This window comes from Solea solea, chromosome 17, assembly GCF_958295425.1.
Source record: "Solea solea chromosome 17, fSolSol10.1, whole genome shotgun sequence".
Taxonomy (NCBI): Eukaryota; Metazoa; Chordata; class Actinopteri; order Pleuronectiformes; family Soleidae; genus Solea; species Solea solea.
The window spans coordinates 10581615-10869972 of record NC_081150.1 but is presented as its reverse complement, the minus strand read 5'-3'; the positions used below and the strand labels follow the sequence as shown (position 1 = coordinate 10869972).

Here is a 288358-nt window from a genome sequence, read left to right as displayed (position 1 = left end):
GTTTCCGGTGTCAGCGAGTTGGTCGAGTGAGGTTGTAGCAAAATAATGTAAAATATGGTGTTCAAATATTTAGGTTTTGTCATCATTTTCAGGTCACACATTAAAATTATTTAAACCCCACCCATTTAAGACTACCCTGATAATGTAAATCTTGTACTGTATTTATCTGTAATACTTATCAGGATGAGCAATAAATCATGTATTGTCACATCTCTATTTATACAGGTAAGTTTAACTTATAAAATTAATTTACTGGGTAATTGAAACTCCAACACTGCTTACGGTAATAAAATAATAGTGAATTCAGTGTAGATATTTACCTATGGTCTCCAAACTTCAGACACTAGCTCTTGTTGCTTTAGGGATATTTTCTACATCCATCCATCCATCATCTACCACTTTATCCTCCACCGGAGAGTCACGGAGGGTGCTGTGCCAATCTCAGCTGACATAGGGTGATAGGCGGGGTATACCCTGGACAGTTTGATTGCTGAAACTAAAAGCTTCCCCTAAAATGTATTTGTACTAGGTAAAATTCTTCAGGACAAATTGATCATAAAATTACAGGGGTACCATAATCTTGTGGAAAGTACATTTATAGATTTAACAGTATTGATTACATACACAATAAAAAAAACGCATTTTTCTCTTCTCCACACAAAATGCATTTCTTTTGAATGTAAATGTATCACTTTTTGTCTGACTGTGCACATGTGCAATTATTTTTAAAAAGTCCACAATTGCCCTTAGACCAGAATACCATCCACATGCAAGAAATGTGTTGACTACACATAACTAATGTAAATTCATCCAATATTTTATTGAATAAAAGCCCAACATAAATTTACAAAATGTATCAGTTAACATAAAAATCACTGATTGCGCACATAGCGCATGTTCCTCGTTAAAAATGTACCCACAACAGATGCCTTAATTAACCCCCAGTCCAAAACAATCGGAATATTAGCAACTCCCCTCACACTCTTGTAACCCAAGCCTCATAAGTATTTTCCCACAAACACAAGCACACTTAATGGATCTAGAATTACTGTAATTTTGAAGTTATATTTTGAAAGATAAATTTCACCAGTGTGTAAAGAAAAGTAGTGCATAACTGAATAGATTTTTGGAAAGCCTACTTTACACTTCCAGTCGAAAGCACCACTGCAGTCTGCAAGGAAAGAGAAAAACTTGCTCACAGAAATCAAGTAATGACAAACGATGCTGCAAAGTCCTGCCATGGAGACAAATTAAAGACAAAACTAGAGTGAATAGAAGTGACCTAATTTGTAAGAGAATATCACGCTGACTTACAACCCCCCCAAAATATAGCTGAAGAAGCAACTAAATAGCATTTACAATATGAAAACAAAATAAAAGACACTGTTAAATTTAGCAACCAAAATAGGGACGCAAATTAAGCGACATAAATACAGATGTGCAGTGGTTGACAATTTTCCCAAAGTAACAAACCACTTTTTCAAAACAGCCTTCACTTCACTTGCTTGGCATGGCAAAGAATGTGTACATCAACAGTAGGGGGAGAATACATTCACTCATGGCACTACCATTCAAACTAAGCACACAAATCGTCACTGTTCAACTGATTGAAGGGACACATTCTTATTCAGTGAGCTGCAACATTATAAACAGTGCAGAGAGAAATGTTAAGTACTGTGGGAGAAATACATATCTCACCAATTCAGTGATGTATGTCTCACAGTTTATTTCCCTCTACAGTGCTTTTCATGTTTCAAACTCCAAAATAAGCAGGTGAATCTTTTTTTTTTTCTTCTTCTTCTTCTTCTTCTTCAGAGGTCAACCTTGGTACTCTCTTACAGCGGCAAAAACTAGAATTTGAACCCCTCAGCCCCACTTGCTGTTGTTTGCTGAAGCTCGTCCAAGGAGGGTGGATGTTGGGATGTGTTAGCTGACCAGCAAGTAGTTTCTTCAAAAGGTAAAGAGCTATGAGCCACTTTACTCGATCAGCTTCTTTGCCTTGAAGAAACGCCTCAGGTAGAAGACCTGCCATGTAGCCAGTCCAATGAGACAACACATGGAGAATATACTGAAGTACAGCACACGTGTGTTGGTGGACTCTGGAAAGTGGTGAAACAACGAATGTTAGAAGGGAAACCAATCTGAAACATTACACAATTAAAACCTGTTGCCTCCAAAGAGAGCTAGAGTTTGGCTTGGGTCATATTTCCCATTGTCTATATGTCCACAGTGGTCTACTATGGTCCATGTGGCGTTACCGTCGTCATCATCCACCCATTCACACATTTGAAACATGTTCCCTGTAGCACAACACTTACTAAAGACGCTTGCTTGGGGTTATATGAGGACATCTACTATTATCGGCACATGTACAACAATCACTCAAAGAAATAGAGACTTATGGGGGAAAATCCCTGGAGAGAAATCTACGCTACTGGAATAGAATGCAACAGGCATGCTTGGCTCGTAAGACTTTGACACTGACTGTAATTTTAGTATGCATGAAACTGCATTTGTGTGTGTGCATGCAGAAACAAATAGTAGCTCTTTGTGGACATGGAACAAGGAAACAATGACCGAGGCCTGAGTAATTAGCTTTATCAATTTACTTCTTGTGGTTACTTAACATTATGCGTTGTATTCTTACCATTGGTGTCCCGCATCTCCTCCTCTCTCTTCTTCATGTAAGCAAAGTCATTGACAATGGACTCTGACAAGTCCTCCAGTCGCCTCAGCTCAACCTCAAGAGGCTTCAGCTTCTCCACCTTAGCGATCTGTGGGGACAAAACAGAGGCCACTAAATCCTCTTGAATGTGATGCCAGAAAAAAACCTAATGGGCATGAGGTAAAATTACAATTGAAGCAGTGTTGTTGCAAAGTTTGCTCAGCAGATGTCACTCTTGACCATGTGAACACCTTGGGTTTACACCACCTGTGTTTGGCCATGCACTTATCTTGTGTAGACAGGTGAGAATGAGTCCCTTTGAACTCTGAAGTAGCTGAATCACATAATGTAAGATCATCAATAAAATTCTAGTGTAAGTAAGGACAGTGACCCTTGCATTGCATCAGCATCATAGATATTGCTTAATAAAATCTACCAGACATGTAAATGAACCCTGGTGAGCAATCAGTGAAGAAAAACTGGATTCCAGCTTCAGCCAAGTACACATTCTCAAAACCAACAGGGCGCAGGGTTCCAGTGAATTAAAAAAAACAAAAACAACTGGCACACCTGCTCATATTAACACACTCCTCTACAAAGGTTAATATACACACCTTTCTGCTGACTGACATAACCACCTCACATCTCATTCAATATACACCCACGTACACACTCAGCATAAAAAGGAACATCATGTTCAATGCACCATGTGTGGAAGGAGGGGCAATTCTCAGCGAACAGACTTTATCAATTCTAATGAAGTGTTGCCCGAGACAGCCAAGTTGTAGAACTACTAAGTAATGATGCACAGCAGTGTGTCCTAAAGCAATGAGATACTAAATGATGTGTGGGCAATGAATCACAGCCATTAAGTCTACTCTTTATAAAAGTAGCACACCTTGATATTAGGAATTTTTCACAATTTACCCCTGGTAATGCCACTGGTAAAGCAAAACATATCTGCATTGTTGCTTTTAAGAACAAGAGTTTAGTGTGACGTGAACAAATCATACTGGATCGGGAAAAGTCCTTCACAGCTCAAACTGATTTGTTCATTAGATTAAGTTAAAAATTACAGGTGAAGGTTTTGCATATTACATGTCATTTTATTATATTAATTTGAGTTGTCTGAAAAATGTACCCGTCTTTTTTTAAGACTCTTAACTGAACATATGATGCAAAACTCCTGCTCCAGGACCACTGTCATACATCCGCAGTTAAGAAGCTAGAAGAAGACTCCCTCTACATAATATTTAAATCTCCAAAGGCACGCATGCAGCTTCAACTTACCTCTTCATAGTTTTTGGCTTCCACACCATGTTTCATGTCCAGATTGACCAGCTGGTCAGGCACTCGTCCAGTCCCTGATTTAAAAAAGCAGAGCTTTCTAACATCAAATAAAACTACCTGAAATAGAAATTTTGATTTTTGGCCACTCCATCTGTAAACACAGTCTATTTCAAGAGCTACTGAAGGAATTGACTGATATTCATATACATGCCAAAAAGACTGTACATTATTAATCAATATATATTTTTTATATAATAATTAAACTTATTCTTCATGTGTGGTGACAACTGCTTCATGATTTATGTACATATTGTTTCAGTGATTTGCCTCTCAAAATTAAAGGTTCTTTGAATAAGTAAACTTAATGTCTGCATGAGTAACACACTTACCCAAAGGTGATTTGCTTTCAAAGCACACCTCAAACATGTCATAGTCCTCTGTGGTGAATGCAAACTTTCCTTTTGTTGCATCTTCCTTGGAGTAAAGCGTGTGACTAGAGGAATCTGTGATCTACAAAGTTGAAAAATATAATTAATGAGTCATTATTGACTAAAAAAGTTGCTAAATATATATCATAGGCATGGCAAACTATTGACCCAAAAAAAATGTGTGATTCCTATGACAAGTGTAAAATTTAAAAAAATAAAATCAGCTTTCCAAGAATGACTGGAAAGATGCTGGCACACCTTATGGCACTTAAAAACAAGTCACGAGAACTGTATCATGGCAAGGCAGAGAGCATTTTTAGATTAAAATAATTATTTTACTCCTTGCACAATTACCGCATTGATGAAAATACGATACAATCAACTTATGAGTGGAGGGTTTTTGCAATGTGTGATAACATCGTATATCTTCCCATGTCTTATTTGTGAATGAGTCTTTAAATATTTAGTGGGAGGGGGAAAGAGCCGTAAGATATTTGTTTCGCAGACAGGTTCGAGCATCTTAAATTTGATCATTTGACTAAGATTTGCTGCTTTACACCAATTAAAATTATGGTTCAGTGAAGTTTACAAGCTACTTTATGAGTTTTAAAGGGAGTTACAAGGGAAACATCAACTGCATATGAAAACTACACATCAATAGTCAGTAGTAACAGCTGGTGCAAAAAACAATATATATTGTGACTTTATTTTCCTTCAATAACAAAAAAGAGAGATGTTGCCTCCAGTGTCATACGTTTCTCTTTCTATCATTTGCCATTTACTAAAAGTTAAAAGCCACTATTAACTTCCACAACCTTTACAGTAATATCATCCAGCCCTACTTAAATTAAAATAATAATATTAATCAGCACCAAGGAACTGCAGTCAATAAGACTAAAATATTTAATTAAAAACAATAAAATAAATGTACAAGTCTGGCAAACCATTGATGTTGTTCTTTGATAGCTGTTACAACATTGCTAAACTCTTAAGCAAATAACGTACTGGCCAGTTGGGAATGTGAGGGCAAACTCCCCCGAATGGTGCACGAAGTTATACTATACATGTGTTATTATTTCTTAATAAAACACGGAGCAGAAACTGCACAAAACTGAAGAAAGCTAATGTGCTAATGCGGCTAGCGAGTGAATGCCAGCTGAATGGAGGGTTAAGACTGACGTGTAATAGCAGCAACGCCGAACAGATGGTCTCGTTTCACATGAACATAACACACAGCTGTGGAAAAGGACACGCACACTCAGTGACACAACAAACCTTAACGTGTGACAGAGAAGTCTAACTTTGTGTCAAAATGCCAACTATGCCTTTAAATACACTAAATATTGATGTTAACGCATCCGTTAGCTAGCCGATTAGCTACCTCAACCAGGAAGGCGAGCTTTTCCGGGGCCTACGTTAGCTATCATATGCTAACGAATTTGTCCCAGATTACAGCCGAATGGCAAACATTTGTGATATTAAGTGCGAATTTCACTTGTCACTGCTGCCTTGGCTAAACAGATGCCCATATAGTGAAGTCAATTCGACTTCGACACAATCCAGACCAGGCTTTTAGCCGCAGCTTTAGCCGCAGATTGAGTGCTCACCTTCAGATTAGTTTTTGTGTTCGACTGTTCGGTGATTTCATACTCTCCCGTGACCAGGACGTCTTTGTGGATCTCCTCCCGTAAACACTTTCTTGAGTTGACCGGTAAAAAGAAAGAGATGGAAAATACAGATTCAATAAGAACCGGTAACAGCAGTAGCGCAGCGAGTCGAGCCATGGCTGCTGTCCCTCAACCAACCAAACCGTGCCAGCCTACAGGCTTATGCCGAGATCCAGCTCACACAACCGGTCTGACTGGGCACTCTAGCACCGCCACTGGCCTGGAGGTAAAACTGCGTGTCAGACAGGGTTCTCACTCTCCTAATGAGGTAACGATGAGGTCGAATTATTTGCATGGTAGGAGAAAAAACCTGTTCGTGTCGTAGGTTCTCTGCCTGTCAAGTCAGTGTTGGACTATGATAAAAGCTTTGTACTTGCTTTGTACTTTATGCTTGATCTGTAAGTTTTCACAAATATTCATAACTACAATGTCCTCTCTTGTGCTTTTTTCTTTGTATAGCTGTGAAGAAGAACCTGCCGACTGACGGACCAACCAGCGAGAGTCCCACCTACCTACCTATTGATTAGGTAATCAATCAACCTACGATCAACCTACGTTTTTGCTGATTACCTCCCTTCCTTCTTACTGACCATTGGACCAACAGATAAAACTACCTTCTTAATGATTACCTACCTGTTCAACCTATCTTCCTACTGATTACCTACTAACCTACCTGACTACTTACCGACTGTCAGACCTACCTACCTACCGATTATAGACATGCCTTAAAGAGTACAAACACAGCTCCCCCTGTAGCCACAGGTTCTTATGTCAATGCATTTTACAGATTTCTTAACATACAGACACCCCAGATTATTGCACTGTCTAACATTACCAACAAAATTCACTATGGTAATCAAAGTTCTGGGACCCACTTGGAACCTAAGGCCAAATCAGCCATTAGACCATTCAAAAAGCACAGTGTGGAAAGATTTGTGGGAAGGTTGGAGTTTAGTGTCATTAAAAGCAACATCAGGTTGACCAAGGGGTTCAGAATTTAAATTGCACACTGAGTTAGGGTGGGGGGATACTTTTTAAACGCGGATTGACAAACAACTGACCCTTTTTCTGGTTCTTAACTCATGTGATGCAGCCAGGTTCTTTATGACCGAACGTTATATGGGCTGTCATGTGGCTTTTTATGGCCTGTTGTTTATATTTTGTGTCGTAGTTGTCAGCTTCTTTCAAGATTGAATAAATAATACAAGTAAATAATGCTTTTATACGATTAGAAATCATATATTTTTTCATATTGTTCCTATAACTGTTCACACTTAGCTCACAATTAGATTTGTATCTAATATTTCTGCAATAGTATGTGAACGGTAAATCCAGATTATCAAACAGACATATCATACTTCATTCTGGCTGGGGTGCTCTGAAAAACCCCAAAAGCTATTATTTTTCTGTCAGCAGCTCAAGGATTACCCAATTACTTATGACAGAGCTGTCCAGTTTCCAGGGAAACATCCTTGTTGCTGATCCTATGAGACGCGAACATGCGGCTGAGTGGGGAGTCTGGCACTAAGTGAACAGTAATTATTAGATAGAGAAATCCCTCAAGTATTGTAGCTAAGTGCGTCAAATAACGTCTAAGAATAGTATGTTACACACTCCTCCTCCTCCTCCTCCTCCTCCATGTTACAGCGCTTTAAGACAAAAAACTTTATATTCATAAATGGCTAATTAACATTTTCACATCCATTTATTTATGAATGTCATACCTTCTCATTCAATATTACTCGGTTTATTCAAACATTGCTTTCATTCCTTTTCAAGGGCAGTATAATTGCAGAATAAATAATTCAAGGGTTGACACACAGACAGACAGTGAGCTACTTGGAAATCTGATTCAATAAAGCGGCCATTGATTAACTAACTTTTCGTCACCTCTGGCCACTGGTTTGGAATTGTGTGTCATTTATGACCGTCCTACATTACGGATGTCCTTAAATGAGCGTGCATGCTGATGCCAGTGTCTACACGCCCTTCAGCTGACATCTGTCTGTCTGTATGTGGGCTGCTACTTCTGATGAAATTGCAAATACAAAGCTGATTATGAATACATAGCGTCAAACCCAGGTTTGATTTGTCATACACTGTTGCACACCCATGAGCCATTGTAAAAGAAATTTCATAGTACAAGCCCCACTTTGTCTCTTGGGGCATTGTCTGTTCAATATGTGCCTGTTTGTGGGGTATTTGTTCGTTTCAATGGTCACTGTTGTCATTACACACATTTTTACATCACACACAAGTACAGATATTGAAATAATGAAATAATAATGACATCTTAAGATAACGACAGATTGTAATAATTCAGTCGGCATTGTGTGAGATGAGCCGGAAGTGGCTCTTTAAGCTATATATCTGTCACATTTTCATTGTCGTTATACAACCCGAAATTGCGAGGTCAGATGAAGGGTCGTTCACCCACCACAAGACAGCTTTATCCAGCCCACCACGTCATCACGGGTTACCTCAAGTTGACGCTTGCTCAGCTTGCTAGGCAGATCTAAGCTGTGATATTAGCAGGTGTGACGAAGGAATTAAAAACAGAAAAATGGTCGAAATCTGTTCAAAGTCTGATACGGTGAGGCATGACGAGACAGAGTTACTGCAAACACAGACCAAACATTTGAGTTTCACACATTTAACTAGTGAAACACGGTCAGACTTTTATTTAAGGCACAGGACAGAGAATCTATCAGTGAGATTACATTATCACAATAAAGAAATTGTATTTTCACAGCATTTTGACATTTAAAATGTAAATTCCATGCAGGTTGCATATTATTCTTTCTTTAAAACCGTTTACTTGTAACCCTTCACTTGCTTCACTTCTGTGTTGTGTGGCCCTCTGGAAAAACACTGTTGCCCACACCTACTTTACCAAATAACGTGCCAAGTCTGAAGCCGTTACAGGCAGACAGACATCCCTTGCATTTATAGATCTATTCTGTGTCTCTGCTGGAGCTGACATGTGCGATAGAACACACAGGCACATGGAGAACGGCGTGTGCTTTGTCGTGTGCTTAATTAAATATAATTTGGCATAATTGTAGATGCACCACTGAATATCTGTATCACTCTGTCGCTCAGACAAACGCTCTGTCACAGGGGGGGGAAAGACATTTCAAGCAATCTTTCTTTCTTTAGACTCCCGTATCCTTGACAAAAGAAAGGTATCAGGGGACGAGTTTCTCTGAATTCGGAGCCAATGCCACACTGATTTCTTGTTGTCGTGGCACTGAGGCGAACTCAGCTGTTTCATCATCACTGTGCTCACAATTAAACCCAGGGAGGGATCTCTGTCTGCCTCTCCCTCCCTGCTATCCTCATACACTCATCATTTTCTCTTGTCCTCCCACTCCTCCTCTCGCTCTCGTTTCCTCCTCTCTTTTTCTATCAGGCGAACGCTGCCTGGTTCCTCCCCTGGGTTGCAGCATCGACGCAGGTTGGCGTCATAGTGGTCTAATTTTACCGCTGTTGATGCTGATGTTAAAAGAAGCAATAGGCACCTGCTATTTCTGCTGCTACCCCATCTCCCTGAGGCCGGCAGAAAGGTATTAATAGACAGCATTATTAGGGCCTGCATGGTCGCACTTAGGGGCTTAATTGGGGGAAATGGAGCCGTACTTATGTGCACAGGAAAACACATAGATACTCAGAATTCAGCGGTTATGCAACCACGTAGCAGTGACAAAACAAGACGCTTCTGTGGAAACATAATCCAAGCGTTGTAGTGAAACGGGGAGGTAGCTGGAATAGTGCAACTTAACTTCTATAAAGGATAATAAATGTTTTAATCTTTTGATTTGTGATAAGTTCACTGTGGAAGAGGAGGCCGACAGGAAGTGACACAACCGCTGCCGATATCTCGGCCGTGTTGCACACAAGGGTGTGTTCAGACTGGAGTGGTTTAAACGTCAGCATATTTCACTTAGTGTGAGAGAGTAGTCTTCCATTCAGAGTGTCCCACATGTGCACGCACGTACACACACACAAGCATGCTACGCACTTCCTGTGTAAAACCATTAGGCAATGTGCTTTCCAGTGACACTTTAAGTGGGGCAATATTGATAAAAGGTGGAATGAGCAAGTGAGGTGAAAGAATGACAAATACAAGGGAGCGGGAGGATTTTTCTTTTTTCGGAAAAAAAAAAAAAAAAAAATCACAAACTGCGTAACAAATGCACTGTTGCATAATTGGCATGTTTTTTGTCCGTGCTGCCAAATAACGCAGTCATGGAACATCCACTTGAATAAAGCCCAAAATTTGAAATCTCTGTCTCAGTGATGTCTTCATGTTTAAAGATAAGTCATCTAACTAACCATTTCCGGTTAGAACAGGAGTGCATTCGTGTGTACAGAGCTTAACATGCACAAGAACCCCCCCTTACATGCACCTGAGGTTGCACTTGTTTGTTTAATTGCAACTAAAACAATGATAATGAAGAAGACATGTCTAAACATTCAGACGGAAATGGGCACTTTATTAGGTACACCTGTTCAACACAAATATATGATCTCTCAGCATCAGAATGGGGGAGAAAGGTGATGTAAGTGACTGGGATTCTCAGAGACAACCCTCTTTAAGATTTACAGAGAATAGACACGATAAAATAAGACAATATCCAACCCAGTTGTTCTCTGGGTGAAAATGTCCTGTACGTGTTACCACTCCTGCCACTGTGACATGTGTACCTAATGCAAATCATAGTGCATCTACAATTAGTACTCATTCTTTATTAGCAACAACTGAAAAACTATATATTATTATGTGTGAATTATGTTCTTATGATATTCCAAATTAGATACTTTCACATCATGTTCAGATCTTACTCTAACCAGACATTTTGATGTGATGTAGACACCTGTCTGTCTGTCTGTGCTTCCCATCAGCTGTGGATTTACTGTAGAGTGTGCGTGGCGGGGAAATAAGAGATGTAAGAGAAAACCACTCTGCAGAGAATCACCTCCAGCTGTCTGCGAGCTCAAGTCCACTTCCAAGAAGCGCTAATGAAGGTCAGGTCCAGACTGCAGTCTGTGTGCTTGAACCACTCATTTCTGAGGACTCGGTTTCTCTGTCTTTCCTTCTCTGTGTTGTAAATCACGTGCGACATTGGAGAGAGTGAAGTGAAACCTATCGAGACCACAGTAAGAATGAAACCGACGTCTATGAGGTTCAATGTAACCGAGAGTCAGAGCGCGAGTCGTCATGCAGCGACGAAACATTACAAAACCAATCACCTCTATTTCCTCTGTGCAGCAGAAAATGTCACAAACAAGACCCAGAAGAAAGAGGGTGTCTCTTACTGCGATGCACGTCCGCGCTCCACAGCCAGACAACAGCCCGCCTACTACTCCATATTTGGGCATGGAAGTTTCAACGTCACCGCGCTGGGATTGCAGAATTTAAAAAAATAAAAATGGAAAGAACGCACTGACGTCAGAGCCCTGACGTTTAGTTATCCTTGGCAACAGACAGAAAATAAATAGAGCCAGTGGAGGTGCAAGAAAAAAAACGTCTATTCCTTATAGAGACTAATTTTAGACGCAGTTTTAATTATGTGTTATGACAGAGCTGCTGCTCTGTTTGACTATAATTTACACATATAGACAAATGCACATGTTTGTGTGTGTGTGCATATATATATTTATATATATAATGGTAATAAGGAGATCCACAGATAACGGGCCAGACAAAGTGAGGTGAATTTAAATATCACTATAGTTTTTTTTATTTACATCTCTTACAAACAACATTAATTGTTACTCTGTGTAAAAAAATAAATTGAAAATTTCATAAATTAAAAGCACTAATGTTTTCACAGAAAACTTCATATACTAAGATAAGACCACTCAGACCATGGTTAAGACAACGCACAGCAGTTATTGTTTTGTTTTTTTCTTGTTTTTGTTATTTTCACAAAAGGTTCACAATTACTCTCAAATTTCCATCAACCAGAAAACAAACTGGATCAATAATATAGCTATTGCTCTGAACACACATCAACACTACAACAATGTTTCTCATCTAGCACCATTTAAATCATATATTAACTTAATTAAATCACTAGGTGGTATTAGTTAAAACATGCTTTTTAACTTGCTACATTGGTGTAATAGGCAAGTATAGATAAAGGCAAATAATGTAGTAAATAATTTTGTCCATTCCATAGCCCTATGATCTGCACATTTGTCTCATACATTGAGAAAAACGTGCTTGGTCGGAAGTATTATTGTTTCTGGAAGTCTTTAGAGGGCCAGCAGGGTGGGTGAGCTGAGGGAGTCGGAGGACTGGTCATTGCTGCTGCTTCCTCTCCTGTGGGCGACGCCACAAGTGGGGAAGGTCTCCGCCTCAGGGAAGCTGAACACAAATGAAGAGGTGTAGGTGGTGCAGGAAGGGGTGCAGGTCACCACGGGCGTGCACAGGGGCTCAAAGTCGCCAGTATTGGCCGAGTTGTGAAGCGGCTCCCAGTCCTGCACCGTGTACAGAGAGTTGGACAAGTCGACCTCGGGCACCGACCGCGCCGTCGCCATCTCGGTCTTTGCCATCAGGTCCAGAGATTCCTCCAGGACTGAGGCGTCCAGATCCGCCAACTTGACCGTGCTGTTGGAGACGGTGGCAGTGGGCAGGATGGAGCTGCTGCTGATGCTGCTGCTGGAGAAGATGGAGTTGGAGGTTGAGGTGAATGTTGGCTGCCCTGAAGTGATTGAGGTGATGGAGGTCTGTGTTGAGGAAGACACCCCAGTGGTGAGGCAGGACTGGGGAGGAGAGATGGAGACCATAGGGAAGTCTGTGTCCAGCTCTGAGGGGATTTTGCAGATGGGCTGATGGGCAGCCAGAATGAACTCCAGCCTCTCCTTCTCCTTCATAAGATTGGCAATATCATTCTGAAGGTTGGACTTCTCATCCTCCAGCTGATCAGTTTCCTGAAATTGTCAGAGAAAGAGAAAGGGGAGGCGTTAACTTGGCTGTTGGATTGCATTGCTTTCCATCTTGATGATAAATACGTGTTGATGAATAATGATAAATCAATAGGGTACTTACAGCTTGTAGAGTGTCTGTAAGCTCTCGCCTCCTGTTGCGGCATTTTGCTGCAGCCTGCTTATTCCTCTCCCTGCGAACCCTTCTCTTCTCGTCCTCCTCGTGTGAAATCTGCACAAAAACAGGCAACAGTTAAGACTCGAGCTCTGTGACATGACGCCGCAACAAGGAACTTGTTTGGTAAGACTTTTGAGTCACACGATTGAGTAGTAATTACCTGTTCTGCTCTGCCTCTCTTGGTTGAGCCGTGACCCTTGGATGCTGCGGACCTCATGGCTGGTCTGGTGTAGGCAGGACTCTGGCTGGAGCTGTAGGGATGAGCTCTGTTAGAGGGGGCCACCGAGGAGATGAGAGGCTGGACCATCCACTGCAGGTCTGGGCTTGTGGAGATGGCCGTGACAGTGGGGATGAATGAGGCACTTGATGCTGTCAGGTCTGTGAAATCCTGGAGGGAATGAAGCAAAGAGAGGCTGTCAGTGCATTTGGTAAACTTTAAAAAAAAATAAGGAGGAGGGAGAGTGTGCAGCACTGCAGGATGTGTGTGAATGAATGAATGAAGCAGAGAGAGGGACTATAAAAAGCTGGCCGATTTAAAAATATCCCTGTGATGTCAGCTATGACGTTACATTCTCCATTGAGTTTCCAGGTGGATGAATGAAAACTGCCTCTCACTGCAGGTCACCGTGCACACACTGACTTAATTATTTCACTTGCTTGTTTTGATTGTTTGTGTGCAGTTATAGCACCTTTATTATCTAGAAGTTATTTAGCTGAAGACTACAACTGTCCATCACTGCATCTGCAAACTGTCATATCATTCACAAACTTCTCCTTGTGTCTTGCATGCCAAACAACTACGTCTTAAATTATGATGTCACATATATCCATATAATGAAATAATGAAGAATTTTCAGTCGACGTACCTGAGACTGAGGAGAGCCCATGCTGGAGTAAGAGCCTGCTGGTGACGGGTAATATCCCACAGTGTCCGCGGACGGGGACGCGGTGCTGCAGCGGGAGGAGGAATCACACTCCGCGTTGAAGCCGGTGAACATCATCGTTCCCAAGAAGACGAAAGCAAAAGAAGGAGAAAACTGGAGGTCCAAGCAAACTCTACTGTCAGGTTGTGTGTGAACTTGAGACGAGTAAAATCCCCTTCGGTAGGTTTGTGAGTTGTTAAGTGCTGCTCCCGCTCTGTTCTCTCTTGTTGTTGCTCTGTGAGTTCACTCAAAGTTTGTCTGCCAGTTCAGGAAACACGGAGCGTTTATATAGCCGGTGAGACCTGCTCTGTGACGTCACAACGGGGAGTGCTCTTCGTGCGGACACCGAGGGAGGGAAAACACTGAAAACAGCGACTTTAAAACGAGTAACACCGCTGCTACAATGTCAAAATACACTAGACATCTAATTCACACTATGTTTGTGTGTCGTTGCACCGCGAAAAGTCACATTTTAATCGTGTTTTCTACGCTCACCCCTGAAGGAATGGAATATTCCAGAAACGGGATCCCCAGTACGTCATATACCAAATATGGTGCATCCTGTAAAAGGGGCGGACTCTGCTCGGAAGCGCACATTCCGAGTTTGGCGGACAACGACATGACGTTATGTAAGACAACAAACACACACACGTACACACACACAGGGCTGCTGTGAAAAGTGAATAAAGTGTGATAACGGTCAACAAAAGCTCATCCCACACCCAAAGTTGAATATTTTGAACGAAGTATAACAAACAAACAAACAAACAAACATAATGAACTGCTACACAGTTATCTTTGCCATGTTATTCTTAAACATATCATTATTATTATCCACCTATATGAAGAATATGTTTCACATCTTCACTGAGATATAATTATATGGGGTTTCAATACAATTTGTGAATTATTTTGTATGATTTACTGCAGTTTAGTGGCTTTTGCTGAGTCATTCAGTTCAGGCAAACTTTATGACAATTCTTATTACACAACATAAATGTGACACCAAAACATACACACACGTACACACACTATAGTATAACAAACACATTCAATTTTCGCATATAATGAAAAGAGTTTCGAGTTTGACTAAATATTGAGTCAAATCCTAAATACCAAGCACCATTGAAGATTTAAAGATGCTGATTTGAAAAATGCACATTTCAATTTAAAAAAACAAAAAAACAAAAACCTGTAGCCTAAAGCATAGGTTATGTTCATGTGTAGGCACATCTTTAAACCGTAATTAATAACCGTCTTTTTCAAGTGAAACTCTCTCTTATCTACTATCAAATGTTCTTTATTTTATTGGAAGGACACAGAGGAATGTGTGTTAATTACCACGCCATGCAGAACTGTGTGCAAACACACACCATAGATGCATGTCAGTGCAGACACACTTACGTGTGTACTCTTCCTCCAGGCACTCATTGTACCTTTGTGTGCGCAATTGGGTGAAGGTGTGTTGGGTTGCAGAACGAGCTGATAACTGGTTTGTGAAGTGTACTTTTCCACAACAGTGTGAGCAGTGTTCAGACTTGCCCACAACAGAGGTGTTTCCCTCTGCGAGGAGGAGTGTGGGAGAGGGAATCCTCAAACCTCACCCAAGAGAAAACACATGAATTGACTTGTAGCTGCTCTTATTATTGTTTACCTGGATTACTCAGTGGCTTTACAATATAAACAACTTTAATTACACACACATAGAAAACTGTCTTTAGATAAGTTGCCAACTGTAGTTAGAATTAACTTCATTCATTGTAAGTGTTATTTATTGAAGTGATTGCACATTCACATTTTTGCTGATGCACCATTGTGTTTGTAGTTGTATTTGTTGCAGATTTATTTGAATGCATAGCACATAGAATGTCCCACAAAGACAGACATCATTTCAATATTCCACAATCTCACCTTGTGTTATATTTCTATTTTAAAAACATGACACCTCCAAACTATTTTTAAATTAAATGACCACTTCACTGTGTCAATGTGTCGTTAATAAAGGTAATAAAGTGCCAGTCATTGTGTCATTGTGTGAAAGTTCTTCAAAGTAGGTTAAAGGGGCAGTGTCTTAATTCCCGCGCTCGTGTTTTGTTTAACATTCCTGGTTGCCGAGGCAACACTCCACCCCTTCGCGTCAGTGACGTGCTTAATTTGCATGGCAACGAAGATCGTCTGTGTTGTGACGACGGGCCACTCAACCACGTAAAACGACACTCCCACGATATAAAAAAACACGTTATTGCGTCAACCGAAACATCTGGGTGTGGGGAAACAGTGTCAGAGTGAGAGCTCCTGTCAGACAGATACTCTCTCCGTGGAGTCAGTAACCGTGTGTGTGTGTGCAGTGAAAGAGGACACCAAACAACCACAGCAGTGTCTTCTGGGTTGTTTGATTATTTTGTTTGAGTGGTTGGCAGGAGCAGCCAACCAGCGACTCTGACCTGAACTGTGTGTCCTGAACAAAGTGTGTTTTTAAGTTGTTAGGATGCAGGAATCAACAGAATACACTGAATTAAACGTGCATTTGTACAGAGATGTGTTTGAAAACGTTCCTGTTTTTTTATCCAAGTTTTAATTCTGCACTTCTTACATGGTTTTATGTTCTGACAAATGATCTAAATCTGAATTAAAATGGATGGTTTTATTTATTCTGCTGATGTCTGTGACCTGTATGTTGCCTGTTTTATCTGGTGACACTGTGAAGCACTTTGTCATTTGTATTTCGCAAAGTACTTAGCAGCAGGACAGTGTAGTTTTATACAGTGCATTTCTGTACAGGAAAAACTACCAAAACAAAACAGCAGGAAACATAAATGACACAACAGGTTTCAACTGTTGTTTGAAAACAAATTCAGTTGGAATTAAAACAGAGACAACAAACCATAAAATAACATTACAACTAATAAAACAGTTATATAACAGTTAACACAGCTTTTACTACACTTTTCAATGGGCATTAAAATAAAAAAAGATAAAAACTATAAAAACAACATTACAGCAAACAGTTTGTGACAATTTCATTGGTAATTCACACAATTTTAAAACAGCTTAAATGGGAATGAATGGAAACAATTTAAAACTGTTTCAAAACAAAGATAAAATCATAAATTAGGATAGAAATGATAAACATCTTGATTATAACAAGTAAATATATATATAGATAAATAAATAAAATACATTACAGTGGAGATCATTCAAAAGTCCTGTAAATAAAACTGAATAATAATTAATAACCATTTCCTTATCTGACTGTTTATTCTATTGATTAACTTTATATGTATTTAATAATCTTTAGGCCATTAAATGTATATTATAATTATCTTGTTATAACACAAGCCATTCTCGAGCAGCTGTGAAGTTAAATCCATTTACCTGTTTTACATGAACTTTGAACGTTGACGTCACAGAGTCTAAAAATAAACCTGCAGTCTGTGTGCGATCACGCTCAAGTTGCTCTGATGAGAACAACAAGGCTTTGAGCTGTGGCGCAGGGCGTCTGCAGTTGTATGCGACCTTTGACCCCCACCACCACCCACCGCCTTGAAGCGCTCAGCGGCAGCAGTAGCAGAGTTGACCACCATAATGATGTGCCGGTAAACGAGCTCAGAGGGGGGGAGAGACTGCCGGGAAGCAGAGGGGAACGCAGCCCCTCTGAACACAGCGACGCCCCCCTCTATTCACCATCCACTCCTTTCACTTCAGTGGATCTGTGACGTCACCTGAGACCTAAATATAACATTTTCACCCACTTTTCATATAGAGGAGCTGATGAATGCCGTGCAACAAAATAATGCTTGCATAATAAAGTGCACCAGCCGTGGGAACAGAATCAACCAGTTAAAGGTGCATTTATAGAAAAGCAGCAACTATATGTGATGATATACATGATATTATATTATATAAGTAGCAGATGTGGGTTAAGTGCAGTGTTGGTCCTCCTTTATGTTTCAACAATAGTCTCATGTGTCTGCTATCACACACACACACTGGTTTCCATTACTTCAGAGGACATTGCATTGACTTGCATTCATTTCCTGGAGACTTACTCACTACATGGCCTAATCCTAACCCTGAACTTAACCTTAACTTAACCCTGACCTTAGCAACTTTGTAACATGTCCTCACCCAAAACATGTAGTTATTTATGTTATGGGGACTTGGTCTTTCTGTCCCTATAAGAGAGACAAGTCATCATAATTTGACCATGTAAACAGATTTAAATACACACACACAGGAGCTTCATTTTAGCCTGTTTCACTTTGTTTCGTGACTGATGTGTGAATGAGTGAGGGAGGGGGTGAGTGGCACACACACACACTGGCTTCCATGACTTCAGAGGACATTGCATTGATTTACATTCGGGGAGTAACTCTAATATTAATCCTAATCCTAACCTTAACCTTAACCTCACTCTAAAACATGTCCTCACCTTAAAATGTAGTAATTCACCATAAGGAAGACAGTCCCCATCATGTGAGCAGATTTAGGTCCCCACAACATAAGGAATACCAGACAAACACGCACACACACACACAAGCTTCTTTTGTGCGTGTTTCACTTTCTTTTGTGACTGATGTGTGAATGAGTGAAGGAGGGGGTGAGTGGGACACTCACAGTCTATGTCCTTCTGCGCTCCGAAGCGCCCCCCGCCCTCCCCCCTTCGCCACATTCTTTCCCCGGAAACACCATATATGGTTCGACTGGTCCATTCTGGTGATTGGCTGCTTTTCTCCAACGACAGTTCTGTTGCTGAAGTCCTCATCATATGCAGAGACAGGTGAAAAGTAGTGGGATGTATTTATCACTATTGACTGTACAATCACCCTGTGATGTGATGAGAGATTTATGCATGAATCAAATCATCATCATCATCATCACAAATGATGAGTGGGTGAACTTGTTTAAAACATTGTATTGTAGCCGTGATATAATCCATCAGCATTGTTTCATAATAGGGGAACAGTTAAGTATTGAACCTTGTTTCAAATGATTTATTATTACCATATATAAAAATATTTATGGAAAGTAATAATAACCTTGTCTCACGCGCAAGGACATTTCTGCCAACACACTTGAAATGCGTCTCGCGCACACAACGTGCACATGAAGGGGAACATGATGTATGATGCAGATGCTGCATACATGAAGTGACGTAGTTCATTCACGGCGGTGGGCACCTCTCGCAGACGGGGGTGTCGCTTCACGCGCGCGCGTGCTGTTTTCACGTTTGCGTGGATTAAACGCGTTTTCAAAAACAAAAAAAGGGACCTCTCATTATGGACATTCGCACTCCTCTAAGGTTTTTAAATGTCAAACTGGAAAACACCTCCTTGCTCCCCCCCACCTTTCCCCCTCCCTCCCTCCCTCCCTCTGTGAAATGGTTCAGTCTCACCACACAGATTTCATTCATAAAATTCCAGCTCACTATAAAAGGCGGGCCTCACTATATGTGAACAGTTATCATCTATGAACCCGGCAAATGGAATACAAGTCTGCGGTTTTTTTTATAAATAAAATCTATCTAATTTAAAAGGAGAAAAGATAAACACAGTTATTACTTGTATTCAGTGATATTTAAAAAAAAAAAAAATAATTTAGATGACAACATGCATCCAGACTCCAGCTCTGAGTTCGACTCATCGTCCAGCTGCAGCACAGCATCGCCTGGCGGGGACACCCCCGGCTGCAGCCTGCATCCTCCCCACTGGCTTTCATCATCAGTGGACAGCAGCGTCAAGGTATACAGGAGCAACCCGGCATCTATCAAATAATCCCACACGGAATCACATCCTGCAGGATAATCCATGCATTGTTAATTAATCCATTTTACAGACATCATTTACATCTTAGGTTCATTGAGAAATGATTCCACACAAACACATAATGCATCAAATAATTCAGCATCCAAACTGAAAATATTACACTTCATGTCTGTGACCTTTCGTTTTAGAGTGACGATGATGATGATGATGATGATGATGATAGGTGAAAGGGATTTGAAAAAATGCACAGCCTGTATTGATTTTGGACATTTTTTTTCCCCATGATTTGCAGCTAAAGGTCGCGTGAATTCTTAATATCACATGTGTTTTGTCTCATGTCTCCAGGACAGTGACACCAGTGCAGCAGACACCTTTGTTCCGACCGTGACTACAGTCTCAACCTCGCCTGATCTGAGGTGGATGGTGCAGCCGGCAGTCATCACATCCGCCTCTCCGTCACGTCCTCGTGCCAGGACCAAGACGCGGTGCACACCGCCATCACCACCTCCACAGCCTTCAGGTGCAAACAAGGCGAAGTCCTCCAGCAGGAAAGCACAGAAGGAGCAGGTATGAAACAAACAAACAAGGGTGGGGGAGAGGAAATATACATAAGACGTGCTCTACACATTCGCACTGGGGGAAAAACAAACTGACAATACAAATAGAAGAATGTCATAATAAATACATACCAATAGAAATATGAACACGATGTGCAAATGTAATAGGAACATGGTAAACGTGCAGTGTCAGGCACTTGTACTCAGAATATAGATTATAGGCAAACACAATAATAACAAAATATCAACATTGAAATATGTAAACAGCTATCAAATATAATAATAAAATACAAAAAAACTCATCTATAAAGGAATAATATATCAGTATAACCTAGTAAACCAATCAATCCGAATTGCTTAGTTCGTAGTATCGCGATATTTGAACATGTGTTTTTTACAGTTATGTAAAATTAAAGTAGTGAGCAGCAGCAGCAGCAGTGTAAGTGACTGCAGGGAGAGTAAACTGTCTAATTGGTGCCTTGAGTCATAATTAGTGTTGGAGTAACGAGCCCCGTGTGTGTGTGTGTGTGTGTGTGTGTGTGACGGACGAAGAGTTGCATAAAACGCGCGTTCACGTTGCTGCAGGCTCGACACTGTGGTGGCGCAGCATTGTAACGCCTGAGCTGAAGCCCAGAGTATGTCTGCAGCAGCAGAGTCAAGTCAGCAGCATTTTCTTTGGCAGGCGACATTGTTGCTGGAAAAAGCCAAGTGCTGATGCGGCTCGACTCAGCAGAATGCGCCTTTAATAGACTATTTGTGATTGATTTCAGTCTTCCAGAGAGGAGGAGGAGCGGCGGAGGATCAGGAGGGAGAGGAACAAGATCGCTGCAGCCAAGTGTCGTAACAGACGGAGGGACCTGATAGACACGCTACAAGCTGTAAGTGTCGAGTTTGATCAAATCAGAGCGAAAAACAGTCACACAGCAGCACGCGCGCGGTCACACCACAGTCTTAGTGTGTGTGTGTGTGACTTCACACCTGCACTGATTCATGTGTTTAAGGGATGTAAATATACTCATTTGCATGTGTAGTCTCTACAGGCAGGTGGATGGAACAAGATAAAACAAAGGCTTTATACAGACATGATATTAAAGGGCCACTTCACCCCAAAAAAACAACCTTTTTTTTTACTAATTTCCAGAGATAAATGTGTTAGTCGTCATCAGACAGTGGACCTGAGACACGTGTCTCATTCCCACAACAACAGAGGAAGTTGGGAGCGAAGAATCTGTCAAATCTCATAAATAAATGAAAACCGGCCAAATTTAATCCGACTGTAATAGAATGTGAAAATGGTAAGGTGGTGACTTATAAATAGCCATAAATTGCATTTGAGTTGCAGTAAAAACAGAATCTTCGGACAGGAAAATTGTAGAATCGTTGGTGCCCTATTTTACTTGAGCCCCCTGAATGAAATGTGTGTGCACACCCCTGTACAGCAGAGACGGGTGCAGCAGCAGCAGCATTGTTTTCAAGCTTCTCTTTTCTTTCCTTCCTCCGCACCTCAGGAAACCGACCAGCTCGAGGAGGAGAAGTCCGACCTCCACACGGAGATTTCAGAGCTGCTGAAGGAGAAGGAGAGACTGGAGCAGGTCTTAGCCTCCCACAAACCCTCCTGTAAGCTCCCTGCAAATAGTGCTGATGATGATGATGTTGATGTTGAGGAGGAGGAGAATGAAGATGGCGTCAACACAATGCTGCAGGATCCCCCGACCTCCCCACAGCTGCTGTCCATTATAGAGGATGGAAAAACACCAGGGAGCACAACAACAGTTGGAGACACCGCGATTGGCCAAGACATGGACGATGTCCCTTGCTTTCCTGCCGCAGCCATTTTGGGGAACTCCAACATCCTCCTGTGTTCGAGCGCGGAGGACGACGACCTGGAGGACTTGAGAGGAGATGACCTGGACGACCTGGTGCCCAGCCTGGAGATGGCGGTGACCTCTGAGGCGCCCGCGTCCGTCCCCGACGTGGACCTGAGCGGCCCCCTCTGCCTCTCAGACTGGGAAACCCTGTACAAGTCCGTGGCGAACGACCTTGAATCTCTGAGCACACCGGTCATGTCTTCCAGCCCCACTTGTAGCAATTACCGCACAGTGTTCTCCTTTAATTACTCTGAGATTGATGGCTTGGCTGAGGGCTGCGAGAGCTTCAAAGGCAGCCTGGGAGCGTCCGAGTTAATGAAAGATAGTCTTAACTCTCCCACTCTTCTGGCCTTGTGAATGGGGAAACGAGCGTTATGCAACGGTACTGTAAATGTATCACAATCAGCCAGCAAAATCTGACTCAAGTAACCTTTTGTAGTGTGTGTTTTGGTGTTGTGCAAAACCCGAACAACAAAGGTTGTGTGTGCGACACAAATGTTCTGTGATTTCTTCCACGCTGCTGCTGCTGCTGCTGCTGCTGGTGCAGTGAGACGAGACTTTGTGCTGGTGTCAAAAATGCATGCAAATTACATGTCGCGTGTTCTCCAGAGTTTTTAAAAAACCAAATGTGATGTGAAGTTCAGTCATGCTCAATAACCTATACTGTGTGTGTGTTGAAAAAGTTGTGTTGTGACAATTGAACAAATAAAAAGAAGAAGAAGAAGAAGGGTTATACATGTGTAGCACAATGTCGCTGTAACTTCATATTTTCTTTTTAAAAAAAAAGTCATATTGTGTATTTTATCAAGATGTATTTTATGACATAGTTTATTTTTTTACTTATAAAAAAATATGATCAGATGCAAAAATTGTATAATGCTGGAAATAAAGTGAGACAAATGCATACAATGTGTTGTTGTTCGTTGACTTAATCAAATTTAGGGCCAAATACAACCTATGGAACCATAGGTTATGTTAGCATCAAAGATAAAGGTAGCAGGTTGTTGCAGAACACACACTGAGAGACTGTCATCACACATTTCTGACACTGACATTATACTCACATTATATTTGATCACCAAACCTTTGAACCTCTCATGGTCCGACTTCACGTTGGCCATATTTAAAACTGTAGTGCAAAACTCACTCACTCGTCTTCTGCCACTTCATCCTCCACATGAGGGTCACAGGGAGCGCTGGTGTTTAGCAGGGTTAAGATCTCATGTTGACAGCCGACATTCCCACGCTGCACACGGGAAGTGATTGAGGCGGCAGCAACATATTTCCTAGTAAAACAAGATGGCTGCAAACAGGTTGGAGTACAACTAAGAGAAGACGGAATCAACAAGAATGCAACATCCGTCCATTTCCCGGTTACCTGCAGGGTTCTGCTCACAACCCCGAACTCTGTTCAATCGTAAATATCACACGTTTAATACTTAGGATTTGAATTCGGCAAATGGTGAAGCATCCGATGATGTTAAAATAGCAGGACGCAGCGTACAAATAATGTCACACGAAGGCCAAACAGAGGCAGAATAATAATATCATCAACCACAAAATTCACCAAGATGTACGCACTGCACCTTTAATCTCAGACAGCACTAACTCATATAATATACTAAACTGTACACCAGACTTTAAAAAGACTGCATTATAAATTCAGTAACAGCAGTGAACCTCGTGTTTTACGATTCTTGATCGTTTGAGTCTGTGCATGTGGATGAAGACTATGTGACGTGCGTGACAGATTATTTCAGCTCTGTGTGTCTCTGCAGGTGTCACTGTGTCTATTTTTAGGACGCAGCGTTACGCAGAAAAAAAACGTACATTTTCACCCACGGCGGACGGAGTGTTTAAAATGAGTGGGAGCAACAGCTCAAACAAACAGCAGCTCAATTATTTATTCATTGCTCGATTTCGGCTCCAAGGGAATCCGATCACACAACAGCAGCGGCGGCGGCGGCGGCACAGTGCGTTCTGTGCGTGACGTCAACACGCGAGTGCCGTTTCGTCGCACTTCCCTTGACCATGTTTGGGTAACTGCAGTTGTTTTGTTGCCATGGCGAGGGTTGTCATAATGTTTCGGGGCGGGGCGGGGCCGGAGCGTGTTACCGGAAAATGTCGAAGCAGCGCCGAGCGGGAGAGAAGCTGATCCAGGACGCGTGCCTGATGAGAACGGGGTCTAAATGTGCAATTTATCCGGGCCAACGACAGCTTTAACGGAACACACAGCGACAGGACACCGATGCCCCACAGCCGGTGTGATTGTAGCAGCGAAAACAACACAACAGGGGGCGCACTCCTTGTAACCACATCTAGCACAGTTGAGTTAGTGACTGAGCAGCTTCGAGAGAAGTGCAGTCTCTGTGGTCGTCTGTAGGGGGAGCTACAGAGCGAGGAAATGACAGCACCAAAACATGAGAGCCTCTATCTCGACTCATGAGTGACACACAAACATCTGTACAGATGCATTTTATATGGATTTTAATAAAATATAATAATTCTTATTAGGATCATGGTTAATTTAGAGTTTAGTACAAGCTCAAATGTTGACATTTGCTTTCATTATGCTGGAAAATAAAGCTTTTACTGCTGATTAAAGATCTGGAGGCAGATTCCCTAAGATGTCAGGTGTCAGGTCTCCCTTAAAAAGTAGGTACTTACTCTCAATAGTTTTTTCCTGATTAAATAAAAGTAACATAACTAAATACATAAATAAAGTAATAATAATAATAAACTGCACTACCTGTGTTAAAGCACAACACACATTCTGTACATCCTGATGACAAAACATCATTTTACATTTAGTGTAATACTAATAATCTTAACCTCAATAAGACTTTCCTACAATCACTACTTTGTTCAGAATAAATGTGTAACCCCACTGCACGTGGTAATAATATCTAGTTAAACTCAGGGAACAGCACAGTGCAAATCATGTGTACAACTGGAAACACAAGATTGGAGAGTTGACTCATATTAGCGCAGACAGACTGTTTGTCAGTATAAACAGTTAAACCAATTACACGTCAAATTGTACGTTACAAGCGTCATAAAACTATAATTATTACTATTATTTACAATTAAACTCAGAGTCTCTGACAGCCTCAGTTGACACTGTTGTAGATGAAAGAGTGGAATTATCTCCTGTGAACTTACACGACTAATGACGTTACATGTTTAAATGACGGTTACAGTGTTCTTGTGTTTGTTACTTTTACAAATACTTTATCACTGTACTTAAGTACAAAATTCACATAGCTGTACTTTACTTTGTTAGTTATATTTCTAGCAACTTTTACTTTTACTCCACCACATTTCCTCTAACTATCTTTGTTACCATCAAACACAATCAGAAGAAGAAGAAGAAGAGTTGGTAATGGTCTGTATTTATATAGAGCTTTTCTAGTCTTGATGAGCTGCTTTACACTATAGTTCTGTCATTCAGACAATCGCACGCTTCAACATGGGGTTAAGTGTCTTGCTCAAGGACACATATAAGACAAGCAGAGCCAAGAATTGAATCCGCAACCTTCTAGTTGAATGACAACCCGCCCTACCACTGAGCCACCATGTCTCAATCTTAACTTTTAATGTCATATACATTAAGACTTTAACTTAAGTAATATTATAAAAAAGTGACTTCGACTTCTACCAAAACTGGTTAAATTTAAAGCTAACGGGTTAGTTATTAACTGGTTATGGTTCAGGTTAAGTCTTACAGTGTACAGTGTCCTAAGAAGAATAGCTGTGTGTGTGATGATGTCTTGGTACCTATTTTAGAGCGATGAAGGATGGGCCTGTCAACAGCTCTGATGTCTTCTGGCTTCAGTGTCTGTTCAGCACCGTGAGGCGTCTCATCTCCACGGCCTGTTTCAGAGTTGTAAAATGTCACATACGGAGTTGTTCACAACCAAACATCAAGCCACAGTGAGCTGAGGGTCAAGAGTTTCTTTTTTTTTTAATTTCGAGCCGAGGTACGAGATCGACCGCCTGCCTATGGTGCTCGAGGAATTATCTGTGCTCTGTTTCTCTGACTGAGAACATCATTTATGTGTGTATTTTATAGTTTCTTCCTGTTCTTTTGTTGAAGTTGTTTTTTTTGTCGTGGAAATATCCAACAAATCTCACATTTATTTAAGGAAAAATCAGGTTGTTTCAAATGAATAAGAAATAATAAGAATTAAAATAAGATCACTGCTTAACCAACACTAAGACATTTGTTTTTTATAAAGAGATCAATCAAATAATACATTAAAATCAAATTAAAATAATTGTAATGCTGAATAAATCAATTATGTGGAGTAAAATGTGTTGTTTGTTCATATTGTATCACATATTTCAGAGTTGTCCTGCAGGGGAAGTACAAGAGGCAGCTGTCAGTGTTGTGTTATTACTCATTTTAATTATGTAATTAGGACACTGGCAAATACATCCATTAGATTTATAATTGATTAAATTGAGTCGAAGTTACAAACAGCTGAAGTTGAGCTGTTTTTGGATTTTATGGCCTGTAAATTTACATTTTGTAAATTATGTTGTAAATAGATATTTCAGTCCCCAGAAGGTGGGACAACAAACACCGTTATCTGTATCATCATCGTTATTATTTCATTAACTGTCGGGATTTTACATCAAAGTTTGACTTGTCGCAGCAGAAAAAGCACAGACATAATCGAGCTTATGTCGCATGTAATTTGTAGTTATGTGAAACTGTCCTTAGTGGAGAAAATAAAGTCTGTGGTTAAACTTGGTCAGATATAAATAAGAAGGTTCTTACCACATAAGTGACTTAGGTGTAAAATAAGTGGATTAAACCTAGATTAGGTTTGTATGTTATGAGCTAAACATAAACAAAACACATAAAAGGGGGTTTTAATGTGTGAAGGGTGAACTCCTTCCCTGCGGCGATGTTTCACAGCTGAGGTAACTCTACCTTACTCTCACCCTTCGAAACACCAGCAGCCTGTAATATGTCTCACATTGCATGGTTACAGGCGCTCCATTCTTCTGTTATTTGTTGTTTGCTTAGTGTTTCCACCTCTGTTATCTCATCCTCATACACAACTCCCAGCCACGCCGTTTCCTGCTCGCTGTGATATTTCCAGGGAAGTGTTATATTTACGTGGATAAATCAACGTCATGCGGGGTGTGGGAGCTCTGGGTCACCGAACTCCCAATAATGCTATGAGAGAACAATCTTGTGCCGGTGCCAGAGATAGTGATGATATCAGCTGGGACGTGGCACCACCCGTGATACAGCAGGGGGAAAAAAACAAAACAAAACATGATCTTGTGAGGTGGTGGTACTCTATATTTATTCTATCATACCATTAACAAATATAAAACTGCAATTCTTCGTGCAGGGAAAATGTACTTTTTATAGCCTTTGATGAATCCATTTGTCACGGTGCTAATACAGTAACCCTGGGAGCTTTTACTCAAATGGAAACTGGATCAGGAGGAGGAGGAGGGGCTGACATAGTAACTGACAGACTACTGTTGTTGTGAGAGGATGATGAGGAGGAAGAAAGAGGGAGGTTTAAAGTCGGCCGCGCCACACGATTGGTCGCACAAAGTGACTGATTTCTGTGAACGGATTCAGCCTCAGTCCATTAAAGACTTTGTAAAGTGATAAAAATATCTCTTCAAACTAAGATGTGTTATTAACCACCGTGCGGAAGATGCTAAATGTTTAAAAATGAGGTTTTAAATCATCTGCTCTGTAATGCTGGGGGGGTGTCCACTGGAGGAAACATACACACACTCATTCATTCATTCATTCATTCATCCAATGTCTATTGCTTGATCCTTTATTGTCTTTTATGTGTAACTTATGCATTGTTAATCTTTTTATTGTTGCTTTTGTATCTTGTGTACTGCACTTCATCCCTGTGCTTTAAAAATGTGCTTTATAAATAAAAATTGTGCACACCTGATGAGAACATGCAAACTCCACACAGAAAGGAACGCCGGTCAGACCGGGTCACCAACCCCAGGTTCTTTTTGCTGTAAGGCAACAGTGCAAGCCACTACTCCACCATGTGCCCTAGTGGGGACTGTTCATCAGTGTTTCTGCTGAATATCAACGTAAACACATGAATACTAAGGTTCCTGTTTGACAAACATGTAGAGAAGCAACATTTTCACCAGTTTGACATCAGACTATACACAAACCCAGAGCTGGTTTATCTACAGTCCTGCTCTCTCTTGCTATACAATCTTTGAAAAGTTACGATTTTGGTTCCAACTTTAAATTGTGGACATTGTGAGTTCAAAATGTGTATTTTTTTGTGTTTCCGCAAAGTTTTGGGTCACTTGGTTAACTCCGTTTCACGCGCTTTCTCTGGTGTATAATCTTAAAGCTAGGGTTACAGTGTGGGTACGTGCAGCCTCACAGCTCTTTCTCCTCTGCTTCATTTCCTCATCTTTAGGGAATTTTAAATAAAGGGAAGCTTTTCTGTGTGATTTTGCATCGAGGTAAAGACACATGTTTGGGACAAAGACATCTCACTGTGCTATTAGTCTAACTATGATTTCAATGCGTCATCACCGCTGTAATTTAGACTGAAGGTTTTCCCTCTGTACTGTGTAATTCTTTACTTCACAATTGTATTTTTATCCCATATTTTTAGGCCACTATTTTCTAACACATGATGTGCGAGGAGGAGAATCTCTACATTTGCTTTACTCAGTCTCTTTACAGGAGAAGATGCATTGATGAGACATCTGTCATGTTCGTAGAAATGTTTGAGAACAAACTATGAGCAAAAATACGAATTTCCATTGACCCTTGATTTGTACTAGTCATAAAATGGGAAGTATCGCTCTGTAGTAATACACAATTTCCAAATGTTATTGCCAAAACGGAAACATGCCAGGCCTGTATCATACCGCTTTTAAATAACATCCATCCTCACGGTTTATCAGACGCACGTTGACGTGATCTACAACTGTCTGAGATGAACTGGAGAGAAGGAGAGAAAAAAGGGAAGGAAGGAAACATTAAATGGAACAGTGGAAAAAAAAAATAGAATGAAGAATTTGTTCATAAAGACTGGGTATATGTGGTGGGTGATGAGTCACCATTTGTGTCTGGATGGTTTGCTGGGTATTTCCACAAAATCTATGATGTTGGACATGATTGTGTGAAGATGATAAGATTAAGTCAAACTAACATTTTGTAACATTTTTAAGTGAAGCTTCCCTTTACTGTGTTATAGATTTAAAAGACGATACTTTGCATACTTGTATGCATGATATGCACCGTTTGTAAAATGTATGTATTTTAAAAATTGGCATAGAACACAGAGCAATCAACATTAGATCTACTACATTCAGCCTTTTTGAATGTATGCATTGTTGCAAAGTGTGATTTCTATTTGAAAACGGTTAATTCTCCTACTAGTAATGTGTAGCTGAATGTTATCATGCTTATATGACCACCTCTAAAGAAAAGACACAAGAAATCTCTGGTTTGCTGGTGTAAAATACACAAAATTGCAATATAAGTGTTACATTATTTCTCTTTTTTCCTGGTGCCCACACACCAAGAACTGAGCACGGCTTTGGAAAAGCTGTAAAACCTCAAATTGCTCTTCCTCCCCATTCATCATTTGGGGCAAGCTGCTGGAAACACCAGTTTAGAGGTTTTCAAGCCGAGACGTTCTGCAGAATTGGTAGCAGACAAAATTAAAGTGGATATACGAGCTTGAAATGTGACTGTGAGCATTTACAAACAGGGTGAAAACTAAATAAATAAAAACAAATTAACATGCTCTGAAGGCTTGGTCGGCAAATTCAGACTTATTTAACTTTTTAACAGTGTTATTATTATTGTTATGATGGTTTATTTTTGCAGGCAGGGACATGGACCTGCACCGTGTGTGTCCACGCACTGAGTGATGTCTCAGAGGAAACTCAGCTGAAACTCTACACCTGCAGAGGGGGAAAACGTCCGTCTCGTCTTAATCACAGACGTTTTGTGAAATCTGTCTGCCCTGTTGGTTCAGTTCTGCTTTATTAACCCCAAACGTCTCCGCTCACATTTGTCATCTTTGTTGAGAGTGACTGTGACGCACCAGTCCCCCCATCCTGCCGACCCCCCCCATATGCGAGACATAAATCACAGCAGAACCAGATTAGAATCTAAAAAAAGCGTTGGGGTATTTTGGTGAGCCTTTAATAACTTGGCCACTTCTTCTTGGTGGAACAGTTGAGGGAGCATTGTGCAAAACCAAACCAGGACTAATGGTAACGATAAAGTACACAAAACAAAAGGGAGAAAGCACAGGAGAATTATTAATTAATTACTCCAAAATTACAACAATACTTATTGCATTGCAAATTCTGTTCTTAGCTACTTGGATCTTTCGATGTCATATATTATAACCAGAAATTTAGTATCATATTCTGTCTGTCACCTCGGCCAGCTGTGCCTCAGCCACACACACTGTTTACAAGGAAGACGAGGTTGAAGGCCATGTTTTCATTATAACATCATATTACGAGGTGGGCCACAAGTTTGACCTCTGATGTAGAGGGTCAATTTTGCTCCTATTTGGATTTATTTTGCACAAATGATTTGGTTTCTGACACCTGCAGTGATATTTGGTGCATATTTTCTTATCCCCCTTTTCAAATATAATATTTAATATGTGAATCTTTGTAGAGATCAATGAGAGATAACATAACAACTTTATATAAGCAGTACAACAGGATGCAGTTGGGTCTGTCCACACTAGAGGGAGGCAGCAGGAAGAGAGCATTCACATCAGGTTTTGGCGGAAGTCTCTGGAACAACCAGACAAATGACGTTTTCGTGCAAATGTGAGTTGTATTTTCTTTTACATTTGAAGAATTGTGTGACAGTGTAATGAACAAGAAGTATGTAAGAAAATACTCTGCAGCTTAGAATACGCCTCTTTAAGAACATACTCTGTAGCAGCTGGAAAAATAGGATTCAGTCCGTCCGGGATAAACAACACTGGCTGTCTCTTTGTGCAATAAACATTTGGGATGAATCTGTAAAAAAAACAAAAAAAAAACTAAGTGACATAAGTGCATTTAATACGGTGCTTAACTGCAACAATAACCGTTGGAATACTAATAAGAGTTTTTTCTTATTCTGCTCTTTTCATCAAGAAAACAGGAAGTGATGACTTATCTCTACATTGCAAAAAGGGAACTGAGGTTATTCCTTTTTTTGTTAAATTACATATATATGTTTTCATTTGTAAGAGAGCAGTGGAAGAGTAGTGGCTGGTTAGAAATTTAATTGAATTTTTCCATATCCCTCCCAAGAAAGTGGCTCGATTCGAGATGAATGATCAAAGACCACATTTAACAGGACCTCAGTTAAACTGATATTTTGCTGATTCACTTGGATTTTAAAAGTATATTTAACCAGATAAACACCTCCTGAAAGTGACCAGACCTCAAACCACATCCTCCCTTTCACTGAAATAATTATACATAACCTAATCTGACACTGGAAACTCTTATAAAATCGAATAAATAATAATAAATAATAGCATGTGCTGCAGTGCGAGAATGCTCAATGTCACCGGTTTCGTATCTGGGGGTCAGGATAACAACATCAATCAATCGGACAAATTAATCAAACCGATCAAAGATACTTTATCGTTTCCACCAGGTACAAGTCTTTAAAACACCTGTGCAAGAAATCAACCTGTTTCCATGCTTAGTAGTGGAATAGATGCTGGGATGAGGATCTGAAGGTAAAATTAAAGGTAAAACTGATATTTCTGTTACGGGTGATTGTCCTTGTAAAACTAATAAAAGATGATGTGAAATAGGTCACTTTCCACCGTTCATACAAACTAAAACTTGCAAGGAGAGACATCACAGAGAGTTTGAGCAGCAACTGACGAGACTAAAGCTGCACTTTGGTGCTATATTTTGTTGTTATTATTCTGCCTCTGCGTGGTCCTGAACAGAAACAATGTGATATTATTTGTTTGCTGCGTCATTCATCTAAAAGGCTCTGTCAAGAAATACTACCAGACCTGACTGAGGGAGCAACTGTTTGAGTACACCAGCAGCGCCGGGGCGGGCGGGGACAAGAAGTGTTTATGCTGTCAAACAGCGTTTTTTAAGCAGTCGTATTTACGTCTGAAAAGTTTTGTTGGCCCTTCTTTGTGTCTTTAGTCATCTCACTTCCTGTGTGCAGTGTGTGAATGTTGCCGATATCTAAACATGGCGGCTATACTGAAAAACACAAAGTGAGTTGTATGGAGCTGATTTGACAACAGTTTGAATGGAGCAGACATTAGTTTGTATTTAAAAGTGTTTCACAACAGTGTTTTTGTCAAGCTTGATCTTTCCACTACAATTCTGTGTCATATTAGAAATAAATTACAAGTCTCATGTTTGTCAGATGGTGTAAGGACCAGTGGTGGGTCAAAATATTGATTTGGTGATATATCATCCCCCTGTTTTGCACAATACGATAATCCATATGCCAGTGCAAATATCGATATATTAATTAACAAATTAAGGTGCTCTAAAGTGAATAGTCTCTGCCAGTTTAACTCACTGGGCGTTGCTACTTGGGCAGAAGTTACCTGGCCGAAGAAGAGGGAGTTTACAGCGGGATAATGTTGGAAAACGCTGATGCTCCATCCATGTTCAATACATAGACTTTGTTCTCCAAACTAAAAAGTCGCCCTTGAATGAGTGAAGACGACTGCACCGGATATTATGTGGGCTGTCTATAAGAGACCCCCCACAAAGATCAGATTATAATTCGAACCCTGCCTAGTCACTTACTCTATCTTTAACCTTAACAACTACGTGCCTAACCCTAACTTTTACCATAACCTTGAAAAAGCACTTTTAAGTTTAACAAAACAAAATGTCCCCACAAAGATAGGTTTGTACATTGTTTGGACATCACAAAGATATAAATACAAGTACACACACACCCTCTGTTTAATTATACACCTGCAGGTGAGAGGAAGAGCAAACTAGTTTGTTTATATCAATCACTTTATTTATTGACTCTTTTACGTATGTTTGTTTGTCTGCGCCTCTCTCATTAAACCTTCCTGTCCCACCGTCTGTTGTGTGTGTTTTTGGTTGCTAGGGGGCGGAGCAAACAAGCCTGTGTTGTCTCGCGCCCTTGCTTACGTCTGGGACAGCACTTCCGCATTCCTCAGCTCTCGGGTACTTAAACGGGCTGATGCAACGACTTCGGTTAGTCCCCAAACCTACACCAGACTCCTGACTCCCGCACTGCCCCGCATCACCACTGCGGACCTTGGACGCCTAACAGGTAAAAATGGTGTGCGTGTGAACAACTTGACCGCTTTGCTGCCACTGCTGTATATTTTCTGTGTTTTTGGTGCTAGTTGTTAGGCTAACATTGCTACAGGCTCTTCTACATATTTATAAATTTGCATAATTTCGGTTTGTCACCACGTTGTACAGACTCCACACATTTGTGTCATTTAACGCAGACGTAGACGGTGTATTTTCTACTACTTTTTACAGTTTTCCCCGTGCTCTTACCGCGGTTTGAATGGCGTTAGTTCGACAAGTACAGTGTTGTTACAACTGTTGTAGCAACTGTCGCCTCAGTGCTCGTTATTTACAGAGCCGTTAGCTGAGTTTTAACTCTCCAGCTTGTGTTGGACTAGAGGTATTTTCATCCCGACATTCTCTCATGTCGGTTGTTGCTAAACAGGAGAAGTGTCGGTTTGCCCCGTGGAGACAGTTGTGTAACACTACACGCGTCACTTTCTGTGTTTTTGAAGCAATTAACTGCTTGCTAAGCCAATGCTGGTGATGGTGCTGGATCGCCAAAGTACCCTGAACCTGCAGTGATTTATAGTTTCAATGTAAAAGAAACAAGTGAACTCAACTTGGTGACAGCTGTGGAGTGATGCCACATAAACTCACCCTGTTATCGTTATATTCGGCTTGTTCATGCAGCTCAGGCACCTCAATCCAAAGCTTCAACTGGAGCTCAAAACTTTGCACTTTGCATTCCTCTGCAAAATAGATAACAAACAAGAAGTACCAGATTTGCAATGACTTGGCAAATATATTGGATTTCATAAGGGTATGGCTTGAAAGATTATTTGAGCAGTTTGTGATTATTATTGGTCTGTTATTATCATTATTTTGTGTATTACCTGTATTTACTTTGTATTAGCTGCTAACTCTGTGAAGTTTTCTTGGATGTCTTGAATGTGCTCAGGTGTTTTGTTTAAATTTTTAGAGGAAAACAATAATTATTTAAAACATAACTGAAAAAAATACAAAACACAAATTGGAACCACTGCTTCAATTTTTTTGATAACCCATCAATGATTCTTGTGGATAATCTTCTGTGACCAATCCACTTTGTACTGATAAGATCTCTCACCTGAATGATCTTTCTACCTCTACCTCTATACAGCGTCCAAACACAGTTGCATCATTGACAGAAGACGACTGAACAGTTTTCTCTGAGTAAGTACTGTGCATTTTAAAACAGTTTTGATTAGGTAGGCTCTCTGGAGTGTTACCCTCCTTTCTTTGAATAGCCTTGAATTCATTCACATCTCAGTAATATAAGTGATGTAAATGAAGTGTGACGTACTTGGAAGCCTGCGAGTTTAGCCAGGAATGTGCGCCCAGCCGCACTTATATTTGTAATCTTTGCTTTGGCCCGTCGCATGGCTCATGCTCAGTATTTTTAACTGCATTTTTGTCAATACTGGAAAAGGGAACCTCTTTCTCTCTGTCCCTCTCTGTGTGTGTGTGTGTGCAGGACTTGCATATGGATTTAATCAAATAGACAGAGACCAGTATTACACTCCATCACAGCAAAACTAAGTTTTTGCTGTGCTGTTGTGTTGTGACTGAAAATATCACCCCCTTTTCCACATCAGACTCCATTTCCATTGAAAGGTTATACTACAACATTAACTATACATTGGCAGTAGTTCCATCCAGTTATCTGCCCTTGTTGGCATGGAGGTTAAAGGCAGGCCACTGAATGGGAAATATGACAAGCGGGGTGGCTCGTGTGCAGGTGTGTGGGTTTGTGATTTGCAAGTTCATAGGTTCAGAGTTTTCCTATAAAGTGAGAGCATGCTCTTCAGCTGGTGCATGGCTTGCTCACACAGCAACATACCACACTTGCTATATATATATATATATATATATATATATATATATATATATACATACACATATACATATATATATATATATATATATATATATATATATATATATATATATATATATATATATATATATATACATACATACATACACATATATATATATTTATATTTGTGTGTTTCCTTTGTGCCTTGATCTGTGCTTGCGTGTGTGTAAGTGAACAAGCGTGTGTTACAGAAGGTTTAAATGCCCCAGCGCCTGCCCAGGCACATCCGTAGGATAGTTTCTGCATAAACGGAACGCTGCAGTGGATTAATGGGGAAGGGCTGGCGAGCCGACAAGCAGCACGGGGCTGACAGGGCTGAGAGGCTGGACGTGGGCGCACAGGGTTTATTTTAAGTAGAAATGCCTTCCAGTGTGTCTCTGGAGAGCCGGAGTTGCCAAGCTGCACCCCACCATGCTGAATAGACAGCAGACGCATTGCAGGCGAGCAAGCCAACTATGCAACAGCGAGGCTCAGTGATACTAACGCCGTGAAGCAGCTATTCACTGCCGTGGGTATCACATTATCAGTCTCACATTGTAGTCCCCATAAGCCTTTCCACATGGTTTGTAAAAACAGTGTGTCAAGATAGCCTAGATGTAGAAGCAAACACCCAAATGTCCAAAGGTGTAACCGAGAGAAGTAAAAGTTTCTTTTTCAAACGCCTACACATAGTTATGTTTTCCAGATTTCATGAATTTCTACTTCAAGCCAGTTTTCTGTTTGCACAAAAAACATCTTAGGCACTCCATGACAGCACAAAGTTTCATCAACCTTTAGCTTGCAAACTTAAGAGAGCAACAAAAGAGTTGAATACGGAGTACGGGAGCTCGTTTAAAACAGAGCAAGTGTGCGCTTGACGTGGCCCGATGAGGAACTATCAGTGCACAAAGTATGAATCAGCATTAAAGTGACAACCACATGTTACATAATAAAGGTGACTGCATCAACAGGGGGCATTTAATCTGATTTACTTGTTTGACTAATTTATTGTCTCATTGTCAGGAATTTCACATACAGTTTTGGATTTTGTCATAGACATAAGTTACATGCATTTTAAATGGCTTTGTCTGCAATTACAATTTTTAATTCATCAAATCCACATCTGAGACAAGCCAAATCTCCCTCTCATCCAGTCATCTCCATGCCTCCAAGACAATCTCTAATCCTGATTTGTAACATGGAGACATATAGTAAAATTATAGTAATTCACCCTGGACCACCCAGATGGAGAACATAGATGTTAGACTGTTGGAATGGCATAAAGCAAGCCCAACAGGAAGACAGCCAAGGATCACAGTAATATTTGAATGAAGGCAGCCACAGTCCTCATGCTTTGTGCATATCTGCAGGTGCTTTGTGTTTGCATCCCCCCGCCCACTAAAAGTTCTCATTTTCTAGGCCTAAGTTGACATTAAATGCAACAGTTAAACTTCCTGCTTTAACTACACAGGAACAAAAGATAATCTGAGTGCACTACACTCTAGCTCTGCTCACAGCTGAGACATCCAGACTGTAATTGAGGACAAATTAAGCTTGATCATCATCATTGACAACAATGCAAGGTTAAATATCCGTAATTGTGTTGAATTGCTTTGGGAAGCTTTCACTGATCTCCACAAGTATCATTTCAAAGGCTTCCTTCCATCTGCAGCAGCTGTTGAGCCCATAAGACAGGCCAAAAAGAGAAATGAAAGTTAAAATTAAAAGAGTTTTTTTTTCTGTTGTGATAATCACTTCCACTCCCACACACAGTCACCCTCAAGTTTAATGACCAGAGATAACCACAGTGTGATCAGAACAACAGTCTGCATAATGGTGTCTCCTCTGTTTACATGCCCGTGTTCTGTCTTGTCACTCCAATGAAAATATAAATAGAGGTTGGAGGAATGTTGATATTTGGACTGACCTGTCCTCAAGGAAAGTCGGTGCCAACTCCCTTGGTTTCCTCAGAGGATTACGAAAGACTGGAAATCAACACACAGCCTGACTGAATGCAGACGGTAATGATGATCGCTGAGACCTTGGCCAAAGTTTGAGAGAGTGTGCCTTGGCCCGAGTCTCCCTGCTCATTGTTCATTTTGCAGAACTTGTGTAGATTTAAAGCTGTAAAGAGTTTTGCAAGATACTCCTCAGTGTGTGGGCTGTGCAATGCCTGATTAGTCCAAAATCACACTTAAAGTACCTTGACAAAAGTTGCCAAATAGCATCTTGGAAAGTGTGCATGTCTTTCCTGTAATGTCACGATCCAGTGAGTTAAAGTTGAGCAGAAAGGCTGCACAAAAGAAGTTCTCAGGGAAAGAAAAAGTAGCCAGAAAATGCTTCAGACTTCTGCTTTCAGTCATCAAAATTACAGCACTTGTAGACTTTAGCCATTTGTGGGCTCCTTTTTAAAAAAGCAACAGTATATAAAGATAATTAGTAGCCTTTGAAAACCCCATCTACCCCCCAAACCTCTCATTCACTGTCTCCATAGGGGATGAGGATAATAGAGCCTCCAGTCATGCTGCTGGCATTCACTAAAGGGGCCAAATTCCTCAGCACAGTTAATTGCTTTCAGGAATCACTCAGGAAATGGACACATTTTGTCTGGCTGAGGACGGATACAGTATGCAAGCAATGAAAACAGAAGATTATTTATACACACACACACACACACACACACACACCTACTGATTGCCTTCACGTTCACCTAAAGGAAACCCCCATATGTCCACTCTCTTCACACACACCTCTAGTTATCCAGGGCTCACATGCAGTTAGATTAGTCTTGGGCAGAAGCCAGAACCTGCATTGAGTACAGTCCTATATTTCACTACTAATATATGACATTTCTGCTCCCCGCCCTTGGCTTGAGCTTGTCTCGTCTCCGTCAGCCCTGAGAAGCTGGGGTGCCCACACTACTGCCGGTCTGTGAAGGTGTCTTTGTTTGAGGCTAGTGTGGGCCTAAAAAGCGGTGGCACTGGCTTTTCTGCTCGACTGCAGAAGCACAGTAACAGTGTTGCATCATCAAACGCTGGCCACTAATCCTCGGCTGCAGGCTGCGGCTGACAGATAAAAAGGGAGAAATTCCCCACTTTTGAAAAATGTTACAAATCACTTTCGACTCACACGTTTGGATGTAATTACACCCTGTGAGGCATCTATCAGCAAACTCTCCCCTGTGTTACACAGATACGACTTCTGCAGGGTTTCATGTCTCGAGGCTTCGCGGGGTGTTGGATTTGCAAGGGGGATTTTCAGATGCTTGTGTGGCAGGTTAAAAGGGAGGGAGGAGATGGAACATAAAGCAAACTTATTAAACTTAAAATACACGCTCACCTCCACAGCGAGGCAGTCTGTTATGTTAGTTTACAACATGACTATAAATTGAATGAAGTGGCATCACATTTTTTTGTCTCGTAAATGATGGTTGCCTCACACGTCATATCACCTTTGTTTTGGAGGCTGCTAGCAAAACTACTGTGGGTTTTTTTGATTGATGTGATCTGATGTCATACAGACAAATATGAGGTTAATGAACTCAAGTGTACGTCTCCAAGTGTGTGTGTGGCGAGGCCTGGACTCAGCTGCATGTTTCAACAAGCGGTAGTGAGGAATGGGGTCTTCCCTAGCAATATGTCTGACTGAGCAGGGTTCAGTTACAATGTACTGAGAGCAACTTGATCCAATAGACATAAATTAAGATAACTCCCGAGTTGACTTATTTTTGCAGTGTCACTTTCCATCAAAAGCGTGTTTGTCAAGGACGGAGCTTAATCCCAGTCTGTAAACCAGTCCTCAGTGTCTGGCCAGCTTGGATATTGGACTCCATTTTGGCTCTGAAAGCAATTGGCTCAGTCATTCTTAATGGGCTGCTTCAGTTCCTGTGCCCGTGTTCTGGCCAAAGGGTTAGTTTGGATTATATCTGTCAAATTCCACCACCGTTATTGGTGAGCCATGAGCAACGTAAAATATATAGAGGTTGTTGCACGTGTTGGCATGATGATGCGTAGATGCAGTGAAGCAGCCAAATAATGTCACGTCTTGCTTCTTCTTGTACGTTTACGGAAGCCACCGCTTCATCAAAGACTTGACAGAAAACAAAATGGCTCAATCAGTTCAGTCCTACAATGTGTACTCTTGTCAGGCTATTGGAATAGTCATTACTCCAGTTACCATATGGTTTGCTTTGTTTTTCAATAGCCTGTCCACAGAACGAGAAGGTCTTGGCACCTTTCATTCCTACACTTCTCCTGGGAATTTTAGAGAGTGAATTTTGTCTGAGAGGGACTTTTAACCAGGGCTGTCTTGTTCTTTTCCTCTCCAGCAAAAACAACAGACTGCTGCCAAGTGCAGAGTAAATGGGAGTGTATATATACAGTTGGAGAGAGGGAGGGAGAGAAAGAGGAAGAGAGGGAGGGGGCTGTGGGGATTTAAATAATAAAATGCCTCATTGGACACTGGCTCCACAAACCAACTTGTCCTTGGAGTGAATAAATCATGCAGACTGAAGGTAGTAGTAACAGGTTAAGAGTAGTATGGAGATTTAACTCAAAGACAATTGACTACAGTACTGCATCTTTCCTTTTAGATGTAATGTAAGTTTTATATAATTAATACAGGAATGTCAGAGCCACAAAAATAACTGTTGTGCATCTGCTTTGGACTTGCCACCAGTTTCATAATGAGTTGTAATGTAGGTCATACGATACAAGTAATTTAAAGCAGCACCTCAGCAACACTAGTGACAGTCAGAAGTGATTTCTTCTTGCCAAAAAGTGCACAACAGTAAAAGCCCAGTTCAACTATAAAGACATTTTGAGAACAGCCCATGAACAGGGTGGAGTATATTAGAATAGAGTTACATAACCATGCTTTTTTTCATTACCTCTTCTATGGCTTTTGTAAAATAGCAAGTTTTTTTTTTTACGTCTGAAAAAAAAAAACAGTAGCAAAGAACAAAAAACTGTGTATAACTTACAATACAGTCAGCTCGTCACCCACCAGCAAAGTCAGCTGTATTCACCTCACAATACACGTCTTTGTTGGTTTCATATAAGAGAGGCTTTGTTCAGATTGTGCCCATCCTGTAGAAGTTCATGTTCAGCCAAATGCTCCGCAAGCAAATGTGAATTAAGTTGTTAGAATAGAAGTTACACTGATATTGGGTTTTTTTTTCCCTTGTAGCTTTGCGTTTGGCGAGTAATCCTAGCTGACCATCTGTCGCTGTGCCAAAGTTGCATCAGTCATGCAAACAGATCTGACCCAAGAGATTTTGTCAGTACAGACGACCCTTGTTTTATCCACACCTAACTTATTTACATAATAAACACACCAAAATAAATCTTATTGTTGTTCATTTTTCTTTGCAGCTATCAGACAGTATTGTTTCTTTGGTTCAGACTTTATAAAATTCTCACTCTGCCTCTCTGCACAGATTGCAGGGATGGGCAGGGTAGAGTTGGCTCATGTAACACTGTTCCTGTCTTTAACATTTGTTTTTTATTTGGCCATCAGAAGTTTTCCAGCTATTGGTCTTCCAGTAATTAGAGAGACATCTTAATTCTCCAGCCACTTCCTTTAGCCCTGTACAAGTTCTCCCTTTTCTCCGCTCTGCCCTTCATTCCTCCCTGATTGCATTAAAAAGAGCTGTGGTCAAACCCTCTAAACTACCCCAAATTGTTGAAAGAGGTGGCGGAGGAGGAATGTATGAGTGTAACCCGCTCTGTTTTGACACAAATGTGTTTGATATCCTTTGATTCCCTTTTCACAAGAACAGAGCGACCACTCAGAATGAAAACCCACTGAGTTAGTCATCAGAAGCGTGCGTGTGGGAGATATCCCTCTGTTTATATGCTCAGATCAGACTTATCACAGCTTCTCGTTGCATGTGGAGCTACAAAGATGAGTGTGTAGCTGCTGACAGATTTAAGCAGGCTTGTTTCCTCGCTGGCTGCTGACTAAGAAGATAACACAGCTGTCAAAGCTGTCAACGTTTGAACGCATTCTTGGAAACTGCAACTTGTAATTAGAAAGAAATTTCTTGACAAGGACGGAAAAAGAAATCAATACATTTTTTTGGAGGCACTTCAATACTAAAAGATCAAAAACCGATAAAAGATGGATGCAACATGATAATAGAGGAGTGGTATATTTGTATGACTCATCTTAGCATCAAAGACTTTTGTTGGAAGTTATGGTACCAGGTGTTCACGATTACTATTACATTTAATCCACAGTTTTATTCTTTAAAGGGAGTTTATTGGCCAAAACGATATATACTACTCATAAGTATGTTTAAATAAGATGAAATTCATTTGTTATTTTTCCTAGCCTTAGAGTAAGACTACTTTAGGCTCGGGATAGAAATAGGTATCAGGCAGATCAAAATAAAAAATCCTTTAAATGTATACATATGTATATATATCGCATGCTTCACTATGCACAGACTGTGTATGGCCTGTTTGGGCTGTTTAGTTCTCCTTTTTGGGAGAACAATATTTGTTGCACAGTTGGAGAATTATATCTTGGTACAAATGTGTTGTTAACAGCTTCATAAATGGTCCAAAATGACTGTCAGACTAATATCGGTATTGGTAGATACTCGAGTTTGTAATATCAGACATCAGTTTCGTCCCATCCCTACTTTAGGCAGAGTCTTAGGAGGCCACCTTTAGGCCACTGTAGTGAGCAGAGGAGTGTTCCATCTGTAACAACCTGCAGTCTCACCATTAGATGTCACTAATTCTTAAACACTGTACCTATAGAATGTTAAATATTTTCAACAATTTCAAAAGGTGTGTACGCTTTGCTTTCCAGATTATGTACCATTAATGTTTCTAATCGTTCCCATTCTTCTTCCCCTCCCTCTCTCTCTGCAGCGGCGGTGGTGGCCGTGTCGGACATGATGCCGGGACAGATACCTGACCCTTCGCTGGCGGCGGGCTCCCTGCCCAGCCTGGGCCCACTGGCAGGCATCTCGGCCACCACGCTCACCGATCAGCTTAAGCTGGCTGACTTCCGCCAACTGGGCACCATGTTGTCCCCACTGCATTTCTTAGGGAGGCTGGGGAAGAGGCCACTCGCCATCAAGACAGAGGTGAGAAAAAAAGGGGCGATGGTGCCGATGTAGGGTGTGTGAAAGATGTATATCGGCTCAGTGGGCAGAAACAAAAGATGGAGGAAGCGGGGCGGGGGATAATATGTTCACGACTTCTTCTTTTTAAACCTCGCATTAAGATGGATTTTATGTAATTTTCCTGTCAGAAAGGAGACTTTAAAAAAAAATATCACTTTAAATCCCGTTGGGGTGAGGAAATGGGAATGTATTTAATGTCAGAAGTGGTTTTGTTTATCATCCTCTGTTCACATTTACTCAGTAACTGTTTTTCTAATGAATAAAATTAATGTTTGACAGTTGATTAACCTGTTTATAGTTGAAATGTGTCTGCTAGTCATCAGATTATGCAACTTCAACTATTTCCATGTTACTGACTATAATATGATGATGAGAATGCAAACAAAGGTTGCACAACATTGTCACATGATAACAATTATTGATTAATAGGTTTGCAACTTAAGGTCTTTCAATTTTCTTTTCATATACATAACAGTTATATAATGTCTTTGTCGTGTTTTTTTTTAAGATGGATGAAGATGAAGAAAGGAGGAAACGAAGACGAGAGAAAAACAAAGTAGCAGCAGCGAGATGCCGAAACAAAAAGAAGGAACGGACCGACTTCCTTCAAAGAGTAAGTTCATGACTAAAAGTAAACCAGAGCTGCTGACTCATGTTAAAGACAGTCAAACATATTCCAAGCTACCAGAGTGTGGCTGATTCAAGCCTGGTTAAACGTCCACGCACACCAGAAAGCCAATATGCTCCAAAAATGTCTGCGGTGAACTTACTCCAGTAGCAACTTATAATTCAACATGTCTGTCCAGGAATCCGAGCGTCTGGAGATGGTGAACTCGGACCTGAAGGCCCAGATCGAGGAGCTCCGAATGGAGAGGCAGCAGCTAATGGTGATGCTCAATCTACACCGGCCCACCTGTATCGTGAGGACCGACAGCGTCAAAACACCCGAGAGTGAGGCCAACCCTCTGCTGGAGCAGCTGTCCGCCGACACCAAGTGAAACAGGGAAAACAGGAACATCGAGTCCCTGAAAGCCAAACCAGTACCACCACAGCAGCCATTTAAATGAAAATCGAACTGGCAATACATTTCTAGTAAAGCACTTGAGCTCCGAGCCGGAGACTTTTGGAGACTCTGCCCAAGGACCTGAGGTTGTAGGGCATCCTCAGCACTGCTACAAGAGCTGGCTCTGTGCATTGAACCACTGGAATTATCCAGTTTCATCTCCACATTAAGGGTTTTTGGTTACACTTAATGCACTGTGCCTAGCTGTTACATCAACCATCTCTACATAAAAAGGGACCAATGTATACCACGGAGTACAACTGGAAACAACACTGAGGAAACACACGAATACCAACATGGTGCTCTGTTACAAAAGCCCTGAGTTAAATGTGTGGCGGTGTTTCAGTGCAGAGGCTCTGCGTTTTTTCCTTTGTATGCTAGTTGAAATATACAGGTCTAGAGCTTTTAGGATACAATACGCAATAGAAGGAGTGGAGTTTTTTTTTGTTTTCTTTTTTTAGTTTTGGTAATGTTGATTTCTATACCCTGCCTTGACGATGGCAGATACCGGTTGATCCGATTTGTGGTGACGCTGGCGTCATGAAAAGCACATATACACAAAAATGTTTACACCCTTGTTTTTTGGACTTGTTGTCTGTCCATTGTTGTACTTGTTTTATACTGCTTTGTATACATAAACATATATGAGGAAAAAAAAAATGCTCGTCAATCACTTGATGTGATTCGTCTTGTCAGTCCTCTTCCAGTCATGTTGCGCTGTCAAACAGCTGAGAAAACAAGCAGGAATCTCTACAGCTGAGCAGTATTTCACTGTCTCTTCTTGACCTTTATCTGCTATGTATGACTCTGTTATCATGAATGGTATAAAGTTTATTTTCTAACTACAAGAAACTGCACGCCTTGTGTCATCTTTTACCCTCTCATGTCCGCCAGTTCCTCCTTTGAAATCAACTTGAAGTCATTTTACTTGTTCCTCTTAAGTTGTGACACTAAACGAGTATTAAACGACAGAAGTTGTGCAATTATGTTACAGCGGAGCCAAACAGCCGCTCGTTTCAAAAAGTCACTCAGAAAAGGTCATTCATCTTTCATTTCTCTCGGGCTCGATTATTGCAGCCGCCTTTGTTCAGAGCTCGGCATCAGAAACACATTATCTTCCATCTGCAGACAGAGCAAACAGCCACTGCCTTTTATTGAAGTCACACATTTCCAAAATGTTTAAGATTGAAATTAAAGTTGATACATCTCCTTCACTTCCCATTCCGATGTTGTATAATTGCTTGTTATGTAAGATTTAGTACTGTAATGTAATACAACACCAGTGACATTGTTGTCAAAGGAGGAACAGCAGCACCTCGTTTTTACCACACTGACATTTAAGTTTTGGACAGTGGTAAAAGTGTCACCGCACTTAGGCTGGGGGGGGGGGGGGGGGGGGGGGGGGGTGGCCTTTATAAACAACTTAATTTTGCACTTTGTACTTGGATAAAACCCCCACACCTTTTAACATTTAGATTTCAGACAAACAAGGTATTTGTTTGGATTTCTATTAGCTAATGGAGTCCATACAACTATGAATAGGTGAATTAATTAACCAAAGCTTAAACAGAGAAGTCATAAAAAGTCAAGCGAGGTTAAGATGAGCAAAAAAACAAAAATAGTCTAAAGATGTAAAAGTCTTCACCTTTGGAGGTTTGCTGTGAGGACATTGTATTCTGTTATTATTATTACTATTACAGTCAAGTTTTTTTATACTTTTTATTATACAATGAGACAATAAATTGGGCATTTGAATATAGTGTATGTACCAACATTATAAAATAGTTTACAGCCAACATCTCCATCTACTGGAGGTTTTGTGAACTGCAAGATATGAGGTTGACTCTAGTTTTTTACAGTTAATTTCTCACACACAGTTGCCTCCTTCATGAGTTCTAATTGAATGAGTTTCAATGGCTCAGTAAAGTTAACACTGTAAAACCTTGAAAACAAAAGCTGTTTCGTGCTGTATTTCTGCACCAGTGTCACAGCCATACTCGCAGTCAAACTCACCTCTGTGTGCAGCAGCAGCTTTATTGTGATGGATCTGAACGATGAGGACATTAAGGAGGAGGAGCTAATATCTGATGAGACGGCGGTCCACCCAGGGTCAAGAGCAGGACAGTGATGTAGAGCGAGATGATGATCTGCAGTCAGATGGTAAAAATTAGAACACTGTTCAATAACAACAGATGTCTTCCCTCACCCCAGAAGCACCGATGAAAAATGTCACGTACATGAAGGATATTCTCACTTTTAATGGGTTAATTCAGGCCCAAGCCATTTTTAATGGTTTATTAATTACATGAATAAGAATTGTTATGTAGAAAGGGGTAAATAACTCTACTCATTTGTACAGTCACGAGGCACAGACTGATTACAGGTATTACATTCCATTTTAAGTAGTTTTCCACTGTAACCCTGAACAAACCAGGTCTCATTTGCATTTTTCTCCCCCGTTTGTTTTCAGTTTTGTCTCACTTTTGTTTCAGATGCTACAACAAAGAGGCCTGTGTCGTCCCATGCTGAGCTGTACCTGCAGGCCTGTCTGTTCTTCCACTGCTGTGATCCAACACAACTCTATTCAAGGCGACAGTATTGTTACTTTTGACTGTTGTATTTCATTGTCGCTATTGTTGGGCTTTTTGTGTAAATTACTGCAGCTACTGTATGTTGCCCTTGTTCTTACAGCGCGCAGCAGTAGGTTTGAGACAGTGTGCTTTTATTACAATTCCACTGCATCTCGATATTCAAGTGCTGATCTGATTTGAATAGCAGGTCCGATTTATTGCGTATTTTGAGTCAATAGTAAAGATAATTTTATTATTTTTCCTCCTTAAAGCCCCAGTATGTAACTACTGTCACCAAAACACTGCCAGGAGACTTACCCCATACGTCAGATGAGCCTGCAGAGCTTTCTGAAAGGACAAATCGAGCTCTTTTTTCCAAATGTTCTCTTTCAACATCTAGTTTGTTGCCGGGACAGAAATAAAAACAAAACAATGCAAAACTAAGAAACACAGAAGGCGTGTTCCCAGAGTGAATAGTACTAAAATAACTGCCCCCAACTGTTCCAGTTATCAGTACCGTTCCCTTGGGGTAGCAGAGTAACGGTACAGTACGGTATGGGTGGAGCTAGACTCGGTCAGCTATAGATATCTTGCTGGATAGAATCAACATAACTGAAATAAGTAAAACATTTCTTGAGACAATACTTCAAAAATCAACGCACATCACTTGTCAGTCGGTCAGACAATGTGTCTAAATTGAACTGGACAGTAGTGCATAACATGTACAAGAGAATGTTTGTTGTTTTTAAGTTAGCAGGTGCAGCAAATAATAAAATAAATACAATCAAATAAGTGTTGGTGAAAAGGTGTTCCGCTTCACTGTGTACACAGCTGTATTGACAATAAACGTACTATTACTACTACATCTGTCCAGTGTGAACACTTGAACCTCTGACACCAACCAGCTGCACCCACCTCAGCGCTGCCATCTGTGTCCGTCGCTGACCCTCGGGGTCCTGAACCTCATTTGCTCCGTCCAAAAATAATCTTCTGGTATGACAACAGAACAAGAGGAGGAAGAAAAAGAGAGCTGCTTCCATATCAAAGGAGCGGGACGAGAGGAAGAATAGGGCCAGATGCAAGCTGGTTGTTTTCAGCCACATCGGTTAGCTTTGAATGAAATGGCCTGTAAAGGAAACGGCACATTAATGAATATGCACACGCAGCATTACTTAGGCACAGTGCGATTATTATTACTAATGAACTGTCTAATTGTCACTTGTGTGCCTGGGAAGAGCTTTGTATCACCAGTTTAAGTACATGTTTATGTTAAGAGACATATAAGAGACATCAGGTATAGGCGTTGATCAACAAAAGCTGTCAGACTGTGAAGTCCTTGTTCAATGATTAACAAAGACATTCTTTAAAGTACCTACACTCACAGGTGATGATGACGATGATGACGATGATGATGTGTTACAGTGGTTACTCAGTGTGAGGAAACTACTGTCTGAATTGTTGGGGCTTCATTACCTTCACTTTTGCCAGCTCTTCCTGCTTCCAGGTCATGTTCACTACCAGTATTTTCATTTTATCTCCCTGTTCATCATCATCATCACCTCTGTCGCTCTCAGACAGGGAGTACTAATCCAAATGGTCTGTACATGATGTCTACAACATGTAGACTGGTGGTCAGTCATTTGGTTTTTCTCCTTGATGTTACCGGCACGTTGAAGGTCCCAGGATCTCTCTGTGTCGAGTTTGCATGTCCTGGTTTCTCCTGTGTTCTGGTAACGCTGCCGACATTTCACCTGGAGTTGGTCGCCAGGCGCTGTCGAGTGGCTGCTCACTGCTCCTAAGGTCTAGGAAGGTTTCTAGTAGGGGATGGACGAAAGGCAGAGGACGAATTTACCCACAGGGATTCATAAAGTCACATTAACCTTGAGGCCTCTGGAAGTCAGTTGACTGGAAGACATTAAGACATTTTGAGGGCCGTCTCTCAAAACAGGCCTACAGATTACAGTACATTCAGACATTTGATTTGATTTGAAAAGCTACATTGAAAATATAGCTTTTAAACTGTAACTTGTAAAACAAAAGGATCATTTTGCACATCTATTTTCAGAGAGGTGCGTAGGACCGTGGCAACAAGTTTGTTTGTGGTCCTGAAAGTGTAAAAGATGGAAATATCTAGTAAAGCATTTTACAAACCTTCTATATAGGGTCCCACTTTTTAAGATTACAACCGTCATCTACATTTCACACTGTAAATTGTGACAAGAGCAAACACGTCATGATGTGCATACTACAACGTCTCCGACTCTTTCCTGACCATTTCTGTAACAACTGATATCTCGAGTTGGTAAACCAGACAACTGGACAGTTGTAAATGAATCCCAACTTCATTGTATGCATGTCATTTCAAACATATACACATAAATCTTAAGTAAAAGGCAAAAAAAGGGCAAAAAATAAACTACTCAGAAAATGTGATTGAAGCAGCAGGCTTTTAGAATAGGTTTGTATGTGCATGACAGTTCTGCATTTGGCAAACATATGAAGACGTTCCACTCAAAGAAAAGTACTCAAAAGCCTTTTCATACGAAAAAACAATAGGCTGCATTCAACTTTTTTTTTTTTTTACACAAGTCTTATAAAAGGAGAATTCCAGCTGTTAGTCATGCTTTCATCCACTCAAAACACTTTTCTAACGACTGCACAAAAAAACAACAAAAAAACAATGCTTTATACAATGACATTGATATAATTGGCTGATTTAAAAGACAGAAAAAATAACAGAATAATTTAGGTAAATTATCCCTCTGATGTGGCTTAATGAAAACAAACAGCTAGCTGCCAATTTCTAATAGGCCATCTTTCATGTGAATGGACACAAAGACTTAAAACCCACATCTTATTGAGCAGTCCAATTGGAAATTCACAGATTTCGCCAAAATTTGAAGACGAAACAAAAAACCTGCCAACAGGCCCTTCAGATATCTATGCACCTACTGGCACACGCTGCCAATTAACATGATCTCGAAAGCGCTAATGGAATCTTGAGCGGTAATAAAAGTAAATAATTAAATTACAGGAACCCTTGTATCATTGTTTGCTGTATTCAGGCCCATTAGGACCTCCAGTATTCTCATGGTAATCTAATGTTTGGGGTTTTTTGTGTTTTCATAATGAATTCTGTGTTTTTGCTCCAAACAGTGTTGTTCAGACATTTGTGTAGGTGCTGGCAGAGAAACAAAGACGTACATTAGGACCCATTGTGCGCCGTGATTATTAAAGTAAACAGAAACACTGAAGGGGCATCATACACAGCTGCACACACTCGAGCCCGTGTCTGTGAAGTGGTATAAAGGGCAAAGCAACCCTCAAGACTTTGTCAGAGATGATCACATTATTTGGAGCTTCTCAAGAGGCGAACAGGAGGCCGACTAATGAGGCTTTGAAGATTGGCCTTTGGCACACAATTCATCTGCTGTAGAGAGTTTGGGAGCAAAAACAGATTTGGCATGAGATAAAATGCTTTGGCCAAGATCAGCCATGAAGACGTTCCCTGCCACAAACGTGTGATTTTTTGAGTATCGCTTCAGAGGTAGAGAAACGTTGATGGCAGCAACACAGCATGTATAGTCAAAGTCATGATGGAAATATGCGAGACAGGTTTTATTACATAAAAATGCTTGAGATGTTTCTTTAAATAGATACAAGTATTTTATATATATAGGGTAGCACAATGACAATAAAAATGTGCAAGCAAATTGTGCGTGTCTTTGAATCTCCACCCAAAACACTGCCCATAAGATTATCGCAAAAAAAAACAGTGAACAGTGAATTAATGTCAATTTTACAAAGAGCTTATCAGAATTGATCAAAATGATTGGATTCCAATGGCTGGACAAGGGCAAGGAAAGTTTAAAAACAAGAATGTAGAGTATAAAAGACAAATATAACTGAACCTTCAAGCAGACGCTCACCAGACAAACATCATGGATTTCAAGGCACAGCACCGACAAACATCTGTTCCGTTCAAAATCCCAGTTTCCTGATCCCTTTTTCCAGACTGTAGCTGGTAACAATGACCAACAGCAAACCAAGGACATTTTTTCACTCCTGTGTTAACATTAAAACATCTTGAATTCATCTGAGTGAGCCGTGCTCGGCCCGGCTGTGGAAAAAGTGGCTCAGTAGGAGGAAGAACAAACTAACGAGCTGGGTAGACTGTTCACTCGCAGCCAAATGTTGCCAGGAAAAGCCACTTACATTTCAAGTGTCAAGGACGCAGCAAGAGTTTATCTACTGCTTCATACCTGAAGAGCACGTGGATGTTATAAAACACCTGTGTGACTTGCCTGTAGCAAAACAATTACAAAAGACAAGAAGAAATCTTGTCCTTTTTTGTTTTGTTGGTTGAACATACTAGACGGGCACTTTAAATTGAATGTTGTGTTAAAAACGCAATCTCAGTATCCCCTGTAACACAGAGACAAAAAAAAAAAACAATAGTTGTGTGGGGGCAGGTTTGGTGTGACTTGTGCGTGTTTTGTGGTGTGGAGTTCATTTTATACATCTGAGTAATGTGGTGGAAGAAACATCACATGTCCAGAAGCAGCACTCGGGGATCTTCCACCACAGCTTTGATCTTGCGCAAGAAAGTAACAGCTTCCCTGCCGTCGACGAGCCGGTGGTCGTACGTCAGGGCCACATACATCATAGGCCGGATCTCGACCTGCCAAAACACAAAATAGTTTTATTATTTACTCATGTTTGAGGTCATTAGATTGAAAAAAAACTAGATGATTAAGCATTGAAGGTGAAATTATTGCTTGTCCATACAAAGATAAATTACTTCCCGGTAATTGTATTTCTTGTAACCTTTTTTGTAGGCTCATGGTTTGATTTAGAAAGCTATTTTCTATTTTACTAAGCAACATGTACACATCCCTTCAGTGGAAAGGTCGCTATAGCAGCACCTTTTCAGAGATCAAAGAATGGTCTGTCAAATATTTAACCTGTGTATCTTGTCAAAAGGGGCTTAGGACAGAGAACCTCGATCACAAACAGTAAATATGCAACAACCTGGTGTTTAGAGTTGCACAATACAGTCAAACATAAAAAAAATACTGCGATCATTTTATACAGATATTGCAATTGTGATGCGATTCACACTTGATATAATATTTTCACAAAAAAAAACATACAAAATTCATAAGAAATAACTTTTTTTTAAGTTAGTAAACAAAACATATTTTCTCATCTGAAGACCCAAGATGTTATTAAATTCCTGTAGCACTGACAGAATGTTATTATAATGCTGTTTTGACAAACATTTCATCTTTATCAAATGCAATTAACTCATTAGCCAACTATTTATCTAGTGATCCTGCCTATTGGGAGTTTTAATAAATTTAATACAACATGAAAAGTTACATTTCATACCTCATCTGAGTCTTTCCCCCCTCTCTAAACTTTCGCTTACCCAGTAAATAAAACACTGTTTTCTTACCTTTCCGTTTATGACAACAGGTCGGTCAAAGATGCCATGCATGCCCAGGATGGCAGACTGGGGAGGGTTGATGATGGGTGTACCAAACATAGAGCCAAACACGCCACCATTGCTGATGGTGAAAGTGCCTCCGTCCATGTCTTCAATAGCAAGCTCATTATTACGAGCCTGAAGTGCAAAATACAATTATTTTTCTTGTTTTCCTCAGAATGTAAGATGCTGGTTATCGTCTATAGTACACAAGCTTGTTTACCTTTTCCCCCAGTGCGGTAATAGCCGTCTCAATGTCAGCAAAGTTCATTGTCTCAACGTTACGGATCACTGGTACAACAAGACCCTAAAGACGGACATTGACAAACTCAGCATTTTATAGCAACATGTGTTACACACAAATGTCAGGTTTAGACTCAAATGTTGTACCTTTGGAGTTGCCACAGCAACACTAATGTCCACATAATCCCTGTATATTATCTCTTTAGTTGCATCATCAATGACTGTCAGGAAACACATATTAAGCACATATTAAAAATACAAATGGAAAGCTTTGACCCTTTGCAGTACCAGTAATAATTGTAGGTAACTTCAAGCTTAAGAAAAAGTTTTGGTAAGTGTGCATCGTCTCACCAGCATTGACAGCAGGTTGGTCCATCAGAGCGTGTGCTGCCGCCTTTACAAACGGCGACATAAAACCCAGTTTGGTGTTGTGCTTCTTCAAGAAAGCGTCCTTATAGTTCTTCCTCATGTCCTGAATGTTGCTGATGGAAATGTTTAGTGAGGAAATGTCTTTATAAAAAAAGTCAAATGTATCATATCACCATATTTGACACTCGTGTAAACACTTCTGCCATGAAATATCAATCAGCCTCTTATGTTGAGCTTGCAATCCTGACTGAATCTGAATACAGTCTTTGTTTTAAAAGCTGCTGTGTCTCACCTCATGTCAACCTCGTTGAAGGTGGTCAGCATAGCACAGGTGTCCTGAGCCTCCTTCAGTCTCTGGGCGATCCTCAACCTCATACGGTTCATCTTCACCTGCACAGCAGGAGGGGGGAAAAAAAGTAAAGATCTGTCAACCAGCAGTTTGACGCTGATGTTCTATAGTGATAGAAAATGAATTATTCCTGGTGTGTGTTACCCTGTTTTCTCCTCTGCCTCCTGCTGCAGGAGAAGCTGGTGCTGGAGGTGCAGTCATAGGCTTGACAGCAGAAGCTACACAGAAAGAAAAAGAGGGAGAAACAAATTATAGTGGGACTCACTAAGGTTTGAAAATTCAACTGTATTTCAAACGTAGGATTAAAAGTTCACGTTCTAACAGATGCAGCAGCGAGGAAATGCAAGCCTATTGTACATGAGGTAGACTCAGCTCTCTCCTCTCTCTGGAGATATATAAAATAGTGCCCAGTGCTTCGATGGAGAGACAAGTAACCTCATTTCACAGTGAGCCGTCTCGAGCCCAGTCAAGTTGACAGATTTGTGTTTCTATCAAATAATATCAGAAATTAAGCTGTTTGCATTGACAAACAGAGAGTGGATGTAACATGATTACATATTAGATAAAGAATGAAAAGTCAGAGGGCTTGAAGACGGAGTGATTGTCGCATCCCACTCTACTGACTGACTGCTGTATTACATTAATAACTACTAGCAGCACTATTCTAATCTAACAATTATTAGAATTGTTCATAAAGTAAAGAAAACTGTGACCTTTGTGGAGTATTTGAGGAGCAGTGGCGGCGGTGGCGTGAGCACACAGAGGTGGGTGGGGGTTTTGAATTAATTAGAACAAATTACAGGTCATTATAAATTCGTTCAGATTTGTTAGAATTTTTGGAAAAGTGAAAGCCTTATTAAATATACACAGCAGTCTTTAATTAATTTAGCACTGCAGCCCTTAGGACCTATACCTACTAACGTGCTGCTATTAATTTACATACATACATTATGATAATGAATATGTGCTGCATGTAATCTTTTTGTTAGCCTGTAAGTCAAAATAAACTTGCAGGGAGTAGTACTACTTCATATGGAGGGAAACACACCAGGCTTTGTTGGGACAGCCTGTGGTGGCGCTGCAGGCATGGGTGTGGTGGTTGAAGCTGGAGATGGTGGTGGTGGAGGGGGAGCAGCAGCAGCTTGTGCCTCTGGAGCTGTGGAGGGAGCAGCTTTGGCAGCAGCAGCAGCTGAGAAGAGAAGACGTTAGACGGACAAATGTGGTATGAATTTAATGGTATGAATGATTCACCAAACATGCAAATTGCTTCAGTGTGTTCACTCGGCTTTCACAAAATAATACATTTTCAATTGTGCATCTCGAGCCTTCCAAGTCACAAATACTACACTACGTGTCCTTGTTTCTGTCTCTTTATGTGCAAATACAGAAAAATGGAAAAACGAGTAAAATTCCTTGTCTGTGCACTCTGGGCCAGTGAAGCTGATTTTAATTCTGCTGTTGTATCCTTATGTTTTGTGTTGTTAATGGTATGGGCCGACACCCGCAAAGTGAAAACTTAAACTGTTCTTCTAGTTCATATAGCAATGCTAAACACAATAAGTGATGTTCAGATGAGCACACCTCCTTTCCGGAGCTTGAAGAGGGGGGTTCCTCCTTCTACCTTCCCACCGTCTGGCACCAGCAGTTCCTCAATTACACCAGCTACTGGAGAAGGGACTTGTACCGAGGTCTTGGAGTACAAAGTACACAAGTTCTATACAATGTTTCTTTACCCTCCACAATGTAAAATTTGTACAAATAAGGTTGATTTAGTTTTTATTCATACCTTGTCAGTCTCAATTTCACACACCAACTCATCTTCCGCCACTGAGTCCCCCACAGCTAAAACACAAACAATTAAACCAAGAGTGTTTTTGATTATTTTCATTGTTTGTCTTATTCATTAACATAAATATAATCAGATATTGAATACAGAAGGCTAATGCCTATGAAATACAGCGAGCATTTTATTTAACATGTAAATACACACCTTTTTCCCACCTCACATCTCCCTCTGTAACAGACTCTGCAAATGCAGGAGTTTTGACTGTGACCACTTCATCCCCTGTACAGAGACAATAACAACTGTTGTTACTATGAGTCATCAGAATCAGAATCAGAATACTTTTATTATCCCAAAGGAAATTGTTTTGTTACAGTTGCTCCATATCAGACTTAGTAAGTACCAGAAGAAAAAAAAGCACACAAGTTAAAAATTAAAAAAGAAATTAAGATTAAATTTAAATAAAAATAGCACAAAGCCCTTGTTTAAAACAAGAATGACAAAATGTACAATGTGTACAGAATCAATATGAGCTGTTGCAGTACATACTATGAACAGCAGATGTCTTGAAGTATCTGATATGCAAGACATTTGCTGATGATGAAAATTCACATCTAAAAAAGGACAAGAAAATCATCAATTCATTATATTTTAGACTTAACAAAATGCAATTCTACATATTACTTTAGTGATGAAGCAAAATATGGTTTCATTAACGCGCAATTTATTTTCTTCTTATGTCTACTTTTTATCTAATAAAGCAAAGATAATTATATTACAATTATATAAAGTAGAGGAAAATGGTGACAAAATGACTGATTGTTTCAGCACTATGTTATTTAAAAAAACATTCATATGCAGTATAAGCCAATATGACAGTGGAGCACAATTATGATAAAAAGACAATCAGACAATGCTCTTCTAAAGATCAAGTGTTTACTGGAATACTTACAGCTGTGAATATCTTGAAAGTGGTCGACTGCAGACGGAGCTGCCTGAGGTGAAAAAAAAAAAAGTAAAAGAAAGAAAATCTACACAATATGTACTTGCAGCTTCTGCTTAGACTCTGACATGAGACATGATGTAGCTGCCATTGTCCATTTTTGGCTTGTTCTCAGGCATCGCAGACATTCACAAACATTACTGTTTTGTGCTGTAGACGAACCACTCATGAAGCGTTTTTAAAGGCGACATAGACCGGAAGCTCCAATTAACGCTGCGTTTGTGTGTGTGTATCTGCGTCATTACCTCGTTTATGAAACCCTAAAGTTTCAGAACAACAGTTCAGCCACTGCTGAGAAAATAGTGTTGTATTGTTTTCCTGGGCTCTGCGAAGCGGATCGGCACTTCCTTAATTTGATGTCATCATCAGAAATCCTCACCACTCCTCTCACCACCGTAGTGCCTCCTGGTGCGGGCACTAGTCCGGGCACATCCGGTTGCGTACATTCAACAGCAGAAGAAGAAGAACTACTCTCGTTGTAGCTGCTGAGATGCAGAGCATACACCGTGCCAGAGGGGGAGCTGTGTATCTGAGAGCTGGCCTATCTATTACGTCACTTCCAGGTACCTGGCCAATCACAGGACAGTAGGAAAGCTCTCGTTGGCTGGCCAATCACAACACAGTCCACGTTCTGGGGGTGTGGTTTTGGTCTGAAACAGCGCGGCTGACGAGAGCGTCAGTGAGGAGATATTTTGATCGGCTCGTTTGCAGCGATTAGGAGGTTTTTAACCATGAAAACAAGTTAATATATGTAAGTAGACCTCCATAACTAACATATATGTGTGATACAAGCATTCTATGTCGCCTTTAATGATTAGCAACAGAATAAAGAGAGGTTCTTAAAGCTGCAGAGCATAACTTTTGCTGTAATTTTTTGGGTAAAAAATTAAGATAATTTATATGCTGCACTCCTCATTTGGAAATGGGCTCCATCAACAAATACTATCACACCTGACTAAGTGAGTGTCGAGCAGGGGGAAGCATCCATCTCATCAAACTCCTGAACAACCAGTTTTTTAGCATTAGAATTCACCTCTGAACCTTTAGTGGATGCTTCTTTGTGTTTTCAGTCAGTCAAGCCAGTCTCCAACTGGTTTGCAGCTGTCTTACTTTACCAGCACAATGTTGTTGTTGTTGACTCTGTCTGTCTTAACATAAAATGTATCACTTCCTGACACTAAAACAAAACTACACTGACAAACACAGAGAAAGTCATGTAGAGATCTGTGTGGACTCATTTGACAATGTTTGAATGCAACAGAGATTTTTAAACAAATGATGTACTACAGATTTTACCTGGCCTGTGTGGTTAGTGTGGTAGCACACTTACCTGATACACTTTGCCGAAGTAGAACATTATTTGCCTGAAAGAGTAAATAAGAGAGAAAATCAATTATCGATTTGAATTATGTTTGAATATTGTCTGGTTTCATAATGGTTTACATTAATAGAATTTGGATTTAGTAAAATTGGATTATACATTTTAAACACAGATTAATGGTAAACTGAGAAGCATGATCTTTTTATTGTGTTTTATTGTGTACAGCTTCACCACCAGATATTAGCTCTGTTTACAGGCACAGACTCAAAAGAAAAAGAAACACAATTCTCCTTAAATACTTCCATATAAAAGGCAAGAAAAATGTTCTACTAATAGAGATCGACCTCATTACTGGAGAGTGAATGTACAATGTCACACAGCAAGCAGACACTATATCATTAGCATAGTTAATATAGTAGTTTGACATTTCAAAATCTGGGTTGCCTTATACCTTAGGTAAACTATTTTCTGGGATAAAATCTGACTTATTGTTATTAGTCATGGGGTAAGGACTCTTACATAGACCCACTTTTCTTTTATGCACAAGTCTTTGTATATAGATGTACATATTTAACTTTTCTAACATGATTTTTTTTTACTCTAAACGATGTAATTAACAATAATGTATTTTCAAATTAAGGAGAGGGAGACTGGTAAAGGTTTACTGTGCTAAACATCTGTGTGTTGTGAGACTGTATGAGTCATGTATGTGGGTATTGAGGGCAGGGCCTGTCTTGTTCTGGCTGCTCTTTCACTACTTTTTTATGTATAGTTGCTTGTGACAAAGCGATGCCAAATGAGGGTGGAGTTGTCAGGAAAGCACTTAATCATCCACAGTGAATCAAAGAATGGGGAAACGTTCATACCATGAAGGGTCGAGTATATGGTAAGATTTAGCTCAATTTTGAGTCTTCTTGCAACTAGAGTTGTTATCCTTTGATTTTTAGTTATCTTGTGTATGTCTATGTTCTTCAGGGACTTGGCTGAAAGAAGATGTATTTCAAAACATTCAACCAATATCCAGTTCTCTAAACTCACAATAATTGTCATTAGTTACAGCTCAAGTTACAGTCAGAAGCTGGTGTATAAGGAGGTTATGTTTTTTTTGCCATATTTGGACATTCTTAGTGAGAGCAGCACACAATTAAAAAAAAAGGACAGATCCTTATCTGTTCTTGACTTTTTGCAATTTTCTGGGGATGATGGTTATGGCCTAAGCGGGAAATAATTAGATTTGGAAAGAGGCATGAATGGAGCATTACAGATGCCAACTGCCATAAAACACCAACGAAGAAGATAAATTGATTTAGGAGGTGATCCAGATAAAATTACAGGATAAAAAGAATTTAAAAACAAATGATAACCTTGCAAGATAGGGTACTGTACTGACACTGTGGGAAACTGAGAATTTTTGGTCAAGGTTTGCACACTCTCTACTCCTGTTTATTTCACACAAACCGATGCAGTCTAATCCAAAAGACCTGCAGTAAACTCATTGCACCATGTACTATATTATTTGTATATTTGTATACACTATACTTTATTTGTTAGTGTTTATAAAGTTGACAACATTGACACTATGGGCTCCATGAAGCTCACAATAATAGACAGTTTAACATCTGAGAGGAAAGCCACCACTGCACATACACGTGCAGCATTAACCTGTCAATGTCAGGTCAGTGACTGAAGCAGTAACATAACTAAAACAAAGATTATAGCTACAGATAACATAACAGAAGGTCGACTCGCTTAGCAAGTTTATTCTGACTTGCAGGCTAACTATAAGATTGCGTACAGTGTTTTATTTTTGTAGATATCTTAAATTTAAACTTAATTTCCAACAGTCAGATAGTTAACAGGACACAGATTCTAGCTCTCGGCAGACCCGGGTCTCGTGTGAAGCTGTCAGAGTGTTTCGTCCTTGTTAGCCGAGGCCCTGCTACTTAACAAGCTAATGTCAGCACTACAGAACAGGACATACAAATGAGCATGAACAGTGTGAGTTACCAAATTGTGTCAGCTCAGTGGTGTTGTTGTTGCCCCCCTCCTTGGACCTACCTGGCTCACCGCTGACACGGAACGGCCGAGCGTCCGGTACACACCTCTGGTTCGTGCTAACATGACAATGGCTGGTGGCTGAAACCTGTATCGGGGAAGCTGTATGTACAGTCTACAGAAGCTCGCGCCGCTCCCAAGCGCGTGGGCGGTCCAAGTGGAAGGAACCACTGCGGCAGGCTGGCAGGGGGTAAGTTAGAAGTACTGAGTTGCGGTAGCAAAAAAAACTGCTCACCATGAACTAGAAACCGACAAATATCGCGAATGTAATGAATTAAAACGGAAGTTTCAACATGATAAAACAATACAAATTTTTTTTAATTATAATTATTTTTACACGTGAACGAAATAGATTAGGGAAAAAAGAAAACAGTGAGCTGCTCCATTTAAATATTAAAATTAATGTTATTTTGTGGCAGGTGGGAATGGGATTGGTTGGTGTATTATATTTGACCACACCCCCTCTGGACCCTTCAGTGAGACCAGTACAAATAATCCTGTCATTTCCCTCCTGCATGTTCAAGACCTACAGTCATTTCTGGTTCCTTTCCAACAGGTAAGCAGCAAAAGTCTTTAATATCTGAACTACAACTTACATTTGTTGTTTTTAATTCCGAATTTAAAAAAAAGTGAGTCAGTCCAACACTGCACATTCTGCACATATGGAATACAATAATGAAAGTGAGGAATTGCAAAGGAGTTAACAGTGCTGATAAAAAAGGGTGAGTGTAAAACAGATTCAGTTACTTTGAAATATTGACTTTGCATTTATTTTGATGATTTTTAGACTTATTTGAAATAAAATGTAGATCCTTGCAGACTGTCACTCATTATCATGACATTTCCAAAGATTCCTGAAAGCATTGTCATTTTAAAAACAAAACAAAAAAAACCACATCATAAAATGAATGAATTTGTTGTCTTTTGTTTTGTTTGTGAAGGCATGTATTCGACCAGCAACATTTACCTTGATGACTGCACTGCAGAGCATCTCCATTCTTTTCAACCCGATCCTGTGCATTCAAATTCAGATGCATCAAGCATTTCTGTGACTCCTCACCAAGACAGCGAGGATGCAAAAATGCTCAAAGGGAGTGATTATTACAGTGGAGGTGAAGCTGATTCAAGTTTCTTCAGTTCCAGCCCAGTAGAAGTCAACACATCCAGAGACAGCTCCACAAGAAGGCCCCCATCTCCTGCATCCGGTTTCTGCGCTCATCACGACTGGAATCTAAGCAGTGGCCATCAAGCAAAGCGAGCCAGAGTCGAAAATATCATCAAAGGCATGACAAGCTCTCCTGGTATGCACAGCACAGATGTGTTGACACCACAGTATGAGCACACAGAACACACGAAGGAGGACGAAAGGAATCGAGAACTGCCTCTACATCAGGAGAACGTGGCAAGAAGCAGCATAAGTCACAGCCAGAGAAGACCGCAGCACCTGCGGCAGCTCAGGACAAGGTTTTACCATGTTGATGAAGTAACTACAGACAATAATAAGGCAGAGAAATACCCCACCTGGAATATTTCTCCTGACACATTTCCAAAAGATGCTTTTACAGACTTTGACCTTGAGTGGCAGAAATATCCAAGCTGGAGGAAGGGGAAGCTCATGAATTTTTTCCAACCCAAACCGGAGAGAGTAAAGCTCATGGCAGATGTTTTAAAGCATGAACTGTCCAGAGCTGTGAGCAGGAGTGTTGACTCTGTTTTTAAAAGTGTGCCTCTTCTACAGACAGCATCAAACAATGAGGACTTAGGGATAGAAAAGCCTCCTCAGTCATCAGTGTGTGAAGACAAAAAAATAAGACTTTCATGTGATGGGTATGCAAAGGTGCAGATACCAGATGTTCAATCAGAAGCTCTGTCACTGGTTGTACAAAAGCCAAGACTGGAAAGATGTGATCAGCGTATCGTCCAACCCAGATCAAGAGCTCCTCATAATCTAAAACCTCATCAGTCGTTCAGTCATGACTCTGCTTTGCACGACAACTGGCTGCTGCAGAAGAATCACAACACTCCCCGTCAACAAGTCCTCGGAAGCTCTGAGGTTGTCCAAGCAAATTCTGAGATGTTTGACACACAGGGGACTTCAGTCAAAGTGAAACCAAAGGTCAACTCCAGACGTGCGAGGAGCCCGCACACTGCCACTGTTGATCCAGTGCTCCATGGACGCCTGTGCTTCCCTCGTGTCAAGGTTGAGTCTGACAGCGTGGTGAAGAATCACCCATACATGCTGAACGTATCCTCTACCAGTTTCTCACATTAGTGTATTTTAATATTTAATCTTTTTATTTCATCAGGTATGTGCTATCAATAAAGCCTGTTGATCTACATGTTACCTCATTTAATCTCGGTAACAAAAAAAACATCCTCAAAACATTTCATTATGTGTTTCCTCCTTAACACTGGTGCACTTTTAGGAGGGTCTGACTACAAACCATTTGAAGAAAGCAAAGCTCATGTTCTTTTACACTCGCTACCCAAGCTCACTGGTCCTGAAGACGTGTTTCCATGACGTGCAGGTGATTCATTACTTACGATCTTGAGCAATAAAGTGTGAAAACTAATTTCTGACTAAATTTGTGCTTTCAGAATGGATCTTTGTCACTAAACAAACAAGAGACATGTTTATCATTTTTATATTTTATTTGCCAACAGCGTTACACATTCTGTAAAATGTAAAAATGTCTAAAACATAAAGACGGAGAAATAATACTATATATGTATATATACATATATATGTACACATATATATATATACACACATATATACGTATATATGTATATATATATATATATATATATATATATATATACACATATATATAATCTTCACATTTAATTGACCCAGTTACCTGTTTTGTTACCTCCTCAGTTCACACGCTGCATCACCTCTCAGCTCATCAAGTGGTTCAGCAACTTCAGGGAGTTTTACTACATCCAGATCGAGAAGTTTGCTCGTCATGCACTCGTGGAGGGAGTGGCCGATGTGAGAGATCTGACAGTGGGAAGAGAATCAGAACTTTTCAGAGCTCTTAACATGCACTACAACAAAGCCAGTGACTTCCAGGTGAGGTGTATCTGAAACTTAACAGTGATTAGTGTTGTTCTGAATGTACAGGATATTCATTTTGCTGCATGTCATGTTTGTGCCATGTACAAATGTAACAGTGTGATGAACAGCAGGGATCCTGGACTCTGATCAGTCTATCTTTTATCTTCCTGAGGTTAATGTACAATCTATTATATTGTAGGTCACACAGTGTATAACACAGCCCCAACCTAGTACATTGTGAACTACTTCAGTATATTGTCTCAAGTGAAGAGCTAAAAAAAGAACTTAAATCCATGCTTCTCCATAGCCAGAGTTCCTGCGCGTGTCAACCATGTCAGCTACGTTATTTTAGACGTGTTAACGCGTACAGAAAATTCCAAGATGATATATCATCCAAAGGAGTTAAAGAGCCATCACAATAGATACATTTACTCATAGCCACACAACTAATGTATTATTATTATTATGGGCTAAAAATACCAAACACTCACAGAAAAAGTAACAAAACGGACTTGTATAAATTTTTGCTTTGTGTATTCTGCTTCTTTAAACGCTGACATATCAGCAAGTTGAAAATGAATTAACACAGAGAGGAAAATGAATGATTAACAAAAATATAATTAGATATATAATTAGGTGTAATTAAGTTTTTGATAGTGGCATTTCATTACCTCTCATTGAGGACTTTCAGTCATGTAAAGCTCAGGTATTTTTTTTTATGAACAGACACAAATGAGTGTCCATAATCAACCTTTTCTCAACTTAACTACAGTTAAATACTGTTACATACATGGTAAATAAACAGAATTGTATTTCCTTCATTGTTAAACATATAATGTTCACCCTGTTTCCATTTTATGAGGCACACTTGTAGTCAAATTCAATACAACATGCCTGTTCTGCCATGACAACTATTTTAAACATTTAATCAGCAGTTTCCACGATAAATTACATCTCTAATTAAATGTGAATTCCCGGTTAAAAATAAAGACGATATAAGGCACACATGTCTGAAATGTAGGGATTCATTTTTAAATGAGCTTTTTAAAAGTGTTTACCGTGTAAACAATTTCCGTAACGCTCAGTATCTGCCAGGGTTCAAGACAGCTGCAAATATTACAGAAGTAGTATAGTTTAACTACAGCTTTTTTCCGATACTACTACAATACCTCTGAAGTATGTGTAGTCGTGCATTGTGACACATTTAATTAGGTGTTTGTTGAACTTGCCCCAAAAATGTATACAATGGAGAATAATTTATTAATGTAAGGGCATGTAAATATTTTCGACAATAAACATTTGACAAAAGCAACAGAGGAGCAGCGATAAAGGGGCAGAGATGAGTGAAATAAATGTTTTTAGTGAGTCACTGCTGCACAGCTTACTGTTCTCAAATCAAAGAGATGTATTATTAAATCCATGTGGCTGCCATGTTAGAGAATGTGCCCTTCTTTTTTTTATAGCATATGAGATGCCATCTTAAGTTAAAATATTACTCAACTGGAGCCAAAAGCAACAACCTGTATATTTATTACCGCCTATAAGTGGTTTTCCATGCTGTTTGAGGAAGCATTAACATTTCATTCATGCAACTGCATTAGAAAGGGGTTATTTAACTGAATAAGTGTAAAAAAATAAGTGGTTGTTGTGATGTTATATTGATTAAATTCACCTAAATGAATAGCACCGCAGCTGAAAAGACCAACAACCTATCAGCAGTTTGCCCTTTAGACGTGAAGTGTACTCAGCACAAACGTGACCTCTGAAAACAAGGACTGTCCAAAAGAGAAATAGTTAATCTTCTGGGGAGCATTAACACAACAATACAAAAAGCTTCCTGATCAGGTCAGAGCTGAAGATTAGTTTTTGTTGATGCTCGTGAATATCAATTCTGCTTATTTGGTCAAATCCTCCTTCCGATTGCATCAACTATTGCAAAAAAAGAGAAATGAACTATATGCTTATTTATTATTAGGTATTCAAGACAACGTGCACCTTTTTTCCCAACTCAAAAAAAAAAATGGCCAGAAAATTGAATCCAGCTGAGCAAAACCATTCTAATAATGGAATTGCAAGGATTAAAGTGACAGGCAGTTCCGGAATATTTTTAATGGATTTAATATTGTCCTAAAATTAATCATTATCACCTTAATTAAACTTACCTTAATTAACCAGGTCTGATTCTATATTAAAATATAATGCATATCTACAATATTAGATACAATACAAAAAACAGACAAGAGGTTTAATTTTTTTTCCCCCCCTCCATTGAATTTGTAGGTCCCTGACAGATTTGTCGAGGTTGCTGGGATTACACTGAGAGAGTTTTACGTTGCAATTTCAATGGGCAAAGATCATGATCCATCCTGGAAGAAAGCGATCTACAAGGTGATCTGTAAACTGGACGGTGATGTACCAACTGAATTCAAGAGCCATCAGTCCAGATAAAAGGCCAACAAGAACATGGACTTCTTCCAAGCTTTGGTGAACAAACTATTTTGTTTTGTTAGGTCAAACAAAGACCGGTGAAGAGTGAAGTGAGTGTCTGCACATCTGGAGTCACCATACATGTGGCAGACCAATGGCTACTTTTATCAAATCAATAGACAGACTGGTATATGTATTTTTGCTATATCAGCCATCTATAATATAGCAATAATACATAATGTGTTTAACTGTACAATGTGAAAAAGGTGAAAAAGTAAGGTTAACACACATTAGGAAAAAAAATCTTTAATATTCAACAGAGAACATTGTTGTCATTGTATTTACAGGGTATATAAAAAGTAAAATAGACAAATTCATTAAGAGCATTATCATTAACTGTAATGTATTCACAGATGTAACAGTTATAATGTAATTTCTTGATCTCTTCTTTACTTACCATATGGATCCATTCATTCAGCTTCTCGGTCATGATGTCGTGAGTTGGTTGCCCCTAGGGTCATCAGGGTCTTCATCAGTAGCATTTTCACTCATAACTGATCCTTGCTTCGTCTTCAGGGTAGAAACGCCAGGTCAAAATGACTGAAGTCTGACAATTTTGGATATTCCGGTTCCCAAGGATGCAAAGGATGTAGATGTAAAATTTATTTTACAAATGAAAGCACAGTATATTTCCATACAATGTAACCATGATACTACCAATCTATATTCCCACTTATCTGCAATATACACAAATGTGTTTGCATTTAAGGCCCCATTCAGACCTGGTAATAACATCCATCCTGGTATTATGTAAACATTGTGGCGTTCACCTGCCTTAGAGTCAAATATTCAATATCATAATAATGTAATTGTGACGTTATAATTAACATGTTTTTAAATGAGTCTGACATCGTTCGTGTGTGTGTGTGCGAGTGACAGAAACAAGACGAGAGGAGCTTGAGTGAATCAACACTCTACACACACTGCTGTAACATGAAATTTCTGAACGGAAAAAGAAAATCATGTGACCGTCAGTGTGGATGTTGTGGCAACAGCTTCAAATTACTGTATTAGCCGATCTGAGTAGTGTAAAATAATGAAATAAAATTAAATCTGAAACTGAGGTCATCAGCTGAGGAGGCGCTCTCTAATCGGTCCTGAGGATTGATAGCATTCAAGCATGCTTAGAAATCTGGTCACATTCTTCCTCAAACAACCTCTAAATGTGTTGTTTTTTGATCAGACTGAAGACATCATTCAGGGTGGATTGGGAGTTTTCAGACCCGTTCTTGGAGTGACCTGCATGTGATCGGATCACTCACAAATGGGTCTGAATGGGGTTTCAAACACTTCTTCAGAAAACTCTTCCAGTAGAAAATGGTTATTCTTGTGCGAAATGGATTATTTCAAAGACATTAAATATGCCACTGTGTATTTAACATTTATCAGACTAGGCAGTCATTGCAGATTCTGTATAGATCATCTGTTCAACTTGAGCGTGTTCATCGAGCAAGTTCAGTTATGGGCACTTAATCATCTGAATATAGCATGCTTGACATTTTTTACTTTGAAGTCAACATTTACAAAAACTGATTCAAAAGGAGACATTTAGTCATCAAAATGAAGACACTATTCTTGTAATGAAAAGCAGCTACAATGCGCCATCAAGGAAACAAGCCTGTAAAGGTCCAGTGCGTTAACATCGAGTCCAGTTAATTGGCAGTAAATTAAATTTCTGTCATCCATTTGTATGAGTGTATGATCTCGTTTGGTTTTCATAGCTTTAGAGTAAGTCTTAACATGTATTTAAGGGAAGGGCCTTTGCACCTGTCATGCCGCTTGAGCAGACAGAACAGAAAGATTAGCAGAAGCTTGCGTTTGCCGTTTTTAAACCAAGAAGAATGACACGCCTTGTGGTTGAGATGCCCACCATAGTTCAATGACATGCTTAGGAAAGAAAGGAGTGAGCAGTAGAGTCATCCGTTACAACTACACTCTCACAAATCCTTACACACTGAATCTCCTAGTTGTTCTGTGTTCATGAATTTGTCTTTTAAAGGTTTATTTTAATGCCCTGGAACCTTGGAAAGGTTCATCCCTCGAACTGCGATTGTGTTTTTTGTTAATCAAAAAAACTATTTGATGTGATTATATTTGGACACAGGAGTGAGGTAGTTTTGTAATCGTCAGACAAATGCAAATCCACACAAGCAGCATGCAGAGCCAATGAAAATACCACAACAAGCCAAACTGAATTCAAATCATGAGCAGCTTAAAATTGTTGTCAAATGTTTCAACGTCTCAGTGTTTTACTAGAAAATTAAACTATGCAAAATAGAAAGGATGAGAACATTTTAAAAAAACACCATCACATATCAGCTGCACTATGATGAAGAAAAAGTCAAGAGTGATAAGTATTTTTACTAATCTCTGCTCTTACTGATCTGTGAAATATAATTTTTGGAGCTTCTGATGATGTGCAGATGACAGCCCCCAGGAAGATTTCCCCCGACTTGATGATTTTTGTATAAAAGTTTTATTGTCTTTTTTCCAAGTAAGCATTGACCAAGAAACAGTGCTACAGGTAAACAGCAAATAAAACATGAACAATATAAAAAAAAAAAAAAACATGACTGAAAACATAACATATCATCAGAAGTAGTCGGGAGTGTCTTTTAAAATGAGGTGGAAAACATTAAACCGTATCCTTCCCCATGATGAACTCAGAAATTGATATCTATTGGTGGTTATCACCCTGATGAGTCTCGAGCTTCGGGGACACATTTCACATTCTGGACACCTGCAGAAAGAAAAATAAACCACTGATAATTTGGCCAAAGACAGATTTGTGTGAGGAATTAATGAAATGTACTTTTTTTATAAAGAAAAAGTATTTTTTGTCAATTGATTTAAGTCTTTTAAATTCAGGCAAATTCTTCTAAAGAACTTTAACAAGTCAATGCGCGTGTTTTAAAATTAGTAATTAAAAAACTATGCATCAATTCAAACATTTAAACATATTTGAAGAAAACGGCTCACCGAACAATTCCGAGAAGGGATTAACTTAATTACTTTGCCTAATCTTTTATCTTATAAATCTGAACTTAACAGTTAGTGGTATATTTTGACAGAGGGCATGTCATAAGGAAAATCCTCAAACATGTCCTCTTCAGCTCATTACAAGTGGGTAACTGGGATATTGATTCCATTTGTTATACACAAATATGATGACTCGTTAACATCAGTAACATTACGGCAATCCTATCTGTTTAAAAAAGGAGTGATAAACCTACCTTTCAAAGAAGCAAAAAAGGGGGGAGAAGATTTTCTTCTTCTTAGAAATACTTGGTGCGGTTGAGAGCTCTTTGTGCCAGCTGACCACTCTCATCCGTGATTCTCTCCCAGTCCGTTTGACCCACCACAAAGCCAATAGCGCGCTTTCGATCCGCCTCCTTCTGCTCTTCAAGATCAGCCCATCGAACCTAAAGAGAAGGGGGAGCAACCAGGGTGTGAGGTTACGTGCAGAAAAATAATGAATTACCATAATTTTAGGTAAATATGTCACATTCGTCTGCATTTAATATTACACACAACAACACTGCACCAGATATTTTGATGTTTTAATCTTTGTGGCCAAATTACCCGCTTCTTTCCTGGTTGGGACCTGCGCGTGGCATAGTCGTCTGGCAGCTGAAGGTAGTCCTCCAGGTCTGCCGTGTTATCACTTTCACGTTTCCTCTTCCCACTGCTACCAAGACCGTCCAACTTGTCTGTGTAAATCGAAGATTACAGCTCAGGTCTCTTCTGCCCTCCAATAAAAAAAAGCTTTTTTCATCTTGACATTTAATAAAAAGCCAAATTAAATCAATTGGCATTATCAATTTTAGCTGGTTCTCATTCATAAAATCATAAATCCAAATGTGCCAATATCTGGCAAGTACAACCTCATCAGTGCTACAGAAAGAGGGACGCATCACTACTCCCTCATTTGCCCAGCATGGAATTTGAAGACATAAAAATGTTTGTTTGTGCACACATACTGGGCCTAAAAGTAATTTCAGGGCAAACGAGGTGCACATTCCACCTGTTTGCCTTAAAAATGTTTACATTACATATAATGTCATTTTTTTTTTAACAAATTTAACAAATATATGAATCTGAAACCTCTTAATCTAGAATCACAACATGAACAATGTAGGTTGTCAGTGTAGTGAAGGTGAAATCTGGCAAACAGTTATCAATATGCGATTCACTGATGGACCGTCTCTCGTAATTGTCCATTAGTGAATCATGCACACAACAGAACATAGCTTCTACGACAAATATCATGCTCCATTACACCTCTATACAATAACAAATGAGTAATTAAAGGAAGTAAAAAAAACTAAAAAAGAAATACCCACCTAGTTTAGCCTCGGATGTATCCATCTCCCATTTACTTTTTGGAATGTAACCCTATATTATATAAAGAAACACTGCAATGGTTAAACATCGGGGTGATACAGGGAGGGGGAGGAAAGATGGTAAGAGAAAGTGGTTGGCTGAAACGAGAGGAGACTGGTTTTATCAGAGGTAAAAAGACAGATACAACTGAGAAACGAGTCCAGAAACAGAGAGAGAGAGAGAGAGAGAGATTATTCAGTTAGTGTAACATACAAAAATAAACCTTTTTTCAAGTTCAGATAAATGTGTTCAGAGTGAGCATTTGTTCTTGGTCACACAAAAACAGTTAAGTAAGAAGGAACAACAGCTGTGCTCTGTGTTTGGCAACACAACCTGTGTTCCGTCCCAATTCTGCTCTCAGGTCAAAGAATTTAAAAAGCAAAAGTGGTCGTCGCTCAAGCTCTGAACATGACGTTTGCATGTGACCTTATAATCATATTGAGGCACTTTCATATGGATTCCGACTTCTCTTTTCTTTTTTTCAAATAACATTATTAAAAGCAAAACTGCTTTTAAATGTTTGCTGAAATCCTAAAGACAAAAGCGCGACAAAGTGAACCAATCCTACGCCGTTGAGCTTCATTATCTTATCTTAGATTAGTAAAAACACAAAATTTCTGAGTAAATTTTTTTTGGATTAAAATATGCTTTATATTGATTAACTATAATACAATATATTCATATAATCAACTAAATGGAGGAAAGAGTGTCAACAAAGAGGTCATCTTATATACACATATGCTTAATTTATGAGAGCAAAGTAACATAAGAGTCACAGTGATAATGAGAGTCGGCCCATTTTAATTCCAGCTGAACTACTGTTTGTATAAAAGGATTCCAAGATATTATTTGAAGGCAGTCTGGGCTGCAAAAACCTGATAAAACCTTAATCATGTGCCAGAGCACAGGACCAACAAGCAAAAATATAAAGTAAGGGTTGCATTTATAGTTTCTTTTTCATGAGATTAGGGTTTAGCTTTTTTTTTCATGGGTGTAGGTTAATTTATCTGTTGGATTATTTGTGACAGTTTTTGTCTCTATTCATGACAGTTTCTCACATTACCAAAGAAAAACTGCAATATAAAAGTGTATTTTTTTTTAAAACTAGTTTTGAGATCAGCTCTGGACGGTGTTTTAATCTACTTTTGAAAATCAAAATATCAAGGTACTGGCCAACAATTAAAATCAGATAAAAATCCAACAAAGTTTTAAGGCACCATAGTGTATTAAGAAAGTATATAATTAAATGAAATATGACAGTACATTTTAAATTCTCATTACACTGCGTGCATACTGAAGAATATATATACATTTTAGAATAATTTGCAATTTTGACTTTAGTGCAAAACGTTCATGCACTGCACACCTATACACATAGGTGTTGTCAATTATTGCTTACAATAAACAGAGGAATCTCCATACAACTGTTCATCCAGTCAATTTGTATTATAGTATTGTATTATCATGTAGATGAGGTGGTTCTTGAGATTGATTTTTTAAACCATCACATTCAGACACTACTTTAGCATAGAACATATGTGGCATGGCCTTTGTGCTGCTCAGGAAGTGCAGTTGTTGAGTGGTAACACTTTTTCTATAAGATAAGTGTAAGTGAAGCAGTAAGCCAAGTCACAAGCTGTATAAAACTATACTGGATACAACAGTATTATTAGATTATGCAATACATACATGCAATTATGCACATGTGGGTCAAAAATACAAACAGGTGTAAGCATAATAAAGGTAAACAGCAGAAATCCAACTCTTTGCAGCATCTGTACAAGGTTAATCTAAGTTCAACAAAGTTTGACTGTAAAGACTGCCAGGTCTGCTCAAATGATCAAAGTCACTTTCCAAAGACAGACACTGTAGTATATAAAAACATTGCATACAGGCTGGACACCTGTGCAGTACAATACTTCTCAGATCTCAATACACTGCAGTAAAATATTACATAAATCTGGTGTGTGGTCAAGTGTGCACCACATTACCTCATCTCAATGAAATTAAGAAAAATAGGTAAAACAAAATGGGCATTACATTGACGCTTTGATGAGGAATGGTGATGCTTCAGCAAATTAGCATGATATAATACCACCATATTTTCTGTCAAGTAATGTTACCATTAGATGTTGTTTATTCTGTTATTCAAGTCAATACTTTAGCTATAGCCTGTGTGTTCTAGTTGTGACTGAAAGGATCTCTTCTTTGTTTGATTGTACATTATTGCAAATAATCTGGTGTGCAACTGATTGCTAAAAGGTTAGGTTTTGCCAATTAGAGAGATTTGATGACTACTTATGATGTGTACTGATATCTTACTGTATTATTTATTTGTTTAATGACACTGAAAACATGTTTGCATTCATTCCCACAGCCACTATAGTGATGTCTAAAAGGTGAGACTGAGTGGCTAAGATATCACATTTTGTTTTGCGAGTATACATCATAAATCATGACCATTCACACTCCTCTTGCTTTAAATCACACACCTTTTCAAGGCATTAGGAAGGATTAAAACAAAAGGGGGAGCAAATGGATTCAGGACAACAACATTTGACCACAAGATAAGCCTCATTTTTACTCAAGTTCACCGGTATTTGCTGTTTGGGATTCAAACACAAGTTCTAGAACTGCCATGTTTTTGGAGGCATTATTTGAAAATGCAATGACGGCAGTAAAAAAGCCTGGTCAACTTACAAGTCTAGCCTAGTACCATTTATCTGCAATGCAGCAGTTGTAGGCCTGCAGTTCAGACAGTTTAGTTTAAAGTTTGGGTAGACTTAAAAAACAAAATAAACCTGGGGTTTGGGAGATAAGAAGTATGCACTGTGTGAAACTGCAGGTCTGAACTGGATGACTGTAGACGCAGGTCTTACATTCGACGTTCGTAGTGGTATGATAGGCTCCGCGTAATACAGATTTTGTCATCTGCACATTTCTGCGTTGGGCTTCTGGGATCCTACACGGACAAATGTGAGCACACCTCGGGTTCGAAGTTCGCATAGACTGTACACACCAACTGTGCAAGCTTCCTGTAGCACAACACTTTCCAGTTGCTCTCGTAATACTCAAAAGAAACAACAGAGATGGTCAACATGGAAACCTGCTTGAGATTTTGTGTAGAGGTCTGGGAGGTACCCACACAAATACAAATCAGTGCTCAAAATACAAGGACATAGAAAAGTGAGACTGAGTGCGCATGCGCGGAACACTAGACTGATAACGGACCCTCATTTTTAGTATAAATGGAATCTGGCCATGTACACAGATACGGAAATGAAAGTATGACCCAGCCTAAACAACAAAGCAGGTAACTTTCATTACATTACATGTCATTTAGCAGACGCTTTTATCCAAAGCGACTTACAAGGGATTGAGTACAACCTGCCAGGGGTATTGAACTAGCGACCATGATGTCTTTTGCACACAGGGTACATAAATAGACAATAGAAAACATTATATTTTTCTGGTTATCTTGAGTAAATAAATCTAAAGGCATATATTTCAGATCTATTGATATTTCCATCAGATAATATGATAACTTTAAATATGATAAATGATTTTTTTTAATCACACATAACCACATGTGCATTTAGTTCTACCACTTAGGGAAACCAAAATTACAGTCACTGGACATTATTGTCTAGTGAATTTGTAGTGAACACAAAAGATATAAAGACCATCATTATGAAGCAATAAGATTGTAGAAACTTCATCTTTCTACTGCAGAACCATATTAAATTGTATTGGGACTTGAGGCTCCCATGCAATCTTGACCTTTTGAATTTCTCAAATGTATGAGGAGCAAATGTCTGTGCAAAGTTTTTTGGTATGAAGAAGAAAGGCTGAATTTTTTTCACTGAAAGCTAATAGTTTTATTACGTATTTTTTGGATTGTGTATGAATATCACACTCAATGCTTAAAAAAAAAGGAAAAACATGATATTAATAACAAGAAACGTTGTGTTTTTACATTCACTGCCAACTGTTATTATGGCTTAGATAGGCACCACTGTCAAGTAGGGAATTCATTCCCATTCAACACATTCGAATCAATGTCATAAATGTTTTTGGCATAAAAAGAAGTCAGTGAGAAGATTTAATATTTAAGGTCCTGGTTTATCTTACACACATTTGTTAGGACAAGTGTTTATTCGGTGAAAGAACAGAAAACCTGTTGTTTCTGCTGTTTTCCCTCATTTTTTTCTTACAGAAATGAAAAGTCATGGTCACAAACTGAAGATATTGCTTGTGTATTACATACAGGGAGAAGCCCCTTAAAAGGTTAGGTTAAACCATATAATACATATAAGTTTTGATTCTTTTATGAACTGTTACAGAGTGAACTGTTACATATAACTTACCACTGGAGGAAAATGAAACATAATGTATAATAGGAGGAATTTGTCATTCATTTATTGCTATAGTGTTTTGTTATGATTTCATGATCATGGGACCTTGACTATGGATTAGAATGTTTTGGCCAATGAATGTTGGTTATCTGACTGCAGCGGCTGTGATCTCATTTTGTACAATTTTTTGTAAATGTCCTGTTAATTATTTTACTTGTTATGTTTTGTAGTCATTGTAAACATACAGAAGAAACCATACATATTTAACCTATTATTTTTCATGAATTCACCTATCTTGTCTATTTTATAAGTGTAAAAAAAACACCTGGTCAATAAAACAAACAATATAATTAACAGACTTAAGTCTGATATAAAATTACTGTACAAGTGAAGATGATTCTGTCAACTACATCGTAATTAAATTAAAATGTTCATGTCCTACCAGATCACCCTCTTCTTCCTCCTCTCTCTTGGGTTCCTTGGGCTCATCATCAGGATTAAAGTCTTCCATTTCAACCTAATAACATAAACACGTTAGTTTTATCTCAGTTAATAATCGCGGACAATAATGTTTTAAAAACTGTTCCATATCGGAGACATCACCTCCTCAATAGCAGCATCCTGAAGCAAGGACCGGACATCTAAGCGCACCATATGACGCGGTGAATGCTCCCAGTTGTTGGACATCTGTGTACAAAACTCTATATTAGTACGTGTTCGCTTCCTACATATGGGTTTTAAACCAATCATGCACACCTTCGTTATATCCTTAAGTGTGCGTCCATGGACATTCCTCTTTGCACAGGTCTGAGTGTCTGCAGTGATTTCCGCCAGATATACCTTTAAATTGAAAAAAAAAAACTTTAGCACAGGGCCAACTAGGAATAACATTTTTCTGAACCATCAATGAACACAACTTACTTCAAAACCTTTGGTTTTGGCTGCACTCCAAAACTGATCAAAATGTTTGACCCGGTCATTTACAGAGTCTAAAATGATGAAGGGGAAAAAGCCATCATCCAGGGTTTTCTTGAAGGTCTTGAGCATGCTGCTCCGGTAGGTCTCTTCCATCTCTGGCTCGTACTCATACTCAAGAACCTGCAAATCAAATATTTGTGTTAGATTATTCCTTACAAAAAGCAGCAATTAATTTACTTTTTATTCAAAATTTACATCCAAAAGTTCTCGTCAGTTATTTTGTTATTGTTGCATTTTTGACTCACCTTGGCTTTGACTCTCCTGCCCGTGTCTGGGTCTTTCTCAACTTTCTCGACTTCCGTCATAAAATAGTCATCCAAAACAAGAACTCTCGGTGGGGCACCACCACAATCCACTTCCTTGTCCTGAATATTAACAATATTGATATAATATCAAGATAAAATATATTTTTTCCATATAATTATTTGATTTGTTGCATTTAATGATCTCTTAAAGGGCGATATGAATATTGTTAGTAGTTGTTGGTATAATTGCACTCACCCGTATAAGCTTTGCAACATGGCTTTTCCCACTTCCTGGAAGTCCTCTCATTATAATGACAATCTGTTTGAATAAATGCCTTACATGAGCACTCAATATAATAAAAAACAATAAGACGCAGTTACATCAACATATGCTGTAGCATTAATTATTGGGCTACCCGTTCAGGTCGAGATGATCTGCCAGGTAGTTTGAGGATATCGTCAATATTCTTCATTTCTGGCTTCTTCTCAACTCTTGGGGGAGGCGGAGGTGGTAGAGGTGGTGCAATAGGAGGCCGTTCCTCTGGATAACTTCTTCTGTCCACTGTACGTATAGAAATGTATCTATTTATTGTTTTAGAAATTGCATTTTAATTGTATCTTCTAAATTAAACAAAGCTCTTTGTAGCTGAGGAGAAACAAACTTGTGATGAACTATGATGAAATTCTTCCTAACCGTGGTTCTTCTAACTAGCTGTGGTTTGAGAATACTTGTTTAAGAGATGTAGGGTGGAACATACCAAAGGGCGAGGAGCTATGGCTGTAACGCTCAGGCCCACTGCGTTCAAGTCCAGCACGCTCATATGAAGGTCTATCATAGCTAGACCTTCCATAATGATCGTCTCGATCGCGGCTGCCACTTCGGTCACGGTCCCGAGGATCCCACTCTCGCTCCCTGTACCCCGAGCGCAGAGAAGATGCCAGTGGAGATCTGTGCAATGGCGAAACGTCAATGTCAATCACCTCAACCAAATTTCTTGTTTCATGCTGGCAAACACTGATGACTAATCACAATGCTTGACACAATGCGATATAGTACCTTTCTTCAACCACGGACTGTGTGCTTGAATCAAGAACAGACAAACAGAAAATGATATTACAAGTGTATGGAAGCAGTGCACTTCCCGGGTGTTTGGGGGAAAAGGAGAACTTTTACCTGTTATCTCTTTCTCTTGGGGGATAGCGGTCCCTCTCGTGTCTCTCTCTTTCATATTCAGAGGGGTGTTTTTCTCTGTACAACTCCCTCTCTCTACTGTACTCTCGGCGGTCCATGTAAGGGTCTGATCGCCTTTCATAATATAGGTCTCTGCTGTATGGATCTCTAAGACCAAGAGGTTCTGGGAGGAGAATTTTTAAAAAACATCAGTGAAATATGATCAGTGAAATATGATAAGTAAAGGGGAAAGATCCAATTGAGGTGAAAAAGTTTTACGATATTGAAACTCACCTTTTTCATAACCCCTGTCCGATGGCAATGGGTCAGGCCTCAGCACGATTCTTTCACCATAAGACATCCGCTCAACAGTGGCACCAGGTTCTGAAATGAGTGTTAATATCAGCAACTTCTGTAAATTTAAAACGTTATGTTTGTTTGTTTGAAGACAAGTGTTCATCTTAGCTGCTCATACCATGTCCGTGCCCATAATCCACAGTCTTTGGGATTACTGAAGCTGTAGGTGCAGCAGAGAGGACTGGCTTGTAATCTGTGGCACCAGGCTTTGAATCCCAAGGTACAGATTCAGGTGTAGCCGTCTGTGCTGCTGCACTCATGCCCTGAGGACAAAATATATTATAATATGGATATAACATTTAATTATAAAATTGCGCTACTACAAATGAGGAAAGACAATTAAATGTTAGTAATAATCACTTACCTTCAAAACATTCCTGATATCTGCTGGGATCTCCAAACCAAGAAGACCAGCAGGAAGCTCGGGCAAGACGTCAGTAGGTGCAGACTGTGGTTCAGGATCAGGGGTCTTCACCTCCTGCATTTCCCTGTGATGCCAAAAGAAAGAAAGATGGTAGAAGATGGCAGAAGACTAGAAGTTCCCTTAGATGCAATATAAAAGCAAAACGTGAATCGAGCACAACTAGTAATATTCCATCCCCTAAACTTTTAGGTAGAAAACTTAAGTGACTTGATGCCACACAAGCAAAATGCAGTATCTGTGAGCCATAAAACACATTCATTTGAGTTGAAAGTCTTAAAATTACCTTATAAGCTTAAGCTCTTGAGCGGCTTTCAAGATGATCTCATGCTGACGTTGAGAAAGAGCAAGTACATTTCCTGCACTTGTGTCTTGTGATGGTTCAACTGAACTCTCTGCTATGCTTTTTACAGGTGCAGCTGGGAGTGATGGTGGAAGTTTTTCCAAAGGAGGGGCTTCCCTGTGCTCATCGTAGCGAGGTCTGCGATCTTCATAGTCAGGAGGATACTCTCTCTCTGGAGGTGGTCTTGAAGACCCGTCCCATTCTGAGGGAGGGTATTCCCGAATTCTCAGCTCTCCTCTTGCCCTGTCATGCTCATTATATGGATGTGGGTAACCTTTATCTCTTTCCCGTTCATCTCGCCAATGGCCATCTCTGTAAGGATCTGGTGGAGGCAAGCGTGGGGCATAGTCCCTCTCAGGAAGAGCACCGTCTCTGTCCCTTTCAGACTCATAGTACTTGGCATCATGCCGATTGTCATCAGGAGGATAGTCCCGTGGTGGCCGCCAGTGGCGACCATCTTCTCCATGACCATAATCCTCGACAAAACCCTCTTTATAGCCCTCTTCAAATTCTTGTTGACCTGGACCTGACCGCCACATCCCTCTTGCCATTCCTCGACCCACAGGTCTTCTTCTAATTCCTCCCCGATCCATTATCTCATGTGGAGGCAGAGGGGGACCACTATCATGTGTTGGTTCCCATCCTTCCTCTCTTTCCATTTCGTTGTCATAAAAAGGCTCCTCCATAGACTCCATTTTATAGTGTGGTGGTGGCACACGATGCCTACCTCTTTCTACATCAGGATGCAATGGATGGCTGTGAGGATCTAGTCCATGGTAATTGGGATGTCCTGCTGGATCAGTTTCTGCATCATCGGTGTCCATTACATGATCCATTGGCCCAGGTGCTGGATGAGGAGGGCGTCCTCGACTTTGGAGCATGAAACCAGGATGACCACGTGGGGGGCGCCCCCGGCCAGGTGGAAACGGAGGTCTCATTCCTCTCATTAAAGGTCTCCTCTCTTCCCAGTAAGGGTCACCTTCCTCAAAATATTCAGCAGATTGAGGTTCTTCCCAGTCCACTGGTTCACCTCTTCCCATAGGTGGCCCTCCTCTACCCATTGGGGGACCCCCTCTAGACATAGGTGGTCCTCCTCTACCCATGGGTGGACCTCCTCTTCCCATTGGTGGCCCTCCTCTACCCATTGGGTGACCCCCTCTAGGCATAGGTGGTCCTCCTCTACCCATTGGTGGACCTCCTCTCATCATTGGTGGACCTCCTCTCATCATTGGGGGCCCTCCTCTCATCATTGGAGGCCCTCCTCTCATCATTTGGGGCCCTCCTCTCATCATTGGGGGCCCACCTCTCATCATTGGGGGTCTCCCTCTCATCATTGGGGGTCTCCCTCTCATCATTGGGGGTCCTCCTCTCATCATTGGGGGGTATCCTCTCCCTATAGCTGGTCCCCCAATTGGTTCCTCATAATATTCTTCCTCTGTTGGAAAGTAATTTTCTTCTGGCATCCACATTTCTTCAGGGGGCACCTCAGATTCCTCCAAACCATACTCCTCACATGAAGGATCTTGCCAGTGACATTCTTGCTGGTCTTCCGACATTCCTAAGTCCTCTTCAGGTGGTATACAATTATAGGACATTTCACTCTTCTCCTCCACATGGGGGACAATGTTTGGTCCGCTGAAATTTCCACGCCCCCTCAGCCCACGACCTCTTCCATGCACTTCAGCAGGCAGATTGGACTGTCCTCGTCCCATTCCAGGAATAGGCTTTGGAGGCTCTTGTCTTGACAGCATTTGGCCAGATGTTTGGGGCTCCTGTTGTAAAGGGGGCTTTGGAAGCATTGTGGCTTTGTTGTTTGTCAATGGTTTGTCTGGTTTATCTGCAGTAGATTTCAGTGCCACAGTAGTGGCTGGAGGCTTCTTGTTAAGAGGATTAGTATTTTCACTTTTATCAGGAGCTTTAGAATCTGAATTCTCAGCTTCCTGTGTTGTCTTTAAGGTCTGGGGAATGGGGTCATTTTGAACAAAAAATCCTTCATCTCCAAGCAAGTTGTCATCTGTCAGGTCTTCAGACCTCACCTTATCATCTGGCCTGGAATCATTTTTTTCCTTTTCAAGCTTTGGTTGCACGTCCGAATTTCCGCCAGTCTTTGGGACTGTGGTAGATTTAACCGCCATTTCTGCTTTTAGTTGAGGACCCTGCTGTTTTTGCTGGGGCATAGGTGGACGTTCAAAATGAGGAGGAGGGCCAGGGTGCCTTAGAGGTTGTTCATACCTAGGCTGCTGCCCAAGTCGAGGTTGTTCAAATCTAGGGGGGCCATCAAAACGCTGCCGTGGTTGATCAAATCTAGGGGGACCATCAAAACACTGTCGAGGTTGGTCAAATCTAGGAGGACCATCAAAACGCTGTCGAGGTTGGTCAAATCTAGGAGGACCATCAAAACGTTGCTGTGGTTGGTCAAATCTTGGGGGACCCTCAAAACGCTGCTGTGGCTGGTTGAACCTTGAGGGACCATCAAAGGGCTGCTGTGGTTTATTGAACCTTGCAAGACCATCAAAGCGTTGCTGTGGTTGGTCAAACCTTGGGGGACCATCAAAGCGCTGCTGTGGTTGGTCAAACCTTGGGGGACCATCAAAGCGCTGCTGTGGTTGGTCAAACCTAGGGGGACCATCAAAGCGCTGCTGAGGTTGGTCAAATCTGGGGTTGTTTCCTCTGAGATGAACAGAAACAATAAGAAAACATCAGTTATGGTGTTAATTGTCTTTAATTAGACTCAGTAACAGCCTTGCAACATAAAATGCAAGTAGAAGTGAAATATTTACTATGCACTCTAGTCACAAGCTCATTAAAAGGCTATCCCATTCCACAATGAAATTTAAATACCAAAACGTTAGCCAGGTTTATATACATATTAATAACCCTAACCCTTAAGTTGAGAAAATATATATCATAGCATGTGGGGGACAATGTGATATATTGATTGCATCAGACTTAGTTCAAATTAATCAGCCATTCATTAATCTCCTAGCACTTTATCCTCCGCATGAGGGTCACAGGGGCGCTGACATGGTGCGACAGGCGGAGTACACCCTTGACAGGTTGCCAGTCCATCACAGGACCACATATGGCACATTTCCACCAGCTCTACTTGCCTCGGCACGATTAGGTTGCATCTCCACTACAAAAAAGTACCTACTTAACGTGGGCGGAGTCATCACTGCACGGCTGAGTGAGACTGCGGTCTCACACACACACACCTTTACACCAAACTTCTGTAGTTGTTGGAGATTAACTAACACACACACACACACACGACTTTACACCAAACTTCTGTAATTGTTGGAGATTAACCCACATTTTTAGGATCGTTAAGTAGTTTTAACTGATCTACAATTCGGCACTGTTCGGCTTGATTTCTGTCCAATTCAATTCAATTAAATTTTATTTGTATAGTGCCAAATCATAACATACATTATCTCAAGGCACTGTACATAGACAACAACAAGGAGAGCAGAGAACCCCAACAGTTCACACAATGAGCAAGCACTAGGCATCAGTGTCACATGTCTCCAGAGTACCGGAGTACAGCCTCCTACTCCACAGACTACAGCGGCAGGGGTCTGTGATGCCGCTCGCGGTCGCTGGTGATACCCCTAAATACACCACTCCACTTCAAAAGACTCCTGTTAAATATAGAAGTTTCCCTGGTAGTTGTTGGAGATTAACCCACGTTTTTAGGATTGTTAAGTAATTTTAAGTGATCTACAGTTCGGCGCCGTTCGGCTTGATTTGTGTGTGGGACGTCTCGTCCAGTGACGGGACTCTGGCCAGTCAGCGGCCAGCAGTCTGACCAAGCATCGCATAGTACCTACTTAAGCACGCTTGGAACCTCGCCGGATATATAAAAATAGTACCTGGTACCAGCTACTATGCTAGTGGAAACGCTACTTAAACCGTGGCGTGGCGAGGCAAGGCGAGCCGGTGGAAATGCGCAAATAGAGACAAACAACCATCCACTCTCACACCTAAGGTCAATTTAGTGTCCAATTTGACTAATCCCCAAAATCTGCATGTGTTTGACTGGGGGAGGAAACCAGAGAAACTAGAGAAAACCCATGCACACGGGGAAAACATGCAAAATCCATGCAAACTCCATGAAGAAAGTTTCTTGTTCCAACTGGGTCGTGAACCCAGGTCTACCTAATACCAGAACCGTGTGGCCCCAGCCAAAAAATTAGATTTTCTCCTACTGACAACACTATCTTAATTTTAACATTTTAAAAACACAAGTTGCAGAAAATCCTTACTAACCTTGGACCTTGAACACTGTTGAAACTTGATGGTTGAACAGGGGGAGGACCTGGGGGTCTTTCTATGATGCCAGCAGGGCAACCTCCTTTCACAGGTGGTCCAGCAGGTGATTCTGAATTTGGCCCAAACCCAGCTGGCTGTGGACCTTGAGATCTGGGACCAACAGCACCTATAGGATGCTGTACACCCGAGTTTAGTGACTGCTGGCGCAGCTGCATATCTTGTCCAGGGAACTGGCCATATTGTCCCATCATCCCACTATTATACTGGCCTGAGGCAAATGGCACCATGGCAGTCAGAGCGGCCTTCCTTTCATGAAGGTGGGCATTGGTGGCATTCATTTGCTCCTGCCACTGCTTCCATTGGAGTTCATAGTCCTGCAATTGGTCTTTGTGGGGATAGGTCTGGAACTGCTCAAACCACAGGGCAAATGAGTGCTCCCAGTCTTGAAATAAAGGTGTGAACTTCTGCTGTTGCATTTCATAGTGTCTCAGCTGCATTTCAGTAGACATCGACTGCAACATTAAAGAAAGGATACCATTAATTCTAGAAAGAAAATACCAGGGCATGAATTGAAAAAATAAAAACTTATGGGACTCCTAGATTTTGCATGTTTTGAAGAGCCCAGCTGTAGCAACTCTCTTTTGGTTCTAAGTACTAAGTACTCAAACAATTCTTTACTTTCGCCTTTCAGTTCATGTATAGGTCAGGTTCATCTCAGAGGAGAAACCAGACTGACAGCAGCTGTCAAACAATTACCTACCTGAAGATCTGCTGGTTGTTGAATCAGCTGTTGGTACTGTTCCAGGATGTGCTGTAGCTTCTCGTGGTGTTGCATGAGAGTTTGGTATTGCAAGCCCACTCTCTGCTGTTGCACCTGCTGCCACTGTGCTGCTGCAGCTTGTAACTGCTGGAGGCGTGCAGACTCTGCTGGGTCTTCCAGGCCTTCAGGCTTAACAGACACAAGGCAAGATTGAAGTAAAGCATGGCATAAAGAAGGTTTTTGACATATTATAGAGCAGTTTGTGATGGAAGAGACAACACATGTTTGAGATGAATGAACCTATTGATAACATCTTACACAGTACTTCAATTAATATTTGTTTGAACAGGCCAGGACAATGACATTTTACTGCTCTAAAGATGAATTACTTATTACTTTAATTTCTGTAACTCTCACCAGGAACATGCAGCAAAACATTAAAGAGTCGTGATAATATATTAATGGATTATAATCACCAATCACAATTAGAAGTGTAAGTACATGCCAGAATTCAATGGGATTGTCATTCATGACATGGAAGCTATTCCAAGAATTGGGGGGAAATTATCTATGGACAAGATGATGGGAGAGTAAGTAGCTGACTTACTGTATCTGTTAATATAGGTGGTTTTCCCACATTTTCATTCTGAAAATTCATACAAACAATGTAAACAGTGTTTACATTAAATGACAGAAGAATATGTATGGCATATTCAAAACTGATTTTTAAGGGAACTTTTTGGATCAAATGTCAACAAATACTTTTGAGTGTAAAACAAAAAACAAAACAAAACATTGAAACCCCTTAAAAGAACAATTTGTTTTAGAGTAATTAGTTTTACTGTACAAAAAACATTGAGGCTAAACTCTGTGATGTTACACTTGAAAATAGACAACTGCACTACCATAATGGTTTGTAAGTATTGTGAACTCAAAATAAAATAACTTAAAATCCAACGTGCTCACACGATACTGTTAAACAGTAGTGTTATTTTTTGAAAAGGTAAACCAGACATCTTTGACCCAACATTCAGAGGTGTAAATTCATGTACAAAACATTTCAAATGTCATATTATCAGCACAAGTTTCATTATATGGTACAAATTTAGTGAAGTAATACGTACATTGATCACAATGCAGCTTGACTATCTGTATCTGTAGTGGGCTACTGGGAAGCTTAATTCTGTCTTACTACAAATCATTTTTTTGTAGCCTTCACAACCCACTGTTTAAACAGACTTGCAAGCTAAAGATCAGAAGAAAACAAATCTGATATAGTTCCCCTATGACCAAAAGAGTTTTGACATCCTTATATAAACGTCTCTGTAATTTGTTCGGAATGCTTACCCTCAATTCATCAGGTAGTGGCGGAGGTGCTGGGGGCTCCTCTCTTGGTGGGGGTGGAGGTGGTGCGTTTTTCTGAGGTTCTGATGGTGGAGGAGGAACTGCCTGGCCAGGGGATGGTGCCACTGGGCCATCACTCTCTTTTTGACTCTGCTTGGCTCTCTCTTGCTTCAGCTTCTGCAGATTCAGAAGGTGCTGTTTGTACCAAAGTTGCTGTTGTTCCTGGATGAAACAATCACAAAATGTGAGGGTCAGAAAAAGCTTCCTTCAGTCATGCACTTAGTTCTGTAACTTCAGAAGTTGTAAACATTAAAACTTACAACCTGTTGCATTAACAGATATAAATTAAATGCCTATTCACATCTTAATATTGAAGAATACAATTTGGGTTAATCACTATTGATTTCTGTCACTAGTTCACATCGTTTTTCTAATACTCCAATTGAGAGGGACACACATCAGTATTAATCAATAATTAGACTTTATATAGCACCTTTAATACAGCACAACTCATGTGCTTCACATCATAAAAACAAAACAGGGTACAAACCACACCCCACCCATCACTACCGACATATAAAATTATTGCAAATGTAGCAGGATAAAAAAAAAACAAATCTAAGGGGGAGGAAACATCGAGAGGTCATCTACAGCTCTGGCCGTAGATATTTTCATACAGTATATTATGCTGTATGAGAAATGTTTAACTTTCTTTTATATATGCCTAAAATATTATGCCCGCTTTTCCAATTTGTATGGAATTCCTAGAATGCATCTTGCCCAGTGGTTATTAAATGAAGTTGCTTTGCCCATTTTGTTCAATACATTTGTTTCTACTCTATTTAATATGCCTTCTGCAAACAATACTAGATTACATACATGGTAGTTGAATAAGCAACAGAAATGTTTCATGAGGGTGGTGATGGACTCAGGTTCAGTCTCAGGTAGAGTCTCACTGATAAAAAAAGTATCACAGTGATGTGACTTCTCATCTGAACTACCAGAATAAACTGGTGCAGGACATTACCTGCAGGGATACGGATTTGTCTTCTTCTTTGGAGGACGGATCCTTCTTGTTTGTGTCTGGAGGTTTGGGAGCACTGTTGCTCTCTGGTGGCTTTGATGGGGCAGGCTCTGGAGGGGGAGGGCATGGTTGTGGTTCGGGGATAAGCGGTTGCGGTGGAGGTGGAGGAGCATGAGCAGGAGGATGAGCAGGAGGATGAGCAGGAGGATGTGCAGGAGGATGTGCAGGAGGATGTGCAGGAGGATGAGCAGGAGGAAGTGAAGGAGGATGAGCAGGGGGCGCTCTGTTCGGCTGAACCGGAGCCTCGTCTGGGTTGAAGAAGGTCTGAGCTCCAGCTGTAGTGTCTAAATGTCCCGGGCCCTCAGGCTGCCACGGGGGCCCCGCGTAGCCATACGCCCCGGCGTTGTTTCCGTGATGTAAAACAGACTGGAGCTGTTTCTGGTGCAGCATCTGGAGCTGCTGCATCTGCTGGAGGTGCTGCTCCTGCAGGCTGGAGAACATCGAGCCGCTGGACGGAGCCTCGAAGCCGCCGAAACCCTGTGCTGGGCCGGCACCCGGCTGCTTACGGGGCCCGGGTCCTCCGAAGTTTTGCGAATGGGGCCCACCATAGTTTCCCCAGGAGGGGTACATTGTTGGACAGTGAGGAACTGTGCTCGGCCTTTGTGCTCACATACAGGCAACCGGGCCCGAGTAGCTAACACGGGAGCTAACACACACAACGACGACCTACCTACAAACTGACAGCTACGTGTTCATGTCCGGACAGAACCTGGTCACGTTAGCCAAAGATGATACAAATCACCCCCGGAGACGAATATCTTCAAAGACAAATTAAATTAAGTTAAGTCTTATAAATGTGTTACACAAACATTCTAACATCACGACGTCGGTGAGGGACCGAAGCAACGGCGGAAATACGTCACACGTACGTATTGCGACTGCTTCCGCTGGCTGTACTTTCTTTTTAAATTAAATAAACTAATAAACAACAAAAATGCATCAAAGTCGGATACATCGTTATTAGTTTCTTAATACCCATAATTAATCATAAATATCTGCATTTTATTTTATTTTTTTGTTTGTACCCCTTGTTATACCTATTATTAGTAAGGTATAATTAATAAGTACATTATACAATGTATTTACGTTGTAGTCAATGATGTAGGCAGTGTTATTAAATATGTTATGATGAATAATGGTAATTCTTTTCCAGTTGAATGCCATTGAGGGCCTTTCTCTTTTTTCTTCTCTAGGCTTTACTTGAATAAAATAAAAATTAATTCTTTTTATATAACCTTGTATGAGAGCTGATGTTGCTGTTTCTTCTTTTTGATAATGATAATGATGAATAACGAATATTAAAAACTAATCAATAAATAACTTACCCTACTACTAATAATAATACTCATATAAAAACAACAACAGCAGCAATAGCTATTTGGCCTCCACACCTAAATAATTTATCAATAGTTTCTGCAAGTCATACATTAAAACCCCTCTAAAAAACAATGTGATAATATTATTGAGGGGAAAAAAACAAGTATCAAATCACAACATGCTCACATGTTCAAATGTGGACACAGTACATTACCCCCACTGGGTCCATGATATTACCACAAGAGGGAGACATTCACAAAGACATGTGTGCACCACTGACAGAGGCTTGACTGCAACAACAACAACCATAACAACATTCTTTATGAATTGAACTTTAAATATACAGTATTACTTGGACACGCAATTTGTCAGTTATGTCATATGACAACAATACATACAAAAGCACATTTACACCATTTTTGATGTAACATACATACACCTATCAAGTATTTGACGCACACTGTAATCTTAGTAGTTTTTTGTGAGATCATCTGTGTGAGTTCAGTGTGTTTGAAAAGATTTTGTGTTTTTGTGCGTAGAAACAGAGAGGGCAGGGTGGGAGGGACAGCAGTGGGAGGTAAAAGACCAGTGACTTTTGGTTGCCCTTGAGGCCTGATACACATAAGAGTATTTTTGTCTTAAGATCACCAGTAAATCTGTATTAATTTTGACCAGAACCACTTAAAAAGAATCGTTAAAGCGGATTAATCAAGCCCGTCCTGTTTAATGTCTCCCGTTAATTAGTTTGTCAGCAGTGTTTTAATATCGCCTAATGACTTCATATTTCACTGATGACATTAAAGGGGTGTTAAAAGAGGGGAAATGGCCCATTCAGGATTCAGTTCTTTCGCTTAAGACGCCCTCGATGAATAAGACAAGGTCATGGAGGCCTAGCCTTTAGGGAGAGATACATTATCAGGGGATGGGGGTGAGGAAATCCCATAGAGGAAGCTCTCTCCCCTCTAAAACAGCATGACGGGCACAATGTGATACAGTTCTGCCTTAGAACAATACACTGCAGAGGGAATTCATGGTACAGCCCAGCCACGCTGTAGAAGATGGCAGGATAACACCACAGCGTGCAGTAGGGACTAATGCCTGGTGTTGACTGGAAGGGAGGGGTGAGACTCATTATTATTATTCAATTGTGTGGTGTGTTAGTAATCTACGTATACTCTTTTAAGTGATTCTTCAGAACATACAGAGCACAGGAAACAAACTACAGCCTCATATTTTCAAATGCATTAGAAGTTTGCCCTTCTCACTCCTCATCAGCACTTTCCAAAGCTTCCTAGGCAGGAACAAAGAAATCTAAAATCGTAAAGTTGGAGCTCACGTTATTGAGGACACTGCATTTTCTCTGTGATGAAAATCCTATGTTAAACAAAATGCTCAATGGAGGCTAATGGATCCCGAACAAGTCCATGCACTGCTTCCAAAATGCTTTGTTTGACAAATCAATTTTCCCATAACCCGGTAAGGAGAAAAGTGATGCGGATTGATCGCCCCCCCTGACTTTGTTTCCAGAATATTGTTTGATGGCTGGATAGATTAATTGGTATGACATTTGAAAGCCTTCTCTTGACTGTCAGCACCCAAGCCTCTATACTTTAATCGAATCCCCGTCTAATTGTCTCCTCTGTAATACCTCACTTCACAAATTAGTGACGGTGCTTCTATAAACTATTCCCAATGTAAGACCCAAACAACATCGCCCGGCTCAATCAGACTCTGGTTTGAATAGGAGGTGATGCTGGGATGATAAGATAGAGCATCTTAAAGGGCATCACCTAAAGCGCTGTGCCAGCACATCTGACTCTGGAGCACAATGGCTCTGAAACATACAAATCAAACCACAGCAGCAGCAAAGTAAACAGGCTCCAGAATCATCAATCCAGAGCGGCCGTTTTGATTATTTATTAGTTAGGAGACGGAATTTTGAATAAGGTCAAATGTAGTGAGGAGCCAAAATATGGTGACGCACAGTGTTGAGTGTGAAAATATAATTTTATGCAGCTCAACATTTTCAATACAACATAAAATATGTGCCTTATACGTATGTGTCTTTTTCTTTGGTTGCATTTGTACATTCTGGGAGATTTTAGGGGCAGAAATATTTGATTAAAGTATAAAATACCACTTTCAGCAATGTGATAAAGTAAATTCACATTAAATTCCTCTGATTCTGACTGTCATGTATTCACTTATTAAGAATTTACCCACCATTGAGATATTAAATTCATATAAATTACTTCTATGTAAGTAAAAAAAAAAATGTTTTCATGGATATAATGTGGAAAAACATGGCACTATACTTCCCATTAAACAACAGACTGCACGTAATTAATTTATAGCAGCAATCTCCACTTATGGAAGAGAGGAACTAAAAGAAGAGATGTGTTCCAGCAGACTTTTTGAAATGCATGATAATAATACTGTTTATTCTGCAGTGTGAATTTCATGCAAAACTCAACGTGTTTCACTAACGAAGGGGAAAAAACGTGACCAAGAATAACACAAACACATTATCTCTGTGTGTGTGTATCATCACAAGAATCAGTAGCAGTTTATTAAAAGTATTAATACAGCCAATAATTGTGGTTTATTATTATTTCTCTGCACACAAAAAAAGGAACAAAATATCCTGTGATTCCGAGTGTGGTTAGTGGAGTATGTGCTCCTCACATTCTATCAGCACATATTTATATAATTCACAATGACTAATTGCCCTGACTTGACTTCAACATTGTGGGCTGGGATCCTCGCAGAACAAGCTGCTTGGCTGCCCACCTCCTTCGAGTCGCCGCACCTCCCTATCACCCCAACACACCCACTTGCCTTTGAAAAACTGTAATTGAATGAGTTTATGTCGTCAAATTGATTAATCATATTAATTTGTACTTATTAGTGGGATGGTTCAAAGCGATGACAATTAGATTAATGAAATTAATTAATTCTTCCTCCTCACATCGTCCTCCCAACTATAACGAACAAAAAAAAAAAGGAAAAAAAACATAGAAAAGGGACGACTTATGACAAAATTGGCAATCAAGATTTGGTTGTTAATTGAATGTCTGCTTTTATTAATGATGAGGTTTATAAAAGACCTTGAGAGAAGAATATTAATTGATTAATCAAAGTGATCCAAATTAAAGAGGGAGTACACAGACCTCCCTCACAGTTGCTTGTGAAGAAAGTGCCAGTGTCTTTTTCAGGATGTAAAAATATAGATACTGTAAACAGTATCTGACCATAAAGTTAAAGTAGAAGTAAAAATTTCAACCAGCAAAATCAAATATTGTCACCTGTTTTTTTTTTCTGGTTTAGTGCTATATTTAGCAAAGACATTTACTGAAATCATGTCATCATACATTAGTCTGAAGAAAACAGTCTTAAAACAAAGCATGTTGCGGTGATGAAGAGGCTCCACTTGCACAGACCGAGCCCCTCCAGACTTTACAGTAAAGTATGGATGTTGCCTGACCACAGATCAGTTCTGCAGGGAGTCACACGTCCCAGTGGGAACGCAGCCATACATTCATCATGCCCCGTTTGCCTGTTGTGGAGCAACAAAATCCACATAAATATATGTAAATATGAGTAAACAGAGTGCGAGATCCCCCGAGCTGATAGACCGCTTTGAATTTCAACAAGCTGTCTGACGGTTATAAATGATGCTTATGAAAAAGAAGTGATTGTTTGATATGATAACCATGAATCTGATGGTAACGTCCACACTATTAGAACGGCCCGATAAGAGCATTTATGACTATTTGCTCAGTGTGATAAAGGGAAGTGAGCTGTTTGATTAATATGAGCAGCTGGCTGCAGCTCCGGGTTTAACAGACTGTTTTGTTGCATATAACTTACAGTAATGGCCCGGTATATACACCAAAATGTGAACTGTCACACCCGTGAGATAAGCAGAATTATGACTAACGCGCTCTACATTTATACGGCATCATGTTTGATATGCATGCTGTGTAAATGTGCGTGACTTATGTTTTCCCTGAAAATATATTCACTTCAATTGCAAGATGCTATCTGTTTGGTGTAAAAGTGGGAAAAGAGGCTATGGTTTCCACATTCAAAAAACATATAAATCTTGCTCATACTTGCGCCGCTAGAATGGATTACACACTAACTCCTCACTTCGCCCATACAGTCAGTGCATGGGGTCAGCATTTTTCACACTATTAAAGCCCAGACCTTTAAAATAAAATGCAGGGGATTCCTGACAGTGAAACAATCCCATAGATAAAAAAAAATATTAAGTAGTAAGTGTTTAGCAAGTTTTCCTGCTCAAAAAAGAAATACTACTACTACTCCTAATAAATAATAATAGTGAGCACTATGACAATATCTCATTTTTGCCACACATGACCTCAATGCCAAGTTTCCAGAGTTTTTAATGTACATTAACGCCCTCAAAAATGACCAGGAAGCCACTCAAGCCAATCAAGGAAAAAAACCAAAAAAAAATGATAAAAAGAAATCTAAAAAATAGGCCTGATGAATAATAGACATGAAATCAAATCAAGTGTAAGCTATTTGTTGTCAGCCCTAGTTGTGATTTACCTCATCTTTAATTAACATTAAGAAAGACGTTCATATGAAAAATGATGACACCAGCCTCTGTGAAGTAAAAAAATCATGAGCCTGTACACCGGACATCAGCAGGATACTATTACCTGCTGCAACTCTGGATCCCTAAAGGCTTCTGAAGTTTTATCCAAGACCTGACAGCTCATCTTTGGACCAAAACCCCTATGCATTTCAAGAGCTTGATGTCACACTGACAGGATCCACACGTCTCCATGCAGAATGTATTGACAGCCATCAATGTTTGACTTGATCAAATACTACCGCACCAGTCAGAGGCCATCAGTGGTCAAGGCGTCGTCATTGGCAAGATCTATCGTCTCAATTTACACAGTCCATCCTCTTTAAACTGTGCTATTGATCTTGGCCTAGGTCACAGAGGATTGGCATCAAGGTAGGAGAGCGATGGAGGTGTGGGGGTGGAGGGAGAGTAAGGACAGCGAGGGAAAGGAATAAGGACACATAGGAGGAGGCTTCCCCTGGGCGCCTCCAGTGCCAGCTTCCTCTTTATTAGCATTTGACCCTGGTCTTGGCTTTACTGCTCAATGCGGTGGCCTTATTTTCAGCATATAGTCGATGGCTGTCAATAATTTGAATGAAGATTTGTCACTGCTCTTCACCTAAAGCTTGAAAAAAAACTTTAAACAAACAGGCTTTGTCTGTTTGAGGTCAAAGTTTCCAGTTTTGTTCAGTTGAAGATTCCTTTTCCTTGATTATTTTGTTTCTCAGGCAAACATTTGAGCAAACGTCAATATCAATCAATAACAACTCCGTTTCTCCCCCCAAATCAGTTGTCCCACTTTTCTACAATGTAACAGGTGCTCTGTATCCCCACACTCACTGTTCAATGGTGGGTAGTCGCCTGTTGCTGTTGTTGTTTTACAGCTCTGTGCTTCAGTCCATTAGCAACCCTGCTGCCAGAGCAGAGCAGATAAACCATCTGTCCGGGCTCCTGAAACGGATAGCAGCCTCTTAATGGAGTGAAAAAGTAAAAGCAATTAATGTCACATTAGCACATCGCTAATAAGGCCTGCCCTGCAGAATGCTGCAGTGAGGGGGAAAAAAACACGGCCATCCCAACAACCTCTCACTGTTGGAGCTGAGTCCTGAACGAGGCCACGTTCGGAGGATTCATTTCCATAAACAAATCAAAGTCTTTGAGGTCAAAATGATCGTGTGTTTGAATGCAAAATCATTGCCAAATACTTTGTACATTTAAACCTGTAATAATAGATTTTCTTTGCCCACTGGAGGGCAGTGCAACAAGCTGTTCTAACACTAATTTATATCACTTCATGCTACATCCACGCCACCAAACATCCACACTACAGTTTCAAACCTCTAAGACTTCCAAGTTTTGGAAATGATGCTGGTCTCATTTTATTTGTTGTGCCAATTAGGAATTGTAAATTCTTTACAAAAACAATATCTGGGGAACTAATCTGGAAAAATGCTCCACTATGTTCACCCGCCGGTTGCTATACGTCTGTGCAGGGGCGTTGCAGCAGGGCAGACAAAGCAGTTAAAGGCTGGGGTGCTGAACTGACAGAGCTCCCCCATCCACGACAACAAGGTAACTACAACTACATCCTAACTAGGTCCACTGTCACTAGTTTGGTTCAGTTTGGGTCAATTAAGGGGCCCCACAGTGTCTTTTGCCTGGGCCCTCACATGTGCCTAAGACACCCCTGACTCTGTGGGTGCTATTGGTGCCGGACAGGTATAATGCTATGTGCCGTCACTGTGCCAACACTCAGTAAATGTTACACAGGTAAAGGCTTTATATTTAAGGTAAAGGCCTAATATTTGAGGTAATTTTCACATGTTGGCATGTTATGTAGCGCTGAGGCTAACAGGAATGTCATTAGCTTTCCATGTAAAATGTAAAGATGACAAACACACTTAAATTTAATCTTCGCTGACCGACACCGTCATCCTCGGGGCCCATGCTGTGAGTATATCTGAAATATTGCTCAAGGGTTTATTTGATGAAAAATATTTTGTTGTTAGAAGACATCAAATCATCTTGTTGTGACGGCAGCAATACACTGACATACGGAGCATTAATCTGTGCAAAATAATAACCTCCAAGTAAAATCATGATCCGAGCCATTCCATTTTCTGCCGAGCACCAAAGACAGAATGAATGTTGTGAAATCTGAAAATCAATCAGTGCTCTATAACCAACGTGGTGCAGCAGCTGAGCGTGAGGCATCTCTCAATCAACCCCAGTGTTGTTGTGACCTCAGCGCTCGTCTTTAAACTGTAAGTCAAACTTCACACGGCGGCGGCGCTAACCCTTTCCTCCAGAGATTTCCTAAAAACAATTCACGTCCTCTGGCTTGAATGAGCCGGGGGAGCGTGGGGGTTGGGTTAAGCTGTGGTTTAATTGTTGTCTTTTTCAATGCTTAATTATAAAAGCACTAAAGCACTGTCACTGCTGCTGTCTAATGCCACAATGTTCTACTAATTATGTTTGTTAATAAAGTTTTTTTTCCCCGTCACACGTATTAACTCAGCGGTGACACTGCCCTTAATTGGATAAGAGGTCATTAAGTTACTTTTGTTTGATTCAAATAAATATAAAATTCCTTGTAATCGTCAGCGCTGGTTCAAAACATGTAGAATTACATAAGACATAGCATTTACGGTGCCAAACTGGATATACATTATATATATATATAGTACATAGTAAAGACAATGTAAAGAGTTGATTCAAATTTCTTAATGCTATCTTCTTCACACACTCGCACAAAGCAAACTCTGCAAATAATAACCAACTCCCTCCACGTCGAGGGAGATGTGTCACTTGTACTGCATAAAGGAACAACACAGCTCTAAGGTGCAGGTTTAATAAGGATCAGTATGGAAAGAGAAGCAGAACAAACCTCTAAAATGTCAGACACTGCAGTATCATCACTCACAGCAAATGGCCTTCTTCTTTTTTCAGCCTCTCCCTTTGTCTTTTTTGTTGTGGTACTCCTGGGCCTGCTGCACAGCGGTGATGCTGCAAACTGAATATTTAAAGCAGCTTGCCAGCTTTCAGGTCAACTAACAGAGCAGCGAACTGATGTGTCTTTTCACAGTCAGTGAATGAATAGCTATTCACTGTATGCACGTTTCACATCATCTGATCTTAAGGAGAAATGTATAATATTATGACATAAAATGACCATGATGTGTCTTCAGAGATTAAGGAAACAGGTTAAATAAAAAAAAACAAAAAAAAAACAAACAAACTGGCTTCCCTGAAAACAATTGTGCAGCTATTGTATTTACAAATTACATTTTTACTTGCAAGTCGCATACTTGGTTCATGGTTCGGTTTGGTGTTCCGATCTGTTGCACCACCCAATAACACAGCTCGTGCCACTTTAACACATGGAATTCCACCAGAATGAGCTCACTGCTAAGAAAAAGAAATAATGCTACTAATGCGATGACTGTAGAAGATAAACTGACTGAACCCAAAATAAGCGGAAATCCAGATTGTTCGAAAAAAGAAAAAAGGAGGAACTAATTTATTTATAAAATCAAGCCAAAGGAAAAACACAACTAAGGGGGCAGAGGCTGGAGTCCAGGGGACTGAAAAAGAGGGAAAAAACAGGCAATTAGGGAAAGTATCAAAGGAATAAAAAAAACTAGAGGTAAAAGTCTTGGAGAAATAAATAGGGTCATTACCACACGGAGTAGACATGACGCACTGGCGACTGTAGATCCAGAAACCAGAGTCTAAATAGCAGAAGTAAACGAGGAGATGAATTGCAGGTGAGTGGCTCACAAGCTCCGCCCCGCCGACCAGCCAGCCTCCTGAAACATAAAGCAGAACACACAACACTTTAACAAATCATGACAACTATGACTAAACATAAAAAGCCTCAGTACACTTCTCAAAAATGTCTCAACCAGAGAAGAAGAAAGGCTCCCTCCAAAGGCAAAGCAACAACATCAGCGTCAACCCTGACAGAATAAATCACCCAAATAAATCGCATTCTAGCGCAAGTTTAGTATTGAAATGTAAATACGACACAGTACATATTTGACGACATTTTAGAAGAAGCTGAGCTTCCCTTGCTGTCTTCGAAACAATCACCACTGGTGCAGCAGCATCAAATTTCAGTATTTCAGAAAATCTCGCAACCATTCTTCTCCAAAGTTTTGAATTGCTGCAGTGATCAACTTTAACATTTAAGGATACTGTAAAAAGGTTTCAAAAGGTAACAACAACCCCACAACAGACCGTCTGGGCAGACTTCAACTGAACATAAGGCCCAGTATACACTGAAAACACAGCGACACCACCACTGCTTTTTAAATCCCCAGCATCCCTGTTCCCATACCTACACATGCCCCCAATTACCCTATGAGTACCACATGTGCAACACCATTAATAAGAGCCACTAATAATGGGAGCGAACTCCATTGGCCGTGAGTGAGATTTGACTAATTACTGTAATTGTATTGGAGTCATGCTCATTAAATATGAAAATTGTGTCCTGCGAAATGAACGGGGCTTCATGATCACTCTTGTATGGACAGGCAAGAAATAAATTAGGGAACAGTTTCTCGTTGCACAATTAACTTCTGCACACACAGCTACCTGCCGCACCTCCCACACTCGAAGTATAATCTGTGTGTGTGTGTGGGTGTATTTTTATGGATGTTTGCCAATGTGCTGTTACTTGTTGCTTACACACACAGGATTCATGACCTCCTTGGCCATGAAATGTCGTAATGTTAATATTGTGCACGGCATGTAATTGCGGTTGTAATGTTTTTTCTTGGTTTTTATTTTTCAGCTACATTTAATCCTTTTTCTTTTTTTTTTTGATATTAGTAAAAGCTCGTATCAAGTGCTTGCTCTTGTTTGTTATTGGTGTGCTGTAGAAATGTTTAGTAAAACACTCACATAGACCAGAGTCCTGCTGTGTTGATTCCTACAAAATGATGATATTATCTTTGAATGTAGAAATGCTGTATTGTTGTCTTTCAGAGTGTCTGATCACATTTTTTTTTTTTATCATACATTCATAAGTTGTTGCGCACAGAGGATTAATGGCGCCAATCTAAACACAAGTTCCACACACGAGGACGTGCCACTGACTCTTCACTGTAACTTTTCTTCCTATTCTTTATACCATCTCTTGGGATTTAAGCAGCTGTCAGGACTCCAGAGCCGAGACAACAACGTCTGGGAGTGGCTAAGTCCCCGGGGAGCAGAGCATCTCTTCCCCCCTCTCTAGTGTTTCCACATGCATGCTCAAGTTGCTTGAGAAATCTTGCAATGCAAATGTGGTACTTACCTTTACCGCCCAGTAACAAAACTGTGTCACAGCAAGAGCTTTCTGTGAAAGCCCTAATTTTTTTTTTCTCTCTTCCCGTGCAGATATAGAGGTGAGGAGAGGCAGGTAAACAAAGCATAATGTGGAGGTCAAATGCTAATGAGAGTGCCATTTGTTACGACTGGCTCCCTCCAAAGGCAAAGCAACAACATCCGAGGCAACCCAGACAGAATAAATCATCCAAATAAATAATAAAGATTCCGAGATTTTATGGCGTTCATTGTGCCACCTTGAATGAATTAACCGCACGGACCTAATTTCTCTCATGTGGCCTTATTTGAATTGTCGGCTGCTCGCTTTGAGACGGCGGGACAGTTGTATGTGCATTTTTTTTTTAAGGGCCCAACACTCCACCACCAGATAACTCCCATCTGTTCACGTGTTAATAGGGTGAGTCAAGAGCGAATCCCGCTACGAACTGTAATGTAACTTGCTTTGGTCGAGATGCATGCCGTAATGCTTGGAGACTCGAACAGATGCAAAGCCATGCGGGGTTTGCAGCTGCTGCGAGGCCTTAGAAAAACCCCACAGCTGTCCCCGCTCTGTCTGAGTCCCAGAGTAAACGGAGACCGAGACATGGATGTGACTGATGAGGTGATGAAAAACCCAAACAGGCAGGTGGATGCTGGGCATCACAGGTAGCGGAGGAAACCACCATAATGCGTGTACTACTGTATGTGTCTGACCACTTGTCCTGCCTTCCCTCCCTGCCTGCAATATCTATGCGTGATCACTACCTATAGATGGCGCTCACTTCATTTTGAAAACAGGGAGCCTTTCTCCAGGCTGTCCATCACATCATAGTGCCACAGTCTGCATGGTGGTGGGGATGAGCTGCGGAGAAAAGGCACCCTTACCTGTCCTTGAGCCAGACAAGAGAGAGAGAGGGAGAGGGGGAGTGAAAAGAGTAGATTCAGCATGTATGTACGCTGTAGCCAGGAGCCATAAATCATGACCTTCTTCAATTTACACAGGGAGCATATTGATGGTTTCCTATCTCCTTCACTCACTTTCACCTAGTTACATTGTCTAAGACAACAACCACTCTGGGTAACCATGACTGACACTTTACAGCCTATTCTCAGTGGACTCTCACCTCAGCCGCTGAATAATCCTCACATGAGGCAAAAGGGACTCTGTGTGTGTGTCTGTGTGTGTGTGTGTGTGTTGGTGCTGACAAGTACAAGGTTGCGCGAACAGTGGTGATCATAGATTTTCTCAAAAAAGGGAAGGCAACAAGGTCGGCTGATGAACAGACAGCCGCGTGACAGTGACAATGGGCCGTCTTGAACGCAGACACGTCTGACAATTTGAGGGGAATAAAAGGTGTTTCACAAGATGCAAAGTCACTCTGAGGACAGTGGGCCATGTCCTGATTCCCTTCTACATGACTGAAAACAAAGGAGAGGGAAGACGAGGGGAAGCGCGGCTTCTCCGAGGAAGTTCATTCATGTTTTTAAGTGATTATACCTCTTTATTTGTTTCAATTTAATTAATAAAAACCTGCTCAAAGATCATATGTGGACCTTTATGAATGAGCCTAACATAACAACATACTGACCAACATTGTCTCTGATCCTAATCATGTTTTAAATTCTGAATGGTAACTAGTGATTGAGACAATTTACAGCTCAGGGAATTGTTATAAAGGAGTGTTATAAATCACGTGAGAGTAGAGTTGACCCCTGGTGGTCGACTGCTACTTCTGTCCTACTTCCTGCACTTCGCTTTTCAAACCACAAGACTTCATCCATTTTGTGTCCAGTCTACGCCGGAAACTTGATGGAAAAAAAAAATGAATTCAAAGTCAAATACGGTGACTGTTTTGTGGGGTTAATGCTGAAATTGTCTAACAATAAAAAAGTATTTCAATTTCTATCTCCTCACTTCTTCACTGTTAATGCAAACACACCTACACACTAATGACTCAAATATTGGCGATACTGATATGCTTGGCAGGACAGACCATAAGTTAATGCACAGCTGTTATTTGCAGCAATAATGTGGAGAGGAATCGGCACAGTCGTGCCAAGTGAATACATAAAAAAATGAAAAAGTGACAAGCCCATTTATTTGTTTAATTCAATCTTCTGTTGAGAGATCTTTTTTTTTTTTTTTTGCTGGACATCCTAGTTGATTTTGTTTAGGGCAAGCGTTTGTGGCAGGCTGATTAAACACAGAATTTGTTTAAAGTCCCCCCCCCCGCCACAACCCCAACCCCCAGACTGGCTGAAGTTGAAAGCCCAGTAAATGAAATGACTTCCACAGGATTGCACCACAAAGGAAGGGAGTGTGTCAGATGTGCATTCAGCCAGTGTTGTAGCCAACACAAGGTCAAACGGGACATTGTGTAGACAGCTAACCAACTGACAGTCGGGACAGGAGGATGCCATTACAACCCAAAGGCACTGCCTTTGCTAAATGTACAAGTGCACACGCACACACACACAAAGAGAGGCGTGCACACACACGACTGATCACACCGGGCGCCGTTTACGCATCCATTCAGAGTGCGTGGAAGAAGATGAGGAGAGCAAACGGTAGACATAGATGTCTCTAATTAGATAAATAATAAAGCCTTGCATACAGGAATCAAAGAGAGTGACGTAAAAATTTAGTGAGGGCAACAATTTGCGACTGTTGCACCTGGTTTTCATCATTTTTATTCAACACATGTCCGTTATGAATTTTTCCATATTGTTTGTTGTTGATGTTTCTCTTCTTGTTGTTTATGTGCCCTCCTCGCTGTGCTGCCTCTTGCCCGGGCCGTCTTTGTAAATGAGAATCGGTTCTCCACTGACTTAACTGATTAAATAAAGGTAAAATAAAATAATAAATAAACATGTTTCCTTAGGCTCGATGATGAAACTAACATTTATATGTCAGACTTTTCTACAGTAGTGTTAACACATTCAAAAATGCAGATTTTTCTGTTCCCAATTCTATTATTGTACAATAAAACACTGTGTGTTGGACACAGATTCTCTTCCTCAGTTCTACACGAGAAGACCAAAAGCAGTGTGTGGATATTTTTTCCTCTCTTTTCTGATTTCTATAGCTAATTAGACAATATATAGACAATTATCATTATCTGACTTGAAGATATTTAACAAACCATGAGCTCTGATTACATAAACCATGTGATTTTTTTATTGTCACTGTACATTCAGTGCACTGTAAGATCCGACTCACTCCAAAAAAAAGCATATATTTACACATGGGTACAGTAGGCATGAGCACAACAAACAAAACACAAGGAAATGGCACACAACACAGTCCAGTGAAACAAGCTGCTTTCATGGTTCATATTTTCCCCCCTTTGCAAACTTCCCGACACTGAACGTGTGCACACACGTAGTTACCCTGTTATTTTCTGAGTATAGGGCAAAGTTTTATAATTCAAATGAACCAAAGCTTCCTTTTAACTTGATTCATATATCACAATTGCTAACATAATACTTCTGAGGGGAGTAACCTCTTGGGTAATTACATGTCTATGGTACATACACCTAGCAGGGGTCCGTTATACGCCGCGCCACCGCGATGGCCGGGGTGGTTCCTCCATGTTTTATGTAAATCTCGTCATCTCAGAGTGCATGGAGATAAGATAAGTCCACAAATGGAACAGCGAATAAGCAGCTTTCTCCTCCGAGGAATGTGTTCCCCAATTGCAGTGGGTTCATCTACATTTTTTTTTTCTTCCTTTTTTTTTAAACCCAGTCAGTGATGTCACTTTATTTCTGTGCCACTGATTCCCAGGAGGCTCCCATGGCCCGCTTCCAAACCCAGTGTAATTTTCAAAATATGAATTGAGGTATAGGGTGTAGATGACTTCACTCGCTGTAAGTCCTGCTGTGTCGACGACCGCAAAGTGTGAGTGTGGGGGGACAGACGGACACAGAAAACAAAATTTAAAACGAGAAAATATCCCACCATGGACAAATATAAGGGACTCCGTCTCACTTGATTAATCACCCTTTGACATGACACAGTAGTTTGCATTATATAGCAATTCAGGTGGGCTCTAAATTGGTGCTGAAGTTGCTACTACATCACGGGAGATGAATTGAAGCGGGCAAATGATGAAACGAATGATCACCGCTACATCAATGCACAGCAGCTACAGTATAGCATAGGGGGAATATGCACAATACATTTGCCATGGACAGCACGACACAGGATGTTTCATGTTGTAAACAAAGCACAGCTAAATGTCAAGTCTGATGCTCCACAACACAGGGGACATAGGTGGCCATATTCGCCTTGCATAGCCCAGTGATCGCTCCGTTATGAGACTGTAACAGACATCCATGAAATCGCTTTTGTCGAGGTTTAGACGGACCCCCTCCCCGTCAACCATCCACCGAAATAAAACGTCTCCGCTCCCCGAGGTGGAGCCAAAGCAGAGATTTAATTGCTCCATTTCTATTGAGAATTTCGGCTTAAGAGACAATTAGAATTAATTGGATGTAGTCAAAACGGTTTAAGAGCTCTGAAAATAAATTAGGCATTTTTCTTTTATTTTTCCTTATAATAAATTGGGGGATGGGAAAGTTGGGAAACAATTATCGGCTCTCCGTCTTTAAAGTGCACAGAGGAGGGTTTTTGCGTCAACGAACTCTGATCAGTGGCGGGAAAAGTCAAATGTGTTTTCACTCGACTGGCACAACGCGACGAGACAGAGGCTCTTCCTTTAGTGTCTCCGCAGTCTCTCGCAGTCGTCTTAAAAAGGATGGACACACAGCGGGACACCCGGCAGGATGAAGGTGTTACTGTCAGGGAAATATCGTGAGTGACATCTATGTTGACGTGGAAACAGCAGGTGTTTTATCAACATGAGTCAATTTCAAAGTATAAAGTATCTGAAGTCACGAATGCTTTGGTTTTGCTACTGTACAAAGGTGACACACCCCTACTAATTTGAGCTAAGGATGGATTAGCTAGTTATGCATTGGGGGGGGGGGGGGGGTGCATCAGTGGAATTGTATTCTCTAATGTGTTGGGTTTTAATTATCTATGCATTACATTACAGTCAATCAATAGCGTGTGTGTCCCTGCGGGGATTGTCCGTAGTTACTGGTCGCTCGGCTTTCTCTCATCTCGCCTCGTTTGGGCAGAAGCTAATGGCACTTGACACTTTAAAGACACGGCTGCTTTCAAGTGTTCGTAAAGGACAATATCTGCCTCAGAATATTGTGTAATTATTGTAAGATTTTATAAGAAATACCTTCATATCTGTGTCACCTTACTCTGCCGATTTCTTTCATCATTTGGCAACTGGTTTATGATCGATAGATTAATACAACGCTCTCAAAGTGTATGTCTTTGAATGTGTTCACATCAGTGTTTGCACAAACCTACAGTTAACAGCCTCGACGATTAACCCCTTCATTAACGATGAGCTAATGTGACGTCTCGTGTGTTCACGTTGTGCTCAGAGAACACGTGTTACTCAGCGGTTATGACTGACGACCTGTCGGGGGCGTACCCCGCTTTACCCCCACAGCAGCCCCCGGGACCCTCATGTAGATGAATGGATATCTATTCTTTCTGTTTTTAAAGTCACTGTGGATCTAATGTGATCAATACTATAGCGACACTTGATTGAGAGTAACAACCCAAAAAAAAGGGGGGGGGGGGGGGCGGACACAAGAAAAAGCAAAACCTACACAATATATTGCAATCTAATACAGCACCATCACAACGTAAAGACTCAGAATGACCACAGGCGGTCACACAGAGGTTGCCATGTATTTATTGCACGACTATCGGGTTGCGTTAGATCGCATTGAATTGCATAGCTGTTGCCGCAATCGTGTCCCTTATCTGTATTTGTATAAAATAAAGGTTTTATGACAGTCCACATAGATTCGGAGCACAGAGTATACACACGTGTAGGTTTCACAGTATGTTTAGTTGCCACCGCAGAGAGGTGACGAGCGACAAACCCCCAAAGACCGACACTGGGACGCCACCGCACGGAGCTCGCTCATACAGTTATCCATTATTGCCACGTTATTTATTGATGCTTAGTGCAAACTCTTTGAGAACCATGATCGCCAGCCAACCAACTGTCCTTCTGTGAGCACCAAGTTGACTATAACCATCAAAGCTGACGAAGCTACTATGAGGTAAATATATCACGAGGAAATCGAGAACCCTTGCGTTCCCGCGGCGGCGGGCGGCGCTTTCTTTGAAGATGAATATAAGAACATGTCTTACAATTCTCCCCCAGCCAGTGCAATTTCACACAAATATACAGTACACATATTATATGTAGACCAGTTAGAGACTATTGCTGAGAACAACTGAGATTAGGAAATATCAAAGAAACAAAAACAACAAAACAAAGAAAACATACTGTGGCTGTGCAGCCACCCAGTTCTTTAGGACATTTATATTAACACACTTCCATTTTGAGATGAAAATAAGATAAGAAACAAATTCACAGAAGCTTCAGGTGATATACAGCAGTGGGTCTCTGGTTATAACAAGACCTTCGTTGCCTGATTTCTGTACACAAACATCTCTATTTACATCATCACCGTGATCCCACATCAATCAGGTTGATATCCGCACCTCTCAAGTTCCTTTTTTCTTTTATGTTTATTACGATTTTAAAAGTGTTAAAATGACTTGGCCGTCCAAAGCTTCATCCTCTCCCTGTCAAATTGGCACGCTGCCCTTATTTTTACGGGCTGTCTCTCGCCGCTCACTGGCCGATGCAGCTGTCTGTCGAACGTCCGGGCCGGGTGTCAAGCCTTGGCCTCCAACATCTCGAGGAATAGTTTGTGCATGGGGACCTTGCCCTGCATTTTGATGCTGTAGAAGTGCTGTACTGCCTTGGTGGCAGTCTGGCGGAGCAGAGGCAGGGTCATTAGAAGCTTGCCTGCTCGCCGAGGGTCCTCTGGGTGCTGGGAGCCCTCAAAGTCCTGCAGGGCCTCGTGGAGAGAATCCTGGAGCCTCTGGACGGCCTCGATGTTCTCTATGTGCATGGAGTCTGGAGCGGGGGAGAGAGAAAGAGAAGATTTTGATCGTGCACATTATAAATGCACAGTATGTAATTCCCGCTGTCTTAGTTAGAACAAAAAACCTAGTTTGATGACATCACACTGTCTGGTTCCGCTGTGCGTTTGCACGTACTGAGGAGAGCGTCGGTGTCTGAGTGTGCAGCAAAGTGGTGATCCATTAGTGACACAAAAGGTCTGAAAATGGTCTAGATTTCACACACGTTCACTCACAAGTTCAACAGCACATCCACACTCAACACTCGCTCATCATACCCATTCAAAATCAGCCGTCATCTGTCAGGAGCGACTTGGGGTCGGGTGTCTTGTCCAGGAACACATCGGCATGTAGACCAGCAGAGGCTGACTCCAAACACCAAAACTTTGCAGTTGTAATGCTGCTTTCACACCGGACGCAAATTTGTCGCGTTTACATAAAAAGTCAATGCACAGACGTGATTTTCGGCCGCGAGTGAATTTGCCCTGAATTATCTCTACTTTGGTTGGAGCACGTGGTCTAAAAATCTCATCGGGTGTGAACACGGACAAACAAAAGACACAATGCTGCTTAACTAGTGAATGATTTGTATTTATACAGTGCTTTTCTAGTCTTGGTCACCACTCAAAGCTGCTTTTACGCTACAGTTTTGCCATTCACCCATTCCCCCGTTCACTCACACTTTCATACATCTATGTGCAGCACATTTTCTATCCCTCATCTTTCGCACGCCTTCACACGCTGCCGGCACAGCCGTCGGGAGGAAATCGAACACAAAACCTTCAAGTTGAAAGACGACTGGCTCTACCACTGAGCTGCCGTCGCCCATAAGTAGTAACAATTATTTCCTTCCTCAATCTGACCTTTATAGAAGAGACAGTGAAGCAAATGATGTCCTTAAAAGGTGACCAAAAAGACACAGTCACGTCTATGGTTTGAAAAAGTATCGGAAACATCTTTGGCTAATGCTAATGTGCACTGCGATATTTTTACGATATCTTTAAAGATAATACTATATCTTTAAAGCTACTTCATTAAATAAAAGCGTTCAAGGAAAAGCAAACGTTTCGCTACCGATGTGCATTGCACAGCACATTTACGACAACAACAACGTGGCGTTCTGCACTAGCATCAGCTGGCTTTAAATTCCACATCTCCTCTTTGCAAACATGCAATTTTGGAGAGAGGTTTTTCTCTTGTTAGTGGTTAATGACACTCCTTAAATAAATGCCTAAGCGTGACCAGGACTCTGGGGAGAGGGAGGAGAGGGAGATGTACTGTAGGTCTGTATAAATATACAGTGGGACAGGGAAAAAAAAAAAAAAAAAAGAAAGATTCATTTCTTTTGGTATCATGGACCACATACATCCCCCCTGCTAATGAATTCAGATGGCTGCATTACTAGGATATCGTTCAGCTGAATGATGGCAGCAGATGGCCTTCATTTCCATAAGAAAGAGCAGTTGGCCCCCTTATGTATAGGCTCTAAAATAAAATCAGTTGAGTCTTATTAAAAACTGCTATCTATGTATAAGTCTACAAGTTAGTAAAAAAAAAAAGCGAGGCAGGCTTGTCCTCCAAAGGACACACAGACAGAGAGCGCTTTAATGGACAAGCAGTGGTTTGCTTTCAGCCAATTTCACCGGCCAGACTCACAGTGTCAGGTCTAATCTGTGCGTGCATCATATCCACAATTCATCAGCTGACTGTGCACATCAAAATGGCAATTCAATCCAGTATTATAATTGAATCAAAACAAACGCATATTTGCTTCATCTATGGCAGTGGAAACCCGCCTGTTTGGTCCTAAACACGCCGTCATTACTGAAGCTCGGCCAGACGTGGGCCGAGTGATTGAAGCGTGCGAGTGAATTAGATCAGCCGCGCGCCGTGAAAGTTGTGTGGCAAAGTAAGACTGTGTACGAACATGTAAATGAGGCAGAAAAAAAGGAAAGTACAAGGCTAATTATGTTCCTAACTGACTGATTAAGTCTCTTTTACCAGTCGCCTTCTGTGTAAATTGCATTTCTATCTTGGGAAATTAACTAGGCTATGTGGACCGCACATGTGTTCCAGCACTCTTCATTTGAAACCTTCATGTTAATACCGATCTGATCCTCGTTTGGCTGTTTTGAGCATGGTGTGTGAGACAGAGAGGGAGAGAGAGAGAGAGAGGTGGGGAAAGATAGAATATGTTTTCAAATGTGTGTCAGTGTGTGTGTGTGTGTTAAAGGAGGTTAGGGGCGGAATGCAAAAGTAACTTTGAAGAAACAATTTCCATGTAATCCGTCAGCGGCCCTGCGTCAATCCCGTCGATACTCTGCTAATTACAAAATCAATGGCCATGAATTTCCACAGCTGTCACAGCCACAGGACTCCTGGAGCCGCAGCTCTGCGAGACTGTGTTCAAACGAGCCGAAGCTGCCCTCTTGCCCTCCCTGAGCCTCCCTCTCAACCCCTGCCTTCCTCTCTCACACGTCTTCCCTTACCTTTACATCCCTGTCTTTCCATCACTCCCCTCTCTTCTCTCCCTCCCTCTGGCCCTCATCTCCCATTTATCCTCCCCTCTCCCCACTCTCCCATGGAGAGTTTGTCATCAGAAGACTAAAGCTCCTGGCATCAGCATTTTTCATTTTTCAGTCAGGCAGGAGAAAAGACTCCTAACAGGCATTGATTAGTGGGGGGACAGGCCCCGGCCTCATGAAAAGCAAACTGTCGATACGGGCACAGCATCTTCACATTGGAACAAACGAGGCCCGTCGCTCCCCAACGCTCATTCCACTCCACTTAACACATTTTATTGACAGCCCCTGTTTTCCTAATGAAATGCTAAATATATCTCCCTCGGCTGTGGCGCGCTGGCAGCCACTGTTATGGAGATGGAGAGAATGAGAGCGCAATGTGACAGTCTCCTTACACACACACACACACACACACACACACACACACACATAACTGTTGTTAAATGAAACAACGCGCTCCTGACCTTTTTGTCCCCCCTCTTATCAGACATCCTTCATCGAGGAAGTGATCTTCTCGGCAGACGCGGACAATCACTTGACACTTTTTTGGTCTGCTTTAATTAAACGCCAACTACCCTTTACTGACTGTTCTCTAAGAACAGACTCAAATGTACAATAAAAACATTTACTGTTGGTGAAACCTCTGGTTTTTGCAGATCAGAGAGACACCGTGAAGACTTTGCAGTGTATCCTGTTGTTCCAGGTCTTTATTGACGTTTTATAAAAGTGTACACTTAGTGAAATTCTAACTGAGACTTTCTTGATGCCTCTCTGTGTGTGTGTGTGTGTGTGTTGCCTGAACAGCTTTTGCATTTCTTAGAACTAACTGTGGGATCAAGGAGGCTAATTTTACCTGAATTGGCAAGGGCGATGGCTTTGAGCGTGACAAACTCCTCCTTCTCCATGCGCAGCTTTTTGTAGCGCCGGGCCAGTGGCAGGATGGCGACGTGCAGGTCCAGCAGGCCCGAGATCCTGGCCTGCTCCTCGTCCACCACATAGTCCTCTGCGTACACTATCTCATCCTCGCAGGGCAGCGAGCGGAACACGATGCTCAGCACCAGGATCTCCATCCAGGCGCTCTGCAGCAGACTCATCTGGTCTGCCAGTGAGAGAGTGGAAAAACCTGCGGGATTAGAAGAACATGTGTTATTTCTTCTCAGATTTTCTCTTCTAGATATAACCGTACGATCACATGACGAAGCACGAGAGCAATCCCTTAATGCGGTACACCCGGACTGGCCCTGTTGAGTCCTCCATATGTTTTATGGGCTGTGTATTGAATGCAGTTCAATCCCTGGAGAAGTCCTACTTGAAACAGAGGGTGACCACTGTATGTGGTGGCTTAAGAGAGGAATATAAATCAGTCAAGTGTAGAGGTCTTTGAAACATGAGCCGTGGCTGCTTCACCCGTCAACCGTCAACACTTCTCCTGCGACACATTGCTCGAGCACATGGGACAGCGCTTAGCGAGGACAAATCCACGCCTGAGCTCAACCATGTCTCATTCTATTAAAGCAAGTAAAGAAGAAGGGGAATTCATTCTTACTCTACTCATCCTACTGCCGGTTCTGGATTTTTAAAAATGAAAAAAAAAAGGGTGTTATATTTTAGTTATAAGTCACAAAACTCAGTTCACAGCATCCATAATGTTGCTTGTTCTTCTCATTCCTATGTCAAAAGAAACCCTCCAAGGAGGAGCTTTGAGCTGTACCCCAAAAAGCTTTCCACTTTTGGACATAAAGAGCTGTGTTTAAATGTGGCAAACTTGCGTGGGATGTTTAAGCTCACACCGGTCGGTGTGCATCTCGTGATTGCCCTCTCCTTCATTCCTAATTCCTTTGTATTCAACCTTTTGGTGTCACCCGTCAACTTTCCTCCGCTAACATTCCACACAAACACCACGTCAAACGGACGGACACCTGAAAGCACCCAAACTGCCACAATACCTTTCAACCGCTCTATGGTGAATAGGGAGGTCATTGGGGGTTATTGACACGGGCTCTCCGAGCCACCGCTCTCTGCTTACTTTAAATGTGAGCTTTTATGGATGGGAATGGGGCAGGTTGACTTAAAAGAGGTCTTCCCGATGGCTCTTATCAGGCAAATGGAGGAGCGATGGAAAGAGGGAGAGAGAAAAGAGTAGTGGGGGTGTCATTGATTAGTAGATTGTAATCAGTCCACCAAATGCGAAAGGGGGGATCGATCCAAGCCTCAGATCTGACAAACAGACAGTTGATGGAGGACATCCGGTACATGTTTAGTGGGGGGATGGGACGAGTGTGGGATCACAGAATGTAGATACTGTAGGCTGCGTCAGGAATTTGTGAATTTACTCACTAAATCGTCAAAGGGAAATGAATAGGTTTAATCCTTGGGGTGTATTTAGGGAGTTTAGGAAGCACTGATTCAACGATTGAAAGTGTAGGATAAGGGGTGAAATCCTCCATAAACACGTGGCGGAACTGGCTGCTTCTTCTGCCATGTTCTCACCTTTTTCAGTTTTCCGCTTTCGCAGTTCTAGACTTCTCTGAGACATTTTTGTTAAGAACTGACACACAGTTGGACTGTCTCCTCCTCCGTACTTCATCATTACGCTCTTTTTTTTTTCACTCAATTTACTGAAGCAGTGGAGTGACTTCCCGGCTCCCCGGGGGTCGCCCCGCAGTTTCAGATACGTCGCCTGGAGGTGGCTGAGTTAAGTGTTGTTGTGGAGGGTGATTCCCCCCCCCCCCCCCACCGCCCCTGATGAAATATCAATATTTCACCCTACTGATTTACTGCCGTTTGACCAAACATGACACAATATTGAACACACCGGGTTACGTCTGTGTCTCTGTTTCTGAAAAAGGGTGAATCAAAGTGTTGCCTACACATCAGATATGGTGAAGGATTATGGAAAGCTGAACTACCACGAGAAAACTAAATAATACACCGAGATGTTTCCGGTCAAATTGAACCATCGTAACATAATAATGTAAAATTAGACATTTTTGTGGATTTAAATACATTTATGCAAGCCCGCTGAATCTGCTCCACACCCGCAGCAGGATGTTGGTGGTCGTTGGGAGAAAATAAATACACTCTCGCTTTGAAACAGTACCGCGCAGGTGGGGAACAGATAAGTAATTGAATCCCTATTCAGTAAAACAGAGAGACTGAGTGGCTGGCAGTGAAGCTTGAAGCTGTCATTGAGAGCGAGGTCTAAAACAGACAGCAGTTCACTCTCTATTCATTTAGTATCATTACAGGCCTCCTAAGAGCCCTAATGGGCCTAATAAAAAGACAGAGGTAATAATGAGACTAGAGGGCCCTGCATGAGCAGGAGGAGCAGGAGAGGGAGAGCCGGGGGAACAGGAGAACAAGGAAGCCAGAGAGAGAGAGAGAGACGGAGAGAATCAACGAGAAAGAAAGCGATGCTGTGAACTGAGCGAGCATTAAATACCAGAGGACGCTAAATGCTTTCGTCGTCAAATATAAATCTACAAATGTTGTGTGCGTGTAACGTGTCTCGTGTGTGTTAACAGCTGCACAACTCTAATCCCCGCACAATCTTTTCCATGTTTCCATTTGGTTAAAGAACTTGCTTGTTGTTTCTTTAAAGACATTTTTTTTTTTTTTAAATTTGTGCTCACTAAAGTACATCAGAGTGAGACGTCCACACAATAACATCAGAGCGTAAAGCAGCAGAGTTCCACAGAGTTTCCTCGCGGGCCTCCAAAACCTGGGTGTTGAAGGACTTTTACATTAATGCAGCGATGTGTAGTAATGACTCTTATTACCTCATCGTTAAGGCCATTTGCTCACTGGTCTATGAGTGTAATGGTGGGAGTGGAACGCTTAAACTGTAGGGACCCCTTTTGTCTTAATTGTTACTTGGTGACACTCTGACCCGGTGGCCCCGGGTAAAATGTCCCCAGAGCATCGCACACCCCCTTTAATAGCTCTGTCAGGTCTGCACTGGATTCATCATTGCATAAAAGATCAATAGTTATACATAGGGTATGTAAAATGAGAAAATATGAATTTATTTCTGCACCCGCTGGCTATAATTAAAGTGGATATTTTGATTGTATTTGCCTGATATGACCTCTTTTTCACTTTGAGTCAAGACTCCTTCTGGTCAAGGTGTTTGATAAATAATAATGCCTTCATTTCACGGATGCTCCTGTTTTTTTTTTTTGTTTTTTTTTTTACAAACACAAGCTGTGTAGCAACGCGTTAGCTCGTGCAGGACCACAGTGGCCCTGCACTGCATCGCTCTGCCAAGCTCATTCCACGGCAGGTTCGGGATCAACATACCTACAGCCGCTCCAAATTGCATTGTTAAAGAGTCAAACGTAAATCAGATAGCGAATCAGAGATTAGAGGCGCGCAGAGCCCTAAGCAGGTGGGTAATGTTGTGCCAGCTGAAAATAAATCAGCAACGAGGAAAGAAAACATCTCCTGTTGTGTTCATAGACATTACGGTTAGTGCACGACAGCTGAGTGTATTATTTTAATAATTGGTTAATCATTTTGGTCGTTTTTCAACCCCAAACAGTAGGACATGTTTGGGTTCAGATGTCCAAATGTAATGTAAATGTAAGGATTTATTGCTTTTTTTTTGGTTTATACGGGGTTAAATTAAACAGAATGAATGAAACATCATACTTAATAAGTTGTTTTGGCTACATATGCAACTTTGTGTTTATCCAACCTTCAAAATAGTGCGGTTCACAAGGTCTCACCGTGATGAAAAGCCAGAAGAAGATCCACGGACATTTGCATAACAAGCTTTATTTAAGAATTTGTCAACAAGGCGCAGGGAAGTCCGTCAGTATTTCCCTAAATAAATCAATTTTACCACAGGCCCTGTGTAGTCTCCTTAAGTAAGTAAGAGGATTGCTTTCTTTAAGTCTAGGATTGAAATGGAATACATTGACATAGGGGCGGATCTCCCCCGACTCTCCCACCCTACCCAGTCAAATCAAAGGTTTCAGCTGCTCTTTATTGATTAGGTTTTAGAATATGGGACTGGCTTTTCCCTTTGGTGCAGATGAGTAGCAGATGTTAATTATCCTGTGTGTGTGCATGAACCTGTGTGTGTGTGCGTGGGGAGGTGTTTGTGTGCAACAGTCACTCAGTGAACTACTTCAGTAATCTCATGTGGTTTCATTTCAGCAAATTAAAGTACAAATGTGGGCTCACACATCACTTCAGTATCCAGTTATCCAAATATGCACACATTATCAAAATGCACGTGTGAACCGACAGCTTCTCATGATGAAGTCCCGTTAAATCTCCCCCTACCTGGGATATGTTTGGCCCAGCCGATGATGACCACCAGCTCACGGTCGGCCAAGTCGCACAGCGTGGTCAGGGCCTTGATGTCTCCGTCTGGCATGGTGGGGTCAGGCATGGCATAGATCTTCTCTGGCTCCACCACCAACAGATGGGAAACGATTTTCGTCACTGGGAGAGAGAGAGAGAGGACGATGGATGCAGAGGTAGACAAGTGTTCTCACGTGACAGCAAATATTTGGGATTTTTTGAATAAAAATGTGGGCTGGATTAAAAAAAATACAGTTGATACAGTTTTAATTGCAAGAGATGAAAAGATGTAACACTAAAGTGTGGCACCCACGTTGACTGACAATAATAACATTAAATAAAATTAAAGAAAACAAAAAGAAAACAAAGAAACCCAACTATGTGACTCACATGGCTTTTTGGCAGGAGGGGGGATGGTGAGGCCGAGGTAGGCGCCGTTCTCTCCGTCCAGTCTCCGTTTGTATTTCTGTCGCCCTCCTCTCACCCTGTCCAGACGCACACCTGCAACAAATATCACACATGTAGAATAAAAATAGAAAGAACTGCTTTTACTTGTACAACATGCTGTTTGCAGGTTCTGTGTTATTCTTTTTTTTATTTAAATCAAGTGATCAAATCTGACATGATGATGACGAAATAACCTTTTTTATTGCAGGTTATTATGACTCGAGGAGACTGGGCTGTGTCCACTATTTATGTAGTATAGTTTTTATTATTTTATTCTATTTTTTTGTGAAGCACTTTTATATCTGTGAAAGGTGCTGTATAAATAAAATGTACTTACTTAATTTAATATTTAAGAATTTAATCTCGGTATTAGTTCATATACAGCATCTGTTTTTCTTATTTCAGTATATTTCTTAACACATAAGACTTCATATAGTATGTAAATATTGAGCGAATTAAATAATATATGACATGTACATTAATATGAACACCAGTTGCATTTCTTTATGTGTAACCTTTGCGACAGTAAACTGTTCCATGTGACAGATGAAGGAGCGTAAGTACCGAGTTAGAACACAAACGTGACACATCTGGGATTATCTCGGAATCCATCTCAGAAGGACACGGAGGCTGCATCAGAAGCGCCTCCCGCGCTGCGTTTACACGCCTGCATTAAAAAGTTGTTTGAGGATCGCGGGGAGAGCAAACAGGTTTTACATGGTCAAGTGGAATTGAGTTGTGCGAGATTTCCTAGTGACTCATATAAATTCCTCTGATTCCCCTGGAAACAAAAGAATCCGATTAGGATGGTCTTTCAATTTCCTGACACCGACTATCCACTAACCTAATTACCCAGCGTGCCCAGAGGGAGCTCATTCTTCCCAGCAAACACAGTGAGATCATTTTATGCCTGGCAGATTGAAGCTAAATCGAGAGCCCCTCTCCTAACACAGCTTTCCATTTGTGTGCCTTAAAGTAATCAATAAGGCTTGCAAATAGACTTCTTGTTCTTTGAACACATGTGGATGCGGTTTTAATTAGTCAGTTAGGCAGATAGGAACTGGGGTTTTGCGACAGATGGAGCCTGAGTAGCTGTGTTTGTCATTACTCACGGTTAAGGTAAATTCAAAATTATAAATTGCGCTTCAAGAAACCGCGCACATGTACTCCACATATTAAATCAATTCAGTGGCTTCTCTCCATTTAATGGCAAACACGGGCATAATAAAGGCACATGCAGTTAGTAAGGGCTCTCTCAACAACGCGCTTGAGTAATGCAAAAAAATATATATTAAAGCAGGTGCACATGCGAAGGAACTCTCTAACACACACACACACACACGCAGAGAGAGATACTTCAGGAAGGACTTCCTTTGGGCAGTCTAACCTAACCTTAACCATAACTAGTTAATGCCCAACCCTTACATTAACCTAACCACATGACTATAATGAAGTTCTGCCTCATTAGGACCAGATTTTGGTCTCTATGAGGACTTCTGGTCCCGACAAGGGGTCTGACAAATTCAAACTACACACACACACACACACACACACACACATTCTCAGATCTGCGGGGGCTGTTTGAACTGGAACATCCAACTGGCCCATAATTAATAGATACTGACAAGAATTAAGGGCTCAGTGCTAACCAGTTTCAGTTTACAGCTAAGCAGCAGAGAGTCATGGCAGGAGGACAGAGGGTCCGACAGAAGGGGGGGGGGAAACAGGGTTAGATAATGCTGAAGAATGGTAAGGCTGCTGGGGGAACGAGACAAAACAAGCTGCTGATTTTGGCTGAATGTATCAGTTTTCTGCAAGATCTCTGTTTTTCCCCTCACTGCTCCATCTGTCTCCTTTCCCCTCTCACTCTCAACATCTCCTCCCTCAGAGCTCTGCCTGCCTGTCCCAGCCAGAGCCTGATCCACCCAGCGCGGGATTATCTCCTCCCCATGTGATACACAGCACAGTACTGAGAATCTGGCCACAACAAGACAGCTGGATGAGGCCCCCCTTGTAAAGGACTCGGGAAGGGGAAGGAACGCGCTTGTGTCACTGCCAGCGCCACATTCCACAACTCGGGGCCCAAAAACCAAAGTGGTGTCCATATGCTTTTAAGACAATCGCGTCCAGACAAGAGTTTGTGTCTTGAGTGGTATGACATGCAGGCCAGACGGGCGCTCGGATCATCTTAAAAGCAATCCAAGTTTTTTTTTATGGATGGTATGGATGTAGCTTATGGAGTAAAAGAGCGTGGAGAATGTGTACAAGTGTGTGTGTGTGTGTGTTTTACGAGTGTGATGTGATCACACAGAGCGGTACAGTACGCTCTCAGCCTAGTGCAGAATGTGAGAGAGACATCACTCTGTGTGTGTGTGTGTGTGTGTGTGTGTGTGAGCACAGGAGCAATCTTTACGGTCACCTGACCCTGGCTTCCCTCTTGTGTTCAATAACATTATTGACTCATGCAGTCTTAAACACAGTCTTCATAGAGGACTAATTGATTTCTATTCAGTTCTACAAAATAACTGATATCCACATTTACAAAAAAATAAAATGTGTCGGGATATTAGAAATACACCAATAAATTGTATTATTTCACTTACTCAGTTAACTGTGTATTCACATTTAATTTTTCAATGAATCGATTACTAAATTAATCATCAACTGTTCTGATAATCAGTTTGAGTGTTTTTACAATACATAAAAAAAAGCTTTCTGTGAATATTCTCTGGTTTCTTTGCTCCATTTGGACAACTAATCATTCAAACTGAATAATTTTGGATTGTGGACCAAATAAGACATTCAAGAATATCATCATTTCCAGGTTTGGGAAACACAGATCAATATTTTTCAACATTTTCTAACCTTTTTACAGACCAAACAAATCTATTAATTGTGGAAATTATCGACAGATTAATTGATTATGAAAATAATTGTTAGTTGCAGCCCTGCATTCTAATGTATATTTAATTAAGAAAGATCTTGCAGTGTCGCAAATGTGTCTTCTCCAAACTGCCAAGAAAAAAAAAAATATTTCATTCATTTTCGGGTTCAACTAAAAGTCACAGAAAGTTAGAGAAATAAATTGAATGGAAAAAAAAAGAAGCTGCAAATACTGGGACTGTAAAACTACAGTGGGACATAGTCAGATATTTTCCGAATTCAAATCTGATTTCTTTTAAAGGCTGTAACATAATATCCTGCAGAAATATTTCTTTATGTCTTGACCATTAATAGGATTAAATTATACCATAAAACAGGCAACATGACCTCAGTGGCTAGTAATATGCAGATCGACAAAAGCAAAAGCAAAGAAGTGTGAGAATAAAAACATAAAATGGAGTTCCAAGCAGTTACTGTTAAAAAAAAAGAAAAAGAAGTTAATCTGTGAGAGATTGATAAGCGGAGGAATGATTTCACATCCACGTGTTCACGTTGGTGCGCATCGAGCCCGCGTGTGACGATATGAACATGCGCACGTGTGTCTCACACTCAACTATTTTCAGCCATTCACCTGTCAGAGGCGCTTCTTTCTAGAGAATGTGTCAGAATTGGCTGGCCCTCGGACGCTGCCAAAGGGAGATTAGGAGCTCCCTATTTTAGCTGGGAAAAATCAGAGGGATGCAGTGTACGCACCCCCCCCCCCCTCCTGCACAGCAGCGCGCCCTTTACGAGGCACAGGGACCTTGCCCTTCCACGGCTCTACCTCTGAGGGCCAAGTCTGTAAACCTGCTAAAGGTAGCAGACAGATTTTGTTGATAGTGCAGAGACTGGGTGGGCTGCAGCGAGGAGGGAGTCTCTGAGAAAATGGCCATGAGACAAGAGTAGGGAGGTGTCAGGATGGTGTCCCCACCTGCTCTAACCCCTGATGGGCTGACAAGACAAAGCTGGGCTTCTCTCTCTCTCTCTCACATACACAGTGCACACTGACATCAGCCTCTTTATCACGTTTTACACTTTCCACAAATCCGAGCCGGCGCGTCCTCGGCGGGTAACACAGTGTGTTACAGAAGCACTCTGACCACAAATGTGGCTGTAATCAAAAACATCTGCACAGCTGGACATGGCCAGGTCGATTCAGGATCCCTGGTGTAGATTACCACGGCAGCCAGTTTGGTTTGTGGCGTTCACACGGAATGTTTGCGTTGGAGCGGCTGAGAGACAGAAGGAGCAGGGTGCCAGCAGGAAACATGTACCTCAAGGTCTGATTTCCATGTCACTTGTCAGTGGGTGATATACATTTGGCATGTGTGTACATGAATGTGTTCGTGTGTGTGTGTGTTGGGTTGTAAAGAGGTCAGCGCTGCGCTAAATCCCCTTCTTCAGAGGAACACGTGTTAGCCTCCGTGTCTGATCTATCACCTGCCAGAGTATCGAGCCTCTGGGTGGGCGCTGACTCTCCGCTGCAGGCCGACTCCCTAAAGAGCAAACAAGGTCCCGCACAAGTGCGACAACATCTAGCCGTCTTATAAAGACACAATTTAGCAGGACGAAAAAGGTGTTAAGATCTGGTGCTAAATGTACGGTCGACGTCTTTTCAAGATACAGTTCAAACTTGAGCCATACCTTTATTTTGATGATGTAATCTCAGATTGGTTTCTGATCTAAAGGCTATTGATTGGCAAAAGGGACCTGACAGTCTGTGATATTGGATATGGCTTTACTAATCTTTTGTGAATGTAGCTGGAGGAAAATAAGGTGGTAACACTACCCCAGTAGCCACGTTCGCTCAGGAAAGACTGCTGATCCCTATCTGTGGTCGGGGCGAGGGCGAGACAGCGGTGGGGCTTGCCAAAATAGTCTGGCAGCCTCTATTCATCCACCATGTTACAGTGGTGTCAAAAAAAAACAAACCCACAAGCAAAGAATACACCACAAGAACACTAAACACTAAGAACCAACACGCATCCACCTCACGGGAGCAAAGGCTTCACTGACTTCACTGACATTTTGATTTAACACAGGATTCGGTCTAAAGGGACGTATGGTTCTGTTTAAATAGGATATCATTTTTAAACCTGCTAATCTGTTAACATGATTATTTGGTAATTCAATCAAAGACTCATCCCACCATGGCATTAAAAAAAAACAACAACCCTAAAATAAATCTTTCTTTATCAGGAAATAAAAAAAACACATACCTCACATCTCAAAGTACAAAAAAAAAAAAAAATGCTATGGGGTATTAGTGCTACTATTAGCCGCGGACACCGACTCCTGGCAGCAGTCACGGACACCATACCTTCCGCAAGTTGTAATTACGTGGAGGTTTTTCCATTGAACCCCTGACCTTTTATGAGTCTCAGCTGGAAATTTACGGGGTCACTGAATGAGGCAGGTTCCCTCAAACAGCCGCCTGCTGCTACCGTCCACCCAGCTCATCCAGGCTCTCCACTGTGACACAGCAGTGCAGGCGGATCTGGAGGGAGAAAGCCTGTCATCTACAATACTTTTCCACCAAACCTATTTGATGTTCCACAAAGACACACCTGAAAGTTTTTTTTTTTTTGCTATTGATGATGTGATTCTGACTCTTAGTCTTTGTGAACAGACGTGATTTAAAATTATTATGAAACAGGCTCTGTCATGCAACACCGTCAGATCTGACTGAGGGAGCGTTTGTGTGTATGCAGCTGCAGCACAGGTACGGTCAGGGGCAAAAATTATTTATCCCAAAGAAACGACGGCGGAATTCACATCAAGACCTTATAATTATTGTAGATAAACCCAGGAAAACAATGATCATGCACTTGGCAGGAGTGGAGTGAAGAATGTGGAGGGAAGAATGGAAGAAACCCGGTTAGTGAAAGAGAAATGGGTGAAAAGAAGAAGAACTCAAAAGAGAGAAGATGATAAAGGAGAGATAGAGACCATGAATCATCATCATTATCATCTTGTTGTCCCTAACGCTACATTTTAACAATAATTTGAACGTAACAGACATTAGTTTATATTTTAAAGTTACATTTAAAATGCTAATTGCATTTTTATTTGCTTTATTCACGACACCTGCATCCGTGCTCTTCTACGTGCTTATCACTTCTCCACGAGCAGCCCTCGGCTACTTGTTAGACGGTGAGGTTGATCTCATTACATGAAGTAGGGCAAGCCACTGTCCCCCCACTGATACCATGATCAAAGTTCCCCCAAGTGTGGAAGAGGCCACGCCGCAGCTCCATGCCACCATTAAATGTCCTTTTTTTTTTTTTTCTTTTAATTGAATGCCATCACTTTCAGCGAATCACCCACTGTGCCACACGTCGCGGTCGCTGCGATGCTGCATCTCAGGAGCGGCAGGTGGTGGAGGCTACGGCGTCAAAATTCCCCCCTCACACACACACACACACACACACTGACTGTCCACATCAACGGCTTAGTGCAGCCTGCCACAGACAATACCCTGCTGTTTTTCCTTTAAGCATGCGCTAATAGGTTCAGCTTTATTTCTGAGCAACAGTGTTTTTTCTGGACGGGAATCAAAGCCTCGGTGTGAGATATTTGGGCCAGGATGAAGACATCAGGAGTGGATGCGGATATAAATAGAACCGTAATGGCAACAGTGGAGTGGACGACCCTTCAGTGTGACTGAACTGTGTGTTGCACGAGTGGATGTGAATTGGTAGTTACCAGGTTTTAAATATTACTGTTATTATAACTGTAGGACATGTACAGTTATGTCATAGATATCACAACACAGCATTATATGAGCATATATATCTTAGAATCAGGCTGGATGGAAGTGGGCTTAACTTCAGAGCTTGCCCTTGTGGGATACAGTTTTTGTGTTTCACATATGCGTTTTTCCACTAAACCGTCCCGGGAAGACTTGACTCACCTCAGCATGGCACGGCACGACACATGGTTTTTTTGCTTTTCCATTAGCGATTTTAGTATCTGCTCTGGCCAGACTGCCGGCCACTGATCGGTCACTGGAAGAGGCATGAGCAAGACTTCCGATACAAGAAACTGAACAATGCCGAACTGTAGATCAATTAAAAATACTTAAAATCCTGGAAACTTGCATTAATCTCCAACATTTAACTAAACAAAAGTCTCAATATTTAACAGAGGAATCTGGTGTATTTAGTGACGGCACTGCTTAAAGCCTGCGATCGCGTGCAGCATCAAAACCCCTGCCGCTGTATTTCAGTCCGTGCTCCAATCATGCAGGAAGTACTGAACAAGTCACTAGTTTGTGTGTGAGGCGAGTCGAGTCATGCCGGGGCCATGTAGTGGAGTCCTTGCTTTGTGGAGAGATGACAGTGACCCATAAAGTCTAATAAGCATTAATGCTAGAACTGGTTGTGACGTCACCTAAAAGAAAATCTGAACTCCCGTGTTCATTCCTCCAGAAACTGCAGTTTGGGCCGGCGCCATGTTGACGTTTTGCAAACAGAGGTTCACAGACGTCACCTGCAACCAGGCACCTATTGAATGAGACCATCTGATACGTGCTGATATAGCTGCTGTGGCAGCTCGTATATGCCAAGCTTTATCGACTATTTCCCTCTAAATGGGACCATAATTTACAAAAGTGTCATCGTGTTCGATTGGGGAAGATCTGAAACTAGTGACTGAGACCATTAACTGCTCAGGAAAATGTTTACTGAGGTTATAAATCTCGACGGTGAGGCAGGAGCTCATTTCTCCCATAGACTTCCATTCAACTGAAGTTGTTTTTCTATGTGCTATTAGTGTGAAAATGACTGTGTCTATTTAGGCTAATACTGTATAAAGGACTCCATAAGTAGCTGCTTCCTGTTTTTTTTCTTTCTTTATTTAAAAAAAAAAAAAAAAAAAAAAACCTTTTTCATGGATCCTTGCACCTCAAGGAGTCTCATTTCCCTGGCTAAACACAGAGGCTTGAAAACCTCAGATCTAATGTGGCTGAAACTTGAGTAAAAAAAAAAGTGCCACTGAAAAACATAACATGTAATTCAGCAGATAGTTGACACACAATACCGCCACGATAACGCGGTGTGCATCAAAACATTTGTGCACAGAACAAAACAAAAATAAACACAAAAGGTCAACACTCACCTCTGGATATTATAATAATAGCAAAAAAAGCTTAATTAATAAACTGTATGGTTTGACGTATACTTTGTGCAATTCCCGTCAGTTCATGAAGACAGAACAAAGATTTAATAAATTAAAGTCCTAATCAATCACTGGCTGACATTCAGTTACACACGCAAATCCAAAATAAATAAATGAGTGTAAAAAAGGAATCTTCCTCTGAAAGAAGGAGAACGTGTCTATCAGCTAGATTCTCCCTGTGAACTCCCAAAGGTCTCTCGGTGGAGGAGAAACAACACATGCAGGAAGTGAGGTGGGATGTTTGGAAAGCATTTAGTGGATCAATACGCCAGGCAAGAGAGGGGAAGGGAAACAGACAGCTAGAGTGAGGGTGAGGGAGGGAGCGAGGGAGCGAGGGAGGGAGGGAGAGAGACACCCAGAGCCCATGGGAGATGGAAGTCTTGGGGGAACAGCGTGTGCTTTTGAAGAGTACGGTTACACATCTCAGTCAGTCTCGGTATGAACATCCAACTCAGCAGCTTTTTCCACGCGTCTGAGTTCAGCACTGAGGCTCCGCGGTGTGAGGAGAGGTAAATAAAGGCATGTGGGCGATGTTGCTGGTTCTCCCCAAGGCAGCAGCTGGCTTTAATATCTGATCTCTGACCAGCTTTTTTAGCCCTTAAGAGTGGAACAGATGTAAGGCTCCATTTTAACGACCTAAGTACATGGTGTAAAGTGCGCGGCACAAGTGCAACCAGGGCGTGTCCAAATCCACTTTTGCTGTAGTTAAATGGCCACTGCACGGAGCGTTATCATTTATAAAGGGTTGTACTTAGGATTGTAATTAATCACGGGTGTTTTTTGAACGGAATAAGTGGCAAACAAATCAGAGTGCCATTGCCTATTTGCTTAAAAGCCGGCAGGTGCTGGGCAGATTATCTAGGTAGTAACAAGGCAACATGAGCAGATCAAACACATGTTTCTGTGCATTTAAATCTTAATAATGAACCTCTGAAGAAACTATTTCTTGGTAAAAAATACCTGATCATACCTTATTTAATGATTAACACGTTTGTTATAAAAACAACATGGTAGTGAATGGAGGAAATGTCGAGTGTAACAAAGTCACTTGTGTTGGGCTTGCTGGTGCTCGGCGTAACTCTTATAGCTAATGTGTGAAAGGACCCAAAGTCAAAGTTGACAATAAGTTTAATTTTTATTTGTCTAAATGACAAAATTGTTTAGGTAATTTTATACAATATAAGATATAAAGTAAAAGACTTTTGCTTTTAGTTCCATAACTTCTTTATCCTATAATAAGACAGAAATAAGAAGAACAAGAGTAATATTTTATCCCGATAACAAAATTAGCAGTCTTGTCAATACTACTTTTATTGTTATTATTTTTCAATTTATAAACCTAATAACCCCCTTTTACAAAACCTCACCAGGGTTGCCACTAACAAATATTCTATTATCAGTTAATTCTAGTCTATAATATGTTGCGAAAACAACAAAACAGCGCCTCTATGTTTCCACGGTGAATGGTTTAAAAACACTGAACAATGAAACACAGATTCCTTTAGATTCTCACATGCGATGTTGTGAGTGAGAACAAGTCGTAAGAACGACATAAAACAGAAAGGATTTCTTTAATAGAATAGGAGGACTCACCTTCTTTCAACATGCCGACTTTGAGACACTTCATGAAGCGGCAGGCCTGGCACGACTTGCGTCTCCGTTTGGTGATCTCACATTCGTTCGTGGCCGGACAGCTGTACTCGATATTACCTGTGAGGAACGACAAAAAACACGCCGTCATTAAACCTGTGTTTGTGTGTATGAAAAAGAGAGGGATGATATGATGGAAAAGAGGAAATACACACACGTGTGCATGAATGCACACACCTGTCCCAAGGTGACCCCCCCGTGACAAGGAGAGGACAGTTTGGTGGCATTTTGATGGGACGTGTAAAAAGCACCTATAGTCCCACCCCCATTTTGATTCTCAGATAAATGAGCTTCATTAATGCAGAGCGTCCTCCCTGAAAGGCTCGCCACGACCCCTCCCAGCCCATCCTTCTTCACCTAAAGGATGATGGGAAGGCTGCCCTCCCTCGACAACACACAGCCGGGCGTTCTGCATAATGCTCTCCTGTAACGACCCGGAGCTGCTGTTAGATTGGCCATTTCAAAGCTCCGGTATCATGTAGCAAAGCTCGATGTATTATTCAAGTCCGTCTCGACGGCTGTTGGCTCACACTGGAAATATTTCCTATGCAATTTAATCACTCTGGTCCAAAAACAGCCTGAAACGCAGACATATTGAATCTGCTGCCTGTCTTTCTCACCAGGTTCCTGTTAACAGTTTCTTTCAGGGATCATTACACGCTCACTTCAAAAAGTTTTTTTTACGTGACCCAGACAATCCAATGACAAATCCTCCCAAGTATCCCAATCCCCTGATTGAATGTTTAAGTAATGTCCCGTAAGTCCAGTTCATGTATTAATGATACCTAAAAACAGCAAACCAGGTGTTGTATGCTGCAGACCTGCCAGACCTGCTCTGCCCCTGCCTCACAGACACACAGACACACCAACCCCCTGTTGGACGACGAGAAGGTGCCAACATTTGTCAGGATCCCTGGAATCGCTGCTGCCAGCAGGGTCACATGCACAGTGAGGGGGCCGGCGGCACCGCGCCAGCACGTTGGCAGAGGCCGCTGCTGGTTTCAGCGTGGCTTAAGTCTTTAAACTGAGAGGCAGCAGCAGGGGGAGAATAAAGCACAGTGCAGCGCGCACATGTGTGGATAAAAGCACATGTGCTGTGTGCACAAACTAATTATACAGAGCACATAGAACACCACTAAGTCACTGTATGTTGTCCGTGCTTCGCTTTGATCGTGTAATGACGCGCAGAACTCGCATTACACGCTAACGTACTAAACTAATATGTGCATGTGTGTTTACACAGTAAATGAGCACAGAGAACTGTTGACTAATATCCCACAATGCAATGCACAAATGGCAAAAAATATGTGTTTTACTGTCCCAGTTTGACTGATGGTTGATAACACACAACATTTCTTGTTTAGTACAACTTCAGTGTTTCATTTTTTATGTTTTTTAACGGATTGTTTTGCAGCTGTCAACGACTTCATCTGTGCATACACACTTGGAATCTTACTTTAACACTCACTATTACACCTGAAATTCAACAAAATGAACAGTTTCGTATTCATATGTTAGTAATCATTTAGTATTTCAGTCTTCCACTCGCTTCACCGTCTCTTGCTGACATCTGATTCTTAAACACACGATAAACGTATATGAATTTAATATCATACCATGTAAGAAAATGCTGGGATGGATGATTTTTGTCAGTTTAAGGAGGGTCAAATTCATTTGTATGTTATAAAGAAAACATTTAATACCTGAATGGTTAAAAAAAAAAGTGGTGTGTGTGTTGAGGTGGGGTAGCACTGGGGACCCAGAATAAGTCTTAAATTGCCTACCTCTAAAAGCCCACTGTCGGCGTACCCTCTTAGTTAATCAGGTCTTGTGTCCACCTTTATTCCTCAAAGGACATTTCAACCACTCTAATATCCTTCCTTAACCTCTCTTATTTTCCCTCTAAATTTTGATATATTATTATGCCATGCTATTATCCACACGCTCATCTCCACTCAAGCTGGACCTCTCCTTGTCCTCCTCCTTTACCGAGGCCGGGACCCCCCCTCCCTGATTACCATTCCATTAAAGCTGCTTCTCCTTTCACTGAGTGACCATGTCCCTCCTGTCCCTTGTCCCTCAGCCTTTTATTTAGAGGACTTCTCGACGTCCCGCTCCTCTCGTCCCTTTCGTCTGCTATTGCTCCAACAAACGCGTGCCTGAGCTTTTAATTGGTCCCCATCTCCTCCCTCTTGGGTGGAGGCGCCTGGGGTGGGTGGGTGAGGTGGGGGGGGATTGCACAAGAACAGATCCACACCTCCCACCTTGACTTTCTCCCAATGAAATGCCTGGTTCTTAATTACAGTCACCCAACACTGATTGTTATTGACTGAAACTCCCGCGGCTCGGGACGAATGACGGACAGATTAGGTTCATTACGAGCCCGTCCTCCGCGAAGGAGAGTGAGGAGGGAGAGAACGAGAGAGGAAGGAGGGAAGAGAAGAGCGAGGCGACACAAAGTCACACAGTGAAGTGCAGTGTTTACAGTCTGGGCTCTGTTGCTCTGTGCGAGGGTTTTGTCTTGTAAATCTTAACCACGGAACAAAAAAACAACCCCACAAATATCACGGCTTTTAAAACAATAGAGACGTTTGAGCTACCGAGAGAAACTGTCACCACTGGATTCATGTTTTGTCAGTGTAACGGAAATCTCCTGTGATAACATATCCAACTCCATTTAGAAGTAAAAATAAAGTGACTATATTATACCTTATGCAGGCAGTAATGCACACGCTCGTATTTATCGAGGAAAAGAAGATGCTTTGGTAATTCAGAGGAAAAATGGAAGCGTGGCCTCACTAATGTGACCTCATGTCTGCAGACGTAAATGCAGTGGATGAAATTCAAAATTCTGCGTCTCATATCATCATCTCTGTCCTAGTGATTACTGTGGCACCGATCCCACACATGGCAGAGCTCATGCCAAATGTATGATTCACATGCAGGAATAAAAATAATAATGATAATAATGATGATAATAATAATCATCATAGCCCAGATCGGATTTGCAGTGTGGTTCTCTGCTGTCTGCTGCAGACACTGTAATCACTACAGTGAGCTGTGAGAGCTGGGGTTCCTCATCAGGTCAATATGCTATTCTGACAACAATCATAGTAAGCTTAATGAAACAAACTCTACTCTAAATTACAGTAATAATTAGAGCTGCAACTAACGATTATTTTCCATCATCGATTAATCTGTCGATTATTTTCTCGATTAATGTTGAAAGAAATGAAGAAAGTACTCACATTTAATGGTTTCAATCATGAAAAAAGCTTCCAAACGATTAAGTACTTGTCGATTAATTTAGTAATCGATTAATGATCGATGAATCGATTCATTGTTTCAGCTCTAGCAATAATATGGTAACATTCCTTTTTTTTCTAGCCTTGATTAACATATCATTAAGCAAGACATGAACAACAGAACCTTGAAAACATACAGAGTGTGGGGAATAACTAAGGACGAGTTCAAATCCATGATCAGTAATTACCAAATGTGTTCTCCTGCTAATTCCCATGTAAAGTTATTAGCCTATAGTTATCCACATTAGCAAGTCATTACCTTCATCCATTCATTCATCTTCTACCGCTTTATCCTCCACATGAGGGTCGCGGGCGGGCGCTGGTGCCAATCCCGGCTGACATAGGGCGAACTATTCACTCTCACACTCACACCTATGGTCAATGCAGAGTGTCCAGTTTGCCTAATCGTCAAATCTGCATGTCTTTGGACGGTGGAAGGAAACCAGAGAACACGGAGAAACAAACGGAGAGCACATGCAAACGCCCCTTGTTCCGAACCGTGTCGCGTTATTTCTGGAATATTATCTCCTTATTATCATGTATCAGTTATTATCAAGCTTGGATATAACTTTAAAAATAGCTGTATTATTTTAGTATTACCCCCCTGTTATGAAATGATTGCTATGCTATTTCTGAGTTGGAATGTAAAGTGTTGTGTGTCACCCAGAATCACCCAAAAAATTGCTTTTGGATTGCGACAGTCCTCTTGGGCTGAATGGGTAACTCTTCCGAATATTCAACCACCCGGGAAATGACAGAAAATACAATTTTCTCAGGTCAAACCGAGAGCACAACGATACGGAAAATTAGCTCAGGTGAGCCAGTGAAAAAGAAAAAGAGGAAGTGGGGAAATACCTTGTATCGTCCTTTTGAAAAAGGCTTTGCAGGCCTCGCAGGAGGCCACCCCGTAGTGGTAGCCCGAGGCAATGTCGCCACACACCAAGCACAGCCTCTTGGGGATGGCATTGAGCATGTACTCGCACTTGATTGTCGAGTCATCCGCCATGCCGCCGGAGCACTCCTCGTAGCGGCGTAGGCAGGCGCTGCCGCCTCCCAGCATGCCCGGGTTGAACATGGGCGGGGAGTCCAGGGCGTGCGAGCGTCCGCCGCTGCCGTTGATGTAACCACCGCTGGCGTCGGAGTTGCCGCTGGGACTGTGGTGACTGCCGGTGTCGACGAGTGAGGAAGAAGGACTGGAAGGCTCGGTTTTGACGTAGGAACCACAGCTCGAGGAGAGGTGTCGGTCCTCAGCGGGCATTCTGGTTAGCAACCTGCGGGGGGACACACACACACGCAAGAGCCGAGGTTAGTTTCTGTGCTAAAGTCAAACCTGAGGACACCGGAACCACAGTAACATGTAGTACTGACTAAATGTGATTATCACAGACAAACAAATTAATTCATCTCTTGGATTCGGGAGTGACTTTACAACACAATGACTCCCACACAGAGGTGGAAAGAGTACTGAACTATTCTACTCAAGTTAAAGTACCACTATTTTGATTAAATTTGACTTAAGTACAAGCAAACGTACTCAAGTTACAGTAAAAAAAAAAGCAGGATGTTTAAAATTGACTGAGTAGTAGTTACTTAGTAACTAACTTAGGTTCTTGTGTCGTGCCAAAGGACAAAAATCTCACATTTATTGTTTTAATTAAAAGTACAGCACATGCAAGAAAACATACTTAAGTAAAAGTCAAATTACAAATTTTTAAGTATAAGTACACAAAAAACCTACTCAATTGCAGTTACGCGAGTAAATGTAATCCATTACTTTCCACCTCTGCTCCCACAGAACCTCAAAACATCAACCTTTTAAAAGGATTATTAACGCCTTGATGAATCCAAATATCCAGGGAAGTTGGCGTCGATTTTCGAGAACGCTGAGAAAACATGAAACCCAGCGCTGAAGTCAGCACAAGTCACACAACCAAAATATCACCACTAACATGTCTGACAAGATCTACTGGACGTTGCTTTCCTCCATCATCGTCTGATTATCCTGCGAGAGATTCATCAGCTGTGATGGAGCGCGCCGGTTCATCCGAGTTTGATAGATTATGTTACGAACACGGGCCATTAATGTGTTGGAATGCCAAGTGATATACTACGGTAGCTTATTTCTCTCAGGCAAAATGGTAACTAATGACCATGTCAACAGATGCCCCATACATCTTGCAAACAATGCCCACAATGGGTCGTCTGCTCACTCGCTAAGTGAATGAATGAAACTTCAGAAGACTGTTAATGGACAGAGGGAGAGGTGTTACACTCAGCATGTGGAGGATCATGGGTAATACATGAACCAATCAATAGTCCGGGTTCGTTTGCCAGTGAATGTGCAATACTGGATTACAATGGACTTCAGAGGGAGAGAGAGAATGCAGAGGCTGAGGGCGACCTGGAACCTTTCATTTTATTTTCATCTACACAGTGATTTTGAGCAGTCCTAAAAGTAGCATTGTTCCAAGTAATAATGCACCTTATCTATCTATCTATTCATATAAAATGTATTTATTACAGTATTGGCGCAGTGGTTCTGCTATTTCTTCATATTTCTTCATTAGTGGCACCTAAAGCACGTCTCTGCACAAATCTCACATCTCTGCACAGGTACAAATAAAGTGCAAACGCGAATAAAAGTGACTTCACTGTGACTGTAATGACGGAATATGAGCCCGTGTTATCAAAGTTTACCAAAGAGTCTGTCGGACTTCATTTTATTTAACGATTAAAGTGTGTTTTACAACGGGGCGTTTTATTTTGAAGCTGCAAGAGGATCCAAAGTTACGATCAGATATTGTTGTTGTTGTTGCTGCTGCAGTGGTTTTTTTGAACAGCGCATGAATCTCCAGAGCATGAATCACGACTTGGGTCAGTGTTAGAACGTCTGCGTCTGTCCGTCACTGATGTCACACCACATCAGTCCTGGTCCATGTTGAGAGTGAGCGCTGTGGAAAAGCCACGTTAAGAAGCCATGTCTGAAACTAACGAGAGATTAATGCTCACCAGATTCCTGCGACGCTGTCGTGTTTCGTTGCCAGGGCCTGACCGTTTTTTTTAAAAAAACATTAACTGTTGTGGCTGGAAATGTATTTCCCCTCCTCCGCTGCTGCCTCTTTGCATAAGTGTTTATATAAAGCCATGAAGTCATCAGGCCCTGACAACATGAAACCTCTCTTTTAACAGCTAACGGGCAGCGAGTAGAGCGAGGGAGAGAGGGATGCAGGGAGGAGATAGCCTCTACCCCTGGGCCCAGATCAGATCTATTGATCCTCTGCTTCCTTCCTGTTTCAGATGAGGCATGAAAAAATAAACCCTCCTGTTTCGGGTCCCAGACATTCCTTATGCATTTTTAATCAGTCAGGACTGTTAACATAGTGTGAGATGGAGCGATAAAGCGTCATTTTGTGGCTGTTGCGGTTTAAAAAACAGACTCACAGGGACCCGTGTTGAATCTTATTAGCAATCAGCATGTAAATATGGACAACTGGAAGCTCTATTTTCTCCCATATGAGGTGAAGGGGAGGGAGAGAAAGATAAAGGGAGAGAGAGAGCGGCATGGTAACAGTTAATACATCATCACAGCCAGATAGGGGGGGATTCCCAAAGGGATAGAACACTGTGGCATATGTAAAAAGTAGTTCATTCCACACTTAGCACACAGTAACGCTGGGGAGATGTTTTTTTGTTAGATTTAATGGAAATTTCTAATGGGTCCTTTCAAATCTGTCAAAATGAAATAATGGCACCAACCACCAATTCGTGTGAACAGAAATAGCTTCATAGTTTTATAGTTTGCTTTTCCCGTCTTTATAATAAAGAGACAGAGATTCCTGAGCACAGCCCGACTCGTGGCAACAACACACACACACACACACACACACAGAAAGGTGTTGTACCTAACATCTAATGGGGTGGTGTTTGCTCGGCTGCGCAGAAAAATGGTACAAACTGAGCAGACGAGCAGGACTCATCAGACAGACGTGAAGGTCACCTGCCGCCTCTGTTCCGCCGCTCTCTGAGGCCCAGACACTTCCACAATAGACGGCTGAGTGCAGCAGACACACAGGCTTCAGACGGAACCAGAGCGTCTCCACACAACGCCGCGTTAAAAAGAAATAAACGATTGAGACGCCGCACGACCACAAATTTTTCCTTTTATTCAATTTTTTTCGAACCACACCGTGATGGGTGTGAAAATGTCCCGCTAGAACAGCTTAGATGTGTGTGTACATGTGTGTGTTTTGGCATGTGTCCTCATGCTGGCAGTGCTGTAGATCCGTTGCTTCCCCACATAAATCCTGAATCCATCCACCTCCTCCTCCTCCTCTTCTTCTCTAAGCCATGAAATACATTTTCCAGCCTCCAAATTTCAGCACAATAAATTTTCACAAGACTTAAAAAAAAAAAAACACAGCACATCTAAAACGCATACTCAAAACAATTCTCCACAGTGACCTCATGCTGTCCTTTTAATGTGAAGAAAGAAAAAAAAGAATCTAGTTCCTTATATTTTACTATGTATTTTCCCAGAGGGAGGAAATATTATTGTTAAGCTCGGGGTTAAGCTTGTAGCGAGGCACGCGGCGTAAATCATGGTGCTGAACACACAGTCGAACATGGAAGCGCAGAAGGACAGAGGCAAGGAGCCATGCATGAAATTAGTTCATTAATCTTTCTATGATAGGCTGTCCTTGTTTGGGGCAAACTCTATCAGCTTTAAACGGAGCGCCCCTTCCCTGCCTGACACATAGATTACACTGTTAGTCCGCAGCCGCAGTGTCTGGGAAATGAATGGTCATGCAAGCGGGAAAATGGGCGAGTGAGTGTCGCCCAAGTGTTAAGTAGTAACAACAACATGCGCGCGGGCACGGCGTTAGCACAAATGAAGGTCAGCAAAGGAAATCTGAGCGTGCGCTCTAAAATCGGAAACGCACCGTTCAAGTGCTGCTGTGAGTGATGGAAAAAAAAAAGAAGAAGCAGAAGAAGAGACATGATGTAAAATGTTGATTTTACAATAAAGGAAAATGGAAAAAAAAAAGGTTTGTCTTCATCGCTCGTGCGTATCTTTCGTAAACGTTAAAAATCGGGTTATTGTCATTTTATTTGTCCTGAATGGTTATGTCCACAGATTATAATTCCTACAGGGATCCATTTTCTCTCTCTCTTTCCCCTTGTTAATCAATGACTGCAACAGAAGCTTGAGAATTCTTACTCAGCTCATTTTGGACTGGGCACATTTTGTAAATGTTATTTTCTCACTTTGTTTTTTTTTTCCTATTTTTGTCCCTTGCATTTATTTAATTTTTTAATTTCTAACAATTAGTCATCATGTGCACTACAAATTTCAAAATAGCTGTAAAAATGTCCATCCGTATGTCATGCTGCTGCTAAATGACTCAGCTCACAAGCCTTGATTGAGTCGATGAGTTTGGCAAAGAATTGTTTATAAGTTTTAGATTTTGTGAAAGTTGACATTCACGTGTGCTTTTATTGTGAAGGCTTTTTTCTGTAAATGCACACCCTGTGGGACACAGTCAAACAACAAAGTGGTCCTCACAGTGCATCAAAGACTGATCTCTTACAAGTAGGAAATTACAAAAATATTTTGTGTTTATTAAAATGAGTGGAAATTGCTCTAAACCTTTGCTTTGAAAGTCCCAGTTCTGATTATGTTAATAACTATGTTTTTACTGTTTATCTCACACACACACACACACACACACACACACACACACACACTTGTACACAGAAACTCCAGCATATGGCCTCTTCAATGTCACTGCCACGGGCAGAGATTGCATAGATTTCCCACATGGATGATGTCTTCTTACCTGGAGTATCGTCTCACCGCCCCCGTCCCCCGTCCCCCTGTCCCCCCCCATCCTCCATCTACATACCCGACCACCACCTCCAGGAAACTGCTCTCTCTGCAAAGTCAAACACTCGCCTAACTGCCTTTTAAAAAGAGAGACAGAACAGGAGGTTATGGGGTTGGGGGGGGAAGAAAGAATAAACGAGCGGGGACTTAAGCCGTCATTGGGAATCAGAGGGGGACTCATGAGGGACAGTTACGTTATTGATTTCATAAATAAACAGAGATGGCCATCGATCCTAATGTTATTTTGCATTTCAATTACTGCCCAGAAACATAACCTTCAAACGTCTGCCTCTCCACAGTAATAACATCCACTGATAATCACAAGCCAGTCTTGTCCAGCGCAAATTGGCTTTTCTCTCCCTCTCCCCCTCTCTCTCTCTCTCCCTCTCTCTCCTTTTTCCCCCTCAAATGTGTAAATGACACAACTTTACATTTGCCTAATGGTATTAGGGCATGGGCTGAATATCAAGTGCGACTCAAGCTGATACAGTAAGCACTCCAGTCAATTGACACAATGCAAATTAACGTGCTGAAGAGGAATTAAGTTCACAATGTGAGACGTTGTGAAACTATGACGAGGCCCATTAAATTAAACATGCTGGCTGACCCACACTCCATGATTAGACGTACTGCTTCTCCATCTCTCACTCTCTCTCACTCTCTCTGTGTGTGTGTGTTAATTTCATTTGATCAATAAAACAAACTCATTCTAAGAAGTCCCCCACTGCTGCAGGGAGACCAGCAGAGCCATATTCATATTTTGATTGAATAGTGGCCGCGGAAAAAAGCGTCCATCTACATCCTGATGAATTCAGAGTCCTTGACAGGCCGCCTAAAGGATATATCTATATCAAGAGGGGGTCACGACACGTAATGAAGTTAGTTCTCTTCTCATTCTGTCACACAGCAGCACTCGCTACCACCGAGCCGGGCCGTACCCCCATATATGCAGCAGCCGTCGCCATTAATAAACATGACAGTCTAAACACTACACAGTGTCACGGCAAAAAAAAAAAAAAAAAAACGAGGTCCAGTTTCTGTGTTTTGTCTTCTTTTTAATCGCGGGGTAATTATTTTTCTCAAGTTGGAGCAAAGCGGCTTTTTTTTTTGCCCCCACACACAACTTGCCCCAACACCTGCTCCCTCACCTCTTTCACGCCACACTTGCTTCCAACGATCTCGTCAACCAACTCTTTCAAACTTTAAGGCGGGGACAGGTCACACTGAGGTAAGTGGTTTTTTTGAACTCCAAACACGGACCTCACAACTTAACAACGAGCTGAAGCAGCAAAACTTTGTCCACACAGACTATTTTCTACTTCTACTTCTGTCATGCCAAAAAAAACCCCAGGTTTCTGAAGAACAAAGACGCGGCGATGAGGCCTCATATTTGCCACTAACGTCTCAAATATCGCCGGAAAAATGTGTCTGAAAACACAGCAGCACACTGTGAAATTAGCGCTGTCATCAAAATTCAGTTTTTCATTCCAGTTGCTGTACATTTATAATTCCCAAATCCGTGTGTCTGTTGACCACCATCCAAATATTCCACACTTATAATTGAAATAATCTGCTGTAAATTCATTTTTCTGACACAGCATATTTTTTCCTATGTTGACAAAGGACAATTTTTGACAGGTGGAAATAGTTGAACCTCATCTATTCATTTTTATTTACTTTTCAGATGACTACAAATGTTTGTCATGCACATAATAGATATATATATATATATATATATATATATATATATATATACACACACACACACACACACACACACACGTAATAAATGGAGATGCGAGGCATGACAAGATGATGTGTTCCTCTTAACAGACACAGTCAGGTGTTTCCATGATATGGCACCGCTAAAATTAGATCCCAGGTCAGTGTGTGATTCTTTGCTCTCATTTGTATGTGTGTGTGTGTGTGTGTGTGTGTGTGTATACATGTGTGTGAGCGCTTGTGCTTGTGCATTCCTGTTTGTTTGCTTGTGAAGGACATCTACAGTATGTGACCAGCAGGTGGAAATTGTTTTTTTTGTCTGTTTTATTTTTAATCTGATTTATTGGAGCGACTCTACGTTTAAACGTTACGTTTAAATGACGCAGTTGTAACGCTATACACATAATTAAACGACTACTAATCGCAGACGTAGAATAAGGCTGACTGTTTTGAATATTAGTAATTTAAACGCTTGTAAGGAAAATCGTCAATAGAAAATAAAGTTATGTATTTAAGAGAAACTCTTACTACACTGAAAGGTTGAAAATAACTGGAGGAGGAAGACTTTTAAAAAGTGTACACGCTTTAATGGCAGTGCAGTTTTTGGTTATGCTATTCAGAAATAATTAAAAATTCTTAAAGACATGGAAATTCGCTGACAATTTCAAAAAAATGTAAACAGTTCAGGAAAGAATAGTATTTAATTTAAAAAAAAATTTGGTTCAGAGGAAAAACTGTGTTGTCTCTGAAAAGGGTCAAAAGAGGACACTCTATCAAATCTATATATTTTGGAACAATATGAAATACCTGATGATCTCATCTTGTCCACAGAGGGACAAACGTGTCTCTAAAGCGTGACAGTGGAGCTCAGCACTCGTCAGAAGCCTCACCTCAGGCCAGGAGGTCGGTGGTGTGGTCAACGGCCCTCAAAGGGTTAACAGCATTCCCTGAAGCCAAACTTAACTAAGTAGAGCTCCATGTGACATTAAAGGCCGAGATTTACTGTGTGCAAGTGCATTAACAACCACGTCCACTTCCAGGTGGTAAAGTGTCTGACAGTATGATGAACGGCATTTAAAGGTGAAGATAATTTTACTGTTCGTCACATGTCGGAGCCTCTGGTTTTTATGCTCGTGTGGTGTTTTTTATTTTTTATTTTTTTTTATATTTTCAGAAACACGACATATGATTTCCTTCCCTTGAAAAAAAACATAGTACAATTAAAGAAGTTAAATTAAACCTATGCAAAAACGCAATTTGCATGTGTGTGTGTGTGCGTGTGTTTCATTAAATCTGCTGTAACACAAGACAATCTGAATTTAGCCTGTTCCGTGTACGACCACGTTCACATGTATAAAATGTGTGTGCACATGCACGTGTGCATATGAAAGACGACACTGCCTCATTCAAACATGCGTGCATCTATATAAGCAGATAAACATGCAGACGCACGCACACAATCCACCACACAAACAGCAACATTATTAGTATTATTTCAACTCTAGTTAAAATGTTTTCTTTCTGTGGATGTGTATTAAATGTGATGATGGCGTGAAAAAGAAGAGCTGGCGGTTGTGGGTTTTTCTCGACTGCACATGGATTGCGATATTGAATTTCACAGACTTAAAAACAATATATGAAAGTGATCTATTTAAGCACATTAAAAAAAAAAAAAGAAAAAACGAAACCCGAGTCTGTTGCTTTTTCATGTCAGCTATCAAAACAAACGTGCTTTAAAAATGCTTGCGGTTAAACTTGTGATTAAATAAAATTCAAGCACGGTCTCACACCGTGTGCACCTTACCGCACACATACAGCAGCCTGAAATGTCAAACTTAATATTCCATATGTTGCTTTAATAGTTTCAGCTTTATAAAATAAATAAATACAATTAAAGCAGAATTCTACAAAACTACAAAATATTAAAATAAAAGCTGAAGCTTTAGAATTGAAAAACGTTATTTTTTATTACCTTTTCGAGTTGTTTTCAACAGCTCAGCTCAGGTGCAGGCACATTAAAAACAAGCATGTTTCACACCACAGGACACAGGAGAGTTTGTAGTGTCTTTGTTTACACAGAGAGAGTCGTGTAAAGTGACATTTTCCTCATCACAGTCGTGTAAAAAGGTGCCATGCGTGTTTAAACCTTTTCAATCCCATCTAGAGCTTAACATTAAGAGGATCCCGGTGCAGGGTGAAGGGTCTCCCCTCAGGTTACACGGCTAACAGGAGAGCGTCTTTTCAGGGAAACACTGACACTGAGACTTTCTGTGACATATCGTTTCCTGTAAAGCAAGCTGCTCGATCCCTGCAACTATTGACTAAATGCACAAAATGTTGAAGCGGAGTGTGCATCACTCTGACCTCATTCACACGGAGTGAACTGTTCTCTTCACACACGCAGCCACTTTTAACTCATACTTCACTATTAATGAAAAAGGATGCATGATTTAATCATAATAAAAAACTGCACAGAGTGATCTGCGCCCTCTTTTTTGTCATGTTCTCTGTCTCTCTCTCTCTCACACACACACACACACACACACACACACACACACAGACTGGACAGTGTGACAGTTACAGTTTTCCGTCTCTGGGACAACACCGGACATCAGCTGCTGCCAAAGAATACGCGAATGGATATTGTTCGCATTAGCGTGCCTCTGGCTCTTCCCTCTGTGGCCGAGGTTAAACCCCCGGATCCCGCACTTCTAGACAGCTGCAGGGCAAACATCAGACCTGGACTCCCTGCGGGCAAAGCTACTGCAGCCTCACTGACACTACACTCAGCTCTGCTGTCCCGTACACGGCGAGGAACTCCCCGTCCTTTCAAATAACTCACTTTACGAGTGAGAATTAGTTTAAGATAAATAAATAAATAAACAAACGGATTAAGTTTAAGAAGTAAAGGGAAGAAAGGGAGAAATGGAAAAGCATGCAGACAGAGATGCACCTACTGGCTGTGATAGCAGAGAGGGTCAGGGATGCACAGTTCGGAAACATCCATCAGTCCACGTTAAGCATTCCAGGTGTTGCGACCAAAACAGGTGAAAAACAGCTCAGGGCAAAAGAAAAAAAAAAGGCTGGAGGAGGAGATCACTTCCTGAGTCTCCACATATCTTGATGAAATGTTAAGTCAGGTGTTCCAGGGGTGTTTTCTATCCCCGCCCTCCCCTGTTCAACGCACTGCCTCGGCCCCGCGAACTCCACTCTGCACAGGTGCCGCTCACTCAGGCTCAGGAGGACGTATGGAGAGCAGAAGAAGAAGAAGAAGAGGAAGAAGAGGAAGAAGAAAAGTGGATTTAATTGCTGATACAGAGAGAAAAGAACCTGAGGTTAAAAACAGGAAGGAGGTGCAGAGACGAGGAGGAAGAGTGAAGCTCAAGAGGAGTGATGGAGAGAGAACAGGAGATAGGAGAGACAGATAGATGAAGAGCAGCAGTGGTGGGAGCACACTCAGGCTGAGTAAGTCAGTGAGGGGATCCAGTCTCCATTGAACACATGGGGGCTCTTTAAGAGCAGGGGGGTGTGGCTTGGTTCAAATGGAGCCGACAGCATTGGTCCGTTCCGGGAAGGCTGCCCTGGAAGCAACCAATGAGCATGAGGGATCAAGGTGGAGGGAGGGGCTAGAGGACAACCAGTCAGTGTCCAGTCATTCACAGGGGAGCGCTGCAAAACACAGAGACGACGGATACTATAGATACTATCGAGAGGATAGATGGAGAGAATGACTCAACGGTTTGGGTAAAATATCTGATCGTGATGAGCTTTAAAGGTCGATTTTCTGTTCAGTATGTGCTCATTTTACAGTTGAAAACTATTTAAAACCACGAAAGATAGCATCAAAACATGAGCTATTTATAATAATGCAAGAAGAGATTTTAAACATGTGAAATGTTTCTAATACTTATGTGTTGAATTTGAAAAAAAAAAAACAACAAACAAAAAACAATGTGATTTCAGTTTGAAAATGATAAATTGTTCAGCCCTAACAGACAGACAGACTAAAGTGGTCAGTAACTGACAAGAAAAAGCTCACAAACTTTAACTGTGCACTCTTTCGTCTCCCTCCACCGTGGATCTGTCTATTTTCCACATGCTCAGCCTCCTTCAAAACTGATTGCCCCACAGCATCTCAGCAACAATGACGACGTTGGGGGGGGGTATCAAGCAAACGAGAAGAGGCCGAGTGCAGGAGAGCTGAAAGCGATAATGACCCGGACAGGAATGTTAATAATGATATCGGCAGCAAAAGTCTGAGCGCACTTTTACCACGTCTGTGTAACGTGGCAGCCATCAGGAAAAAGGAAGCTGCTTCCCCTCCCACACACACACACACACACACACACACACACACCCACCAACCCACTTCATCAACCCACATTTTCCTGATCGATACAAAACCCATCACACGCTCTTATTGATCACAGCGTTGCTGTGTCGCCAGAAGCCTCGGCAACTACTTTTAGTTTCCCCAACCGTCTTTTAAATGAAAGGGAATTATAACTTTGAGCATTTTCTTTTCATGTCAGCCCGTATCAGAGTCACGGGAGCACGGGGCCATTGCTTTAATAAAAAGAAGATGTAAAAAAGGAGCTGCGCATTGTGAATGAAACTTCTGATCAATAATTTGTCATTCAATGTACTTCCCCGCGAAGGGAAAACTCCAGGATATTCCCGCTGATCTGATTAAGACATCCAGACATAATCAATAGAGGAGATATGCTTATGTTTTTAATGAGGCAGAAAGAGAAAGAGAGGGAGACTAATGTCCGGACGACATGTATGGTTTCACGTGACGACTAAACGGTGGTGCAGAAAATGATTAGAAATAACATCTCAGCTATGCTATGTTTCATGAAGGGGGGATTTGGTTAATTATACAGAAACACTGATTAATAAAGTGCATTCTTCACTGTTTTTATTTAAAAAAAAAAAAAAAAACCATATGTTGGCAGCCTGCTGAGGTTGGGACATATTGGACGTCCGCGCCTCATCCGCCTCCCTCCCACTCGGCCAGCTCCAGCTTACGCAGCGAGGGGGACACTGGGTTTTCATGGCATCTGACAGGAAATCTATTGAGTGCACACACTGTAATCCCACTATCACGCTATCCCCAAAACCAAGAAACAGTAATCCAATCATTAAGTCTGTATTTAAACAAAACAGATTTGCAGCGCTGTGACCAAGAGTGTGTCTCTTTAAGCAGATCACAGCCACAGTCTGGGATTTTGAACACTGTTTATTTTTTTGAGGCAGTAGTTAATGTTTAATAATAGTTTTTGCTCTGTTTTCCTCTCACTCGCGTATTCCCCCATCTCCTCATACGAGTCTGGCCTCAATTCAGCAGAGAATAACAATATAAAAAGGGGACTTTGGAGTCAAACTCAAACACAGCTGAATGTGTGTGTGTGTGTGTGAGTGAGTAAAAACACACACAGCTGTAATGGACTGAAACATTTCTCAGAGCAGATCAGAAACACCGGGATTTTGAGCGTCTGTCCGTGCAAATCATGCGGCTTGTCTCCGAAAAGTGAAAAAGAACCAATCGTTATCTGTCAATACGTGGTAATTACATATTGTGCCAGGGCTGAGGGACATGGACGGCGTGTGACGTGAGGAGTGTGTAATTAAATTCCTGATTCATGAGCAAACTGGTCTTTTATGTCTGACCCTCTGACCTCAGCACGGAGACACTGTGTCGCTCGTGTGTGTGTGTGTCCACCGTGCACTCGTTGTCAACTTTAATAACAAAATAAGACAATATTTTAATTTTTATAAAGCATTTATTAAAAAAAGCTATTTGACTGAATTAACTCCTGCCTGAATCATTAAGGCGTTAAAGAGTTGGTTTTAATGGACTTATCACACTCATCAAACATTACGTGCATTTGTCAAAGGGCTGTTAGGAACAAAACCTATAGGATGTAAAATATACAAAAGTTATAAAAACAGATTTGGCTGCTGTTGTTAGTTTATAAGCGATAGAAAATCAAATTTACATTTTCATTAGGGAGGAAAATGATAGCCGAACAAACAATTTTTGTTCCAATTAGGGTTTTTTCTCTCCTCAATTTAGACAAATTGATCAGCATGAATAAAAAAAATCGTTTCTTGTAGAGTATTAGAACCCAAAATATGCACATGGAAACTGTTATTATAAAGGGAGTGTCATATTAATTCTTATTTTACAAATAACTCCTTGTGAATTAGGGCTGAAACAATTACTCGATTAATCGATTACTAAATGAATCACCAACTATTTTGAGTGTTTTTCAGGAATCAAAGCAGGCTTTCGGATTTTTTTCAGCTTCTTAAATGTGAATCTTTTCGGGTTTTTTTTGCTCCATATAACAAAGAAGTCATTCAAACTGAATAATGTTTGGTTTTTGGACAAGACATTTGAGAACATCCTCCTTTTCCAGGTTTGAGAAACACAGACCAACATTTTCTGACATTTTCTGGACCAAACGATTACTCGATCAATTGAGAAAATAATCGACAGATTAATCGATTATGAAAATAATCGTTAGTCGCAGCCCTAGTATGAACGTATGACCTTAAAGAAGGCGCTATGAAGAGTCTAATCATGTTCTTTTCTAGAAGTCATTTCATCCCTATGAGTTTTTCATTTCACAATAAGAGTGTAATTGTAATTATCTAAAGTGTAAAAGCTCCAACTTTATCTCCATATTTGACCAAATTAACAAAACAAAAAAAATAAAGTGTCTGAATCCCACAGATCCATTCCCCTCTCACTGCCACACACTTGTTTGGCTCGTCTGCAGGAGGAGTGTGGAGAGGGATAATTACTATAGCCACGGGGCTGCATTAATCAGCTGGGTGCATTTGTTGGCTTTTATTATGTTCCACTCCCCTCTCTTGGCCGTGATGACTGAGCCACCGCTACTAGACGGGCGACAGCGGAGGGCCACAGTCGCCCCCACTGCCCGCTCACACTGGGTTAATAAATGCCATTAGCTTCTGTCTCTTGCCCGTTAATTTCTCATTTAAGTGCGGACGGTTTAGACAAAACTCCACGAGCAGTGGCGTTAATCAGGGACTCGTCGCAGGACTCGGATTGCTTGATTGAGAGCTGGACTCACACCATGAAGGACGGAAATGAACGCTGGGTTCTTTTTAGCGTCGTGAGTGGACTTTGTGTTTGCGGCGACGCCGTTTCATCACGTGCGGTCCAATCGCAATCTATCACACGATGCCGCGCCGGCGGTGTTGTTATTGTCCTGTGTTACCACTGACAAATGTCCAGAAACTGCTATCTGCCATTATGTATCATATTCAAATGAAGACAAATGAATGGATTGTTCCACAGAAGACGTGTTTTTATAAACTCCAGAGAGTCACAGACTTGACCAACACTTTCATGATTGTTCTCACTGCACACTTCATTATTAAAATGTCTTCAATCATGGTGAGACACTTTGGCTAAAGGCAATCGCCAAATGGCATATATTATCCCGAGGGCATTTTTCTAACCCGGGTTCCGCTCCATGGAAACAGTGTGGCTGTGGATTCCAGCCTCCACTGTTGTTTTAATCACGCCAAATATAAACAAAATCAATCGCAAAGCCGCGCTCTAATTTTAAACGGCTCCTTGACACGGGCCCGCAATCCTCCGGCGACTCGCCGACGTCACCTGCATTACACAGGAGGTCTGCACGGAGTCACCTCTAAACTGAAGCTAGGTTGTGTCATTGCAGCTTAGAGCGGGGATCAATACATTCAGCTCAAGTTCATTCAAATACGGCAGCTGGCAAAAAACACAGCAGCGCGTGATGTCAGCTGTTTGCAGCGCCATCACACTTGTGCATGTACGTATGTGGCAAAGCCTGACGCTTCCAGACCAGTGGTCTCCAAACATGTGGGACCTGCTTTATTTTCATTGGGACATTTCTATAACACACCTCGTGTTATTTTGAATAGGGTTATAAAGAGATAGGGTTTGATAAATGAAACACAATTATTTTATGGGCATTATTTAATAAAAGGCTGAAAAGAATTGTATTTGGCAACCAAAGGTTCCCATCAGTGGGTCACAACCCAGTTATTCCTTGTCCCAAACATTGTTAATGTACAAAATGATATTGATTTTATATAACCACAGAAATATATATATATGTATAAGCCAACTCTGTCCTTATAATGTCTATAATGTATTGTATATTCTTCTTGTTCATTCATCTTGGTGTGTTTTTATCTTGTTTCTTGTGTTTTATTTGACATTTGCATGGTGTACTGTCTTTATACTTTGTACGGTGACCTTCAGTGTCCTGAAAGGCACCTATACATTTATATTTTTTATCTTTTTCTAGTCTTGTTGTGACTATTTTTCTATATTGTACATTGACAGATGTGAAAATGCACATTTATTATTTATTATTATCTTTATTTGAACTGTCTCTGCTGTACATTTCAGGACTAATAAAGGACTATCTTATCTTAATCTTAACAAACAACAATGTGCTGCATATTTTTGACAAAGAAAATCAATTAGCAACAGTTCCGATAAAGAGAAGAAATTGGAACATTTTGAAACGGCGAACTAGAGCGAGGCAAAAAATAAAACCTAAAAAATGTAAAAAGGAATATGCACTCTTATGTGGTAAACACTGATCTCTATAATAACAGTTGTAACAAAGGAAGAAAAAAAAAAGGAATAAAGAGCACAAATCTGCCACTTGGGCTCAAACCAACTTCAACATCTCCAAACACCCACAGGGTTCTGCGAACTCTTCAATTACCAACTTCACTCTGAGGAACAGTTAACTACAAAAGTTCACCAGTACACGAGCTCCCGTTTCAAAATGACTTAGAGAGTGTGTGATAAGTAAATTATCCTCTTAGCTCTTCCCACTACGCAGGATAATAGAGGCTGATACCGCTTAAATTTAGACTAGGGATTCGGTGGCGTGTTCTAAAGGAAGTTTTAGTCGCTCAGATGAATTTAAACGCATCGTTTCCCCGGTTCCTCGCGGCGCACGCTCTGAATCATGAAGCCCGGAAGAACGCTCCGGAAGGAGGAAGGAAAAAGATGTCCAGTAGGTTTTAAACTGCCGGGACTCGCGGCCTGTTTACACACACCGCTGATGAATATAATGCTAAAAACAAACATTTATGCAAAGCAGCCTTTCGTGGGCAGTAAATCTCATTTTGAAGAGAGGCTTGGTATTCTAGACTTGGCTCCCACAAGATCCAGAGATGACTTTCATTTAGTCTCACCTCTCCATCCAACCGGGGTCACCCCTGTTGGTATAGCAAGCACAGCAGTCACATTGCTCCACCATGCGCGCAGATTGCTTACTAGAACCGCCTGGAACCTTTCATATTTCCCAGTCAGCATTTTTACAGGATAATTTTGGCAGCCTTTAAGGATATCGCTGCCTTAATAGAGGATAAAAATAAACGGGTGGTGGAAGGTCTATATCAGGCCAGTATAATCTTGTATTCTGCACTGTGTGGAACTACAAGTCTGGCTTTGGCTCCGTTCAATGAGATTAAACCTCTCTCCAGTTGATTCCAAAAGACCATTTGTCCTATTTTTAAAACGAGGAAGAGACTTAGAGCCGCGTGTATCTAAAAAAAAAAAGAAAAAAAAACAACCCCAAACAGTTAAATTGATTAAAATACTATGGTGTAAATGGTATTGCAGCACAGCTTCTAAGAATGTCTGGATTGTGTATCCCACTGAGCGTCTCTGGTCAGTAGATTTATTATAGGTTGAGTTTGTGTTTGTCTGGCTCTGTGCAGCTTTCAGCAGTGACTGACGTCTGTGTGAGAACGCTTGTCAAAAATGTCTCAAAAGAAGGAAACAGCTTAATTCAATCAACGCCGCCGCTTTCAAGTCCACAGGGGAACCAACTAATAGTGTTAGAAACTTGAAAAGTTGGGGAAAAATAAGCTTGAGGAAGTTCTCGCTACCTGGGAAAGAAGTGTGCTCCTTGAGGCTTTCCTCCACCGTATGATAGTAAAAGCTCCACTCTTCTGGGCCTTGTTGCTTCTCTGTGAGCTCAAATGCTGGATTTTAGTTTGTGCTCCTCCCATGAGGGGCAAAGCTTTGCAGAAGTTAGGAAAAAGGGTTATATGAAGTTCAGTAGAAAATGCTTTTTTTTTTTTTTTTCTTTTCACCCGAGTACTCAGCCAACTTTTTTTAATAAAAGACAAGAATATGGATCGAGATGTTCCGCAGACGCTTGTTTGGCGGGGCGCAGGCGGGGAGCTGGAGAATATACAGGTTTAGTTAAATGTGAAAAGGTAACCCTTCTTCTAAATAGACGTTCCTGTGGGCATAGCGTGTGAGGATTATGAGAAAGAGACAAATGTTGTGGCAAAATCTCACGAAAACATGGCCGTGTGTGCCTGTGCCTGTGCCGTGCGGTAAAAAAGAAAAACTGTGGGTCTATAAGGCACGCAACCTCGTTTATTTTATGCATCCTCCCCCCCCCCCCACACTCCTTCTCCGACGACATTCACCCGCATTAATTCCGTGATTGTGTCTTCCTCTCATTTTCTCCCTCGTTATGCATTTAATGTTTCCAATTTGCCGTCATCACAGGAAAACGCCACAAGACGCTGTAAATTCTTTTCTAATTCCAAATAATTAGGATTACACGGACCAGTGGTTTTCAATCAGCGAGATCATCTCAGTGATAGATGGCGGGATAACTGGTCATTGCCGAGACATAAATATTGTGTCGTTCAATTAATCTGGTCTAATGAGGTGTCAGAACTGCCACTCATCCATCAAACACAATTAGGAATAAACACATATGCATGGGGATGGGTAATTAATAATTAGCAAAGCAAAGAAAACAGTATTGGTTTCAGCCGCCACATCCACGGAGCAATTTACCGCAGCAAATTTAGTTTTCTTTTCTTTTCTTTTTTTTTACGTGAATGAGACAATGCTGCATCAAAGAGGGATGTTTGACACCCTCTGTGATTCTTCAGTCTTCCAGACACCTTTCACCCAAATACACCGGGACACATTTGAGTTTGAAGGCTCCTAAAACTTCGTGATGGATAGAGTTTGTTTCTGGACCTCCCCAAGAAAAAGAAGGAAAACAATTATTCTACATGTTGGGAATTAAAAGCAGTCATCAACAGTTTGTCTTCATCGCTCTCTCTAAAGCCCACAAGGGTCGTCGTCCTAAAAAAAGACAGAGACTTTCCACATGAAGTGCTCTTGTCTTCCTTTTTCCAAGGCCAATCAAGCATCCTGACAGAATTAAAGTGCAGTGCTGGGATGAGCTCTCTCGCTCCGATTTGAACAATAATAATTTATTCCCCACCCCAAACCCAGTTCAATACATAATGTTCCTGCTGTCAAATGCTTTCATCAGAACCTGTCACACAAAAGTAGAAATATTTTTGACCTACTCGTGTCAACTCTGAGCCACAGATCCCGCTCCATGAACGCTTGTGCAGCGCTGAAGTTGACACCTGTCACACAGGAGCAGTGTGGCCGGTTCCCTTTGTTGCAACGGGAGAGGAACATGACTCTTGTGCTAATTCAGAAAAATAAAGTGTTGGACAAACTGTGCAGTCAATTCTTCCATTTAATTTAGAATTTAACTCCAGATCAATTTGGAAAAAGCCCTTTTCTTACGTCTTTTTGTGCTTTCCTTCGCAGTGGTTTAATGACTTGTCACTAAATTGTCACTCCCAGCTGTTTCCATTCCTTACATTTGCACAATGGTATAATCATTAATGCTCGGAAATTTCCTGAACGTTTATTTAAAAAGCTCAAAGATATAATGTTTCCACTAATTTACACTAATGAGTTATTTTAAGTGACAATTGATAATCATTTTCTAATGAGAGTGAAAACTTTGTGACTGTAGACTTTTCAGGTATAACTCTTACTCGATAGATTGGAACACAAACTTTCTATTCCTTTAATTCAAAATAAGAACTTGTTATTTTAGTTGAAATGCACGTGGGAAGAATTATCCATGACTTTTATTTGGTCTCTGCACACCACCGTCCCAACAGGTCTGATTTCAACGTACGCAAATGGTTTATGTGACATAAAAGACGTACGGAACAACAGAGACATTTTGAGAGTGTAGAACTCAGTGTGCTGAGTTTTCAAAAGAGGCAACATCTGACAGCAAAGTTAATAAAACTACTTACTTACTTTTGTACATAAAACTCTAGAAATAACCGTTGCTAAATCAGCTCCACATGACTCTCTCTCTCATTCTCAGTACAGCTTAAATCTCATGATGCCTGGCATCATTCCTGCATTGCACACAAGTAGTGATTTGTTTTATGTCAAGACATCAAGACAGACAGAGAAAACAACAACGATGCGCTAATAAAGTGAGACGGTCTGAGTATGACTGAAAACACAAAGATACGCCCGCAAAAAAGTTTCAGAGGTGAATTCTAATGCTACAAAAAAACGAGTCATTGAGCAGTTTTAACTGTCCCTGCACTGCCAGTGTATACAATCAAATGCTCCCTCAGTCAGGTCTGATAGTACTGCTTGACAGATCTCGTTTTCAGTTGAGGGACACATAAAATGTCACATTGCACTGCAGCTTTAACTTCACATATAAGAGGCTGTAATGATGTACTTTAACATCACTTCCGTCTTTTTTTTATTCTACACAAATATTACTTGCACTTATTTGAATGTTTTTCCTCCTCTAACATGTCGTAGTGAACATTACAGGATCTGCAGTCTTAACACCAAAGCTTCCAAAGCTCTGTCTTTAAAAAAAGTTGTTGTTGTTGTTGTTGTACATTGTGGCCCTACAGTGTCCCGGCCGGTGATGGAGACGTGTGACGCGGCAGAAGTCAGCTGTGTCTTCTTGATGTAAGAGTCAACAGAACAGGCCAGAGACACAGAGACACCCCGACGGTTCACTTGAGCTGCTGCAGCAGCAGCAAAGAGGCAATTACCCAGAGGCATCGGGGCGAAAAACAGGAGGAAAATCAATACATCATTTCAGAGGGTGTTTCCTTCAACTGAGTCAATGTCTTAATTCACTAGTGTGAGTTTGTTATTTTTTTCCGAGCTAATCTCCTTTCTGGATTTTACATTGTTCAGTGAAAATGTTAATAGCTAACGATTCCTTCGCCTCGTGTGAAGTCGTTTTTCAAGCGGATGAATGCAAATCTGAATGTGGTGAATGTGAGGTCTGGCATTAATAGGGACTGACAGCACACTGCCATGAATTTCTGAGGCTGGAAAAAGGCTGATTTTAAATTCACAAAAACACACCTACAGACTCTTTTGTTCACCGTGTGAGTGGCATACTAGGAATCCACTTCGCCTGACCCCGGGTGAAGAAGAATTTCATCTCGTCCTAAAACAGCACAGCGACGTAGTCGTGTAAGTTCACACAAAGTTTACAGTTACACACACACACACACACTGTGCCATTTTGTACCCTTGTCACAGTGTTGTGGAGGCGTGCAGATGGGCAACGCCGCCGAGATGCCCCGGCGAACGGGAGCCAGATACGGCAATGAAACAAATCAATAGCGGCGTCTCTTATGGTGACGACCAAACCGCAGCACAAACAAGATCATGACCAAAAACCCACTGAAGCGTCGAGGCGTTACCCCCCACAGAGGCGCTTACGTAAATGTAGGTGAGCATGATTGACTCATCGCCAGCTAAATTAGAAAAGACAATATCATACAGCAGGAACACCTTACAAGCCGTGATTGTTGTTGAAACACAATAGCACGCCTTCTTCCATAACCTGGCAATTATTAAAAAAATAAAAAAAATAAAAAACTTCAGGCATCGTCGCCTTACAAAAACAGTTAAAGAGCCATTTTTTTTAAGGATTAGATATGGTTAACTTTTATGTCGTGGATTTGAATATGAAAAGGAGACTAAGCGCGGAGTGCAGGGAGCCCACGGGACCAAAACACAGACTTCCTCTAAAATGTTAATCGTTTGGCTAATTGAAGGTATGTTCTTTGTCGGCTCTGTGTTTTGGAGAGTGCCTTCCATGGACTGAGCGCGAGGTAGAAGGGCTTTCAGATGTTATTGTATTTGACTGCCGCTGCTGCACTGGGGCGCCAGTGGATTTAGCTGCTTTTAAGATGAGTTACGGGGACAGGCGCGCACAGCCCAAAGACGTGCGCAAACCTTCACCACATATCCCCCCCACCCAACTGCACAGCACACACACACACACTAACACATGTACATGACAAGCCATTTGCATTTCAAAAGAGCATAACTGCCCACGGCGGTGGCTGGGGGAGTGTGGCCTCCGGATTCCCCAAGAGCGCCTGTGAAGTTAACGAATCACGAGTCTAGACTCCACCACAGCTCGTCTTTCACACAAGCACATTCACACCAACATCCTTCCTGAGTAAGAGACAGGTAGAGAGGTGGAGTCGTTGTACGCAGTCACAGAGACGACCCATTAACTATGTGTGTTGCAGCTCAGGCAACAACAAACAAAAAAAAAGAGAGAAGATTTTCCCCTTTTCACCTTCCTCAAGGATTTTAATTGTATCACATGTTGAGCTCAGGCCTTTAATCATTTTACACTGAAGGTTATTGACACTGTGATGCATGCAAAAAAACCACTGGATTTGTGTGAAATCAGGGTGAGGGCTTTACAATGAGCATTTTGCTTTCATGATTTTACATCCATGAGACACTTTCAACACCAAAAGTGTCATGAATATGGATGTCAAAGAAATTAGGATGTTAGATGTTCCTATATTTGTCACAAAATTTGCTCCTGACAGCAGATTATGCTGGACATTTTGCATGAGAGTTACTTAATTTTTTGTCAAGAATGTTAATAAATGGTAAACAGGTGCAGTGTGCAACATTTAGGAGGCTTTAATGACAGAAATTCAATATACTTCTCATAAATATGCTTGTACGAGTGCATTTTTCCTCTCAGCTTCTCCCTCTCTATGGGAAGAAGCCGAAAGAAACAGAGGATCACCTGCTTTTCCAATGTCAGTATAAGTGTACAGTATGAACACTTAAAATAAAAATGGTTTGGTCTTTTATGGACTTAGACCAAGACTTTCAAATGTTCCTTAGGCCAAGGCCTTGCTTTACATCGCCATGTCCCTCCAGCAGACCGAACCAAAACAAATATTCAGAGTGGGACCTTATGGAATCCAAAGGTCTCCAAATTTTCCTTGGTGCGATAGAGAATCTGCAGTCTGGCCATTAGATGTCACTAATTCCTAAACACTAAAAGCACAACAGATCAAAGGAACAAAACCACACACTTTTGGGTGGGAGAGGAAGGCATTTTACCAGTTAAGAGATACATTTCTGAAATGATAACTGAATTATCTGACTTTCATATTATTGTCCTTGCTAAATGTTGGCGATTAACACATGTTTTCTGGATTTTTAAAGTCTTTTTAACTGAGCTACAGTCCGGCGTTGTTCGGTTTGATTCCTGTATCGGATGGCAACTCTTCCAGTGACGACACCAGTGGCCCGGCAGTCAGTCGACGTCACATTTTAATATCGGCTCAGCTTGCTTGGAACCTTGTCAGAGCATGTACTAAAAATAGAACCAGGTCCCAGGTGGAAAAGCAAAAAAAGTAGATGGTGGAAAAGTGCCATAAGACACGTGCCATACCACTGCAGTGGGCTAAAAAACATACAGCTGCAAAATAATAATGTATTATTATAATTTATTATTATTATTATGTTATTTAAGTCCATGTAAACACAGGTAGAAGTAAATATATATGTATATATATAATATAGATTGTGGTCAGACTCTAGAGGAGATGGTCAGGGTATGACATAGGAAGCTGGGATGATATGCTGAGTCTGGAACTACATGGACTACAGTCAACTGAAAGCTAAGCTGCCACGCTGCTGAAAAGAATGATGGGCTAGCAGAAGTGTTATTTGTCTTGTATTGCCGGGTGAGGCCTCACGTCCACTCAGGAAGAGATGAAAAAGGGACGGACGGTCTGTCTCGCAGAAGTGCTAGCAATGTGGTGGAGGACAATCTGTCACCAACAGTCATCACTTAACTGAGCCCAGAGCTGCACCACTCACTCAATGAGAAGCTCACAGGACTTAAATGGGAATATTGGGCAGAGTCAGAAAGAGACATGATTAAAAATATGCATGAAATGAAATGAAATGCAAATTCTTACACTTTTACTTGAGCATTGAGACATTCAAATTAAAAAAAAACAAAAAAAACAATCACTAGGGAATAAAGTTAGAGCACGAACAACAAAGAATATCAATCACTTTAATTCAAACTTTTTTTTCCCACAAATTAGTCACATTTCCCATGTTTTCGTCCCATGTTTACACCTGAGGTGCTTCAAAGAGAAACGCACAAACACACTTTAGTTTCTAACCGGAGCTGGCAGCGCACGTGAAGATGAAGGGCGGGCGTGAGGAGAGGCCGCCCTGTCTCATGACACAATAAATGACTGTGATTCAGGTTCCAGCAAAAACAAGGACTGCTTTTCAATTCCACCTCTTTTACACGGATGAATGATGAACCCCGGGTAGGAGGTGCAGTGTTGTGGTATTAATATACATCAGGGGCCAGAGCGCCGCACTAAATCAGGAGCTCCGGAACATTTGTTATTCTAATGACAAGCAATAACCGTGTTCTGGCTGTGTGGAGTTAGGAGATCCTAAAATGTGACCAAAAGTTAAATGAAGGGAAGGTCTAAAGGAGAAGTGACCTGGAGACTTCTTTTTAGTTTATATATGATATGTGGCTAAAAGCATTAAAAAAAGTGGAAAACGTGATGGGTAAGCAGCATCTTTGGGTGCTTTAAATAAAAAATAACCCATACAAATCCACCTTTTTTTTTTTTTTGCTCTTTGGTTCAAATCACTTTTATCCATCTGTGAGGTGTTTTAACCAACAGCTGTTCATCTGACCCGGTGGATCATAAATCAGCGTTTAGGAGAAGATCGAGCGAAGGGGAGAAGAGAAGACGGACGATTCGGGTGAACTCTGTGGATTGAATAATCAATACTGACAAAAATAAATGGCCGGACTATTTGTCAAAGTCCGTGTTCAGCACTATTGCAGAATTCCTGTAATGTATATTTCATACACTTTTATACCCATTGATTACCTGCCCTGTAGTTTGTAAATTACGTGTATATCGACCGGCTCATCATACAGTTGTGGCTTTTACTGTCGGCCATTTGTGTCACTGATAAAGAGATCAGGATTGACTCTGTTGTGTAAATCTTGAGCCATGTTCTGCTATCAATAAAAAAAAAGACATTTCTATAGTGTTTCTACTGACTGGAAGAGATAGAGACAAAGAGGTGTTCACAGTCACAAAGGTGACAAAGTCAAAAGTATAGATAAAAGCCGGTAAATCAAATATGAAAATGAGGAACAGCAGCGGCGGTCACAACTGCCATTTATTCTCATTATCCGAGCTTATGTGTTTATTCCGCGGGGAGAAGAGCGGAGTCAAAAGATGAACAAGAGCGTGCCTGTGTATCCAAACTGATTACAGGGAAAGAGGGGGAGAGAGAGAGTGAGGGGGGGGGGAGCGAGGGGGAGAGAGGAGAGTATGGAAAGAGAGAGTTTGGATCAATGGCGCCAGATCAATGATCAATAGGCCGCTTCACACCAATACACTTCCTGCTGACGCTCAGAGCTCTGGTTACACAGATGAAAATGGGTGGGCAGGGCGGAGGCAGAGTGTGATGATGATTTATGTTAGCGGGCAGGTGTGTTATTTTGGAGATAGAGAGTGTGTGTGTGTGTGTGTGTGTGTGTGCGATAGAGACGCCTGAATGTCACTGCCCGGACAGAGAGAGTGAGGAGTATTTTAACAGCCCCGACAGTGGACTGCAGCTGGTCTACGGAGGTAATGCCAAACATCAGGGAGCAAACACACAAGGACGTAAAGGGTCCATTTTTTAAGAAGCTTTTAAGAGATAATTTATTTTCTTAAATTAGCAAATAAGACCCAAAAAAAAAAACAGAAATGTCAGGGTGAAATAAAGGAAATGTGGCGCGTGATTCATAAATCTGACAACGAGGAAGACAAACTTCCACTTAATGGGTTCAGTTACACAAGTGATAACGTGTCATTTCTTTTTTTTAATATTTAAGCCCAAGTGTGCCGCAGCAGGCCAAACTCTCTCTCTGCTCTCTGTGAAGAAGACCAAGTAACTGAAGGAGGAAGATAGCAAAGGAGATCAAAATCGATATCAAACTGGCCGGGCAAACAAGAACAAGGCAATAGATCATTTCCCTGAAGTAACATGGATGATATTTTATCATTATAGATTATACAAAATACCAAACACAGTTTATGTTTTCAAATTTCTCCACGGTGGGGGATATTTTTCCCGGAAGAAGTACAAATGTAGTCGTTTTGTGAAATGAAGTGAAAATATCAAAACATAACAAAACGGAAACTGAAAAAAGAAATGACGTGACAATCAGTGTTGTTATTGTGTCGGTCGCTGCAAATAAATGAATGTATGAGCGCTGATTAGTGTAAAAACTGAAACTGTCGCAGATCAGATGACCTCGGCGGAGGAAGCCACGGAAGCCAAGAATGTGGACCAATGCGTCCTCAAACTAATTTGGTTTCTGTGATTATGATCGGAGGACGCATCTAGGGCAGATTGGAAGTGTTAAGACCTGTAGTTAGCGTATAGTCTGGATATTATCAGATCATTCAGGACACACGTGAATACCAGGTAAGGCAGAGGTCAAAGGAGGACAGGAAAATAGTCTCAGGGTCATACTTTTCCACATCTGAAGACGTCCATGTGTCCATAACATTCATAATCTTCACATTTCTGCTGTGGTCCACACAGACCCTACATGGACCAATGCCAGCACCTCTCCGGTCCTGTATGTATTTTGCAATCCCATCGGTGGTGCACTCGTTTTGGTCAAAAGAGACAAATAAGACGGTCATTTGTTTGATAAAATAACAAAGAGGGCAAAGTTATATGAAAGAAACCACAGGCATGTGGAAATGTGACGAGGTATGTTTGATCAATTGTTTGTCAGGTTTATTTCATTCATTTAAGAAATGAAACATATCCATAAAACAAATCTTTCTAATGAAAATAACAATACCAAAACGAATGAAAAGGAGCAGAAAGAAGAAACATCTTGTAATATAAACTGTGTTTGTCAATGCACAATACACAAACTACACAAACAAGCAATACATGGAAATATAACCAAAATAAAGCTAAATTAGGTAATATTTATTCAAGTTGTGAATCTTAATGACTTTTTTAAATATTGCAAATTGATTGTGATTCCTTTGTTTCTACTCTCAATTGGTTCCATAAACAGACTCGCTTCACCGCAATACTGCGTTCCAACAAACGGGTTCTGATCCTTTTTTTCTTTTTTTTTAAAGATCTCTGTTCCCTTCAGATGGTAAAGACTTTCCTTTTTTTTCCAAACTCTTTTCTGTAAGCTGCTTGGAAGAGTTTTCTCGTGTGTCTTCTTATACATTACTTGCAGAATGCTGTCGTCTACCAGATCAACACATTTCTGCAAATTCCATTTGACAAATAAGGGATTTGTTGGATCCCTGTAGCATTTCCTACAAATGAGTCCCTTCCCCAAGTTTCTACACAGTGTGTCAGATTGCCTTTGTCTCACTACAAAGTTACACAAACGGAGAACAGAAGCATCGCCATCTCACATCGGCGCAGGTGAACACATGTGCACACACACACACACACACACCCAGACACACAAACGAGGGCCTCCTCTCAACCTGTCAGTCACCCATGCCTCTCACAGTCAAGGCCGAGTGACAACTGTTAAATCAGAGCACGCCTTCATCGCCGCCGTGGCTAACGCTGTTAACTGTAGAGCAGCATCTGAGCTAATGCATCCGAGGTAGCTCTAATTACCCCCGGATAACTCCTGCTCCTCCCTCTGACCACATGGTGCCCGACTCCACACTGCGGCGACAGAACATGCAGAACGGGAGACCACACATACGCACACAGACACACCATCAACGTGTGGTTTTTATAATTTCTTGTCAATTATATGCACCGAACTCTGAGCTCGTCTCCACCCGCTGTTCCCGATAAAGACCAGGCCCTCCTCCCCCAAATCCAACCTTAAGTTACCCCCCCCCCATGCAACTGTGTCCACCTGACTCTTAGCTGCAGTAAATTGGGTTAACACTCACTAAGTGTCTCATCGTTAGCGTTGTTAATTGACTAGTGCGTGTGATAATTAACAGGGAGCGGACTGCCTACCTCGCTAATCTTATTTAGGTCATTTGCATTTAAAATGGTTTTGAAAAAAAACAGAAAAACATGCTCTTGGAAATTGGGCCTGATGGACGAGGCAGCCACTTAACACATAAAACACATAAAAGCCGGTTAAATTACGCTCGTTTTACCGTCATTTCACATAAATTCAAATAGGTGAAATAAGCGGAAACGTCAATGCGGATAAAGTTTTAGACTTCTCTAAAGTGGACCTGCGTGACTGTGTGCTTATCAAAGGCATCCTGTCCCATAAAAAGCTCCCACCGCCTCCCATTTCTCTCGCTAACTGGAGCTGTGAACTCTTAATGTATGAAGGTTGATTTTGTTGTCGTGCTGTGATACCTCCAGATGAATGTTTCCTTTGTTGAGGCACCTTCTGTCCTATTTTGGCAATGACACGAGCGCTCGGTAGCTACAGGGGAGACACTCGACTGAGCGCTCCTCCCGCTTCACACAGGCATTAACACAGCACATTAGCTCGCCGGAGTAGTGGGAATGAAAGATGGGCTAACACCGCTGCCCCAGGCAAAGTGAAGACGTACACTAAAGGCAGCTGCCATCTATTATGGAGAGCCAGTGCCGACCCCCACTGTTGGTGTTAAGGGGGTGACAGTGCTGTCCTTGCCGAGGCGTTGACCTTCCTTGTTGGGGAGAGGGCACTGGGCAGATTAAAAGTGGACTGGCTCACCGTGCAGTCCAGGCGTGCCCCTGATGTTCTGCCCAGATGGTAACCACACACACACAAGTATACACGCACACACTCTTCATCCTGGGAGGGCAGATGTGGGGTTTCAAACACAGCCACTCTTCGGGGTGCTCAGCCTTCAGAGTTTATACACTCCACGAGTAACACACACATACACACACACCACCACCACCACCACAGTGCGTGCGCCCTCAGAGGTCTAACCAACCCTCACCTCCTCCACTCTCCTTCTGAGTGTTTCTCCATCACTTAATTCTGGCTGTATGTATGTGAATCATCCATCACTCACTCAATCAGTCCATTGAATTTCATTTAGTGCAGCGTTACACAGGGCATGTGATTGATTCACTGGTACCTTTTCACTGAAGCTTGAATGACACACAATCCCGGTTTGTAGACGCTGTGACGGCACGCACGCTCACACACACACACACACACGCAGAGAAAGAGAGAGAGCTCATGCACTGCTACAGTGGGTGTCTGTTGCCAGGGGGGAGAGCTGGGTGCCCATGCTGCCAAAGAAGACCCCTCTGAGACTTACTCAAGGTCGCCATGTCCAGCTGGCTGTGCCAACATCTGTTCAGAATGGCCTCAAGACTGGCATGAGAGAGAGAGAGAAGCCCGTCTACGCTGCTTGACCTTGGATCAATGTCCAGATTTGTTAAAAAAATACTGGAATTACAGTAAGCTGATGTTGCAAACAGAAATGTTCCTGCCGATGACCAAAGTTTGAAAGCTAGCAGAGACTCTTCTGTTTTCTGTGTTTTTACAGAATTACTATCTGTTTATACATACTTATGACAGTATATCTATGACACTTTCATTATATTACCACAATAAAAAAAACCTAAATCATGAAATTGATAACACTTTTTTGCTTTCAGGTAGGGCTGGGTGATATGAAATGTTATATAATATTTTTACAAGATTAATAAAGCTTTTACCTTGAAGAAATGCTTAAATGATGCTGGCTTAAAATTCCTTATGTATTTAAAACAACAAACATTTCACAAATCTGTGCTATTAAAAACATTTAATAGCAATTATGTATTCCATCTTAAAATGTTTGCATATGTATATTATATATAGAAAACCTCAATTATATTGATAACGGATAATAATAAAGCGATATATTAGCTATATGTACATATATTACCATATATATGTATATATATATACATATACATACACATATATGTATATATATATACATATACATACATATATATATATATATATATATATATATATATATATATACATATGTATATACATATCCCCGCGTTCATGTTCGTAATATTCCTTTGACGTCAGATCTCACAGTGATCGGTTAAATCATACTCTACTTAAGCGTCGCACCTCTCGTTGCACGGCGACAGCGAGTTCCTGGAAGGTAAATGACATTTATTCACAGCTGCATCAGTAAGTGTGGAGTTGGTGGACAGAAAAAAAAATGATTGACCGCTACCAACGCTTTCCCTGTTTTAATTCTTCATGGAGGTTGTTCTCTGCCAGCAAGCTTATCGATTTTTCTATCAAATACGAAAACAGGCATTGTGGAGAGGCCGCAGAGGTCAGTGTGAATTAGAGCAGAGGTGTGTGCGTGCGTGCGTGCGTGTGTGTGTGTGTGTGTGTGAGGGCACCCTCACTCCTCCCCTACATCCCCATTGTCACTCCCCAAAGGCCTCTCTGTTAAATTGGCTGACAGATAATAAGATCATACAGCAGAGTAAAGACACAAAGACCTTTGTCCCACAATCCAACAGTCTGACTTCTGGTAGAGCTCCTGGTCTGCATCACAAACAACACACAGCCAGTACAGCATGCACACAATTCAACTGGGCTTCAAATATCCTGTTGTCTTTGTCAGATGAAGGTTCCCTGAGTTAAGTTTTTTTTGATAACACAACAGTGATTTGTAATGAGCACATAATAGAATAATCTATGGTAATAACCATGTAATAGCTTGTTAATAACAATTGAAATTGTGCGAAGGAAATAAGCAAAATTAATATTTGCTTATTGCACTGATGGCAGCCTATAGTAACTGTCATTACCAAACTATTACCTTGGAAATAACATATTAATGTCGTATTACCACAATATAAGCTCCCTACTCCACAAATATTACCCTACTATCACCATGTTGCTACTGCACGAGAAGGTTTTTCTTACTTTGAATCAAGTGAATCATCAATAAAAGGTACAGGCTGTGGTGTCTCTCATCACAACAAGTCCTGTGCTACATATGCTCCTCCACATACATACATGCATACATGTACTTATGTGCACATGCATACATATTTGCATACACATTTCTCAAACATACACTGCACAACGTCAAATGCACATAAGGACATGCACACAATATGCACCTATGGCATGGGCCGTGCAAAATTAACTCATCGTGCAGCCTTAAGGTCCGTGATTTGGCTGCAGCCATGTTCGTTTTTTGAAACACAAAATGAGCAAAACTATTGGACGACACCAGCTGTCAATCACAGCAGTGCCCTCTCATGTGTGTCGTGATTTATCATCTTTTTACCACTAAATGGGAACATCATTTACAAAACTGTCATCATGTTCCATTGAAGAAGAGCTGAAAACCACTCCTCGACGCTATAAAAGTGAGAGGTATTGTAGGTCAATTTCTTTTTCCTTTTACTTCTAGGCTTAATTTTTTTAACTGAAAGTCTACATCCATTTGTATATACAGTCTATGATGTACTGTATGTGCAAAGGCTTATATATATATGCTGTGTGTAGAAGCTCAGACGGTCCAAAGTTCCCCGGATGAATTGTGAGTGTCCATGAATTGAATCAAAATGAGCTGAAATGAACTGAATCAGTAGATCAATGCTGATATGCGGCCTAATTGAACGGTAAACTCGATATTTGCACAACAAGAAGTAAAGCAGAAGCACTGGCTTGAAAAGGGGGGGGACACTGACAACACGTAGCAGCAGAGACAAAATAATAATTTGTCGTTGAAGGTAATTGTGAAAGTATGTGTGGTTTCCTATCACCATTAAAAGTGAAAAGAAGAGATTGATCTTTTTTATTTGAAGAGGGTTGAATGTTTTGCCAGTGGTTTCAGCGAGGACAGAATAGTCAAATGATGTAAACAGCTTTTATAAAAATGTATCTGCATCCGTCAAACTAACAGAAAAACTCCCCTCACTCATCCGTTAGTCGTCTTTGTATTTCTATAAAAGTTGAACTGGCTCCCGCTTTTCATCTCCTCATTATCTCTATATCTCTTTGTTAAAATCCCAAATGTGCTGCCAATTCTATTTAAACACAATCTGCTTTACATTTATCTATAGTATTCATATTGAGATGTGCAGCTCTCTCCTCCCCCCCCCCCCAAAAAAATCCCTCAATTCATCCCCATAGCATGTCCCCGGGCCTTCTGCCCCAAGGGCTCATGGGATATGAATACTCCCTGGGGCTGCTGTTTTTCAAGCCTGTGAGAGAAACACTCATGAGAGAAGCAGAGAGAACAGCAGAGAGGCAGCAGCAGCAGCAGCAGCAGCAGCGGCGGCAGCAGCAGCAGCAGCGGCAGCGGCAGCAGCAGCGTTTCTCTGTTTGCTTGATGTCACTATAATGGAAATATGCATAAGTGAGAAAAGGCATAGGGGGCCTTTGGGGCCTGAGAAGTACAAATATTTTAATAACAAACACTTTCAGTGTTTTCCTGCTGTAACGGCACCTGGGTATTATTTCACACTGAATGCAGTCAGTCAGTTGTGAATTCTGTATGCACAGAGATATAGATGTTTTCTTCTTCTTCTTCTTCTTCTTCTTCTGGAAGGGATTTTCATGCCGTTTAAAGTTTGCCTGGTGATATGTCCTTTGGAGAACTGTCATTAATCAAAAGTCAAAGTCACCTCAGATCCACCATTAGAATAGACCAGTTTAGCAACGGCTGAAATTGCAGCTGACCCCTCTTGCCCTGAGCACTTATTCAAAATCAGCAACACGGGCCATCGGGGGCTAAAACAACTAAATTGAGTGGGGTTGCAAGAAGCTAGTACGAGTACTGGGGGAAAATACCCAATAAAGCAATGCCAACTCGCAATCTCGGGGGTTTGTTTGAGCTTTGCAATGTCCTCGTGGGCGTCTTACATCTGTGTATATGCTATAAATGTATACGACAAAGGACTCATGCTGTAGAGAATAAAGGAAAACCTAACTAAAAATGTCACCTACTGTACCGTACGCTCAGTGCAAAACCATCTGTCGTTAAAAAGAGATTTGAGAGGAATTTGAAAAGGTGGAAACTTGTTGAACAAGTCACCAAAAACCAAAAGTACAGTGATTATGATGGGTGATAAGTTTGGGGTTATGTTTGCAGGTCTTTCTTTATCTTATAAATCTGTGTATTAAGGCTCATTTCCACTGCTGCACATGCCTGTGATCAGAGACCGTGGTTTGAGTTGGATACAGTGTTCTCTCTGACCAGAGCTCTCGGTCTGGAGGAAGAGCAGCTCATGATTCTCTGTGGTCCACACAGGAGAACACTATTTTATATATTTATTTTTTTACTTTGTGATGGATGCAATTGAAACAAAACTGGAGTAAAAACTCATTAAAGAAAAAAACGTCTGAATTACAGAAACACAAGTAAATATAACTGGTTATTTTCCACCTCTGCTTTTGTCTAGAACAAAAGGGAGCTCACTTTTTATACCAAGTACCACCTGAGGAAAACACTGAGCTCTCAATGTAACACCCTTATCACCAACGTTAAAATACAGTAGTGGAACTAGGTTGAGCAAAGTCAGACCCTTCACAGGAGGCAGATCTATTTCCAATAAGATCATTTACTCTCTCACCATGCTCCTCTTCCTCACACACTCGTATAGTGAAATCAGATGAAGACGGAGCAAGAGATAAGGTGGCTCTAATTATTATTGTATTATATATACATACCCTGGTATAAACAGTAGTAGTATTTCAAATGCCAAGTACCACCAGAGGAAGCTCACATACCACAGTTTGAGAACCATGGAGCTACACATTCAGTTAGGATTACATTTGGTTGAAAGGTTTTGGCTTAAACGTCCTGAAATGAGCGATGAACACTATAATCACTTGTTCAGGGTGTCTGTGGAAAACGTCGGGTCGCCTCCGAACCGGAGAGTTTACGGTTTGAACCCCGGCTGCTCTCCGGTTCGCTTGCCAAAGTGTCCTTAGGCAAGAAAACTTCACACCAAATTGCTCCTGGTGGTTGTGCTGGCAGCGTGTGAATGGACGTGATGATGTGTGATAGAAAACAGAGCTGCGTATCCTCTAAATAGATGTGAAACTGTAGCACATTAAGTGGCTAAAAGAGACACAAAAAAATATACAACTGTGTATCACAGTCACTGAGTATTAAAGGCTTAGCGGACATCTACGTCTTTATTCGGGGTAATTGAGAAAAAGCAAATAGCAAGAAAAGGTTTTGGGCCAAACAAGTTGGACTCCCTTCTCGGATTTTCATAATGAGCTGTCAGTCATTTCTCACTGCCCAACAACTTTCATCTGCCCTGATTCCTCCCAACCTCCTCCATTTATCACTCCTTTCTCTCTTCTGCGACATGCTCCTCTGACGCCTCGCGTCATTTATCACGTCCGGTGGAATAGAGTTTCTCCAGCTGTCAATTTAGGAAATGGAGTGACGAGTGAGACCCCTGGGACCCCGCACTAATCTCAGACTGCAATGGTTACGGAAAATGATGTACATCTGCAGTAGCCAGTTACACACACACACACACACACGTGTAAATCAAGTACCCGGTCCTGGCCCACAAAATTCATCCCGTCAGTGGACAAACAACTAATCGAACGGCGAACGCAAAAGCCACTGGTTATCTCTCCGATCGCGCCACATTTAAATGCATCTGACAATCGTACCCAAAGGTTAGGAAAGCAATCAAGTCGCCTCTGCTCCAGTTCTGTCAACTGCTCTTTTTCACCTCGACAACGGTGTTCAATAAGCTGCCGACCGGCTCGTGGGTTCTAACGACCAGAAGGTGCGGTGAAAAATACCAGTGTCACACAGTTGCGCGTCTCATGGGGGAACAGATATCAGAGTCGCTTACATGACAGCGGTGGCAGATGAGCAGCGAGTGAGACCTTTGCTCATCACTCTGCTGACCAGTGAACACGGCAACAACAGACACTATGTGATGACTCTGACGGCTGCGGGAGTGAGCGCAAACCCAGCAATCATGCTCCGTTTGGGATTATTAAATACATCTTTTTACACATGAACCAAACCGATACCACATTATTTCAGGACTGTTTTTTATAATAATAGCTTGGGCAGGAATTCAGACTTAGTGTAGTGCATTTCTGTGTGAGCTTCCAGGAATCAGGTTTGGTACTCAAATGGTGAAGGAGTAGAAGGCGGAGCTGGATAATATTTAACCATCAAGTACCATAAACAGCCGTAAAACATCAAAGAAGAAACGATGTTGACATGACGGAGTAAAGAGAAGAGGTAAAGAATGATTAAATCCAGATGACGGCAGTGATGAAACACTGGGGGTGCTAACTGCTGTTCTGAAGAACTGGTTTAGGGATAATAATTGAATTTGTTGTTAGGGTTGTTCTGTTTGTCCAAATGTGTCTTTTAGGACAGGTTTTAGTCAGCTTAAAAGACATTAATAGTGAAATAAGTATATTATTCCATTCCATTATTGTCTAAAGTAATTTCATTTTAGTGGGTTTTCTTTTATACCCAGACAATAAAGTAGTTTTATGGATAAAAGGTCATTACAATATTGGTTGAGCAGTCAATTATTACATTATTGACTTTAATTACAGGAAAAACAGAGCACAATTACATTTATTTACAATCATTGGCTATTACTGTACAGGGCACTCTGCCTTTAAAGCCCCAGATCCACAGACATAACAAATTCGTCTACTTATCATCTGCAAACATGTAACATGCACATCACTTTATGATGTTAACTGTATCAATTGTATGCATATATTTTTAAACTTTCGCTAATTCCTTCGTTTCCAGTGATCCTCCATGAAGTCATGGAGACCTTTCCCACCGCAGTGTGAGGATGTTGAGACAGTGCTCTAATGGCCATAGTATAGCCGTTACTCCATTGGCCGGTCACTTTTAATCACCCTTGTGGTTTAAAAAGGTCGAGGGGTCAGGGGTTATCGGAGACGAGGACCCGAGGGGGCTGTCATAAAACACTTGCGACACTTCAACCCTCGTTTGTCATGCTGGAGCTCGATATCACTCATTCATCTTGGTTAGGAAAAGTCGCTTCCTTGAATAGACCCCCCTTGCGTCATAATCCTGCATTGTGACCACATTCGGTGCTGAATACAGGTTTTTTTTTTTTTCAGAGTTTATTTTGGTGCTGCAGGATCCAGTCACACGTGGAGGTTCATGCTGTACGCCTGTGGTCGGGTTACCATGAAGATTTATTGCAAAATGTAACCAAGCTTTCAAAGAAAAAGGGTGTATTTCGGTGTATTTTCTGTTTTTGTAGAGTGAAAATACGGAGGTAGTTTACTTAGAGTCTGTCTTAAGTCTGTCACCAAAGAAGGATGACGAGGCGTGAGGTTTAGTTTAATTTATTCTTACATTTGTTATTATAGTAATTTCTGCTTTCTATTCTATTTTTCCAGTAGAGGAAAATGCAGGTGTGGGAGTCATGGTTCAGGCACGTGGTTCATAAACTTCCTATTTGTTAGCTAAAACCATCTCTATTGCATCCATTCCCATCTGCCTTTTAGCAATTCTTCAACTTTTCCAACTTAAGCTACTAACTCTTACCACTGTGACATTTGAAGACTTTTCCATTCAGGTGTTTTCAAGCACAAAACAAAGGTACACATGGTAAAAATGGTTTAGATTTGATCCAAAATGATCTTTTACTGTCCACAAGTTTAAGGTTTTCAAAGTTAAACCTCACCTCCTGAGATGAGGCGGTAACGGCGACTGTTCTCTCTGGTCCACACATCTGCAGTGTATTTCCCCCTGAATTTGCCAGTGCAGAGAGGAACAATCAAACAGCCAACACAACAAATGAGATTCCCTTTACATTATGCAGCTGTGTAATCACATTCCCCCATGTTGTCTCTCTTTGCCTATATGCTAGAGCTGCAGCTGAATCAGGAGGGTCACAGTGTGACCCAGCGCAGGCCTCTCTCTCTCTCTCTCTCTCTCTCTCTCTCTGTCTCTCTCCCTCAGTTAGCTCTGCATACAGAGACGCTTTCGCTCCCGCTGAGACGTCTCATTTAGTGCATCTGCAAACAACATTACAGGTGGAAACGCTTTCGGGGGGGGGGGGGATGTCTCGCAAGCATTAATCCCATTTGTGTCCTAACCCATTTCAAATGTGCATTCCGCTGCACTCATGAAATGAGAGAGACGCTGCGCCGATCAAATGGATGCAACACAAACATTCCCAAGGACTTCAGTGGTCGCACAAAGGAAATGTCATCACTAAGAGGATCTGCATTAAGTAAAAAAAGAAAGAAAAGAAACGGATGGTGCTGAGCAAACAAAGGCTGATTCAATCAAACATGTCCCGAGGCAGATGTTGAATATTTACTTTCATTTTGTCCATTTCATTTTTTAAGTGTGTATTACTTTGAAACATTAAGAAACATGACGGGACAACAGTAGAATCACATTATGGCTAAAAGAAAAACAACAACAACAAATTGCTCCTTCCAATTAAGTCAATCTCAATTTTAAATGTAAATTCAGAAACTATTAAAAACACTCACGTCATGCGATGAAACTATAATCATTATGATAATGGGAGGAAAATATGCAGCGGGCTCAGCAGGTGGTGCTTTGAAGGTGATACCATGAATTAACATCAACAAACCTGCACATGTTTCACTGGAGATCGTTCTGCAGCCGCTGTGTTCAGAAACAAGGAAATTTTACTCGCAATTAAAATCATGTGCACCAAATACTGTAAATAATTACACCGCAACTCCTTGAACGCATCCTCCTTAAATCCAGGAGATGATTCAAGTTATTGGTAAAAGGCAAAATCAAGAGTGTGCAGAGCAATATGCAAGCAATGAACACAGCATGGATACATATGAAATGCTGCCTGTAGTTAAATACTACCCTCTAGTGGAACTGAGGAAGCTGTTTGATGTGCAGTCAAAGAGGAAGCATTTCATTACCTCAAAATTCTCCTGTTACTGTGACCTCAAAGACAGACAATTCAGAACACACACACACACACACACAAAAAAGTTATCAACGACAAGATTAAATCATTATTATTACCATTATTATTTATCACTTTTCTAATGGGAATATATGAACGCACTCAGCCTGCGTCTCCAGGAAAAGGACGCACCAGTAAATGATGCCGATCTGCTCACAGTTTTTCAACGTGAACACCTGTGAGTCTGACGAGATGGATTTAAAAAAAAAAGCCCCACAGTCTGATTCCTGTGGACAATTCTGGTTCTGATCTACACAGAGAAATTGCAAATTATAAGGCATACAAATTCCGTTTTTAATCAAATATGCCCATGTTCGGGGCGACGGAGTGTTTGTGGGTTAGATTCCCGGCTCCGCTGGTCTACATGCCGATGTGTCCTTGGGCAAGACACTTAACCCTGTGTTGCTCGTGATGACTGGGTGTAAATGGGTATTGAAGATGAGTGACAGATAATGCACTGTATGAACGTGTGAGTGAATGGGTGAAGGGCCAAAACTGTAGTGTAAAGCAGCTTTGAGTGATCACCACGACTAGAAAAGTGCTATATAAATTTACCATAAAAACATGGTACAGGAATAAAGCGGTGCCAAAAATTTCGGTTATGTGGAAACAAAAAATATTTGAAAATATTCACATGTGACGGTAAACTGTTGTTTTCAGGTTTTAGGCAGACCAAAGAAAACAAAGTGAAGACATTACAGCGGCCTCCAAGAAAGGATCTTGCAATCCATTGCTTAACAATAATAATAAAAGATAATTAGCAGACGATCAATATTAAAAACATTAGCTGCCAGCCCAGAACAGTCAACACCTGTGCTCTCTCCGTCTTTCTTTCCTCACTCCGTTACAAAGTTAAACTACTATTAGCTGAATGACATACGCCACCCAAACCCATCTCTGCCTGCTTTTAGCATTCTCCTCCTTGGTCACGTCCAATTAGCTATCCCCTAAACACTCTTTCTCATTAGGCATCCCATAATCCACTCATCGTGCCTTGATTTGGCAAATAAATCACACTACGAGTTTTTTCGGACTTTTTTTTCCCTCCCCCTCCCTCCATCCCTCCATCCCTCCCTCCGTCCCTTCCACTGTTGCTGTCTTTCTAAGCTCTGTCTCTCCCTCAGCCTCGTTAACCCTGTCCTGAGTTTCTACGGTGACAATCTCCAGCAGGCCTCCTCATTGGACATGGCAGCGGGCAATTTGCATGCCAGACTATTTCTCTTCATCATTGGGCCTCTTTCTCGCTCTCCCTCATTCTCCCGCTCTCTCCCCGTCTCTATGCAGGAAGAATAGAGAATAACTCAGCAACTGACGGCAGACGGCATGCACGTCCTTGTCCTACAAGGTTACGAATCCATTTCATCTGTGCAAGAGGGGAGTGAATTAAAATAAATGATGGCTGGACATTTATTGCATTCTGGGGGTGAAGGAGGGATTGGGGAGGAGAGGCACAAGTTGCGGCGAGAGACTTGTGTCTCATACTGAGTCCGACTGGCAGCCTGTTTGATATTGACTGGCACACAAGTGCTGGCACAAAGAATGAAGACAATACAAACACAATGAAATGATCCACCGCAGAGTTGAGTTTCAATCTGCTTGTCTCTGTGCAGACCGCGCTCCTGTCTGAGCTGCTGCTCTACCAGTTGTTTTGTTTTTTTATTAAACTGACATCTGCAGCAAACAACTGCTCATCAACTCTTTATATTCCACATTTGCTCGTATCCGTATATTAAAGGGCCACTTTCAACCAAGAAATATACATTTTTTTTTACTAATTTTCACAGATACATGTTGTTATTCGATCATCAGACAGTGGATCTGAGACACATGTCTCGTTCCCACAACAACAGAGGAAGTTGGGATCGGAAAAAAATACATCAAATGAAACAAAAAAAGTCGATGTCAAAGACACTTCCTTCAAAGAAAAGAAAAGGCGTACACTGCTCTTTACTGTGTGTTATGAGTAACTTGAGTAACTGCCTTTAATGTACCCAACCCTTTAACCTGACTCTGTCATAGAATGTGAATTAAACAAACAGCAGCATCGTAATGATTTGAAGTTTATTCTTCATTTGACCAAGTGGGGTTAAAAAAAAATGGGTGAAAGTGCCGTTTAACCTTTGTGTAAAACATTGGTATACAAATTGAACAAGTACGGCAGAGTTCGGCAGAGTGGAGCTACACAGTTTATCGACGTGCTGTGAAGTAGCAGGTCGCATTGTTTATAGTGGTGTTATTATTTATATCAAGTTTCCATCCGTGACAGTAGATTAATGATTGTTTACCACAGCCATGAGACTTGTGCAATAAGGATTAAATGACTAAGATCATGTTTTATTTTTGTGGATCCTGAATTATTTTTTCATTATTACATAATTGTTTCATGCAGAAAAGGACAAGTTTTTAACTGTTCTCTGTTGTTCTTTTTTATCACAATTAGCGTTACTTCACACGACGACTACGGCTGTCCTACATCCATTCACCCACAGCGGATATTTTAATATTTCTAACCTTGGAATCAAGCGCTTTCATTATAAATTCTGCACTGTGATAGTATTCACTGATGTCACCGTAGAGGAGAGCTGCCGTACATCACGCCAAACTGCACCTTGTTTCTGTCGGCATGTTACAGAAATACATCCTGGACCCAAAGGATCCCCCGGTGAAGTAACTTTCTTTTTTTTTCTTCTTCCTGTTGACCACAAAGCCATCAATATGTCTGCCTCCTGACACTGCCCTGTGGACTCTGAATGCTGACTACTGCTCATCGCCACAACGCCACTGGACCTCTTCCAGGACACTCTATTGTAATACAGTTATTTTTAGACAAGTCGACACAAATAAATATTTATAGATGTTCGCAGGTCAGGGGTCTCAGTGAAGCGCAGGGTGGATGGAAGTGACAAAACAGTGAAGTATGGAACTATGGAGGCACGAATGACACTTCACCGACGCAACGTTTAGGAGGGTTTATTGGAATAAAGTGGTTATACGATGCATAAGTATGTGTGTATAACTGCTTCAAAGTAAAAGAATAAAATAGAATCAACCTTATATATGTGCATTAAGCTTCATGGAGACTACCATCTTGCACCGTGTATAAAAGTGGACATAGTCTTCTTGTTTGGTGGCTGAAAACGACCTGCAAGTAAGAAATAAGTGAATAGCCACCAGGGGGCAACTCTGCTGGTTGCACAAAGAAGATGGTTTAAATGGAAGTCTATGGGAAGATTTATATAACATCAGTAGACACGTTAATTATTTTAATGGCTAGATTCAGGTTTTCTTCAATAGCACATGATGTAAACTTTGTAAATGATGTTCTCATTTAAAGGAGAGTAGACAAATGGCACAGTTCTAGCACTTCTTGACTCAGTTTGGTATGAGGTACGTTGTTTTCCATTACTTCCAAACACGACACAAACATGCAAACTAGTGATGAGCAAAGCAGTTGTTTTCTTCTGTGTACTGAATCAGTAGATTGAGATTAGTTCAGTAGTTCCTGTATGACCGGGTTGTGATTCGCCTCACGACTCCTCTGTGAAATATTGAGATTATAGAAGTTTCCATTGCTAAATGTTGGAGACTTACTTTGCAGGATTTTAAAGTCTTTTTAACGGACCTACAGTTCGGCATTGTCCGGTTTGATCCCTGTGTCGGACGTCGCGCTCATGACTCTTCCGGTGTTCCCTGACCAATCAGTGGCCGCCAGTCTGTCGTTGTCACATTGTAGTATCGGCCAGAGCAGGTACTAAAAATAAAAGCCAGGTACCGACTGGAGTCGAGTCGAGCTGAGTTGTGCTAGAACTGTATAGTGAAAAAGCGGCTGGTATCATCCAATGGTTGAATTTTTTTTGCCAGTCTCGAAGATTTCAAATGGAACTCGTTTTGAAGCAGAGATTTATGATACAACCGATGAACCACAGCATCCTGTCTGGGATCTGAAAGCCACAGTAGTGTCCTGAGGTGCTTGGGGCAAGAGAGGGGTGAGTGAGAGAGTCCTTCGTTTACATTTAGATGTCACTCATTTTTCAACACTTTCATACTTTTAAGTGGAGCGCTTCCTTTTCGCTTTATGGGGCGCTTCATTGCGTCGCATTCATTGGCCAGGAAGTGATGTTTAATAACAGCCAGCGACTTTGGCAGTGTCCCCACAGAGCTAACCAGACCATCGGAGGCTCCGTGGAAGGAGATGCTGAGAGAGACAGGGAAAACGAGGGTGACGGGCCAGAGTGCGGACGAGGTCACAGACAGTCCGGGGGGGACCCTCTCTCCTCAGCGTCTATCTTGCCAATATCTGGTCACAAGGACTTGTATCGTTGCACCGTACAATTGTGTGCGTTGCAACGACAATAAAGATCTATTTTATTCTATGTTTGCTCACACTTTCCCCCAGTGCAGAATTACCCCCCCCCCCCCCCCCCAAACATCTTGCTGCCTGTGATAATAACCCTGGTGATCACTTTTACATTAAACGCTGGTGTGTCAGTGGAAATGATTACACGTTAGTTTACGTCATGGCAATTTTCTCTACGTTAAAAGTTTACACAAAGGAAGTGGAATGACCTCGACAAAGCCTTCGCTTGGTTTGATGAAGGAGTAGCACAGGAGGGGAAATTTTTAAGGTTTTAGGAAATGAACAAATGCAAAAGCAGCCAAAATGTTGATTGAATAGTAAAACTTTCCTGTGGTTTGCCCCCGAGCAGAATTTGGACCGAATATGAGGGAATATTATATTTCTGTCATTGTTCGTCTAGCATAACTTTGAGTCTAAATATAGGTTATGTAAGAAAGGCTCAGACGACACGTGCAACACACACAAATGCACGTTGTCATAGCACGTACACACACAAATACACTTTCACAGCGATGAGGTTTCCGTTTAGAATGACATTACACTTTCCACCCGTCGACACCAATTCTGGTGTTTTAGATAAACTTGGCTTCAGCGGCTCGAACTCTTACACATGCATTTTGCTGTCATTTCGACGTTTAAAGATATACTATGTGGACGTTTCCGCATTGAAATGTCTAAAAAATGATGGAGTGGAGAGTAGTCTCGCTTTAAAATGGGCACAGGATGCGATGGCTTTGTGACACGCATGTGACCCGGTGTTCAGCAAAGCTCACACATGTAGTCAGGGGTAAGAATGGAAAGATAGTGAGGGAAAGAGGGTTAGCTTGTGTCACGCTTAACAAATGCATAGCTCATTAAAAAAAAACCTTACTGATCAACATCCAGAAACGATTTGAAAAAAGAGACAGTAAGTAAGAACCGAGGGAATCCATCTACCTGAACAAAGAAACCAAAGAATCGACATCAAACATTACATTTAAAAATTCTATTAAAACTAGTATGTTAAGGAAATACAACGTAATGTGTTAAATTTGAATAACTTGCATATTAACAAATGTTAATTGCTTTTTGTTTGTTTTTTCATTTGAGGTTTTGTAATTTGTTTGTTTGTCTTAACAACAGGAAAGTGAGTGGCTGTGTTGGACTATGACTATTTTATTTACCTGTTTTATTTTGTGTATATTATTGTAATTATGTATGTTTTATATACTATGTGAATAGATTACTTGGAATTAAGGGGCAGAGTAAATAAGATTATTCATCTTTCAGCTCCTTTTCATTCAAGGCTTGGACAATTTTGTGTTTTTATAAAATGTTTTGTTTGTTTGTTTTTTGTGTGAATGAAATGAACTAAATAAACTAAACAAAAAAAAGTGTGATAATAATAATATGAAAAAGGATAAAGTAAAAACAGTTACATCCATTGGAGAGGATTTAAATGCGGTGGAAATAGGTAGGTGAAAAAGAAACATGAAAAAAATAAATATATAAATGTTTTTGTTGTTTTGTTTCGATGCAGAAAAAAAGAGAGAGAAAGAAAATCGAAAAAAAGTGAGGCTGCTCCGTGTCTACCTCCTGTCCACACACAGAGCGAGCAGTCAGACAATACAGAGAATACAAAGAAGTCGGTTTTAATTTCTGAAAGTAATGCTGCACGTCTCCATCTCTGGGACCACATGTACCCGTAATGGATCAGATTCCACCGGGACATTTTGTCCTGTGCCTTCCTCTGTGTTCCGATTTTCCTCGGTAAAGAAATAAATAACAACAACATGGTGGAGTGCTCTTTCTGCTTTAAAAAAAAAAAAACACATCGGTATTTACCACGGCAGTAAAACGACTAGTAATCTCTAGTTATACACAGACTGACGTGGGCAGACAGTGGCACATTCTGACCTTCCAGCCAAACCACCTGACCACGCCGCTTTCAGCCCAGGCCACACAAATAACCAGGCTACTCAAACACTTGTCATCATCGCTCATCAGCATCTTGATTGTCCAGGAGGACATATCAGACGGAATGTCCACATACATCCAACAGCTTCTGATGTGACAGCAAGGGTTTATGGGATGGCAGCGCGCGAGACCCACCCGCTTCACCTTGACCCCACTGCCACACTTCCACCACCGCCGTTCCTCCCCGTCTCAGGCTCTCTGCTCTGACCTCATCATCCCGGGGCCTCTGGCCTCGCCTCTGACGGCTGAGTTATTACCATAATTACCCAAGAGGCATTGCAAGGAGCGGCCACGTGGCAGAGGCCGCCCATGTTTAACAGAATATTTGGGTGTTTTATCGGCTTTAACTCAGCCGGTGGGGCAGGCGAGAGGGGGTCCGGATGATAAGAAAACCACTCATGTGGGAAATGAAGAGGACCATTTCACAGACGGAACCAAGAAGGGGATGAAATATACTGTTAATGCAGCAGTGGCCAGTGCACATATGTCATATATTCTCCAGGACAAGGTGTAAATATGCTCATATATTCAGGCAGTGTCAAGCAGAAGGACTTCTGCTATCTAAAAAAAAAAAAAAAAAAAAAGGACTTTAAAACTTATTAAATGGAAAAAGTGCCTTTGTTGGTTTGTGTAAAGAGCAAATATTTGATGTTTTGAGGTGCAATGCAACACACAGCACCTGAACTGACAGACTAAAAGGGATTAGTTTATGGGATTTTTTTTTTGTTATTCAGTGTAACATTTAGGAGGGTTGACTGACATAAATGAATTACACTACCTATATGTATGTTTGTGTAATGTATAGTTGCTTTGAAATGTTAAAATGTTTTTGTAACATTTAAACTATAGGCTACTAGGAGTGAGGTGACTATAGACTATAGAGCAACTAGAACTGTAAAATACTGTCATTGTAAGAGCGTAAAACAGAGCTGTAACAATTCATTGTTTTAGGTCAATTAGGTTTATCTGACTTGTAAGTTGTGTTTTTAGTGTATTATCAAGTGTAGTTTTAGCAAGTTTCACTTTTCATACTGTATTGCACTTTGGACAATTGTTATTATGTGTAATGTAGTTTAACTTGTAGTTGTTATGAACTGTATATGCCTTTACATTTTAATGTGTTATGCCATTTTAACATGTAGTTCTGTGTTTAAGTGTAGCTTTTACGTGTTTGGTCATGTGTTATTATACTTCATGTTCATGTAAAAGCCCAACTCGGGACAGCAATAGCTATACACTCTACGTACAGCACAGCAGTTGCATTATTTGTATTGGAACTATATTAATGCTATTGTCCCTATTTAAATAAAATTCTATTCTAATATTCTATTCTAAGGCAAGGGTCTTGATTTATGTACGCTGGACACTGGACAGAGAGTGTGGTTCGTGTTTTGAAGTAGAAGGTGACTACATAAATAAAAAAATAATGGGAAATTTGCTTATTTCAATTAAGGGACGTACCTTAGCGGTATCTAATGATATGATACGATACACAATACATGGCCCACGATACCAATAATATCACGACGATACAACAACTGTGTAATGATCAATATATGGATATATAGCGATACATCACGATATCTGTCTGACTGAAGGAAACAAAACGTCCCTGACGAGTTAAAAGTGCAGGATTTCCCTATTTATTCACAACAAAAAAACAAAGTGCATGAAGTCTATGTATTTAACGTGGATGGAGCATCTCTTAACATAGATTCTCCCGCTGTGAACTCCCTCTTCTTCGGGCCAGGTAACTTCCTCCCAAAGTTTCCCTCATTCATTTGGGCCGCGCCACCAAGAGGTGACATCAAGTAGCGCGGCGAGTGAAACTGGCGGGCACTGTTTACTTTAATTTACGTATTAAAATATCTATATTTGCCCCGGAGTATCGATTATCATATTGCTCGAGGAAGGACGATGATTATGTCATCAAATCGATATTTTGGTCAACCGTAACATTCAAATCAAACCCAGCTATTCCTTCAAGAAATGTTATATTTAAACATTCTGGAGGAGGTTTTTACAGCAGCCTTTACTGTCCGCCGCGTCTATATTGCCTTGTCTAAAGAAAGCCAGGAGGCCATGCATATTCATACTGTTATAGAGTGAAAAGTACAGCTCATCCTGCCATACACAGGGCACAGGGGCCATTGGCCTCAGGCCAACTACACACAGAGGGACAAAGATCGTGTACAGTGAGCTCACACTCGTCCTCGTGCCTGTATTTAGATCTAAAAGCTCCGTTAAAGCCATACAGAGAAATACACACACACACACACACACACACAAGCACGCTCACCTGCTCAGAAAGGTCAACACATTAGCATTCCAATACATACAGTGTTCAGATTTTCCTAGTCTGGTATAGCTACCCATCAAACATGTCCAAGATGGCACTTAGCCGTGTGTGTCTGTGTCTTATTATGCAGACCCATCTGTGTGGGTTCAAAGGTCATGGCCAGGCCTGGCAGGGGCTACAGGTGAGCAGATGAGAACAGTGGGAGGTTCGGTTTAATTTAGCTAAGCACTACAGGATGTGATGCGCCCCTGTACCTGGGAAGGACAAGTTGAACTTTTCACACTGCTTCTCAGACTCATCAGTTCGGCGGACGGAAAGTTGAGGGAAAATGAGTAATAGAGATTTTCTTTTGGAGGATGTGTTTCTTTGTGGTTGCGTTTGATTTTGTGCGAGAGAAAAAGAATAGACGGGCGGACAAATGCACAAATCTACAATGACACGGATATCTGTCAACAGGTCTTTGTCTCTTAATCCCTTACTTTCCCATTTTTTTTCTCCTTTGACATACATCTATGCTCCCAATACAGACGCATTGAAAGACGACTGTCAGCAGTGTGTGTGTGTGCGCGTGCACGCGTGTGTGTGTATAATAGTGCGAGGGATAAAATCCCTAATCTGGCATGGACCAGCTTCCTGTCTAGACTCTGCATGAGGAGGCCAGCACTAGGCCAGCATGCAGAGGCTAGTGGTGTGTGTGTGTGTGTGTGTGTACTTGTATTTGCTACCTCTTCAGGATCTTTTCTGGCATAAATCCTGACCTTGTCAGGACCAGTAGTCCTCATGGAGACCAAAAACCTGGTCGCTCAATCCTCATTTCTGAGGAACTGGTTCAGTTTAGGCCCAGGATTTGAACAGTCGTTAGGTTAAGGTTAGGATTTGGCATTAACTAGTTAAGGTTAGGGTTAACGCTTCATTTAGGCTGTGCAAATTGTAGGGAAGTTGGTGCTTTTTAAGGATTAAGACTTGATTTTAGGTTTAGAATGACATTTAGGTGAGGTTAAAGTTGGAGTAAGGGGTTACAGAAGACAGAAATAATACAAAAAACAACATACATCTATTGTGCTTGTGTGCACACAAACCTACATTATGTCTTTGTCTTAGAGGATTTTCACGCTATCATCGTTCTTGTCCAAACCAGAGAACAGACATTAACCTGTGGCCTTACATATCTACCGTCCAATGTCTGTTTTTAATTGGACACTTTCCAGTAAAGTTCCTTTTTTGTTTCCTCTGTTATTTTGACACTCTTCTCTGCCACGCGTGCCAATGCTGCCGCGATTCCAAAAGCCAATTTCCTCATTACCCAACTTGCAGCACTTACGGGAATACAGAGGCGGGGGCGAGGAGAGTTAAATTTGGAGGGAAATGGAAAAAGGCCTGATGTGGTTTTCTCTAAAATTCCATACAAAGAGCAGTGATGAGCTGGAGAGGGACTGAAAGACTCATTCCCTGGCATTCCTAGATTCAGCTGATCAGCATTACAACAGCGAGCGTGATCGTGAACTTTTAGTTTATCTGCAGGAAAACATTCAGAAAGTCAAGTTACTGTGGTTTTGGTTACATAATTAAACGGAGCTGAATCATAACCACGTCGCTGTCGGGCCTCTTGTCATTAAACATTCACACACACTCAGGCGATTAGTAATCACAACAAGCCCGGCTGTCTTACTCTCACTGAGTGCTAATCAAAAAATGCTAAGTGTGTTTAGCTTAAGATTTAACACTATTTGTCTCGACGGTGAGTCAACATCATGGGTGTTGCTATTTCATATTCATTCCAAGTCACCCAATGACACCTTGTCCTCTGCTTTCCAAAAGGCCTTAACTCAGCAGATCACTAACCCCATGGAGCCAGATGTAAAGTGAACAGTCTTCACCTCTGTGACATCCGTCTGCTTCTATATGCCTTCTTACGAGTCCACAACAAAGTAGGACACCAACAAATGACACAAGTGACTGAAAGAAAATATTAATGTTCCTAAAAAACAACTGAAGTAATCAATATTTTGACTCAATTTAATATGAGCAAATCACAACTGTATATAAAGAGGCCACATACACAGAGATGAATGACTTTTCCTCTTATAAAGCTTCTCTTATTGCTTCATCCAAACATATGATCAAAGAACATAAACTTTATATTAAAAATACACAAATACAATTGGTACAATTGGTGATGTTGCTGCTGATTTCACAAAGCATGCGAGGGGGGCTGCACTTGTGTCGCTTCCGAGCGTCAGGACAAGCGAGATTACCGGGGGAAATGGTTAATATTGAATCAGCACGAGGCACAATGAGATTCTAAGAGTATGATGATATAATAATATATGAAATATCACCTCTTTCAGCCGTCACACCATCACAAAACACAGCTGACCGTTTCTCAATGCCACACACAATCTGAATGTTTCCTGCTCTGATTTTGACAAGTCACTAACCAGTATTTTCATAACTGATTTACTTGTTGATTATTTTCTTGATTAATCTAAAGTACTTGTCTTGTTTGGTTCATAAAAGGTCAGAAAATGTTGATTGTTTTTTTTTTTTTCAAACCTGGAAATGATGATGTTCTCAGATGTCTTGTTTAGTCCACAAAGCAAAAATTATTCAATTCATTTTGTTTAAATTATTTTAAAAAAAACTCTTTAACCAAATAATTGATTATCAAAATTGTTGACTTACTGATAATCAGTTAATTGAAAAACCTATACCTTAGGCACAGTGTGAAAGAAAACTTAAGTCGTTTTGAAGTCTTGACTTTTAAATATCACAGGAGGCTCAGTGGCCTAGTACTGTTTTATAGGATAAAAAACATTTAGCAACCACACAGTGTTTACATTAGAGCAAACGAAGCCTGCACTGGTGTGTTGTTGTAACAAAGATCCACGTGAAATCAAATGGTGTGGCAAAATTTAGAGAACAGAATCCCGAGCATGTAAAAGAATGGACTTAAAGCAAACCTGGACACACTTGTGAGTGCACTATATTGAAAATATTTCCAGAGTTAATATTCTGACTCATTTTGGAGCCGACGCCGGCACAGTATTAGATTTAGGACAGGAGCAAGATAAGGACATCATTCTCAGACACAACAAACATGAGTTTTCCTGATGCCACGTGACCTCACTTTCAGTCACCGTCTAGCCAGCGCGGTACTCCTTTCCTATGTACATGTATTAAGAAAAGAAAAGTGATGACTAACACAGATGTCGGAGCAATCAAATGAGTCATTGGAGTTGTGCTGCTATGACATATACATCATTGTCTCCGCTGCTGTGGGTTTTAGGGGTCTCCTGTTAGCATTCCTGTCCAAGTGACTCCCAAAGAATGACTCATAGGCTTGTTACCCCCAGACAAAGCAGACTTCACGGAGCTGTAGTAGGGAATTCTGGGAGGATGCTGATTAGTATTTGGGGTTTGTCTGACTCCGTCTAGCCAGTCTTACGCAGCCTGACTGTCTGTAAGTGTGTTTATTGTGGCAGACGGTTAAGTCTTTCTCCTCTATGGAACCATGATAAAATCTGAAAACCCCCCCAAAAAAAAAAAAAAATAAGTGTTTTATGTTCTATAAACACAACAGTCTGCAATCATCCGACGGCTACACACAAGGACACGTGTGATTCCACAGACGAGTCCAGTCAGCAGGAATCCAACCTACATTACAGGGAAAAAAGAGGACATTTTTCTCCATACCGCCACCACCATGTGTTTTTTGTTTTCATCCTTCGGAGCTGCAGCTGCATTCCTTTGCTGTGTGTTGCACTAGACGGGGAGATTGCCGGAGAGTGACTCACTAAAACCTGACCCAGCAGTGAGGTAATCACTGGAGGACTTTTGGAGTAAAAGTGAACTCTGATGGTGATGTCTGGGATCATGTCTAGGAATCCCCAGACAGTTTCGGCTGCTACAGTGTATGTGTGTGTCAGGGTCCCGCTGATGGTGCGTTCATGGCCTCTGGATGAAGACACCAAACCCATTACAGCATCTCTCCACACACACACACACAGCGGTGATAAGACAAACGGAAATACTGTGCACGCTCAACCTCAAAGTGCGGCTGGTATTTATTAATGTACAACTCTTCCTTCATCTTTGACAAGAGTGGAGAGACAACAGATGCACATTCACACGTGAACCGCTTTATTTGAACATTACATGACGGCTTAACTCACTTATTTTTTAAGAAATTATCGTCTTAATAAATGTAACCTTCACACTCACAAAAACAACAACTTTTTAAAGTTCACCCCACATTTTTGGGGTTGTTGAATGCAGGACATTTTTTTTTGCAAGTATAAATAGCTGCTTGAAATGTTAATTGTCTCTGCGCTCATGTCTGTGTACAGAGAGACAGTAGACATTGTTTGTTATGCAGCATCACCTGCTGGCTTAGTGGAGAACTGCCAACATTACAGGAAGAGCCAAACGTTGGGACAGATACTCCAACACTGCAGATGTACATACATGTCAACACTTTTATATATATATACATATATATATATATATATATATATATATATATATTAGAGCTACAACTAATGATTATTTTCATAATCGGTTAATCTGTCGATTATTTTCTCGATGAATCGCTTGGTCAGTAAAATATCAGGAAAACTTAAAAAATGTTGATCGGTGTTCGTCAAACCTGGAAATGATGATGATCTCAAATGTATTGTTTTGTCCACAAACCAAAATGATTAACTATTAATGATTTCTCTGTTATCCAGAGCAAAGAAATGAAGAAATTACCCACATTTAAAAGCTTAAACAATCGAAAATCTTGTTTTAATCATGAAAAAAGCTTCAAACCGATTAATCGATTATCAAAATAGTTGCTGATTAATTAATAATCCATAATCCATTAATAATCAATTAATCGATTAATTGTTTCAGCTCTAACATATACATATATACACATATATACATATATACATATACATATATATATATACATACACATATATATGTATGTATATATATATATATATATATATATATATATATACATACATACATACATACATACATATATATATATATATATATATATATATATAGTATATAAATAACAAAAATCGACAAAGGTGGAGGTATTCACTAGTGTTGTGAATCTCACGATTCTATTAAATTCAGATTCGAGCTGCTAATTTCAGGGTCTACTCTGGTAGCTTTCACATTTCGGAAAGGGCAACACAAACACGAGCAAATGCCAGAAAATGTTTTTTACATTTAAGCTGAACTTGCACAAATATCCTGGGTATAACCTGAAAAAGTGTGGATATATACCAGAGCCAAGGGCCTTTGTTTGCTACTATGCTGCAAGAGTGCAGGTCTATTCTAAACCGTTTGAATCCATTTAGAATCTTTGATTGTTGTTTTGTTTGACATCTCTAGTTTCCACTGGAATGTGCCACCAACAGTAGAAAATGAAAGACCATCCTAAAAGGACAAAAACACGATACTTAATCACACACAAATGACATTAACTTCGTGCTACCATGTTCCTAAACTATGACAACTCAAAAACAAGATAAGCCTTGAGCAACGCAAGAGAACCGAGGACTGTGGGAAAGTGGCTGATGGATACCAGGGACCTGGATGTTTGTCCTAAAATAGTCCGACAAAGTCGATGAAGAAATCTCGATCCCTGCCCATTCTCAGATCACAAAAAGCCCCCAAACAACCATTTTGGTCCATTTTGGGTTTCGGATTCCGCATAAATCACGAAACCAAACTTATGAATGAAGACATTTCAGCCAGAGCCTGGAGCGACATTACTGGAAACCAATCTCCAAAAAGAGAAAAGCAAAACTGTTCCTGCGACCAAAGTATCAAAGAAAACAGATACTATGGAGCGTAATCATCATCAACAAACAAAACAGGGCATTTATTGTGTGCCTGTTTAAACAGCACAATGGAGCTTTATTGCAACTGATATTTATAGTGCGTGAGGCCACAAACGAGCGATTCAAGTTCATATTTATGCAACTGCAAACGAAACAAAAGAAATCGGACATTCTTAAAAGCCCCATAAAAGAAACCACAATCTTTCGGCAACATTTGACAATAAAAGACAACATAATAGAAATTGTACAATAATGTAAAACTCGACTGTGTTAATCTCCACGGGAACTTTGATATGTGATGCAAAGTTAAATATTTACCAAGTTTGGACATTTTATAAAGTTCATTCCTACGATGAACATAGAAGCAGGAGAAACATAGTGAAATACCAGACCCCATGTCTGGGTTCGGACCTCCAGTGGTGGAGTGAACTTTGACCTAAAGTGGGTCTGAGAAATGTGGATAAGCTCGAGGAACAGAGATAAAACCAGACGGTGGTGCGGCAAAAGATAAAACAACTTAAGGGCCTGCGAATAAACCGTCCGACATCAGAGTAGAAAAATGAATCCTGTGTGGATGGCGGTTTGCAGAGGGCATGGGAAAATCTGCCTGGAAACTGAGGAAGAGTCGCCTCTTTTGAACTGTGACGCGAGACCACATGGCCAGAATGTAAAGTCTGAAAGGATTTGTGTAATCGGAGTTCAGCAACTGACAACAGCAGTTGTCCTCTAGAGTGTGGGTCTTTGTGAGGACACTCCATCCATGTCCAAGAGAAGACACAAAGTGAATTATATCAAATCATAATTATGGAAAAGTCTATGTCTACAAAGCCCCATAAATTGTTTGATGTATGGTTGCTTACAACTTAAGTAACTTTAGAGAAACATTGAATTTAAGTCAGGGTGGCCAAATATTTCCCTTAGATTAGACTTTGTGTTTGTCAAGTTTTAATTTTTCCAAGAGAACTAGAGAAAACACTCAGAGAAAGCACAAACCTCCACAATGGCCTCTCAGTTTTCCAGATCCACATCACCACCAGAATCTAAACATTTCTCCCTTTAGCCATAATTTACATCCCTGGAAGTTTAAACAAAACTCAAAAGTCTTTTACTTTTAAATTACACTGCAACAGAAATAGAAAGACAGACACATGGCCAAGAAAACACCCAGACACAAAGGGGCATAATTCCCACTTTGGGACGTAACTGTACACTATAAAAGCCTTTGATCGTTGTCCACAAAGATGCTAATGTTCTGTCGTAATTTCTTTGGAAGAAACTGCCTTTGAAAAGGAGTCGGTGAGGAAAAGGAAACGTGAACGAACAAGAGACGGCGGCAGAGGCAGAATCTTGATCCAGACACCTTCATTTAATTTAATAGACTGAAGTTTGAAGCTATATAGAATAAAAAGCTTGATTATCACATGCATATTTAATATGAATGCACTTTGCATCGGACATGACAGTAATCTAAATAAAAGAAAAAGAATTTCTTGGATTAGATCAGATTAAGTCGATTACTGGGAGTACCGCAGCTGGCCACTAGAGGGCGGACGACCCAGACTACAACCAAACCTGCATAATGAAACAGCGGAGACCTGAAAAAGATCTACACTGACTGTACTAATTTAAACATTATGATTAAAAAACAAAACAATGAAAGAGTGTTTTATTATAAGAGAGAAATATTGGCCTTAATAATAAACCTGTAACTTTCCAACTTCACATAAAAGCACGTGGTGAAAAGAGTGGTCAGAAAGTTAAACAGTAGCCTCTTTTACATATTCATTAGTCTGGTGAGAGTTTATGTCTGGTGTATCGCAGTGAGCGCTGACGATGATGATGATGATGATGATGATCCGGTCTCTCCCCGGTCTCGCGCTGCGGTCCCTCCTCCATCAAACGTCAGAAACTAAACTGGTATAAAACGCCCGCGAGGCCACAGCGAGCGCTCAAAGTCGTATATACCTCGTGAACCTGACAGCCTGCGGTCCGCATCCTCACGCGCAGACAACTCAATTAAAGAGGCTGGAGGTTTTTAATGTGAAGGAAAGCGAGGAGAGACGCGTCAAACTGCGGGACGAGCGCGAACCCACAGGACTGCGCACAAGAATGCAAAAGACAAGTCCGCTTCTCGCCACAGTGACATTTGTGCTGGATACTTTTCATATATGTGGGAGAGTTTCTTCTGCTCGGGACTCTGAATTGGTTCATGTCTAATGGGCGAAAACACACTTGGATTTCTGCTGACAGTAACAGGGACTGCCAAGAGAAAACGAATGAAGTGAGGAGTCCCCCCCCCCCCACCACCCCCTCATCAACAGCTCCGAAAAAGCCAAATCAGCTGAAACTGCAGGCAAAGTGACATCAAGCCGAGTCTGCACCTTTCTGCCGAACTCTAACCCGAACCAAATGCGGAGAGAAAGATGCATTTGGGCAAAGCTTTACTGTTCGTCCTCCTCCTCAACTGCGCAACTCTGAGCTCCTGCCTGTCAACTTGTGCCACAGTGGACATCGACCACGTCAAAAGGAAGCGGGTCGAGGCGATACGAGGTCAGATACTGAGCAAACTGCGACTGACGAATCCTCCACACTCCCTCGGACCGAGTAAAATCCCTTATCAAATCCAAGCATTGTATAACAGCACCAAGGAGCTCCTGGAGCAGCTCGGGAGGGACCGGCAGCAGAGCTGCGGTCAGGACAACACAGAGACAGAGTACTATGCCAAAGAGATATACAAATTCGACATGGTCACGCCAGAGAGCAGTAAGTATCCCAGCTCCTCGAGCAGCCAACTTTCTATCACGTTATTGTGCCTTGATTGTCAGTAATCAGGGCATCCATTGTGCGTAATTACGCACCGACTGGAGAGGCAGACGCGTCAAAACTCACGACTGCGGTTTGGTTTCTATGTCATGTAGCTTGTAGCTGAGTAACTGTTGGTCTGCTGCACAATAAAGAATAACTTTAGACAATTAAAAAAAAAACACAGGTTTAGTAATAATTATTGGGGGTTCTACAAAATAGTATAATATATATGTAGCATTACAAATTTAAATACCTTATTATTATTATACTTTTTAATTTAAGGGTCTCCTTTCTTTCATCATTCTCTGAGAAACTGTGACGTCAACTTCCCATTCTGTTAAACTGAGAACTGAACATGATGTGTGTGTGTGCACTGAGAGGATGTGCTTTGTTCCTGTAACACTCGCCAACCTGTTTTAACCCTGTACCAGTGTTCCAGGAAAGACACTCTCCTCCTCCTCCTCCTTCTCTTACTCCTGACTCCTGACTCCTGACTCCACACTCCCCCCCCCCCCCTTTTTCTCTGTGGATCCTGTCCCTCTCCCCCAGATGTTCCCATTTCCTTTCCAGTCAGGCCCAAATGAGAGGGACATCTGCCCGTGCAGGCCAGAGGGGGATGCCTTTAAGGGAAGGAGTATAGGAAAAGTTAGCAGAGGTGGACAGGAAAAGTTAGATGATGGAAGGACCTCCCCATTAGCCTAATTAGGGGATCCCTGTATCTCCCACAGAGTCTGGTTTTACAGGAGGAGTGGGGACGCCTGAAGCCCACAGATGCTTCATTAGAGACAGAGCTCTAAGTGACCCCACTGCATGTCTCATGGGTGGCCCACGAGGATGACATCACTAACTGCAGCGCTCAGGTTTAACTTTGCTAAATTGAGTGTGAAACTGAGCCAGCGTCCATCCCCATAAAGACAAAATGATTTCATGGTGCCATGATTTTGTTGCAAATACATTTTCTGCTATAATTTGCATCAGAGACTTTCTTTTTCCCTCTGTGGATTGAAAAGCTATATGAAGTGGAAGCAGAAAACCTGTGCAGAGGGACATGTGTCAACACTTTGACAGCATGTGGTCCAACGGAGTCGGGATTACTCAGAAAGTACAACAAAGTAAAAAGTGTGTGTGTGTGTGAGTGTGTGAGAGCCAAGCCAAGACCATTGCATCACAGCTCCTTTGAAATCAACAGGTGTTTTTCAAAAGACCTTATTTTTCCCCCTCAGCGATGATCTGTTTTGAATCTCACAAAATAATGGACTTGAAAAAATGGCAGAGTAGTAGTTGCCACTAGTGTGTGTGTGTGTCGGTACAAACATGTAAGATTACATGCATGCGTGTGTGAGTGAAGACCACTTATTAGTAATCGATAACTAAATTCATCGTCAACTATTTTCATAATGGATTAAGTGTTTTTTAAAGAACTAAAACAAATGTTCTGATTTAACAGCTTCTTAAATGGGAAAGTTTTATTTTTACCTTTTTGGTTTGTGGACAAAACAAATATCATTTGAAACATTCAACATTATTGTTTTTCAACATTTTATGAACCAAATAATGACTTGATTACTTGAAACTTAAATGGGAAAATGGCAGAGAAAGACTGTAGCAGAGCTGAACTGTTACATTAAATTAGTGACATGTGTCCTAGCCATCATTTCTACATGGATACATAAAATGGGCACAACCTAATATTACCTTATTTTACTTTTTCACATCTATTAAGCATTTTGTAAAGCATCAAATGTGATGTCATAACAAGAGTTATGCAAATGGTCAGTAGCTTTTTAAAGTACATACACAGATTAATTGTCCTGAACTCTACTCTGGCAATGGCTTAATCAGTTAAATGGCAGTAAACAAAGGTAATCTGAGAGATTGACTCAAAATGTAATGAGTAAATGAATGAAATATTGTGATTTGTGTGAATAACTACATTGTTATATGTAGTAGAGCTTCCTTTGTTGCTGCTTCCTTTGTTGCACACACAGGCCCTCAAACCTTATGGATATTACCCAATAGAGCAGGATGATGTGTGAACACTAATGTCTGGATTAGTCGAACCCGACATTAAACAGACTCTATGCCACCAGCTACCCGGTACAAAGTCTGTGTTATGTCGGATTGAGCAATTGTGAGAATAGAGCATCTTATTGTGTAAGAAATGCACAGTGAGTGAATGCTGGTGGTGTTTCGGTTGTGCCTCCTCTTCAAGCTCCCCTCGCACACTCGCTCTTGTTTATGCCAAACCTAGTATTTCCAGGAGGTGGACCAAGGTTGAGTCAGAAAATGTCAGGTTTTATGCTGCACGTGTGAAAAGGGAACTAGACTGATGACAAGTGTGTTTACACGAGATGATTCACTTACAAAAAAGAAAGTCCAGTGTATAAGAATTAGTGACATCTACTGGTGAGACTGCAGGCTAACTTCAGGGAACTATGGTGACCTTTCTCCACTTTCTCTGCCGTTTCCTCTTCATTCTTTGTTTGTTTCTGCATCAGGTTTTAAACACATTGATGGGTAGTATATATTTCATTCTTCCAAGATGCCCAAAAGGGAACTACTTCATTTTATTTAAGCTAAGCTTGGTAGGAATTTTAGTGTAAGTGTAATATATGCAATTAGAGGTTAAAAAAAATCAAAATCATTTGAGGACCCAACCATGCCCTATTGTGTTGTAGAAAATTACAATACAAACATTGGGTTACAGACACCTTGGGTTGTTACTTCTTTGTGATATAGCAGAGGTAGAGTGTAGGCTTTGTGTATTATTTCCCCCCCGAGACACACACTCACACCACAAACTCAACTTTTCTTCGTGTCTCAGAAACCATCGGTCTTATTGGTGGATGTGAGGCAGCGCTGTGAAAACACAAACCCGTGACAGGTGCAAATGAAGCAGAAAGCTGACGGGAGACTAGCGAATTACTGCACTGAGATATCAGAATATCAGAAACACTTCCTTTTATAGCGCGGTGCACGTACAGTCTGGCAAATGTCAACCAAGTGGTCGGGCTGTGGGGCAGTCGTCATGGTCAGCAGGCGTTTGGGGGCCAAAAAGTCAATCAGTGAGACCGAGGATGGAAGGTTTTTTTTTTTGATACCCAGAGACCAGGAAGATGATGTCATACTCGGGCTCAATAATATTGGTATTTCAACTCCAGCATTTTCATTTACACCAAATATAGACAAAAACAGAGAGGAATTCTGATAAGGCGGGCAACAGCACTAATCATTCCACTGTGAGCTGAGGAACTGAGTGCCAGTCACTAAAGACCCAGTAAACCACGGTTTAGGTGCAACTATAGGTTTATAATATAACTGACATGTTACACTATACCTCTATCGTCCTTGATACAGTAAATTGTGACACCAGTGCGGTTTCCCTCAATTAGCCATAAATTATAGAAGTATTACCTACATTTTGTTGTGACGGAGATGGCCTGAAACACCGTGTAATAAGGTATAACTGAAAAGACCGAAGCCCAAACACAGTAACTGTTAGAGTGAATTTTCAAGTCAAATGGCTGTACTTTTCATAAGGTTAAGCATAATTGATTAATTCATTGTTAAGGCTTTGATTTGTCCTCCTTACTTTACCCAATAATCTGTTCTAAAGTCCTATCATAATGTTTTTTTTTTTCCCTATTTAATTCATAGCCTTTAATGTGAACCTCAGATATTAATGTAATTATAAATGACAAAGAAGCAGGGATTTAAAAAAAATAGTGATGAGAAGTAAAAAAAAAATGATTAGAACCTGACTATAAATGGGCTGTTGCAGCACAATATTAGATGAAATATCAAATATGTACATTTTTCATTATACATGGCTCACTAAATGTGGCCATAAAGAGACTCTAAAGCTTTTGTTTTTTTCATATTAAACATTCTGATGTGACAATAGTCACTAAATCAAGTAAATGATGTGTGATTTCTACTTCCATTTAGCCGTTTTTTTGTGCTTTCTGGCCTTGAAATAAATAGTTAGCTGCAAAAATGGCTCACACCAGAGAAACATTAAATTTAATCTCTGAGATATGGAGGAGATTACATGCATGAGCATCTGTGATGTGGCAGTTGTCGACATACACTGTTGGTTTTGCATCAGATCTGATAAGACGTTTGGGGGTTTTTTTCTGCCTGTTCTCGCCACTGAACTTGTATTTTCTGTGTTCCAGACGATGTGCACTACTGCCTAAAAGGCAGCACCTCCAAGGTTTTCCGCTTCAACGTCTCTGCCATGGAAAGGAACTCGACCAACCTTTTCAGAGCCGAGTTTCGAGCTCTGCGGGTGCCAAACTTCAATGCCAAGAGGAATGAACAGAGGATTGAGCTCTACCAGGTGTGTGAAGATACAGTTTTCTCAACCTTACACATAGATCAAAGGCGAAACTCGCGGTCGAGGCATTGATGTAATCTCTCTGTGCAAAAAAAATTATTATTATATTCTAATCTGCCAAGAATCCGTTCAGGCCCTAATAGACAAAAAGAGCCAAAGACAACCAGATTGTGGTTTGAGGCGTGGGTAACAGCCAGGACAAAAGCCAAAGAAGTTCAACAGGCCTGCAGAGTGTTAGATGAAGTGGGACAGGGTTTCTGTTAGTGCAGCACTGGCAGGCCACATCCATCATGGTTTTTACCATTCAGTCCTCAAAAGTTAATTAAAATGGGCTCTGGTCTGCTGAGTGTTGAAAGGTGCCAGCCACTCTTTAAAGCACTGGTGTCGACATCTTCAAGTCCAGATCGAATATAAAGATACAAATATAAAGGGTGACAGATATTGTGACTGGGCTACGATTCAAAGTTGGCGCAACTGATAATGTTTGCATCTCAACTGTCCTTTTCTCAAAATATGTCCAAATCAGAAATATTTTCTTTGGAATCGAAACATATTTTCTCTTCTGAGGAGCAGACTGTGGGCCACTGAATGTTTGCAGCACTGCAGTGTTTCTCTATTTGGATGATTGTGATTCTTTTTACACAATGTGTATTTGAAACGAGAGAAATCTCACCACTGAAATGTCATTGAATCATCACCAGTGTGTTGCCCAACCACACACTCAGTCATTGTTATGCAGGGCAGCAGCAGCAGCAGCAGCAGCGGGCAGGTGCCTTAATTCGACTCAAGAAAAAAGTCTTTTTTAGTGCAGCTTTTAAATGTTTTGGAAGAACAAGAGAGAAGAGTATCACATTCAGTGATGGATGGAAGTGTATGAAAGTGAAATGCACCAAAAACCACACTGTGAAAGATAAAATGGTGCTTTAGTACTGGCAGCATGGGTGAATATGGTGCTGCTGCTGCTGCTTGTTATATTTCACTTCTGAGGGATATTTTTTCTGGTTAATAAATACATTCTTGCGTTTTCATATTTGGTCACATTTTTGTGTATCGCAAGTTCAAATCTGCATCTGTTGAGCTGTTTTGCTGCGGACACAGGTCAAGAGCGGCACTTGTAATTTACTTTTATAGGTTATAGATTTCCAACAGAACACACGCGGCAACCACAGCGTTTCTATTTAAGCGAAGGCTATGAAACTAAAAACATTTTTTTTTATATACATATATTTAGGATGAACAAAAATGTCTGTGGCTGAAAGTGAAAACTGAAAGAAACGTTCAATTCTGTAGTTTTTGCACAAGTGTTCTTTTAGCCTCACACTTATTGATTATAACTTTCCCAATCATATTACGACTTGGACGTTGAAGTTAAAGGTCCAGTGTGTAAGAATAAGTGATCCAATGGGGCAGATTGTAACAAAAAAGTGGCCTTCACATTCCATAATATTACCACATTATACAAACACACAGCACTTGTGGGTAGTATATTCAATTTCTGCCAATAAACCCTCCTTAATGTTACACACCGGACCTTTAAGCTGGTAATTGTGGAAAATCCTAATATGACATCGCGGTGCCATAAACACAGTCTTAAGCCATTAGCACCGTTTGTTATTTTGTTTTATATTATTTTTCCCCCCTTTATATAATCCGTCTGGTGTCTACACGTAAGATGTAGTGTACTATTATTATTATACGTATATTATTATTATATGTAATGTAATTTATTACGGCCTTACAGATCGTGAAGCCAAACGAACACATCACAAAGCAGCGCTACATTGCGGCTAAGAACGTGCTGACCAGAGGAACTCCAGAGTGGATCACCTTCGACGTGACCGACACTGTGAGGGAGTGGCTGATGAACAGAGGTGAGACTGAGGTCACTGTCATAACTGTCGTTATTGCCCCAAAACTATCACAGATCCTAACGTTGATTCAGACATTTGAACTGAGAAACAACTTTTCTTTTCTTTTTGTTTTTGTGGTCTCGTTTGTCATCAGGAACTAACATGGGCTTGGAAATCAGCGTGCACTGCCCCTGCCACACCTTCAACCCAAACGGTGACATCATTGATAATGAGAAGGAGGTGCTGGAGGTGAAGTTCAAAGGTGGCCTTCAACAACATTTTGTCATATAATTACAGCATTTATGCTTCTTTCAATTTAGAGCTCATGCAGTCCCTATTGTCCCCATAATTTACATGATTTAGTCTTGAATTATTCTGGTAATTCATTATATGGAGGTTGACCTAGTCACTGAATCAAGTAGACTTTGGTTTAATTGGAGTCTTGATCTTGTCTGTAATAACTAAGGCGTGGATGAAGACGACGAGCAGAGTCGCTGGGATCTGGATCAACAGAAGAAGAAGAAGGAGCAGGTCCTGCCGCACCTCATCCTCATGATGATTCCCCCTCACCGCCTGGACACTCAGCACACGCGCCGACGCAAGAGAGCACTGGATACAAAATACTGTTTCTCGTAAGGCCACGCAGAAAAAAGCCGTTATGTGTGCATGCACCAGATTCTCAATAAGAGAACGTAAACTATGATGTAGGGGGGGACTATGATGTGGGGGGGGCTGACTTTGTTCTTGCCACGTTTCTGCCCGTCACAGAAACACAGAGGAGAGCTGCTGCGTTCGCAAGCTTCACATCGATTTTCGCCGGGACTTGGACTGGAAGTGGATCCATGAGCCGAGTGGGTATGACGCCAACTACTGCTCTGGGCCCTGCCCTTACCTAAGGAGCTCAGATACAACACACAGCTCGGTAAGTTTCTCATTGTTTGTAAGCTTATTCATGCATTTTATATTACGAATGAACAGATCAAAATGTGGCCTCCTCTATTGCCCACAATGACCTGTACCTGTACAATGGCTAATACAAATAAGAGTTGAGTTGGATGTGATGTTATACACACTGCCGTATGCCTCAGGTAAACGACAATACCCGACTTTGGCCCCCTGTTACCGAAGCAGTGAGTAGAACGTAGCGAGCGAGTTGTTGGAGTTTGTCTCCCGGCACAACGACAACTCCAAGAAAAACCTCAGCAAAAAAACTTGTATCAAGCACCAGGCCAAACAGGAAAGTAACTGACACAGTGCAAAGACTTAAGAGTCGCTTCAGTTACCTTGTCAGTGAGTGAAATACTGCAGCCATCGCGAGGACCTGCAAAGCACGAGCAGAGCGACGAGGCTGCAGTTCAGTTAGAGTACGACGTTCCACACAAAAACTAGATTTTCTCCCTCATTAGTTCAAGTCACGCAGGTACGGCACATACACATCGTATTGTATTTAAACCCCGATACTGTTAACACTAACAAAACAAAACAGAAAAATAATAACCCACACAGACCTAAATAGACAGAGAACACAAACAATGAGCCACCACTTAAATAAGCAGCAGCTTGAAAAGATTAGCAACTAATGTCTTTCTTTTTTCTTTTTTTTTTACTTTTCTCTGTGAATAATTCGTAGTGAAGAAACAGTCTCTATAAGAAAACTGTCAACACCGTGAGGTTTATTCTTGACCTTGAGATGAACTTTCAGCCACTTTTAGCTTCTCTGGCTGAGCGACAACACCACTGAAAACAGAACAGGCCTCAGTTGCAGACAAGCACTTTGCACATGTTTAATGTTCCAGAAAAGTTGGGGAAACAAAGGAGAAATTATTTGTTTAGTAAGTCATCCACAAATCGCCGTGTGAATTTTGACTTGCGCATCTCTGTATTTACAGTCATGAGGTCTCACTGTTCCACTGAACGCGCCAGTAAATTATGGAGATTTCATCACTCCATAGATAAGACGCGGGGTTGCACAACTGTAAATACAACTGAAAACTGAGTTTTGGTCTCTCCCGTGTGTTTTTCCCATAGCTGCTGAGCCTGTACAACACTCTGAATCCAGAGGCATCGGCCGCCCCCTGCTGTGTTCCCCAAGACCTGGAACCTCTCACTATACTCTACTACTCTGGACGAACCCCCAAAGTGGAGCAGCTCTCCAACATGATTGTCAAGTCCTGCAAGTGTAGCTGAGAAAGACACTGACAGGCAGAAGTAGTGTGGCTTGATTTAACTAGGTACTGACCGTGAAACCCATGCTCGTTGACTTTTGGACTCTTAGCTGTGACAAATACTTAAACTGACCCTGTGGACTCGTGGCTTAAATCTGAAAACCACTCTGGAGGTAAAACTTCTTTTTTTTTGATTTTCTTAAAACTTGAGGTCATCCATTTCTTCTCTTTGTGTAATTTTCCCCCTCACCTGCTCGGTCTTTTCTAAATGACTCGTAGTTATTTTGACCAAACCAGTCTTACAAATCAAGGTATGATCTTAAAATATTGTTGTCTAGATTTGTGAAAATGGACCATGCACTTAAAGCTAGATTAAAAATAAAAAACCTACGAACGACTGACAGAGACTTACTCTGTGCTCTATTTGCTACATCAGATATTCCACAAAGTTCAAGTCTACACTTTCAGTAGAGCAGCTCTTCCTGTTTCTAGCCTCGGAACGGTTTTGTTAATAGTCACAAATATAGATGGTGCTCTCCTGAACGACTCAAGAGTCCTTTCAGGCTGGATTCTTCCTTAGGCTTGCCTTAAGCTCCCTTCCCTTCAAAGAGTGGGCATTATCTTCAATCACAAAAGGAGAAAGGACAGACTTGCTGCTGTATCCAAAGCCATAGCTGTGGTCAGGGAAAAGGAGAGCGGAGAGAAAGAACGCCTGTAGGATTTGCAATGGAAAGTGAATGAACAAAGAAGTTGAGCCAAGCTTTTTTTTTTTTTTTTTTTTTATTTGGCCAGCCAGCAGCAATGGCCCTTTTTTCAGTGCATCTAATATAATGGGTGGAGAAAGACGAAGAAGAAGAAGAAGAAGGAGAAGGAGAAGAAGAAGGAGGAGGAGAAGAAGAAGAAGAAGAAGAAGGGACCTGTATGCAAGGGAGGAACAGTGATGGAAAGTAGCCATGTGCACACTGCCTGCCATTCACTGGAAGTTTTTATCCCTAACAGGTTCAGATTATTTTTGGGACATCAAAGAATATACTGGAAAAGAAAAAAAGTATTATGCAACAGTTTTTTTTATGGGATTTCTTTTGCATTAATAGCAGATTTGCTCTGTTATGCAACGTGTCATATAGTGATTGTTTCACGAACTGGGACAAGAAAAGTGACGCATCTCCATTGGTAGGAACACTTTTAATATGGTATGCCGTGAGAGTACTGGTTTTTTTTTGTTGTTTTTTTCATTCTGTTTTAGGAGAAACGTGCAACGTGTTTGTGCCTGAACAAATCAGTCTGACCTGTTCCATTTGATTCATATTTGACTCAAGTTTTTTTTTGTGTGTGTGTGTGTTAAAAGTTGTCCAATATTCCCAGAAAGGGAAAAAAAAATAAAAGAAATCAGACCACTCTTTTCCAGCAATGACTGGAAATCTAATGATATTTAAAATGCAGCTGTTTATTCCTCTTTCTTGAGAATTTTTTTTTATTTTTAAATCATACTATCCCAATCAACTCACCTGTCACCTTTCACTCCAGTCAGCTGACACGTGCATGTGTTAGCAGTCTTTCATTCTTTCATTCCCTGTGCTCTGTCTCTGTTTGTGTCGGTGCTTCTTTTACGGTGTAAAGCCCCAGTGGAACAACAGGGAACAACGAGGGAGAAGTCAGAACACGACAGTGGCTGGATGTTACAGTTAGACCTCATTTTTTCAGAGTCAGGAAAGCGATGCTGAATCCCTGTACTGTTCGACAATGATCCAGTCAGAGTTGGTGATGTTTTGTTGTTGTTTTTTTTTCTGTTGTTTTTTTGGGCAGTGATATTGTGTTGGGATGACTTGTTGATTGTGATCGTTATTAAAAAAAAAAAAAAAAAAAGACAACATGCAAAACCCGCGTGAGCTCTTCTTAAGCCGCACAAGAGAATCACACACAAAAACAATCACATGTCGGACATCTGTGAAAACATTTCACTCCAAATTAGGCGATGATTAATTCACCCACTGGTCTTCTTGTCTGCCGTATGGAAATGCCATTTAAAAGGCTATTTTCTCGTAATGTTTTGGTTACATACAAACATCATTTTTCTTAGTTGAATTTCACCAGTCCCACCTGTTTCCTGCAGGCACATGCAGCAACCTTTTTTTTTCTTTTTTAATACCAGAGTAATAAATTCAACGTTGCTTGCTCTGGAATTGCTGCTTAACAGCTTTCCCAGGCAAAAAGCAATTACTCTTATTTTCAGAGCGCATTAATGTGCAGACCTCTCTTTTATTTTCTTATTTTTCATAAAACGGTTAGTATAAATCACACATAAACCTGAGCTACGCTTTACACATTTTGATTGCACCTTCCAGGTGTTAATCCCCCTCCTGCATGACCCAGCGCTCCATCCTTTTAGTTTGTTCATCAGAGCGGCGTACAGCGCTAATGTTCTGTTTGAACTTTGACCTCCTGGAAAAGAGCTTCAGAGCACCTGGACTATAATGACTTTATTATTGCTTAACTGTAAATGTCTGAAAATTCTCTATCAGAGAGTAAAAGATCCTTGAATATTTATGATTTTATGAACTGCAAGATTGACGACTTATGTAAAATACATTATAAACTTTAAGTGAAGAGAAAAAGCAGCCAGTTTGACCCTAAACCAAAGTTTGTTCTTAATAATGACCTAAAAGTTTTACTAATGTAAATTGTTGCACTTTAAAAAGTGGACGTGTTGGCCGCGACTGAATTTCAATCCCCCGCACAGATAAGAAGCAGCGGAAAGAGGAGAGGGCATTAGGATGAACTAATATGGACTGACAAGTGAGCAGGGAGAATTTCCTTTCTCTGTGGGCCCGTTATTGTTCCCTGTCACAAACAATCAGAGATGAGCCATGATGGAGAGACAAAGACCAGAGGGCATGACAAGGTCTAAAAATCAGGGCTGGAGCTTTAATGGCTTCACAAAACAAACACACAGTTCTGGTAAAGAGCAGCTGTGTCCCACGCATGATTGACTTTTAACCTTCAGCAAAAGTCAATTACTTCTATTCAAGTTCATGTGTTCATTTGTCCCAGCAACAGACAAGCCCAGCAAGTTAAGTAACACATGGCTGGTTTTCATCAGCCCGCTTTTATGCACATTTTCAATAAAGCGCCAACATCGCTGAAAAAAGAAAGACTTAAATATCACATGCTTCATTAAGTGCAGACTGGAAAGATGTAAATACAAGTGTAAATGGTTTGTATTTATATAGCACTTACTCCCCTCACTCAAAGCTGCTTTATGCTACGTTTTTTTTACCCATTTCACCCATTCACACCGCACATTTTCTATCACTCATCATCCACACACATTCACACGCTGCCGACGCAGCCATCAGACGTGCCTCGCTCAAGGACACAAAAAAGGTGTTGGTGAACCATCTCCAGTTGGCGTAATGTAGGAGTCGAACCCGTGTTAATCACACCAAAGCTTCCAACGCTTTACCCACTAAGTGAACTGCCAGTGGAAACCTCATCGAAGCTACTCCATGACAACACACCCAAGGTACCAGATTGCTGTTACTTATACTACCGCTAGGGGGCGCTTATTTTAAAAACGTACCTATGGGTCGTAATTCCTGCATATGACCCATAGTTTCGACAGTCTCACATGCACATGCCACCTAGTGCTCTTTAAAGTGAAATAACCCCGACAGTCACTTCACAATACTGCATAAATTGCACATTTCCTTTTACCAAATTTTTTGAAAACGTTCAAAATTTGCATTAAATTGTGGAAACCTGGAGCAACCACTCTGCGGCTACATTGCTCTGTTTACTTCAAGTCGGTGAACTTAACCAAACCGAGCGGTTGCTCGTTGGGTGGACTCCCAGTGAGATTAAGATAATATCGTTTATTCTTCCAGAGAATCGTTTCCCATGTCAGTGTAATGGAAGCAGGCTCCGATGGGCTCGCGATGCCGAGGCCTCACCGAGCACAGACCGTAGATTGGCTTAGCTCTTCCTATTCATGCGGGGAGTCATTTTGGCTCCCGGAATGGCGAGCCACATTGTTCAGTAGGTCACCACACAGACGGCAAATCGCTCACAGTCAGAGATGGAGATCATAAAGCAGCAGCGGAACATGCTCATCAAATGGGATGCTACCGTTTGTCTCGTTATTCACAATTTGGCAATAGGTGAAAAACTTAATCAGCAGCGAAGAGGAAAACTTTGATTATATCTTCTTTTTAAATAAAAACAAATCTGGCTTGTGCTGCTTCTGACCTTTCATGTATAGAAAGAGAAAAGTCAGTGGTTGCTTTCGGATGCAGATAAGAACACTCTCCTTTTGGGCTAAGGATGACCAACTCCAACCTCAAACCTGCAATAAACCTAATCCCAGCTGCCAGCTACTGGATGTGCAAGCCACAATCTGATTCAAGTGCAGGGTCCACTTCTGGGTTGGAGTCTAACTTTCTCAGAACTTGGACTCTTCCAAGACTTACCAATGATGAATTGCATGACACGTAAATGCACAGAGGTTTGGAAAACTGTCTGCTGCTATTCCCTGAGCAGATTAACAGATGTGGAGGGAGAAGAAGAAAAAAAATGAGAGGGGGGAAGTGAGAGACACAGAGAGAGAGAGAAAGTAAGTGTGTGTGTGTGCATGCGCGCTAAAGAGAGAGAGAGAGAGAGTCCTCAAAAAGTACTGCTGCTGCAATAAAATCATCAGGTCACATCAGACCAGTTCTCAGGCCCCAGGGTGGAAAGAGTTGTGTAACTCAGCAGTGGGAAGAGCACGGACACACACGCACGCACACACACACACACACACACACACACAATGACCATAGTTACTGGAAAAGAGTGAAGGGGTGAACAAATATGTAAACACATATCAACTTCATAGACCTTTATAGCTAAACAAATGAATGGGAGGTCTGGATCAAACTACAGCATTATATTACAGCAGCGTGTGGGTTTCCGTGACACTACTCCAATAATAGAGGGGACGGACGGTGTGTGTAAGAGAGGAAAGAGAGGGAACGAGGGAGCGCGAGAGAGGAGACAGACCGTCAGAGGAACGGAGAGAGAGGGACAGAGGCAGAGTGAGATTCTAATTTGCACGGCCTTCATATCGGGATGGCGCGTTATGCAAAAATGTATTATCCCCCGAGCTGAAATGAGCCAAGTTTGCAAGTGTGAATTACATAAACGACTACTGGTTTAGAGAATTTAAAAAAAAGAAGAAGAAACAATGCGTTGATGAGATGCCACAGAGGCAAAGGCAAACTCTCCGGCTGATTTATATTTATATATCGAGAAAGCTGTTTTACTACCAGTTGCGTTCAAGATGAAAGATGAACGAGATAAATTAGAGACCCTCGTAACCGTCCTCTCTCCGTGTGTGTAATACAAACCTGCTGTGCAGTGCAGTGCAGTTCAGTGTGTGTGTGTGTGTGTGTGTGTGTGTTCAGACTTTCAGCACATTCATCCGTCTGCTTCTTACATATTTCATCATCTCACCACATCACATCTGATCATGATTGTTATGACAGTTATTGCCATTGCGATTTGATTTGTAGTGGAAATACCACATGACACATACTAGGTAATAATCACTCAACTTTCAGCTTTGACTTGTTATTAATATTATTATTATTATTATTATTGTACTGAAGACTATTTTAACTGCAGGTGGCAACATGGCAGGTATGAAAACACGCTGATGATAAAGATACTGCTGCCACACTGAGGCAGAATCTGAGGCAGTAGATAATAAAATGCATTCATGTCAACGTATTTTACTTTATTGTATCATATTATAGAAGAATTATAATACAGTATATTGATTTTACATTAGCATGAATGATTGAACAATCAGAACTATAAATAGCCGTCTTCCTGATTTACTTATTGCATCGTTTCAAATTGTGGCCTTTGTTTCTGCAGCCTGTGCAATCTAACGTTAGATACTCGAGTTAATGTTACATAACTTAACTGTGCTACTTTTAACATTAGACTTTAAACGTTTCCCTTATAAATGAACTTCAAATACCCACATATGCGAATGTTCTGAAGAACCTTTGTGCTAAATTGTGCCATTGAGACGTTTCTGCAAAAAACATAATAACTGTACTGTAATGTCATGTTTGCCCTACGGCGTCCACTTGTGGCAATACAACACTGACTCACAACGTCTGTATGCCAACAACCTAAAAGCACTCGATCAAGTCCAGAAAAAAAGAAACGATTGTGGTAAATGTCATCAGTGATTTAAAAGCACACGGCCGTATGTTTGTGTAAACAAAAACATAATCTTTTCCCAAATATTAACCGAGTGTTTTTGTTGCCCAAACATAACGACCGTGGTCTTCAGCCTCTGGTACATCAGCCCCATGTTTCTGGTCGTTATTACAAGACATCAAAAATGCTGTGTCATGTTTTCCAACTTTTAAAGCTACAGTGCGCAACTTTTGGGGATTTTTGTTGTTGTTCTTGTTGTTGCGTCTATTTAGTCTTTATGAATGAAAACAAAGGCGCATCATGTGTATGCTGCTTCCTTCGTCTAAAAACGGGCTTTATCAAACAATACTATCTTGGAGCGTTTGCGTGTATACACAGGCAGCGCAGAGGCGGGCGGGAGGTAAGAGGTGTTTATCTTGTCAAACTGACAAAATAATAATAATAATTCTTAAACTTTTTGTGGTCGCTACTTTGTGTTTACAGTCGTACTCAAACCTGGCGTCAGTCGTCTGGCTTTAGTCGCAAAACAAATCACTTCCTGTGTGCAGTGAATGTTGCCAGGCGACGAGATCTATACACTCCTATATTGAGAAACGCAGAGTCGTGTGGAGGTGATTGTGTTAACTCGTTTGACAATAGGCATTTTATGGAATTAGATTTGCAATGATGGCGTCTCTTTTGCGACCGCTCTCCCTCGATTCTGACCCTGGGCGGACCTTAGGAAGCTGCCTGCTGATTGGCTACTGAGTTTTGTCAAATTATAAACGTTAGATATTTAGATACGATGATTTTGACGGGTCAGAATCACAAACAAAAAGCAAAAAGAGAGGTCAGAGAACAAGTGAGGGAGTGCAGAACAGAACAGAAGAGTCGGAGAGAACAAAATTATCATCATTGCAAACAAAAAGTGTATTTTCAAACATTTTTTAATGATTACATCGATATTTTATTTGCAATTTGTGTATTTTGATTGTGTGGGTCAGGTGTTGTTTGCTTGCTTCGTGAAAAGTGCTGTCTGAAAATAAACATTTGTCCTCTTTCAGATTTCAAATAACCAGAAAATAAACAAACAAACAGAAACGGTAAAACTAACAGCAGGACTACCTTACAGCACACACACACACACACACACACACACACACACACACACACACACACACACAGAAACAGTGAAACAGAACAACATCCTGACAATAAAATGATTAAAAGGACGTCTTTGTTTGGGGAGTCTGTGTACGACTGCCAGCTGAAGGTTTCCGTTTCCTCTGGCTCATTTATTTTTCTCTCTCTGTGGCTGTAAACACGCCTCCCTTTATATCAGGTTAGAAACTCTGATGCTTAACCATCACTCTCAGAGAGAAGAATGTCTCTGTGTGGCATTTAAAGTCTCGTGCCACGATATTTGGCTCGTGTGAGACGAACAGAATACTACATCCAGTAATGTTTGTTACATTACACTCTAGGTAATGCTGACAGTGTCCTTCTCCTCTTTACTCCCCTCAGAGGAGTAAAGTAGACTGATGAGGGAAGTCATATCTTTAACAGCCTCTCGTGTGCAGCTGCCTTCACTCGCACAGGTAATGGAGACGGTGTCAGCGGGGCGCTTCCTCCCGCTCCGAGCTCCACAAATGAGGACTTAAGTGGTTTTGCTAAGTTTATTGTCTCTCTGCCTGTCTGTGAATACTGTACGTTCTCACAGTTACTGGGGATTAAACGGGCGAAGACAGCTATGCGGCGGCCTCTGCATTAAAACCAAGAGATTTATACACCTTACATATAAGAGCCGAGGAACACAGTGACCTCCAAGAGGCCCAAGAACACACTGAAATACTGGAAATAGGTTCTCTTGAAATAATTTCCCTCGCAGAATACTGATAGTACTAACACAAGTATGGTCGAGAATTGCACTTGTAAATCGAAGTTGTTTTTTTAAATGGATTATTGCAAAACCTTTATTTTTTTAAGTTAATGTATTATATATTTAGTTTTCAGCATTTTTTGTTTTTAAATTTCAGATTTACAGTGCAAAATTCAGATTGGAGAGACAGACGGCAAGGGTTTTTGAAATAAATGCTTGTTTTTTGTTTCATTTGTTCTAATTTAACTGTTTTTAAACTATTTCATCAGCTGGATGCAAAAAAAAAATTAAATATATCAGCACAAAAAACAGTGGATAGACATCAGTGATATTTTGTATAATCAATATCATAGAAAAAAAACATTTCTTTCGACCTCTTTGTTTCATATAGAATTTAGAATCCAAACACAAGAGATGTATTATCACTTTATGGTCTACTGATATAACATCTAACATAATACACATGACCGGCTGGTGTTGGGTGACCTTTCCAGACTAATTATCGGTGTCTATATGAACATTTTGACTGTGCACCTGGACGACAGGAGCCACAGTTGTGGTTCAAAAGTTTGCGGTCAAACGCAGTCAAAACAACAACAAACTTAAATGAGCAGTGAAAAAAAAGAGAAAAAAAAAAGAAAGAAAGAAAAAGTATTTGAGTTGTAACAATAACTTCACTGTTCAAAATGTTCAGCTGCTTCAAACACACGTGGACACGGGAAAGTGCACCGTCGAAACACTGGGCCATTAATACAAAGTGTTTAATGCCAAAATTACTCAACAAAAGTGGAAAAAGTAAAAAATTTGAACATTCTGTAATTACTGTTCTATTAGTAACACGAAACTTCGGCCTCGGCGTTGCCAAGTTACCAGCAGAAGCAGAGACATGCTGTTCATCCGCAGAGTCAATGAGAAACATGTTTGGTTTGTGCCTCCCCATTAATCTGCACGAGACCTCATGACTCCTTTGGCTGGCAGCGCTCCATAAGAGACTGGCTGCTCTATGTCTCACACTCTCACACTGTGTGTGTGTGTGTATTGTCGACGTATAGCAGGCCTAGAACTCCAGCACTGAGTACACGTGTGTGTGTGTATACACCAATCAGTCTTAACATTAAAACCAGGAACTGGCTTTAACATTGTGGTTTATTGTTGAATAAATCAAGTGTTTAAAGAGTTCATTCTGAATAATTACTATAATATGATGTGGGAAATCAGTGTGATAGTTAAAACGGTATGGTTTGACATCCTGGTGTAGGCAAATCCTGTAATATTTGATCTCGTGTTTTAGCAAGTAATGTGCAATAGCTGCATATGTGAAATGGGAAATTAGTGCTATCAACAGTGAGATTTGACGTCCGGGTGTAGTGGGTATGGACATGTGTACTTGTGTAGCCCTGTGTGTGGTTTATTGAATAATCATTGTTGTTAAATTGTTCAAATATACCAGATATATAACGTTAGTTGTTTTCCCAAGAAAAATATCTTCAAATGGATAAAATACGCAATCAAAATCCACAATTTTGGTAGAAACGTGCGACTCAGTAAACAAATGATACGCTGAAAATATTGTTTTTCTTTGCAAAGTCACTTAAAAAGTGAAATCTTTTTGCGATGCGTGGGTTTTCCAGTGAGGTGCCACCACAGTAATGGCAGCTTGTCTACTTCCGCCTACAACCTGGATTCTTCTATTATATATAATTAGCGTCTTGACAACAGAACCGTGCGCCCACTGGAGGTTTTCTTTATAAACAGTGTGCGGTAGCAAAATGAGATGAAATAGCCGGTGTGTGAATTCTCCTTTGGCTCACACTTGGACACAGTAGCCTGATATGGCAGGATCACAGAGGACAGGCAAGTTCAGTTAGGGTTGCATTAATGCAACAAGTAGGATTTATAGTCCCAAAGTCACTGCGATATTTAAACAAACTTAAATTGCTTAGTGCTTAAGCCACATCCTGCCCTCACTGTAAACAAAAACTAATATGGGCAGTCCCCTCTCACATTCCCACTACATGTTCCAACAGCGAGATCTGGCCTCATCAAGCTGCAATCTTAAATACTATCACTGGAATTGGCCTCACAAGGAGCTGGACTGTAAGCGTTTGTTAATCTTACAGAGGTGTTTCCAAATGAAACTGCCTCTGCAGAAACTATTGCTGGTTCAGTGTGTCTGCTTTAAAGGCCCACATAATTATATTTGTCCAGATGGCCAGAATCAGATCTATAAACATACAAATTAAGACACTTTCTTCCCCTGTCACTGCGTTTCACCCCCTCCATCTCCAAAACCCCCAATCCCATTTCTCTTTGTATTTTACTCCAAATAAAATAGCGGTTTTCACTGTGGCTGTAAACCGAGCTGATCAGCTGTGTTTTGTTATGTTTGCAGAAGGCAAATAACAAACATCCTCAGAGCCGGGCTTTGAGGCGTCCAGCGGTCCACTTCTCCAGCCCAGTGACGAGCATGTTTCTTTTATTACACAGATTACAACGTAAATTCAGTTTTTATCTCTTCAGCACCACAAACATAACCAGTGTAATGGGAAACAGGAACCCACTCCGCATTAAAAACAATCACTTTACAATTGAATTTTCCAAGGATGGAGTAACAAACAATGTTTCCATCGGAGGTGGGGGGGGGGGGGGGTCTGTAGAGTAATTCAACAAATTCAATTAATCTCAAGCAATTTTATTTTTACAGCATTACATTTTCCCCCTCGCTGTTTCCTATTTCAATATGCTCCATGAAGCACATGAAAACAGATTCATTCTACGTACACTGCAAACCTGCTAAGTATATTGATGACATGTAACGCCATCCTGTGACTGAACTTTAAGAGTAACAATACAGTAACGATTAAGCCAGACGGCTTTTGGTCCAGGAGCACAAAACGATTTTCCCAGGTGCAGTTGTTGCTTAGCTTGATGCTTCGTATGTGCAGAGGACTGGATGTACGGTACACATACAGCTAGGTTTAATATTTAAGGGCGTACGTTCACTTTGTTGCAAACCTTTGTTGGTAATATTGTGCACCTCGTGACAACAAACGCAGGAAAGTAAAAACGTATTACTTTGTATTCGCCAAGGAGGTTATGTAGGATGTTAAGTATGTTTTTGTCTCTGTCTGTTGGCAGGAAAAATCTAAATTGATTTGAAAAATGATTTCCATAAATTCTCTTGAGTGGTGCAGCTTATCCCAAAAGGAAGACAAGTGTTGTTGTATGTATGTCCTCTAGGAGAGCTTGTGAGTTTAGGTTTGTAATTCTTCTTTAAAATGTATTACTTGATCAAAATATCCTTGATAGTTTGACAGCACTTTTTAAATAATTAGTCAGTCATCCCCTCTTATGAAAGTGGCAGTATTCAAAAGTTGAGCTCAAATGTATATTTGGTTCTTCTTGAATTAACCCTCAGGCTTCAGTTTAATTTACAACCCTCTTAAGTCATTAAGGACAAAAATGTCCACTTCCAAAAATCTGCTAAAAAAAAAAACTTAACAGATTAACATATTGTAGATTTTCTGCATAAATCTCTTAAACTTCCGCCTTGCTCAAAACTACCAAACATTCAATAATTTTCAGGATTTTAAACCTGAAGCCATCTGGATTACATGATGTTACTTTTCATATTACTTAAGAAAAAATAACTACATATATTTTCCCTATAACAAATGTTGGGTGGCTGGGGGACTTTTTAGTTAACTCAGTCTAGAACATGTCAAAGATTAGCCAAAATATTGACTTTGATGCAATATTAGTTTTGGTTGTAGCATCAGATTTAAAATTATCTACCCTCTTAAGTCATAAAGGACACAAATCTTCTCTCTGCTAGAAAGTACAGATTAAACTTTATTTCTGCTTTTCTGCTGTTTTTTCATAAATAACAACAGTGGAAAAAAAGGAGAAAATATATTAATCTGTAAAGGGTTTTCTAAAATAGTTTCTGTAAGTGGACATATTTGTCTAATGGCATAAGAGTATGGCAAAAATCTATTTGGATCTATTAGAACAATTACATTTGAATTCCAAAATGTGTCAAGAGAAAGACTTTCTTACAAAAATTGTGCAATATGCACTAACGCAGCCAAAATAATGGCCAGATGGCCACTATACAATACAGATTGACAGACAACCACTGTAATTGACAGCAGCCCATAATGTACAGAAACAACGTGCAGCAGACAATCTCTGAAGACACTTCACAGAGTAGAAATAATGCAGGGCAAAAACATACAAACAGGCACACGAGGTATATGAGATCGCAAATACAGTCAGCCGAAATTAGAGCCTTAGAGATAGGGCGAGAACATCCAGGAGGGGCTCAGAGTAGAACTGCTGCTCCTCAATGTCAAGAGAAGCCAGCTGAGGTGGTTCAGGCATCTGGTTAGGATGCCACCTGGATGCATGGCCTTCCAGGAGGAGGCCTTGGGGCCGACCCACGACATGCTGGAGGGATTATATCTCTCGGCTGGGCTGGGAACACCTTGGTATCCCCCCCCCAGAGGAGCTGGCAGAAGTGGCTGGGGAGAGAGCGGTCTGGGCTTCCTTGCCAAGGCTGCTGCTCCCGCGACCCAGACCCAGATAAGCAGAAGTCTTGAACCACTGTTTTTTCTCTACAGCACAGCACATACTTTGATATTACCCAGCACACGTTCATGTTTTTAGTTCATTTCTGTTCACCATGCACTTGCAATTAACTTTGCCCAAAGCTTTCTCTTTTAACTATTGTGTTTTAAGGACATGTCATTCTCCAGCAATAATTTCATTATGGCAACTGTATTTGGGATTTAATATTCTTCTCCGCCTCCACTATTTCACCTCAACTCCCTTGATTACATCAGACTGTTTGTACAGAATCCCTCATTTCATCAGTGTTGTACAGTACATGTAGACAGAATCTCCTGGGTCCGACAAGTCCCATGACAGCCATTATTTCTACTTCTGGCTAAATATTTCACTCTATCCATTAAGAATGTGATAAGCTACTAAACAAGAGATGGAGATCTAGCAGCAATCCTCCCTCTTTCAATGAAATAAAACAGTCCAGAGACATGTAAAAATGAGTGTTTGCTGCTGTGTCTCAGGGAATTTCCAGAGAAGAATCCCCCTACTCTTTGACTTGAGAAGAAAGATGCCAAGAAATGCCGTTAGATAAGAGCTTCACATTTTTCAAAGCATTAATTAAGGAAGTGTGTGTGTACTCTAAAACACATTGTCACTGAAGTCCAAGTTTGATCTCTTGTGTGTGAACCTTTTAGTGAATCACTGTCAGACATCCAGTGTTCACTACCCACTCTCTCTTGGGGAGGTAGTAAGAACATCTGTTATCATTCTTTACTTTTAATGACATAATGTTTTAATGTGGGTCTCGGGCTTCACCCCATCATAACAAAACCAACACACACACACTGCACTGATTCACCAGCGTTTCTTTAATGAACAATTGAGCCAGCAGGTCAACCATCAAACACCAAGTAAATTACAAACTAACTCTGGGGTAAAAAAGAATGGGGCCTGCTGTTAAAACCGATTCTGACTGCCAATCTTAAATCACTCTGTTATTTCACGACTGACAAACCCAGGCCCCTTCTTGAAAAACTCCAGTAAAGATTTATTTTAACTCTATAATCTATAAAGCAAGAAGCAACCAACGGAATCCAGACACTTCACCACACCCCACACACTGTAAAGCATAAGTCGGAAAATAAACACTATCTATGAATTTCCCAGCAGCGGTAGGCGTCCCATACATGTTGGGTGGCTGTGTCGTTCGAACATCTTTCCTGTCACTCATAGTTTGCATTCTGTTCTGATCAAAAATATTCATTCAATATTTGATGAATGACTCCCATGACTCAGCCCTGCTTCCAAATTTCGGGCCTCACACAGAGTTCGCCGAGTTGGAGGCAATCAAATGTTAACACGCTGTGGTTTCACTGATACATTCGAGTCAAAAATGTGTCATCCTGCTAATACGGGCTTAACTATCAAAAGAAAATAAAAGCACCGTCTTACATAATCAGATTCCCCTTGCACTAATCAATCGCAGCTATTCAAATTCAACAGGGAGCGGATTCCAACTGAAGATTGCAACTTCAGACTGAGGAATTGACACTTGCAGCACACAGTGCCAGAGCTGCTGGGAGGAAGAAAAAAAAATGGGTAAAAGAACATAATCTGGAAAACTTCTTACCCAGTTTGGCCTGAGAGACTCTCAGTACGTTTCCATGCACAGTTAAGTCGAGCTACAGTTACAGCTACGGTTGTAGCCTGACGATGCCGTTTAACCGCACCACTGTCCTTGTCGCAGTGTACAAACACTACAGCGGGAAACTGGGTCAGCCTCTGACACACTAGGTGGCGATATGCCTCCTATAAGTTTATTAGTATTACGTGTCATGTGGCTGAACATACTAACCAACTACTCAACGTTTAGCTTTTGAAAATACTCAAAATACTCAACGCTGCGTGCTTATAAACTGTTTTGTGATTGGTCAGAATTTTGTGGGAAATTTGTTGTTCTCTGGATGGTGTTAGACTGTGTTCAGTGTACCAATATTTCCAATTTGAGCGAGCAAATGGGCTATGCCGAGAAAAAAAGATGATGAAAAGACACCTCTGAAGGAGAAGACACGTTCTGGAGGCATATAGTGACCTATTCACCGGACAGTTTGTATTCTGAAGACACAACAGGTAAGCTGCTTGGTTATATATCCCATTTGTAAGCCTAGACTATTTTCAACTGGAATTTTGAGAAATTCCATTTAGACTAACACTTCACATCACATCACAATGATATGTTTCTTTTTATAAATGTACTGAGTAAATGTGGCGACGCAGGCTGATCTCTCCTGGAGGCTGCCAAACTGTATCCAAACTGTATCCCTGGACATTATTAGCATGAAGCTGCTCACCAAGATCAGAGCTGTCTTACCTTTGAGGGATCAGAGGTGCACAGCCCTTCATCTGGTTCTGATTTATGAGAACAAAGACAGAGTTTTTATATATATATATATATATATATATATATATTTTTTTTTTTTTTTTACCCTGCCCCCCCTTTTCAGAGGGCAAAATCTTGCTCTTCATTTCGGCACTGCCTCTTACTTCGGCTTCTCAATTAGTCCTCTTGGATTGTCAGTCTTTTGGATGCTTTGAGGAGGTTGCATGAACTCAGGCATGCGATTGCCAATTTAATCACTGCTTAATGCCAAGAATTTACACAAAGAGAGGAAAGAAAGAAAAGGGAATTCAATTTCATGTCCAGCTTTCATCTTCAGAAAAGATCTATTACTGTATATAAAAATCAACTGTACAGGATTATGTGACAGGAGCCATGATTAATGTATTGCTTTGAGGAACTAAGAATAACCCTGTGAGAAATACCATTCTTCTCTTCACTAGAATTGAAACCTCTCAATGTGGATCTGAACTCGCACTTTCATGGACAAATATAAGAAAGTAAAGCTCATAAATTAGACACAACAGAACTTAAAGAAACTCAACGCTAAGTAGTGACCCGGTTTCCTGTTTGCACCCCCATTTTAAAACCGTTCCATTCTAAACCATACCACATGTTCCAAAAATCAGCTTCTTTTTTCGGAAATGCACATCTAGCAAAGGCCCAGATTTAAAAATAGACACCATGCAGGGAAATTTGGAGGTTGTTCAGGTATGTTGTTGGTTAGGTTCATATGGTAGATCCATCGAAGCCTCTCTATTATGATCAAGTATATCTACAGATGTGTTTGGAGAACAGATTTATAACAGACGTGTATTAGGATTCTTTGGCTGAAATCAGATCAGATGCTAATCTTAAACTCATACCCTTTACCCCGAGAAGTATAGGGGGATTTTCAGAGAATATCATGGAGAAAATAGTTGTCTGTACGCAAATATGGAGGGATGTGTAAAGGTTCATGTGCATATGAAGACGTATGCAGACTTCACTGAAATGGACCAAAACCATAATTGCACTCTTATGGGATTTAAGGAAATATGCTTATTCACTTCCATGCAGAGTAGAAGGAGAAGACTTGTGCAATTCAATCATCTCAGTGCATTAAATCTGATGCTGAGGCCAGGGGGGTAAGTTAGCTTAAGTTAACTTTAAGACTGGAAATACATGGCAGGAGGGGACATGATGGAATCAAATACGCCGGGTACAGGAGGCAGGTGCACACCGCTGTTTTAAAAGTCAAATAAATGTCGATGGAAACCACACACACATACAAGAAGCACGCGTGTCATGTGTCACTTACCGTTTGTGACGTCGATGGTTCCTTAACGTCTGTACATCTGTTTTGGAAACCCACGGAAACAGGAGCTTCGTCCGCGTGCAGAACTTGCATGAGAAACGTCAGGTTTTTAAACTTGCTTCAGTGTCAGTGTCATCCAGGTGCGATTTTTTTCCGTAATCCATTTGCGAATCACCAACGGGAGGTGATTATTGTTAATTCGGCATACTTTTAACGGTGTAAATTAAACAAACAAACAGAAGACAACCAAGGCAAACACACATGGGCTTAAACTGGCAGCCAATTGACTCTACGTTACACCTTCTGTAGGCGCCTCTCAAAGCACCCTGGGAATTGTAGTTTCAAGTGAAGTATCTGGAAAAAAATAGGTTTTCGTCATGATAAATGTCAATTATCCACTCAGTCTGCTAAAGTGTTTATTACTTAGTACAGTAGACCTGCCTTTTTATGAATAACAGGAACACTGGCCAAGCAGATTTGCTATGTGCAAAAGAATTCTCTTTTATGTCCAACCTTTGAGTCAGAGTCATACCTTTGAGTCATACCTTTTCCTACTACACTGTAACATTTAAAGTGAAGGTTAAAATCAGTGAAGGCTCTGAAACAAAAACACTTTTGTTGCCAGAGAGGTACTGGGTAGGAAAAACTGATATTCACTCTACAAATGTTAATATACTGCTTCACTGGATCTATTATTAAGTTGTTTTCCCCCAACACTGTCCTACTATTACCCATAGATATTTAGACCCCATGGTACTTTTGCTTAATTTTCATTCCCTTATTTATTATTCATTAATTTGGACATGTGACTCTGAGCTTTACATGTCGTGTGTTTAATACTCTACGATAAACGAGAGAAAGGGGTCAACAAAAAAAAGAAAATGCCACAGAAATCAATTAGAAGGAAAGTTGATCTTCTGATTGTAGAGGTCACCAGCAGGGGTCATTATCATGGCTCGTCCTGTAGTTTCAGTCCAGATACCTACAGGGTTACGAACATTACCACAAACACTCCAAAATACACTGGTCCAACTATTTTTTGCCATCTATTTGTCTCTCATTATGAATGAATACTATTATAGAAGGTCATCACAAGTTAACCCGCTAGTATTATGTTGGCTGCAGGCCTGAAAACCAAAGAAAACATTGGCCCCAAATGAGAATCCAGTCTTGGCTGAAGGAGCAGAGATGATATATTCTCAGTAACATTACATCAATAATAGCAGTGTGCCCGTGTGTTGAATCATACCTTATCATGGCTGTCAGCCCAGAGAGCGTTTTCATTTCACAGCATCATCATTGTTTGCCTTCTCACGACTGCTGATGCAATCAACTCCAGACCAACTTCTGCTCGAGCGAGTCTGCGTTTCACAGTCTTTTAGAGCTTGAAAGTATCTTTTATAGCGTGTTAGCTAAAAATAAAAGGATGTACACTTCGCTGAATAGCTGCTCATTGTGGGATATGCGATTAGGAAACGTGGTTCTTAAAATGACTCGGTTCAGGCAATCTTCCCTGACCAGCCATAAACTTTATGTCGCATCTCTCCTTCTTCTTTCTTTCTCTCTCTCTTGCTCACTTCGTTGGCTTCATGAGTGAGTTTCCAGGAAATCACAAAGCCATTCTCCCTCTCAAGAGTGTCTAAGATAGAGCAGAGTAAATGTAAAGCAAAAATTCATTGAGGGGGAATAATAAAAAAAGAAAAGAAAAAAGGACCACATTGCTAACTGGTAAAGACACGGTTGGGCTGGAGGACAATAAGAGCTGGATGACAGATTGATAACGGAAGAGACGGAGCATGTACTTCTGTTCTTTCCATTATCGATTTTACTGAAAACACTCTCTGTGGTATGTCTGAAGCCGTACAACATTTTGATAGGGCGCATTCAAACCACTGACTTTATACAAGTCACAGGAGTTTATTGTCTTGCTCGAGTGGATTCATTGTACATGTGAGAATGAATGGTTTGAATTAAAAGCAGTCCACCGCTCCCGCTCTAATTTACATTTTTACAAAGCCAGCGGTACAGGTGGAACACATTGTGAGAGAGCATAATATGTGCAGGTATTATCGTGGAAATGCCGTTAAAATAGTATTAATATATGGCATTCATGCCATTAAAATATGTGGGAGCATGTAGAACAGAAAGGAAATTTCACTCCAACTTGGTCTAGAAGCCAAGGCTTTGATAGTGGCTCTTCCGAGAATTGGTAAGTATGAGCTGCACTTAAATAAGGCCAACATTAAACCAAATATCACGGTGGTATCCGCCACATCTGTCAGTGAGCGTTATAAAACGTTGGCAGCGTGACAGTGAATCGCTGGGACCTAGTCGCTGGAGAAAGTTTGGGCATCTCGCACAGGTGCAAATGGTCAGGGAGCTGGAATGCCGAGGAGGAAGCTGACAGGGTTTCCTGTCAGGAGGTTCTGTCAGATAACATAACTGTTTGTCTCTCTTTTTGTAGACCGAGGAAGGCTTTGGTGACGTGAGAGCGGCAGAATATTGAGAAATTGCTTTTAAAGGTCCCTCTGGGCTGCAGATGACTTGGAACCTAACATTGCCCCCTTACTTATATGCTGCCTTCACATGCTATCGGAATTATGGTAAAAATGCACATGAATGCCCCCTCACGTCATGATTTCCAGTGGGAAATTGGGAGATAGTATATGATTCCTTCATTGATGATTGCGTACAAAATGTTAATGTTTTAACGGGTGAATTAACAATTCAAAAAATGGTTTTACCCAAGAAGAAGGTAAGGGTCAGCCATATATAATGTATTTTGGCCTATTTTGACATTCAGATTTGCATAAAAGCCCAAAAAAGAGCTGTTTTTTTTATTCATCCATGCTCAGAAAACACTGTTATGATAGTCTGTATATGATCTGTATGTAATTAATCATTTTGTGTATCATATCAATCCATCTATTTCATTTATTTATATTGTATCTACTGTGAACTCTCTCTGACAATAAAACACTTTTAAAGCAGCTGTGACAGAAATGCCTTCACTTTTCTGACATGAGTCAGAACTGAAAGAACTGCAATTCTTTAAATGAATTACTCTCTCAATCAAATCCCAAATCCCAGAAAAGGTTTAAGAGGCTGATGATGCACAGAATCAAATGGGTGGAACCCAATAGTAAAAGAGAGGATCCAGATGGTGACGATGATACAGGGACACCCTACAACACAGTCACTCCTAAACATGGCTCCTTCTTTTCATCGGTGAGTGCAACTCTTTAAATACTATTGTGCAGAGACCGCACAGATTTGCACAGAGATATAGAAGGATGTGGCCAATGGTGGAGGCAGGTATTTCAGACATCAGATGTCGCCTATCCTCAAGTCCAGTTTTAACATCATCAGCTTCTTTTCCTCACAGATTGTTTTACTGTACATGGTGTTAAATGATTGTGTTGAGTACATTTTTAGTCATCACTGCTGATGCACTGAAGCTCCCGTCTTTAACACTGGGGATGACCGCCATGGGCAATCTGCTCTGTTTCTCACTTCAGTCACACACAGTGAATTTCCCACCATCTTATCTACAAGTGAAACTGAACAAACACTAAATGCATGCCCCTCTGGACTGTCTGAGTCTGTGGTTGTGTTATTTGGCATCACTAACTCTACCTTGGGAGCCATTATAGAGCTGAGATTTTGCAGTGAGGGGGACAATTATCTTACTTTCTAAGCCTGCAAGGATGATGTAATTATTGCAGTTGTATCCTTGTGTCCAGCTCTGCAGAAGTCTGCTCTGTCATGCAGCAGCAGCAGCAGCAGTGGAAGCAGCATTTAGGTCATGGACACGCTGTACAGATGACAAAGTCTGACAGTTGGAAATGAAAAGGTAATAGTTAGTTTTCACAGATGAAATGACTTTGAGGACCACTAATGTCAGGGTTGTTGTGTTCAGAAGAACGGGAAGAATGTGGAAAATACATCCTCCCTGATGGTTATGCTAACCATTGTTTGTTTTTGTACCTGTGTGTTGGGAAAGAACATAAAAATCTTGGTCTGAGACCACGGTGGAGGAACAAAGGCATCAGGACTGAGGAGCGTTGCTTACAGCAAGTCACTGTTTCATGTTTCAACAGAAAACACCTCTATAGAAACACGTGTGGTTTGTTATGAGTGCATCGTGTTGAATTGCAGTTGAGTTTTTAATTTGTGTCTTCCTATAAACGATATTACACGAGGTTGAAGGTTATCATTAGTACTAAAACATTCACTTTACATTCTGATATTGATTCTTAATATTTTCTCAATTATCAGTTTCTGACCACGGAAGTGTCAGACAACATGGTACCCAATTTTTTTTTTTTTTCAAAGTGACTCACAGTCATATTTGCAGTACATACTAATGACTTATATCTATACTATGACCATTCTGTGTGCCTCTGCCCATCCCAGCTCAGCTGTCATCACGGACATGCACTGAGCTCAAAGGTGTTTTGCAAACACAAACATCTGACAATGAGGGATAAAATAAAACAGCCAGTGCCGCAGTCACCCAGCTGTTCAGTAGCCCCGAGGTTGGAATGCACTGCCATGTGAAGCTCCCGACAAAGACATTCATTATGGGATTAGGGCTCACACTGTGTACTGACACACGGATGAGGGCAGCTGAAGGGAGAAGAATGAAATGATCAAAATGATATTCAAGCACCATTTTGTGCATGAGCGGAGATGCTGGTGGTTTAAGTAGTGACAATCAAAACAAAGTGAACAGATCCGCGCGGTGCCATGCAGGCAAAGATAACAAGGGAGGTGGAATCCCGCCATAGCTAAGCCTCTTTAGTGCACTTTTTCATGCCATTTCAAGGTGTCAACAGGCTGCGATCAAAGAAGCCATGACATCTTTAACATTTTCTTTTTTAAATGATGCAGAGTTCAGCAACTTCTCTAGAGGCTGAGAGGACACCTCGCCTGTGGCGCAGCAGCATGTCATCCTAACGATGGATTCAGGGAGTAATTCATGTAGGGTGTGTTTCAAACCTTCTAGTAAGAGCTCATGTTTTAAAAACTGAGATGTCTGCGCTCTCCTCACACAGTTCAGTCGTTGGTGTCCTGAAAGCCCGTCTGAAAAAAAAAAACGTTTCAACCGTTGTTCCAAACCAAACAAAGGCATTGCATTTCTTTGCTTGTATATTGAAAGTTTGAATAATAGGCAATTTGGCAGCGACAGTAATAATCCTCAGCCGAAACCCATAAAAATGGCAGTGTGTGGTCTGGTGCTGCCATTGCAGTGAACTCCAAAGAAGCAGGGCCAGTGTGTTTTCCCGTAGCATAACACATGCCGACAGCAGGCAGACATGGCAAACTGGACTCCCTTGTTCTCACACTCTGTGTCAAATAGGGGAAAATTCTTCCAATGGCAAGTATCAATTACTCACTTTAAACAAACAGCCAAGGCTTTTGAATATCAACATGGTGAGTACATGTCTCCCTATTGGGCATCTGATACAGGGAGACCACACACATGGAGTCACCTTTCACGCTCACCTTTCTCCTCATATTAACTATTTTCCTCATTTGGATGCTCCACGCATCGCTCTCTGTTATCCTTCGCTAACATAAATTGAGGTTAGAGGCGACGACATCGGTTCTCAAAATAAATCATCCCATGTCCCGACCACTTAGCCCTACCAATCCATTTTGCACATTTTCGTGATGAAGTGACAACCGGTTAAGAATCCTGACTTTACTGGCACCATGATGAGGTTTTGCAACTGGGAGTTCAATTAACAACACTAGCTGTCAGTCACACTGGTTTGTACCACACTTAATGATTTATTTAGACCTGAATCCAGTGACTGAGACCATTAACTCCATTACTATAACACTCTCATTACTGCTAATGTTTTTATTATCCTCATCCACCCTTCATCTGCACAGCTTGTCCTTTTTTGAGGGCCACATGAGGAGCTGGAGCCAATCCCAGAGTGCATTGGGGCAAGAAACATGACAGCGATGATGATAATTGTTATTAATGCTATTGATTCTTGAAATTTACTTGTAACACAACCATTCCTGATCACTGTCTCTCCTCTATCTCCTTTTCACCCACCTAACCCTCATCCCTTCCCCCTCCGTTCTCTCCTCTCTCCTACCCCAACCAGTCGAGTCCGTACACTCTCAGTCTGGTTCTGTCACAAATGTCTTCCTGTTCAAAGGGAGTTTCCAAAACACTCTTCGGAAGATAGCTAACAAACAAGAAAGCACTCTTTCGAGGGAAAATCTACTAGCGAAAACTAGGACTTGACACAAAAATACAAAACCTACAAAAACAACACGGACACAAGACAACAACTCAACACAACCAGCTTTCTTGGTCATGACACGCCGCTGGCTATTAAATATGGCCTTCTTTAACTTCACCATGGACACCAGAAGAGTCCATCCAACTCATTATATGGTCTATTGTGCTTATACTTGTTGAAGCACAGGTGAGGTGTAAGAGCGAAATGTAGATTTTCTCGGGGTATGATTCAAATGGAACTGAATTCAAGGTCATTAAGTTCTGTAGTTACAGTAACCTCAACAAAACGTTTTCTAACACGTGGTTCAGACAAGTGCATAGACCATGAGGGAAAAAAACAAGTCACGTCTATGTGATGGTGTATCACATTTGTGAAGGGGTGTCCCATTCCCCTTTTGTAACTCAGATCCAAGTGGCAAAGGGGCAAGGAAGTGATAAGGGTAAAAAAATAAGGAATGGGATTGGACCCAATTCTCTGAGCTATCGTAGAAAAGCCAAGTGAAGCGAGACATTACAGTCTATCCTCTGGAGACACGGTGTCACATAAAGCATCAGCAGGGAAAAGCACATCCATCACTTTCATCCCGATTATGTCTCACTTGCAGACGGCACATCAGTGGAGTCGTCAGCCATGAAGCCGCCATCATCCGGCTCAAGCCCATCTGCAACAGATATACAAGGGAACTTCAAATGGTCAGCGCCAGCCTTTACAGCACAGATCTCACGGCAGCGGCGCGGCCACATGATCCCTGTGAAGCTGTGCAGATGAGATATTAAAGTGCATAGTAGATGCAGGGATGTGAGCGGATCACACAGTTTGCGGTGGAGAAAATTAAAATCAGTCGTGGACATGTTAAAATCTGCTGCGCAGGGGGAGCAACCTGCTGCTAATAATTTGAGGCCTCGGAGGCAAAAAAAACAAACCCCCACAAGATGTTTCACTGGGTCTCAGAGTGTATAAGTACAGGGTGTACACACACAAAAAAGAACACAAAGCAAGATACTATCTCTAAAACCTGTATGTTTATTTTTCCCAGGGGGATTTTTGTGAAACAATTAGCAGATAAAACAACATGACTCCAGATGATAGGTTCCCCACAGAGCTCTGAGGTCAACGTCACAAAGTTGGACAGTGATTACATGAAGAGAATTGATGGAGAAAAGAATTTGATAAAAATTGCACTTTTAATCCTGTAAGCCTTTGCTTATTTTAACCTTAAAAGGGCCAGAAAATGTCCTGTAAGAATAGCTTTCAATATCTGACAGTTAATTACTATTTACTGCATGTTAAAGTAGTGTATTAACAATTTAAAATGAAGACACCAGATTTTGCGTGTTAAATTTGAAATTTGAACATTTGTCAAAAAATAGGCCAAATAATTGAAACACTGTACAGGCGTTTTTTCCACTCTCTCCTCTCTCGTGACAAAGATTCTGATTCGCCGGCTTCCTGCAACAGTGCAAGTGAAATGACCGTAATACTCACACGTTGGCTTTGACATGCTACTTCTCAGCTTTCAGAAACCGTTGGAGCTTTTCCGAAAGCACAAACCGACGCGTAACTACGGTAATGCAAAGTGCACTTGTGCAAACGTTAAAGGGTTAAATGATGAATAAAAAAGTATAAGAGCGGATGCCAACTTTCACTTCAGTACCTTCAAGGTTTTATATATAAATATAGATAATTGGTTCCTGTATTTGACTGTAGATGAGGAGGAAATTGGATGGACCAGAGTACACAAATGATTATTCTTTTCCCTTTTTGTTCTTTTGTTACAGATTAAATCCAGATTTCACATCAACATTCATTCATACAAAATAGAGTATCATATCTTACTGAACCCCATAATCACTCTGACACTAACGACGGTATGCGGAGTATTATCTTTGAATTGTGAATGACAAAACATCAGCCTTCAGTTACTGGCAGATCCCACAGTGGTCCTCGTCTCCTGCTGTGAACAAATCACCAGGATGACGTGAGCTGTGTAACCTAAAGCTGGTGAACATATCAGCACCTCTGCAGGCTCTAACATATGGAACGTGACTCCTGCATCAGGGGGCTTTTTAGCGTGAAGCGCTTTGTGAGAAAGAGTCAAAAGTCCCTCGCTTGCCGGGAAATCGAAAACATGAGGGCGCCTTTTTTTTTTCTTCTACAGGAAGGGGGAAAAATGCGGCTTTGATATCTTTTAAGTGTTGACAGTGTAAGGACACCTTATCCAGCAACCGCCCTCCCAGTGGCTCCTCAAGCAGCTCCCAGCGCAACAAAGACTTCAAACCAAGTGCAGGTTATTCAGTGTAATGGCAGCGCTAGGAGGAAACAAATGCACATGTTGTACTCTCTTTATTGATAGAGCATGCTAATACAATTGCATTTGTGACCTCCAAGGAAAAAAGGACCCCGGCTTGAATATAAATGGCCTCCAGAATCTCAGTTATCGTTGCAAAATAAGATCCAGGTGTCAACGTGTAACTATCACAGACACTTAAGCTGAACTACAAAACCACTCCACTGTACATCCAAAACAAATACGGTTGTGTGTGTGTCGCTCGGCGGTCAGAGGCTGATTTGAAGCAGCAAAAGGCTGTAGTTAGGCCGCGGGGCGGGGGTTGAAAATCACATAGAGTGAGAATGGCAATGGAGCATGAGAATAGAAACGAAGCCGGGGTTTTTTCATATCAAACTAATAAGAGTCATATGGAGAGGAACAGGCATCAGCGGTGCACACTCGGGATTGATGTGGAGAGCAGAGCGAGAGATCGTGGCAGCAGTGTTTTTCTTGCGCTCTTGCAAAAACAGACACGAGCAGTCGATGCAAGTAGCAGCCGCTCCATAATGCACGCTTCTAGAAATGAGGAATATAGCTCTGATAGTGACACTTAACATCTATTTCATCCACGTGAACGGCAAAGAAATTGGCTTTTTTGATTGTTATCGAGTTTTACGTAAATGGAGACACTTAAGAGTTTGTTGTTAAGGACATAAAACATCGGAGGCTCTGTCTGATCCCTTTTCACATGGGAACTGCTTTAAGATTAAAAAAAACACAAAAAAAAACTAATTTCCTCGCAAATCCCCAAACAACAATATTAGTTTTAAACCAGCAAAGCATTTTATGTCATCTCAGGAGAGCACCAGTGGCCAGAAGTATAGGAAACACAGGAAGGATTTAGCACTCGTGCCAAAAAACTGAGAGAGAGAGAGAGAGCTGAAATGTGTTCACGTAACATGCACACACGGTGTTTACTTTGTTCCCCATATGCTCACAATATACATTTTTAGAACACATACTACGTCCTTCCAAAGTACAAATACTTTGTTACTGTACTTAAGTACAAAATCCACGTATCTGTACTTTACTTTGTTATTTATACAGTATATTGAGCAACTTTTACTCCACTACATTTCCTCTAACTGTCTTTGTTCCTGGTTACTACCAAATAAAATCAGAAGAAGAGTTGGTATTATGGTCTGTATTCATATAGAGCTTTTCTAGTCTTGATGAGCTGCTTTACACTGTAGTTTTACCATTCACACGCTTCAACATGGGGTTAAGTGTCTTGCTCAAGGACACATGTAGACGAGCAGAGCCAGGAATTGAACCCACAACCTTCCAGTTGAAAGACAACTCTTGCCCTACCATTGAGCCACCATGGCTCAATCCTAACTCCTCACTTTTTTAACCTCCAAAGTACATTTCAGATCAGAAAATTACTTTTGATACTTAATGTCATATACTTTAAGACTTTTACTTAAGTTATATTACATAAAAGTGACTTCAACTTTTACCAAAGTAATTTTCTGGTAAGATACTCCCTTGTAGTTACTATGATATTGCTTTTGTTTATACCTCGGTGCTGTGAAAACAACCAGATGCTTCGTACTGTATAGGCTCCAAAAATAGCAGCGTGTGTTCAAATAACGTCTGTTTTAATAGGTTAAATAAAGTGTGCACACAGAGCTCATTGTGAGCCGTATTTGCAGACTATGTAATGCAGTTATATAGCATAGTATTATAGATGTCCAGCTCTTGGCCGCGGCTCAGGACGTAGAGCAGAGCATCTAATAATTGCCGAGTTTATTGTATTACTGGTTCCTCTTGCACACACACATACGCCAGCATCTGCTCGAATAAGACTCAGTTCACTTCCAGTTGGCCTGCGTAATCAAGACCAGCACCTTCACTGTGCACACGCGCGTGTGTGTGTGTGTGTGTGTGTGTGTTAACAGTTAAGGTTCTGTCCGGCTTAGGGTTGACCGTTTACTTTTTCTGTCGACAATATCCTTTTCCTATTCGCTGACAGAGCAAAGTCTTCCCACATGGATCGTTAAAGCTTTGCTTCAGCTCATGATTGAGTTCTGTGAACGTGGGGAAACCCCCCCCCCCCCCCCCCCCTCCCCCCAACAACTACATGTGATGCAGCATCAGCCTGTATATCTGTGAGAAGGAGATCTGTTGCATCACTTGACATTTTTCTGCGATGACTGGTGTTTTGAGAGGAATATAACAAGGCCAAGACAAAAGCAGCGGCTAATTACTGTGTGAGATTGGAATAATAACTCTAGTAACTTCCCTTATATTGAGGCCAATATGACCTCGGGACTGAAAAATTGACTTTTTCAGTTTTCAGGACGCTGACTGACCATGTAAGCTTTCGTTTTGTATTTAAATCCCTCACTTGACACGAGCATAGCGCTCCACAGATCCCATGGTGCATGTAAGTTAGTTGGCCAAACATTGGGTGTATCAGGAATATGTCTTTTTTGATACATTCTTGAAGTAAATCCTTTAGAGGCTTTAAAGTTGGTCGGTTCGGTCGTTGACTTAACCAATCCGAAGCCAGCTCTCGCTGTTACTACACATTTATTGGGCTTTGTGAAAGTCTTAGACTATGATCATAACTCACTAATCTGGCTTATAGCGGCGGCTGACGTAACTTCCCCCTTTCACTCTCAGTGATCACATTCACAGTTGACCTTTTCCTTGCCAGGGAAACCATTTCCAGAGGAAAAATGAAAATCAAATGGGGGGGGGGGGGGGGGGGGGGGGGGGGAAAGAAAGTTTTTTTTGTATTATTATTATTATTTTTTATAATCCAAACATGCATAGTTTACATGACATTCAGCCAGGAGGGCTAATAAGACAAGTGTACAGACAGCTGATGCAGCAAATCAGGGATCTGCAAGGTGATTCATTCACCTGTTAAAAGGCCAATAGTGAGACAAACAAATGGGAAGCAGCCAGAGAGTCCTGGATCAGGTTTAGCCCGACAGAGCCAGCAAATGACTCAAGAGCAGGTTTCTGGTGGACGCAGAGTAAATCAAAGAGGACGAAGATTGTGCAGCAATGGACCATGAGAGCAGGTGATTTTATGATTTAATGCCATATCACCTCTTCATTTCTTCTTGATTTATTCACGTTATACTAAAGTCAAATCTGTTGCTAATGTCGCGTTATATTATATTATATTATATAGTGTGTGGCTTGATAAATAAGACAGAGGTTTAATTAACTTTTTGCCCACTTGTGTCACAGGATTACAGGCTGTGAACACAACACTAACAAACACACAGCAATCACTGGGAGTCACGTGTCAGGCACTGACTCTGCTTTTAGCCGCTCACCCACCAATTACCCAGCAAAATATGTCGCTCGTTAGCTGCTACGTGCTCCACCGTTCACTTTGACAGTCTGATTTGTGGCCCGCTGAGCACGAGTCAACTGAAAACAGCTGCCTGCTGCTGCCAACGGGCGACAACCAAAGTGCAAGAGACTGAATACAGTAGTTACGGTTTGGTAGAATATGAAATCTCGACAATGTGTTTTCCATAATATCTATGAAATCGCACTGTGATAGAGTCGTGCGATATCACTCCTTATCTCGAACAATTATCATAGAAAAGTAAACTGACTGTTATCCGTTGTCTTGAGTAGTTGTGAATTTAGTGTGTGTTTTTATTTCATGTTTGTAACTTTATGATTTTGTGATTTTGTGTTTTTATTATGTGAATAAATAAAGTTTGATTGATAAAATGGATTAGGGGTGGATTCGACATGGTTTCAAAACAGCCCACTCTGTTTACTGTGTTGTCCTGTTTGTTTGTTTTTGTGTCCTTGAGTGTTGGAAAGGCACTTATAAATAAAATTATATTATTATTGTTATTATTATAAGGTAAAAACAACAGTCATCTAGACCTGAAATGGCAGTCGTTTTGAAATGAAAGTGAACTGAAATGATCTTAACTTAAAACCAGGTGTATGCTTGACAGACAATTAGTTTATCATGATGATCAAACCTTCTGTGTTGATGAGAGTACAAAGAAGTTTTAGTAAAAAGGTAACATAACATAATAAAACAATTAAAAAATAGCCGAATAAATATTCAATGATAAGATGCCATAAAGCTAAATGCTAATGCTACAGTGAACATCATATAACGATAAGGTCTATACATTAATTACAAGTGAAAATGACCTATGACTGTAGTTGGAAACACACACAGTAACGCACTTGATCGTCATCTGTGGATGTAATAACATTTATTATTGGATTGGACTTCAGTGTGTGTGTGTGTGTGTGTGTGTGTGAGTGCACACTTGCAGCAGTGTTACTGCTGCCTGGAAGCTATCGAGCAGCAGCAGCAGCAGCAGCAGCTGTGTTTGGTGGTGGTGAATCACAAAAAACAGGGCGTGTTTTGGATTCAACTCTCGGCCCCAACAGCTCCATCCAGATGCTGATTGTCAGTTGGAGAAGTCTGCTTTCTCTTGATCTCGCAACCTGTTTGGTGGATCAAAGTGGACGCGGAGGTGATGCGGCTCGAGTATTTACGTCCATGGCAGGTGTTTGATCTCAGGAGTATTTTGTCAAAAGACGGGATCGTCTGTGAACACATGTCGGTGGGCGTTGTGTTTTGGAACAATGAAGCATGATGTAGTTACACTGAGTGTAAAAAGATAAATGGAGATCTGATTTTTATTGTTTGTAGACATGTTTTCTAACTCTCGTGTGGAGGAAAGAATTACACAACCAGCACGGGTAAAACTGCTCACCAGAGGGAAGGTGCTGGTTTATCCCTTATTAACAAAAATAAGGGATAAATATAGTTCATGTCAACCTTGAACTTGTTTTTAATTATTAGGAGCATTGTTGGTAGTGGCTTTTATCACTGCTGTAATGTAACACATGGGGCAAAGTGTCTTGCTCAAGGACACATATAGACTAGCAGGGCCAGGAATTTAACCCACAACCTTCCAGTTGGACGACAACTCACCCTACCACTGATCCACCATTGCTCAATCCTAACTGCTCACTTTTTTAATACTTGTACTTCTAAAACTTAAGTACATTTTATATCAGAGAATGACTTTTAATACTTAGGTAAAGTAAATGTCATTTACTTTAAGACTTTTACTTAAGTAATATTTAAAAAAAAAAGTGACTTCAACTTTTACCAAAGTCATTTTCTGGCAAGATACTTTTACTCAAGTATCCCTTTAAGGTACTTTATACACGACTGGCTATTATAACACGATACAAAGGGAAGCAAACTCAATTCTATTATTTGCTATATCATCTATATTGTCCTTTAGTTTCAGAAACACGAAACAGGATGCAATTTTTGAATGGAAGTCTATAGGAAAATAGTTCCTTATTGATTTATAACATTTATTGACTCAATTATGGCAATTATGCTTCCATTTAAAGGAAAATAGACCATATATTTAGCATATGAGTGAGCAACTGTGTGATTGACAGCTGGTATTGTCTAATAGGAGCCTTGTTACATGTGATATATCTGAATTTCTGAATGCAAAATGTCAATGTGGCCGGCCAAATCATGAATATCGATGTAGTTCAGCTTCCTTTTTGTGATATCTGGTTGCCATGTGGAAACGTTTAAGCTCAATTTACTCATTAATTGCACATTTTAGTGGTAAACACAGAAAATGAGCCATCACGCGAGCAAAGAACGAAGGTGTATGAAAGCGTTTTCGGGTCCCAGGAACAGTTCAGGTAAACGCTGACTCTCGTGCGAGCTCAGTGGAGCGATTCAAGTAATGATGGGTGTGTGAAGGACAAAAGCAGACACTTGCTGGTCTTCATTAGGACTGGGGTCGTTTTCCATGGCTCGCAGTCAGGGATACAAGGCGAACTTGGCGTTTCTGGGCAGAAAAACGAAGGTGGATGATTCGAAGCAGACAGAACTTTGCCTGTGGGCAGGGTGTGAGAGTGGATGCTAGAAATCAACAGGAACAGTTTGACAGTGCAGAGTCTTTCCTCTGTCAGGCCTCTCTCATTTGTCGCCACGTGCTTCTGCCAAGAAATATTAATGCCGGAGTGATGATGTCATAAAGTGTGGATGTCTGATAGAGTAGTTGTCGACGCAGGTGGACGTTATTGGTTGTAAAAATATCACCAAAACTGTATGAACTCTGCTTTTGGCACGGTGGGTTCTTGCTGCTTGGCTGCGTTTGGAAAATGGTTTTCACAGAGGTCAAATATCATTTCCACGCTTTTTCCATGTTCATCATTCAATTATGACGAGGAATTATTGAAGTCCCAGGCAGATGAAAAAGTGAAGGGACTGACTTTGTGACAATCTCTAATTTTAATATGCAATTGTTAAAGTAAATCTTCCACCAAAACTGCAGCAGATCTGGTTTGATGCCATTTATCAATTTCCTATTGAATATCTCGACTTCATCAGTTTATTTTGAACTCTACGATACGAGTCGGCCCTGATGAGCACAGTTCCAGCTCATGCAGGACATTTTCAACACCACACTTCCCTCTGGTTCACTGGATTCAGAACCCAGTCGAAAACATGCAAAAACATTGCTGCTTTCCCACATTGTTTTCACTTGAAATGGAAAAAATTTGTGGACTTCACAGCGGTGGACCAGTTTCTCTCTTTTTTTGCAAAAACATCCTGATATGCAGAAAATATTTTTGTCATTCTGGAGCAGCACACGGCTATGTGTGTGTGTGTGTGGAGTTATGAGGCCAGAGCATGTTTGACTGTTTCTTTGAAGAGACATCAGTCATTTCTGATGTCATGCCCAGAATTAAAAATGAGTTTGACTCCCGTGACAGTGAATGTGTCTTTTTAATGTGACTGCTTGTGGAGGGATTGAGGGTCACACTGATGTAGATTGATTGTTGCGTTCTCACTTCAGGCCGAGGACAGAGTGCTGCAGTGAGTGATTAAATCCAGGCCCTACGCTTGGACGCTTCTGGGGCAGATTTTCCAAGAGCAAGGGACTTGGCGCCGGGGATCCTGTGTATTTTCCACCCTGATCTCTGCTTGGCAGAGCTCTAAATAATAAAGCTCCTTTTACTGAGCTGCCTGGGGTTCCCTGTGTACAAACACAAGCCCTGCCCAACCCCCCCTCAAACCATCCCTGCTGCTTTAACGTGACCTGCCGCCGTGGGGGTTTACCCCGCACAGCACCAAGCTCTCGCCCTGTAGCTGTGTTTATAGTCGGCCCCCACTTACACACAGGTCAGGCAGAATTGGTTAATTTGAAGTCATTTTTACAGGGGACTTAAGTGCACAATATATACATCACATACATGAAAAATCATCTAAATCAAATCTCACGTGAGTGTACACTGTGCCCCTCTACAAGTCAGTATTCCACACGTGTTTTTTTGTGCGTCTCGACTGTTGTTTTAACTGCATCATGCAGTCACGTAGGGTGTGAGCCCAGTATAATCACGGAAATGTAGCGAGCTGTGATGAAATGTCCATTCATGTGGCCATGCGTGGATGTGTGTGTTTATTTAACTACTGTGCAGGTTAATCTGGGTCCTCAAAGCCTGGTGCTGTGTGTTGGTGCCAAGGCTCACAAACCTCCTGTGCTCTGATCACACTGCCAGCTTTGAAACCTGAGGCGCAGAGAGAGAAACCTCCTCCCTAAAGCCAGGGCTCAGGCCTCTCCTGCACTCTGAAGGAAAGTTTAAAGGTAAATCAGATTCACCCCACAAACTATTGCATGAATGCCTGGCTTGTCATCGCGTGTGTGGCAGAAGAAATGTATTATGTTGTTGGTCATTACAGTGAAATGTCACTGACCGGCACCTTTGCATCCACAAGTATAAACCTCTTTAATAGAGATCCAGTCACCGAAACGACTGCGTAGGCGCGGGAGTGCGCTCTGAAAAGCCAAAACAGTAGCTCGGGTGTGGAGGAAAAAATTGAGTGACTTTTCCATTTTTAACCAACTGAGCTGTTTCTCCCCCGAGAAACAATAAAAATGAAAACAACCTCAGGGAAAACTGGAAGAAATGAGTCCACGACTGCGGCAGAAGCTAATCAACACAACCACAACACACGCTGGTCAGTAGTTTCTATGCTGCAAACCAAAAAACATCACTCAGACAAACAACTTCATTGAAGCTTTTATATACTTACGGAGGAAGGAAGTGTGGTTGTGTGACATAGTGACACATCGTCCGTGTCCTGTGTTGAGAAGAACACATGGACATGCAGGCTCAGTGAGCTCAGTGAAAACACGGCTGCCAGCTGGTACACGCCACTTAACAAAAGGCTCATCTGATTAAATCTACACCAGCTGTGGTAAGTGTGGACTATCTTCAAATCATGGTTTTGCCCTTTTATCTCTCCATAAAACGTCCTCACATTGAAGTTTGTGTCCCTTTGTCAACCCTCACAAAAACTGCAGGTTTACTCTTCATTTGGTAAGTTTATGTCACTAAGGTAAATCCAAACAAAGGCTTTCAAACACTTAAGTCACACTACAACACATTGGAACTTACCAATGGAGGCAGCAAATGGCGTGTCAGGATGTAAACTTACAGATTTTCTCCAGGGACTTTGGTGCAGGGGAGCGAGGATGTCTTAAAGTATATGACATTTACTGTACTTTTTAGAAGTAATAAAAAAAAAATACTTTTACTTCGGTGTTTTGAGAAGTAAAAGTATTTAAAAAAGTGAGGAGTTAGGATTGGGCCAGGGTGGCTCAGTGGTAGGGCGAGTTGTCGTTTAACTGGAAGGTTGTGGGTTCAATTCCTGGCTCTGTTAGTCCATGTGTGTGCTTGAGCAAGACACTTAACCCCATGTTGCAGCGTGTGAATGTGTGAATGGTAAAACTACAGTGTAAAGCAGCTCATCAAGACTAGAAAAGCTCTGTATAAATACAGACCATAATACCAACTCTTCTTCTTCTGATTTTATTTGGTAGTAACGAGTAACAAAGATAGTTATTGGAAATGTAGTGAAATAAAAGTAAAAGTTGCGAGAAAAAATGAATAAAGTAAAGTACAGATACGTGAATTGAGTACTTAAGTACAGTCATAAAGTATTTGTACTTTGTTACAGAACAACACTGGTTTTAAGTGAGCCTTTTGTTCAGTTGCCATCATCTCAGGGAAAAAAAACAGAACGCAGAACTATCACTTTAATTTGTCTTAACTCTTCTGTACCTGGAAAACCGAACACATTAATGTTTTATTATTTGTTATTTCAAGCACTCATTATTTAAGGAGGTGAAGAGGCCACACACACACACACACACACACACTCGAAGAAATCGTTATCAGGTGAAGAGGAAAATGCCGGTACCAAGCACAGCTCCTCTGGCGTTGAGCCAGTGTTAAATATCAAAAATCTGTTCAGGCTTCACAGCAGCACCTCCCTTCTCTCTCTTTTCTCCAGTGTGAGACACAACAGCGTCTCTATGACACACAGAGCAGCCATTTGTGTGTGTGTGTGTGTGTGTGTGTGTGTGTGTGTGTGTGTGTGACACACATCTACTTTTCTCTGTACAGTTGTTTTGATAGCCTCCTTGTTACTTGTGATTTGTACGCACGTCTTCTGTTTTTCTCATCTCTACAAAATGATTTGGCTTCATCTCTACGGCATGTCTCATTTCCCCCGCACACACACACACGCACACACACAGCTCCTCGCTCTGTCACTGGCCCCATCAATGTCTCTACTGCCGTTCAAGCAGGCAACACAAACAGGAGGCAACACCTCGGCCTCCACTTCATGCCTCATGACCGCGATGGCTATCATCACGGCTCCCATACCAACTGGCAGCGTTATTGGCAAATTTATGGTTTTAATTCTAGTTTGTAACTAGCTTTTTTCGTGAAGGCCTGCAATCTCGTCCCTAAGCCTCATTTGACATAAACAGCACACAGCTGATTACAGAATACTGTTTTCCTCCCACCTCTCTTGACAAACTAAATATAGTGTTTATAATTTTAACTGTGTATTTTGGGTTTTGTGGGTGCAGGAAGGATCATGGTGTGGATACTTGATAATATCTGTGAAGCGCCAGCGGGCAGATAGGATCAGCCATGCTCAGGGCAATGACGCACTTCACCATCATGCAACTGCATTGCAGAATAAATCATTATGCTATGAAGTACTATGTGTGTTTTTTTTTATTTATTTACAGGGCTGAGCACCATGAGAGTAAAGTAAGACATTACCCATACTGTGGTGATGCTGTAAGACTGTTAAATCGGTCACATTGTCATTACCACAAGGCCGCATGTCATGATATACATGTCATGAAATACCATTCACACTCAAGTTTGCTCCAAATGTAGGGAAATACACAAACACACATACATACATACATTGCGGAGATAAGAATGCATGAATGAATAGATATAAAATTTAAAGTTAAATTAAGTTCCCACAATTATTTAGAGACCATAACCAAACTATTTCAGGAAGTGCAGGTTATTTTTTTTATTACAATCACTGTTATTATTGGACACCACTGAAACTAGTGTCTTTATAAATCAAAAGAAACCAGTGCACCCCCTGTTGGCCGTTCCAGAGAATACAGGTTTCAAGCACTTTTGCATTGGCTTCACATTACAAATGTGGGTCGGTAGGTAAGTAGGTAGATAAATACTTGGTCTGTTGCAAATTTTCAGAGAAAAATGCCTAAAAGACATATCCAAAGTTAACGAAGAAATGCTCCACAATATTAAAGGTCCATTCGCATGTTCTTTGGACATCTAGGGACTTCAGAGAACTTCTAACCAGTGATAGAAATATTGCATCTGTTACTCTGCCTGTAAATTTGAGTAAACCAAAAGAGAAAAGGGAAATTTCACCATGCTAACAATGATTCCATGCACACAGATGCTACTGATCCCCTCTTGACTACAAATATACCAAAGTGTGATGATAATTCAGTAGCTTTCAAATTACTTTGAGCAACAGTTCAAAAAAAGAACACTTTTGTTTTGTTTATAGCGGATGAATGCGACGGTCGAAGGGTTAGGGCTAAAACACATTCAAAAACAAACACAGCAACAGATAGAAACAGTGTAGGTTTCACACACTTTGGCATTGGCTTCACCTTACAAACGTGGGTAGGTGTTTATGTAGATAGATCCTTTATTTGTCTGTTCCAAGTAAAAAAAAAACATTTTAAATGTGCCTTTACTATGTTTTATACTCTGCTTTGCTTTGACCCTCGTTAACAAATCTAGTGAACAAATATCAAGGTGTAGAAAAACATCTAATCCTCCCTCTAACCTTGTACCAAAATCTAAGGTGATCTGCATTAAAGAGTCCCACTTATTGAAGATTTTGAAGTGACAACAGACGAGCAAAATGCCTCGGTATGATGAACAAAGCAACTGAAGCACATGCACAGTAAGTCCTTCCAAAAGTCCTGAAATGTCACATGTGAACAAGAGGCCTTATTCAAACATCCATGTCTACATGTCAGGAGTTTCCCCCCCTTTAATGACCTTCCTGTCTGCAGTTCATATATTCCACGTTAATAAAAAAAATCATAAAATGAGGGAAACTCTTCGGCGTGGTATAAATAGCGTTGACACAACAAATGGCGGATGATGTCAGCGTTCTTTATGGAACTGAACACTCTTCTGTTTTTGTTTCTGATTTTTCTCACACCACTTCTTCTCGGCGAGTATTTCGATAATAAAAAAGAAAAAAGTTCCGTCGTGTCGTGTGGAGACTGGCAGCAGAGGTGAAATCATTTACTACCACCTCAGATCCACTGCCCTGATAGTACTGGGGGGGGAAGGAAACCCATCATGATAGAGAGCTGAACAATCAATCTATGGGAAGGATCAGTCATTAGCTAACTACAAAACAATGAGATCATCAGAGGATCAGTCAGATGAGAACTGCTTTTTGAGTCCTGGCCTGAAGTCAGGATGAGCTCATGTCAGAGCTGCTCCAAGTCAACTTGAACTCCTCATGCCAACGAATGTTAAACGTCATTTATTCAAATGTACAGCTTGTTTGGCTGGGTTCACACTACAGTATATTTATTTGATGAACACTGATATCATATATAAGTGTATAAATTGCCGCAGTTTTTTCGTGTTTTTTTTTTCTCTCTTGCAATTCTCATTTGAGTCCATCTGGAGCTTAAAGGAGAGTCAACTCTGTTTGTACATGACAATGCTGCCACCAAGTGACCAAGAGGGGGAGAAACCATCCCGCATGTATCTCATCCTTTAGACACATGTAGCTGTATATACTTACTATGGCATTTTCTCATGTGTTAAATGTGTTCCTTTAAATAAGGAGTTGTGCCGAGAGAAACCTCTAACATCACCTTTTCCAGAGTCAAGGCAATATGACTCGTGTTGACTTGTGTTCACACACAAAGAAGCACACAATCTCCACAAGAATCCATTCTTACTTTCAACATCTCATCCTGATACAGATCCCTCTCCATCAAACACAAACTCTCCTGTATTGTTAATTATTATTGATTCACCACTAACACCACCCTCTCCGTCACTCCTTCCACTTACTGCCATCAGACAAACACTATTATTTCTATCTTGTGAGTTTGAACGTGGCTTAGCTCCTTCATATCTGCACACTCCTCTACAAAGAACTAAAAGCCACTACGCGCTTTGCTCGTTACATTATTACATTACATGTCATTTAGCTCGTGTGATGTTCTCCATCACATTGTTCCTCGTGTTTAGAGCAGAAATGGGGGGGAAAAGGAGGCGCTCAGCTTAGAACAATCTCCACGCTGAAGTGGAAACGTCTGACCCGATTTCACTTGGAGCCTTTCGCTGTATCCTATTAGACAAGACAACGAGCAACCTTTAAACGATTACTGTGACCTCAATTCCTGCACTTTGAAAGTCAGGCTAATTTTGCACACTGTTAAATGAGCGTTTTGGTATAACCCGTCTCCTAAATCCATGTCACCCTTGGAGAAGAAATTTCGATCTCAATGGGTTTCTATATGGTTAAATAAAAATTAGATGTTAATGACACGAACAAAAAAATGGAATGTCTGTCACTGATTGGTGCAGAAAAAGTACAACAGATCACATGTCTTAAATTAGATTTTATTTGTCCCATAAGAAAAAGAAGAAGAAAACCCATCTAGATCTTCCTCTTCTGATGCACCACAAGTGTGACCTGGTGTTGCGTTTCTAGCGGCAACGTGAAATGTTTACACGGCAGTAATCTACGGTATTTATATTGTGATAGTGAAATGCCGAAGCCACATATGATACTAGATTCTATATCCAATCCCTGATGTGGATTAGGTGTCGTAAACCTCACTTTATTGGTTTATGCTTTTACAACTGCTCGCAGTGTTTCTCAATCCCGGTCCTGGAGACCCCACTGCCCTGCACGTTTTAGAGGTTTCCCCTGCTCCAAATAAATTCAATAAACATCTAAAACATGCAGGGCAGTGGGGTCTCCAGGACTGAGAATCCCTGGTCTATTTACTCAAGTAGTTTCACTGAGAGATTCAAAATAAAAAAGAGGCAATGCAGAAAGGAATCTTCATAAAATGGCTTTATATCATGTTAAATAAGTAAACATGAATGGTACAAACATAACTAACCCATGTGCCATCAATATTTTGTCCTTGTGGGCTGCCGTCAACCAGAAAGCCTACAATACACCATTGTAGAAATTATTTTCATCTTTAAAATAAGAGAGATTTCTTACATTCAAAAAAATAAATCATTCATACAAATGTGGATCGTGGATTTCATTCCAATGAATTCGGGCAAATATTTGGACTGTAATCATCTGCACACTGAAAACACTGAGACGTTAAAAGATCGAGATAAAAAAATAAAACATTTCACAAAATGTGTGTCCTGTTTCTGAATTAGTGAAAAGATCATTTATAATTCAGTATAAAAATATTTCCAAACACGGCATTTGTGTTCTTCACATTGTGTGTTAAAAGCATGTAAGATTAGTCAAGCGTTTAACGGTTTTAAATAAACAATCACAATATTCAACTCTTCGTAGAAGGGAGGTGACTTCCTCAATGTGTGCTAGGAAGATTGTGTGTGTGTGTGTGTGTGTGTGCGTTACAGCTGAGCTTCACTGATGATGTACGTCGCTCCCAGGCTCCCAACATGGCAGTCAGAGGGTCCCTATCAATCACAAGAGTTGTGTTATTTATCAACAGTTTCATCAGTTTCAATTCTCATTTCTGTAGATTTTGAGTCAATATTTTTGAATGATTAAATTGATATTTTATGTGCTTCTTAAAAGGTGTCGTTTGAAATATTGACACAAATCTAATTCCATAGATTTGAGTCTAGATCTGTTTAAATCAGCAAAAGCAATGACTTGTAAAGTGAATTATTTATATATGTTTTTATATCTATTTTATCACTGTAAACAAGAACACATGTCAGAAAGTGACAAAATCAATGTTTCTTTAAATTAAATGTCTTCTTCAATGTTTAAAACAGAGAAATAAAAATAGTTGTTATTTTTCCTTTAGTGGAGGAAAAAGTAAACAAAAAAAACTCTACATTACAGGTCCATATACCTGTAAAAATAAGACTTTAGTTGAAGTATTATTAACTTAGTAGGTTTTTAAATATCTCCCATTACTTCTAATTCAATGAATCAATACTATGTCATTCAGGTTGAGCTATTTTAAATTAGGTTTTAACACAGTATGAGTATGCAGAGAAGATAAATGATGTTTTGTTGGACTTTCCTTTGCTTGTTTTTTGTAAACAAATTGATAACTTTACATCTTTTGATATCAAACTGTTACTTGAATGAAAAGGGAGACCCCGTCTTCTCATACAAATCTGTACATTCAAAATAAACGGTATAACAAAAAAGACCTCTTCACACAAATAATATGACAATCCAGCGACACTCTCATGTGTTTCTTATCATTATCATGCAGTTACATTATATTAGGTGCAAAGGGTTGATTGTGTGCACATAATTCAGTGTGATTGTGAGACAGTGACACAGGTAAGAGAGTGAGGGGGTGAAGAGGAGGAGAGTGTGCAGCAGGTGTGGTGATCATCAGCATTGCTCTGTGCTCCTACCTTTCAGTGCCTGTGTGTTCAGCTAAGATTTGTAGAGATTTTTTTTTGTTGTTGTTGTTGTAGAAAGCAGAAAGTAGGATTTATTGATCAGATCTGAGAAGCAGGAGTCCGTGGCTTGGAGAGTAATGATGTGGCTCCGTAGTCTTGTCCCGACATCTGCCCCTCCTACCAAAACAACAGCTGCGGATCACTTCTTATTCAGAGTTCATGGAGGTGTGTCTCCATTCTGGGGTGAAGTTGACAGACTCTGAGCTGACGGGCAGTGCTTTTATTTCCTCTGTGAATGATTTTATGTCTGCGTTTTATAGATGGTTAAGGTCATAAGTCGCGAATGTTATCGCAAAATCAACAGGTCATCGCGTTGGGAAATAAGGTTATTTGCTTTGTAAGTAGGCTGATATCTTGTTTGTCAATTAAATATAAGGTCACAGGACAGCTGGTTTGGCTTAGCTCAGCTCTGAGCTACAAAACTGTTGCTTTTACAACAGTTTTTGATAAGAATCACACTTTTGCAACAGTTTTTGGATGAAATTTACAGATGTCATCAGCAACCAGGCGACACCAGGTGAACGACACCAGCTGTCAGTCATTGTTATCGACATTTTAATGTCCATTTTCCTCTAAATGGGAACATAATTTACAAAATTTACATCATGATGACATTTTCTATTGATGAGGACCTGAAATAAGCAATAGAGACCAACTCAGGAAAATGTTTAAATTGAGAAATAGACTGATTTTCCCCACAGACGTCCATTCAAATAGTGGAGTCGCCCCCTGGTGGCTACTTCCATCCTGGGCTTCACTTTTCAAACCATATACTGTTTTAATATACAGTCAATGGTGAGGATTAAACAAATGGATTCATTAATGAGCGGATTGACATTTGAAATAGCCACTCGAGCAGTAATTCCACTCTTTATGCTAAGCTAATTGTCGTGCCTGTTCCTCCATATCTAACGGACGGACAAAGAAGCGTTAAATATCTTGTCATTTTGAGTCTCCATATGGCCGTTTCTAAAAAAAACCCCTGCAAAACATGATTATAGGCTAGTTGTGCAGAATGTGACTAATTTCCTGAGCATCGTCACTGACTTCACCGCAGAGTTTGGAGACACACTGTGTGGCATCACTGATTTCATCACAGATTTCCTCCACAGTCCTGTCACCTTCTTCAGGCAGCGCTGCCTCACTTGTTTTTAAATCCATTCAGACACTTTCCTGATAGAATTGTGGTTAAAACTATTCACTTAAAACAATCATACCAGTAAGTTTACACTGGACAAATTGAACATAACTTAAGCCCTTTTAGAGTCATCATTCCTGCTTATGACATGACCTCGAGCAGGTGAGTGTCGTCTGAATGAATGTAAAAACAGCAGAAGATGACAGAGACAGACGTGCAGCACCAGGACACGTGCCAACAATATGCAGGACAGCTCAAGACAACAACAGCAGCTGACACATTATGGAGCAAAGAGCGAGATATTTCTGAAGCAGCATGCAATCTTGACCGATTCCTCCCCAGCAAACGAAAACACAGGCCATTTTCACAGCTGCAGGACAACATTTCCACTCATCTCAGCAGGAAAGGCGCAGATTTCACAAGCAACATTGTTTGAGTGATTTGCTCGACTGAGGATAACCAAGGAATTCAATCTTACTCCTATACTTTATTTTTATGCGTGGTTTGTTGTCACTTACTGCCGCTGCTTTGGCCAGGTGATTCGCATTCTGTCTCCGGAGCTCAGACTTGATTAACCCTGCAGAGAAAAGAAGAGGTGCGGCTACAGTGAGACGACGACACACTCATCTCTAGTTTCACAAAGAAAGACGAGGACAATGCTATGACACGAGATCCCGAAAACTAGCACACAAACAAAAACATGAAGCATTAATAGCATCTTAACAGAGCTGCAACTAACGATTATTTTCATAATCGATTAAACTGTCGATTATTTTCTCGATTAATTGATGAATCGTTTAGTCCATAAAATGTCAGAAAACCTTAAAAAAATGTTGATCGGCGTTCGTCAAACCAGGAAATGATGATGTTCTCAAATGTTTTACCCGCAAACCAAAATGATGAACTTTTAATGATTTCTTTGTTATCCAGAGCAAAGACATGAAGAAAATAGTCACATTTAAGAAGCTTAAACAATCGGAAATCTTGTTTTAATCATGAAAAAAAGCTTCAACCCGATTAATCGATTATCAAGTGTTGCAAAGTTATAACCTTGTGCAGCTTCATGTACAAATGTATAGCACAAATCAAAAATGTATCAAATCAAAAATTTAAATAAAGCCAACACAATGACCAAAGCACAAGATTCCCCTCGTGTCTAAAAAAAAAATGCTGAGTAACTTAAAAAAAAAAAAAGACAGTGAGTCAGGCTGTTGACCTCTGTGAGCAGAGAACGCTTCAAGTGTTTATCCAGTGTGCACAAAGTTTAGCGCTCCAGTGGCTAATACACTTTTCCCTCAATGGACCGTGCAAAAAACACCTAAGTGGCTTTTTATTGACTGAGGGGTCAAGTGAAGCGTGAGTTCATACCTGAAAAATAAGCACCACCGTATGCATAATGGTTTGCAGCATTTCTAACAGGACGTTCATGATCATCCAAGTCATGAGAAAGTTTCCATTACTCAAGTCAATGGACAACAAACTGTTTACTGCTCCCTCCACTTAAGTGTTTTTCAAAAATCTTTGGCACGGAGCTTTGTTAATGAAAAACATTCTCTTTCGAGTGGAGGAGAAGATGGAAACAGGAGACTGTCTGCGGCTCCACTCTCTTTCCCCCGGCAAACACATTTCTGTTTTTACTGATCCTTCACAAGGAAATGACCGAATTTCTATGATCTTTAAAATGTGGACTGCTGTTTCTGCCACGTGGCTCGTCTATAAGCTGCGACAGCCGACCCAACGATAAGTGCGACAATCAAAACACAAAGCATGTGTCATCATGCTGGAAAGACTCCAGCTGTTCACTATTACTCCCAGCTTGGAAGAATCCTGCAGCCTCACAGCTGAAACGTCACAAACAAAACACACGTCTTTGTGCGCGACATGAATCTGCACAATCTCAAAAGGTCTTACCTGTCATGATTGTGCCGATGAGAAGGAAGACACAGAGGAAGATGTTTCCTGCCAGTGTGCCAAAGCTGTCGATGATCTTGCCCTGGCAGATGGTGAATATAATCCCGAACACCTGCACATGTGGGAACACGCAGCGGTCAGGATTGGAGCGTTGAAAAATCCGCCCCATTAAAGTGGCAATCATTTCTCCAGGGGGCCCCGTTTAACGAGTGTTTTTGTGAGGACTGCGAGGTTTTACATAACATTACGTCTTAAATGATCACAGTAGTGTTTGATCTGTCTCCTGTTGTAAAGTTTTGTGAGTATTTCTGTTGTAAGAAATATGAAATACTCACTTTTTATGTGTAACAATTAACATCAGAGCTGACCCGCTTGCTCCAAAGCCTCGTAAACAACAACCGAGTTGAGTGCATCACAGCTCGCTCATCTTACATTTAAAGAGACGCAAAAATGACGGAATTAACAAGCTGAAAGGGGGCACAGCGCCACCTAGAGCTTGTATTGTGGGACATTGTTGCACCTGATGATAAAATCCCTCAGATTAAACAACATACTGGAACTGGAGAGAACCTTTTTGACCCAGCGTTGCCTTTTCAATATCACTCCTGAGGAACGTTGCCAAATCTCTGGTGTCAAAGGCCGAACTTGAAATCACTACCCAGGCTTTTGTTTCTTCTTGTTTAGACGACTGTAACAACCTTTTTATTTGTTTTAATAAGCGAGAGCTTGACCGTCTTCAGGCAGTTCAGAACGCTGCTGCGCAGCTTTTAATCAAGAGATCACATCAGTGGTTACCTTGTTCATTTTCAAGTATGTTTTAAAATCCTGGTCCTTACTTTTAGAGCTTTTCATGGACAAGCTCCCTCTTACACCTGCCCACACCCTGAGGTCTTCAGGTCAGAGGCTGTTTTGGTTAGACAAGGGTTTTTATGGCTTTGAATCTGTGGGTTTTTTGTGTCTATGTTTTTATCCATTGTATTTTATTATATTGTAAAGCACATTGTGTTTTTTGTTTTTTTTTATCTGCAAAAGGTTCTATATAAATAAACTTTTTTTGTACTTATATGGCTCCAATTAAACCGTATAATCGAGCTACAACCGTAGCTTGACTTAAGTGTGCATGGTACATTCTGACTGATACAACAGGGAAGGTCAAACATTTCATTCATTCACACATATTACACTTACATTATATACTACTTGCACTACTGCATCAATCACTGTACATTACTGATTTTAGTTGTACATGTATATATCCCCAGTAACACTCTGCACCACGGCACATACTTTATATCTACATTTACAGCCCACTGTATATACCTCGCAATAGACATTCATGCACACACACATATACTATATAATCTTTATTCCGTTTCCTCGTAGCTGTGTCATATGCAACGACAATAAAGCTCAATCAAATCTAATCTGAAAAAGATAACACAGATTGTCGTTCGGGTATTTTATGACAAAATGATGTTGATAATGACGCGTGGTGTAACGGGGACGTACCTGTGCTGAACAGTTGAGGAGTCCGGACGAGGTTCCCTCTGACTCAGGGAACGTGAGCTCGACTGCAAACTCAAAGCCCAGTGGGAGGTAGCCAGTCATGAAGAACCTGGACACACACACACAAGAATCATAATATCATAGTTATAATGTTCATGCCTTGTAACTATAATAAGGCGTTTTCTTGCTCTTGGCATTGTGACTCTGATCATTTGGATGTGTGTGTTTTTTTTCTGTTTATTTTAACTACAGCAATAACTGCTCTTTTTTTCTGCCCTCGACTCAAACGCCTGTTATTTATTTGATTAAATTACAACCTGCATTTTGCATTTCTCTGGCTGCAGGATTACAAACCCTTTCGCAGTCAGAAAAGCTTTAGAGTAAAAGGTGTGTGGTTGTACAAGAACACCAGGTTTCACAATGACATGGTCACTTTCGCACTTCAAAGCAACAGGCTGCCTCTCCACTCATGTGACAAGTGAAACTCTGTCACAAGTGTGTGTGAGACAAGCTGACAGCAGGAGTCAGTGTGTTCCCTTACACCAGGGGTCAGCAACCTCCAGTATCAGAAGAGCCATTTTTCACCTCTCTCCAAACAAATAGAATTCACCTGGAGCCATTAAATAAAGATAACACCATGTATAAAGTTTTCTAAAGAAATTGAATTACTTAAGTGGGTTAGGGTTAGAAATATAAACACGGAAAATGTTGACAAAGGAAAACACACACAAAAACACAGCCGACACGTGTCGGCCTCTTTTGAAATAAAACACAGAACTACGTAGACGTATTTATGTCCTTCCATTATTTGTGGGAAATTGATGAAACAAAAAATTGACCCACTTTGGAATAAATAAAACAATGTTTGGATGTTATGTAGCTCATGCTTGAGAAAACCTGTTGGCATGATTATGTGGATCCAAACGTGCACTTCTTCACAAACACACGACTTCATTTAAGTGTTGGGAATCGCTCAAACAGGTCTGTTGAGTTTGATATAGACATAGGATGTGACGTCTATTTTCAGTTGACAAAATATAAAAAAAAAAAGAGGTGTGCACTTTGAGAGCCACAGGTTGCAGAGCCCTACCATATACATTTATTTTACATTCATGCATCTTCTGCTTACGAATATGCTCCATTAATGGGATCATAAAGCAGGAGTGTGAGGCTATCTGGAGCCTCACTGAGTCTCCATTGACAAATACAAATCTTGTTTTCTGCTTGACAAGTCGCATGAGTCTTGAACACTTGTCTGGCAGGACATGCATGTGAGCAGGCACGGTTGTATGATGTAGGTGTGCCTTCACAGAAAGTCCAATCTGTAAAACCAATCTGGTGCTGCCGCAGAGTTGATTTCATAAACAGGGATGAGAGGTAAATAGTAATGCTATCGTTCCTTCCAAATCATACCAAATGTTTCTGTTTTGATGCACTTACAAGCAGACTAAGTGGTAAACAGTGACGATACATGGATTAGTTTGATCGCTTTAACTAAATTCACTGTTGAAGATATTTCTTCACAAATGTGATCTCTGTACGTGCTCTTCATAGGGGAGCGGGTACAAAGGCAAATGCTTATCTTGGGTCCTGCGGCGTGTATGTGAATGCATGGAAGCCAAAGGTGACTGCTGTATAAATACGGTGTAAATTATTGCTGCAAATGTCAACAGACATATTGCACTTTGAGAAAATAACAGGCCTCCCTGCGTGACAAAAGGATTGCACAATGTTTACTGCAGGAATATTAATTGTCATATGTAAAAAGCCACTCACTGTGGAGGAGACCGTGTTGTATCTTGTATGAAATCATTTTGAATAGAGCGTCTCACAAAAAAAAAAAAGGGAGAATGAAGAGACGAAATTTACCCCAGAGCACCAGCGGTGATGAAGACGACCCAAAGGTGTCCCAAACTGAGTGTAGCAGCAAAGATGATCATCCCCACTAGAGACATGAAGTAGACTAAAAGTGTCGTCTGCCTGGAAAACACAGCACAAAGCCCAATAATTATCGTTATTATCAGGATAAATTCATGTGGCGTTCACTATGAAATGTTTGATCACAAGCAGTTCTAACTTTTAGCACAACTACTGGTGGGTTTTTTTTTACGTGCAGATTCCCGCTTGTTGCCACCAAAATGTAACAATTCCTTCCTTGGGCCATAACCTACATCGCCGTAAGACTTCATCCAAATCCAGCCTTTACATTTTGATTTATGCTGCTCAGAGACAGACAGACAAACACATAATAAAAAGAAAACACAGAATGCTGCAGTCAAAAAATTCAAATACTAGATAATAATAATAATAATAGATATTTTATGAGGAAAACATGCAATTAAACAGAGTGGATAAAACCAAAGTGTTTTGATAGGGAAGACACTCACAAAAATACACTTTTTAAATAAATTATATGGACAATAACATATGGATATGTTCCTTTGTGTATTCCACGAACACGGCCAAGTTGTCTCATTTGCAGATCTTTACTCTTGTAAGTTCACTGCTGTCATTAAGCAGCCAGAGGGCTCAGGAACCAGAAGTAATTGTTGGAGCAGCACAAGACAGTTGGACAAACAGAGACACAGACCGAGACATATAGACACTAAAAGAAAAGAAAAAAGAAAAAGAGGAACTTCTGTTTCCTACATTTGCCTTACTTGTAGGTTTTAGTTCTGTCCAACCAAATGCCGCAGATCAGAGAGCCAGTCATCCCTGCGATGATAATGGTCAGGCCAATCCTCCCAGCATTCACCTCTTCCCCCTGAAAGGTCAAGACTGAGGTCAGTGACCCGATGATCTTGCATACCAAGGAAAGGCACGGCAGTTTACATTTCACACAGGGGGAGCTGGGGGTGTGAACACTCTACAAGAATTCATTGTCAGGTCAATCCTTCCTGCACACATCTTATTAATGGTCAGTAAAATGTAATGAAATACTTTATACAAACAAAGCCGACAGCCAAGGTGTGTCATAGAGAGGCATAATCTTTCTTTCAAAAACTTTCAATCATTAGTAACTGTAAATAGAAAATACTAATTAAAACAACTAGATTGTGCATTAAGGAAACGTATTTAATTGAAATACAGGCTTCAATAACAATAGTACAGCGAGTATATTTTATAATTCCTTGGGGAGTCGTATTTCAGTTTGCACTGGATGGGATTCTCAAATTAACCGACAACCTGTGAGAGTCTCAAGTCTGAGCAGAGAGGACAACGCTCCCAAAAATCTGCAGTTTTACATCATTGTACATATATGCCCTTTAATAATAGAGTAAATCTGTGTGACTGTGTCCAAAAAATTTACTGGTCAAACTCCAAACTTTTACTACTGTGTCATCCACATTATTTTGATTTATAGACATTAAAACAATAAATACAAGCTGCTCCAGCTTTTCATGTCATGCAATGTCAACAAGGCGACGTGCAACGTGGGTTTAAGGTGACGTGAGTGACAAAAAGTAATTACAGTGGCAGCACTGAAACCAATTGTGTTTACTTACAGGGTAATGTGCAATGATCATGCGGTTCAGCAGCGTGCCAACAGCATAGAAACACCCGACGTTCAGACCTGTCGGGTGAATAAAACAAAACAAAGGAACAAAATATCTTTCAGGCAGGGAAGAACTAATGACGGGATAATAATGCGACAGTGGAGCTGTGGAAGTATTTGCTCTTCACTTGTGTCTCAGGGACCCGACCAAGCTAGTTTGTAAAACAAGCTTTCATCCACATCATTTATGAAAGCTGTGTGCCTGCAAGACACAGTGTGACAATCAGGTGACTCTGACCTGACAAACTCAAAGGCAACAGTGAAGGACAGTGACACACGCTCTAATTATAGTCCGTCATGTTCATTGTGTTGTCTGAAATAACACCGCGAGGTCATAGGAAATTGCTCACAGCTGTTGAACAGAGTAACCCGGGAAACACCTGAGAAAGGTTTCCATCCATCCCAGAGTGATTCACATCATAAAATGTTTTACCTTTGACAAACTCCGATCAAATCCATTAAACATTGTCCGACCATAAAGAAACTTTGGACCCAGATGAGACACTCGCTCGCAACCTCTTGTTGCTTCAATAATTAACGCTTTATGTGAGTGATGAGCACTTATATGAGATCCAAAGATATGTCTTGTCAAACTTTAAAGGGGATGTGTTAAGGATTTCCAGGGATGTTTCAGCCAGAGAATCACTGACTGCATGGTAGGACAGCTCATTTGTGTTGGACTACTTAACACAACAGCAACTGTGAGAGGCAACAGCGACTATACAACTATGAAATAGCAGCTTTTATGCTATGAGTGGTGATGACTGACCGTAAGTGATGATGAGGAGGATGAAGGGCCTGTTGCGCAGCAGCCTCCGGATGGAGGCCATGTACGAGTACTGCTCTGATGGGATGCTACGAGCTATTGCTTGGGCCTGAGTTGGAGGAAGTTTAGGTCGCTCCTGGAAGACTGACGTGTACAGAGACAAACAAAAGTGTGAAACACGAATACAATCAATGACAAACACAAATAAAAAAAATACATTTCTACTTGCAGAAAGATTCAGCCATGTCTATTTTTTGGGTTGTGTAACCAACCACTGTTCAAACCTACAGGGCTGAATTTAAAACTAAAGTCGACCTTGTACTTTGTTTTTTCCAGGACACAAAAAGGACACATATTGCTGAAATAAAATGGTGCAACCAAAATTATACAATTGTTCCAACTGACACACAAGATGATACAAAATAACAACACATGGTAGTGATAAAGTACAAACCTCTGTTTTACTTAAAAGTTGGAGACACAGAAAGAGACTCCGGAGATTGGAGAAGCTAAGACAATAGACGCTCAATGTTTTCACAAAACAAACAGGGCTGTAAACCTTTTCTTGTTTTCCACTGCAGCAAATGTGAGACATGTGTATTTTGTGTAAAGCCCTCATATAAACACATAAAAATGTTGCATGTTTCAGTTCTGTGGATCAAAGATATGTGAAGTTTATCATGTCAACATCATGTCACCATGTCAACATTTACAAAATGACTGCTAAAAAGAATCAACCGCAGATGGTCCGCGAACATCGATCTACACAGACAAATGTGAACAAACGCCCAAGTCTGAGTCTGCATCGACTCATTGACTGCACACTTTCCAGTCCAGTCAGTGGCACGCTCTTGTTTTGGTGAAAGAGACAACCAATTCATTGAGATGGTCCAGTGGTGAACATGTACAGCTCAGTGCTAAAAACAAACCCAAAGCACTTACAAGAGAACGTGAACTCCTAAAGAGAAATCTCCCTTGTTTAAGTGCGAGTGGAACTACAGGCATGTTCACACATGGGGATATACAATAAGGTTCTCTTAAACAGGGTTATGGTGACATGTTGGTATCATTGAAAGTTATGAAATGACATGTTTTAATGGTAAAACATCCTGGTGGGTTTTAATACTATAATGTTCTTATCCTAGCTCTACACAGGGGCCTTTTCAGGCTCAAACTAATCTAATTCTACCTCCATTTGGTCTTCATGAATAAAAACAATGGAACATTATTTGTAGGCCTCTGTCAAGAAATACTATCAGACCTGACAGTGGCAGTATATCTGCAACCCCGTAGGAGTCATGAATTAGAGTTACAGTTAGTAGTTTCATTTTTCCATGTGTTGATTGTAACTTGATTGTCCCTTTTTTTTCATTAATAAAAAGGTTAAACTTATTTTGAAGTCTCTGTAAATTACTTTTGTCCCTACAAACCCTTCAAACCCTCTTGCTTTACTAGTGCAATGTTGCTGTCCCCTCTTTGTGTCGGTTTATAACTAATGACTTCCTGTGTGCAGCACAGGAATGTTGCCGTGTGACACCAGATCTGGACACCACTATACTGAGGAACACAGAGCAGTGCGAAGCTGACTGATGCCGTTTTGAATTTATATTTAAGTGAAGCACTTCGGTTTTCATTTTCCTTTAAAACACCCGCTAATTCTTCTCATTCATTCAACCAAAATAATTCCTATCTTCTCGCTGCAGACGGTTTCTGTAAATTCTTTCAGAGGCAGGCAGGCAGCAGCTAAACTTCGCACGTCTTTTTTACACACACAGTTTATGCAAATCTGTGAATCTTTGGGACTTTGTCTGCTGACTCACAGGACTGTTGCGGGACCACAGATGGCCCAGCCAGCAGGACAACCCTCATACATGGCATCTTGCATGTATGTGTGAGGGTGTGCTGTGTCTAAGTAAATGTGTCATGTCATATCATGGAACAACTGCGGCCAGCTGGTGCAAATTCTCTTGCTGGAGTAAGCAAGAGTGGCACAAGTCACGAGCCTCCGACTATACCACCAGTCACATGACCCGAAGGTGGAGGACAGTGCGTGTCTTGTTGCATAGAAAAGCTTTGTCTCCAGAAAAATGTCATGTCAGTGGATTACGATATCTTTATGCGTAAGCTCTATCTTTTAAGTGTGCAGTAGTTTGTTTAAATGAACTGTTTGCTTAAATTAACTCAGTAAATCCAAGCATAAGGGGTTTTAATTAAGATTAAGAGAAGAACGTTAACGTAAAAGGATGAAAGATGAATACAAGGGAATGAAATAGGAAATATCAAACTTCTAAAACAATACCTATGGCTTGATTTTACTTAAGGAACCATTATCAAACGATTATTGTGCAATTCTGTATTATTGTACCTCTTTAGTTCCCCCTAAAACTCATTAAAATGAAAACACTGAGGGGGGAAAACCCCATACGCCAAAATAACAATATACACATAGAACACAATGTATAAAATATATAATTTATACTTTGTTTTCTTGCTTGGATGTTCATACCACCCTGATGTTTAGTCTGTGTGAATGTTGTGCATGGTACGACTATGGAATTCCTTCACAAGACTCCTTTTGTGCCTCAAAATGCTTGCGAGTGCCTCCACCCACCCTCCTTCTAAAACTGAAGCCAGCGCTCTACAAGGTTCTGCATCTACTGTAGTCTGACTCACTGCTTGTTTTTAAACTGACATTTTCCAGGCAAAACTAGTATCACTTCTTGCGTGCTAAATCTGTTCCTAAAATGTAAACTGAGATAATATTTTAGGAAGCAATCAAACCGAAACAAAACTGCATAGGGAGCAGATTCACAGCATGGAAGTGATGTGACTTGACACGAGCAAGTCACATCACTTCCTTGTCTCAGTAAATGCTGCGTCCTCTTGTCACTTTTTTTTGTCTCAATTTCCCTATTGTAAAGTGACATTTGATATGCTCCATTATTACCTTACCAAAGACAACAAGGATGAAGAGCAGCGTTGCTACTCCTGCTGTGATGTAGAACATAATGCTGATGTGGTGAGCCAGCTCGTCAACGTCGTCCACATTAGGCACGAGAATCGGAGGCACGAGGAACCCGATGGCGATACCCAGCTGTGAGAGAAAAACACACACACACACAAATAACATAAGTTTAAGACAGACCTGGAGTGACTGGAGCTAAGCTGCTGTTTTTAAAAGCAATGTGAAATCACAGTGGCTTGAAGAAAACACTGTTTGCAGTTTCACTCCCACAGAAATTCTATCTCACACATACCAAGTGAACGGAAACACACCGTACGTATTTAGAAGCTATTTTTACTTGCTTAGAGTTAAGACTGTTTTTTTTAAATGTTCATAGATAGAATACATTTACAACATTTCTATGAGTAACTTTTTAAAACATTAGTCCAATATCATATTACTTCACAATCTGACTCATTCAAAAGATAATTTGGACTGCATATTTTTTTACATTTAAACCTGTGACCAGACAACGAGAAGGTGTCACCAAACGGTTAACATCATTTCTCTGGCCCCTCACACACAGACACTATAAGTCCTATGTGACTCGATCTACAGACAGTTTAAGTGTCTCTATAAGTCACGAGCCGCAGAAGTAGAAAGGAAAAGATGATAAGTTATTGGATAGTCAGACAAACCTGGTTCCCCAGAACTCCTATGGAACAGGCAGTGGAAACCTCTTTCTCTCCAAACCACACTGAGGCAATATAAGAAGGAATACCGAGCACAAACACTGTGGCTACTGAGCACACAAACTGGCCAAAGAAGGTGACCGCGAACGAACTGGGATCTGCACTGCCAGTTTTTATCCAAGCGCCAATGCAGTTAAAGGCTGAACCAACGAGGACGACATCCCGGATGCCCCTGTTGTCCAGTAGCCACAAGACCGGCAGAATAAGTGGTATGTAGGTGAGCAGATATATCACAGACAACCAGTCTATGGCCATGGAGTCTACATTGTAAAAGCGCATGAAAATGTTGCTAATGATGCCATACTGGAGCCACATGAAGCTATTGCTGCCGGAGACGGCACTGAAGAGGAACAGCATGAACCAACGGCGATGGTAAAGTTTGGTCTTCAGCTTTGGTGCCAGATGTACGCGGTCACCTCGCACAGCCACAACGTCTAACTGTGCACCAATAGAGATGGGTCTGCCTAAAGGTCCTGGACTCCACTGCAGCGAAGCAAAGCCAGGTGCAAGATTCTTTGCAGCCTTGGACCGTGGCCATTCTTCACCACCGGGTCCAGAATTGGCCTGATTGGCTTTCAAAGTATTGTTCCCTGGCATTGCAACTGTCCTACGGCACAACAGGGATCGGGAATGTGAGAGGTAAGAGGTCTGAAAGTGCCACAGCTTGTGTCCCAACAGTTTGCTGTCCTGCGTGCAAACTGGTCTCAGCTCAGTGCAAGTGCTGGACTTGCACTTCTTCACCACATGTCCACATATTTGCAAACCTCCAGTCTTGTCATGTGATGGTAATGGAGATAATTGTCCAGTTTGACGCTAACCACTCCCACCAACTTAGACCATGTACTATTGCCTCAGTTAATGATCTCACACAACTAAAACAAACACATTCCTTTTCTGAATTTTAATGAAGTCTCCAAGAGTTGGACTATGTTTCCAAGTTTTTGTCACTGTTTATAGGACAGTCGGTACAAAGGAGATTCTATTCCTCCATGTTACTTCTTAGTTTATGTAATTATATAGTATATTATCAGTTACCTGCTACCCCAGCTATTGTTAAACCCACAAAATTAACAGACAGTGAAGACTGAAGACTTATCATTGCCTAGAAGGAAGTGTTCAGATGAAACGCAACGATATGAAGTCTGGACGCTTCAAGATAATAACAAATAGTGTGCTTTTGTGCCTGTTAGTAAGAACCCTGTGTCCAGCAGTTCAGACAGTAGTGTAAAGTTATTAGGTACACGCATGAGTATTTGATTATTTAAATATTTGCTTGATTATAAAAAGTCTATCATTACTAATAAAAACAATTCTTTCTACTTCAACATTGTGCTCGTAAAGCAAGATGGCTGCAAACAGATTGGAGTATGATTGAAAACACAAAAGAAGCGCGTGTGTGTTAAACAGTGAAGGCCAGAGAGAAAGGGAAAGGCAAAACGATTTGCCCGTGTGCTTTAGGTTTGGCCCTAAAAACTCAGCGATATCTCTGCTCGGCTGTGATACATTCACTGACGCTCGTAAAATATTCTCGCTCACAGAATTTGCGCACACGTACACATTGCTTCGTCTCTAATATTGGATTATCACAATAATAAGAGCTAAAAGAGTCACCGAAAGTTACACGCTGCAGCTTTAAGCTGACTCAAATGTTTGTTCAAAAACCTTCAGTGTGCCATCTTTTTGCTCATGTGGATTTCACAACATGCTGCTGCTGCAACTAATTCAGACACAGATGGATTTTGAGTGTGTGGATATTTCTTCCTGAAAGTAAAACAATAATCACAGTGATTGGATTTTGGTTTTCTGGCACAGTCATTGACCAGAATGTTTTGTTCATGAAAAAATGCAGAACACTTTTTTCATCTTTGATTTGTCTCAGTAAATAAAATCCATTATTTAATTCTTAAACACACCAGAACAAACATACATGGAATATCAGGTGGTATATTTGGTAGGATTTGTTCTTGCATGAAGGTTTCTCATGTAGCACAGACATAAACTATACAACTACACCAACATCAGCACGCTCAAACTAAGGCACAACTTTTATTATTTCAAATGTACTGTATATTTTGTCATTCTTTAACTCTGTGCTGACTAAAACAATATTGGATTCTCATCAGTGGTTCTTTGTCTGGAACTCTTTCTGTGACTACTTCTACTGTCATGGTCAAGTATCAGTATGAACCACCAGGACAGGACGGGGGAGGAGGTTTCCACCGAGAGCATCCATCACCCACATGTTTCATGCAGCTGAATAATAAATGCTTTGAGTTCACATAACTATACTGGGCGTGTATGCTGCGTGTTTCTCTGAGTACATAACTGTGTTGTTGTATATTAGTGTGAGCTTATGAGCAGTGACAGTGCTATATTGCTGTAATGTTGTATCCGTGTTCACTGTGTGTTGATCCCACTCATTCTTAATTGGTGCCCCGAGGTCACCCAAGGAGTGCGTAATTACGCAAGCGTGCCAAACAGAAGTGTGGGAATATCCCGCTCATTCGTGTGCAGTGAAGCCAAAACACAAGCCCACACTTTAAATCGGTGATGAAGTAGGTAAAGCACTAACTTGACCTGTAGCCTATAGCACCCGAAGAGAGGACAGTGTGTGTGTGTGTGTGTGTGTCTCACATAGTGTTTACCTGGTTCCCGAAGACTCCGATGGAGCAGGCGGTGGACACTTCCTCTGAACCGAACCACACCGACGCGATTGTCGACGGCATGCCGAGGATGAACACCTGCGCCAGGGAGCAGCAGAACTGTCCCAGGAAGGTGACGGCGAACAGGTGTGGTTTGACGCTGGCCACTTTGATCCACGTCCCGGCGCAGTTGAGCGCGGTGGCGACGAGCGCGACGATCCGCAGTCCCTTCTTGTCCAGCAGCCAGGTGACCGGGAATATGAAGGGGATGTACGTGAGCATGTAGATCATAGACATCCAGTCTATGGTGAAGGCGTCCACATCGTAGAACTTCATGAAGATGTTGCCGATGATGCCGTACTGTATCCATTGGAAGGAGTTGCTCAGTGAGTAGCAGCTGAACAGGAGGACGATCATCCAGCGCCGCTTGTACAGGCGGGTGGTCTGCGGCGCCTCATGACCGCTTTTCTCAACGATTAAGTCCTCGTGCTGCGCCGCGTCTCCCGCCTCCGGAGGTGCATGGTTCGCCGCGTCCGCTTTCGTCTCGCACCCGTTAACTTTAGCGTCTACTACTACCTCTTCCTCGGTCATATTAAACTGTCCTCTTCTGTGTCCTCATGGAGTCAAGTTTACGTCGTAACTACTGCACCTTAAAAACTACGTGTGGCTGAAAAGAAAATCGCCTCGACACGTACGTAGTGACCATGCAACGCTTCCTGAAAGACAACAAACAACTTAAAACGTAATGTTTTTCAGCTAATACGGCTGGTTTAACGCAGACGTGCTGTTTGAACACGACATAAATATACATATACAAACAGTTAAAGTATATGTTAAAGTCAGTACAGTTCCTCTCGAGTTCCTCTCGAGATTTCGTCAACAGCCGGGACAGTTTGAACCACTGTGTGGTTACATGTAAAATAGAGAATGAATGTGTTCCTCTTCAGGGCGAGTTTACCGAGTTGACACGTGTAGAGTGTCTGCTGTGAGTGACCCTCCACCCGGACCTGAAATACCCCTGTGGTGTTTTGAAATAAGTCGGTCAGACTCATGTCAGGTTCTGGGCGGAGTTTCACTAACAGCCCCTGAACTGAAGTGCCTGTAAAACTTCATGTGACTCAGTTACACACACACACACACACGAATGTGCATCAATTAATTCTCATTTCCCGGCGAGTATCTCCCACATGTTGACAACTTTACCCTGAATAAACACAACATAACCATTTTTTAATCACTTTATTATAACTCCATGCCCCAGTTTTAAAATTTCCAAAACATAGGTCATGAACTTTGACCACCAATGATGGCAAACATGAAATTTAAACAAACAAAAAAAGAAAAACATGACATAAAAGCCTCAGCTGTGTTCAAAAACAAAACACAACATAATAATATAAATACGTATGCCCACACAGAAGTGATTATCTCTTTGCTTAAGCTAAAACTTTAGCTATTGTAACTTTGTCTTCCTCACAAGTAAACAGTGCCATCTAGAGAGACTGAATGAAAGTGAATTTTTTTTCCACGTCCCAATGTTATCAGTGCATACTTCACACATTCACACACACACACACACACACACACACACACACACTGCTGTCCACACAGAGGATACAGAATAAAGGCAGGAAGAACAACCTCTCACCCAAATGGCATCGCATTTAATAAATATCTCTGCTGCATCCAAGTCCCGTTCGGCCACAGCCAGACATTCCTTTTTTGGTACATCTGAGTGTACAGGATCTTGATGATACATTCTGTTTGTCCACAATCACATTTGTCAAAACAATAAAAAAAAAAGCTCCTGAGCATTATTCCACATGTACACACACACACACACAAACACAAGGTAATATGACACTAAATGAAGCGATTCACAAAATGATCGATTGAGTCATCTGAACGTACAGTAAGTTGGTCATTTGGCCTGATGTAAACATAGACTGGTTGTATAATTCTAGTCATGTAAGGTCACACACACACACACACACACACACACACAGATCACTGGTACCAGTCAGACAATAGCAAATAAGGAAAATAAATACATTTGAACACTGCGTGTTACAGTTTGGGTTCCACTGTCATTGTTTGGCGGTCACATCAGTCCATCAGGTTCACTCCTCGATCAGTTTTGAACGACGCTTCACATTTACAGACACGTCACCGGTCAGTGTCTCTCCATTGAGGTCAGTCGTCTGTTTGGCAGCAAGTCTTCGGCCATCTTCGTTGCTCACTTGGGTCAGTGCTGGTAGTGTGGTACGGTGATGTGAGCTTGGTGGTAGCTGCCATGGTGAGCGGGGTAGAGGAGGTCGGGGGTTTGAGGGGCCAGGCCGGTGCACAGAGGCTCGTGGCTGCTCAGCACAGACGACAGATACTTGGCCTCCTCGGTCAGCTGCTTCACCTCCTTCCTCAGAGCCGCGTTCTCCTTCTCCAGGTTCTCGCTCTCCTGGAAACACACGGGGACAATGAAGGGTTAGATGCTGGATGACAGGAAGTGGATTCCTGTTGTCATTCTGGAACCCTTTCATGCCAAGTGGTCACTACGATAGACAGCTTTTCAAAAAACATTTTCTTGCATATGGGTGTTCATGGTATAATTGCCCCCCCCCGTCCAATACCCTGCCACCCACCCACTAAGATCGGGTTAGTAAAATAAAAATACACAGGTAAACACACAAAAAGTAAACAGGAAGTTGAACAAAAAATGCAACTAGTAACAACAGATAAGGAAATACAGACATACTTTATAAACTATGAGATGCAACATGGCAAAATGTGAAAGTGACTTGTGCTTTTGCACATACATGTAGATAACATTTCTTTTTAATCATACTTTAGTGCTTTATGACCACTATCCAAAGTAAATTTGCATTTATAGGCATAATATTGTAACAGTTTTTAAATATATACTGTGTATTTATATATATACATATACATATATATATTTGAAAGTGTTTATATATTTGGTTTTCAGTTTCTTTCCGTTTATAATTGTAATATCTTGTGTAGTGTGACGTTTTATCTTAAACTTGCGGCCCCTCACTCAATTTAATGCGGCCCTCCACTTAATATCAAGTTATCATGAGTTATTTCTGTCTGTTGTATATTTTCCTCATTTTGCATCACAAATACTTTTATTTATAGTAAATACATATCAAAACAGACACTTTTATTTTGAAATTCGTAACAAAAAACACTTTTGGCAATATAATTAGGGAATATTGTTTATTTTTACTCTTTGGCTTTCGACCCAGTATGAGATGTTGGTTTTTATCCTTTTTATAGTTGTATTGTATGTTTTATTGTTTATTCTTAGGTAGCGCATGTTTACATTTTATTTGTTTTATTTATCTCTGATGTGCACTTTGTTTCAGCTGTTGTTGTTTTTTGTTGCTTTATAAATAAAGTTGGATCAGATTGGATTGGAACGTTGTGATATAATTTTACTCTAGACTTTTTTTTCCTCACTTCACTGGCCCCTTGTTACCAGACAAGATGCTGAGTGGCCCCCAGGTCATTTTTTAAAGTTTGCGATTGCTGTTTTATCCTCTGACTTTATAGTGGCGAAATGAGGCCCTATGTCTACAACTGAGCATTATAACCACTCAACACTATAAGGTTTGTCTATTGTCATTGTCACTGTGAGCATATCAGCCCGCTGGTGTCATGTGTGGTGAGTTGTTGATGTATCTGTAGACTCTCAGTCTTGTTTCCATATTAATGACAGCTCTATGTTTCCATTCAGTGCAGTAGATGTGAGGAGATGATCTGCAGTAACACGTTTCTACAGTGGGTGGAGTTCATTATGATGGCACGTCTCTGCACTTTTTATATCGTATATATAATACATCAGTACTGATTATAATGTATATCTTGGACTGAAACAATAATGTGCTGTAGGTTCATTTGGAGCTAGTGCATTATATTAAAAATCAAGTAAGTTGTAAGCTGATAGAACACCTGTGCTGCAAAAGTGCAAAACTATTTCTAAATACAAAAAAAACCATTGTTATTTGACGGGATCTTATGAACAATCATGGTTTTTACAATATGAACCGCCTGCAACTGACAACAGTTTTTGAATCAGGCATAAAAGGTGGAGTAAAATGTCAATAGTTTATCATTTTTCTTCTTGTGTGGGAGCAGCAGGGGAGAAATATTCCACCTGGGTATAGAAAAGGTCACTGCAGCGTGGCCATAACGATTATAATACCTATCTGTGGGTCCTTACTGTCACATAACCTTTGGGCAAACCCCTGTTCTTGCGTCACTTAGCCAAATACAGCCCACTGCTGTCAACTCTTTACAAGAAGTGACTGCCTCTTTCTCCCCTCCTGCCCACGGCACAAAATTTTGAGCTCATTTACACGGAAGAAAAATAAAATACTACTGAAGAAACAGGAAATAGGCCAGCGTGTCACACAGAGGGAAACTTTCCTGTTTATGTAGTGAGACGATGAAAGCAAAACCACAAAATACTCTGCGGTCCCTTGTGTTGTCTGTGACAAGGTTTAGAGCGATTGATAACATACACCATATTTCACAGGAAGGAAGGATTCTCAGATATTCAAATCGTGTACACTGGATGTAAAACCGTCACTGTGTCTGTGCTGAAGGTCAAGATCTCCATCTGATAGCGTTCACAGAAACATCTGCTTTGAGCGTCAACGTGGTGACAGAGTAGCACAAATCAGATTCTCTTGAATTCAAATGGTCAGCGTGTGGAAATGTGGGCAGATGTGAAAGGCGACAGCATGTTGGCGAATAAAAGACTTCTCCTGCACGCAGTAAAAGAATAAGTAACTACTAACTACTATCATGTGAAATTAGACCCACAAATGAGTAATGGGAGTCATGGATGGTGCTGGCAAAACACCAAACGCACTCCTTTCATAGCACTGCACTCTCTGGTGGTGGATTTTGCTGTGACTGCCCACACGTGCTAATTTATTCCTGAAGCTCCTGCAAACACGCAGAGCAGCGTCCAAGTGTGCGGCCTGACAGAAGCCATGACACATCGCCACATGGTCAGGTAGCGTTTTTTGTAAAAAAAAAATAGTACAAACTCATACAAAGTCAGGCTTAAAAGCGCACAATGAGAACTGAGACCGATTGGATTTTGTGGAGGTTTGTTTACGTCCATGATGCAGTGAGATTAGAAGCGGATCGGTTGCATCATAACATGTAAAAAATAAAGCTTCATGGCTTCAAGTGTCCCATCTTTGCTTATACTGCTTAAACAGCGGTTTAATGTGTCTCTTTAGGAAAATGTAGGAATCCTTGTTATATTGAAGAGAAAAAGGTTTCCTCACCAAGTGTAGTTTGTCAGCTTTCTCAGTTTGCCTCATCCTGCTCTTCTGAGCAGCAATCCTGTTCTTCTCCCGCCGCATCACCTTCTTTGCATCATCTGACGAGCTCTGACAAAAAAAAACAAAAAAACAACACAAACGTGGGACAGTTGTTCACAAAAGTCTTCCAACCAATCTGAATCAGAAAGTTGTGATCCAATCCGACTAGACACCCATGAAGCCGGTGGGCTTACGTGTGAGTGGAAGTGTCATCTTGTGTCATGACAGTTTGACTGAGGATGGGCTCAGCGTGACGCCTAATGCGAAGGGCTCGGTCAGGGAGTGTCTTAGTCATCGGTTAGGTACAACACACCCTGTTTCGTGTCCTGAACCCTTCATCTTCTTGGTATCGGAATAACTAATCAATTTCAAACTGCTGAATCAGTTGTACATCAAAGAGACAACGTTAATGTCCTGTAGAGTCTGTTGAAACTGTCTGTTGTTTCATGAGAAAAAAAAACAGCATTTGTTTGGGTTTTATTTCCAGGACAATGAGTAACTATGTGCTGGAAATTGACTTATGTGACACCGCACAGCAATGAGGACGATGGGAGTGTCTCATTTGCACAGAAACCTACAGCACATACTTTCTGCTCTTGACAAGAGTTCAAGTCATTCACAGTTTGGAGGACGTGCATCAAACAAAAGATGAATTCTGCATCTCTCACAAGAGCCTACACTTGAGAGCGAGTCATGCCTGCAGCCCATGTGTGCATGTGCAACAGCCTGAGAGGCTGTGAAGACGCACAGCAAGAGTACAGAGGTAGTGTGTCTGTGCCGCTGCCCACCAAACACACACACACAGAAACACGGCATCCAATCTGAGATGTTCAGTTCACAGGATCACAACAGTCTTAAAACATTACATACATCTAACTGAGTCAGCTACAGGTGCACCATAAGGCAAAGAAGTCAATGGAAATGCACACTTACCGGCCTGCTACCAGGTGAAGGGGACTTGTAAGTTGTGTCATTGCTGTCAGAGCCCTGAGCCATCGCTGACTGCAGTGACTGAAACCTTGTGTCTTTATCCACTTCTGCTTTGTGTTTTTTGGGGATGTGTGTGCCGTATACGAGTGTGTGTGTGTGTGTGCGTGAAAGAGAGAGAGAGAGAGTGTGTGTGTGTGTGTGTGTGTGTCTGTGTGAGAGAGAGAGAGAGAGTCCGTGTGGCAGAACAAGTTGCTCAGAAGTTTACCACTCTGTGAGAAATGAGACTCCTTCCTCTTTTTCTGTCTCTTTCTGTCCCTCCTCCTTCTCTCTCTCTCACTCTCTCTCTCTCTCTGACACATATACACTGTGAGACTAGATGTCTACCTAATTATCTGTATCTGATGTGGCTTCTGGTAAGAATTTGGGTAAGTTGCATTAGACTGGAAGTCACATGTCTGATGGAAAGTTCAAACACCCAAGGCTAATCTTGTAAACTCCAGAAAAACAACACAGTGGCACTTTAAGTAACAATAAGAATAAATATGGGTGGATATCACCTGTCTCTAATACTCACCCTTCCTCTGAACCGAGAGATAAACTTTACTCATGACATATGTGTGAGTATTCATACGTCTTTCTGTGGTTTTGAGGACAATTGTGAGGACATTTGGGCATTGTGGTGATAAAGGTGTCGTTTAAGGATTACACTGACATTAAGAAATGAGGGGAACACTTACTGAAATTCAGTTCTGCAATAACGTGAACTCACTTTTACGTAACTTCATTGCAAGATTTCTTTACTCGTCCCCCTCTTGTGCTAAAAACAAGGTGAAAATGATCATCTAAATTTAAAGCAAAGATGGAAATAAAGGTAAATACAATAAGAAGTGAAGTAGATTAGAATACAGAAAACGGTACCTACGAATAAAAAGAATAAAACTGTACACAAACTGTACTTAAAGCTGTACACAATAATATAAATATATAAGCTTGAAAATATAAAGTAAGTTATTAAACTTTGGTTTAATTTTACCCAAATAGTTGCACCAAATAAAGTCATTTAATTCAATTTCTTTCTGCGATTATCTTTCCTCAGGGTCGGGCTACAATTAGATTAGGGCTCAGATAGGGTTAAGGGGTGCAAGTTAAATTAAGTGTCATTACTGTGGTGTGTGTGTGTGTGTGAGACAGGCACCGGGGCCAGTCCCCTCTTCCTCTTTTTCAACACATGAGATGTCCTGTTTCGACTGAATCCTCAAGAGACAGCGCATCCCTGAACTTGAACATGGATGACTGGGTCGCGAACATTCACTAAACCTCGTGGTAATTTCCAGAGCTGCACCATCACACTCTGCTTTGCTTGCACCACAGCAGCTGCAGCGTAAGGTGAGGCGACGTGTGGTATCATGGGCATTGAGGAAATGCCGACGGGGCTCCCCTGACCCACACCTGTAGAATTCCCTCATTGAATCATGGGGAATCTTATAGAAAATGTACAGCTTGACGAGGTTAAATATTCACAATAGTACACAGTGTTGTCGGGAAGAATTGCACCTCTTTTGTGTGTTTGATTGATGCATAAACGTCCAAGTCTAAAGCCGCCGTGCCCCTTTGCTTGTGTATTACTTTCTTGTTTGCCCTGTCATGAGGTAGCATTTGGTCGTGAGAGGACTTGATTTTCTAGTGATGAAAAAGAAAAAAAAAGAAAAAATCAGGACCAAAACAGCTTTGCTTGGCAGAACAGTCCTCCCACACAAAAACATGTTCTACCATCACAGCGATTTTTTTAAAGAGCTTGAGCAAGGGCAGACATTTCTAATACTTGGCATTTAACGGCGTCCAAAAAACACGAGTGGAGTCTGTAAAAAGAAAACACAGAATGAGGAGGAAAAGCTGATTAGTCAAATTATGTTTTAACTAGGATGCATACACAATACAGGGGGAGAAGAAGAAAAAAAAGAATACAAGATTATGATGTTGATTATGTTGTTGAGTTTACTCTAAACCTCAAGTGACCTCAGGCGTTTTTTCAGGACCTAACAAATGATATTTTAATCCTTATTAAACCAAATAAAAATAAATCCAGATGAACTTTTTCTTTGTTTCTCAGTGGCGGTGAAAGGCTGAGTTATCAATGGAGTTTAAGCAGCCACCATGACATTGAAAGTGCAATTAAAAAAAACACCACTCACACTTCTCCTTCATGCCCGTACTTACCAGGGGAACAAACACATAAAGGGACATTTATTCAGAAAAGACACAATGTGCTCTCTCGTGTGGTCTTGACACATTGGAAATTACTGTGGGAAGTTTATAATAATCATCATAAAAGTAATAAGGGAAAAGAGGAATTGTGAAAATGCCAGGGATCAAAAGAAAACTTTTTTTTTAATTGAATATAAATCAACTTTCAATAGCATAAACATCCTAATCTCAACCTGAAATAAAGGTCATTATATTGTCACTGGTTGACAGTAAATGTCATGAAAAAGAGGTGCGTGTGTGTATAACCTCCTTGTGAATGTTGGTGGAAATTTTCCACCCTTACAAAGTTTCATATTAGACTCAGAATTTTTTTTTTTGTTTTTTTTCGCCGGGAATTTATTCAACAAAGGCCCGTAAGACTATCAGACTTTTCGAGTCCACAGTTTAATTATTTGCATGTGGCATCGATGTAAATATGAGCATACGGACAGCTGCACCACTCACCTACTGCTGAGAAAACTAAACTGTCACAGCTACATCATTGTGGAGAAATAAGTCAGAAATACTGTGCATTACTCTCTAAATTCAATGAATACAAGTGTATAAAGGTCACACAGTGAACATGGGTGTAGTGCTCATTTACACAGCAGCCATTTTGACAGGTCAAAGTGTGTGAATCATCAAATGAATGATGGCTGAGTTCCATTTTGTTTCCTCAAGTTTCACTGTCACACTGTCCTGACTCACATGAACTGACTGGATTGGGACAGTAAGACAACCTTAAGTAAACAAATTACTCCTTAAAGATTTATTTTCATATTTATTAAATGACTAATTTCACCAACCCAAATATACAAATCGAAAAAGCGGGGTATCAATAATATTCCTCTGTGGTTCATATTTGAAATGTCTGTAAAAAAAAAAAAAGGTAAGATATAACCTTTTAACCTAAAGGTTAATTTGACAACTGCACACCTTTTATAACAGTATCTAAAAAAATGTTGAAGTGGGTTGAAATACAAACCTCTCAGAACGTTCTCTTTTAGTTGTAAAAATATAACCAAAATACAACCAAATGCAAATGTTGTATGGAAAACACGCTGCAATCACAGTTGATCATTTCAATTTTTAAGGGTACATTAGGCTCTAAATGTCTGTTATTGGTTTGGTTGTAAGAAACCTTAGGAGGACCATGTCGTCATCATTAATGTGATCAGTTACTGTGCTTTTTCTGCTAAAATGGCTGCTGTACAAATGTTGGGATTGATAACAATAACAGGGGTTTCTTACACTTCCATGTGCAGCTCATCTTGGCAGCAGTAACATGCAGACACACACGTGGAGCACTGATGAGAGTGGTTGTCGTAGTAGCTGCCAGGTGGGGGTGCTGTAGGAGCAAACAAAGTGGAGCTTTGTGGAGCTTTTGGTGTGAAGACGACGGCAACAGTAGCAACAGTAGAATTGATATAAACACATGCTAATGATGTGTGTGTTTGTGTATGATGACAGTTGTGTAGTGGTGTGTGTAAAAAGACTGTGTCTCGCTGTATTACTCAGGCTGCTCTCCAGTGTCTATTCACGGGCGCGATCCCACTACTGAGCGGCACGGGGGCTTTGACCTGCTCCGTGTCCGGCCTGGGTCGGTGCACCCCTCCTTAGACGACCTGGCTCCCCCGGGCTCCCCCAGGAGAACCATATCGATACCGAACTTAGTGCGGACACCCGTTCGACATAGTCCACTGGAGCTCAGAACTCCTGAGCTCAAACGATCCGCCAGACTCAGCCTCCCAGTAACTTGGATTACAGGCGCGCGCCACCGCACCCGGCGAGAACACTATACTTTCACACAGTTTTTCAATCTTACCTGAACTCCTTCCTGGTGTGACGTCATGGCAGAGTACCCTACAGCAGCATCTAGTGGTGGAATACAAAAACTACACCTCTCTCTTTCTTTCTCTCACACACACATTTGACATTATACAACACATTATCGTGAAAGAATAACAAATTATTAACATGAACATTAAAAAAAGTCAATAGTGATACGTATACGTATATATGTATGTAATACACATAAATGTATGTATAAGTATACTGTATATTTTTATATATGCCAATGTTTTAGAAAATATGTATATATACAGATATATACGTACATGTATATATGTACAGTGAGTAATAGAGTATAATAGAGTATATATACTGTATATATACAGATATAGATACAGATATATACACTAAAACATTGCAATATTTTGGAACAAACATAGGAAACAAATGCAACACCATCCAAATAAAACACCACTGACATACAAACACTTTTGAATAACAGAATGACCACGATCTGTATGTGACTGGCAGTGTAGCCAGAACAACAGAACAAAACAAAACATGAAACAGAAAAACAAACAAACATTGAGAGGTATCTTTCTTAAATGATCCTGATGTCTGTTTGTTTTTTAACTTAAGACATAGTTCGATGTACCTTTAAGTCTGTCAATAGAGGACGTAGTATCAAACAGATGCATGATACATTAATCCAGATATGTTTAATTCAAGGTTAAATGAACTACATCTCTGGGATTATATTGTGTATAACTGTAGTGAGGGCAGAGACCTTGGATCAACTGTTTTCACTACACTGTCATCAGTGCACAATACTAAAATTAACTGCATTTAGTGGAGGCTGTCTGTGTCCTTTATTTACTTGCTTCACTTGAGAGATGAAGGTTTGTGATGTACAGACGTGATAATGATGTGTTAGTGCTAACAGTTGTGTGTGTAAAAAGACTGTGTCTCGCTGTATTACTCAGGCTGCTCTCCAGTGTCTATTCACGGGCGCGATCCCACTACTGAGCGGTACGGGGGCTTTGACCTGCTCCGTGTCCGGCCTGGGTCGGTGCACCCCTCCTTAGACGACCTGGCTCCCCCGGGCTCCCCCAGGAGAACTATATCGATACCGAACTTAGTGCGGACACCCGTTCGACATAGTCCACTGGAGCTCAGAACTCCTGAGCTCAAACGATCCGCCAGACTCAGCCTCCCAGTAACTCGGATTACAGGCGCGCGTCACCGCACCCGGCGAGAACACTATCTTTTCACACAGTTTTTCAATCTTACCTGAACTCCTTCCTGGTGTGACGTCATGGCAGAGAACCCTACAGCAGCATCTAGTGGCAGAAAACAGAACTGCAGTTATCACAAACACATACACATCCGTCAGTTGTTTAACATTATACAACACATTAACAATTCATCGACATTTAAATGTGAAAGAATAACATATTATTAACTTGAACATTTAAAAAATGTGTTTTGTGGATGTATTTTAATAGATATTGAAAAATAATTACATGTATTATATTATTATATTATATAGGTCATTTGAGTTTGAGATCCCTGCATCATAGCATTGTTTAAAAAAACCTCATCTAATTGTGGCTGAATAGACTATGACAATACTGTATTGTAAATTTACTGTGCTGTTGAAGAGATTTTGGATGTATTTTGACTCACAAACCTTGTACAGGTGAAGATTACGTCACGACAGTCAGGTTAAAAGCTCGGCGAAAGCATGGCGCTCTCGCCGGGTGTGGTGGCGCGCGCCTGTAATCCAAGTTACCGGGAGGCTGAGTCTGGCGGATCGTTTGAGCTCAGGAGTTCTGAGCTCCAGTGGACTATGTCGAACGGGTGTCCGCACTAAGTTCGGTATCGATATGGTTCTCCTGGGGGAGCTCGGGGGAGCCAGGTCGTCTAAGGAGGGGTGCACCGACCCAGGCCGGACACGGAGCAGGTCAAAGCCCCCGTGCCGCTCAGTAGTGGGATCGCGCCCGTGAATAGTCACAGGAGAGCAGCCTGAGTGATACAGCGAGACACAGACTTTTGACATACGCCCATCACATTACCTTCATCTCTCATGATTTGCATTATGGTAACTAAGCTATAACTAAATCTACACAAAGCTACCACAGCCACCAGCTGGAGGACACCAGTTAATACATCACTGTTTCTAAATCCAACACTGATCAAATGAATCATTATCAGGCTTTTGCTAAATACATCCAAAAGGATCTGGGTGCACGTTTGAAAACTCATTTTCATTGGAAAAATGTTGAGCAACTGTATAAAAAGAGCTCTCTTAAGTTCTGAATAAGGTGTTCAGCACATTGAGATATACTAGTGTAATAGATATCAGACATTCTTACTGTACATTTTTAGAGAAATTTCAAATTTGGTGTCATAAAAACATTTCTCTAAAACAGGACAGTAAAAATGTCTAATTTGCAGTATGCTAGTAGTCATAGATGTCCTAAACACAACCTAGTCAGTCTTGTCCAGAACATATGGACATGTTTTGAGTGGAAGATTTCTAAAAACAAATGCATTTGATTTGATGAGGTGATGAGGAAAAAGCATAACCGATGTTTCAATATTATAATAAAATTAAAGCCCAGAGAAATAAGGTAACAGTCATATTCGTTGTGGATCATTTTAATGTTGTTTGGCTTTTCTTTTTTTTCTTTTTTTATCATCAGCAAAAATGTGACCGTTCATCTTACAAAACACTTTCTTTGCAGTCAAGTTCAAACAATACAATACAATAAAATAAAATAAAACAACAATTAATTAAAGAATGAAAATTTGCAGACACAGATCCAGAAAATCCCTGTAACATCTCGTATGTCTGTCGAGACCTCCAGGCATAATTAGCTGAGAGAGAGAGAGAGAGAGAGAGAGAGAGAGAGAGAGAGAGAGAAAATGTTACATAATCTGCACTTCAACATGAATTTTATAAAATGAATGCACTTAAATTGGGACTTTTGTAATTTCTTTGTTGATTCATTGTGTGAGACACCCCTCATACATGAGCTGAGTCAAATCCTTACTCTGCTCTGGTGGGGATTCTATAATGTTGGAGGATTATTATACGAATACAAACTCTTGTCGTGTGGACTTTGCTGTTTATGCAAGTTTAACATAGCATTATCTCCATCTGTTCACCTGCTCTGTGTTTTTGTCCACTTCAGGGCGTGTCTCGGAGGCACAGATGTGGTTGGGTGGTAGAAGGTGCAGCCAACTCGCTTACACAGCGCCGCAAAACGACAAGGCTGTGGGAAAGAAAAAGTAAAACACCAGCTTTAAAAGTGGTCATACTAATCATACATACACCAACATAGTATTCTGCAATCAAAGCATCACCTTGGGATGATAAAATGGACAGTCCATCTTCTTACACTCGGGGAAGAAGCGACACACACTTGCTGTTTCAGCTGGCTGCACCACTGTGAACACAAATATTCCAGTTAGAGACTGGAAAGCTAAAATCTGCTGTATATTGGTGATTTACGGAGACAAAGAGACACCTGGTTTGGGTGGAGGAGCGACCGTGCTTCTGCGGCTGACATGAGTAAAGGGACAGTCTGGTTTTGTACACCTGGCATCGTATTTACAACTAGGGTGGATGAAAAGGCATTTATCCCCAAATCTGCAGTTGGGAAACGTCCTTCAAAAAGGAAAAGAATATACAAAGAGTCATGAGTAAGAAGCTCAAAAAAACCCAAAAAGCATCATGAGTGCTTCTACAGTTTACAACCTGGATTACTCACTTGCACTTTGTTGTAGGATGATGGTACAAACACTCGTCTCCACTTTTACAGACCGGCCAGAACTTGCAACGCTCTGTGACTTTTTGTTTCTTTAAAGGGACGTTGTCCTCATCCATCATCTCAATCTCCATCACATTATCTATAACGAGTGGACAGACAGTTATGAGACAATACTACATTTAACAGTATTTTCTGTTGTTATCAAATGGACCATCATACTAAAACTCTCTGAAACACCACACACCGTCTGATGGCATGACCACTCCCTGTAGCCTCTGAAGGATGCTGACTTTGGGCTCTCTGTGTGCATGGTCGGCTGTCACAGAGTCCTTTTTGGGAGGCCTCACATCATCCAGCTCCATGTCACAGTCTGTAAGATTCCCCAGTGGGCTCGGTACTCCATCTAATGTCACTATAAACTTTGGGCTGGCAGAGTCACCTGTCTCCTTGCTGCGATGTGGGAGAAAAGAAGAAGACAAAAAAATATGGCAATATACCATCAAAGGTTGCAAAATTCTATCCAGAATAAATCTGAACTAGCATACTCTACTTTGTACGTGTGTACAGTATATACCTGGCCTGGACAGTGCGTGGTACAGCAGAATGAACTTCCCCTTTGACCTGAAGATGCTGCGGAGTTCTGGTCTGAGATTCTTCCAGTCGTGGTCGACTCATTATGAAGGAGCGGGTATCAAATCCCTTTTCCTCACTGCCAGCAGCAACCTCCACACCTTTAGGTAGAATACAAAAGCAGATGTTGTAGTATAAATGTAAGAAGAAATGTTCATTAAATCCCTAAAAAAAAAAAGAGATCAAGACTCACCATAATCACGTCGCTCTCTTCCATCTCTGCCCTCAATTAAATCCAACTGGAGGCGTGAAGCTAAAGATCTCACTGGACCTGGAAGGAAAATGCAACATTAAACACCGAAAAGATAAACACATCAAAACAAACCTAGACTTGGTTTCTTTGTTTTAAACTGTTCTTTTCAAATTATTAGGATGTATATATGCATGGAAGTGGCATTTCAAGCAACATGTATGTGATTAAAGCACTAAAATGTTGAATTTGATGTCATCGGAACATTACAGCAGGGCTCAGAAAAAGGTACAAATACTGTATGTTGTAGGGATTCTATTTGAACATACCTTCTGTTCTAGAAGGAGGTAGCTCTGCAGAGTTGTAGGCCTGCACCTTGGGGACCAGAGTGTGGAGGTGCTCCTGCACCAGCTGGATGGCTGCCGTCATCTCCTCACTGCTGGTCACGCGAGTGCGAGGCGCCACAGGAACAGTCTGCTTCTGTGGTACTATGAGGGGGAAAGAACAGCGAGAAAAAATGTATCAGCAACAGAAGTGAATGACCCGAAGTACAGAAATGTAAAAATGACACGTCTGGCAGTGGAAAACATACTTATGGGGTAGGATGTAGTTTTGATGATCGAGTCCTGAGCTTCAGAAATGGCCTTCAGTATCAGATTTCTGTTGGCTTGCTTGGCTGGGGGGAGAGTAGGTCTGAAATAACAAAGCAAGGAGTGTGAAGAGTGTTTCTTTTTGTCCATATTAAAGCAAATACACAAAATGCTTATTTTAAAAACAATACTTAAAATGTTCTAAAATATCTTACTTGCGTTCTGGTTTGGATGGCAGGGACACTCTACTGGACAAGCCCCTTCCTCCACTGTGTGAATCCTCCTCTTCCAAATCATCGCTGTCATCATCTGCTGCTCTGTTCACTCGTACCACTGAACTTGCGGGTGCTTTGCGCTTCCGTGACATCTCCTCCTGCTGAACATCGCAGGCCAACTGTGAATATTTGTCTACACCCGTCTGACATTTATGTCAGCAATTACTTAGCATCATAAGCAAAGAAGATTTCATAGCACTCTGAAGTAAATCCTTCATAACTCTAATTTGAAAAGAGGGTATGCTCTCATGAAATCATACCTTACTGCTGCTTCTGCTGTCCTGCTGCCTGCTGCTGTGAGAGGATCCCTCAGTGGGCCGACACACATATGCAGAGCTCAGGGACATAGGTTTGCTCTGACCCGGTCTGTAGATCTCAGCTGTGGGTCTACTAGCTGTATTACGTGTTCGCCCGTGATTGGTGCGGATTTCTACAGGGTCCTCAGCGATGAAGTCATCATCCATCTCTGGTTTGATGTCGATAACAGCCTCTGAGGGGAGTGGCTCTATGAGGGGTTTAACCGTGGAGGAAAGTCGAGAAGAACTCTTCTCCAACATTCCCCTCCTGCTGACAAACAAATAGATTTTAATGTGATGGATGCAAACAAACACAACTTAGCTTTAATGAATTCAGCACAAAGACACTAAGACTTTAAGCACCTGCTGCTTTCATGGGCCGAACTTGACACACGTGTTTCAGTCCTATCAGAGTGAGAGCTAGACACTGTCAACACCTTCAGCTCCTCTGTACTGCCATCTTCACTTACAGACGATCGGCTCTTTCCAGCCACAGTACTGCTGTCAGACTGGACCTGATGTTTGAGGGATGTGGGCTCTAAAACAAAATGAGAATTGAAGAACCAGAGTTTACACAATAATATTAGATACTGCATTTTACTTGTACTTTGTTTCTGTAATATTATGTGCGATATGTTGTTTTGACACATGGTCAACAGATATAGTGCATACATATGTCCTCGATTTACATTAAAATAAGCCTCAAGCAACTTAAACTAAGGAACAGGGTAACTCATCAGTAGTTGGTTCTGTAAGATCAACATACCTATGAACCGCTAGTTCCAATCTCGAGTGTTTAAAGATTTAGTGTTTATTAATATGCTATATCTCTGTTCTAGTTATGTAAATAAACTAAATACGCAAGGCTATGTGTGCTCATATAATATAATTGTCTTTAGCTGGGCAAAAAGGATAGAAAATCATGTATCCACCAGACTTACCTACTGCAACAGTTCGTAACTTCTCCAGAACTCCTTGAAGCCTATAACAAAACCACATGAAACTCATGTTAGAGCAAAAAGAAATATGTATGCATACATGTGTGCAAAACGTGCATGTTCTTAATGAGCACGATATAAAATTATTAAGATTGTACCAGGTTGTGAACTTGATAGTATTATTTCCGAGGAAAAGGGAGAGATCGTCGGCCATCTGTTGAGAGGTTTTCTTGTTCGCCACCATCACCATAATATAGTCAGGGAGCTCTTCATCTAAATTGTAAAAAGAAAAGTCTTACTATATGTAAACACGAAACTGACGTCTCCAAAGAAAAGCATCCGCGTTTTAATCACTTACCAATATATGCACCAAGTTCTTGAAGCTTCCCCTTGATAGCAGCCTGAAAAACACCAAGAGCAACTTTAGTATATATATAGGTACAGCATGTCTACAACATATTAAGGAGCTATTGCAAACGTTGCCTGGCGTTATCTGTGCCAAATAAATTAAAACCACTAATGCTAATATTAAGCTACCTGGTGGTTAACTTAACAAGTATTGTTTTAAACCCTTATTCGACCTTCTCGTTTTCTTGCCGTTAAACTCTGACGCTAAGCTAACAAGCTAATGTTAGCCACCAGCCTCTATGTTGCTCTAAATATGTTTATCAGACGTTGGGCGTCTGAGCCAAAACTCTAACCTTCGACCCACGGAGGTACTCACTCTTATTTTCTTGCTAATCTCTGTCCCAATTTCCATGTTGGTCGTTTAAATCAAACAACTAAGGCTTAAAGCTAGGACTATTTTTTTCAGCTCCGCTGCTAGCAAGGGAAATGTGTGACGTAAATTCTGTGATTGACGAAGGTGGCTGAAGAGGGACAAAACTCGCAGTGTAACAAGTTTGCGGGACCCCGTAAAGAACACTTTAATAAAGCTTCCTCTGTTAATCGGTTCAAACTTTATAGCTGGAAACTAATGATAAGACACTGTGAAATGTTAGCATTAAACCACCAATAACTAATGCAGACATCCCAGAACTGACAATAAGAAGTGCATGTGATCTATACAATGCAAAATAAGCATTTCAATAAAGGAGGGAAATATTAATTCACTGGGGGGAATTGGGAGACCCATGTTTGCTAAGGAACAGAGACATTTCTTAAGGCAAGAAATCATAGACAAACATAAAAAACAACAACTTTAAATCTGATTTCTGTATCCACAAGATGGCGCAACAGACCATTAGAATTACAGCCGTTTTTCACCACGAGGGCATTAAGTATTTCAAAAACATTAAAGCTGATTCAAAAACGATTAAAAAGTAAATTCAGCCATATTTTGAATCACAGACTGTTAAGAAAAATATACTGTATATCTCAATAATTTATGTTTTTGTCCTATTAAACTCATAGTCATAAATGCAGAATCTTATTTTGGGCTGTTCAGTTGATTACATAAAAATCATGTGCTGCAGGCAAGTTACACAACAGAACAACTACACGAATCTGCACAACCACGTTTATTTGTCAGTGTTGCAATTAAAATACAATTTCGAAATAATAAAAAAATATGCTGACATTCAGAGTGAATGTCCTTGACTTTCATATTCGTGTATGTTTTCCCTCAGATATTATTTCCTGTTTTGCAGCCCCTCATTGCTAACCAACAATGACGGGAAGGATCTTCGTCTCTGTCTAGACAAGTGTCTAAAGCTCTCAGACACTGCTGTCTGCTCTGTTTCTCTGTCTGCTTTGCTCACACCATCTGTGTTGACTAGTTGTTTGATGCCTAGAAACATCAACTCACTTTTCTTCCCCCACACAAATGTGTTGACACATAATGCACAACTATGTCATCCTCTCTGTGGATTCATAAATTCTCATTATTAAACATTTGCAGTAAGATTATCAGCATTACCATACCCCAACATGTCTTTATTTAGCCTAATTAATAGGACATTATGTACCGAAGATGAATGTTTTGTCATTTGAAATACACATTAATTCATATTTTCCACTTATTTTCCTGGGTAAGGATGAGGGTGTGATGAGGACACCCTCTTCAGTCCATTTGTATTTGGGAAATAAAAGACAGCACTGAGTGTCTCAGACAAAGACCTACTGCAGAATTAAATTCATCCCTGGACAGAAATGTGCTCTGTGTCATACTTGTACATCTCTATCATGCTTAATTGGATCAAGAGAGGGATGGGATTTCTGTGTTGACCCTTGTGACAATGGAGCAGTGACACCTATCAGTACAGGCAAACAGCTCCCGCACAGCATCGTCTCATAAGGCTAATTTTTAATGAAGTGTAAATAGTTGTTTTTCCGTCCCTCTGTGTGTACACACTGAATAAACAGGGACCAAACTGTTGATTACAAAGCTCTGGGACACAGGTGTATTTTATCCATCATGACTCATTCGCCACAGATCGTGTGGAAACAACAGATTGTTATATATATAATAAAGCAAATTAACAACAATGGAGAAATACAATTTTAAAAAAAAAGTTCAAAACATGGAGCAGAAACCAGGAATACATGAAAACCAGAGCAACAGACTGACAGAAATGTGACGTGAAACAATGTGACGTGAAATGAACCAAACAAAGACATTGAGGAGCACAGAGACTAAATGCACTAGAGAGGCAGGAATAATCCGACACAGGTGAAACAAATTAGGACAGAGTAGACGATCAAAAGTGAGGACAGGACAGGAAGCAAAACTCGACAATGTACACACAAGGAAAAGCTTCAAAATAAAACAGGAAACAAGGAACACAAAATGTTATTATGTTACTTAATTAACAATGACATAATAATAACATATATCATAACAATATATTCGATATTAAAGAATCCCTTTTGGAGTTTTTCACCACCAGGGGTGCTCAATATAATGTTTTCATGCTGTAATGAGACGCCTCTATATGTATCTGTGCATTGTTGTGTCTCAATAATACAGTAGACTTTACTTTAGCGTGTTCGTGTTCTCATATTTAATATGTTGTGTCACTGCCAGGTATAATTATTATAGCATAAATACTAAGAACTTCTTTGTTTACTTTTATTAGAATACAATTTTAGAAATTCTTAGGAAATTCTGCAGGTGGCACATGCTGTGGGGTTTTTCCCAACATGCTAAGACAAGAGAACAGTTCTGTGAAGAACAGCTCTGAGAAAAATGTACGTATATTCCAACGTGCACTCAGTCACTATCTGTGCTGTACATACACAACCGCATATCTGCTATCATGTGGCTGGCATCGGTCCCCACTACACCTACACAGAGAGTTGTGGTAATGCTTCTTCCCTTTTTCATCGAAATGTTGTCGCACACTGACAGGCTGCAGCATTTGTGAATCAGCGGGTAAACTTCCACTAATTCATTAACCGCATGTGCCGTGTGGACAATCTCATCTCCTCCTGACCCAGCGACACAGTGAAGCACTCTGAAGCATGTCCACCGCCAAGGAAAGTAATATTCCTGCAGCGTCAAGTTACAGTTTGGACGAGGAGGATCCTGCCTTGAGGCTGGAACGGGGCAAAAGAAAGGACGGGACGGTAGAAGGTTTCAGAAAAAGCTTTTACAAAGACACGCACAAGAAGATAATTCATTGCACCTGCTCTGACAATGTCCAGAAACCTTATACTGTCTTTCCTGGACAAGATGACACCTGCATGAATGAAGCTGCTGCAGCTGGTTGTCAGCACACAATCACACTTTCATACTGCACATACATTCATGCACACACACAGAGAGGGAAATTTGCATGCATTCAGAGTAACACGGTGGAACAGCTGCTCAGATTTTGTGCACAAACTCAACCCAGCGAGAGAGAGAGATGTGATGTCAGATGAGCAGAGGGATTATCGGTTTGCTGCGAAACACACAAACGCCACACGTTGACTTAAAAGTGCGATTAAAGCTTGTTCGCATTCAAGAGTTCTGTGCAAAAACCCAGCGGTTTAACGGTTAACTCCGTTTTGATTCACAACATCTGAGCAGTGAAGCTTTTTCTCATTAGATTGGCAAGGAAGCGAAGGCCCATTAAGATTTACAGCTGGTCTAATCACAGCTGCCAAACCTGCTGGAAGTTCAGTGGAGACTCTCTGCACACTCTCTACTGACTCGAGCTACACAGCTGGAAACATTTTTAAATAGCCATTGTTTTGTAGTGGAGGTGAGGTCAAGGTGTGACTTCATATTGAATAGCATATTCAGAGGATTACACAATTAAAGCGGTTCAAACTTTGATTTAATGATCTTTCCGAACTTTGCGCCGCGGTCTGCAAGCCAATAAGTGAACGTCCGTCGATGTGCACTTCTCAGTGTGTAGGTTGTCTCATCACAACACTGTGTCTACATTTATTATTAATTAGCCCCCAGGAGAGCGGCATCATGAATGTTTTGTCTCTGTTTGCACTCATTTTCAGTCTTTTCTCTTTTCCACACACGTTAACCACCTACACAGGCTGGGGTTTCAGAATATATGAGCTGGTTATAAAAGCATATTCACACTGTGACCTTGTTATCTGTACACAGAGAATAAAAGGATTTTTCTTGGTTATTATAAGGGCACAAGTGAAATGTAATAGTATGGATTAGGGATGCAAGATATTATCCGTATAGTATTGGTATCGATTGATACTGGCTTTAAAATGTATTAAAGTGTATCTGCAAACACAACAAGATCTGCCGATATGACTAAAGACGACAACAGTAGGTTAAATAGGCAGCTACCTCCTTGACCTGTATGCTGGCGCCCTCTACAACTATTTTTTTTTTTTTTACATTAATTTATTTTGCTCAATAACAAAATGTATATCTACATGTGCTGCGACATGAGTATAAAAAATATTATGTTACATAAATGACAAGACTAAATGACCTCCGCAGTTGGGCGCAGGGAAAAACTTATATATATATATTTAGGTCAGTACCGGCATTGGTTATCGGCCCTAGCACTACTGATATATCGGCATATCAGATATAAAAAAAGGCAAATGTTGAGTATCAAGTAAGTGCGTAAAGTAAGTATGAGAACATGATTCCTCTTTCATATCTGAAACTAAAGCAAGAAGCTAATTGCATGGCTTAGCACAAAGTTTGGAAACAGCTAGCCAGGCTCTATTGGTGTTTTCACCCAGTGGAACTGGTTTTGGTTTTCCTTGGTTCGGTACAGTATGGGTTTTATTGTGTTTCCTTTTCGGAAAAGAACCAAAATTACCGGCCCCAACTGCTCCATTTTTCCCGTACCCTTCGATGTTTGATGTCGTTGTTTATCCCGTATACTGTTCTTAGTCAAAACGCAAGCCTGACCATTCTAAACTGTACCATACTGTACCAAACCGAACTGTACCATGATGAAAACACGGCTTATAACACAATCCAGTGAGCAAAAGTGGTCTAATGCTGTGAAGAAACTGTTCAAAAACAAGCTAAGCTAAGCTGACCGAAGCTAAGTAAAGATAACCTCAAAGTCAGTTCCAGGAAAAGGCTGTTAAACAATTCCTTCAATAATAAATGCTGATTTTCTGAATTATAAACTTTCTCACAAATTCACCTTTACAAAGAAAATGTGTGTGTGTGTTTTTTTTATTGTTATTATTGTTTGGCTTGTGTTGACAGGTCCAATAAAAATGTTTAACACCTCCATTTGGGGGGAGATTATGTGTCATGGATCAACACTTTTAATGTGTTGCAGAGACAAACCAGTAACAACACAGAGGACAGAACTTACAATGCAACATCTCTAAAAATGTTATTATTCTGCATTCAAAATTGAGACTTAAAAGGTTTGACACATTCAAAATGCAAAGGTCTGGAATCTTAATAATACAATACACAAGATAAACATCATGAACACCACGCATAAACAAATAAAGTGGTTTCCTTACAAACCACACACACAAACATCAGGTTACATCTGTTTATGTACTTGCAAAGATGTGGCATCATCATTCTGGTAATTTCATGTGACACTGACGTGAAAATGAGCACCGACAGGAAACCAGACACTAATGATAGCACAGCTTTACATATGTTTTCCTACAAATAGCTGAATAGAGATAAAGTTAGTGATTTACCATGAATCTGATGACTGTCGCAGCTGATGACAGCTGCACCATCAATGTCAAAAACACATTAGAAGTAAGAAATCTCCCTGACCCAGCTGTGCTGGAAATGAAGAAGTGCAGTGGGTTAAAGCAGACCATGTGGTTTTCTCAGTTTTTATTGTTTCTCTAAAAGCAGAGTTGCAGAATGGGCTGCATTTGGATCTCCACACTGTGTTGACTCTCCTCTTTCAGCTAGTGCCTGCATTTGTGTTTCTAAATTATTATTATATCTTGACCTTTTGGACCTTTTTTCAAAACTTAGGAGACATTTTAATGTTGTGCAGAAGCTCTCCAGACACTCACCACTGATACTGAATGTGCATTAATTTCCCACATCTTGACGGGACATGCTTTGAGAGCCATAAGCCTGACTTGTTCCCTACATTTGTGCATTTGCTCAGTTTGTTTTTGGTCTGAATCAATGGCAATGACAGGTTCAGTTTGCAGCTACTCAGGACACATTCAGCTGAAGCCTTTTAAAACCCTTCACATCTTGGCACGCCTCGCTGAGTCGTGTAACAACCTCCACTGATTATATTTGCAGCTGGTTGGCTTCAACAAGTGCATTTTCCCCGATTGACAACACATGTGGACTCTCTTTGTGTGCAAGGAGTTCAACCCCTGACTTCTCCCTATCCTGTTGCTTTCAGTAACACTTTTATTTGTCCGAGGGCCTGGCATTTACAGCCATGTTGTGTTCCTCAAGTCCATAATGTTCCATTGGAATACACAAAATGAGATTAAGAAATTACACTTTAGATAATATCATCATCTAATGCAGCTATCAAGAGATCATAAAAGTTTGCTTTTACGCCTTTCCTTTCCTCCTACATTATGAAGCACATCACGTTCAAGCTATTTTAACTAATCTTCTTAAGAAGACAGAATGTGGGAGATAATACACGCCATTGTTACCCTGGATCTTAGTGAAAGGGTTGACTGATTATGTGGTGGATCACGCTGTGAGCCTGTTTGGCTTTAATTAGAGTATTAGCAGGACGCCATGCCATGCTTTTCATCAGTGGACCAAAGGAGTTTCACAAAGAGATTCCCCGTAGGTCGAGTTTATCACTGATGTTGATGAGACTGGTCTCATCACTAAGCTCAGATATGATATTCATATAATAATTAACATGTCGCTTTTGAGTGAAAAGACGTCATTGAGCTTGAAGACAGATCATTGTATGTGTGTGTGTGTGTGATCTGTTGATTGCTGCATGTCATCAAAGTTCAACGTGACCTCTGTTTCTGTGTTTTTGCCGAAAATTCATTACGAATATGTTAATAAACTTTTCATACTGAAAATCCTTTCATGGGTTTATTATTTCACGTAACTTAATGTAAGATTTGCAGCTGATCTTGAGCATCCTGACCTGTAACACTCGGGTTCTTGCATGTGATACAGGTGCACCTAACCTCTTGGGGGACTTTTAACCCGCAACAGGAGATATTCATGTCGAATATGCTGCAATTCCCAAAACTTCCCAAAGAAAGTAAAGGTTGCTTCTAGTTTTCTTCATTGTTTGTAAACCTTTGTTTTAAATGGAAGCCCACCTCAGCCACTGGAACAATAAAAAGATATATTAGTAAGTCATAATGATGACATAGTATCTGATTATTATGACTTTCATAATTTTGCAATAGTGTGTCATGATTGTGACATATCATCTCATAATTATGGGTTATGACCTCAAAATGATGATTGATCCTTTCATAATAATGACTTAGCATGTCATCATTATGACTTGTGTATGCATTCTTTTTTTTTCTCCATGTGGCGGAAACAGGCTTCCATAGTATTGTGGACTACGAAGCATAAAAAAATGATTTTTAGTTGAAAATCATTTAAAATTGTACGATTAAAGCTTTAGAAAGTTTCTAAGAATGATCCAAAAATGATCTGTCTGATTACCAAATTTTTTTTGTGCATGGATATAGCGTAATATAGTTTTTCTTATTCTTATATGAATGAAAAGTAGCTATGGTGTGTATAAGCAGCATGCATAATTAGATATCATATATATATTTTTTTAAGGATGATTGGGTGGCAAATATTTTCTCGACAAAAGTTCTTCAGAGGTTGCACAATCGGCCTTTGGTCATTATTAATTAAGGATTAATAATAAAAACAAACAAATATATTGTCTTTGAGGTATAGTTATAAATTCAGTCATAAACTGACATAAACTCACAAGAACTGATCCAAAAGCAGGACACAGGATTGGACTAACACTTTTTTTTAAAACAACGAGACGAACAGGCACAGTGAAGTGACAAGGTGACGATTTAAACTGAACGAGAGGGAAATTATCGGACACAGGTGCAAACAATAAGGGCTGGGACATGTGATGAGTGGTGCAGGAAATCAAAAACAGAACAGGAAGTGAATAATGTGAAATAAAAATATGGAGTGAATAGCACAAATAAAACAGGAAATGACTAATGGGGACTGAAATAACACAAAAGCAGATGACAGATGCAAGACAAAGTGAAAGCCGTCTGGACCTTTCAGCATCTAATACCGGAGGCTTTAAGCTCATCTGAAAAACCTTTAGATGTTGTAAAGTGTTCATAGAACCAGATGGTGAAATGGTCATTTTTGTGGCCACTGCCTCCAGGTTTGAACTATGACCTTGTCCTTTCAACTCATCTATCAGCAACATCATTACCACTGGTCCACCAAACCTCCTGCCCCCCTCACTTGTGTTAATAAATGTGGGAGAACGTTTGATTTAGTCATTTAAATGTTTATTTTATGTTCTTCAATAAAATATAAAAATGAAAACCAGAGTGCTTTCTTGTTACTTACGATTCTGCCAGTGTTATCATTCTCCGTAGCTACCAAAGGGCAGGAGTCAAAGGAGAGAATGAAACTCTCTGAGGGCAGATGAAAAAAAAAAAAAAAAATTAAATATAGTTTTTCAGTCCCGCATTTAAGCCCGTCTGTCAGCACTTTCATTGCCCTCGTATCCCCCAAAAGCCTGTAGCTATAATTATCTGTGTGGTGCGCAGTGAATGGGGAGCAGCCTTAGGTTTCCAGATTAATTACCTTTGCGTGAACTTCACCGCTGGTGTTACTGCATGAATAAAGCTGTTGGACACACTACACCTGACGGCTCACATTGTTGAGCTGGAGTTATCTCGGAGGGTTCGACAAGCCTTGGGAGATTACAGGTGCTAAATGACGAGGAACAGAGTCTGACAACATACAAGAATATAAGACAGACAGAGTTAATTACATGATGTGTTGTTTTGTTGGCTTTCTAATCAAATCTGACGTTGAAGTTTGACTGAATCATAATTAAGTTTGACCATTACGAAATTAAACCTGGGTTTATATTACTTTCTGGCCTATTTTTAGAAAATCTGATATATTCACTTACCTAATTACCTCTGAACAACAAGGACTACACATAATGTCTAAAGTCACTTTTCTCCATCTCATGCCCAAGGAAAAAAAATCCCCCAGGGACAATCCCAGTAACGAGCGGGGAGTTCCTTCATTAGCTTGCCACAAGTAATGTAGCATTACCCGACTACTAAATGCCCATTAATGGTCATTATATAAGAAATAATTTGGATTTCTTTTAAAGAAGTGCCACTCACTGGTTGAAGCTTCAATATTAGCTGGTTCTTAAAATCTTACAACTAACTGGTCAGAGAAAGTAAAAGGAGAAAACATTGTGCATGTGATGAGCATTATATATATATATAAGTGTCATTGTGTGCCAATGCCTAAATGTGAGTAATCCAATTCAAATAATTGTGTGTATAGCTCAAAATCACTGTGCAAAATCACATTAGTTGGCTATTTATTTATTTATTTGCTGAATCAATGCATCTGTGGTTGCCCCACGAAAGAAAATAACATTGTCGACAGTGATGAGGTTACATAAATCAGGTTTCAATTCGTTTTCAACAAATAAAACGTTACATTTACTCGGGAGTTTTTAGAAAATGTGAGAGTGCAGCTGGGAACTGACTCAGCCATGAACAATTGATCATTTGCTGTGGATATCTGAAATAAAATATGTTGTTTAGTAAATGATAACGTCATGAGATGCCAGTGCTGGAGTCCCTTTGTGTTATTGCTGCGAGTTGAGAGTTCAGCTTGAACGCCGTGTGGTGAGAAACACCTCAGGCACATCTCTGGAGAATCCGGGCAGCCATAGGGGTCACGGCTCAGTCTAATGCTGTGACACATTAGCAGGTAATTACAGACCACGCCGCAGCTGCATGAAACATGCCTGTGCATGTCAACCCAGAACACACAATCACAAGTGCGTTATTCATCACAGTGCTTTAGGATTGTAGAGCTAGCCTTTTTACACCTGTGTGCTCTAATGTGTCATAAAACAAACACAGAAACTTTCTCACTTTTCTTGTTTAATGGAACCACATTACTTGGATGTAGGATGGAGGGACTTGGATAGGATGGACATGGACTTGGAAAGGGTAGGATATTAAAGTATCTATCTATCTATCTATCTATCTATCTATCTATCTATCTAGCCTATAACACAAGTAGAGGTGAATTATACCAGGTTTTTAGCAATACTGCTAATTTCCACCTAGTATCATCTGCCAAATCTGTGCAGAAGTTCATCTACCATATTTATATGAGACAAAGGCGCACGTAAAAGACTTTTTGCAAGAAATATGAGAGGGAACAGTGAGTGTGTTTGTCCACTTACAGATATATATAAAAAAAGAAGTAAATATGAGCTGTCATCCTTTTTGTATCATTTTCAACACATCTGGGGGGAAAAAACAGATATTTTCTTTCTCATGTCACACACACTTATTTCCGACATGCACACTAGATCTGGAGCGACATGCTGTAGATTCATAATAAAGACAAGAGTGAGTCAGAAGAGTGATAGGAAGTCAATCCGGGCCCAGTCTGGGAACAACAGAGTCAGAGAAGTCATTGTATTTCTCTCTCTCGCACAGAGGAAACAACTGTCAGTAGTTATTCACTGTATTTTCACCTCATCTCTCAACGCTGTGCCACAGGGCTGTAACAAACCAGGGTAGGATGACTAACAATGGACTGCATGAGAGCAGATTCACATCTGCACCGTTTCCTACCTGAATTCTGTTGTAGTGGAAATATAAAAGACAGCGCTGTGACAGACTGATGGCCCTGGCACATGCTGGGAAAGGCTCCAACACTCTCTGTGACCCTCGACAGGATATCCATGTTTGCAAAATGGGAAGAATAAACGAGAATTACACCAGTAGTTAAGATAGGATTTGAAAAAAATATATATATATAATTCAGAAAGTGAATTTGGTGCTTGTTTGATATTATTCTGAATTCCATTTTGCATGTGGCCTTTGGAGAGAACCACTGTTCCTGTTTAATATTAATAATACATGTTTCAATGAATTTTTTTTTTTTTTTTTTTAATACAGCACATAATAAACACAGTTCTCACAGTAGTGTTGATTTCCACCAGTGTTATTCTGAAGGACATTTTAATTCATAACACTACACTGTGTCTCAACACTGCACTGACAGTGACAATGATTGTACAATATTTGGACAGAAAATGCATCTGTAACGCCATTGCACATTTTTAAGTACTTTTTTTCTTTTTTTATCTTTTTAATTTGAGCTTATTTTCTTTTTTGTTTCAGTCACATTGTTCTAAGAGCATCTTAAAAGAGCATCTCAGTGCAGTGTCATTGTAGTTGTGTGTGTTGCAATGCTAATGATTTCTAATGAATCGGTTGTACATCACCTGCAGCTTATATCTCAGTATCGCAATTACAGAAGTCATGTTGTCAGAAAACAACAACTGGATTCTACACAGGTTACATTTTGGCATGCTTCAGCTCACTGTTGTTTTTTTTTTATTTTGGTTCCCTCAGCTTGACTTAAAGCGTGTAAGAAAAAAAACTGCAGAGTTTAACAAACGGACGACTCCTCCTCCTCTCACCCCCTCCTTTTTATAAGTGCATCAGCAAACTATGGCATTACAGTACAGAAAGGATGTGGGGTCTTCTTCGTTGTCTTTGCATTGTAAGCTTTAACTTCAAAACGGCCGGTTTGTCCGTTCAGATTATAGCTATAATTCAAAGACATGAATATTGGGATTAGGTTAATTGGAGATTCTTAATTGATCAATGATGTGTGAATGGATGGTTGTCTCTGTACACCGTTTTGACCCGGTGATAAGCTGATAAAGGATCAGAGGACAAGTGGTAGGCCATAGATAAGAAATAAGTCAATGCTGTGTCTTAATAAATGCATTTTATTAAGCATATTATACATGATTTTATAAACTATAGAGTAAGAACGGACTGTTTAATTGCTTTCTACAAATAAAATATTTTCTTTGTCAGTCACGTCAGTAGATCTATTGTTCCTGTATAAACTGTAAGGTTTTATCCTGCCACAAAATGTGTCATTGAAGAGGAAATAAAAACAGCTTTGAGCCTGCGGTGTAAATCCGCCCTGACAGAACTGCTGAGATAGCTCTGCGTCCACGGCAACGCTCAGAGAACTGCCTGCCTCACCGTCCACACGGCAACAAAGCTCACACAGTGGGCCTCGACCAATCAGGACGCTCTAAAGGTGACAGGCCCGGGCCAGGTCTTCCTTTTGCTCTCTGTCGCTATGGCTGCTGCAGTTTTTGTTTTCCTGAGAGAAAAGCATGGATAGACCAAGAGACTGAGTGACAGAGAGACAGAGAGATGGAAAGAGAGAGGGAGAGAATATAACATGTCTGCCTGTCACAGGAGACCTGGAAATCTCATAAAAGGGATGAGATTCAAAGTGATACACTTTTATAATACTATTGCACATGCGCTGTGTCGGCTTATATAGAAAGTTACATGTGAGGATGATGTGTGGATAAATAAATGCGTAATTAGCCGTGACACTATTGTTTACTCTGCAGTCTCGTCAGGTTGTGGTTTGCAAATCTTTTTTTATATCTGCAGGGATGCGTCGCCCTGGCTGCATTTCCATGACATTATTGTGTACATATTGCTGAACAGGATTATTTCACTATGCAAGTATGATTCAATTAGAAAGATAATTGGTTGACATGTTATAACATATTATTTCCTGAGAGATCACTGGTTTGAGTTTGCACATCGTCTTACTAGATACATACGAGGAGCAGTTCAATTTTCCACAGCAACTTTGTTCACCTTTTTCACCGTTTGCAGTGGAAACTGTCAGATCTGCAGGTTAATCAACTGTCTACAATGTACATTTTCCTCCTCCGTGATGCAGCCAATGCCACACTAACAGAGACCAACAAAGACCAAGGAAAACATATGGTTGCTCATAGACTTGGATTTGCATGAATGCGTCTCTACTCTGTGCTGTCACGTCTCTCGCTTTCTCCACCCAAGTTTGGGAGAAGTGCTATGGTGTGCAGTGTTTGCAGTGTGTTTTGTTTGAATTTATTCTTTGTGGTTTGGGAGAGCAAACTTTTAAACAGACAATTTGGCGACATCTCTGTTCCCAGACAAACACACAGCGTCTGCTTGTAATGGCATCTTCGTGAACGTTTTATTGCATGTTAAGGTTGGCGGGGTATAGCAGCTGATATTAGCCACAAAAAAACACTCATGACACGACCATGATTTACAAACAAATCAGTTGTGGTCTTCACCCGGTCTTGATTTTCAAATCCAAAGTACTACTACAGTAGTACTGTACTGCACCGGTGTGTCAGTATATGATAACTATTCCAGTCCACTGGTCGAAAAAAAAAAGCTATTTAATCCCCGTGTTTGGGAATGTGTTTGATTAGCACTCACTCCCAGTTTAAATCGCTCTGCATTGCACGCAGGGGTTTTATCAGCTTTGGCTCTGAAAGACATTGGTGGGAACGCAAGACCTGGATGACCACGCTAATTTCTTCTGCATCTGCTCTGTTATTGGCAGCGAAGCAAATTTCCAGCATCATTTCCAGCACGGTGCTACAATCGCTGTCTTCCAGCCGTTAGCCCAGAATTTATTTTTTATATGCCGTGGTTTTCGTCGTCGCCTACCTTGCTTTTGTTCCCAACGCGAATGTAATGTCACATTTCACACACGGGCCAGGAAGCAAAATAATCTTTCAATGGGTACTGATTGCCTTTCATAGCGGGTTTAAAAAAAAACCAGGTACACCTGCACATTTTAATGTTAAAGAGACTAAAGAGAGTACTAAACTGGTGCATTTGCGTAATTAAGTACTAAAGTCGATCCTGAACAAAAGCCTTAATAATAAGTCTTAATAATGCTCACACACAGTAAAAAACAGCAGTGGGTTTTTGTCAAAGCTCTGCTCATCAATCACTTCACTTTACCTTTAAAACCCCGCTCTCTGCTTACATGTAAAACTAATTGTTCACAAGTTGCTCTTCTTGGGGGTGCCGCGGGTAGACAGAGCCTGCAAACTGTGAGAGATATTTGAAAAGAGACAGCCTAGTCACAGTGTATTTGTTGTGCATGTGTCCTGAGGTGACCTTTATTCTCTCTCTAGCTGTGTGTATTATTGCTGGAGCCTGTTGGAGTCCATCTGGGTGTTTGGATTCAGGCGTTTTGATCCATGCCAAGAACAATACTCCTTCCTCTTGTGGCCTGGCTATTCTGCTGGCACCTTTTCACGACTTCACTCTCACACTGAGCCCTGGCACCACACCCTCACCAATTATGGGATACTGTCAAAAAAATCCACAGCCGCTTCAAATTGACAGCCTCTGTCTCTGACAAATAAACATTTTTATCCCCTGATTCGGTGCAGGTGGATCGGCAAGGATGAGAGCAGACGTTAAAAATACAGAAGTTGACTTCACTTTTTCTTGCTCAAGTTGACTCGCTGACTCAAACCTTTATCTGACGCAAGAGGACTGTCAAAGGTGACAGGGTTTGAAAACACAGAAGTGTTGCACCGTGTACAAGGGTCAGGTGGTGCATGAATGCAGGAATGTGCCTCCGAGCGCAGATTAAAAGCTGCAAGGCCTGATTTAAGCTTTTTTTTGTGTCCTTTGAAGTTATTTGCTTTACCCATTAGCGTTACCTTTTTTTCATTGAACCATTGCATATGCAACTGTCTGCTACTTTGTGGTTGTATTTATAGCAGAACAATGGAAACCAGGCACGGCAGGCCTGCGCGCTTTGAATTCGTAAACATACTGAACCAGTGTGCATGGCATGATAACAACAGTGATAAAAGTATGAGGAGGGTGGTGTATTTTTAGTCTTTCAAAACTTAAAATGATAATAATACACACACACACACACACACACACAACCCTGAGTGCATCCACTGTGTATAAGATTTCATCCGTGTCTCTCAAAACCCACTCGTATTCAGAATCAGCGTAGTACAAGAAGTGCATTGATTTACATATCATCTTTACATGTACAGCAGGAGAGGATGCTGACATGCGGCTTAAGCCATCGAGTGCGTATTCAAGAGCTTTTTTATAGGATTCTTATTTAAAAACATGTCTGTTGTAAACACTAAAAATTAGCGTGGAATCTATCTGTTACAAATAAGAAAAATAAGGGTTTTTTTTTGGATTACCTTGACATGTTCCATAGTCTTCCTCAGAAGGGTCACGTGGTGTTACATGTGACGTGTATCACTTCCTGTTTTATACAGGTTTTGTCAGACAGCAGTGGATGACTGCGCCCCCTGCTGTCTGACATCCTGGCATCCCAGGTGTTTAGCTGAACTTAACCTAAGCTCAACTATATTACCAAGAAGACAGTATGAACCTGCGTGTCCTCCCACAGTCCAAAAACATGGACATTTGGGTTTACGAAAATAGAACTAAATTGACTGTAGGTGTGAGAGTGAATGGTTGTTTGTCTCTATGTGACCCTGTGATGGACTGGTGACCTGTCCAGGGTGCACACTGCCTTTTACCCTGTATCAACTGGGATTGGCACCAGTGCCCACCCGCAACCCTCACGTGGAGGAAAGAGCACTAGAAGACGGATGGACAACATGAACCTTTTTGGATCAATATATCTGATCCTCACAGATGTCACGACCATGGAAACAGCGTGAGTGGACGTTATCCCAGACCTGCAGTGACCCAGCATTATCAGCTATCTCATAAACTTTCCCTCTTTCTGATGTGAAGAAACAATTAGACATTAAAATTAAAGCACATGAAATAAAGAAGATATTTAAGCTACTAAGTGTTGGATTCTGTACCTGGTATGAAGTGATCACTACTCAAGCAGAATCGCTTTCACCTTCTACGCTCACTTTGCCATGTTTTATGGCAGCGATCCAACTCGTCTCTCTGTATCGTGGGTGAATAATACTCTTTTGTTTGCTTGTCCCTGACTATTTTGGTTACGCAACAGTTATCCACCATCTCCACTTTTTATGAATACAGCTGAGGAAGAGACGAGTTGCTTGGAATATTGACTGGTATATATATATATACATATACATATATATATATATATATGTATATACATATGTTTCCTGGAATATGCTGTGCTGTTTTGATTCTGACTGTTGCCTGATGAGATCACGTCATAAATTCGAGACGTAGTTCACCGTTTTTTTTATTTTAATTGCAGCCACTGCCACAATACTAACTGAACGCCATGTGATTTCTTTCTGAGTGCAAGGAGAGCTTTGTTTTACACACTCACACGCATGCATCCGTACAGTCAGACTCGTTAAAACCACGATATTGTTCTTGCAAACAGTCATGACGTCAGTGTTTATTTCAATAAAGGGCAGGAAAAGCCCAGATCCAATCATAAGTGGTCCCAGGAGACGCATCTAGGATGCAATTTAATGACAGTGAGAACAGTCCTACTTAATGGGATATGACCATGATCACATCATGGAGGACAGATGTTAATACCAGGTCTGAATGAGGCCATAAACATGTGAAAAGGGGACACAGAATCATGTGTAAAACCAGGCTTAATTAGCTTGGTTTCATGTCTGCAGGTCCACTGATGAGCATTTACTGTATCATTGTGAAGGTATTTCCCTCCGGGGCACCGATAAAGTATTTCTGATTCTGTCCTGCTGTCTGTGACCTCTGTCACGTTTTTGTTCCATCTTCCTCTCTGTTTCCTTGTCCTGGTTCTGATTGATTGTGGTGATTTGAGTCTCTACAGACTTGGATCAACACATCCATGCCATGTTGGAGAGACATCGGTGGATCTTCTTAATCTGTGTCTCTGACTATTCCCACTTAGTGGCTGATTGGCGATTAGCTGTGACTTGTAAAACTAATTTGTAAGCAGATTATTGGGCTGAAAATCATGTGTAAAATAGGCTTCACGCTCTTCATTGTTCAGGAACGTATACATCTCTTCAAAATGATTATCTCTTCTTGTGTGGGGTTCCTCAAGGCTCAGTTTTAGGCCCCTCTTCTCTTCTCTCTCTATCTGCTCCCACTTGGCGCTATATTTAGAAGGCATGGCATCTTCATTCCGCTGCTCTGCAGATTGTAAGATCAAAAGCCATTTCCTCGGTGTCTTGATGACGTAAAGGCCTGGATGCCTCTAAACTTTTTAAATTTTAATGAAAAAAGATTGAAGTGGTGTTTTTTGGTGGTACCACTGGGACACACCTGTAGATCTGGGTCCTTTGACCCAATATATCAAGCCAACCATCACGAACCTGGGAGTTAAAATGGACTAAGATCTTAAATGCGACAGTCAGATCAGGGCTGTCGCAAAATCAAGACATGCGTCCTTTCTTAAAATTCAATCTTTAGCCTTCAAGACTTACAGCACACTTGTCAGTATCTGTATTGTTTATCATAATTAGTGAAATGCCGTGTTAAGTGACACATGAATGTGCTTTACCAAGATCACTGAATGTGAAGTCAACCATATGAAAACCAAACAACACCTTTCCAACACGCTCTTATGCAAACTTCTCCTAAGACGCTTACATGAAGGATATGCAAATATAAATCGGGGCAAAGGTTTTAACGATATTAGTTCTTCAAATGTTCTCAGCTGATGAGAAAGAAATGCTTGCTGATCTTTGACACACTGAGCTGGGGCTGATTTGACGAGTCAAATTGCTCCAGCGGGGCTGTTCCTTTAGCTCGTGGCGCTCAGCTGGCAAATCATCTCCTCACTCAGCTGAGACAGACGAACACAAACATCACAGTGCTGCACCCTGCGAGTTTTCCCACGGCCGTCTGCCCTCAACAGTTGTCACTGACAGTTACTGAGACAGGTGCTCGCCGTTCACAGTGTCAGTGCCGCTTTACCATAATGACCTTGACTAATGAGTGAGCAGGGAGGACCCTTTAGTTTGCCTTGTAAAATTGCACGATCCAAGGCAAGAGTATCATCACAAAGGTCTATTTGTACAGTCTTTAGGTGTTGTCTCATGCCACCCCTTTATGTACTGTAACCCTATAGATAATTGATGTAAGGTGTAACTTAATGTTGAGAAACTAGGCAGCTTAAACATGTCACACATTAACAAATCATCATTCATCACCGTTTATACTGGTAAACCAAACAAAGAACAAGACACTGAGCGGCTTTGACACGCAGTTCTATACAAATAAAAGTGTTGTTTAATTTTATTTTAAATCTAATCCAATTTTATTTGTATAACATACATTATTTAAAGGCAGAGCCTTTACAATGTTATAGAGAGTTGTTTTAAATTCTGTCAGGATATTTTTATAGTATTATAATGTCATTTTAAACAAGCAGTAGCATCAATTGTTGCAAAAACTTTTACTACTACTACGACCAATAACAGTATTAGCCTCACAACTGGAGCTGGAGTCACAGGTGTCTGCAGAGCAAAGACAGGTAGGTAATAATAATAATGATAATTCATTCACTTAACAATATTTAATTCTTTAAACCATTTAACACCGAGCGCATCAAAGACAACACGTTCGCGCAAGTGCACTTTGCATTACCGTAATCGGAAAATTCCAACAGTTTCTGAAAGCTGAGAAGTCAAAATGTGGTTATTACGGTAATTTCACTCACGCTGTTGTAGGAAACCCGCAAACCAGCATGCTCGTCAACAGAGAGGAGAGAGTTGGAAGAATGCCTGTACATAGTTTCCATTTTTTGGCTTGTGTTCAGACAAAAATGTTATTTTAAATATGTTTTACACTGTTCAAATTGAACACGCAAAATCTGGTGTTTGTGTACAACCACAGTGGAGTTTTTTTCGAATTAACAACACAAACAGAACGTGTACCAGGAGCCAAACGGAGCAAACGTCAGTGTCTGTTGCTCCAGTAGCACAAACTTTAGAGCACAACAAACTCTCACACACATCTTCACCCTGGACACGCACACACTGCTGAAGAGGGCAAAGCCTCAGCAGTGGGAAGGAATGTACTCACTGCACCATCCCACCCCAGACCTTCAGCCTATAAGCTGCCCCCCCCCAACTGAAAGTTTTGACCTTGTTGTTGGAATTATTGACTTTCTGACCTCAGCTGAAGTTCGCCGTGACCCCGCACATGTGCACAATGGCCCCCCGGCTCGGACTGGTTTGCGTGCCGCGAATATCTGGAGCGTGGGTTTACGTATACGCAGCAAGGCGTGCCAGCCGCGCACACATGGGCAGAGCGGCGCAGCTGCTGTGTAAAGCTGCTTGTTATGAGTGTGCGATACTTTCACATACCGAACTCTCAGTGAGCGTGGAGTGTGTGTCGAAGTGCTCGGGGAGCGACACGTATACATGGGTGTAACTGATGTCTCGTGGGCAAGTCTGCAAGTGACCGTGGTCGTGAAAAAACCACCGCGGAGTGTACGAGCAATGTGCTGCGCACGAGATTCCACACCGAGATATGCGATGCATGCGCGCCGGCGAGGCATGTTAGTTCATGTATCGCTGTGATATTCACTTTTAAGCTTTTAAACATCCAGCTGACACAATTCAACCGTGTTGAGGTTGTGTAACCGAAGCAGATAAAGTCTTACCACTGTACATGTAAAAGTGGGAGTCGGTGTGTGCGTCTGTGCATGTTTGCACAGCACACCCTCCTCCACATGCTCCAGCGACTTAAGATAAGGTTGGGGGTGGTGTCACGTTGTGTAACATTAGCCGGCAACGCTGATGGAGATACGGCGTCTTAATGAGGAGGGCAGTGCAGCAGGAGAGTGACAGTGATACCAGCGGCGTTTGAGTCCGTCTCTGCCACTTCTGCCCTCAGTCTGAAAGGAAGTCTGTAAGAAGACAATAAGGGATGTTTCCTCACCACACAGGCCATTATAATGAGGGCCGTGATAAGAGCAATAACAACCTCCCTGCCATGTTGGGCTATTCTGGGAGTAGTGGGCTCTGCAAAAACAGGATATCCCTCTTTGTTTTGGTTGGTGTAAGTTGTGTGTGCGCGTGCGTGTGCAACATATTTTCAATCTTTTCTCATCTGTCACACCAATAACAATATGCTTTCTCCTCGCATTAGCGTGCCACATTTCTTTTTCTTTTTTTTTAACCCTGTCGTTCCTGCAGGTTGGCATGCGGGTCACGGGTTTATGGGGTCAAGGTCAAGCATGAGGTCACAGCTGCTGTTCGCTGTGTTTGTGCAGTAACACTGAGAGGGTCTTCAAATTAACTTGTGAAAATATGAAACCTGACAGTATTTATAGGTAAATAAACAAAGCTTTATGTATGAGGCCAAACTTAGGCCTCACAACAACACAGTAGGAATTATACAGTAAATGCAAAAGGTAAAAGATGATTGCTGATAGGGACATCTCTTTTAGGCAAATTGGTTAAATGAATGGGTCTCATAGCAGTAATAGTATTAGTAGTAGTAGTAGTAGTACTAGCAGTAATAGTAGTAGTAGTAATAGTAGTAGTAGTAGTAATAGTAGTAGTAGTAATAGTAGTAGTAGTAGTAGTAGCAGCAGTAATAGTAATATTAGTAATAGTATTACTAGTAGCAGTAAAAGTAGTAGCACAGGCAGTAGTAGTAGTAGTAGTAGTAGTAGTAGTAGTAGTAATAGTAGTATTAGTAGTAGTAGTAGTAGTAATAATAATAGTAGTAGTAGTAGTAGTAATAGTAATAGTAGTAGAAGTAATAGTAGTAGTAATAGTAGTAGCAGTAATAGTAGTAGTAGTAGTAGTAATAGTAGTAGCAGTAATAGTAGTAGTAGTAGTAATAGTAATAGTAGTAGTAGTAGTAATAGTAGTAGTAGCAGTAATAGTAGTAGTAGTAGTAGTAGTAGTAGTAATTATAGTAGTAGTAGTAGTAGAAGAAGAAGTAGTAGTAGTAGTAATAGTAATAGTAATAGTAGTAGCAGTAATAGTAGTAGTAGTAGTAGTAGTAGTAGTAGTAGTAGTAGTAGTAGTAGCAGCAGCAGTAATAGTAGTAGTAGTAGTAGTAGTAGTAGTAATAGTAGTAGTGGTAGTAGTAATAATAATAGTAGTAGTAGTAGTAGTAATTATTGTAATAATAATAGTCGTTACAGTTAGATAACAGTACTTATCATAACTCGTTTGGCTTCTAGGCAAAAGTTGCAGTAAATAAACTTTCATTTAAATTCAACCTACATGGGTGAGTTGCATGTTACCAGGAAGTCTAGCAGCAAATATCTACACATTCACACACAATTCATGTATAGAAGCATACAACTAAAATGTGATGGTACTTATGGTGAAGTGTGTTTCATAAATTGCCCGCAGATTACCAGCCACCAGCTGATGATAGGTTATTACCTCTTTATAGTAGACAAATAAAATAGTCATGGCACCATGGCGATGACAATTATCTCCATCACATCAGATATTTAGTTTCAGCCCATTCTGAGGTTTCATTTCTGTAACATGTGCTATTACATTTGCGTTTTTTTATATCAGCATATCACATGTCCTCTCTTCCTTTGTGCCTGTCGTTCTCTGTAACTCACCTCCTCCTCTTTTTCATTCGCAGGGAGGGAGGGAAGGATGCTTCAGCCGTCCTGCACTGCACTCATACCATCCCACTCTTTTTTAACACAGACTGGCAGCACTGCAAGGATTTGTTGGTCAGTGTCCCGTCCCGTACCCCCCCACCCCCCCATCTCTGATCTCATCTTTCACTGTGTTCTGTGTTTTATTGTCAGTTTTGTAACAAAGAACTATTCCCAGCTGAGACTCGGGCCTGACCAGGAGAGACACAGCTGACAAATCCCCAAGTGTTTCATCACTTGTCTCAGCTAATGCTGATATTACAGCCCTAGCACCAAGGTTTAAGTGCTTTTTAAATGTGAATCATTATCAGTTTGGTGACACTGCTTTTTTATATATATATACATTTAGTGCTATAACTTTGCAGAATCTGACAGCTGCTCCCACCTGATTCTCATTTATTTTTCACTGTATAAATGAAGGAGATCATGTTATCAAAACAAGCTCAGACCTTGACATACTTATTGTCTGTGGGTTTTCTGTGATTATATACTCCGAACAGTGCAAATCCTTGGAGAGAACATAGTGCTAGCATAATCAAAGTGTAATAAATGATTTCTTTGTCCTGGTGACTGGAGCTCAGAGCTGAAATACACCCTGGAACATCATCGTGTCCTGTGATGAAGTGTTCACTTCTCCAGGGCCTTGCAACAAATGCACTCTGGGATAGATTCCAGCCTGTCAGCCCGGGTGTGATCTTTGCATTGTGGTCTTTGGGTCATGGAGACTTTTTTCTCTATGGCTTTCCAGAGATCAGCTCAACACCTGTCTTTATAGTCCCCAAAACGTTCCTATAGCTGTTGCATTAAACTGTGTGTGTCAGTCTTAGAGAAAGCAGAGTCTCCTGGGTATTTAAGTGGCATTAAAGCTGTATTACACAACTTATGTAATTAATAAATGATGAATTATGCCAAATGTGTTCAGGTGCTACTTTACTTTTCCAATTATGTGTGGATTGTGTCCAGCACTTTGTTTAATTTGACACAAAACTCAATAAACTATTCATGAACATCGGCTTCAAGTTCAGCCCCCTTCCGTGTCTACAAATGTCCACATCCTTTTTTTCTTTTTTCTCTCTGCACAATCACTACTAATAAGTACTGAAAACGACCAATAATAGTAATAAAATATAAAATAACTGCATTTTTCAAAGGTCTACATCGAGTCGACGTGAGTGTGAGGTAATAAAACGGTTAAACCGTGTCTTGTTGGTTGTGCAACAATATCTTGATGCGCACAACATTTATTAGAAGTAAAACCAAATATTATTATTGTTGCACGGACAATGTGATTATTAGATGAGATGAATGATAATCAGCAAGCTACTGACTGTGTGTGTGTGTGTGTGTGTGTGTGTGTGTGTAAGTTTATTTGTTACATCGTTGTGACTTTCTCTGGCATAAACACTGATCTTGTCAGGACCAGTAGTCCAAAACCTGGTCCTGATGAGGCAAAAGAACCACATTTCTGAGGAACTGGTTAAGTTCAGGGCTAAAATTTGAATTGTGGTGAGGTTAAGGTTACCATTAGGCATTAACTGGTTATGGTTAAGATTAAGATTAACGCTCTGTTTAGGTTGTCTAAATGACTGCAGGTCCTTAAATGGATAGCTGTGAGAGCCTGTGTGTGTGTGTGTGTGTGTGCATGTGCGTGCGTGTGTGTGTTTGTTTGCATGTGCGCACCAGCAGCTGGATGTCATTATTCATGTTTGTGTGCGCTCCGCTCAGCTCCCCTTTTGGCCTTTTGTAAGTGTCTGTGGAGCCAAAGACTGTTTCTCCGTGTGCACTGCTGAGCGACCACAAGTTTAATGTTCTCCACACAAAATGAAGCCTGCACCAGAATGGACAAGCTCAAGTCCTTGAAATCAGGCGTTCCATGTCTGTCCAAAAAATAAAAATCAATTATAAGGAAGGTGTGCTTTTTTTTACCCTTTACAGATGTTTCAACTAGTAAAAAGCACTAAGTAGACTATAACCTGTCAACTATAACCCATGTGAATCTCAGCAGGTGAAAAGTACAACACTGGTTACAACACATTTCCCTCTGCTGATTGTCTACTACACGAGTGCAGTAAATTTAGACGTAAACTTAACTATCGTAATTTAATTTGTCGCTAATATGAAAGAAATTAGATCGGCATTTACACAGACGTTGTTTTCTGCGTCTCTTCTCCGCAATAATGGAATAATTTGTTCTCACAGCGGCTCTGTTTCCAATAAATACTGGGGAGTAATTTGCATGGTTCATTATTCCGAGCTCAACTCACTCTATTATGTGCGTCCAATGAGTTGCTGTAAACCGCATTCTTTCAAGATGAGACTGCATCATATAGAAGTGATATGCTAATGAGCTGGTGTCCAGTGAAGGACCGTTGGCTTCCTTTACCACAAGAGCAATTTTATCATTAGCTTATTTAATATAATTAGGTTTTCTATAGTTTTCCGACTGCCACTTTTCTGCTGGGCCGCTGCCTTTGTCTCCAGGATATAATTGGCTTCTGCACAGCTTGGCTTAAAACTATAGTTTGTAATTCCAGAGCAGAAAAAAAAAAAAAACACAGCATTGAGAATAATGAGGGACAGGAGTTTGAAAACGTGGCCTTTTTAATCCTCAGAGAGAAACACTAACCACGCAGAGAGACCATCTGCTTATTCTGTTATTTACCGAGTGGATCGAATATTCACATCACAACAGTGAGAAAAAAACACCAAGGCGACAGAAACACGGACAGAGCCGGGGTCGCTCGCTTTGGATTCAGTGCATTTAAAACTGACAAAGGTCCACGAAGAGCAAAAATCCAGATGTCGTTTCCTCTGGAGAGCCAAACTGCTGCGTCTCCTGAGAAACAACCCAGAGCCCGTGTACGACTGTCAGCATCGGGGTCCAGTGGTCGCAGCAGTTTGTCTCTGTCTGAGCGACTCTGACTGCTGGGGATCACAACAGGGAGAGTTCCTCTCACACGGCAAAATTCTTGAGTGTCAGTGTTTAGCGCTCTGACAGCTGGGACAGCTAAATCGCAAACACCTTTTCGTGACTAACGCTGTTATTAACGCGCTCTTCTTCAAAGGCGACGTCAGTGAGGGGAGCTTTGTTTTAATCCCATCAAGCAGCTCTTCTCCCAATAAAGCTTCCTGCAGTCACATCGAATCACGAACAATGAGGAAGGAAAAGAATTAAATCACTTGGAATAGACTTCAGTGTGGACTTGTCACATAAATTTCACATAAAGGAAAAGAGTCGAGACAGTCGGAGAGAAACACTTTTTGATGAGTTAATCAGATACATTACCTGGTGTCAACTGAGGCAGAAGACCAGTGCTGTCACAGTTTACAGCCTAAAGTGTACCCTGCACTATAAATTAGACAAAAATGTACTACATATTCTGAATTGAATTGAACAGATTAACAGTGCAAAAACTGCAGTAGTGGTTTAAAAACAGAGAGCACTTTTTTTTGTTTTTGTGAATATTGTGCACTTTCTTTACTGTCTGTACACAACAAGGGTATAAACTGTTTTTGGTCCGGGCTTTTATTGACCTTGTGACGCCTTCCTGACTGCAGCAGGTCCAACAGGTCTGTACAGATGCTTTTCTGGTTTTCCTGAGACGATAAGAGTTGGCAACGTCCTCCAAGGACGGCAGAGGAATATACACACATATATATATATATATATATATATAAATCAGAAGGAGAGTTTTAGACACACAGATTTTGGAGAAAACAGGTTTCAAACACTTCGGCACCGGATTCACTTTTCACACCCAGTCTATGGCCACATCCTGACTACTCAGTTTTTGTCCAATTTAGAACCCGAAAAAATAGAGACACACTGCTGCATCTCAGTGTGGACAGCTGAAAACTGTCTAAACTGAGCAGGAAACTGCAACCTTTTGAAATAATTATACAGTTATACACACAGTAGTTTCCTCACTGGGAATGATCAGATACAACTCAACTATCAGCTGTGAAACGAGAAACTCGGTGAACTCTTACATTCGATATTAGTCTCATCTCGTCATTGGTGTAATGAAAGCCCATGGCCAAGAGGACAGGAATTGGGCTCGTAACCGGAGGGTGGTGGATTCAAGTCCTGGGACCGGTCGAATGCTGGCAAGTCATCCGATCCCCATGTCTTCTCTGGGGTGCAGAAAAGTGCTGCCCACTGCTCCTGCACCTGGCTTGTGTGTTCACTACTGGTGTATAAAGGGGAAGGGGTTAAAGGTGAGAGGTCAAATTCTCTATCACTAATTGTTGTGGTTGCAAAAAATGAACTCAATTCTAAATTCCGGCTCTGTGTGTACTTGCTGAAACTAAGTAAACAACGACAGAAAAGAGAATCCTCCTCCTGTTTACACTGTTTATGCCCAGTGTGAATGGTCTGATGATGAACTGTATGAACTGTAATGAAAACAGAGTGTGGATGGAGCCTCTAGTCGGGCCTCACTGCTGTTTAAAGATATAATATGTCGCATATTTGCATTCAAACATCTTAAAAAGATAAGACTAGTGTCGCACATTTCTGTGAACTCCCGTGAACTTAATCAGGGGAAGTCCAGCGCATGACCATTCTGTCAGGGTTTCCTTCCTCACCTTCACTGAGCAGCGGCCAAGTGGCCTTTTCCTCCCATGAAGAAAGGACTCCTCTGCTGCCGCTCACGTGCCACCGACTGATAAAGAGAAAGCCTCGGGGCAGAGTGAAGCATGTGAAGGAGTGCGAACAATAACCCCGGAGCGGTGACAATGAGGGCCGCTCCGTCGCCTTCTCTCCTTTCCTCCTGAAGGACACAGCTGTGGAACAAGACTGCATTGTGTTTCAATCAGTGCTCTCTGTTTTTTTTTTTTAATGGTGTGTAATTACATTTAATGACCGTGACATGGAACCCCCCCCCCCCCCACACACACACACACACCACCTGTGTGCCAGTGTGCTGGACTTGACACAACCTTGTTGAACAGGATTCACTGCACAGTGCTTTGTAATATTGTCTTAAATTTCAACCCTCGCATAAACCCCACGTGTGTTTCTGGTCGAGCCGGTTCTGATGCGCCGGTGACTCAAAAACAACTCTGTTGATGTCACGCAGAGTTATGTCACAGAGCTGTGTCACGACTGTGCGTCCACGGGGTGACTTAATTGCACCTGTAAAGGAGAACCTGACACACGGCTACAGTGAAGGTGTTTATGCTCCATCTGAGCGCTGTGCATGAATTCTATCCGATATTATATCTATATTATGTGTTTTTCTGGCTCCAGCGAGGGAACCCTGCAGTCCCTGTCGTTTCGACGTTGTTTGGCAGTGGCGTTGGAAGCGTCTTGAGCACGCCAGAAGAGGATCGTGTAGCACTCGTGTCTCTTAGGCTTGTCGATTTGAATCGCTGCCATGTCAGAGTGCCAGGTCCAGGTCACGGAGTGTTAGTCGCAGCAGAGGGAGTGGTGGGGGGAGAGCGAAAACTGATGTGAGGGCCATTGTCTGAGGGGTCTCCAGAGGTGCTGGATAGGTTTCTCTCTTGCCTATACTGCTGATTGAGATGGAAAATCAGCATTGCAGCTTTTAAGGGTGTTGAGTTGTCTCTCCTGAAGTCATGAGAAAGGACATGACAAATGGTGGAGGAAATAAAAGACGAGTCCGACTGCACCAGTAGCACTTTAGGACAGTAAGACTTTGGTGTTGAGCCAAAAATAATTGGTCTCAGAGAGATTATTATTAGTCTGATTATTAAGCAAATGAATTAGCACATTTTTACTGCCTTATTTGTCTGCGATTGTTTCCGACCGCCAATGTACTGTACATTCTCCAAGGTCATAGTTTCTCCCGTAACGAGGAAAAACACATCAATCTCGGTAAAACATACAAACCCGGAGTCCTTGAAATGGTATTATTTATTTAGGGCCGCCCCGGATCGCACTGAGGAGTCAATGCTAATGAATATTTGCCAAGTGGAGCGTGAGTTTCGAGCATTTTCCACGACTACCTAAAGTTAAGGAAAGACTGTGGGTTTTTGTTGAAATATTCAGAAGGTCATGGAGGACTTGAGCAGAAGGAAAACATGTATTATTGAAGTCCATGAACAGTAACTACAGAGATCTCTCTGTTGCCTGTTCTGTGGTTTACAACTGCTCTGTCGTAAACCACACCGAAACCAAGACTCAACGGCTATGACTTCAAGAGCAAAAGCACATCCTCTGAAGACATAAAGCTAAATTGTTTCATTGAGCCACTTTCTGCTGTAGGTACAAAGATGTCTTCAGAATAAAACACAAAAAAACACAAAAACAACCAAAACACAATCAGATATTCTCATTAAAAAGAGTTCATCTGATCTCTGCTGACACAACTTAATGTCATTTTAAGAAATCTAATTTATTGCAAATGTATAAATCACTATTTCCTGTTTCCAGATGTTCATCTGTAGACGTATCATTTGGAGAAATGTGAGTGTAATATATGATATTTTTCCATATGTATGAAAGATTTGTTTTTCCATGCACTCCGTTGAGCATAAGCACTGGACGATGATCTTCTGGTAGAGAAACACCGCTGTTAGTCAAAGTCTTCACAAGTCGGACAAAATGAGCGGCAAAAAGACTTTAGCGTCTGGGAAATGTGACGTTGGGTTTGAAAAGGAAGAATTAGTGCTCATTTCCTGTCATGTTCGGTCCCACTGAGCTGATATCACACCGCAATAAAACCAGAGCAATCGCAAAAGGAAAGCAGGAGAGAGTGCTCTCTCAGCTCCCAAATCAAAGAAGAAATACTAACACATACAGTCGAGCCAGGAATGAGTTGGCGAGCTCTATGAACCGTCCCTCACTTCATTTAAAGAGGCGGGTTTTTCATCAGCTATAAATCTGAGCTTCTCCATTGAGTATCTCAAGCTGAGACACAAGAAGACACTGGTTTGCTCATGAAGCACGCCGTTTCCAGCGCATTCGTTGCTCTCCCCCTGGAGTCGGCTGATGCCAAAAGTTCCCCTCGCAGGCTTGTCCTCCTAAGCTTGTTTGGGGACATCTGCTGCCATGTCCAAATATTGTTTTTGGCTGAGCAATTGCTGGCTCGGCTACATGAGAATAGAGCTGGGAAC

The 288358-nt window shown here is 40.9% G+C and overlaps 12 protein-coding genes across 24 annotated transcripts; 4 read left to right on the top strand and 8 right to left on the bottom strand.

Moving 5' to 3' along the window:
• Positions 1-796: 796 nt before the first annotated feature.
• Positions 797-6220, bottom strand: tmed10 (transmembrane p24 trafficking protein 10). Its single transcript, XM_058614354.1, has 5 exons — positions 5991-6220; positions 4345-4465; positions 3956-4029; positions 2648-2774; positions 797-2099 (listed from the first exon to the last, which is right to left on the bottom strand). Exons 1-5 carry the CDS (start codon positions 6165-6167, stop codon positions 1978-1980), a joined length of 621 nt encoding a protein of 206 aa, XP_058470337.1. The 5' UTR covers positions 6168-6220; the 3' UTR covers positions 797-1977.
• A 5546-nt stretch (positions 6221-11766) lies between these two features.
• LOC131443128 (protein c-Fos-like) lies at positions 11767-14354 on the bottom strand. The gene is made up of 4 exons (XM_058612502.1): positions 14028-14354; positions 13322-13549; positions 13108-13215; positions 11767-12989 (listed from the first exon to the last, which is right to left on the bottom strand). The coding sequence occupies exons 1-4, from the start codon at positions 14160-14162 to the stop codon at positions 12312-12314; spliced, it is 1149 nt and encodes a 382-aa protein (XP_058468485.1). The 5' UTR covers positions 14163-14354; the 3' UTR covers positions 11767-12311.
• A 5285-nt stretch (positions 14355-19639) lies between these two features.
• On the top strand, positions 19640-23176 carry LOC131443761 (protein c-Fos-like). The gene is made up of 4 exons (XM_058613699.1): positions 19640-19825; positions 20195-20416; positions 21177-21284; positions 21915-23176. The coding sequence occupies exons 1-4, from the start codon at positions 19694-19696 to the stop codon at positions 22629-22631; spliced, it is 1179 nt and encodes a 392-aa protein (XP_058469682.1). The 5' UTR covers positions 19640-19693; the 3' UTR covers positions 22632-23176.
• A 10263-nt stretch (positions 23177-33439) lies between these two features.
• On the top strand, positions 33440-44510 carry LOC131444145 (jun dimerization protein 2-like). 2 transcript variants are annotated; one of them, XM_058614318.1, is made up of 5 exons: positions 33440-33573; positions 34702-34754; positions 42321-42538; positions 43086-43190; positions 43384-44509. In XM_058614318.1, the coding sequence occupies exons 3-5, from the start codon at positions 42344-42346 to the stop codon at positions 43573-43575; spliced, it is 492 nt and encodes a 163-aa protein (XP_058470301.1). In that variant the 5' UTR covers positions 33440-33573; positions 34702-34754; positions 42321-42343; the 3' UTR covers positions 43576-44509. The 2 variants fall into 2 exon arrangements, with proteins under 2 accessions (XP_058470301.1, XP_058470302.1); XM_058614319.1 differs by lacking the exons at positions 33440-33573; positions 34702-34754 and having other exon boundaries at positions 43384-44510.
• A 5297-nt stretch (positions 44511-49807) lies between these two features.
• LOC131443759 (dihydrolipoyllysine-residue succinyltransferase component of 2-oxoglutarate dehydrogenase complex, mitochondrial-like) lies at positions 49808-58980 on the bottom strand. 2 transcript variants are annotated; one of them, XM_058613694.1, is made up of 15 exons: positions 58825-58980; positions 56776-56809; positions 55395-55437; positions 54992-55056; positions 54650-54724; positions 54446-54501; positions 54241-54349; positions 53708-53848; positions 52804-52877; positions 52603-52700; positions 52293-52423; positions 52089-52162; positions 51922-52005; positions 51669-51836; positions 49808-50891 (listed from the first exon to the last, which is right to left on the bottom strand). In XM_058613694.1, the coding sequence occupies exons 1-15, from the start codon at positions 58885-58887 to the stop codon at positions 50757-50759; spliced, it is 1350 nt and encodes a 449-aa protein (XP_058469677.1). In that variant the 5' UTR covers positions 58888-58980; the 3' UTR covers positions 49808-50756. The 2 variants fall into 2 exon arrangements, with proteins under 2 accessions (XP_058469677.1, XP_058469678.1); XM_058613695.1 differs by lacking the exon at positions 54992-55056 and having other exon boundaries at positions 58825-58979.
• A 188-nt stretch (positions 58981-59168) lies between these two features.
• LOC131444040 (prospero homeobox protein 1-like) lies at positions 59169-64330 on the top strand. The gene is made up of 5 exons (XM_058614158.1): positions 59169-59377; positions 59763-61066; positions 61248-61349; positions 61703-61897; positions 64163-64330. The coding sequence occupies exons 2-5, from the start codon at positions 59765-59767 to the stop codon at positions 64328-64330; spliced, it is 1767 nt and encodes a 588-aa protein (XP_058470141.1). The 5' UTR covers positions 59169-59377; positions 59763-59764.
• A 2496-nt stretch (positions 64331-66826) lies between these two features.
• ylpm1 (YLP motif containing 1) lies at positions 66827-85057 on the bottom strand. 3 transcript variants are annotated; one of them, XM_058613691.1, is made up of 23 exons: positions 84026-85057; positions 83002-83220; positions 82262-82300; positions 81655-81843; positions 80892-81406; positions 76566-79292; positions 76223-76346; positions 75977-76121; positions 75796-75885; positions 75505-75685; positions 75388-75411; positions 75089-75279; positions 74747-74892; positions 74587-74649; positions 74331-74450; positions 74029-74205; positions 73864-73947; positions 73711-73794; positions 73550-73624; positions 68713-68764; positions 67952-68079; positions 67603-67791; positions 66827-67109 (listed from the first exon to the last, which is right to left on the bottom strand). In XM_058613691.1, exons 1-22 carry the CDS (start codon positions 84650-84652, stop codon positions 67645-67647), a joined length of 6147 nt encoding a protein of 2048 aa, XP_058469674.1. In that variant the 5' UTR covers positions 84653-85057; the 3' UTR covers positions 66827-67109; positions 67603-67644. The 3 variants fall into 3 exon arrangements, with proteins under 3 accessions (XP_058469674.1, XP_058469676.1, XP_058469675.1); XM_058613693.1 differs by lacking the exon at positions 82262-82300 and having other exon boundaries at positions 84026-85056; XM_058613692.1 differs by lacking the exon at positions 75388-75411 and having other exon boundaries at positions 84026-85055.
• Positions 85058-98470: 13413 nt separating this feature from the next.
• Positions 98471-203650, bottom strand: LOC131443659 (steroid hormone receptor ERR2-like). 4 transcript variants are annotated; one of them, XM_058613481.1, is made up of 7 exons: positions 203401-203650; positions 124538-124953; positions 120321-120437; positions 110571-110681; positions 110160-110321; positions 105724-105993; positions 98471-102343 (listed from the first exon to the last, which is right to left on the bottom strand). In XM_058613481.1, exons 2-7 carry the CDS (start codon positions 124938-124940, stop codon positions 102099-102101), a joined length of 1308 nt encoding a protein of 435 aa, XP_058469464.1. In that variant the 5' UTR covers positions 124941-124953; positions 203401-203650; the 3' UTR covers positions 98471-102098. The 4 variants fall into 4 exon arrangements, with proteins under 4 accessions (XP_058469464.1, XP_058469465.1, XP_058469463.1 ...); XM_058613482.1 differs by lacking the exon at positions 203401-203650 and adding an exon at positions 186190-186206; XM_058613480.1 differs by lacking the exon at positions 203401-203650 and adding an exon at positions 134242-134761.
• On the top strand, positions 177866-188460 carry LOC131443660 (transforming growth factor beta-3 proprotein-like). Its single transcript, XM_058613483.1, has 7 exons — positions 177866-178675; positions 182896-183059; positions 184798-184927; positions 185061-185168; positions 185373-185538; positions 185675-185828; positions 186935-188460. The coding sequence occupies exons 1-7, from the start codon at positions 178336-178338 to the stop codon at positions 187091-187093; spliced, it is 1221 nt and encodes a 406-aa protein (XP_058469466.1). The 5' UTR covers positions 177866-178335; the 3' UTR covers positions 187094-188460.
• Positions 203651-225451: 21801 nt separating the features above from the next.
• On the bottom strand, positions 225452-243278 carry flvcr2b (FLVCR heme transporter 2b). The gene is made up of 11 exons (XM_058613599.1): positions 242253-243278; positions 238864-239005; positions 235915-236055; positions 235096-235163; positions 234250-234353; positions 233459-233569; positions 231593-231698; positions 230084-230195; positions 228691-228749; positions 226987-227151; positions 225452-226062 (listed from the first exon to the last, which is right to left on the bottom strand). Exons 1-10 carry the CDS (start codon positions 242838-242840, stop codon positions 227074-227076), a joined length of 1509 nt encoding a protein of 502 aa, XP_058469582.1. The 5' UTR covers positions 242841-243278; the 3' UTR covers positions 225452-226062; positions 226987-227073.
• Positions 243279-243333: 55 nt separating this feature from the next.
• batf (basic leucine zipper transcription factor, ATF-like) lies at positions 243334-252746 on the bottom strand. Of its 4 annotated transcripts, none has more exons than XM_058613603.1 (5): positions 252603-252746; positions 252029-252125; positions 250088-250213; positions 247568-247672; positions 243334-244701 (listed from the first exon to the last, which is right to left on the bottom strand). In XM_058613603.1, the coding sequence occupies exons 3-5, from the start codon at positions 250187-250189 to the stop codon at positions 244495-244497; spliced, it is 414 nt and encodes a 137-aa protein (XP_058469586.1). In that variant the 5' UTR covers positions 250190-250213; positions 252029-252125; positions 252603-252746; the 3' UTR covers positions 243334-244494. The 4 variants fall into 4 exon arrangements, with proteins under 4 accessions (XP_058469586.1, XP_058469585.1, XP_058469587.1 ...); XM_058613602.1 differs by having other exon boundaries at positions 243335-244701; positions 250088-250392; XM_058613604.1 differs by having other exon boundaries at positions 243335-244701; positions 248537-252125.
• A 2467-nt stretch (positions 252747-255213) lies between these two features.
• Positions 255214-260119, bottom strand: zc3h14 (zinc finger CCCH-type containing 14). Of its 3 annotated transcripts, none has more exons than XM_058613451.1 (17): positions 259988-260119; positions 259622-259664; positions 259422-259536; positions 259267-259307; positions 258689-258863; positions 258290-258596; positions 257970-258130; positions 257757-257857; positions 257494-257652; positions 257168-257245; positions 256919-257075; positions 256589-256794; positions 256345-256483; positions 256102-256241; positions 255938-256020; positions 255740-255846; positions 255214-255448 (listed from the first exon to the last, which is right to left on the bottom strand). In XM_058613451.1, exons 1-17 carry the CDS (start codon positions 260021-260023, stop codon positions 255445-255447), a joined length of 2052 nt encoding a protein of 683 aa, XP_058469434.1. In that variant the 5' UTR covers positions 260024-260119; the 3' UTR covers positions 255214-255444. The 3 variants fall into 3 exon arrangements, with proteins under 3 accessions (XP_058469434.1, XP_058469436.1, XP_058469435.1); XM_058613453.1 differs by having other exon boundaries at positions 257970-258127; XM_058613452.1 differs by having other exon boundaries at positions 258290-258593.
• Positions 260120-288358: the final 28239 nt, after the last annotated feature.

Coding starts and splice junctions, on each gene's coding strand:
- tmed10 (XM_058614354.1), bottom strand. CDS start 6,167: ATGGCTCGACTCGCTGCGCTACTGCTGTTACCGGTTCTTATTGAATCT. Junction 4,466..5,990: donor ACACAAAAACTAATCTGAAG/GTGAGCACTCAA, acceptor TCAACTTTGTAG/ATCACAGATTCCTCTAGTCA. Junction 4,030..4,344: donor TGAAAGCAAATCACCTTTGG/GTAAGTGTGTTA, acceptor TTTTTAAATCAG/GGACTGGACGAGTGCCTGAC.
- zc3h14 (XM_058613451.1), bottom strand. CDS start 260,023: ATGGAAATTGGGACAGAGATTAGCAAGAAAATAAGA. Junction 258,864..259,266: donor GTTACGAACTGTTGCAGTAG/GTAAGTCTGGTG, acceptor ATTTTGTTTTAG/AGCCCACATCCCTCAAACAT. Junction 257,858..257,969: donor CCATCCAAACCAGAACGCAA/GTAAGATATTTT, acceptor TTGTTATTTCAG/ACCTACTCTCCCCCCAGCCA.
- LOC131443128 (XM_058612502.1), bottom strand. CDS start 14,162: ATGATGTTCACCGGCTTCAACGCGGAGTGTGATTCCTCCTCCCGCTGC. Junction 13,216..13,321: donor AGAGAGGCAGAGCAGAACAG/GTAATTACTACT, acceptor GTTTTTGTGCAG/ATTTCACACGAGGAGGACGA. Junction 12,990..13,107: donor TTACAGACACTCTACAAGCT/GTAAGTACCCTA, acceptor TGACAATTTCAG/GAAACTGATCAGCTGGAGGA.
- LOC131444040 (XM_058614158.1), top strand. CDS start 59,765: ATGTATTCGACCAGCAACATTTACCTTGATGACTGCACTGCAGAGCAT. Junction 61,067..61,247: donor ATCACCCATACATGCTGAAC/GTATCCTCTACC, acceptor GTGCACTTTTAG/GAGGGTCTGACTACAAACCA. Junction 61,350..61,702: donor CGTGTTTCCATGACGTGCAG/GTGATTCATTAC, acceptor TTACCTCCTCAG/TTCACACGCTGCATCACCTC.
- LOC131443659 (XM_058613480.1), bottom strand. CDS start 134,291: ATGTTTCCGAACTGTGCATCCCTGACCCTCTCTGCTATCACAGCCAGT. Junction 120,438..124,537: donor TTTCAAAAGGACGATACAAG/GTATTTCCCCAC, acceptor CGTTCCTCACAG/GTAATATCGAGTACAGCTGT. Junction 102,344..105,723: donor CATCGCCCTTGCCAATTCAG/GTAAAATTAGCC, acceptor CCCCCGCTCCAG/ACTCCATGCACATAGAGAAC.
- batf (XM_058613603.1), bottom strand. CDS start 250,189: ATGCTACCTCATGACAGGGCAAACAAGAAAGTAATACACAAGCAAAGG. Junction 247,673..250,087: donor CAATCAAACACACAAAAGAG/GTGCAATTCTTC, acceptor TTTTTTTGTCAG/AGCTCGTCAGATGATGCAAA. Junction 244,702..247,567: donor AAGCTGACAAACTACACTTG/GTGAGGAAACCT, acceptor GTGTGTTTCCAG/GAGAGCGAGAACCTGGAGAA.
- LOC131444145 (XM_058614319.1), top strand. CDS start 42,344: ATGATGCCGGGACAGATACCTGACCCTTCGCTGGCGGCGGGCTCCCTG. Junction 42,539..43,085: donor CACTCGCCATCAAGACAGAG/GTGAGAAAAAAA, acceptor TTTTTTTTTAAG/ATGGATGAAGATGAAGAAAG. Junction 43,191..43,383: donor GGACCGACTTCCTTCAAAGA/GTAAGTTCATGA, acceptor ATGTCTGTCCAG/GAATCCGAGCGTCTGGAGAT.
- flvcr2b (XM_058613599.1), bottom strand. CDS start 242,840: ATGACCGAGGAAGAGGTAGTAGTAGACGCTAAAGTTAACGGGTGCGAG. Junction 231,699..233,458: donor ATCACCGCTGGTGCTCTGGG/GTAAATTTCGTC, acceptor GTGTGTGTCCAG/GTTCTTCATGACTGGCTACC. Junction 230,196..231,592: donor TCCTCAACTGTTCAGCACAG/GTACGTCCCCGT, acceptor CCACATGTGCAG/GTGTTCGGGATTATATTCAC.
- LOC131443759 (XM_058613694.1), bottom strand. CDS start 58,887: ATGTTAGCACGAACCAGAGGTGTGTACCGGACGCTCGGCCGTTCCGTG. Junction 54,350..54,445: donor GTGAAATTGAGACTGACAAG/GTATGAATAAAA, acceptor TTGTACTCCAAG/ACCTCGGTACAAGTCCCTTC. Junction 52,424..52,602: donor TTCAACGAGGTTGACATGAG/GTGAGACACAGC, acceptor CATTTCCATCAG/CAACATTCAGGACATGAGGA.
- LOC131443660 (XM_058613483.1), top strand. CDS start 178,336: ATGCATTTGGGCAAAGCTTTACTGTTCGTCCTCCTCCTCAACTGCGCA. Junction 183,060..184,797: donor AGAGGATTGAGCTCTACCAG/GTGTGTGAAGAT, acceptor ACGGCCTTACAG/ATCGTGAAGCCAAACGAACA. Junction 185,169..185,372: donor GCTGGAGGTGAAGTTCAAAG/GTGGCCTTCAAC, acceptor GTAATAACTAAG/GCGTGGATGAAGACGACGAG.
- ylpm1 (XM_058613691.1), bottom strand. CDS start 84,652: ATGTACCCCTCCTGGGGAAACTATGGTGGGCCCCATTCGCAAAACTTC. Junction 83,221..84,025: donor ACAAATCCGTATCCCTGCAG/GTAATGTCCTGC, acceptor TGTTTCATCCAG/GAACAACAGCAACTTTGGTA. Junction 76,347..76,565: donor CAAGAGCTTAAGCTTATAAG/GTAATTTTAAGA, acceptor TTGGCATCACAG/GGAAATGCAGGAGGTGAAGA.
- LOC131443761 (XM_058613699.1), top strand. CDS start 19,694: ATGCATCCAGACTCCAGCTCTGAGTTCGACTCATCGTCCAGCTGCAGC. Junction 19,826..20,194: donor CAGTGGACAGCAGCGTCAAG/GTATACAGGAGC, acceptor TCATGTCTCCAG/GACAGTGACACCAGTGCAGC. Junction 21,285..21,914: donor TGATAGACACGCTACAAGCT/GTAAGTGTCGAG, acceptor TCCGCACCTCAG/GAAACCGACCAGCTCGAGGA.